This window comes from Sminthopsis crassicaudata, chromosome X, assembly GCF_048593235.1.
Source record: "Sminthopsis crassicaudata isolate SCR6 chromosome X, ASM4859323v1, whole genome shotgun sequence".
NCBI lineage: Eukaryota > Metazoa > Chordata > Mammalia > Dasyuromorphia > Dasyuridae > Sminthopsis > Sminthopsis crassicaudata.
In genome coordinates, this window is record NC_133623.1 from 27,113,462 (window position 1) to 27,357,254 (window position 243,793).

Below are 243,793 nucleotides of genomic sequence, written 5' to 3' on the forward strand. Positions count from 1 at the left end.
GTTGAAATCAGGCTGTGCAGGGCTCTAAATACCAAGCAGTGGAATTTGTATTTGATTTTAAAGCAAATAGGGAGCCATTGCAATTTATTGAACAAGGGAGAAAGATGCTCGGGACCTGTTGTTTTGCAATATCACTTTGTGCAGGATGGGTTGGAAAGGGGGGAAGACTTGAGGCAGGAAGACTAATGAAGCTATTTTAGTAATTTGGTGAGGGATGATAAGGAGCTGAATGTGGAGACTATGCCATTAGGGAGAAATCAGCGGCTACGAGGGCAGTCGTCATGTTGGAATTGACGAGACTTAGTGAGTGACATGATATATGGGGTGACGAAAAGTTGAGGATGACTCGGAGGGGACAGACTTGGATGCTTAAAAGGACAGGAGTACCCGAGTTTAGTTTTGGATGTGTTGAATTTAAGATGTTTATAAGGCACCCCGTTGTAAATCACAATTACCACTTGGTGATATCGGAGGAAAGAAACAGGAGATGTAGATGTGGTAATCATCAATATAGATGTGAGCATTCAATCCATAGGATCTGATAAGGTCACCAAGGGATGCAGAGTAAAAACAGAAAAGGACCTAGGACAGAGATTTAGGATATGACCACATTTGAAGACAGGAATAGCAAAGGAGACTGAGCAGGTAAGAGGAGAAGCAAGAGGCAGCAGTAGCATGAGAAAAACCAGATAGGACAAAGTATCCGGGAGGAGAGGGAAGGCGAGAGTGTCTAACAAGATAGGTGGAGAAGGATGAGGACTGGGAAAAGGCTAGGATTTGGCGATTAAAACTTCGTCGGGAACTTTGGAAAGAATGGTTTCATTTGAGTGATGAGGTTGAAAGGAATGATTGAGAAGACAAGAAACAGAAGCAATGAGTTTAGACAGTTTTTCTTAGGAAGTTAGGTGTGAGAGGGAGAGATAGAGGAGGGTAGCTCGAGGGGACGATAAAATCAAATGAGGATTTTTAAGGGTGGAGGGAGATCTGGGAATATCTATAGGCAGTAGGGAATGAGCTAGCAGAGAGGGCGAGTTCGAAGGTGGTGGTGATGAGGGATAGCTAATAGGAGCAATCTTCTGCAGAGAATGGGATCAAGGGGACAAGTAGAAGGATCGGCCTTGGCGAGAAGGGCCACCTTTTCATCTTAGACCGAAATTAAGGACTAAATTGAAGATTATGTCAAAGAGTTTTGAGAAACAGAGATGAAAAGAGGGTCATTGAGAGTGGTCACTACTTTCTCAAAATAAAAATGATGAAGCAAGGCCTTCTGCTGAGGAGGTTTGGGGAAGGGTGATCCAGGAAGCCCGAGAAGAGAAGGTTTAGCACAACCTCCTTGGGGATTGTGACGAATAAAAGAAGTGCTCGGCTGCAATGAGAGGCCACTTGAAATTAGATAAAATCCATCTGTAGTAAAACCAATCCCCAAGGTTGAGTGACTTCCTCCAGTGTCATCGAGCAGTACGTGAGCAGGAGCAGAGGGTCGGCGAGCCATAAGCAGCAACAGACAAGGGGGGCAAGGAATTAAAAAGCTGAGGATGCTATGACACTGCATTGGTCATCGGTCATGCCTACTATAAAGTGAAACTAGAGCAAGAGTGGTGGCCTGGGAGTCTGCTGAGTGATAAGGAAAGGACTGGAAGTCATAGTGAGGATGAAGAAGTTTAGGAGGAACGGGGATGCATAGGGCCAGAGAAAATGATAGGACGTGCCAGTTGGATATAGAGATTTCAGAGTTTTTAATTGGGGAAATGGAGCATTTGTATGTGATGATGATGATACGGGAACTTCCTTGTGTGTGACTGAGTAGAATGATGGACTAAGTCATGGCAGTTGAGGAAACTGAGGAGCCCAGCCTCTAAGGAGCAGAACTGGAATTCAGACTTAGGTCTTCTATCTCCAGAGCTCCACTTGCACCACAGTGGTTTGCTTAACATCACAGTGACCCAGTAAAGCCTCCCTACTAATTATTGGCATTAGAATTGGTTGTAGTAAGGGAACTCCCTTGTCGAGATGAACACCTTTTCCCTAAGACTTTCTTTGGGTAAGTTCCTACAAGTTGGAATTGGAGTCCAAGGACCTGGAGTCTAGTCTCAACTATTCCCAGATCCAGCTTGGTGGCCTTAGTTGAATCAAACTTGTCTTCCCCATAGACTTCCTCCATTTCTAAAGCAAAGGGAGAATCCTTGTAAATAGGATGCCCTTCAAAAAGAACGGTGTTCTTATTGAATTAGATTTGTCATCAGAGGACCTGGGTTCAGATCTCAGCTCTGTTATTTAACCAATCATGGCCCCTCTGTGGGCCTATTTCCTCGTCTAGAAAATGCTTTTGTCACACACCCCGTGGAACTAGGTGGGACTCCTCCAAATTCTGTGGCTGAGTGCATAAAATCAAATGCTTAGATTACAGAGGAAGCTCATTCTATTGAAATGCAGTTACCAGAATATTAAAAAAAATAATAAACAAAAAAAAAAACAACTTCAGCACCCCCCAGATGAAGACCTCCTGGGCTAGATGATCTCTAAAGTTCCTTTCAACTCTGACATTCTATGAATCAGTGAGTCTTAGAACTAGGGAACCAGGATTTGAATGTCGTCTCTAACACTAGCTTTGTGACCCTGGGCAAGTCACATTGTCTCTCAGAGCCTCAGTTTCCTCATCTGTAAAATGTGGACAAATAATCCTTACACTACCCTCCTGACTGAATAGTCAGGAAAAGAACATGCTTTTTGCCAATCTGGGTGATATTATTCTCAAAGTTGGCATTTTATTACAAGAGGCTGTGAAAACATTAGAATCATGAATTCAAAGCTGGAGGGAAAATCCCTTTCATTTTTACAAATGAAGAGACTGAGGCTCAGTGACCTGCTTAAGGCCACACAGGTAACATGGCAGAAGCAGGACTGGCCCACAGAGTTTTTGACTCTGTGCCCAGACCTCTCACTGCTTGACTCTCCTGCCTCTTCAAAAGTGTGAGACTTGGGAGATTTGTCAAATCCCCATGTACTAGAATTCAAGCCCCCTCTACCCCCCCGACCCAGCGGCTTAGAAAAAGTGGTTTTCAGAAAACAAGGTGGAAAGCTCACTCTGCACGCCGAGTGAACCTCAGGAGCATCTGGTGGTCAGAGGGGGTAAAGACTGAAAATACAAATCCTTTCAACAACAATTTATGGTTGTTGAATTCTGGGTTATCAAAGAGAAAAACTTTCCTTCAAGGAGTCACACACACACAAAGATATGGACGCACGAGCTCAGTGCACTTCAAATGCAATTTGATTCATAGAAAATCATAGTCACAAAAGGTCAGAGCTGGAAGGACCTCTACTGCCAGAGGTAGAATATCTGACATTAGCATTGGAAGGGCTCCTCTGTGGCCCTCCACCAAGCCGGATGACCATTTGCTGGGGGTGTCTGGGGGGATTCCTGTTCAGGATAAGGTCCTTTCAATCTTTGGGATTCTGGGATTCTCCATGATCTGCAAAGAGAACCCCACACCAGGAGGCGGGCTGCACGGGACTTGCTCAAAGTCACACAGCCGCTCAGGTGCAGAGCTGGACCTTCACCCGATTTCTGACTTCTGACCCATCGTTCTTTCTGCAACACACCACTCATACGTGACTTGGTGCCACCTGAGTGATCTTGGACATGTCAGGTCCCCTTCTAGGGGCCTCCGTCCTCTCTCCCCCCATAAAATAAGGGGAACACACTAGGTGAGCCAAGCCTTAGAGCTCTAAAATGCTGTGATCCTGTTGTAGGCGCAAAGCAAGGTTCACCGGGATCCTGAAATGTGCTTCTACTGGGGACTGTCTGTCGGCTCTCTTTTTCTCCTGCTCACCCTGATGTGCTGGGCCTGACTTGGGGTCTCCCTCCTCCCCTTCCTCATCTTCCTCCTCTTCCCCTTCTTCCTCAACTTTCTCTTCCTCCTCCTCTTCCCTCTCATCCTTCCTCCCTCCTCCTCCCTCCTCTTCCACCTCTTCCTCTTCCTCCTCCTCCTCCCTCTCTTACCTCACCCTTGGCAACATTCCCTCCTGCTGTTGCCCAGGAACCTCCCTGGCACGTGCCCAGGACCCCTCGGCCGCTGCCCCTCGGGGCTGAGGGGCCGGATCTCTGCCTCTGCTGCCCCCACAGGCAGGTCGGGGTTTTTCCTTTCTTTTCTTTTCTTATCTTCTTTCAACTAGATTAACCAGAAGTAAGTTTCAGGCTCTCTGGGGCTGAGGAAGCAGCACGGAACCGGCCACGACCTCAGGTTTCTGCCGCTCGGCCTGGCCCAGGTATTTTTCCTTCCTAATCGTTGGAGCTCACCTTTCTCTAGCACTTAAAGTTTACAAAGCATTTTCTCCCAGATGGCCCGGGAGGGGCAGCAGTGCAGTGGGTAGGGCGCTCGCCTGGGAGGCAGGAGGACCGGGCTGCAAATTCCCCCTGGACCCTCCTACCTGGGACATCTGAAGCCCTTCATCAAATTGCTCTCAGCCCCAGCCTTCTCCTGCAAAAGCAGGCTCCTAGCTTGTTTCCCTAAAGTGGTGATCAAATGTGTGGCACTGTCCTCCCATTATTGTTAGAATAGTCAAATGAGATGTCTGTAGAGCACTTTACAAGTTCACATTGATGATATTCACGTGAACTCTAACGTGACTGTTGTGACACTATTACGATATTGCAGTTATCATCATTCCCACTTTCTAGAGAGGAAAACCGAGGCTCGGATAGGGGAAGGGACTTGGCCAGGGTCACACACCTGGCATCAAGACCTAGGATATGAAGCCAGGTCTCTAGACTTCAACCTGGTGCTCTGCCTGCGCCACCATCAATGAATCAATTGTGACCGTTTTACACGTTAGGAAATTGAGACGTACAAAACTGATGTGACTCGTCTAAAACTGATGTGACTCGTCTGGACAAGTCAGCTAAGAAATGGTAAAGCTAGGACTTGGCCCCCAGTGCTTCTGGCTTCAGGGCTCTCTCCGTCGTATCCCTCTGCCTTTCGGCCCACCGGTGACCTCAAACCGTCAGAACAGCAGGGCTGCCAGGCCCCGGGTCAGCCTCAGAGAAGGGTAGGGGATGGGCGGCCCATCTACCCCTCATCTTCCTGATGAGTAACCGCTTTCCCCATCTAAACTCTCCTACTGACTATCACACTTAGTATAGTCTAGTGTATCCTGGAGCTGTCCTCTGTTTGTAGCTGATTCACTTACTCAGCTGACCTCCAGCTGTGCACACAGTAGGTGCTTAGTGTTTGTTGATTGAATGTATAACTCATACCTAGATCTGAGATAATGTTATTTTAATGCCATTCCTGCTTGATTTACCATGATTAGCAAAGCAATTTAGAGCACCCGCTTCCAAAAGTGTTAATCACTTTCCACTCAAAATAGATAAAGACTGTCACTGTTTTCCAAAATGCTCATAGCTCAGGAGAAATCCAAAGCATGCCCTAAGCTGCTGGGATGTTGTTCGCAGGCTACTTCTGAGCTTCCTCCCGTTCTTATCAGACCTCGCACAGGGCTCCCTATGTGAAGCAGCATGGCATATCGGATTGAATCTTGCCCCACGTGTGTATTGGCCATGTGACCCAGGGGGCTCTAGGCACCTGAGGCAGCATGCCTACCTAGTTGCCCTGGCTGGCCTATTGTCACAGTCCCCAGCACAGCACTCAGCTTTCAGGGTTCAGAGTAGAAGGAGGGCAGCAGCCTCAGTCCTGACCCCTTCCAAGTTCCCAGGACACAAGAGCATTCTTCCAGACACTCGTCCGCTGCCAGCTTCCATGTTCGTCACCGCCATTCCCTCCTCACACTTGCGCAGACTCACAGTTTGCACAGACATGATGAGGTGACTGCTTCATCTCTCTCTACCTAGCTCTTATGGCAAATCATTCCCTTCCTCCCTACAATTCGTAGTTCTCTTTTAACATGCCCTGTTACTAATTCCCAAGGGCTAATTCTTAACCGGGCCTTTTCCCCCTGCAGATGACTTCATGGCATTATGAGACCCACACTGACACTTAGGCATCCCAGAGAAAATATACCGTGGCCAGCCATGAGCCCTTGAGGCACAGCTGCCGATCCCTTCAAAGTCCACCACTGTATGACCATGGGCAGGTCCCCACCTCTCTCTGAGTCTCAGTTTCCTTCTTTGTAAAAGGAGGGGGCAAGATTAGGAGAGCTCCAAGATCTCTTCAAACTTAGGCTCCTGAGAGTTAATTCATATTACTCTTAAGTTAGGCAGAACAGAAATAAACAGGTTCAGGGGCTAATGAGGATGGGGCTAAATTACTTGATTTGGGAGAATAAATGAGTAATTTCTGCAAACCCCTACTTGTGTATCTGGGTGGGGGGAACTTAAATGAATAAGCTACAGGCTCTATGCTTTAGGAATTTCTACTCTAGCAGGGGAGATGATACCCCAGACTGAGGGAAAGTGCTTCCACTTGGGGAGATAATATTTGACTTGAGCTTTGAAGAGTGGGTAGGATTTTTGCTAGGCGGATATGAACTAGAGGGAGGCATTTCTGAAAGTGGGTATGGCATGAGAAAAGGCCTAGAGATGAGGAATCACGAGGTGTGTTTAGGGAACAGCAGATTGGTTGAAAAAGAACAATGGAGGTAAGGCTGGAATGTTGAGAGACCACCGAGTTAGAGGCTTTCCCTGTCTAGTTCCAAAAGGCAGAGTTATAACTAAAGAATGGCAGCTATTAAGGAGGCAGATTTCAGCTCAGTGGGAAGAACTTTGTAAATACCTGAATTATAAAGACAGTGTCCTTCCTTGTGAGGTAGTAAGCTCCTATCCGTGGAGGTCTGAAGGCAGAGGGAAAGCTGAATGGCCAGCTGGCAGAGATGCCGTAGAGAGGAGGATACGGGGCTATATGCCCAGCTTTTAAGGTCTCTTAGAACTCCCAGGACTGAAAATTCTGCAAATAAGAGAGATGGCGGGAAGCGGGTGACTAAATTGTGCCCCCCAAAGTGAGAAATAGAAAGGCTGCAAAGAGCCCCAGCAAAATTTATCCAAAAAGATGCAAACAAGCCTTGGTAAACTAAAAAAGCCAGCTTCTGTATTGATTGTGGCCATATAAAAGCTGCCACTTTATGAAGTTGTAGAGATCAGAATGGGGGCCCAGATCACTAGTTCCTATTGTGTTGAAGTATATACGGTCTTTTGTAAATAGCTTGGTCTTATTAATTGACTTGGGGTATAATCCCGTAGTCTGTTCATATATCTTTTAGCTCTAGAGCCCGGCCTTCTATTTCCCAAAGAGTATGGACTTAGAACAGCCTGCCCCATAGGAGGGAAACTATCTCACCTCCTACTAATGGCAGAAGATGGACCTGGGGCCAGCAGCTGACAAGAGGGAAAATATGGAGTAGGCAGCCTGATCTTTTGCCTTCACTGAACAAGTCTCTTGTGCCTACATGGGACTCATTATCTAACATTTTATTAATGTGGGACAGGAAATCCATTTTGCAAGTGTATTCTATCAGTTATGACCTGACGATGACATTACTGGTTTGGGCATTAACTATGTGATGATTAATTGTGCTCAAGAAATCAGTGATGTTAGCTTGGAGGTACGCAGCTCGGCACTCTTTGTCGATGGAATTCAGGAGGTATGGATTAACCCAGTGGCTTTCTATAGGTTGGATATTTTCGTATAGGGTTTTAACATTAATTTAGCTCAATTCAACAAACATTTCTGAATAATTTCAAATAAAAAACAAACACGCTGGTGTCTCTCCTGGGCTTGGGGATACTAAGGGAGACTAAAAAATGTCCCTGTCCTCAAGATAGTATGATGAAGAGTAGGGGAAAGATGGACGACATGTACACACAGGATACAAATGAGAATACTGATGAAAGGAAGAGATCCAGATAGAATTCTCTTAGGTATCAGAAAAAGCTTCCTGGAGGATTCCAGCAGGCAGAGAGAGATGAGGAAAGTCCGTTCCTGGAATGGGGGCAGCCTGTTTCAGTAAGTACAAAGAAGCAGGCCAGGGCAAGAGGAGTTCAGGGAACAGCTGGTAGATAAAAATGACTGGGAGAGAGTATGAAGAAGAGCAATGTGAAAATAAGACTGGAGAGGTAGGTTGGAGGCCCACAGTAGAGATTCTGATCTACTCCAGCTGGTCTTTGTGCTGTGTATGAAACATGAAAATAATCTGAGGTGTCACTCTGAAGTGTCAGACTGAGAAGTTTATCTCCTCATAATGTAGTCCTTGGAAGGTAGGTAGGAATGGATACACTTGTCCCCATTTCACAGATGGAGAAACTGAGAGGTCCTGTCTCCTGATTTGATGTGAGGGAGAACTCAACCATACCTGTTTTCTCTGGGCCCTGGTGGACTATGAGGAGCAGGCAGTCTTGCTCTCTTGTGGTGTTATAGCTCTGGTTTCATAACCTGCCTATGAGGAGATGATGGACTTCTCCAGGCCCCAGGAGGAGGCAGCCTGAAATCAGCCATGAAAGAGCCCACATTAGAACTCCCAAGCTCTCGGCTATAGCTCACTCTGCCACCATGTGGTATAGTCTGAGGAGCCCTGGATTTAGAATCAGAAAAACCTGACTTCGAGCCCCAACTTCCTGGCCATGTGTGACACTGGGAAAGTCATCTCACCTCATTTTTTCTCATCTAGAAAATAGAGATAATATTTTCAGTGTCTCTGTCCAGGGAAAGTTAGCCGGAGGAACCTATGTAGTCACTAGCGTTCTAGGCACTGTGAGAATTACACAGCTGCAAAAAGCACAGCAGCCTGCCTCTCCCAAGGTGGTTGTGAGGACCGAATGAGATGATAATTGTCAAGCACTTAGCCTAGCGTTTGTCACATGGTAAGCGCTATAGAAATGTTAGCCACTATCACTACCACTACTACTACTACTGATAGGGGCGGTGGTATTGTTACAGTGTCTATAGGCTCTGTGTGTGGGGATGGGTACAGAGACAAAAGGGAAGATGGACTGTGCTCTGAGTTTACCATTGACTTCGAGGGAGGAACAGCATATATAAAAATGATTACTTTTCTCCTTCATTTCTCTTTAACATTTGTTCACTGGCCCTCTGATAACAATCATAGCTAATATTAGATGGTACTTTGCTAAATGCTTTACGTATATTTTCATTGTTCCTCACAACTCAAAGCTAGGCAGGTGCTCTTATCCCCATTTTACAGATGGGGAAACTGTGCATGATTCCAATTCTGTGATCTTCCTTCTATACTAAGCTGCTGCAAATACTTTCTAAGAGCCCTGACAAAAGGTATCAAAAAAAAAAACCAAAACCTTTTAGAAGGGTGCATTTGAGCTAAGGATTCCAAGAGGTAAAGATGAGAAGGCAGCACGTGCTAGACAGGGGGAAACAAACCTGTGCCAAGTCATGGAGGTGAGATAGGAGGTATACGGAGAAAACAGTCCAGTTTGGCCGGAATGAAGGGAAGCAATGTTAAAGCGGTCTGAGAAAATGAGCTGAAGTAAAATGAGTGCTCTAAATACCAACTTGGGAGTTCAGCTTTATTTTCGAGGCAGTGAGAACCACTGACACTTTGTGATCAGGGGAGTGGAATCTGTATGATATTCTGGAAAAGGGGAGAGTGGATCCAGGAGATCCATAGGGAAGAGATTGCAGTAGTCCAGGTGAATGGTGATAAAAGCCTTAGCTGGGGAGGGGTGATCATGTGACCATAAATTACTTAAGTTCAGTATACTGTCTGATAAATGCATAGGAGTATAAGGCACTATGGCCATTGAAAAGAGTGAGTTCCTTGACACTGGAAGTGTGCTACCAGAAGTTGGATTCCTATTTCTCAGGGTCATAGGATTATAAACTGAGAAATTCATGACTAGACTCACGGATGACCTTCAATGTCTTCAAGTGTTGGAGATGGGGAAACTGAGGCCCAGAGAACTTAAGTGATATGCACAAGGTCACACAGGATGTAAGTGGAGAATGCTTCCATTTCAAACAATATTTGGACTAAATGCCTCAGATGACCCTTCCAGCTCTGAAATTCTGTGATTTGGGGAGTCTCTATTCAGAAACCAGCTTCTGAGCTGGGGAGAAGGCCGAGCATATTTCCAACAAGGTGAATATATTTCAGAGATAAATGCCTTTTGCAGCCAAGATAAGATACATGACTCAGAAAGGGCATTGTTTCATTCTTTCTCTTGTTAAAATGATGATTCGCGGTGGCTCAGAGGCTTCACATTTTACTTACATAGTCTTCTTCTGTGGCATATTTCAGAGAACATCTATGTAGTCTCCATCAGTGGAGGTGAAGTTGACCTTGCCGGTGCTGCCCTCTGGCTAACTTCCCACGATTGGCCATTCCAAACTGCCGGACTGGCTCAGACTTCACCATTCCATACTTTCACCAGTAGGGAACCCTTTGTTTTCTGGAGTGGGACCTTCTTCCCTGTTTGCCTTTTCCTTGCTGTAGAAGAGGGCAAGAAGGAATCCAAGCCTCTAGATTGCCTTCTCCAGAGATCACTAGGCCTCTCCTGCCTGCAGAATGATTGATTACATACATGGAAGATAGAAGTTTTCTTCCTTTATAATTCCTGAGAGTGTAGATTGCCACCTTGAATAGGTTTAAGGAGAAACTTAGTCTGTATAAACTGCTTTTTCAAATCATCAGTCAAATGTTTTGTTCAGCCTTTAGTATGTACAAAACACTGGGAATGGGGGCATGATCCAGGTTGCTGCCATCAGGGAGCTTCCTTTTGATAAGCATTCTATCTGTACTGTTCCCCAGCTCCTCTGTTGAGGGGGATGAGACCAAAGCTAGATTCTTGGTGCTCTTATATGCTATATTATGAAGTCATACTGGATTTTAATGATTACTTTTCTCCTTCATTTCTCCTTAACATTTGTTCTCTGGCCCTCTGATACATTTAGATTCTGCGCCTCCCCCCCAAATTGATTCTACTCTTTTCTGGTTTTGTTTTTGTTTTTGTTTTTTGTCCAATAGCACTTCCCTTGTTCTCTGTACTCTATGAGAGATTGCCCACGGTTCAGAGCCCATCATTCCTCAGTCCTAAACCCCAAGCCAGAAATCCCAATTCCATTAGGATCATATAAATTTAACTTATTATTATTATTATTATTCATAATCTTGCCATGCCTTAGTTTCTCCCTTGAAGTAGCATTGACTTTCAATCATAGAACAGAATCCCAGATTTCTACCGGTGATCTGAAGTCCTCATTTCAATGTGTATTTTCATGTCCTTCATTTACCCACTGACCAGAGGCCTCAAAGAATAATGGAAAGAATGCTGAATTTTGAGTCGGAAATTCCAGGTACAAATTCAGACTCTACTGCTAAACATCTGTGTGACTCATTTTTCTGCACCTCAGTTTTTGAATCTGTTGGGATCAGGCCAGAGGATCTTTGTGAATATCTTCTGTCTTTAAATCCTTTTATCTAAAACCTCTCTAGGTTAGAAAAGGAGGAGGCAAAGTAGGAACAAAGAGTAGATGATACATAGGCTTTAAAGATCACCTGATCTGCTCTCTACCTGCTGTAGAGGAGGAAAGAGGCCCTGACAGGTTAGAGAACCATCCTAGAGTTGACAGAGTAAATTAGAAATTCCTAACCATGACCGGAGAAGTGTTTTGCTCTCCCTGAAGGGCTTCTTCACCCCATAGTCCTGCAGAAATCACTTTGATTTTCCCTCAAACTTTCTATAGTACTTGATTTGAACTTCTCAGGTGATGGTAGGGTTATATATATTTGTGCCTTGTCCCGCACTAGTCTTGGTGGGCAGAAGACATGTGTTATCTAAGGATGCTACCACAGCATATACTACGTGAGTGTGCCCAGATCGTTGCTGCTTGGAGGGGAAGCTTAGGGAGAGAAGCTGGCTGGCTGGCTGGGCAGAGCAGGATAGGCTCCTTAGGCCTGCCTCCTACTCGGTTTTCAGGAGAAGTGGGCTCTGGTAAAGAAAAGGCTTAGCAAAGAAGGCAAGTTATGACTCTGGCAGGTCTCTTTATCCTTCTCTGTCCTTCCCCAAAGCCCTGCAACATGGCACAGTGGAAAGAGTATAGGATTGGATCCAGAGGTCCCAGGTTCAAATCATTAGGGGGGGGGAGTCACAAAGTATCTATCCTTGGGATTACCCCTTAATCTCTCTCAAACTCAATTCTGCATCTACAGAAAGATGTCTGGGGAGTAAATTAATCTATAAAATGGGGATAATAGTTAGATCATCTACTTTTACAAAATTGTTGGATTGTTCAGAAGAAAATGCTTTGTAAGCTTTGAAACGAAATCAATGGGAATCATTATTACTGCCACCTTCTCGCCTTGCTTAGTCATTCATTTCCTGTTTTTCCCTATGTCTTATGGTCCCTCTCACGCTGCAGGCCAGCTCTGAGTCATCTTGTCATCTGCCTTACTCCCTCCCACATCCTTCCACCAGCCTCCATGGCCCATTCTGGTTAGTGTAATGGTCAGAGGCATCAGGTAGCAGAGTCCAGCTCCTTCCACAGGTGCAGCTGCCTGTGGCCCCAGAAGTACAAGTGAGCTCTTGTTGCTTTGAGATCTCACTAAGACTGGGACTATTTGGCAAGTCCAAAGGCCAATGTGACCATCTCTGTGTGGATCTGCAAGGACACACAGAATTCCCAACAGAGAAGCTAAGAAGCCAGGGACTTTCTGCCCTCCACTTTCATTTTTAGCATTCGGCTTCTGCAAGTGTCCATGCATCTCCTCAGATTGCTGTAGGCTTTTCTTCTCTGTCCCTTATCCCCATCCTGCTCCTCCTCCTCCTCCTCCTGACGTCACTATTGCTTTCTTTGATAAATTAGCATATAATCCTTATATCAGAGATTGTTTCATGACACAAAGGCCCTAGATATGTGGCAGGGTCCTTTTCTACTCTATTGGCTTATAGGCCTGCCTCCACCCCCTGAAAAACTGGAATAATCCGGGTATGAGGTCTCCAGTATTCAGAGGACCTATTTGTAAACACACAGTTCACTGTATTACTAAAGAAAGTTTTACTGAGAAGAGAAAACAGAAGAGACTTAGCACCCAAAATGCCTGTCACTCCTCAGAAACTCTATTCCAAATGTTATGGTTCCTTTACCAAAGACTCCACCAACAGTGCTGTCTCATCTCCCTGCTCTTTGTTGGTTTAAGGGAGTCTCTCTCTCTCTCTCTCTCCCTCTCTCTCTCTCTCTCTCTCTCTCTCTCTCTCTCTCTCTCTCTCTCTCTCTCTCTCTCTCTCTCCCTCTCTCCCTCGCTCCTGTCCTCTCCCTCCCCCTCTTCTTTTCTCTCCCCTTGTCTTTTCTGCCCCTTTCAGCTCTGTCACATTGCCAGCTCTATCCATTACCATAGAGACCTGCAACATACTTCATTTCCATCAGTTACCAAAGAGGAAGAGGAAAAGGGGAAAATATTCCAGCCTTCCATCACATTGATAAAAGTAAAATTCCTAAAAAGTCCTATAACCCAATGTTTCGTGCCTTGGGGAAGGACACCCCTATCTGACAGTCACTGCTTGGGAAACTGGGAAAGCAGCTTAGCAGAAATGCATCTCACACTAAAAATCAGAATAATCTAAATATAAAAAGTCATGTCACAAATGTAAAACAAGATTACTGGTGAAAAGAAGCAGGGGCTTTTTCCAACTATGGCAAGGAGGAGAATTCTTTATTCTATAAGGGATAGTAGTGATCATAACAGAGGAAAGGGGCAATTTCAACTGCAGAAAGTTAAAAAGCTTTTGCAGGTATAAAATAATTGCAGGCAGCATAAAAAGGGAAATTGTCAGTTGAGGAAAAAAATCTCTATAGCAAATATTGCTGGCAAAAGTCTGATATGCAAGATACTGAGATAAATTTGGCCAAAGGTCTCATTCTCCGGTAGGTAGTCAAAGGATAGGAAGTTTTCAAAAGAATTGTAAATTATAAACTACCACATTAAAGATTACTCAAAATCACATCTAAAATAAAGGCAAATTAAAACAATGCTGAGGTTTTATCTCACACCTAGCAGATTTGCAAAGATAAGACTGATACAATGAGGGCTGGAAAGACAGGTACAGTAAAGCATCACTGGTGGAGCTATGAATCGGCCCACAGATTTTGGAAAATCGTATGCAAGTTAACAAGTCCTGTCTGGTCCAGCGTATCCCATTCTTTTCATGCTTATCCCTGTCTGCCTTGATTTTTATAGTATCTCCACACAAGTCTTCTCATCTTCACTTTCTCCCATTTCCAATCTGCCCTTCATGCTGCTGCCAGAAGCAGCTTTCTTAAACATAGGGCCAAAAACCTTCAGGGGTTCCCAATTTTCTCTCAAGTAAGGTGTACCTTCCTTAACTTGGTACATACTCACCATAAGCTGGCACCACCCTGGCTTTCTAGTCTTCTTTGATATTGTTCCTTTCCCCATACTCTACTCTTTAGTAAAAATCTAGACTATTCTCTGCCCATCCCAACACCAACATTCTCTGAACTCTCACAGCTCTTGCCTTTTGCTCATACTATTCTGTCTGGCTGGGACACCCTTTCTCCCTCTCCTCACTCCCTAAATTCCTACCCATCCTCTCCAACCTAACTCAGATGCTATGCTTTCCAGGAAATCTCCTTTGATTGCTCCCCCCCACCCCAATCCCATCATTCTACCTGACATAGGACCTTGCTTTGCACCTCTCTGCTGCATTTATCATGCATCGTATATTCTAGTTATCTGTGTTTGTATGTTACACCCTTACCCCTACACTGTTAGGTCCCTGGGGGCAGGGATCATGTCTTAGCTAAAATTTTTATCCCCTTATAATATAACAGTCCTCTAAACATAGTGGGTACTTTACAGATATTTGCTGAAGTCGTTAAATTTAATTGAGCCTCTGACCATCTGAATTAGATATGGATTGAATAAGCACATGAAAGGACATTCCATTTCATCCCCACAGTCCTTTGAATTGATTAATTTTTCCTCAGGAAAGTCCTGGAGCCAATGCAGTTAAAAGGCCATCCCGGATCCCGTTTTTCCCCTTCCTTCCTACCAGAAGGAACCTGGGAAACCGGGAAGTTTCTGTTTGCCCAGTTACGGTCAAGACTTGAGCATCAGAAACCATGGCTAAGAAACTTCCTCTCTCTAGAGAGCCAACAGAGCTCGGAGTTGACCTTGATTAGGGCATAGTGAGTCCCCAGGATTGAACTTGCAGAATTGAAGGACTGTTCAATATTGTGAAGAAGCCAGTCACCTGGAAGTCAGAAGGCCTAGCTAGACCTTTTGGTCTAGGCTCTGCCATTAACTCAGGGTGTGACCTTGGATGAGTCCCTTCTCCTCTCTGAAGCTCCATTGCAGAGAGAGAATAGCAGCTTCTCTACCTCCTTACAAGGGCTTTGAGGGAGGTAGAGAGCGCATTCTGTCAAGTGTATCGTTTCAGAGAAGCCTGAGTCCTAGCCCAAGCTTGGGCAGGTTGCATCAGGCCCCGGAATGTGGGAGGGAAGGGCATGGAGTCGCCAGCCTGATTCGATGTACCCACTATGGGACAGGAATCTGAAAGCACAATGATCAGGAGGCCCAATCTGGAGGACAGTTGAATTCCAGGTTTTCTATAGAACCTTTTGTTTGCTTTGCAGCTTTGTGAGCTTCTTGCAGCCAATTTGAATGACTCTAATTACTTGTTTGGAAACATGCAGGTTGGACAGAAGCAGCAGGGTATGGATTGAAACAATAAAAGGTTAAATTGATGGATGACCAACAAGATAAGGAATCTGCCTCAGAGGACGGAGGAACCAGGCTGATTAATGGGATGAAAGAAAATGGTAAGGGAACCTTATGAACCACCCCTCTCTATCACTCCTCAGACAAATTTTTTTCACTTTCACCTTTGAATTCTCATGGGGGTTTTTTTTTTTTGGCATCATGCAATGCTGCAGAGCTGAGAGAGGGGATAGGCCAATACTGCTAATTGGACTAGGAGGCCAAGATGTCACTGACTAGAGGCAGTGGGATTTGGTGGAAGGATTGTGAGAAGTGGATTTCTTAACTGGAACTGGATTTGAATCCTAATTTTGAGGTTTCCTAGTCGTGTGCCCACGGGCAAATAATTTCTTTCTGAGCTAAAGTTTCTACAGCTAAAAAATGTAGATAATAATTCTTGTATTAATGTACTTGGTTAGCTTTAAAAAGCCATGTAAATGTGAATAGTTGTTAGGCTGATGGTATCACCTCTGCCCTGTAACTTCTTTTTCTCCAGATTCATGGAGCTTCTACATCCATGTGGGTAGGACAGAGTGTGGATTAAAATTTTACCAAGCAGAGAGAAACATGGGTAATTAATGTACATTTAACTTGCAGATAATCCCATGACTTGTACTCTATTCTTAGGCAACTTTCAAATAAAGGTTATGATTCCTCTAAAAGGTAGTTTGGGGTCCAAAGTGAAGATAGTACCTTCTCACATGCTTTCATTGATCCAAATCATTCTCCTACTTACTATCTGTGTACTCTTAGACAAATTACTTGCCTAAATGAACTAGAGATGCTCTGAGATCCATTCTAACTTTAAAAAACCCCAACAAGTCACCTCTGTGGTTGTCTGAGTTCTTCTCTGCTGCTTCTCAACCTATTTTTGCATCCCCTGTTTCTTGGAGAAGCAGAAGAGATGTGACCAACTGCCGAGCCTCCTCATTAAGTTTCCTATCGACATAATTTGCCCAGTCTATTGGTAGGGTTCAGCTCAATTTTCTTTTATTCACTGTCCTGTAGTTAGCAGTCGCATCTCAGAAGATAAAGAGAAAGGTGTGCCATAACAGGAAGAAACACACATTTGGATCAGTCCCATCAATTCTAGCCAATTCTGGCATGTGATCCATGCAGACAGTCTGATTCAGTAATTGGAGGGGAGATGTAGGAGGAGCATTTGTAATGTAGCAGAAGATCTCCTGATGGTCCTGCCCTTTGCTAATTTACTCTAGTCAAGCGGAATTGATAGCCACCTTGTCAGTGGGGATAATTTTTTTCTTTGAGAATTTGGTTCAGTTGTTGGGAAACACGTTTCAGCCAGCAAAGCAAGTTTGCTGCTTTGAAAAACAAACCAATGTGTTGACCATGTCTGATAACACAGACCTTGTTACACACCTGTAATCCGCCACCTCACTGCTAAGCAGAGGGAGGTTTGTTTCATCAGCACTCCAGAGTCAAAATTAATTATGGCCTTGATATGTTTTGATATTTTCTCATGGAGTTTTCCTTTTATGTTCTTGAGACAATATTGGGATGTTATGTATATCTTTCTCTTAGTTCTTATTTTACTCTGCATCAATTCATACAAGTCTTCTGAGATTCCTCTGAAACATTTCCTTCTGTCTTGACTCCCTGGGGTCTAGGGAGGAGACTAGTTTTGTTTTCTGTTTTGCAGAAAAGGGGTCCAAATAGGTTTGGCGATTTGCCCAAGGTCACACAAGTCAAGTCTCCTGTTTCCCAATTCACTAGTCTACTTGCTCTATCTGTTGAATTTTCTAGGTAGGATTATAATTCAAAGATTCATAGAAACCATCTAGTCTTAATTATCATATACACTTTCTTTTTAAAAAATATTTCAATAGTTTTTATTTACCAGATATATGCATGGGTAATTTTACAATATTGACAATTGCCAAACCTTTTGTTCTAATTTTTCCCCTCCTTCCCCCCCCACTCCAAGATGGCAGGTTGACCAATACATGTTAAATATGTTAGAGCTATATACACTTTCTTGAAATGGAAATTTATTATTTCATATTTTGAATCCTCTCTTATGTTCTGCTGTACACATGGCCATGTTTTTCCCCCTTTTTTCTTTTTTGTTCTTTTTCTATTTAAGTTTTAAATAAAGAAATAAATAGATTTAAAAGTAGGAAGTATCTAGTCCCACTTCCTGTTTTACAGATGAGGGATCTAAGGCCTATTAGAGGTAAAGATCAGTCAGTAAGTAGGAAAGTCATGCCCTCGCTCCGTTCACCTTTTATTACCTGGGATAGCCTCTTAGCTCCTCTCCATTTTATTCAGATATTCTCTAACCTTCAGAGACTGTTACAAGTCCTACTCCAATTTACTTCAACAAAACATGTATATGCAAAGCTAGATTCTGGATGTTGAAAATTCAAAGATAGACATGAAATAGACCTTGCTCACAAGAAACTTATAGTCTAACTGGGAGGGCAAGTTCCCAAATAACTCTGATACAAGGGTGAATCTGAGAAGTGCAAAGGAAAGTACAGGCAAAGTGCTATTTGAGAGATCTAGGTGTAGGGGGTAGGGAAGGCTCTATGAAGAAGCTGAGTTCTAAATTAGTCCTTGAAGGGCGAAGGACTTCAGGAGTCAGAAATCATCCAGGAGAGACTAGGTGAGCAAAGGCAGAGGACCAGGAGAGGACATGGGGAGAATAGAGGCTAGCAAGTAGCTCGGTTTGGCTAAAATATAGAATACATCGAGCAGAGCTGCCCATGAGAAGTCTAGACATGTAAATTAGAGCCAAATTATGGAAATCATTGAACACTAAAAGTCGGGGAGTTAGAGCCACTAAATGTTTTTGAGAAGTGCCTTGTGGATGTAGAAGAAGCAGTGTCTTGCCCGGGGTTAATAGCTAGGTAGCAGGGCAAATCCACGAGCCTGGTCTTCTGCTTCAAAATCTCTTCATTTGCCACCATGTCACAGCTATCATTTTTTGGTACTTTTCTTTTACTCGTAATTGCCACGTATTCTAAACTAAGCACCAATGCATGTTTATTCATAGGGCTAGGGACAGAGATTGGACTGGTGATTTCACTGGTATGGTAGACACTTAATGTCTATGGGACTTGTCAAATTGAACTGAATTACTGCCTTCACTCACCTATTTAACGCTTGACAATCTAGAACAAATTTGGTGGCATGTAGTGCCATGAGGTGGTGTCACTTTAATTCTATTCAACTGTTCGTGAAACATTTATTTGATGCTTACTATGTGCAAGACCCTGAGCTGTTTGCTGGGAAGAAAGGAAGGAATTAAGGAGGAATACATGTACATAGATCACAAGGATATAAGGAAGAGCGTGAAGAGGGTAGAAATCTAAGGAATAGATGACATTCAAATCGGTTGACCAGAGAGGGGTAGAGGTGGACAGGAGAGACTCCCTGGGCAAGGAGTGGGCCATCTAGTTCAGTGGTGTTTAGATTCAAATAGAAATCCCTATACTGTAATATTGACTTAGTTTTAAAACTGTAATGTTATTTGTATTTTATTGTATTTTGATTGATTGATTTGGGGATGTATTTATCGGTGATATTCCCATCTCCCTTGGGCCATGGTTGACACCTCTGATGTAATCCAAACCCTTTATTTTTATGTATGAGGGACCGGAGACCCAGATATGACTTCCCCAGCATCTCACAATTAATGATAGAGGCAAGATTTGAACTTAGGTCTCTTGACTCCAAATCTCTCACCCTTTTCATGCTGGAAGTAGTATCTGAATTGGGTCTTGAAGGAAGGGGGAGGGATTTCAGCACATGTTAATGGGGGTAGCAGAGTCTGTTCCAGCCATGGGTGATGGTATGAGTAAAGGAACAGAAAAGGTGAATGAGAATAGAGCTGAATGAGAATAGAGAACATAGGATAGTTCAATTTGCCTAGAATATAGAATAAGTGAAGGGGAATTATATACATTCGGCCTGACTGGAAAGATTAATTGGAGACAGATTGTGGAGGGCCTTGAGTGCCAAGATTAAGAGTTCTGTTTTATTAAGTAGGTAATAGGCCTTGAGTGCCACGATTAGGATTTATATTTTATTAAATAGATAACAGAGAGTCACTTTAGGATTTTGAGCTAGGAAATGGCATGGTCTAGCCTATACATTAAGAAGCTTCTTTTGGCAACTATGTAGAAGATGGAGTAGAGAAGGGAGAGATGGGAGTCAGGGAGACCAGGGAGATAAGAGGCCATTATAATATCCTGGGTAAAGATAGCAAAGAACTGAACTAGGACAGTTATAGTAGAAATAGAAAGAAGAGGACAGAGGTTAGAGATATTACAAAGAGAAAATTCAATATGACTTTGCCACCATGGAGGGGAGGGAGAATGAATATCAAAGATGGCTTTGTGCTCAGGCGCCTAGGAAATTGTGAGGATGGTGGTGTAAAATTCAACCGAAGTAGATAGAGAAATTTGGAGATGGGAGGGAGCACGATCAAGTGCAAAAGATGGCACTTTCCATTACTAGCTATGTTAAAAATTGAGGTGTTGGTGTGACACGCAGGTAGTGCTGTCCAGCAAGCATTTGGAAATGCACTTGCCTCATACCTTAGAAATGAGGTGATGGGTTAGAGGCTCGTGTTTCAAAAGAACAAAGAAGCCCTTCTGATTCTTCCTAGCCTGAGACTCTGGCCTTGGGATTTGTGTTCAGGCAGATATCTAGCTGCCCCAGAAGAAAATGAAGCTGAGCTTCAGTAAGGGCTGTATTCACCAATTAAGGGCTTTTCAAAGCTAATTTGAATGGCGGCTCTTTAGGACTCTGGTATTTATTCGAAGCAATAAAAAAGCTGAGGATGGCTGGGTTTTTGCAGGTCAAGGAACAGAAAAGTAGATGATAACCGACTAGAGGGAGCAGAAAATCAGCTGAAATCCTTACCTGTTCTTCTGTTTCCATTCTCTTCCCCAGCCCACCCCCACGGCTCCAATGACCAGGATCTGATGGTGAAACTGGCAGCAACAACATTGCAGACCCTGAGCCTGACACCCAAAGAGACTCTGGTGTCTACCCGGGGCCTTCTGCCTCTGACTTCAAAGAAACCCTGCCTACCAAGTCCCCCATCTCCCCTGAGGCTGACCGATGCACCTGAACATTCTTCTAATGACTCTTCTGTGCATGCCATTGCCCTCACATCTGGTATAACCAAGGGTCTGAACACATGGTCACTGCCAGGGGACTGTGAGAAAGCTCCACTCACCATCATGGAACCTGGAGGCATGTCAGCCTTTACTGGCGACTGTCTCATGCAGCCGAGTCGGACTTGCCTGGGCTGCTTCATTGAGTCTAAGGATGGGATTGATGCAGAACCAGGTATCAGCTTGAAACCAGGTGATATCAATAGGGATTATGATACCTGTTCCGTCTCTGATATAGGGATTCATTGTATGAACACAGCAGAAACCATGAGATTTGGAGATGAGCTGCTTTCTGACCAGCTCCTAGGCTTCCCCCTGCATAAATCCAGGGCGGGAGACAAAAGAGACACAGAGAAGTCTGACAGTGACTCGGAGGACCCCACTCAGAAAAATTATTATGAGGGATTGCTATTGGATAAATGCAACGGCGAGGAAACTCTGCTTTCAAATACTAACCAGGAATGGGGCTACTTTGAATCTTTCATCAGTGAGAGCAAGATCGAGCTCCTTGACCTCTGCTCAAAAAATGAGCTGTCAGTCAACCTGTTTTCAGAGGAGGACGTAGACAACTATATGTTTGACGATGATGACTCGACTCTGGGCAGTGACGTCTGCTCCCTGAAGATCCGATACGAATCCTTCCAAGACAACGTGCGAGACAAGACCAATGTCCTGCAGGACGATGCCCAGTTCAACTTCTTCCCCAGTGTTTTCACCAGCTGCTCCAAGAAGGAGACAAAGAGTGGAGGCCTGAAGCAGAGTGGAGACTCCTCCCAGTTCAAAGTCCCCACAGAGAGCATCATCTGGGGGGAAGAGGATGAGGAGGAAGAAGACAAGAAAATAAGAGACCAGGAAGCTGAAGTCCAGGAGAACAAGGGAGTAGAAGAAGAAGAAAAGGAGTTTGGAGAGTTGTCTGCCTTAAGCAAACCATGCAAGGGGACTGATGTGGTCAAGTATGTTAATTCCAAGCGCAACCCCTTCCTTGATTCTGCCAACTCCGCAGAGGATTCTGGGGAGTTCAGCGACGATAGCTCCTGCACTGAGTCTTCGTACGATGCCTTGAAGGAGATTAAGGACTGTAGCCGCTATCTTACCCGTGATCCTCATTCTGGCTCCTCTTCTGCTTCCACCACCATCCAGCAGAACTATGGACTGAGGGCTAAAAGGAAAGTCCGGTACAGTGAAGACTACCTATATGATGTTGATTCCATAGAAAGTGAGAGGATGTGTGAGAAGAAGGAGTGGCAGCCAGATGGGCAGAAGGAGGAGGATGATGATGAGTGGTGCCCCAAGAAGAGACGGAAAGTGCCTCGCAAGGAACCTCCGGTCATTATCAAATATATTATCATCAATCGATTCAAGGGGGAGAAGCACATGCTGGTGAAGCTGAGTAAGGTGGACGCCAGTGAGATGACAGTAACGTTGAATGAGGACCTGCTGCACAAGTATGCCAGGCTGGCCCCACTGAAAGGCTTCTGGCAAGAGAAGCAGCAGAATCGCCTTGATTCCCTTAGATCCACCCTTTACCACAAGCAAAACTTCCACCTGAATGGCCTCGAGGCCCCATTCCCACCTCCTCCTCGGAAAAGAAAGTGCAAACTGGCCAACCGGCACAGGATCCAGAGAATCCAAGCCATTGAACAATCGACAAACAAACAGGGCTCCTTCTCCTGTGATCAGAAGCAAGCTACTGGCAGTAAAGAAGATGCAGGCTCAAAAGGTGCATCTCACACGGGGGCTAGAGCTACCTCCAGCTGTGCCAGTGAAGTGCATTTAAATGACACGGCTGGTCCTGACTCAGCGAAGAGCCGATCACAAGACCGAGAGTTCCGGAAAGGGCCAGAGAGGAAAGTGCTCCACCGAATCAAATTTAAAAGTGAAGCCAGGTTAAAATGCAAGAAGAACAAAGCTGGGCAGGAAAGCAGTAAGGCAGCCCCTCATCCAGCCCCGGACAGCCAAGAAGCAGGCTCCAGTCTCAAGAACGAGAATATTCGTAGAGCCCCGGACAGCTCCCATCGATCTGATTGTCGGGAAGATAACACTACTAAAAATTCTCTCTTCTTACCAGCCACCTGCTCGCCTGACACGCCTCTGCCATCTGCTAATATTGCCACCAATGTACCCGTTATCCCTGGAGGGTATCTGCAGACACTGTTAGATGCATCGGATTTATCAAATGCTACCGCGATCTCCTACTTCACCCACCATCCCCCGGGCCAGCATTCTGCTGTCCTTCCTCAGCCAGAAAAAGCATTCACATCTCTCCAAACTGGCCAGAGCTGTGTGCTCTCCCCACCTTCAGAGTCTGAGCTGCAGCACTCACCCCATCCCCTCAAAATGGATGCAAGTTCCTTTGGAAGTGTGTGGCCCAACAAGGCTATGACTGGCCCTCAGGATTTTATGGCTGATGCCCCAGGAGAGGCAACTGGGGCCCTCTCAGGCAAGTTTGGTGGCTCTGAAATGATTCCGACAGGGGATAACCTCTCAGCTGCTATCTATGGCCCAATGGGGGGCAGCAAGCACCCATACCCCACTAAATATATGCAGGACAACCAGCTACCACCCGATGATGTCTATCAGCAGTGCCATTTCAATAATGCAGAGGGCTGCTTTCCTTTCCATCGGGGCACGCTCAACACAGACAATGGCCGGCTCATTAGCTTTGATTCTGTGGGCTCGCTGTCAGTCAGCTCTAGCAATTACAGTTCCTTGAGCTTGAAGTCTTGTGAAAAGGAGGGTGACGAGGATATCAATGATGACTTCTTAGCTCATTGCAGTCCCAAGCTGGTGATCCAGCAGAGCATTGATGAGATCACCCCCTTAAAGGAGTCCACTGACCTCCTAGACATCTCTAACTTCACACCGGACAAATTCCGCCACTCATCTCTCTCAGAGATGTCTCCACCAGACACCCCTAGTCTTTCGCCACAAATCACAGGCTCAGAGAACGGCAAGGCACTAGGGGTACTTAAGGTGTTCCCAGAGGGCACCCCGGGCCCTTTGAGCAGTGGAGAGAAGGTCAAGTGGGACTGTGGCAGCCTTCCACACCAAGATGAGACAGGTGATGGATTTAATTTATGTAACCATCAGTTTCAGTTCCATATGTTCAATGATGAGGACTCTGTCGGCCTACTCCAAAAAAACCCTTGCCTGTCAACATTTAATGAGCCATCTGGTCAAATTAGCACCAGTAGCAAAGTGTCAAAATCGAAAAAGAAAAGTTCACCCAGCAAGAGTGGGGTTACAAACCAAAGCTCTTCCCCAAAAGGCACCAGGAAAAAGACTTCTAAAGCCAACAATAAAGGAATTGAGAAGTCACCCAGCAAAGCCTCCCGCCAGATGCCCAAGACGACAAGAAAAGGAAAATATGCAGCGGCTGTGGCTAATGGTGAGAAAACTCAAATGGGTCTCATCCGAGGAAGCGGTCAGCTCAACAGTGCTGCCACGGGAAAGTTCTTGGCAGGATGTGTACACCATGGTAGCCCCACAACCCCTGTGAAGATGACAGGCCACAAGGACTTCTCTGGGGAGTGGCCAATGGGGAAGGACAGTGGTATGGGCTGGACTGATGTAGGCATGGGCAATGCCAACAGCCTCCTGGATGATGACCAGAGAGAATTTGAAGAACCTTCTAACATTTTGTCCAACATTGCTTCTGGCATGGCTGACGTGCAGAGATTCATGATGGCCTCCATGGAGCCCGTTTGGAGCCCAGTGGGCCATCATGGGGTTCCAAACATATACCGCTCTCCTGAGTCCAACAGCCTAAAATTAAAAACCCTAAAAATCTTGGCTGGTACCCCACAAGAGTCCAAGAAAAAGGCCAATAGTGGCTCTCCAGGAGCCAGTAAGAATCACAGGTCACCCAAGAGTTCTAGCAGAAGCAGCGGGAAAGCAGTCGTAGGTGATCCTGGCCGGGCAAACACAACAGGGTACAACTCAGACATTCACTCTCCCTTCTTGGATAAAAACTATAGTAACTTGAGCACTTTAGGAAATAACGGACCAACACACAAAAAGTTATACCGTCACAAATCCAGCTCAAAAACCCTGAGGGATGAGAATTGTAAGGGAAAACGTCAGGAGCGGGAAGCAGCCCTCAAGGACTCAGCTGGGACATCTACTTTTGAAAAACTGAGGTAATACTGTACCAAAATGGCTCAGATATACCCTTATCTTTCCTACTACCTGCTAAGCCTGCAGTCCTACATTTTTTCCTTCCTCAAAAAACAAGTTTGCATGAAAGAGACCATCCCCTTTCCCCCTCCCACCTTTTGCAAAATTAAAAAGGAAATGAAAGGGGAAAAGGGCACCAGAAGTACTCACACTTGCAAGCTACCTAGAAAGAATGAAAACAAAACAAAAAAAAAAAACCCAAAAACAAAAAAAAACCCACAAAAACAAAAAAAAAAAGATTCTTTTTTTTCTTGACTCAGCTGGTGTTAAACACCAACAAGGCTCTTTTTTCCCCCCCTCCAGCTTTCGCTTCAGTTTTTATTCTTTATTTCTTGAGGGGGAAAACCCCCCAGTTATCAGATGTGCTCTTCTTAATGATTTAGAAAAGGTAAAGACTTCTGGGGGAAACCACCTTTTGTAAAAAAAAAAAAAAAAAAAAAAAAAAAAATTGAACTTTATGAACACACACAAAAGCCAAAATGGCTTCAATGGAAAGGATCTTTAGTTGGATGTTTGAGAGCTCAAACCTCACAGAGCTGCATGTGGCCAAGTTGAGTGCTTTGTGGCCCCCTCTGCTGTTTATATCTTTGCCTGCATCCTTCAGCATCTACCACAGCCGAGTTAACATTAATAGATGATCCTATAGTGGGACATCAATGAAAGCCAACAAGGAAGGATGGCAGAAAAAGTTTGATTTTTTTCTGCAGGGAATTCAGACTATGGTCTTCCTAAAGCAGAAACAGAATTTTGAGAATTTCCCTGTGTTGGAAAACAAGACTTATTCTTCTCTAATAAGACATTTGATGTTTGTTTTCTGTTTCTTTCAAAATCTGCCTTGTGGTATTTTGACATGTAAGTGCTGAAATTGAGTTTGACCTTGTGGGAATACTTCTTTAAGTGCAATCCCTAACCTGGGATTCTCTATGAAAAACTTTTAATGAGTCAGACAGTTGTACAGTAGTTGATGCACAATGGCTCCAAAGGGAAAAACGACAACGGCAACAACAACAAAACCACAAAATTATCGTGCCAAACTGATGAACAAGTGACTGAACTGGAAACGTTGTTCCTTCTTTCTCAGCATTGGGTTATGAGTATTGGGGTAATTTAGCCCCTTTGACTTAACAAGAAACATTCCAGTGGTCTGCTATTAACCAACCCTACTTCCTTGGGTAACGGCTCTAGCTCTAGGGTAAAACTGGGTTGTTCATTTACACCAATTTACCAAAACTTATGGACAAGGTTAACAATGTGCCAAATTGACTGACCTCATTTCACAGATGCACCCCCACAGTTTACAGCTCAAAAGTATTCTCTCTTACACACACACACACACACACACACACACACATACACACACACACACACACACACACACACACACACACACACAACTGTTAAACAAACATAAAAGTCCTGTGTAAAAACAGGACCAGACCGGCAAGGTGATGAGATCTTTTTGTTCACACTCTCCTTGCCGAAAGATTGAGTTCTATTAGAAGAATATAGAAAACATGCCAGGTAAGTCTACTATAGAAAGTTGAGTGTATACATTTAAAGAACATTTTTCAAGGAAATGAAACAGCTGCTTTGAAAGTTTCTGTTTTCTAAAAGCAAACTCTGTAGCTGAAGATTATTTAAAGTGCAAAGTTATTGCTGATCCTTTGTATCTCCGTTTTATATCTTTTCTAAGAACCTGGGAAAAATTCTAAATATCGGCATCAAATCTGTGCTGATGATGAATTAAGTGTGTTGATTGTTGCTTACAATATTTCATCCTGCTTTGTGTCTTTTCTGGCTTCTATGTTCTTGGAGTGTTTAATTTCATAATGCTGATGTCATGTAACCTGTGTTTGGATTTTATTAAGAATTTTAGTTTGATCATTTATTTCTCTTGGAGTTTATGTCAAAGAACACAGAGCAGTCTTGGGTGGGGGGGAATGAGCCAATTAGGGTCGAACAACCTTAATTGGGGGACAAGCATCAAGTGCTACCCACTCAACCCAGTCCCAAAAGAAACAAAGTCTCTTTGCTTAGTGCCACAGTTCACACATCTACTACTATCAATCCCTTTTGCCCCTCAACTGATGCATGTCCCTAGTTTAAAATCGATCACCTCTTTTACTTGCAGTGGAGAGCCTCCATGTCTGATGCACTCTGATCCAAAATGAGATCATGGGGGTAAAAGTACTATGAAAACTACTGAGCACTATAATGGGATTGTTATTATTCTTATCATCATAATTATTTGTCCTACTGACCTAGGAGTAAGAGGGCGCTGGGGTAATGAGAAAGAGGTAAAGTGGGTAGGAGAAAAAGCTTAGGAGGCAGAAAGGGACAGCTACATTGGAAAGGGAGAACGTGATAGATTAGAAAAGGACAATGCATATTTTGAAAGGGAGGATGTGAGCAAGGGTACCTATAGACAGGGACTAGTTAGTGATTGCCTTCCTAACATGTTTACTCGGAGCTTTGGAAAAAGTGCTAAAGAAGATATGGAAGGAGAATCATTCAGAAGCATTGAAGGTCAGAATCGGAAGGGATCTTAGAGATCACTGAATCCAACGCCCTCATTTTACAGATGAGGAAATTGAGGCCCAGAGAGACATGACCTGAGGTTATGCCATAAGTAACTGGCAGGGCCAAGACCCACCCCCAAGCGTCTTGACTCCTGATCTGGGTTCATGATTCATTTCACCAGTCTGCTATGTTGACAGCTCTACAGCCAGGAAACACACAGGTAGCAAAATGAGTAAAACCAGCTATACCCTCAACGTGAAACCTGACTTTCCCTGGACAAGTGGGCTGGGAGTGATTTGAAAGGCCAGTGACCGAATTTAGGCTTTGACAGTCAACAAACATTGACTCTGCTGTGTAACTTGGGAACAATGGAATCTTGACACCAAGTAAAGCAGGACCCTTGCTCCACAACCGCTGTCCAAAAGGGAAAAGGACCCAAACTGGAATACGCTTATTCTGGCACTCTGTTGGGTAGTGTGTGCTGTCTGCGCTGAATGCATGGGAGCTGGTTCCTAGAGCTGACCAATTCAAGTTGGTTTAGCAAACTTTTCTTAATTACCTGCTGTGTTTCGAACATTGCATCTCCCCCGAGAAGAGCACGAAGTCTCACTACGATAACGTCTCTTCCATCATGGAACTCATAATCTGGAGGGGGGAATAAGACAATCCAGATAACTATAATGCACAATACTATGGACCTTAGAATAACCAAGGGGCTGGATGAGCTTTGAGAGAAGAATCATGACCTATGGAGGTTAACAAGGGGTCTTCTTGGAAAATAATGCATTCGAACTGAGCTTCAAAGGATAGGGAGGAAGTAATCAGGTGAAGAGAGGTAGGGAGGCCATCCCAAGCAAAGAAGCATGACCAGAATCTCAGAAGTCAAAGAGTTCCAGATGGGATGAGAACCTGGGAAGAGTGTGGTGGGGGGAGTAGAGGGTTTGCCATGATTCTGAGTCTGATCCAAAGAGACAGTGTTGGAAATTGTTCCATAAGTAGAAAACATTAGATAAAAAGGAAAGGAGCTGGTTTGGGGGGATTCTCAGAGAGTCACTGTCAGGTCTACCTTAAAGTGGGGAAGATGAAGTTAGGGGTTGGGGGTAGCAAGAAATCAATAAACGATGAGAACATTTCTCTGTTTCAACTTGCTGTTAAGCCACTCCTTTGGAAAGGGATATTTTGATGGTATCTCCTGGGAACCAATGAAAGATCTGGTTTAGGGAATAACACCTTTCTCTCCCCAAACCACTGACATTTTCAGGCACCTTTTTTGGCCTGCAAACCATTGGGTTTCCAAAGGTATTACTATAACTCAGAGTTCTAGGGAAAGACACTGTATTGAACATAAAATGAAGACCTGCACATGGGAGAAAACTGCAGTAGGATTTGGAACATGGGATTGTAGAGCTGGAAGGGACCTTAGAGATAATGTAATAATACAACCCCTTTATTACACAGCTAGCTAGGTGGCATAGTGGATAGAGTGCTGGACTTGAAGTCAGGGAAGACTTGAGTTCAAATCCTGCTCAAGACACTTCCTAGCTGTGTGACTTTGGGCAGGTCACTTACCTTCTTTCCACCTCAATTAACTTATCTGTAAAAAGGGGGAAATAATAACACCTACCTCACAGGGTTGTTGTGAGGATCAAATAATACACACACACATGAAAAGTGCTGAGCTAAATGTCATGAGCAAGCTGTCACCATTGTTGTTACAGAGAGGGTAGCTACAACCCAGAGAAGTCACACAGCTAGGAAGTGTCCGTCAGGACTGGAACTGAAAGCTAGTACTCTTTCCATGAGACGCAGCCTAATGTAATATGAGAAGCACTGGATTTGGAGTCAGAGGACCTGGATTAGAATCCTCGCCCTGCTAATTATCAGTTGCATCACCTTGACCAAATTTTTTTTCCCTCTCGGCTGCAGTTTCCTCATTTCTAAAATGGGAGAGGGTTAGACTAGCTGATCCAGCTCCAAATCTATGATCCTATGATCTCAGAGCTCTGAGCTCTCAATCTTATTCTTCTACGTGTATAGCATGGCACATGCAGCATCGAGCCACCAATAATCTAGACTAGTTTTAGGAAGATCCCAGCTTAGCCCATCTAGGTCCTTGAAGACAGACACACCTTGAAATTTGTGCAGAGAAGTTGCCCGTAGCATAAACTGCAGATGAACCCAAGGGAGGAGAATGTTTGCGCTGACTTCAGTATTACTCCAGCAGAGAGACAGAAATAAAGATGTCACTTGTATTACTTAGATCATAGGGTCATTTATTTCAAGCTGGAAATAGCTTTTGAGATCATCCAGTGACGGACAGGGTGGAGATCTGAACCTAAGTCCTCTGACTTCAGAATCAGCACTCTGTCCAGCCTACCATGAGGAGAATGGAATACCACCTAGCTCTAGCAGAAACATTTGTGCTCTTTTCATTCTTGAAAAATTCTCCAATTGGAGGGCTGGGATTGGTTTCAGTTTGGTTGGTTCATTGAGACAGGGAAGGCTATATTCCACTGCAAGTATTAATTTTCTTTCTTTTCTTTCTTTCTTTTTTTTTTTTAAAGAAAAGATGTTTGAACTGTGTTTTGTTTCTTTTGTTTTTCTTGATGAAGCCCATCACTAAGAATGGCTTACCCCTAGAGGCACCCACATTTTTGAAATGTCATTAATGGGGACCTCAAGCAAGCAGACCAAGTCTTTTAGAAGAGTTTCTCAAATAGGGATCTGAAAGAAAGGCAAGAGAAAGAACTTGCATTGGCTTCAGCTGACTTCAGTCTGGGAGGCACCTCATCCCTAGCTGGGATGGTGTCAGTTAGGGGATGATGCTCAGTCTGCCTAGTACCAAAGCACAAACCCTTTACAGCACTTTCCTGGCTCAGCTGGACAGCTCCTGATATCACTCAAAGGGAACTGGCTGGCTTAAGCCTGGGTTGACATTGGGACCACATGCTCAATCCTTGAGATGCGTGGAGTCCACAGAGCGAGACTGGGGAGGTAAGAGGAAGCAAAAAAGCCCACGGGAGGACAAAAAATAGTACCAAGTTTGTAGTATCAGCAAGGCTTTCAAAATTGGTATCTCAGGTAAACAAGTGACATTAATGGCAGTAGAGAAACAGCCATGGAAGGAAATCTTCTCTAGAAGGTGAGGATGGCTACTGGGGCCCAAGGTGATGAGGTGGGAACTGCTAGACATTTTTTAAAGGCTTTGAAAGATGCTCTGTTTAAAAGAGAAGAGAAATGTTTCTAGTTTGAATGACCCTCTCCCTGGATAGCTAGAAAAATGTCAAGTTCTAAAGCACAATGGGAAGGCCAAAAAAGAAAGATCACCCCAGAGAGGCCTGGGAAACTACTTTGGACTTTGTCACCTAGTGGGAAGGAAAGAAAAAGGGAAGGAAGCAGGGTGGAGGTAGAAGGACAGAGATGCTCTCTTTGAATTGCCTAAGGCACACTGGTTGTGCAGTTGTGAATGTACCATTCCTGCAGTTCACTTCCTTCCATAGAACTTAATGCACCTCTGGAGTAAGTTGTTAATGTTTTATGGTGCTAAAGGAAAGGAAATGATGATTTTCAGCCCTGCTCTGACCCCCTAAGCATTCAAGGAAATTAAAAAAAAAAAACACACAGAAAAAAAACCTTTAATGGCCCTTTTTATGAATGTAACATAAACATTTCTGTTTGACATATGACACTGCAATTTTACCATGAGTGAAAATTATTTGCCTTTTTCTTTTAGAATAAGCTTTATAAATATTCTGTAGAGTCAATTGAAGTATAATTCTTAAGGATCATTCTAAGACGCCTACAAAATCTTGTATATTTTTAAGTGTGCCAATTTGTAAAATATTTTGTAAGTGTATATTTTTCTTAGGAAAGTGCTGTGAAGTGTCTGTATGTGCGAGGCTTCCTTTTTCCGCACCCCCAGGTGTGAATAAAAGGACAAATACTTAAAAGTTCCTGGTTTTAAAAACCAAACTATAAAGAAAAACAATGAAACTTTTGTTGGGAATTTTGTAATAAGAGACATGTTGTGAACGAGTGTAGTGACCTTGTGTAAAGAAAACTGGAACAGTGGTGAACTTGCTGTTTTATAGAACCTCCTTGTAAATTATTCTTGTAATATTTTTGGTTCTCTTGTTCTTGTTGCGAAGGTTTTAAATATTTGTGATTGTATGGTGAAAATGTCATATTGTTAACTTGCTGAGTTTTGTTATATTGTTTATGGAATAAATAAAAACAGTTTAAATCTTGTTTTAAGATCATATATGAAGAGATCAAACCATTTTAAATTCATTATATTCCATCTCCTGAATGTAAAGAACTTCATTGTTCAGAGTACTATGTAGGGAAGAAGGGATGATTTTGCCACATTCTGGTGGATTTAGGCTGGTAGATGAACAAGTGGAATTCTTGTATGATGGTTCCCATTGGTTCCAGTTCCTTCATCTGCACAGCTCTAGTCCTCAAAAGCACCTAAGCTGTTGCTTCTTGTGAGTAAGGAATGTTTTGTTCATTGTATTTGTATCCCCAGTGCCTGGCACGCAGTAGGTGCTTAATAAATATTTGTTGATTGGTTGTTGATTTCCTTATGATGCTGATTTACAAAAGGTTTAAAACTGCAATCACACTTCTAATTTATTTGGTATTTTAAGATTACAGAAGAGACCATGAATTGCACAAATTTCCCTGGTTCCCTTCTCCCTTTCACCTCACAGCCACCCCCAATCCCTGCTGTCATCATACCTCCACCATGTTACCTAAAAGACCAACACACCTCACTGCTCTGTCCTTCAGTTTTTTCAACCATATAATATGGATAATATTATTTGTGCTGCTTAACTCCCATGGGTTTTGAGAGGAAAACACTTAGTATAAAATGAAGAGCTATCAAGCAGCCAGCTAATTAGACTATTTCATCTTCCCCAGCTGACTCCATTGTCACAATGTTAAAACTCCTGTTGTTTTTCTAGTCCAGGCTAGTCTCATCAGACAGACACAAATGGTTGAGTTTTGCCTTCACATGCCTTACCTCAACCACTCCACAATCACCCATCTTCATTTGGAACAGGATAGGAGCGACTCCTATGGATCTTCTCTCTGAGAACTCTGAAAATGTGCCAGCCGTGCATGAAACAGGGTCTGTTAGCAAGAGAGATGGAGAAGAGCAGGATACTTTCTGAGAATAAAACCCTAAAGCATGATAATCTCTAGATTAAAAAATAATTTTCTTATAAACTTAAACTCAAAAATTACTAACCATATGGAATTGAACTTCAGGTAAAAACAGAAAATCTAAATTATGGACATTTCAAAAATAATAGAAACTTTAACAAAATAATAATTAAGTCTGTCTCCCCCTTTGCATCTCTCTTCAAGCTGCATATTAGTTTTTATTGCCTTGGTTTTTAGAAATGTATGTCAAAACTCAGTTGAAAAAATTCAGTTGGAAAGCCCTCAGAGTTCACTTAATCCAATCTATACCTGAACAGAGTAAATTCTAACCAAGAATAAAAAGTTGGATCTCTCTTGCAAATGTCAACTCTTCAAATCTTTGAAGACAGCACCAGCATCCTACCAGTTACGCAGGTTCGCAACCATAGAGTCAATCTCAGTTCTTTATTTCCCCCTCCTTTACATATCCACTTGCTAAAATGAATCAATTCTACCATCATAATGTCTCTCAAACCATCTCCTCTTAACTCGTTCCTGGATGACTGAAATGGCCTTCTAATTTGCTTGGCTTAAGCTTTCCCCCCTCTCTAAGCCTTCCTCACCAATTGCCAAAGTGGTCATTTGTGATCCTTATTCCTTATATGATCAAGTCCAAGTTTCCTTGTTGACCTAAGTCCCAGAAAACCTTGCTTCAACAAACCTTTCCAGGTTTATACTTTACTCCTCTTCTTGTACTCTATGGTTTGATCAATTTGGCTTTCTTGCTATCCCCCCATACAAAACATTCCATTGTAGATATTCATTTCTTCACATAGGTTATATCTCGGGATGGAATGTTCTCCATCTTCTAGAATCCCTAGCTTCCTTTAAAGCTTATCTCACACCATCCCTACATGATGATTTTCCATGTCTCCTAAAGCTGCTATTGCCTCTGTCTAAAAGTTAGCTTTTACTAACTTTAATACATATGATAAATGAATTTACAAGGCATATAAATGCATATATATAAACATGTATATTATATATAATACTTATGTGTGTGTACATGTTCACCCCCTCCAATAGAAGGTCCTTGAAGGCAGAATCTTTTGTTTTTCTCCATGGACAGGAAGCTCGGCAATTTCACCAGTAATCAGGAGATCATTAAATACATTTATCTCTATTATATCTTTCATGAAATCTTAGATGATTTTGATGTGTGCATGGGAGCCACTTTGTTGAAGGAGAGTTTTTGAGATGGAGTTATAGTATAAAATGTTTCATTATAGTCAACAAAAAATAAGCCAGCAGGTCATTGTGCTCCTTGCATCTTTTAGTCACTTAAAATAAATGACTGTAAATTTGTGGCCTGAGCAAGAGCAATGCAGCTAGAATTAAAAACTCGAGTAGGAAAGCATCTTTACCTCAAACATACCTGACAAAACCAAAATTCCAAGGTAAACTAAGAAATCAGACAATGAACCATTCCTCAAAAGAGAATATTCTCTCCCACCCACCTCCTTTTTTTTTGAGCGTGGGTCTCCCTATCTTGCCCAGACTGGAAGTGATTCCACAGCTGATCAAGCAAGGGAGCTTTGCTATGCTCTGTTTTTGTGGCCTGACCAGTTCTGTCCCTCTTGAGGCAGTCTGGTGGCCTTGTGGCAGTGAAGGGCCACTTCTTGCAGCTCACCATACTAATGCCAGACTTGGTGCAGACATTAGATTGGCTTTAGTCATACCTCAGCTCAAAACTTCCAAACGATTCATGCGCTTTCCTCAGATGCCCCACAGCTGGGTCTACAAGCATGTACCCCAATGCCTGATGCCTATGAGTTATTTGGACAGTACAGGTTTGAAAGGAAGGTGTCCAGATTTGCAGCCCCAAGGAGTAACTTGCCTTCCAAGAAAGTCAAAACCAGGGAACACTATAAATTCTGGAGAGACTGAAGGTGAGATCTAAGGATTTAGCAGAATGAAAGAGGACTGCCCAATTGGCAAATAAGTTCAGTGTGTTGTCATTTATGGACTTCTGTGAATTCTTTACATTTTCCACCTTTTCCACAGGGTGAAATGAAGATTTTTCTCTAATAGGTAAGCATTTGGTACCTTGAATACAGAAATTGGGAGATCTTAACTCATATTTGAAGAAACAGACACAAGAATATTTGGAGATTACTAAAGTAGATTATGGTGTAGATAGAATAACCCCCTAAAAAATAACTTTTCTGGTTTATCTTAAGATCAGACCCTGAGATATAAGTTATATATGCAATGCTACCCAATCTCACACTCCTTTTACACTTGGGTATAAGTGATACCCAACTATGAGGTATAATTTGCCTCCTTACTTTGGGACAAACATGGAAAACTGATATGAAATGATGCAGAGACAAATAAATACAACAAAGAAGACAAATTCACAATGGCCACAATAATGTAAAGGAAAACAATACCAAAAGATAAAAATTTAGATTAAATGCAATGGCCAATCTTATTTCCAGTAGAACTTTTAAAAATATAATCTTTGGGAAAATCATTAATAATCATATTAAGAACAAAAAAATCATATTTGTATCAGGAGATACTTTAAAAGTCTTTGAAAACTGATTTATGCTTTTAAAAAATCCCTAAAAAGCTTAGAAAGACCATTTTTAACATGATTAAAAAGTACATATTTAAATCCTAAAGCTGGCATTACTTGCAAGGGAGAAGCAATAGAAACTTTTCCAACAGATAAGAGGAAGGAAGCAAAGATCTCTCTTTTTTTCTACTATTATTTAACAGAATTAGAAATGCTGATAACAATAGACAAGAAAAAAAGCAATTAAGTAGCTAGGTGGCACTGTGGATAGAGCACAGGACTTGAAGCTATCCCAACATTCTCCTCTAACTTTTAAATGTGTCAAATCAAATTCTAAGAGGCATAACGAATCAAAAAAAGTCACAGTGAGTGATTTTTTTTTCAGCCTGGGAGAACATAGGAAGACAGAAAGAGGTCGTTTGTAGACACTGAGGTAGGACTGGCTGGATCCCTGGTGCAGTGGAGAAAAGATATTATCTATGGGCCTTTGAGGTGATGTGGCCAAGAAATAATAAAACAAAATCAAAAGAGTAAAAAAATAGAAGAGAATGTAAAATCTTTCATTATAAAAACAACTCATCTAGAAAATAGATCAAGGAAAAGCAATATAAGATTGACTGGCCTACCTGAGAATTATGATTTTTAAAAAAGAGTCTAGACACTATATTGCAAAAAATTAAGGAAAATTGTCCTGAAGTTTTAGAACTAGAGAGTAAACTAGAAATTGAAAAATACAATAATCACCACCTGAAAAGCTCCCAAGGTGAAAACTCAAGGGAACATTATGGCTAAGTTTCAAAGCTCCGGAGAAAATACTATAACCCTCTAGAAAAAAAAAAAAAACATAAATATTGTAGAGCTACAGTCAGGATAACACAAGATTTAGCAGCTTCTACATTAAAAGACTGTAGGATGGAGGAAAATACATAAGTAATAATTATAACTTTGAATGTGGATGGAATGAACTCACCCATAAAACTGAAATGAATAGCAGAATGGATTAAAAACCAGAATGCAATAATATATTATTTACAAGAAACACATTTAATAAGAGAAAAATGTAGAATAAAAATAAAGGGCTGGAGTAGAATGTATTATTCTTCAGTTGATACAAAAAAGCAGGGGGTAACAATCACAATCTCAGAAAGTTAAAGCTAAAACGCACTAATTAAAAGAGAAAACTACAGGGAAACTACATTATGTTAAAGCTACTATGCATAACAAAATAATATATACATCAAATGCTACAGCATTCAAATTTTAAAAGAAAAATGAATTACAAGTGAAAATAGATAGCAAAACTGTAATGATGGGATATTTGAACCTTCCCCTTTCAGAAATAGAAAAATATAACCAAAAAGAAATAAGAAAGAAGTCAAGGAGATGAATAGAATCTCAGATAAGTTAGATATTATTAGCTATGTAGAGGGAACTGCACGGAAATTGAAATGGTACCTTTACAAAAATTGGCACTATATTAGTACACAAAAACTTTAAAGTTAAATGCAGAAAAGCAGAAATATTAAATTCATCCTTTTCATATCAAAACATAGAAAAAGAACAAATTCTAAATCCACAATTAAACAGCAATTTGGAAATTCTAAAAAATAAAAGATTAATGGGACAGAATATCAGAAAAACAATGAATTAATTTTTTAAAACTAGGAGTTAGTTTTATGGGGGGAAAATAATAAAATTGATCAACCATTAGTTAACATGATTTAAAAAAGAAGAAAACCAAATCACTAATATTAAAAATATATACCACTAATGAAGATGAAATCAAAGCAATTATCAGGAGTTATGTTTTTCAATTATATGCCGATAAATTTAACAATTTAAGAGAAATGGAAGATTATTTACAAAACTAAAAAAAAAACTGGATAGATCAAAAGAAGAAGAAATAGAATATTTAAATAAACCTATTAAAGGAAAAGAAATTGAACAAGATGCAAATGAATTTCCTAAGAAAAAAAAGCATCAAGATCAAATGGATATACAAGTGAATTCTACAGTACATTTAAAGGTTAACTAAATCCTATGAAAAATAAGTTATATGGAATAATAAGCAAAGAAAGAGTTCCACCAAACTCCTTTTATAAAACATATGTGATAATACCTAAAACAGGAATAGCAAAAAAAGAAAGAAAATTATAGACCAATTTCACTAATGAATATGGAGAAAGTAGAAAAAAAAATCCACCCATCACCACCTCAGCAAGATCCTTTGTGGAAAATACACAAGAATATTATTACCAAATTTCAAAACCCCTAGATCAAAGAGAAAAGTTTGCAAGAGACAAAAAAACATTCAAATATGCTTGAGCTACAATTACAATTACAATTAGAATTGTACATCAGCCACAATAAAAGACTGCAGGTCCTGGAATCATATCTACTGACAATCAAAAGAACTAGGTCTGTAGCCAACAATATCATATCCAGCAAAACTATAATATTGAATGAGAAAAAATGGACATTCAATGAACTTTCAGATTTTCAGGACTTTCTATCAACCAAATTTGAACTTAATAGAAAACTTAACATGTAAGAGCCAATATCAAAGATCAATTTCAAGAAACCCAACATAGCCAAATTGTTTGTTTGTTTTTACATGGGAAATATATTCCATATGTTTAAGAGTGACTTTTTCTTAATAGGGTAGTTCAAAAGAAAGATCTGGGAAGAGTGAAGGTAAAAATAGTAAATGTATTATATAAATGAGATGCAGAGGAAGAATAGACACAGAGCCATTAGAGGAGGAGGAGGAGGGCTGGTAATTCTGAAAACTTACTCACATCAGGAATGGGTTAAATAGATAACATTACATATGTACCATGAAGGAACCTCAATAATCTAAAAAGTAATAAGGGAGGAGGGATGGGCAGATGGGGAAGCAAAGGGTGAGTGAAGAAGACAAGGGAGGGTTCCTTAGGTGGAAGGAGATTAAGTAATAGCAAGGCAAGTTAAGGAGCAGAATTACAGAAAAAAGCAAATTAAAATAACTTTGAGGTACCTCTTCACAACAATCAAAAATGACACATACTGGAGAGGATGTGGAAAAAATAAGTACAATAAGAAATTGTTGATAGAGTAGTAAACCAGTCTAATGATGTCATTATATTGAAGACAATGTGGTGCAATGATAAAAGCACTGGGTTTTGGAACTACAAGACTTGAATTCTTATTCTATTTAATTTGGCTCTGCCACTTACAGGCTATATCACTTTGAGCAATTCACTTTTTTTTTCATTTTTCATATTCAGTTTATTAGAACTATGGTTTATCATTGCATTGATCATAGTTCTTAAGTCTTTAAAAGTTGCTTTCTTCTCTTAAAATGGGTTTCAAAAAAATCTTATTTAGGTGTTTGTTTTTTCCATTACAAATATTTACAAATTACTCCCACTTCATGATAAGTCTCATGTAATAAAGTAAAATGATTAAATAAATTAATGATACAAGGATCTTATCTGAAAGTGCATTTGGTATTTTGTATCCATAAAATTTCCCTCCCCATCTCTCTTCTTAAAAATTAACAGAAATCTATTTTTTCTTCATCTCATCCCACTCCATTAGGAAAAAACTAATTTATTGTAATAAATATGCAGTTGAGCAAAATAAATTTCCTCAATGACTATATACAAATATATGTATATATAATACATATATATGTGTATGTCTAAACCATGACTGCAATAAACTTAAGATAAAACACACCACTTACTGTCAGAAATTGAACTAAAAATTCAAAAAGCTATGTCTAAAATTTATTTTTCTGACCTATGTGTGTGTGTTTTAAATATTATTTGTAAATAAAAATAAATTTGGGATAAAAGCCAACTTATGTAGATAATTTTTAAAAAACAATAAGCCAATTTCCTCAGGTAATTTGCAAATGTGTGTGTTTGGATGGATGTGTTACAAGCTTTCAAAGATATTTTATATAGTGTTGTTATTATAATATTAATTTTTCTCCCAGTTCTACTCATTTCATTCTTCATCAATTTATTAAAAGTCCTCAAAATTATTCATTATTATAATATTGATGTTATAATACAAATTTTTCTTCTGGTTGTGGTCATTTCACTCTGCATCAGATTCAGATAAGTCTTTCCATCTTTTTGAAATCATTGATTTCTTCATTTCTTACAATGCAATAATATTCAGTCACATTGATATACTACAACTTATTCAGCCGTTCTTTAATGGAAGGGAATTCCCCTACTTTTCAGGATTTTTGTGCCACAAAAAGCTTCTATAAGTATTTTTATATACTTTTCCTCTTTCCAAATTGTTTTTCAGAATGTTATTTGGACCCCCTGCCAGGTTTGCCAACAGTGTATCAATGTGTAGTATTTCCTCCAAATTATTTCCTTCCAAAATGTATAATTTTCCTTTTTTGTCATCTTTACCATTCTGATGAGTTAGGTAGAATATCAGAATTGCTTTAATTTATATTTCTCTCGTTAGTACTCATTTAGAGCATTTTGGTTTTTTTTGTTTTGTTTTGTTTTGTTTTGTTTTTCCCAATATGGCTATGTTTAGCCTGGATTTTTTTCTCTTGAGAACTGTATTCTGTTCATGTCCTTGAACCTTATCAACTGGGAAATGTGTCTTATTCTTATAAAATTGAATCATTTTCTTATATATCTTGAAAATGAGGCTTTTATCAGAGAAAATTCCTTCAAACTTTTTCTAATGAATTGTTTCTCTTTAATCTTAGCTTTGTTAGATTTGTTTGTACAAAAAATATTTAAATTGTATGTAATGAAAAGTATCCTTTATATCTTCTCTGTTCCTTTATATTCCTTTTCTGATCCGGAGTTTTTCTATCTGTAGATGTCCTTAGGCATTTTTTCATGTTTCTTTAATTTGTTTATTATGTGACCTTTTATATCTAAGTCAAATACCCACTTGAAGCTTATTTTTGTACAAAATGTGGGGTTTTGGTTTCAATCTGTTTTCTTTCATACTGCTGTCCATTTTCCCAATAGTTTTTTTTTTTTTTTTATCAAATAGTGAGTCCTTATCATAGTAATGGGAGTCTTCAGCTTTATCTAACAATACAATACTAGGTGGTTTTGCTTTTGTATGTTGTGTAACTAAATAAACTGTTTTCCTGAGAAGTCTTTTCTACTAATATCAAAACTTTTTAAATAATTACTGTTTTGTAGTATAGTTTGAGATCAGGCACTACTTGTCCCCCTTTGTTTATATTTCTTTTCATTATTTCTCTTGAGAATCTTAACCTTTTTTTCTTCCATATGAATTTTGTTATTATTTTTCTAGTCTTATAAAGTAACACTTTGATAGGTTTGATTGCTATGGCATTAAATAAGTAAATCAATAGTATTTTTTTTTCTTTTTTTAGTTTTATTTTAAACAAGTACAAAATAAGAAAAAAACATATATGTAAATACATAGACCTACATAGACATGACAGACAGACACATATATACATATACACATTGTTATCTGGGGGAAAGGGAAGAGGGTAGGTAGAATGAGTGAGTGCAAACCAGCTTTCCTCTGCTCATAGATCCTATTGCACTAAAAATTATGATAAATATAGCACTTTATTTTGAAAAAAAACATGAAATTTTATTGCAGAAGTGGGCATCAGATCAACTGTAACTTGTTATTGTAAAGCAGTGCAGTACTCTACATTCTTGCTGTTTCTTGCAAGCAAAATCACCCATAAGCAAATGTGAAATTTGCATTGTCTTAAATTGTTACTTGATATATCAGTCCTGTTGGAACAAAATTTGTGTTTTCAAAACAAGAATTGACTGTAATTAGCTTTTAATTTTTCTCTTGAAAAATTTCAAAATTCCTTTCCAGGTTTAGTTTTTTCATCAAGAGTACTTGAAAATCCTCTAATTCATTCAAGGTCCAGGTTTTTTTCTTTATAGGATTATATTAAATCTTATTGGGTTATTTTTGGTGGAATTCCTCTGTTTTTTGTCTTTTGGGACTTCTTACTCTATCTTCTGTGCTACTTTCTAACTGCTAGAAGGGAGGAGAAGAGAATAAGCATTTATATAGCATCAACTATGTGCCAGACATTGTACTGAGCTTTATAAATATGATGCCATTTGATCCTCACAACCCTGCAAGGTAGATGATGTTATTATGACCATTTTACAGTTGAGAAAACTGAGGCAGACAGGTGTTGGTTTTTTTTAAAGAAAGACCTGCCCAAGGTCACATCTAAGTGTCTAAGGCTGCATTTGAACTTAGTTCTTCCTAACTTCAGGTCCAAGGGATCTGAGCTCCACTACATTCTCACCTGCTATCATCTTCCCAAGAAGATGTAGTGATGTAGGCATCAGGCAATTTACCTTGTAAGGTCAAGCTCAAATACTTTATGCTTTGGCTGGTTATATAGGTATCTGAAAGGCCAGGATTGTAACTATACAGATAAAAAAAGACAATGGCTTTGTTTCCTGAATTCTGCTATGCCTTTTTTCCTGCTTCCTCAACTATATAGACTAGCAGAAGGGGTTTGGAGTTAAAAATACTGGGGAACTGACGTCTCAGAATTGTTTGGTGAGTGGCTTCCACATGGATGATGACCAGATGTAATTTAGCCTTCAGTGATTACAATTGTGAGATTTATATACAATCTAGTCATAAGCTAGAGTGAAGTCACATAAGGAGACCTAAGCCCAATGGCCAGGAAGTTCCAGCTAAAGAAAAGATGAAGTCTAAAGACATTAGGAGACTGAGAAAATCCTGCACTCTATTCTCATGAGCTTGTCAACTTGTTTTCCCTGGCAGAGAATCTCCTGCTAGAGATTGAAAGGCTTTCTAATCAAGACTTTAGAAAGAAATAGGCTACTCCAAAGAACTAAAAAAGAATATGGCAAAGTCCACTTTTGTCTTAAGAAAGAGATAACATTATAGGCAAGGACTTCAAGCAAAGCCAGAAGCACAAGGCAGAGAGAAATTCCACAGACATGTGCTCAGAAAGGCTATGTCTGTTCCACTGCAGTTCTACCCAGTGGAGGCTACACACCCAGAGAAGTGAATGACAGTACTCTATATTAATGTCCTGCAGAGCAGCATCTGGCGGCAAATAACTGGGAGAGGGCTCAGCAAAAGCAGTACAGTGATATTACCAGACTCAATTAGCAGCCCTGCAGTGAAGGCCTGAATTACCCCTGCATATATGTTTTCTACATGCATGTCCCTCCACCCTCCAGTAAAAGTAAAGTATATTCCTTCTGCATACACTTCTCCTTACATGCTTCCTCCCCATACATGGTCCAACCATGTGCTCTTTTCCAGGTGGATACACTGCCCTGTGTTCTTTATATGTGTCTGTGCCCTGGCCAAATGTGTTACTTACTTATGTATGTGGCTCTCTACACATGTTCCTTGGCTGTATATGTTTCATGCACTGTGGTTCTCTCCACATGTGTCCTCTACATGTGACTTTAGTAGATATAGATCCAAAGAGTATCTTAAACCTGGGTCATACTCCTCAGGGGGACTCACTTTGTGAGTTGGGGGCTTGCACTCAGGTATTACAACTTAAACTTCGGAGCTTCAGTTTCCTGTAATATGGGGACAATACTACTTGCGCCAATAGCTGCTCTGAGATTCAAATACCTAAGATTCAAAAACCTAAGAATCTTCAGCTCAGTCACAACAAAGACATGTCCCGATTCCTTCAATTTGCTTTTCATGGACATAGGCAAATTTCCCTGAAACAAAGATCGGTGTTTCTTGGTAACTCAACTGGCAAAATTAAACAACATTCTCTTCGTATAGGTCACAGAAATGTTCAAAACAGCCTTCCTCTCATGCCCACCGACTCTTTATCTCACTTTCTTTTCTCTGACAGGCAGGCTAAGACAGGGTAAACCTGTGTAATCTAACCACTAAAAAAAAAAAAAAAAAAAAAAAAAAAAGACAAAAGGGGCCTATAACTCTTCGGTGAGTTCCTGATTAATGGATAATGAATGAATTTACTAGGCCTTTGCCCTTAAGGTAAAACAAGTCCTGAGTCATAACAGGTAAATTTCTGGAACTACAATTTGTCATTTCATTTCTGAAATCTCTAGCCTGAAGAAAGAGAAAACTTCTAGGCCTAGAGAGAAATGATAGCTATCTTTATGTATTTCAAAGACTTCCATGTAGAAGACAGATTAGACAAGATTTACTTGACTCTGAAGGACAGAAATAGTAGCAAAGGAGAGAAGTTACAAAGAGGCAGATTATTGTTTTTTACAAGGAAATACTTCCTGTTAGAGCTATCTAAAGGTATAATAGTTCTGCCTTGGTAGATAGTGAGTGTCCCATCACTAAAGGTCTTCAGATAAAGACTGGACAACCACTTCTTTTGAAGGAAGTTCCTATTCAGTTGTAAGTTGGACCACGTGCTTCTAAAATCCCTTCTGATTCTGAAATTCAAGGATCCTGGGATTTTACCTAAGAGTTTTCAGTCCTTTACACATACAATACAGGATACCTTTTCCAAACAAATAGGATCACCCTTCCCAATGTTGTATACAGTTGTCATGAATAGATGAAAAGTCATTTTCTTCCATGTGACTTTACTTGTACAAAAATAGACAGGTAAACTGCTAATGCTTGCTTGAAATCTGAAATTACATAGTACTCTGAATACTTTCCAAGACCTTTAGAAGGCAAAAGAACAGGAAGCTGTAGACAACTTCTTCAGAACAGAAAGGGAAAGTAATGCTTATAGCTAGGAAAACTACTATACTAACTAGAACCATTGGTGAATAAATAACTAGATCAAAGCTTCTTAAACTGTGGGTCGTGACCCAGAATTGAATGTGAGGGTCCCAAAATTATGAGTTATTTAAAAAAACTGTCCTAAATGAAATTTTTCCTTTTTTTTTCTTTTTTTAAATTATATGTTTTTGTTTGTTTGTTTGTTTGTTTGTTTTTTTCCTGCTGAGGCAATTGGCATTATAAGTGACTTGCCCAGGGTCACACAGCTAGGAAGTATTTAGTGTCTGAGGTCAAATTTGAACTCAGGTCCTCCTGATTTCAAGGCTGGTGCTTTCTCCACCACACCACCTCGATGTTCCTATAAAAATATTTTTAAAGTTTTAACATCTATTGTTCAAATTTTTGAGTTCTAAATTCTCTTCCTCCAATCCCTTCCCATCTTGAGAAGGCTAACAATTTGATATAGATTATATGTGTGCAGTCCATGCAAAACATATTTCCATACTATCCATGTTGCAAAAGAAAACACAGAGCAAAACAAACAATCCCCTTCTCCCCCAAACTGAAGGAAGTTTAAAAAGTATGATTTAATCTTCATTCAGTCTCCATTAGCTCTCTTTCTGGAGGCAGATAACACTTTTTAACATGAGTTCTTTAGAAACTGTCTTAGATCATTGCATTGCTAAGAATAGCAAAGTCATTCATAGTTATCCATATAGTATTGCTGTTGCTGTGCACACTGTTCTCCTGGTTTTGCTTATTTCACTTTGTATCAGTTTATGTAAGTCTTTCCCAGTTTTTCTGAAATCATCCTGCTCACCATTTGTTATATTCCAGTTGTATTCCATCACCTGCATATATCACAGCTTGTTTAGCCATTCCCCAATTGATAGACATCCCCTCAATTTCCTGTTCTTTGAAATTACTAAGAGCTGCTATAAATATTTTTGTACATAGAGGTCCTTTCTTTTTTTTTTCTAAAAAAACTCTTTGGGATATAGATCTAGTAGTGGTATTTCTAGATCAAAAGGTATGTGTGACTTTATAGCTCTGGGGGTTTCCAAATTTAGCTATGATGTTCCTCTAGGTCTAGAATTTCTTTGTAGGACCTCTTTCAGGTGCTGATAAATGGATTTTTTTTCTATTTCTACTTTCTCCTCTTGTTCTAACACTTTGGGGCAATTTTCTTTAATTCTTGTATTATTTTATCAAGATTCTTTTTGGTTTTTTGGTCATCGCTTTCAGGTAGTCTGATTATTCTTGTTTTTTCTTCTTGATATGTTTTCTAGATCTGTTGTTTTACTTAATGCAATGTCTCACATTCTCTTCTATTTTTTCATTCTTTATATGTTATAACTTTTCTGGCTTCCCCTTGCCCAATTCCTGTTTTCAAGGAGTCATTTTCTTCCTTAAGATTCTGGATCCCCTTTTCTAATTGGTTGACTTTACATAATCTTCTTATTTTTCTTGGATTGTTCTTAATTTTTTTAGTTTTTCCTCAATCTCTCCCATTTAATTTTTAAAGTCTTTTTAAACTTCTTCCATGAATTCTTTTGGGGCAGGTGACCATTTGACATTACTCTTTGGAGGGAAGGGAAGGGAGAAAAAATTGGAACACAATGTTTTGCAAAGGTGAATGCTGGAAATTATCTTTGCATATATTTTGAACATAAAAAACTATTGTTAAAAAACAATTCAGTATCCTCCTCTGAAGGTGAACTCCGGTCTTCTCTATTCCCATACCAACTTTCTATGGTTGAATTCTTTTTCCTTTGCTGCTCATTTTGTACCCTATTATTGTGTAATCACCTGTATTCATGGGGTTTGGGGTATGATGCCTTTGACCTCAGGTCCTCCTTTAGTTCTTCCCCTAGTCTACAACCCCAAACCAAGAACTCTGCTCTCCTATAAGTACCCAAAGCCAGCAACATTCCCAGCTCAAGGCTTCTACACTCACTGGGTGTGTGCAGATTCCTACTTACCCACTTCTTGTTTACACAACTGGGCCTGAGGTTCCTTATCAGCAGAGCTTCCCTAATCTTCTAGGAATCAGACTCCACACTGACAGAGAGGTGAAAGAGGTCTGGGTTGCTTCCTAACCAAGTTAGCCCCAGGGTTCACCAGCTTGCTGTTTCAGCACAACTAGCCTGGAGGTGTTTATACTTCACACTTCTTTCTTTCAATCTTCTCTGATCTCTCCAATTCACATTTTTTGGATGTAGATATTTCCAAAGAGATATGCTCTAAGGATAGGTGTGGTCACTGCTCCTGGCCTGTGTCTGGTTTGTGAGTAATCAAAAGCACAATTTCACCCTAGAACTATGAACAGGATTCCCGCTCCCCTGTGACTATATGCTCTAGTGTGCTACTCCTTGCTCTGAGACTGTGACTTAGAACTGCATATGGGCAACAAAACAAAGTCCTGCATCTATTGCTAGCAAAGGGTCTCCTGTAATCTCCTTCTGTCTCTGTCTCTCTGTTTCAGTCTCCGTCTCTCTCTGTCTCTCAGTAGGGATGCAAGCACAGCACCTGAGGTGTCCCTCACATGTCAGTCCTCAGAAAGCTACCCGCTCATAACTTACAAGCCCCCCACTGATATTTATTTTTACTAAGTCAACAAAAAAAAGACGTGGCTCAAAGCAAGACATTTAATCAAACAGCATTATAAAATTAAGTGAACACAAAAGAATCCCCACATACACAAGAGAACACCAGGTTAATATACCCACCAGTATAAGAAGGGGGAATGTCCATGTGTAGAAAACACTTGTGACCAGGAAATAGGAAGGATGAGACAAACACATACGAAAAATGTATGGAGGTGATCCATGTGACTTGAGTACATACAAGGAGCTCACATACAGAAGTCCATGTGTGGCCAGGGCATTTTATATCACTGATGCTGTAGAACTATTGACATTCTCCAGTGACCTTGTGCTCTACTCTCCACCTCTTGCTGGGTATCCTGTCTCCATTCTCTGTGGAAGTGTCATCTCTGCCAGGCTTCTCCACTAGTCATGTGGACTGAGCTGCCATTGCCATATTTAAGGAGCTGCTCTCTGTTAACATCTGCTGATCTTCACTATTTATATGCTTGAGTTCAGCTGCTAGTTACTGCTCTGTTAATAACACAGCCCCAGGGCATAGCATGGAAACTTGGACATTCACACTCCACCAAGCAGCAGGCAGAAGCCCTCTGGTTAAGATTAATTTTCATCTTTTGACTGACTCTATTGCTTGAAGTTCTTAGCCCATGCCAACTATTTGACTTGGGGTTAAAATTTCCTTTTAACATCTGTCAAATTCTGCCTATCAAATCGCCAGTCTATATCTCCTCAAAAATGTCAGGGATTCCAACAAAACCACACACACAAAAAATGGCAAAAACATAGGATACCAAATACAATTTAACCTTTTTCAGAGGATCAAAGTCATTGTTATTGTATTCAACTATTGAAATAAGCTATAATGCAATAATGGTCTCAAGCCCTACAAGGTATATTCGGGTTCCTTACACAAGAATAACAATAATCCAACCCCTTACTTCAAAGAATTTATATGCTACTAGACAGGAAATTGGGGGTTTGTGTTGGAGGGGAATGCTAAACAACCTGTACACAGATAAGCATAGTTTAAGGAAGAGTACCTAAACCCATGCTCTGAGACCCCTAAACAAACTCCCAGGTTCCCTAACCAGTCAGTATACTAAGCTCAGCTACATTTTCCCCTCAGGGCTCTAGGAGTAGCCTTCTGAGGTTATGGGGAATGAATGAATTGTATAACAATGCACGGGGTCCTTATTATTTAATTGTTTGAACTATGAAGGAGAGTTGATAATGTACACAAATGACTATGTCTTCTACTTAAAATTTTAAAAAAATGACTTAAGTCTTCTACTTAAAAGTGGAGGTTGCTTAGTCAGTATCATCTCTACTATCACATTATCAACCTCTACTTCCCTACGTTGAATATGAGTATGTACCCTCTAAATGCAAGTCCTCTGTCCCCATAAAATAGGATATGCACAGAACTACCTGTCCATCATGTGTGCTAATTCAATGCTTAGCTATATGGGCGATGCTAAAGCCCCTACCTCCTTTCAATAGCCACGGATGACTCAGCACTAAAGGACTGGGGACTTTGGAGCTGATGGAGCAAAGTCTTTGCTGGCCCCTAGGTAAGAAAAACTCTTATTTGTTCTTGTCTTCCCAGCTGCAGGTCATGGCGGGTCTACTGGAATCTCTCTCTGAAAAGACTGGGGGAAAAGGCAGAGAAATGACTATTGATACCACATGGTAGCTAGAACAGAAACACAGCTACATGACCTGAGCCTGGGCCTTAGATGGGGTCGGGTGATATAATGAGCCAAAGAATGTGAAAGAGTAAGACATGAGTGAAAAATGACTACTGAAGCACCTAGCACAGTCCATAGTAGATAAGAAATGATTATTGATTGGGCTCACTGGTCATTGTCTTACTCTTCACGACTACATTTGGAGTATTCTTAGTAGAGATACTGGAGTGGTTTGCCATTGTCTTCTCTAGCTCATTGTGCAGATAAGAAACTGAGGTAAATAGGGTTAAGTGACTTGCTCAGGGTCACAAATTTGAACACAGGACGAGTCTTCCTGACTCCCGGCCCAGGCTTCTATTCACTGTGCCACCTAGCTGTTCTTATTGTAGCTTTTATTGCACGAATTGAAAAACTGTCCTGTGCACTCTAAGCCAAAACAACTGAAATCTATGTTTGGACATATAAATCAGCATTGACTTCAATACTCAGAATTGCTTCATTAGGCAGGTTATTTTTATAGTCACAAAAAGAACAGAATGTAAAGGAATGAATGATCCTTAATGATCCATCACTGTTGCTGTAATATCTGAAGCACATACAGAGCAGTAAATGCCACTAATGTAATTAACCAGACAACAGAAATTTCACTTCTGCTGTCTATGTGTTCTAGAATATTTGTTACAGTACACTTTGTTTCTAGAATGCATTTTAGTGGAGAATGACAACTTATTTGTTCATTCATAAAACAAACATTTGAGACTATGTGTATATATTGGATCACTTGCTATCTAGGGGAGGGGGTGGGGGAAAGGGAGGAAAATTGGAACACAAGGTTTTTCAAGAGTTAATGTTGAAAAATTACCTTGCATATCATTTGAAAATTACAAACCCTTCAAAAATATTTGAAAAAGACTGTGTAATGTGCAGTACATACATATAAATTCGCAGCATTTAGAGTCTGAAGAGACCTTAAATCATCTACTCTCCAGTTTCTTAAACTGTGGGTGGCAACCCCATATGGTGTCTTGGAACTGAATGCAGAGGTCACAAAATTATGATTTATTATCGGAAATTTCTTGGGTGGAAAGGAGTCATGAGTGGAAAAAGTTTAAGAAACAGTGCTCATGTTAAGTAGCTTGGAGAAAATTCCTTTATGGATCAAGAGCTCAAGCTATGGGAATTTAGGAGTATAGGAATCCAAGCCAGGGGTTACAGCTAGCCTACTCTCCATGCCTTGCAGAGTCCCAGTTCAGTGGCTTTGGCTATGACTTGGGGGGAGGGGGGCCTGATATTATGTAGGGACTCAACTAAATGATGAGCCTAATCCACCAAGATGCTATAAGGGAAATCATGCCTCCAAAGGTATAATATCTAAGACATTTCTCCAAAAGACAATAGTTGTTCTTCCTATATCTGTGAAGTAAATAGCTCTTCTTTTACACAGAGCTGTCTTTTACAACAGTCTTTTACATCTTAAAAAATGTGAATGATTTAAATGGAAATGGGGTACTAGTTGCTGGGTTCCTAAATTGGGGGAAACACAGCTGGCAGGGGCTAAACCAATGGTAGAGAAGAGAGATACTCTAACCCCTTCAGGAGACCCTGGAACTTTAACAGGCCTGGCCGTGAGGAGTGACTCCAGAGTCAACCATGTTACACTTATTCCTAAAATGAAAACTTCTTTTAGGTATTGAGGGTGGTGTTTAAGCTAAATAAACTAAGCAGATGCTTAGTGGGTGTTGATTTATAAAGAAACTACAGCACAGCCTCTTGGAGAAAATGGGGCCGTGAATCCTTAAAACACTGAGTTCATCTAAGGAAAAGAGAAAGCATTTAAGGGAATAGAAGCTTTTAAACATTTTTTCCTACTGAGGATACTGACCTCCCCACCAGAGGTAAAAATGAATCGGGGATGGAATACAAGTAAAAAGCAAATTAATTTGATTTTTTTTATTAGATTAATATAAAACATTCAACCCACATACTTTTAAAATTAATGACTGCGGACATAAACCTTAATTCAATCAATCGGTCCTTTATAAACATGCTGAGAAATGTCAAAGTTTTTTCCTTGGGCTAGTTAAGAGAGAAAGAAGAGAGGGATAGACAAAGTAAGTCAAAGAGAAAAAGAGAAAGGGAGACATAGAATGTAAGGAAATGAAAATGAAAAAGTTTTACTAAATTTTCTTTGTTCCCATTTTGTTGTTCACTTGGGCATCCTAATATGTTAGCAGCTGTAATCTCTACAGGGCTACTAGGTGGCCCAGTGAATAGAGCACTGGACATGCAATCGGGAATCTTGTTCAAATCTAGCCTCAGACAGACACTTGTTAGCTGGATCTGAGCATGTCACTTCACCCTGCTTGCCTCAGTTCCTCATTTGTAAAATGAGCTGGAGATGGAAATACCAAGCCACTCCAGTATCTTTGCCCAGAAAACCCCAAATGGAGTCATGAAGAGTTGGACATGACTGAAATGACTCAACAAATCATCTCTACCCTTGGACATAATGACTTAGTTTATATGGTTCACATATCTGGAACTGCTATTCTTCTTAAAATCTTCATGTGTAAAATGGAAAGAGCAGAGGATTTGGAAACAGAAGACTATTTATCTATCTTTGTCACTTTGTCACTTTGTCATGCCTATATATCTAACTCTTCGCTAAGCATCTTTTCCTGGATATCCTATTCTAGGTACTGGTACTAGTACCTCAAATTTAGTATGTACAAATGAATGGATCACCTTTTCCTCTAAATCCACCCTTTTGGATGTGGGAAAACTGGACACTAGTGCATTCTTGGTGCAGTTAGTTGTGAACTGATCCAACAATTCTGGGAAACAATTTGGAATTATGCCTAAAAGGTTATAAGACTGTGCCTACCCTCAGTAATATCACTATGACTAGTGCTAAATCCCAATGAGATTTTAAAAAGGGGAAAACACCTCTATGTACAAAATATTTATAATCTTTCTGTGGTGGCAAAGAACTGGGATTAGAAGGGATGCCCATCAACTGGGAAACGGTTGGACAAACTGTGGTATATGATTGTGATGGAATATTATTGTGCTATAAGAAGTGATGAGCCAGATGTTTTTAGAAAAACCTGGATTCACATAAACTGATACAAAGTGAAGTGAGCAGAACTAGGAAAACATTATATATAATAACATCATACAGTGATCAACTGTGAATGTCTTGGCTATTCTCAGAAAAGCAAAGATCCAAGACAATTTCAAGGGACTTATGAAGAAAATGCCATCCACTTCTAGGGAAAGAACTGATGGAGTCTGAATGCAGATTGAAGCATACATTTTTTTTACTCTGTGTGTGTGTGTGTGTGTGTGTGTGTGTGTGTGTGTGTGTGTGTGTGTAATTTTGTGATCTGTTTTTTCTTTCACAACATGGCTAATATGAGAATATGTTTTGAATAACTGCACATATAAAATCATATCAAATTGCTTGTCTTGTCAATGAAAGGAGAGGGAAAAAAGGAAAAGAATTTGGAACTAAAAATTTTAAAAGGTAAATATTAAAAATTGTCTTTATGTATAATTGGAAAAAATAAAATATTTTAAGACAACAAACAATTAAAAAATAAATTCAGCCCTTCCCCAAACTCTTTTGTTTATCTTGATGGCACCTTTATTTTATTATGTAATTTCAAAACCTAAGCATCATATTTGACCCTTCCCTCTCCTACATTCCCTGCTATCCTCATGCATGCAAACATTTGCTACGTCCTCTCAATTATACTTCTATTACATTCCTCACATTTTCCCTCTGTCTACTCACATAGCTCCAGCCCTTTCAGGCCCTCATTGTTTCTTGCTTGGATTATTGTAATTTCCTCTTTACTGTCCTCAGTCTGTTCCACTTCCAAAACATCCTTTATACAACTGTCAAAATAACCTTCCTAATGTTCACATGGTAAACCATATTATTCCTATCTTCAAAAAGCAAGCAGTAACTTTGCCTCTAACATTAAAAAAATTTCAATCTGGCATTATCAGCCCATGGAAGAAATTACCTGGAGTGGAGTGCAAAGTTTTCTTGATCATCTGGATCTTGAGTCCTTTGTACCATTCGTCCCAGCACCAAGGCCATATGCATGATTCCCTTCTGTCATGAGAGATGTTCTGCACAAAAAATTGATGTACTCTCATGCGGTTCTTTGGAGTTCTGATTCCTTGAGCTGACTTATTTGCAGGGAATTTTTTGCCTTTAGGGGACAGAGATGCCATTTATTCCTGCTCCCTCTGCCTATCTCCTGGCCTGGCCCACCTGCAGGAATAGGAAAGAAACAGTACTTTGTAAATAGTATTTTGTCAACTTTGCAAACTGGTACCCTCACCTGAGTTGCCTAAACAACCTCAGAAGATAACTACCACGAGGCTGGATCTTGAATGATTTGTTATGGATATTACAAATTCTCTTGATCTCTTTCAGCAATGATTAACCCAATTCCAGTCCAATCATACTCTCCTTATTTGTGTGATCCTGAACCCCTAATTGTTATTATATAAGCTCCATCCTTCATTGATTGTTCCCTTATTCCCACCTCTCTCAATCTACACCTCCCATGAAGTGGATATCTTCAACATAAAGAAGATCCAATTCACTTCCAGTTGATCAATGATGGACAGAAACAACTACACCCAGAGAAGGAACACTGGGAAGTGAATGTAAATTGTTAGCACTACTGTCTTTCTACCCAGGTTACTTACACCTTCGGAATCTAATACTTAATGTGCAACAAGAAAATGGTATTTACACACATATATTGTATCTAAGTTATATTGTAACACATGTAAAATGTATGGGATTGCCTGTCATCTAGGGGAGGGAGTAGAGGGAAGGAGGGGAAAATTTGGGAAAATGAATACAAGGGATGATGTTGTAAAAAAATTACTCATGCATATGTACTGTCAAAAAATTATAATTATAAAATTAATTTTAAAAATTAAATTAAATTAAATTTTTAAAAAATCTACACCTCCTTCTGCATATAAGATGCTAAAGCTACCCCCCACCTTGTGCTCTTTGGAATATGTGCTCTGGAGGTATCAACCTTGCTTTCATTTTATACCTTTTGCTTTTCTACTCCTTTTATCTTCTAGCTTTGATTGAGACCTGGCTCTTCTTAATAACATAGCCTCCCTGGCTACCTTTTCTGATACTGGCTGCATTTTTAATAATTTTCTTGACTCTCTGGTTGACATAGGGAGTTAGAATCCTCTTTGCTCTCTATTGCCACTTCCAGACTCTCCTTCCTCCCTCTACCACTTAGTAATTTTTCTTCCTTTGAGGTTTACCCAATACATAGCATAGCCACCTAATCCAAAGTCTGGTTCTCTTTTTTTCCTTAATGATGTCAGTTTCTGTCTTTCCCTTCTGTGTGATTCCCAACCTCATACCAGAGGACTTTAACAAACTTACCTCTCATTTCCTCAACTTGCACATTTTCTTTTTCTTATTAAAGATTTTTATTTTCAAAATATATGCATGAATAATTTTTCAACAATAACCCTTGCAACCTTGGGCTCCAAATTTTCCCTCTTCCCCCCACCCCCTCCTCTAGATGGCAAGTAATCTAATATATATTAAACATCTGCTATTCTTGTGTACATATTCCTACAATTATCGTTGCACATTTTCTATAGCCTGCTCCTCCACTCCACCACACCTCTGTACCAAGATGGACATACTTACTTTTGCCATCACCAACATGGGCTCCACATCCATATTAATGGACTTTAAAATTCCCTCATCTAATCACAAATCTGTAATTCCAATTCTCTCTGCCTTGAAATCTTAAACTCTTTTCTTTTTTTATTGAAGCTTTTTTGTTTTCAAAACAAAGGGGCAGCTAGTTGGTGTAGTGTATAGAGCACCAGCCCTGAAGTCAGGAAGACCTTCGTTCAGATCTGACCTCACTTAACCCTTCCTGGCTGTGTGACCCTGGGAAAGTCACTTAACCTCAATTGCCTCAGCAAAAAACAAAACCAAACAAAACATATGCAAGGATAATTTTTCACCATTGCCCATTGCAAAGCCTTGAGTTCCAATTTCCCCCCTTCCCTTCACCCCATCTCCTAGATGACAAGTAATCCAATATATGTTAAACATGGTAAAAATATGTGTAAATACAATATAGGCATATTTATACGATTATCTTGTTACACAAGAAGAATCAGATGAAAAATGGAAAAAAAAGAGAAAGAAAATAAAATTCAAGCAAACACAGCAGAGTGAAAATGCTGTGTTGTGATCCACACTCAGTTCCCACAGTCCTCTCTCTAGATGCAGATGCCTCTGTTCATCACAATATCACTGGAACAGGCCTGAATTGTCTCATTTTTGAGGAGAGCCACGTCCATCATTATTGATCATCATATAGTTTTTTTTAAATTTTTATAGTTTTTATTTACTAGATATATGCATGGGCAATTTTACAACATTGACAATTGCCAAACCTTTTGTTCTAATTTTTCCCCTCCTTCCCCCTGCCCAGATGGCAGGTTGACCAATACATGTTAAATATGTTAGAGTATAAATTAAATACAACATATATATATATACATATATATATATGTATATATATATGTATATATATATATATATATATATATATATATATATATATATATATATATATATCCAAACAGTTGTTTTGTCGTACAAAAAGAATCAGACTTTGAAATAGTGTATAAGTAGCCTGTGAAGGAAATCCAAAATGCCGGTGGACAAAAATAGAGGGACTGGGAATTCTATTTCATAGGCATTTCTTACAGTTCCGTCATATAGTATTATTGAAGTGTATAATGATCTCCTGGGCCTGCTCATTTCACTCAGCATCAGTTCCTGTAAGTCTCTTCAGACCTTTCTGAAATCATCCTGCTGGTCGTTTCTTATACAACAATAATATTCCATAACATTCATATACCATAATTTATTCAGCCATTCTCTAATTGATGCGCATCCACTCAGTTTCCAGTTTCTGGCCACTACAAAGAGGGCTGCCACAGACATTCTTGCACATACAGGTCCCTTCTTTAAGATCTCTTTGGGATATAAGCCCAGTAGTAACACTGCTGGGTCAAAGGGTATGCACAACCAAGCTCTTTTCTTTGTCCTTAGTATGACCACTAATCCCCTGACTCCTTAGTTCTTTTTCAGATCATCACCCTATATTGGCTACACTCTCCTCTCTTCCTCTGGTGAAGCAGTTCTACTCTACACTTCCCTCTTCTCTCTCTGTCTCTCTCTCTGTCTCTCTGTCTCTCTCTCTCTCTCTGTCTCTGTCTCTCTCTGTCTCTCTCTCTGTCTCTGTCTCTGTCTCTCTCTCTTTCTCTCTCTCTCTCTCTTTCTCTCTCCCTCCCCCTTCCCTCTCCTTTCCCCCTCCTCCCTCCTCTTTCCCCCTCCCCACCTTTTTTTTTGCTGGTCCCTTAACTTGCCCAAGGTCACACAGTAGGAAGTGTTAAGTGTCTGAGACCAGATTTGAACTCAGGCCCTCCTCACTTCAGGTCTGGTGCTCTATCCACTGCACCACCTAGATGCCCCCCACTTTCTTTTTCTCTTGAGAACTTGATCTCTTTATCCTATTATTGATTTCGGCCTTCTAATCCTCAGTCCTGGATCATTCCCAGTATCCATCCCCTTCATTTCTACTTACCTGCTGCTGCTAAACTAAACTGGAAAAAATCATGAAACTGTGCTACCTGAATCTACTACAAATGTATGTTGTGTAAGTAATCCGTAACCAAGGGCCTTTACTGTAACCAATCCTTTTACACTTCCTTAGTTGAATCATTAATGTCACTTACCACAATGGCTTTTCTAAACCTTTTTATATCTGCAAACTTCCCATAACTTCCATAGTATGGCTGCTTCCCCACTGCCTAAAAACATTCACAAATCTCCCTCATCCTCAAAAAAAACAAAACAAAACAAAACAAAACAAAACAAAAAAATCCATTTGATCCATCTAGCCAAGCTAGCTATTGTGCCATATTTCTCCTCCATTTTGGGGCTAAATTTAAGAGGACTGTGTATAATGATCTATTTCCTTTCTTCTCACCTTCTTTAACTCTCTCCAGTCTGGCTTCTTATCTCATTCAATTTAAATTGTTTTCTCCACAATTACTTAGTGACCTCTTAATTGTCTAACATAATGGATTTTTTCCCCTCCCTGCACTCCTCATCCTCCTCCACCCTCCTGAAGATCTGGACAGTTATCTACTCTTATCTCTAGGTTTGTATGACACTACTTTCTCCTACCTCTCTGACTGCTCCTTCTCCACCTTTGCTGGATCTTCATCTAGGTAGGCCTCCTAATCCAGGATATCCCACAGGGCTGTGTTCTGAACCATCTTCCCCTCTATATTCACTATATTCTTTCACTTGGGGATTGAAGCAGCTTTCATTGATTCAATTATCATCTCTATACAGATGATTCTCCAATTACTTGTCTAGCCCTCATCTCTACTGACTTCATCTTACATCCCCAACTGCCTATTTGACATCTTGAGATGGATGTAAACATCTTGATTAAATTCAACATGTCCAAAACTGAACTCATTCTCATGACTGTTGAGAATACCTCCATCCTCCCCATCAGCCAGACTCTAAGTACAGATGGCATTCTCAACTTCTTACTATCTTTTACCCTGCCTCCATCCAATCTGTTGCCAAGGCCTGTCAATTTTTTCTTTCATAATGTTTTTCACACATGCCCCCCTTTTCTCTTCTAATACTGCCACCACTGTGTTGTAGACCCCTTATCACCTCATGGCAGAATTTATTAGAATAACCTGCTGGTTGGTCCTTCTTCCGCTAGTCTCTCCCTACCCCAAATCTATCCTCTACTTAGCTACCAATGTGATCTTCCTAAAATGCAAGTCTGATCATGTTAGCCCCTCCAATGGCTCACTATGATCTTTAGGATCAAATATAAAATCCTGTTTGTTATCCAATGTCCTTTATAACATGGCTCCTACAACCTTTCCAAATATTTCCATACCTTATGCCAGTGGTGGCCGCAAAAACGTACTCAGCGGGCTGCATCTGGCCCGCGAGCCGTAGTTTGAGAACCCCTGCCTTATGCCTTCTCATGCATTTGTCAGTCTAAATAACATAAGCCTCCTTGGAATTGCTCAAATAAGATACTCCATCTCCTGTCTTCAAGCATTTTCACTGATTGTCCCTTATACCTGGAATTCTGTCCCTCTTCCTCTCTTCCTCCTCTCTTCAAGAACTCTTCAAGTTCTAGCTAAAATCTTATCTTCTACAGGAGGCTTTTCCCAATTCATCCTTAATTTTAGTGCCTTCCCTCAGTTGATTATTTCCAATGTATCTTGTGTATAACTTGTTTGTACTTAGCAATATGTCTAGCTTATAATAAATAAGTGCTTAATAAATATCTATTGACTGACTAGTTGACAAGAAGGCAAGATCTCCAAATTCTTGAACTTGGGGTGACCTATGAGGCAACCTTTGAGTCTAGTATTATTTGGAATTCTCCTAATTAGAAAGCTGATATAACATGTATGCCCTTACCCCATTCTCTAAAATCAGGCTTCTTGTGACTTTCCCTCAGGGTTTGTGGGGAATCTCTTTTCTCTGCTATCACCTTAAGTTCCCATTAGGTGTATGTACCCCAGTAAGGGGTCTGGTTATTAGTATCCCAGTTTCATTTAACATCAGTTTGATTTTACCAAGGGTAATTTAAAAATAAGCATATAAATACTTCTACATCCCCTCCAACACCTTAGGACATATTATTCTTTATATCACCCCAATATCTGAGGAAGGATTAAGTTCTAGTTTAGTTTTTTCATAACATTGCTCCCACCAAGTTTCCATCTAAAGTGACATTGCTGCTGGTCTCTGTGCTCTTTGAGGCCTTGATGCTGGGCTGGCTCTAACACCCAGCATGGGTTCCTGGACTCTTGAATTCTCAGACTCCTGGCCTGTGAAACTTGCCTTTTCTTTCCCCTTCTCTTTTTTGAAGTATATGAAAGGTAATATACTCTCTTTTTATTTAAGAGATTTTTGCTTTTAAGACAATAATATTGAAAAGGTTCAAAAGTATCCCTTTATATTCACAACTTCCCAGAGATTTCCAAGTAAGTGATGCCAAGCACAACTCCAGGATCCAAGGGACCCAGGAAATCCTGAGGTAGCATGTGGAGGAATAGAGTTGTTGGATAAATGGTAAGTTCCATGTTCCCATGACATAGGGGAGGCCAGTGACAAAACAGGGATGCGGAAAACTCCTCCAAAAGTCATGAGGCAATGAGAGACAGCCAGAGTTGACTTAAGCCTTCTGAAGACACTAACAGATGTGACTGCACAGCTTAGTTAGTCAACTAGCATTTATTAAGTGTCTACTATGTGTCAGGCACTGTGCTAAGGGCTGGGGATACAAAGAAAAGGCAAAACATGCTCTTAAGATCTGTTCTTAAGGGACTTACAGTCTAATGGGGGAGAGACAACATGTACACAATTCTATACAATGAAGACATATGCAAAATTGGAGAGAATCAATAGGTTGTAAGCAACCAATGGAAACAAGTTCCTCCCAACCATGTGGTAGACCAAATAAAACCCGTCACAAACTATTCACACATGCTCTAGTCATCAACATTGTCACTAATGTCCTCCACAGAGAGATGCCATCTTAGCAAGCTGATAGAATTGCCCCATGCACCAGACCCCTCATTATGCTGGTATTCAGAATGCCTTTTCCCAGAAACTCTCTTCTCAGGCAATGTGGACAAGCATGTCTGTCTGTGTCATGTGCCTCATCCACAAGGCAGCTATTAATAACGGAGCCCTTGAGGTGTGAAATCTTTTGGCTACTTACTGCTTGGTCAGGATATCCCCCAAAGAAATGCCAGAATGGAAGAGGGAACAATGGGAAAGTGGTCTAGCTGTTCCATCTAATAGGCCAGGACAAAGAGCAGCATCTTCCACAAGGGTACATCCTTTTAAGAGTCTGAGCCAACCAATTCATCTTGCAGGCAGTTTCTATCACTGAGACTTAATAAGAAAATGCCTTCAGTCCTCTCAAAAACATTCATTATTATAGGGAGAAGCTCTCAGTTTCCAAATATGTCCTATAAGCCCATAATGTTGAATTCTTTAAGGAAAATCCCTTGAATCCCAATGTAGGCACATGGCGCTGCACACACATATACATATACACACAAGAATTTTCAATAAAATATTTCTTTTTATGAAGGACTACACAAGACAGGTGTGAAGCCAGTTAGAATTTTAAGTAGAGTTACTTAATTCAGTATTAAAGGGCATTGAATGTATGGTGGTAAGTGAGGTTTCTATAGCGCTTTTAAGTTTCCAAAGGACATTATATATGTGATCTCATTTGATCTAATTCTGTTTTACTGACTTTTTGGCCAAAACAGAATACTGGATTGATATTCCTGGCACAAACATTGTCATCAACAATCGTATGGATTAGAAAATTGAAACTGAAAGAATTTATGTGAATTGTTCAGGGTCATACAACTAATAAATATGAGAGCAGGATTTGAACTTAGAATTTCCTGGCAACAGCTCCAGCACAGTCTATATTATAATATACCCCCTGAGGAAGCAATATGGTAGAGGGGAAAGTGTATTGATTCTGGAATCACATAAACGGGTTCTAATTATGTCAGTGATATGGGGTAAATCAATTAATCTCTATGGGCTTCTGCAAATAATAAAATTTCCTTTGAGATCCCTTCAAGCTCTAAGTATTGCCTTCATGAAATAAATGTTTTCTAATTAAAACATTTTAGTGCTGTCAATATAAACTTTTCTTTTAAAATGATTTTACTTGGCCAGACATTTCTTTTGGGTTAGGAAGCCAGTTGCCTCATCCTATAAACTCTAATGTAGTTTTTTTCTGAATATTAATAACTGCAGGCTTGGTCAGCTCAGTTTTATAGATTTTCTGCTGCAGTGGAATCATAGTTTGTGATATTTCTGACACAGTAATTTTGTTTTATTTTATTTTATTTTTTTGCTGAGGTAATTGGAGTTAAGTGACTTGTTCAGGGTGACACAGCTAGGAAGTGTTAAGTGTCTGAGATCAAATTTGAACTCAGGCCTGACACAGTCATTATCAACTTCGTGCTCAGTCGTATTATTGACAACCATAACATTGGCTGATGTGGCAGATTCCCCCATGTAAAGCTATATGTTAGGTAATGGGGCTGCTGAGGGCCAGATTTTAGTCAATTTATTGCCTGCTGAGGCTGAAGAACATTCCATGTTAAGGCGTGATCCTTCTTATTCTAACTTATAACACCAAATCACAAAGATACCTGAAAGTTAGGTTCAAAATAGATTTTAGTGTATTTTTTGTGTTCACCTTGGCAAGCCACTTTTGGAATCTATTTTCTGAGCTATAAAAAGAGCTTCATAATTCTTTTACTCAACATAATTGTTCTGAGGAAAAAACTTTTAAATTTTAAAGCACTATGTCTATGTAAATTATTTTTAAAACTTCAAGGATCTATTGGTGTGATACTAACACACACTACCATCCATTGGAAATTTAGTATAAATGAAGTGGGAGGGAAACTGTTCCCTTTACTGAAGCTGTGTTCCCTTTAAGATTATCACTCAGAATCTGTATTTCCTTATGATCTGTGATCCCTTTTGGAGTCTCAGCCCCTCCTGGGGAAGGCATATCCCCCCAGATAAGTTATCTTTCCAGAGTGCCAGAGCCTTTGATTCAATTAGAAATCCTATTTAAAAAGCACCCCAGTGAAGTATTGTTAATTCCAATAGGAGATCTGGGCTGGATACCGATAAGCATCTAAACCTGGGAACCTGAGTCCTGAAGTCTCAAGACTCCTTTTAAAGGGAAGTTTCTGGACTCCCTCCTGGCAGGAGGCCTAAAGTAAATTGCTCAGCTGCTAGGACCCTTGGCCTGATGAGAAGGAATTCTCTTCTCAGTGCCAGATTCCATTTTGCTAATAGGACTTTGCCACTCCAGAAATCAGTTTCACTTTAAACCTGCAGGCCAACCACAGAGGGATTTTAACAATTCTCTTATTGCCACTAACCTCATCACCACCGGTAATTGAGGGGATACAAACCTCATCATATATATATATATATATATATATATATATATATATGTATATGTATATATATTTCATGACAAAAGAATCAATTACCCCATGGCTCACTTGGACTAGGCCTGTCCTAAGATAGGCCACACAAGAGCCCTTCATTAGTCTCTCATTGAACATCTTCCTGTTTATTTTCATGTGCCACAGACTTAATTTGTGAGAAGTCCAGTTATTTCCATGCTGTAATGAGGGAATGATAAGGTTTTGAGGGAAGGATATTGGTGAAAATGAGATTTTTTTGGATTTTATTTTAAAACATTATATTGCCAGTTAGCCTTATGCTTTTTTTTAAATTTATTTTTCCAAGGTGATTGGGGTTAAGTGACTTACCCAGGGTCACACAGCCAGAAGTGTAGTGTCTGAGGTGGGATTTGAACTTAGGTCCTCCTGACTTCAAGGCCAGTGTTCCATCTGGTGCACCACTTAGCTGCCTCAAGCCTCATGCTTTTAATATTGATTTTGAATGTTATCAGAGTGGGCTGAAGAATTTATTTATTTATTTAGAAAAATTTTCCCAATTAGGGCTCGAGAAGAGAATGCATATCATGGTTCACTAATATCTTAACTGTTAAAATGAGTTGAGTGATTGGTTATGGCAAATGGGAGCCCTGGCCAGGACGGGGGGCCATTATCACGGTGGGGGGCGGGAGGCTGAGACATGGCTACTGACAGGGAGCAACGGGGTGACGCAAACCACCAGCCCTGGTTTGAGAGTTATTTGGCCCTGGGGTGACAGAGGCTTGCCGTTGAGGCCTCGAATTCGTGGGCCGGCCCTTTTGCGCTGTGGGGGAGGGAGGACCACTCAGGACGCGTTCTTTTCTATCTAGCCTTTTCCCGTGGTATGAGGTAGATAATTGCAGCTCCGCGGGCTCGAAGGTTCGGTCCCGATTCAAGATGGCGCGGGAGGCTGTCACATGATGGGCGTGAAGCCTCCGTCATCTCGCGCGCCTTCCTCGGCACGCAAATCTCGCGAGACTCAGGCGGATTGGTCCAACGGCCATGGGGTGGGGCCGTACGTAAGCAGGGCGTTGTGCCGTCACTTTGTGTTTGGTGGGAGTCGTTTCCGGCGGTTCCCTGGTAACAATGGAGAAGGAAATGGCCGCCTGAAGACGTGCAGGGCAGCGGCCAGCCTCTTCCACTGAGTCTCCCCAACCGGGCTCAGACGAGGGTGGCAGGAGGCGGGAACAGTCGCCGCAAGCCCTGCGGAGAGTCGCGACCCATCAGCGACCCCTAGTAAGTGGCGGTGGGCTGGCGGGAGCCCGGGGACACCCCGGGCGGGAGTCGGGGAACCCGCGGAGGAGCCGCCCCGACCGTCTTTGCCTCCCTCCGCCTTCTCCTCTTCTGTCTCCTATCCAAATAGCCCCGCGATCTGGTCGGTGGGCCCAGTGCCTGGCCGCGGATCTGCGTGGGGATGGGATCGGAGAACTGAGAAGAGAGGAGGGGAGGGCAGGGGGCGGGCTTCTCGGCCAAGTCCTTCGGCCGATGCCATTTTAGGTTGGCGATGGCGGTTGAAGACCAGGGACCTTGGCCTTGGCCGCGATTTGCCTGACTCCCCAGCCCTTCGGGCCGTCCCTTTTCCCCCAGTTCCTAATTCCCAAGCTTAGTAGCCTCGGGATGAAGTACCCGCCTCTCATCGTTGGGATTAGGGGACTTTTCTCGGGGTGGGGGTTCCCCCAATTAGGGGGGCGGGCTCCATCCCTTTGGGATTGGGGAAGTGGGAATCGAAACTAAATCGTGAGGTAGCTAAAAACCTTGAAATGTCTACAGCTTTAATTTTGTGCCATTCTATAGGGCCCGTTCGTTTTGCGCCGAGCTCCTCCCCGCTTCAACCCTCTGCTCCCCTCCCCCTTCCACCTCCTCCCCCTCCCCGCCCCCCCCCCGCCCCCCGCCCCGGAGGATTCCTTCCCTGGGGCAGATAGAGTCTGCCGTTTTACCCTCACTTCAAACCGGAAGGAGTAGGGCTTTCGAATGGGAGGTAAGAGTTAGATTAAGTCATATTTAGCTTTTCATTTAGATTAAAAAATAAGTAGTTAGCCTTTAAATACCGAGGCTTTCCGCAGGCCTTGTTGCTAGCCAGCTGCGTTCACCATCGCGTCACAATCTCCGTTCGTTGGTGGGCCTGCCGGTTGGTTACCAGACTCTCTCCCGTTTTCCCTTCTGCTGATTAATTTCAAGATGGAGGAGACAGCAGCCACATTTCTACTCTAGATCATTTCTCCGTAATTACTCCACAGGTTAGCCCTTGCACCCTAGGCCTGGCAACCCCTTTTTTTGTCAGAGGCACCTGTTAACTGTATGGTATTGTACCGGGTACTAGTTCTGTGTTAGTGACCAAAAATTTATGCTTGTACAATCTGAGCTAATGAAATGCGTTTGAGTTAGGAGATAATTTACATGAAGAATTTTGAAAAAATAAACGATCTGTTCAAACTGCTAGTAACTGGCTTAGCCCTTTGAAGGGCCACAGTGATCAAGGACAAGGTATCTGCTCAGAACCAGCCAAGGGAACGAACACTCCCTGTTCGGGCTGACTCATGAGCAGTTTCAGACTTGAAGATAGGAAAGCGCAGTTTTAACAGAATTTCAGCCATATTGAGCACGAGGAAGATAAGCGTTGTAAAATTGTAACAGTATATACTCTCAAGGTCTGGGAGGGGAAATTTAGCACGGGCATTTGAGCTTTTAAAAAAAGATTACCGTTTGGGAGATGTCTGTCGGCCTTGGCTCCATATATGCTCTTTGACGACTTAATCCTATTCTCACCAGGGGGCAATGCCTTTGGATTTTCCTCTAATGTTTTGGGGTAAATCTTTTTCTGATGCGTAGCCCCCTGTCAGATTCTGGAAACATTGGTAAGATTGGGCATTTTTATTCAGTATTATAGTACCTTCTCAAGCTCTCTAATGATCTTTTTGAATACTAATTAGTGGGCTTTTGTTCTTAACTACTTTACTGTTAAGCTGATTTGTGGTTCAGATGTTTGGATTCTATATATGTCAGAGAATTTCATACCCTATAGAAAGAATTAAGAATGATGCATTTTTTCCTCTGATTCAAAGAAAGTAGTCTCATAATTATTGCATTTAAATAATGGTATTTTAAGATATAGATAATTAGTGGTTTTGGTATAGAAGTACCTAATTTAGCATTAAGTATTTTTGGTATAGAATAAGGTTTTAAACCTTTTCTTTTAAAAAATTGTAATATATCTTTAGACATTCAACTCAAGATCTTCCTGGGCGTCTGAGAGAGAGAGAGAGTGTGTGTGTGTGTGTGTGTGTGTGTGTGTGTGTGTGTGTGTGTGTGTATGTATGTGTGAGTGTGTGTGTGTGTATGTGTGAATGTGTGTCTGTGTGAGTGTGTGTATATGTGTGTATGTGTGAGTGTGTGTATGTGTGTGTACACACAAATATACACACAAACACATATGTACATATACACATATAGCCACATATGTGTATACATACAAACATATATATACGTGTGTATACATTTATACCATATATGTATATATACATTTATGCACACATGTACATACACAAACATACACATATATATATTATATACACACAAAACATACACACATATATTTATATACATATATGTATATACACAAACATACACACATATACATGTATACACATAATTATTCACATATATACACAAACATATATTCATATATGTACACAAACATATACACACATATTTATATTCACAAACATACACATATGTATATACATACACACATATATGTATGTACACATACATACATATATATATATATATAGACACACATACATATATATACACAAACATGTGTGTCTATATATATATATATTTTTTTTTTTTAAATCTTAGAATTTGGGTCCCTTATATCAAAATGTTTTAATCATTCAAAACAAGAGAAAATTTCTTCCACTAAGGAAAATAAAATACACATAATGACTTGCAGATTGTTGGGTGTTAATGATAAAAGGAGTACAAAATTATTCATTTGTCACCTAATTCAAAGAGTCATGTCCAAATACAGAGATTGGGACTGAACCGGTGATTTCATTGGCATGGGGAGCTCCTAGGAGAGGATACTCCCTCTGCCAATGCAGGGTAGTACTTTCAAGGATTTATAGTCTTAGTTGCCTTAGAAAGTTTGAAAACAAATTTTTCTAATTACAGAGTAATATACATAATTTGTTAATACTGATAAATAACATCTAAATGGAAGTTCTTTGGGGAGCAAAGCAGACAAATGCTATTGTAATATTGACTTTTTTTATTACATTGTTTGGCAGAATTTGATTCTCAGAGTTCCTTATGAAAATGGAAGTTTCATCTCACCTTGGTTACATCTTTATGGATTAAGTAAGCATGTATTTTAAAATTTAGAGATAATTGGATTTGGTGAATAGACTGCTGAACTCCAAACCAGAAAGACCTGCGACTAAATCCTACTTCTGATTTATTAGCTGTGTGATTCTAGACAAGTCACTTAACTGTTTGCCTTAACTCCCTAGGATTTCTATATTAAGTTATAAACAGTTTAATCCTGAATCTGTTTGGGAGTTCCCACATGAAAAATCACAGAGCTTTATAATGTAGTCACAGTAAAATTCTACAGGTTGTTTGATTTTGGACTTCTTTAAATCAAAATTGTTTCTAATTGCCATTCTTCAGTTTAGTAGTTCACATATCTCAGATTGCTGATTTACAGTAACATAATATAGTAGCCTATTCACCTGAAATGTGATAAAAAAAACATACTACAGTCACAGATTGCTGTAATTGAAAGAGAGTCTAATGATCATTTTAGTCCAGCTTCCTACACATATGATATCATTGAGAGGTGATCACGCAGCTTCTGTTTCAACACTTTTTAGAAAAGTAAGGTGGGAGATGTCACAAAGGGAAGTAGGGCTTAGTAATTACAAGTTTCTAGTGTTTGGAAAACTCCTGTCTCTGGATTTTCTTGCATTTAACTTGATCATTTAAAAATTTTCAATATGTAGCAAGACTTAGTTCATTGCAAGATTCTAGTGTTTGGAAAAGTTGTGTCTCTGGACTTTTTTGCATTTAACCTGAGCATTTTAAAACTTTCAATATGTAGTGAGGCTTGTACCTTGCAAGTTTCCAGTGTTTGCAAAGGTTCTGTCCCTGGATTTTCTTGCATTTAATCTGAGCATTTTAAAAATTTCAATATGTAGTAAGGCTTAGTACTTTGCAAGTGTCTAGTTTTTGCAAAAGTCTTGTCTCTGGATTTTCTTGCTTTAATCTGAACATTTAAAAATTTCAGTATGTAGTAAGACTTAATACATTGCACGTTTCTAGTGTTTGGAAAAATTCTTTCTCTGGATTTTCTTGCATTTAACCTGAGCATTTTAAAACTTTCAATATGTAGTAAGGCTTGTACCTTGCAAGTTTCTAGTGTTTGCAAAACTTATGTCCCTGGACTTTTTTGCATTTAACCTGAGCATTTTAAAAATTTCAGTATGTAGTAAGACTTAGTACATTGAAAGTTTCTAGTATTAGAAAAGTTCTGTCCCTGTATTTTCTTGCTTTAACCTGAGAATTTTTAAAATTTCAACATGTAGCAAGACTTAGTTCATTGCAAATTTCTAGTGTTTGGAAAAATTCTTTCTCTGGATTTTTTTTGCATTTAACCTGAGCATTAAAAAATTTCAATAGGTAGTAAGGCTTAGTTTATTGCAAGTTTCTAGTGTTAGCAAAAGTCCTGTCCCTGGATTTTCTTGCTTTAGCCTGAGCATTTTAAAAATTTCAGTATGTAGTAAGACTTAATTCATTGCAAGTTTCTAGTGTTTGGAAAAATTCTTTCTCTGGATTTTTTTGCATTTAACCTGAGCATTTAAAAAATTTCAATAGGTAGTAAGGCTTAGTTTATTGCAAGTTTCTAGTGTTTGCAAAAGTCCTATCCCTGGATTTTCTTGCTGTAGCCTGAGCATTTTAAAATTTTCAGTATGTAGTAAGACTTAGTACATTGCAAGTTTCTAGTGTTTGGCAAAATTCTAGGGATTTTCTTGCATTTAACCTGAGCATTTAAAAAATTTCAATAGGTAATAAGGCTTAGTTCATTGCAAGTTTCTAGTGTTTAGAAAAGTTCTGTCCCTGGATTTTCTTGCTTTAACCTGAGCCTTTTTAAAATTTCAATATGTAGCAAGATAGTTCATTGCACGTTTCTAGTATTTGGAAAAATTGTTTCTCTGGATTTTCTTGCATTTAATCTGAGCATTTTTTAAACTTCAGTATGTAGTAAGACTTAGTACATTGCAAGTTTCTAGTGTTTGGCAAAATTCTAGGGATTTTCTTGCATTTAACCTGAGCATTTAAAAAATTTCAATAGGTAGTAAGGCTTAGTTCATTGCAAGTTTCTAGTGTTTAGAAAAGTTCTGTCCCTGGATTTTCTTGCTTTAACCTGAGCCTGTTTAAAATTTCAATATGTAGCAAGACAGTTCATTGCACGTTTCTAGTATTTGGAAAAATTGTTTCTCTGGATTTTCTTGCATTTAATCTGAGCATTTTTTAAACTTCAGTATGTAGTAAGACTTAGTACATTGCAAGTTTCTAGTGTTTGGCAAAATTCTAGGGATTTTCTTGCATTTAACCTGAGCATTTAAAAAATTTCAATAGGTAGTAAGGCTTAGTTCATTGCAAGTTTCTAGTGTTTAGAAAAGTTCTGTCCCTGGATTTTCTTGCTTTAACCTGAGCCTTTTTAAAATTTCAATATGTAGCAAGACAGTTCATTGCACGTTTCTAGTATTTGGAAAAATTGTTTCTCTGGATTTTCTTGAATTTAATCTGAGCATTTTTAAAACTCAGTATGTAGTAAGGCTTAGTTCATTGCAAGTTTCTCGTGTTTGGAAAAATTTTAAAAATTTCAATATGTAGCAAGACTTAGTACTTTGCAAGTTTCTAGTGTTTGGAAAAGTCCTGTCTCTGGATTTTCTTGCATTTAACCTGAGCATTTTAAAACTTTCAATATATAGTAAGGCTTGTACCTTGCAAGTTTCTAGTGTTTGCAAAACTTACGTCCCTGGACTTTTTTGCATTTAACCTGAGCATTTTTTAAAGTTCAGTATGTAGTAAGGCTTAGTTCAATGCAAGTTTCTAGTGTTTGGAAAAATTCTGACTCTGGATTTTCTTGCATTTAACCTAAGTATTTTAAAAATTTCAATATGTAGTAAGGCTTAGTACTTTGCAAGTTTCTAGTGTTTGCAAAAGTCCTGTCCTTGGACTTTTTTGCATTTAAACTGAACATTTAAAAAATTTCAATATATAGTAAGGCTTAGTTCATTGCAAGTTTCTAGTGTTTGGAAAAATTCTGTCCCTGGACTTTTTTGCATTTAACCTGAGCATTTTAAAAATTTCAATAGGTGGTAAGGCTTAGTTCATTGCAGGTTTCTAGTGTTTGGAAAAATTATTTCTCTGGATTTTTTTGCATTTAACCTGAGCACTTTTAAAATTTCAATATGTAGCAAGACTTAGTAGTAAGTTTCTAGGGAATGGAAAAGTTCTGTCTCTGGATTTTCTTGCTTTAATCTGAGCATTTAAAAAATTTCAATATGTGGTAAGGCTTTAGTTCATTGCAAGTTCCTAGTGTTTGCAAAAGTCCTGTCCCTGGATTTTCTTGCTTTAACCTGAGCATTTTTTAAAGTTCAATACGTAGTAAGGCTTAATACTTTGCAAGTTTCTAGTGTTTGGAAAAATTATTTCTCTTGATTTTTTTGCATTTCACCTGAGCATTTAAAAAATTTCAGTATGTACTAAGACTTAGTTCATTGCAAGTTTCTAGTGTTTAGAAAAATTCTTTCTCTGGATTTTCTTGCATTTAACCTGAGCATTTAAAAAATTTCAATATGTGGTAAGGCTTAGGTCATTGCAAGTTTCTAGTGTTTGCAAAAGTCCTGTCCCTGGATTTTCTTGCTTTAACGTGAGCATTTTTTAAACTTGATTGCAAGTTTCTAGTGTTTGGAAAAATTCTGACTCTGGATTTCTTGCATTTAACCTAAGTATTTAAAAATTTTCAATATATAGTAAGGCTTAGTTCATTGCAAGTATCTAGTGTTTGGAAAAATTATTTCTCTGGATTTTCTTGCATTAAATTGAGCATTTAAAAAATTTCAATACGTAGTAAGGCTTAGTTCATTGAAAGTTTCTAGTGTTTGGAAAAATTCTTGCTCTGGATTTTCTTGCATTTAACCTGAGCATTTAAAAATTTTCAATAGGTTGTAAGGATTAGTACTATGCAAGTTTCTAGTGTTTACAAAAGTCCTGTCCCTGGATTTTCTTGCTTTAACCTGAGTATTTAAAAAATTTCAGTATGTAGTAAGACTTAGTTCATTGCAAGTTTCTAGTGTTTGGAAAAATTCTTTCTCTGGATCTTCTTGCATTTAACTTGAGCATTTAAAAAATTTCATTATATAGTAAGGCTTAGTACTTTGCAAGTTTCTAGTGTTTGGAAAAATTCTGTCCCTGGATTTTCTTGTATTTAACCTGAGCATTTAAAAATTGTCAATAGGTATTAAGGATTAGTACTTTACTAGTTTCTAGTGTTTGGAAAAATTCTGTCCCTGGACTTTTTTGCATTTAAATTGAACATTTAAAAAATTTCAATAGATGGTAAGGCTTAGTTCATTGCAAGTTTCTAGTGTTTGGAAAAATTATTTCTCTGGATTTTCTTGCATTAAATTGAGCATTTAAAAAATTTCAATAGATAGTAAGGCTTGGTACATTTCAAGTTTCTGGTGTTTAGAAAAATTCTGCCCTTGGATTTTCTTGCTTTTAACCTGAGCAGTTAAAACATTTCAATATGTAGTAAGGCTTAGTACTTTGCAAGTTTCTAGTGTTTGGAAAAATTCTTTCTCTGAATTTTCTTGCATTTAATGTGAGCATTTTAAAAATTCCAATATGTAGTAAGGCTTAGTACTTTGCAAGTTTCTAGTGTTTAGAAAAGTTCTGTCTCTGGACTCTTTTGCATTTAAACTGAGCATTTAAAAAATTTCAATGGGTAGTAAGGCTTGGTACATTGCAAGTTTCTAGTCTTTGGAAAAAATGTCCCCCTGGATTTTCTTGCTTTTAACCTGAACTTTTAAAAAATTTCAATATATAGAATGAACTGTGGAATTAATAATAATTGTTGTGATTTCTTACTTTCTTTTTTTTTTTTCTCACTGTCATCTCAGCCCTTTGGGGCTTTAGTCCCCATGAAAAACTGAGGTGGTTGGCTTAGATCACCCCAGGGGTCCTTCTCTGGAACTTAACTCAGCATATGATTCTATAATCTCCTTTTGTATTAGGTAAAAATGGTAGAGTTGGAGGTTGTATATTCAACAGTTTTGCTTCTCTTAGAATGATTATATGAATAGAATCGGTCAAATTTGTTCCCGACTTATTTATTTTTTGTTATCAATTCTTTAATCTATGAACTTTCTCTTACAGGAGCTGCATGATGAACCATTTTGGCATTTTGCCTGCAGAAAAAAATTTCAACTTCAAAGTTATTGTGATTAAAATTATAAGTGATCCTTTTAGCTTTGCCTATTAGTCTGTTCCCAATGTAAAGCCTACTTAAAGCATATCAGAATACCATTTGCTTAGTGGAAGCATGCAGTTGATATTAGTTTTTACTTTCTTGGTATTCAGTTGTTATCTTAGTCTGACAAAAATATCAAAATTAGCCCTGATGTAATAATGTTTTAAAAGCTCATTTTCTATTGAAACTTTAAAAAACAATTCTTTACCAGAGAAGATTGATGTGATTCACATAACTACTTGTATTTTTTTTTTTTTTTTTTTTTTTTTTGGCTGAGGCAATTGGGGTTAAGTGACTTGCCCAGGGTCACCCAGCTAGGAAGTGTTAAGTGTCTGAGGCTAGATTTGAACTCAGGTCCTCCTGATTTCACAGCTAGAATTCTATGCACTGGGCCACCTACCTGCCCCAACTACTTGTAATTTTGGGGGTACTTTATAGTTTACAAAACTTTCTCTTTGGTAATTCATTGGCGAAGTCCAATAAGTATATGTATCCTCACTTTATAGATGAGAAAACTGAGGTTTGGAGAATTTGATTTGCTAGTAAGTGATAGAGGCAAGATTCAAATATCGATTTTCCAGTGCTCGGATCAGTATTCTTTTTGTATATTAGGGGGTTCATTTCTTCCATTTCATATAGCTGTCAGAATTTCTCTGGACATTTTCTGGTTTTTATGCCTGTTATCTATGCATCTTCCATTATTAATGAGAATATACATATTCTCATTACATATAGAGCAGAAAACACAGGCCGGTTTGTCTGGATCATAGTTTGTGATGCGGAGAAATGTGTAATTAGCTTCGAAGCTGGAGCCAGATTTGGAGAGACTTTTAACACCAAGCTGGCTACTTTTATTTATTTTTTCCTCAAGAGCCATTGGAGCTTCTTATGGGGGGGGGTGGCCGTGGTTAGGTTTGTATTTTTGAACAGTTTAGTGGTGTGTGCAGAGAGTGCACTCGGTGCAGAGGGCTGAGACTGTTGCAGTTGTCCAGGGGAGAGATGGCGTGTAGGTAGCAGTGCCCAGGCTTTCATTCGATGTGGTGAGTGAAGAATTGAGGATGACTCCTTAGGTTATGAACTTGGATGACTGGAACGGTGGTGATATTTTCAACAGAAATAAGGAATTTAAAAAAGAGGAGTGTGTTGGGCAAGAAATAAGAATTGTTTGGGTGCATTGCGTTTGAGATGCCAATGGGATATCTTATCCTATTAAAGAAGTCTCATTCTGAGAAAGACGGGTAGGGCAGCCACGTGGCGCAGTGGGAGAGCACCAGCCCTGAAGTCAGGAGGACCTGAGTTCAAATCTGGCCTCAGACACTTAACATTTCCTAGCTGTGTGACCCTGGGCAAGTCCCTTAAACCCCAATTGCCTCAGGGGGAAAAGAAAGAAAGAAAATATTCCAGAGAAAGGTCGGGTGCCTATATAAACTGGGGGAATCTAAGATGCTAAGTGAAGTCATGAGAATTAATGAAGTAATAGGGTGGGTGTAAGGGAAAGAAAAAAATCCAGGCAAAGCAGAGCAGAGCACCCCTGTATGGGGGTGGGGGGGACGGGACAGAAGGGATGACCTGACCAGGAGAGTAATCATGAAACTCCAGGGGGGGCGGTGCTCAGCAATCGCTGAGCAGAAGTGAGAAAAAACGTGGTGAGAACCTTTTAGGGTGAGTGATGGCTTGGCGAGGCAGGTGGCCAGGGGTTGAAAAGTGAATTAAGAAAAGAAGGAAATAAAGGTAATAAATGAAGAAAGCTGCTTCTAGGAACTTGTGAAAAGGAAAAATAGAGGATGTGAGCTACCTTCAGGGGTTGATAGGATCAAATGAAGAGTTGTTTTTTTTTTTTTTTTTTTTTTTTTTTTTTAAGAATGGAGGTGTAGGCAGCAGGGGGTATAGAGGCAGCAAGGAGAAATAGCTAATTATAAAGAGGGTAGGGAGTCTGATTGGGGGGCAGATTTGCAGAGGAGATGGGAGTGTATGGGGTAAAGAACAAAAATGGAGTTGATTTGGGTGAGAACGGCCCTGTCTTTGTCATACTGGAGCTAAAAAGAGACTGGGGAATGATGGCAGAGGGATTTGAGAAGTGGATTGAAGGGGAGAAGGGGCTAATAGCCTCTTAATTTCTCAGTAAAGTGTGAAGTGAGGCCCTCCTCTGAAGTGGGGGGGGAATAGGAAGCTTGAAAGAAGAAAAGGTTTGGAACACAGCTGTGGGGAGTGCAATAAAGAGAATGGGGCGGGGAGCAATGGGGAATAAAAGGATTGTCTCATGGCGCTGAGGGTACAGTTGAGATTAGATAGCATAGATGGTTGTGACTTTTTCATTTCTTGTTCTGTGTGGGAGAAGGAGTAGAGAAGGTGGATGAGGAGCAGAGAAGGTGGATGTGTGGTGGGGGGTCAGCCATGGTAACCCAGGCATTACTGGCAATAGAATAAGGGAGAATTAAGGTCAAGAGTTAAGGACAATGTATAATTAAACTAGTCATAGTGCAAATGTATATTGTTTTAAAACCTTTTATTTTACTTTCTGATTTACATTATTTCCTTGGCACTTCCCTGTCCTCTCTCTGCTTCCCTAACCTCCCCTCTCCCTACTGAGAAAGCAAGAAAAACAAAACTCTCTGAGGAGGTAGGTAAAATGTTTTATCTTAAGTCCTCTGGAATGTTTGACCATTGTGTTAATTTTTTCTTAATTATATGTAAAGATGATTTTTAACATTCATTTTACACACTTTTAATAGTATTTTATTTTTTCCAAATACATGCAAAGATAGTTTTCCACATTCACCTTTGTGATTTAATATTTAATTGTATATAAGTTATACATGTGCAGTCATGCAAAAGAAATTTCCAAAAGAGTCATGCTGTGAAAGAAGACTCAGTTGGTCATTGTGTTGATCAACTGGTGAATCTTTCAGATTTGTTTGGTTTTAGACTATTTTATGATATAATTCTTCTCTTTTTTGAATTTCCATTTCTTTATTGGAATGTTGTTATGAATGTTTTTGTGCGTATGAGTTCTTTTTCTCTTTCTTTAATCTCTTTTGGTTAAAGCAAGACAAATTTCCACATTGGCCATGGCCCCCTCCTTCCCTCTTGAAGTCCTCTGGGATTTTTGGTCATTGTGTTTTTAAAATAATATATATTTTTTCTTAATTACATGCAAAGATGATTTTTAACACTCATTTTTACACATTTTTAATGTTATTCTATGTTTTCCAAGGACATGCAAAGATAGTGTTCCACATTGACCTTTGCAAAGCTTTTATTTCAATTTCTTCTCCTTTCCTCATCCCCCTCCCCTAAGATAGCAAGCAATTCAATGTAGCTTAAACAAAACTTTTTTTAATTTTGAGTTCCATATTTTTCCTTCCCTTCCTTTTAATTTAATGCAGGTTGTGATTTAATATTTAATTGTATATAAGTTATACATGTGCTGTCATGCAAAAGAAATTTCCAAAAGAGTCATGCTGTGAAAGAAGACTCAGTTGGTCATTGTGTTGATCAACTGATGAATCTTTCAGATTTGTTTGGTTTTAGACTATTTTATGATATAATTCTTCTCTTTTTTGAATTTCCATTTCTTTATTGGAATGTTGTTATGAATGTTTTTGTGCGTATGAGTTCTTTTTCTCTTTCTTTAATCTCTTTTGGTTAAAGCAAGACAAATTTCCACATTGGCCATGGCCCCCTCCTTCCCTCTTGAAGTCCTCTGGGGTTTTTGGTCATTGTGTTTTTAAAATAATATATATTTTTTCTTAATTACATGCAAAGATGATTTTTAACACTCATTTTTACACATTTTTAATGTTATTCTATGTTTTCCAAGGACATGCAAAGATAGTGTTCCACATTGACCTTTGCAAAGCTTTTATTTCAATTTCTTCTCCTTTCCTCATCCCCCTCCCCTAAGATAGCAAGCAATTCAATGTAGCTTAAACAAAACTTTTTTTAATTTTGAGTTCCATATTTTTCCTTCCCTTCCTTTTAATTTAATGCAGGTTGTGATTTAATATTTAATTGTATATAAGTTATACATGTGCTGTCATGCAAAAGAAATTTCCAAAAGAGTCATGCTGTGAAAGAAGACTCAGTTGGTCATTGTGTTGATCAACTGATGAATCTTTCAGATTTGTTTGGTTTTAGACTATTTTATGATATAATTCTTCTCTTTTTTGAATTTCCATTTCTTTATTGGAATGTTGTTATGAATGTTTTTGTGCGTATGAGTTCTTTTTCTCTTTCTTTAATCTCTTTTGGTTAAAGCAAGACAAATTTCCACATTGGCCATGGCCCCCTCCTTCCCTCTTGAAGTCCTCTGGGGTTTTTGGTCATTGTGTTTTTAAAATAATATATATTTTTTCTTAATTACATGCAAAGATGATTTTTAACACTCATTTTTACACATTTTTAATGTTATTCTATGTTTTCCAAGGACATGCAAAGATAGTGTTCCACATTGACCTTTGCAAAGCTTTTATTTCAATTTCTTCTCCTTTCCTCCTCCCCCTCCCCAAGATAGCAAGCAATTCAATGTAGCTTAAACAAAACTTTTTTTAATTTTGAGTTCCATATTTTTCCTTCCCTTCCTTTTAATTTAATGCAGGTTGTGATTTAATATTTAATTGTATATAAGTTATACACGTGCAGTCATGCAAAAGAAATTTCCAAAAGAGTCATGCTGTGAAAGAAGACTCAGTTGGTCATTGTGTTGATCAACTGATGAATCTTTCAGATTTGTTTGGTTTTAGACTATTTTATGATATAATTCTTCTCTTTTTTGAATTTCCATTTCTTTATTGGAATGTTGTTATGAATGTTTTTGTGCGTATGAGTTCTTTTTCTCTTTCTTTAATCTCTTTTGGTTAAAGCAAGACAAATTTCCACATTGGCCATGGCCCCCTCCTTCCCTCTTGAAGTCCTCTGGGGTTTTTGGTCATTGTGTTTTTAAAATAATATATATTTTTTCTTAATTACATGCAAAGATGATTTTTAACACTCATTTTTACACATTTTTAATGTTATTCTATGTTTTCCAAGGACATGCAAAGATAGTGTTCCACATTGACCTTTGCAAAGCTTTTATTTCAATTTCTTCTCCTTTCCTCCTCCCCCTCCCCAAGATAGCAAGCAATTCAATGTAGCTTAAACAAAACTTTTTTTAATTTTGAGTTCCATATTTTTCCTTCCCTTCCTTTTAATTTAATGCAGGTTGTGATTTAATATTTAATTGTATATAAGTTATACACGTGCAGTCATGCAAAAGAAATTTCCAAAAGAGTCATGCTGTGAAAGAAGACTCAGTTGGTCATTGTGTTGATCAACTGATGAATCTTTCAGATTTGTTTGGTTTTAGACTATTTTATGATATAATTCTTCTCTTTTTTGAATTTCCATTTCTTTATTGGAATGTTGTTATGAATGTTTTTGTGCGTATGAGTTCTTTTTCTCTTTCTTTAATCTCTTTTGGTTAAAGCAAGACAAATTTCCACATTGGCCATGGCCCCCTCCTTCCCTCTTGAAGTCCTCTGGGGTTTTTGGTCATTGTGTTTTTAAAATAATATATATTTTTTCTTAATTACATGCAAAGATGATTTTTAACACTCATTTTTACACATTTTTAATGTTATTCTATGTTTTCCAAGGACATGCAAAGATAGTGTTCCACATTGACCTTTGCAAAGCTTTTATTTCAATTTCTTCTCCTTTCCTCCTCCCCCTCCCCAAGATAGCAAGCAATTCAATGTAGCTTAAACAAAACTTTTTTTAATTTTGAGTTCCATATTTTTCCTTCCCTTCCTTTTAATTTAATGCAGGTTGTGATTTAATATTTAATTGTATATAAGTTATACACGTGCAGTCATGCAAAAGAAATTTCCAAAAGAGTCATGCTGTGAAAGAAGACTCAGTTGGTCATTGTGTTGATCAACTGGTGAATCTTTCAGATTTGTTTGGTTTTAGACTATTTTATGATATAATTCTTCTCTTTTTTGAATTTCCATTTCTTTATTGGAATGTTGTTATGAATGTTTTTGTGCGTATGAGTTCTTTTTCTCTTTCTTTAATCTCTTTTGGTTAAAGCAAGACAAATTTCCACATTGGCCATGGCCCCCTCCTTCCCTCTTGAAGTCCTCTGGGGTTTTTGGTCATTGTGTTTTTAAAATAATATATATTTTTTCTTAATTACATGCAAAGATGATTTTTAACACTCATTTTTACACATTTTTAATGTTATTCTATGTTTTCCAAGGACATGCAAAGATAGTGTTCCACATTGACCTTTGCAAAGCTTTTATTTCAATTTCTTCTCCTTTCCTCCTCCCCCTCCCCAAGATAGCAAGCAATTCAATGTAGCTTAAACAAAACTTTTTTTAATTTTGAGTTCCATATTTTTCCTTCCCTTCCTTTTAATTTAATGCAGGTTGTGATTTAATATTTAATTGTATATAAGTTATACACGTGCAGTCATGCAAAAGAAATTTCCAAAAGAGTCATGCTGTGAAAGAAGACTCAGTTGGTCATTGTGTTGATCAACTGGTGAATCTTTCAGATTTGTTTGGTTTTAGACTATTTTATGATATAATTCTTCTCTTTTTTGAATTTCCATTTCTTTATTGGAATGTTGTTATGAATGTTTTTGTGCGTATGAGTTCTTTTTCTCTTTCTTTAATCTCTTTTGGTTAAAGCAAGACAAATTTCCACATTGGCCATGGCCCCCTCCTTCCCTCTTGAAGTCCTCTGGGATTTTTGGTCATTGTGTTTTTAAAATAATATATATTTTTTCTTAATTACATGCAAAGATGATTTTTAACACTCATTTTTACACATTTTTAATGTTATTCTATGTTTTCCAAGGACATGCAAAGATAGTGTTCCACATTGACCTTTGCAAAGCTTTTATTTCAATTTCTTCTCCTTTCCTCCTCCCCCTCCCCTAAGATAGCAAGCAATTCAATGTAGTTTAAACAAAACTTTTTTTTTTTAAATTTTGCGTTCCATATTTTTCCCTCCCCTTCCTTTTAATTTAATGCAGGTTGTGATTTAATATTTAATTGTATATAAGTTATACATGTGCTATCATGCAAAAGAAATTTCCAAAAGAGTCATGCTGTGAAAGAAGACTCAGTTGGTCATTGTGTTGATCTTTCAGATTTGTTTGTTTTTAGAATATTGCTGTTATTTTATGAGTTGTTCCCCGAGTTCTCTTAACCCTGTATCAATTCATACAAGTCTTCCCATGTTTCCTTCGTAGTTCTTAGTATTCTGTCACGTACACATACACTTGTTCAGGTACTCCCTGATTGATAGGCACCTCCTCAGTTTGCAATTTTTTTAAAAATTTCCAATTCTTTATTGGAATGTTGCTGTCAATGTTTTTGTACATAGAGTTTTTTCCCTCTTTCTTTAATCTCTTTTGGTTATAGACCTCATAGTGGTATCACTGCTTCAAAGGATATTAACAGTTTGGTAGCTTTTGAGGAATGGTTCCAAATTACTTTTCAGGATGGTTGGACCAATTCACAAGCTTCCTCCACAGTTCATGAGTGTACCTGTTTTCCCATTAGCCCCTCTAGTTTGTAATTTTCCTTTTTTATTGATTTAGCTAATCTGATGGGCATGAGGGGGAACTTCAGAGCTGTTTTCATTTGCATTTTTCTAGTAATGAATTCTAGAGCATTTTCTATATGACTATTGAAGTTTGGATTTCTTCTTTTGAAAGCTGTCTATTCATATTCATTTGAGGATTTATCAATTGGGAAATGGCTTAATCTAATTTGAATCAATTTAAATGGATTCCTTACATATCTTAGAAAGAGAATTGATCAGAGAATTCATGTTATTGTTATAATGCCAAGATTGAAAAAGGAAGACACTTAGGCTAGAGTAGAGTTGATCAGTGGTCTGGCAGAGCAGGATGGGGTGGAATGACTAGAGGTCCCAGTGAAAATGAGCAATAGGTTTAGGAATAATGAAGTTGTGATCACAGCAAGGAATTTGAGTTCTTAGCTATAGAAGTGGAACTCTTTGAGTGATGGTGAGATTAAGGATATGTCTCTTGAATGACTAGGGTGGAGTAAGGGTTTCGTTTGTGGGAGCTGAGGCGTTTAGTGGCATATCAACATGTATATTGAAGTCCCCAACTATAAGAGAAGAAATTGGGGTGAACTTCTGCACATTCCTTCTTTACTTGTCAGGCATCTGTAGTTCCTTCAACCACTTGTAATAATGGCCTGGGGTTTTTTCTTGTTTCCTTATTGCCCTGAGTTAGTCTCCTTGATGTAGTACACCTTGTCAATGTCTTTTTTCAAATGTCTTTTCCCAGAAAGGAACAAAATATTCTAGCTGTGCCCTGAATAAGGCAGAGTACATCAGGACCATTATGTCTACAGTACAGGACACTATGTTTCTGTTAATGCATTTTAGGAGCACATTGTCCTTTTGGCTGCCTTATCATACCATTGACCCTATTGAACTTGTTGTCCACTAAAACGCCATCTTTTTTTTTTTTTTTTTGCTCGTTTCAGTAGTATTTTATTTTTCTAAATATATGTTAAGATAGTTTTCAGCATTCATTTTGGTAAAACTTTGTGTTCCAAATTTTTCTCCCTTACCTTCCTCTCCCCAAAAAAGCAAACAATCTGATAGAGGTTAAATATGTATTTTTTTGGAACATATTTCCATATTTGTCATGTAAAACTCCATCTTTTTCACACAGACTCTGTCTAGGTACATCTCTTCTGTGTTTGTATTGTTGGTTTTTAAAAATCCAAATGTTGGACTTTGCAGTTATTCTTCTTTAACTTCAACTTACTAGATTTGGTCCTTAACCCTAGCAGGTACTAATTTTGTCATTCAGTGCTTTAATTCTCTCTCCCAGCTTGGTGGCAAATGAAAATTTGAGGATGCCATCTAGCCCTCTATCTCCAAGTATTGGCAAGACTATTAACAGAGTAACACCCAAGACAGACCCCCCCCTTTTTTATTCTTGTGCTTTTGCTCAATTAAAAGAAAGACGTCTCTTCATTGATCTTCCAAACTTTGGTGGTAGCATAAGTGTTTTCCTTCATTGAAGGTCAGTTGATTCAAAGAATGTGTTAGAGAAGAACATGAGCTAGGTAAAATAGATTTGAAGAGAGTGGAAATTTAATTAGGGATAAATATTAAGCCCTGTGTTTGGAGTTTAAAAAATTACAGCATTACAAGTACAGGAAAGGAAAGGTATGGGTGTTCAGGGTGAAGAAAGGACCATGTCTTTGACATCATTTGAAAGAACTCAGGTTATGAAGATGAAGCTTATATTGGAGAAAGAGTATTTTCTTGAAGTAATTGCTTGAGGCCTAGGGAGCAGAATTAGAAACAATAAGTAGAAGTTTCAAAGAGGCAGATTTCAATTAAATGTGAAGAAAGACTTGCTAACCATGAGAACTCTCTCAAAATGGAGTGAATGTAGGAGATAGTTCATCACCAGTGGTCTTCAAGGGGAAACTGCATATCCATTTAAGAGGAATGTTGTAGATAGCATAGATCCTTGTTCAGTTACAGTTTGGACATCTCCGATTATTTTCCAACTTGGGAATTCTGTGAAATTGTCTAAAGTTGGAAGTGGGCAACAAGCTCAGTGGAAATGATTCGGACAAGGTAGGGTAAAGAATTGGGAGAGAGCAAGTTAGTGTTTCTATAGCCTGGAAATAGCATTTTGTTTTTACCATATCCGAAAAGATTCATCACAGTAACAGTGCTTTTATGATGATGATTTTCTATAGGATAATCTTACAAAGGAAAGGCTTTCCTTGGCTTCTGTTTGGGTTACAGTAGGTCTCGCTCAAAGTGCTTAATTATTCGATGTTTAAATTTCAAGCAGGGGAAAGGAGAAGCTGAGCTTTTCCATTTTATTTTTCTGCCATCATGTACCAGTCATTTTGTTCCTTCCCTAATCCTCCTTCAAATATTCCACAAACACATAAGCTTAAAAGAACTAAGGGGTCATTTATCTAGGAAATCTGCATTCCCCTATGATTATAAGCTTATTCATTATAGAGATGCAGGGTATCAACTGTGTTTGTTTTCTCCAGTTCTTGCATATTATTAATATTTGCTGCATTGAATCATGTTATTCGGTTCCCTCATTTTATTTTATTGCATTTTTTAAAATTCAATTTAATTTTATTTTCAGTTCCAAATTCTTCCCCTCTCTCCACCCCTCCTCTATCATTGAGAAAGCAAGATATATGATGCCCATTGCACATGTGAAATCATGCAAAACATTTCCAGTTAGCCATGATGGGGATATGTGTGTGGGGGGTAATAATAGGTGAGGGAAGGAAACAAGGAAAAAAAGAAAGAGAGAGAAAAAAAAAAGATATGCTTCAATATACACTTTGAGTCAATTAGTTCTCTTATCTAGAGTGGTTAACATTTTATTTACCATGTGTCCTTTGAAGTTATAGTGATCCACCTTAGAATTTCTGTCTTTCACAATTATTTTTACAATATTGTTATTGTATAAATTGTTTTTCTGAAACCATTCTCTTTGTTATTTCTTACAGCATAATAGTATTCGATCCCAGAAATTTGCAAAGTCCCCCCCCCAGTTTCCTTTTTTTCTTCTAATTTTGGCTGCATTGTTTCTATGTAAAATTTTTATGATGTTATGTAATCAAAACTATCCAATTTATCTCCTGTGAATCTCTTATCTTATTTGGTCATGAACTCTCTCCCAATCCATAGATCCGACAGGTAACTTCTTCCATGTTCCACTAATTTGTTTTATGATATCTCCCTGTATGTCTAAATTGTATATTCATCTTGAGCTGCTCTAGGTATATACAGTATGAGATGTTGGTCTGTCTTCTGACTGCTTTTCCAGGTTTCCTGACATTTTTTTTTTTTTAATCAAATAGTGAGTTTGGATTTTGGGGTTTATCAAACACTAAGTTTCTGTGCTCATTTACTTATGTAAATTGTGTTTCCATTTTATAAAAGGGGAAAACTGAGGCTCACAGAGGGGGGAAATCATGTGAGCAGTAAATGGCAGAGCTTAATCTCAAACCTAGGTCTTCTGGCTTTAAAATCAAGAACTTTTTTCCTTTTATTCCATACCACCCGTCATTGCAATAAAAGAGGGATGTATTGTAGAGTTTGTGCTTGTGGGATTTCACTTATATTAAATCTAGTGTTTTCTTAATTTAAAAAATATTTCCTTAATTGTAGATAAGGTTAAACAAAATCAGGAACAAATTACTTATCTTTACAAACTTTTGGTTAAATTTAGGGTTTTTGCGATTACTGGAAAGGAAAGAACACATGAAAGTGATCCAGTGAGTGATGAAACAAGGTATTGTATTTAATTTTTATAGTATGTAGATTAGTGTGCATAGTTGCTGCTAGATTAGATAAGTGATTAGATCTACAAATATTAGAATTTATTTGATAGTATATGGAGTTTATAAACTAGCTAAGAAAATTGAGATTCTATTTTTATCTAATAACTTTTAACTATAGGACTCTACTAAGTTGGCACACTTTATAAAACTTCAGTTTTAAGGCATATTTTGTAGAAACTTATGATTAGAAGTGATAACTAAACATTTGCTAGGTTGAGTTGAGGTTGGTTGGGTGAATTGCTGATAAACAGTAACACATAAAATCCCATTATAACAAGCTCCATGGAACACTTTCCTTTTTTTTTTTTTTTTTTTTTTTTTTTTTTTTTTTTTTTTGCAATTTTGACTTTGCATTTTATTTATAAGCATTTATTTTTCCCTCTTAGTATCCTTCCTCTCCCACCTACATTGGAGAATAACAAAAAAGAAAAACTAAACAACACATATGTACAGTTTAACAAATCTCCATGTTGACTATGTCTAAAAATGTAGGTTTCATTCCTCATTTTAGGTTCATCACTTTCCTGGCAAGTGGTAAAAATACTTCTGTATGTTTCATCTTCAGTCCTCCAGGATGGTTTATCATTAGTTCTAAAGTTGTTCAAAATAGTTTTTCTCTTTAGATTGTTTTTATCATTATTTAAGTTAGTCTCCTAGTTCTGCTCATGTCACTTTGCATCAGTTCATATAGGTCTTCCTAGTATCCCTTGAAACTGTCCATTTCATTATTTCTTACAGTAATATTCTATATTCATATGGAATCCATATATTCATATATATAATTTGTTTAGCCATTCTCCAATGGGTGATACTCTAGTTTCTAGTCTTACTTCTGTGAAAAGAGCTGTTATAAATATGTTTGTCCATATAGATCCTTTCCTTTTGATTTGATCTATTTGGTTCTAGACCTAGTAGTGGTATATAGCTGGGTCAAAAGGCATGAACAGTCTAGTAATTTTTTTGGTAATAGTTCCAAATCACTTTTCTGGAATGGGTGGGCTAATTCACAATTCCACAAACACTTTATTAGTGTTCCTATTTCCCCATAGTTCCTGCAGCATTTGTCATTTTCTTCTTTTATCAGAATTTTGTTTTAAAAAGAACATTGGGAACGGTGTGAATGGAAAGAACAAAACAATGGAAACTGAATCTTGGGAAATTGTAATGACCAAGTTTGGCTCCAAAGAAGAGATGAGAAAGCACCTCTCATTCCTCCTTTGGGGCAGAATCTTGCATATATTGTCAAGTAATTTTGATGTGTCTACCTATAGTTCCTAGAACCTGTTCTTGCTTCCTCATCTGGCTGGAACTGGCCTGAAAGGGGATAGTGAAAAATTGGGAACACATTTAAGGAAAAGAAAGAAGATATCTAAGTAAAATCCATTTCACTTTGAAGGAGACATGAAATTTTTCCTCTTTCTCATCCCCAGACTCTTATTAGTCTGAAGAACCATTGGTATAGATAGTTCCCTCCCTACCCTCCCCCCCAAAAGCTAGAGATACATAGAATTGTGAAGTCTAGTCAGAATGATCTAGTGTAATGGTAGCAAACTGAAATAGAAAGGGATCCTTGAGGTGGTTCATTGACTTAGAAGACTATAAATTTACATTATCTCTGTTGTATTTTTATTTATTTTGTTAAATATTTTCCAAGTACATTTTAGTCTGGCTTTGGAAGGACCAGGAGTTTGACACCTCAGGTATAGTGGATAGACTGCCAGATTTAACTTTGTGATCCTGGATGTCTTGAATTTCTGAATCTCCTCTCATCTGGTAGGTTATGAACTAAAAGGGAATATTAGAAATCCTCTTGTCCAACTTACTTGTATTGCTGATGAGGAAACTGACCTCCCCCCCAAAAAAAAATTTAACTGACTTGCCCACGAGAAAGATAAAAGCCAGTGGGATTGTGCTTCAAATCCATTTCTTATTTCTGCATGAAAGTCCTCACATCACCTCCTTGAATGTTTGAGTTAGAGAAGGACTTGAGGAACTGAAAGACAGTTATTGCTGACTAATCATTGGGGGGGGGGGATCAAAAACAGAGCTAGAAAGAGTCCTGCTCTCCCTAGTTGCCTGATTACCAAAGCATTCTGGGACTTTGGCAGGGACCTGACCATGTTTTTGTTAATTATCATTAACATTTCCCTGCTACCAAGGTTTTCATGGCACATCAATTTTAAGAAATATCTCCAGTCAGTCCAATTCCAAGAATCTGCACTATCCCTTGGCTATTAAAATAGGATTTCACCTTTGTGAGACAGCTACCCCGAATAGAATATTGGACTGGGACTCAGGAAGCCCCAGACTCAGACTTCTTGCTGTGTGACTCTAGTCACATCTCCTAACCTCTCTGGACCTCAGGCAACTCTGTTGCTAGGTCAAGATTGTCTGAGGTGAAAGAAAAGAGGAAAGAAAGGGAATAAGCATTTTATTGCTCATGTGCCAAGGGCCAGGCACTATGGTAAGAGCTTTTAAAGTACCTCATTTGATACAACAACCTGTGTCAGGTAAATAAGGGTACCTGAAGCTTTGGGTTGCCCTCAGACACCCAGTGTTAAGAGATTAGTATTGGGTGGGGGTGCATGGCTGCATACACATACCTAGAAATTAAAGATTCATTTACCTAAGATTAGGATTATGAAAGTTTCATAAATAAGACTGCCTTTCACTAGTTGAGGCTTAGAAAAGACAGTGGCGGTTTATATATATGCTAGCAGTATTTTAATGCCTTCTTTTCTCATCTTCTTTGACTGTTCTGACATTTGAAGAACTGCTACTTTTTGTATTGGTGATGGAACTGCTATTTTGGAGAAAGAAGACATGCTTCTGGCTTGTTTTTTTTTAACCTGTCTTTTCTGGGAGGGAAAAATGTTCCCTTCCCTACCTGGCTTTAGAAAGAAAGGATAATGAGGGTGGTGAGTAGGTAGAGGGAAGAGTTTGAAAGAGAATAAGTAACTGATTTTATCAGATGCTCTGTGGTCTCTTTGATGTCAGTAACATTCAGTTCTTTGTAAGGATGATGGTTCTGGAAACAGGAAAAAGTCCACACAAGCAGTATAAGATTAGATCATCTTTCTCCTTTCAGCAGTAGAACTGGAATATTTATTGGGTTATTATGCTAATGATAATTTGTGGTTTTGTTAGAATTAAGATCACATTTTTTTCTCCTTAGATCTTTCTTTTTTTTTTTTTTTTTTCCTTTTTTTGGAGGGGGGGCAGTTGGGCTTTGGGTTAGTGTCAAATGAATTTCTGTGTGACTTGGAATATTTGTGGAAGTGTCCTGCCATCCACATACCAGCTTCTACCTGTGAGTTGGCAACATTTTATCATGGTGGGGGTTTTATGTCTTTATTAGTTCATTTCAACTTGAACTTTTTTCAATTTAACTTTCTTGGCGGTCAGAGAGCAGTAAACCAGGAATTAGTGCCAAACTTAGCTATCCTGCTCGTTAGGATGCTGAAGAAACATCCCTGAGTGTTATCGGCATTTCCCTTTGCCTCTGTCAGTGTTCGAGGTGGAGGAGTGCATTTAGTAATGCCGACCTGTTACTCTCTTGTTGTATGGGCTGTGGAGGCTTCAGTGAAGGTCTTAGGAGCGTCATTAGCATGCCTGCCCTCTGCTTCTCTTGGGAAGGAGTGCTGACTTTTGGAGTTGGTAAAAGGTACTACATAATAAAAGGTAAAGACAGTAGAGCATGAGTCAACCCATTTTAGAGAGCAGGAAAATGGAGATAAAGGCATAAGATGAAAGTAATGACAATAAGAGGGGGCGTTTGGTATCAAGGCTGACATTTTACTTCATCTTCTTTTGGAAGCTTCATTTTCTTGACAAATACTCTAGTGTTTTTTGGTGTGTCTCTTAGTCAGGTAATCAGTACATCTGAAGGGAACCTTACAGATGACATCTAGTCTGTGTCATACAAATAAGGAAATTGAGGCCTGGGGAGATTTGGTGAATTGTTCAACCCCCACAGCTACTTCAGATTGAGCCTTTTGACTCACAATCTAGTTTGATTTTTTTTTTTTAAACAAAAATCTTTTCTACTGAAAAAAAATAACACAAAGTTAGAGAAATACTTAGTTCTCTTTTGGAGGAAACAGATGAGCATCTTGCATAATATGTAGTCTTATGGAATGGCTTGAGAGAGAGCTTCACTGACTCTTCCAGGGGGTCCATCCTGTCATCAGTGTTGTATGTCAGATGCAGGACTTTCACCTAGAGGTTCCTGGCTCCCCCAGCCACTGCCATGCTGCCCAAGTAGGAATGCTAATTAAGGCCAAACCGTTCAAGTGTTACCATTTGGGTACTGAACAAGCCATCCTAATTGTCAGATAAGAATTTTTGCTTTGGAAATAATTAACATTTGGGTGGTTTAGAAGCTGGGAGTTAAAAGATGTTTCATGAAGCTACCATAAATACATAACAAGTCCCTTAACCTCTGATTGCCTGACAAGATGGGGAGATGGCAAACCACGCCCAGTATCTTGCCAAGAAAAGCCCAAATGGGCTCACGAAGGGTTGGATGGGACTGAAACAGCTGAACAAAAGCAAAACACACGATCGGGAGTTGTGTTGAAAGGTTGCATTGGATCTCATATGCAACAGGATTTTTACTTTTTGTGCCTTTTTATTATTCTAAACATTCTGTATAAGTGTAACATGTTCTCTTAAAAGGTATTCTTCATTTCTGGTCTAGCTGTGTTTTTCTGTGTTCTATGGATAAAGTTTATATGCTAAAATATTGAAGTCATCTAGAATCTCATCATTTAGATGGTCTTTCCAATGCTACAGATTGCAACTCCTCTATGTTTCCCCATCCTCGCTTGTCTGTCTGGGCCTTCCCAGAAGTTTCTCCCGTAGGTTCTTGCCATTCAGAAGATAAGAGAGTGGAGCACCCAAGCTATCCACATAGTTGTCTCAGTTCTCATTAACTCCTTTCTAAGCTGCTTCTGCAAGGAGAATATTGCTTGTCAATCTGTATCTGATGAGTTAACTTTCATGTTTTTTCTTGTGAATTTTTTAATGGCAACTCTGACCTTTTCTGTTTTGCACAAATTCCAGATTTCGAACTTGGAGAAAAGAGAAGCAAAGTGCACAGCGTGTTGTGGCAGCTGAGTGATGCTTAGGTTACCTTGACCTCTTATTTTCAAAGGTAATTTCTTCCAGATTTCATAAATATGCTGTGCTCTAAATGTTTGCTGAATTCATTTGTCCACGTTTTCCAATTCTACTTACTAAAATTGTTATTTTTATATTTTTGTTCTGTTTTACAGCAGTTTTGGCATGTTTCCTGAGTTTCGGAACTTCGAGCATATTGATAGTACTTTAAGGTTTGCACAGTAATTTACAAATATTACCTCATTTTACTACTACAACAACTCTAGGAGGTAGGTGCTGGGATTAGGACCCTACACCGAAGCAGGCACAGGTTAAGTGACTCTGCCAGGGCTAGTCAGTTTAGCAAATGTCCCAGGCAGGATTTGAACTCAGGTCCTCCTGCCTTCAAATCCTGTACTTTGTTTTCTATATCTAGCTGCCTCCATCCTGATCTCACTCCCTTCACTTCAGTCTTAACCCTGTGAGCTGACTGTTCAGTCATACACCATCTTCTAACCTTAAATCCATTGCCCCTCTAGCCTATCACAAGTCATGCTTTGGAAAACCCCAATCCTAGATTAACCCCACCATCTGCTTTATCATTTCCTACTCATGTGCTCTTGAATGGCACTAGACAAATTCCTATGATCATGCCACTTAGGCCCATTACAAATGAATGCCCTTCAAACTGGGCTTCTACTGTTGTTATTCTGTCTCTCGGGGATTATCAGAAATCTAAGTGATTCAAGGCAATTCTAATAGACTTGTGATGGAAAGTGCCATCTGCATGCAGAGAGAGACCTATGGAGACTGAATGTGGACCAAAGCATAGTATTTTCACCTTTTTATTGTTGTTTGTTTGCTTGTTTTGTTTTCCTTCGTGTTTTTTCCCCCTTTTGATCTGAGTTTTCTTGTTCAGCATGGTAAACATGGACATGTGTTAAATTGCACATATTTAACCTATATTGGATTGCTTTGTAGCTTGGGGGGGGTTGGAGGAGGGTGGAGAAGGAATCCGGGAGAGAGGAAGAAAAATTTGAAATGCAAAGTTTTGCAAAGGTGAATGTTGAAAGCTATCTCTGCACATATTTGGAAAAATAAAATACAATTAAGGAAAAAAAAAGAATCTGAATATCCCTTTGTGTTATGGATGATGTGTAATTCTTCTTATGTCTTATAACTTGTTTATACCCTCCATTTCTCTGAGTGAACCTCATTTTTAATTATTTTGAGGCTTGATTCACAGCTAAACACACCACCAGTAGAATATTAGTGTTAAAAAGATAAAACCTTGTTTCGCAAAAAACGTTGGGGATCATTAAGAGAGTTTTGCAGGTCCTCAAAGGCAATAATCCAGCGGGTTTTCATCCTAATTGATTTTTGGACCCAACTCTTCATTGTCCCATTTCTGTGCCTGTTGAAGTTATTGATGAACAGACTGGTGGATAAGCTCTGTATGTCTCATAGTAAGGAAAATGCATACTTTTTTTTTCACACTTTATTTTTAACATTTGTGTTTCATAAATTTTGAGTTCTAAATTCTCTGTCTCTCCCATCCCCTTCCTACTCATTGAGATAACTGATTGATATCAGTTATACAAGCAAAATCATGAAAACATTTCTAGATTAGTCATGTAAAAAAAATAAAAAGAAGTACAGTGAAAACAAGAGTTCATCAGTTTTCTCTTTGAGGTGAATAGCAGTTTTCATAATGAGTCCTTTGGAATTTTCTTGGATTATTGTCTTGATCAGGATAGCTGTCATTCACAGTTGATCACCATCACCATAACATTCTTACTGTGTACATACAATGTTCTGGTTCTGCTCACTTCACTTTGCATCAGTTCATATTAAGTTTTATCAGGTTTTTTTGGAACCCATCTGGCTTATCATTTCTTGTAGCACGATAGTATTCCATTATAATCGTATGCCACAATTTATTCAGCCATTCCTTATCAATGGGTTTCTCCTCAATTTCCAGTTCTTTGCCACCACAAAAAGAGCTGTTAGAAATATTTTTGTACATAGGAGTCCTTTTTCCTTTTCTTTGATCTCTTCAGGATATAGATGTAGTAGTGGTATATAAGCTGCATTCTTGATCCTTTTACTTTTCATTAAGAGGAGAGGAGCTGTTTAGATCCCCCTCTTTTGAAAGACTATGAGCTCTTTGAGGAGGCTCTGCAACCTTCTTGTGTCTGAAGCAATCAGTAATTTACTGCATTGGCCCTAAAGAGGGAGGATGTGGAGGAGCTCACTTTCTGGACAGACTGCTTCTTCAGCTTGGATTCTGGTGGAATTCTGTGACAGTGGTGAACAGCTTTAGGGATGAGACATTTCCTTGTTTTATGCTTTGCGTGATATATGTGCCTCATTAAACAGAGTTGTCGCTGCCATTATCATTTTCCAGGAATCTTGCTTGGTTTTGATGTATGCATAGGAGACACCTTTTGTTAATCGTCAAACAGGCCCAGTGGGATCTTGTATTATGTATCTTCCTTAGTTGTGTGATGATTTAACATTTCTCCTGTGGAATATTGCTTAAGAAAGCCTGCCTAATCCTTTCAAATGCTGTCATCAAGGATGCCTTCGATGCATATATAGATTTTTACCAGAAACATTTATAGATAGGAAAGTAGGCTTGTAGATAGGTGATTGTTGATGCTCTCTTAATTATTCTTTAAAAAGAAAAAAGTCCTGGATCTTTTTCATGCCTTTAGTATTTTTCCTTCCTTCAGCTTCCTTGTCAATCCATAATCACCTCATCTTTGTGTTGTCTCCAGGTGTTATTCTTGTTTTCTTTAGTGCTACTTTCCACCTCTGAAACCATTTAAAAGAAAATTAAGAGGCCCAGTGACTTGGTTTCCCTGTTCTTAATAGTGATGAAAAGATGTTTTTGTGATCATCTTTGGAAGTTCTTTTCCATTTTTCTTCTATTTGTTATCCTTCCATTTTCATCCTTAAAAATACTCTTGGGATGATTTTAATTGGAGTCAGATCTTTTGCTTTGCTTTTTAAAAACTGTCCTAACCTCCAGTGCCTTATTTTTTTATTTTAAGCCATGCCTCTTATCTTCTGCTATTCTTCTCTTTAAGATAATACAAACCTGTTTATATTCGAAATTGGTGTAGTCTTTGGCTGCCATATCTCTCTCTACCCTTGGAAAAGTAGGGTATATATTTGCTGACTGGGATGTTTTTAGGCTCTTTTGGTTTCCTTTTTATGGCAGTTGATTTATAACGGTTATACTTCTACATGAAGTTATTGGAATCAGTGTCTAAATCATTCTATTCATATCTTATATTTTATTATCAATCATTTGCTAGTATCTTTTTCTCATTTGTATTCTTCTATCCTTGTATTAATTTTGATCTTTGCCATAACAAATCCAGGCCGCTTCCCACATCAATAGCAAGTCATATCCTGTCCACTTGTTGTCACTGTGGTTATTTGGCTTTTTATGTATTCAGCACCTTCAGATTCTTTTAATTTTTTATTCTTCTGAACTTGACATCAACAACTGCCATAAATATTTCCAGATACAACATTTGGAGCTTCAGGAACTTAAAACTGGTCCCAGTTTTTGAGTCAGCTGAAAGTCAAGTAATTCCAAAAAAAGACTTCTTGCTTAGTTTGGCTTTTTTTTTTTCCCTTTTATGTAAAGAGAAGTTTTTATCTCTAGTAGTGCTGATTGCTATATGATCTTGGTACTTACAAACGGCTTCCATGTTCACATGCATATGAATCTTTTTTCTTTTTCCAATTTGTTTTGTCAAAAAGAACTCAAAAAACTTCTCTCAGCATCTTTGGTAAATGAAAGGAAATTTTACAAAGAACTGTTAATTCCATGCCTGTCGGAGATTTGAAATACTATCCCGTCCTCTCCTTTCCCTCCTCCCCAACATTGTTGGTTGCTTGTAGATTGCAGGCTGATTTTAATGTTCTAATCCCAATATAATGAAGAGGGAAGGTGGAGGGGGAGCATAAACCAAACAAAATTGATTTTTGTATCATTCACAGTCTTTAGATTCTATAAAATGTACACTTTTATTAGCATGGAAAATGCTGGCATAGAAACCTGGCAAAATATTCTTTTATGTTCTTACAGTTATTGAATTTTCCTGGTGAGCTTCTGTATTTTCTGAATACTTACTCAGAAGTTTAATACTTGTACTATTCAAGGGTTAGCTGTTAGATAGCTGACTTTGTTAGTGAACTTATTTTCTTACCATCAAGTCTTGAGGCAGATTTCTAAGTCATATAGAATATATTTACCTATCTGATAAATTCTGTCAGTATTCATGGTAGAAGGGCAGGCTGATCTGAATGTTGTTTTCAAGATGAGCAACCTCTTTTCTTCCTTCCTTCTCTTAGATAAATTGCATTCATCTGCCACAATGGAAAACTCAGATTCCAACGATAAAGGAAATGTTGACCAGTCTGAATCACAACGCAGACGTCAGCTGGATCGATTGGATCGGGAAGAAGCATTCTACCACTTTGTAAATAATCTGAGTGAAGAAGATTATAGGCTTATGAGAGATAACAATTTGCTAGGTACTCCAGGTATGTTATATATAATTTTGAGGATTTACATGTATAAATTATTTTCCTGAAAATGTTTAATTTGATTTTTCAACCTGATAGTTTTTTTAACCATTATATCGCTGTATTGGAATATTTATAAGAATTTGCTCCTGCTGTTCATAGAATCAGAAGTTTAAATCTGGAAGAGACTTTAAAGTCATCTTGCCTGATCCTCTTATTTTACAGATGTGGAAGTCATGGTCCTGAGAGTTTAAATGACTTGCCTAAGATCACTTGGGTTTATATGAATTGACTAACCATTGCTTTGTATTGTCTGATCTTATGCACAGCTGTGTTACCACCATTTGTCATTACTGACTTCCAACGAATGTTGCTTAATTATGATTTTACTCTCATCCTCTTTTCTGGAGAGTAGTAATAATGTGGGCATTGCATTTGGACACTGCAGATCCCCGAGTGCTTTGGTTCACACAAAGCATTGCTTCTTGAGATGGCCTTAAATTTGTAGAATCCCTCTTACTGAGTACTAACTGAATACAGTTACAGATGTGCACAGATTAATAATGCTGTTTCTAATATGCATAGCCCACTTCTGTGAATATGGTTAGGCTAAGATAAGTATAGGTCTTACTTTGAGTTTTAGCCTTAGCTATATAGCAGCAAGTGATAGATTAAGCAAATAGCTTATGAGCAAAGTCTAGACTAGGAGTTGATATCTTAAGACACATACCGAAGGTGACCCAATGAAATGAGTTTGTGGAATAAAAAGTAAGGTGGGAATGAGGAGGGGTGGAGGTATGTGAGTTTCAAGGCAAAATTGCAAAAAGTCTTTGGCCCCTTCTGTCTTTGCTGATGTGCCCAGACCCTTCCCTCCAGTTGCCTCTCTGCTGTTGTGCTTATTAGCTGATTTCACGTTCTGCCAAAATGACTTTCTTCCTTGGAGTATTTGCATTTTAATTATGGACTCTCAAGGCCTTCTAGACCAAAAGAATGAAGTAGTGTGTTTCCTTTATTCTCGGTCCTTTCCTTCTCTTCCCTCTCCCTCCCCCCAAGTGATTTTTTTTTTTTTTTTAAGGTTACGTACCAAACTCAGTCTCATCCCTTTTTAGGATTAGCATTCGTTTCTTCTCTTTTCTCTATAATTGAGCACTATTTTCAAACTGTTTTCAGGTGAAATTACTGAAGAAGAATTACTGAGAAGACTTCGACAAATCAAAGAAGGTCCCCCACAACAAAACAATGATGAGAATAGAGGTATATAATATTTGGGGGAGATTAAGAAAAGGGGGGGCTACTTAAGTATTGACTAGGGGCCATAAATTATACATAAATGGGGGTAAATGCATATGGATTCTCAGATGAGTGAAATATTTGCTGTGATGTTTTTAGTGGACTGGTCAGTGTAATTTCCCCAAGTACACTGAATTTTCCCATTGCTTGCTAGTTCCTTTCCAAAGAACAGTTACTTCCTCTCAAACACATAAAAATATTCTGGCCTTTGCTTCTCAGCTTTTATGGTGTTTCCCTGCAAGTGGGAGGTAGGGAAGCTGAAGCCATGATCCATTTTTTGTTTCTGAGCTCATCCACTTGTGTACTGTGCTCAAGTTAGGTGCTAATACTATGCATGTAAATCACTATTATTCCATCAATGTGAAATCTCCTGTGAATCTTTTAAGTACTCATTTTGTTATTTTGGAATCTTAGGAAAGTTAAGGAGCAGCATTTTCTTTTTGATAGTTCTAATTTTTGTAGTTCCTATTTTTCTTTTTTTTTTTTTTTCTTTTTCTTTTTTTCCTTATAGAATCAACAGATGATGTCTCTAACAGCGATTCCATCATCGACTGGCTTAATTCAGTCCGACAGACCGGAAATACAACAAGAAGTGGACAAAGAGGAAATCAGTCTTGGAGAGCAGTGAGCAGGACTAATCCAAATAGCGGTGATTTCAGATTCAGCTTGGAAATAAACGTGAACCGTAACGGGGCCCAGAATTCAGAGAACGAAAATGAGCCGTCCGCAGAACCTTCAAATAGAGAAGACATAGAAAATAATGGCCCGAGCAGCATGGAGACTTCAAGAGCCGAGTCACCACCATTCATCAGACAGCACGGATCGGAGAGGAATGCTCTTGAAGAATTAACTGAAGAAATAACTCTTCCCAGAGGCCAGAGAAGAGCAAGAAGCAGGAGCCCAGAGCAACGGAGGATCCGAGCGAGGACCGATAGAAGTAGGTCACCTTTGATTTCAGTAACTGAACTTCCCCGAAGAGGTCATCACAATGTCACATCTCAGACTTTTGACCATGCTATGACAAGTGACTCTGAGGGGAGTTCTAGAACCAGGCAGCATGTAACATTAAGACAACACATGATGGGAGCAGAACTGTCGAATGAAAATGCCATTTCGTTTTCAGCTTCTGAGATGAGAAACATCCCTCAGGCATCAGGTTCTTCAGATACCAGTGGCAGTAACGAATCTCTGGCTCCTGGACAAAGACCGCCAACTATAGTCCTTGATCTTCAAGTGAGAAGAGTTCGTCCAGGAGAATATAGACAGAGAGATAGCATAGCTAGCAGAACTCGCTCAAGATCTCAGTCGACAAACAACACGGTCACTTATGAAAGTGAACGTGGAGGGTTTAGGCGTACTTTTTCACGGTCAGAGAGAGCTGGAGTAAGAACTTATGTCAGCACTATCAGAATTCCCATTCGTAGAATCCTTAACACGGGATTAAGTGAGACCACTTCAGTCGCAATTCAGACAATGTTAAGACAGATTATGACTGGTTTTGGTGAATTAAGCTATTTCATGTACAGTGATAGTGATACAGACCCTAGTGGCCCATCTTTAAGCCCAAGTATCGAAGACTCAGATCTTCAGAATGCAGGATTGGGTAGCAGTAGCAGCAGCGGAGGTGGTGCCAGTGCTAGCACTAGTGCTGGTGGAGGTCCCAGTAGCAGTAGCAGCAGCTCCAGTATGGAAAGTTTAGAAACTAACTCTGAGTTATATGATGGTAGCAACGAAGGAACCTCAACAGGTATTAGACGGGAAGGTAGAAATAGAGACAGGAATTCGGTCACGTTTGAAGAAAGTGGTTCTTTGCCCTTTCTTAGCCTAGCTCAGTTTTTCCTCTTGAATGAAGAAGATGACGACCAACCAAGAGGACTCACCAAAGAACAGATCGACAACCTAGCAATGAGAAATTTTGGTGAGAGCGATGCATTCAAAACCTGTAGCGTCTGTATCACTGAATACACTGAAGGCAACAAGCTTAGAAAACTGCCTTGTTCTCACGAATACCATGTTCACTGCATCGACCGCTGGTTATCGGAAAATTCCACCTGTCCCATTTGTCGGAGAGCGGTCTTAACAACCTCTGGAAACAGAGAAAATGTGGCCAATTGAGATCTGGACTTTGAGTTAGCTGTTTGGCTGTTTAGAGCTATGGGCCAAAACCGAATATCAATGTCACTTGTTTTATGGCCACTTTCTGGGTGGTATTAAGTGTAATATCCTGGAGTGCATCTTTGCTTCCAATAAAATGTTCACCCCTTTTCCCAACTCCTAGTTGAAATAAAAGCCAGCTACTTTAAACAGCAACATTTTAGGGCCCGGAAATCTGACTTCGAATATCGATAAGTCTCAATTTTGTTCAACATAATTTTATCATAGTTTTGGTTTCTCTTAATTATTTTAAAAGAGATGTCTTAGAGATGGGTCCTTTCGGTTTTCATTTTGATCTTGAAAGCTCCAGCCCCATCCCATCCAGGAGAGAGCCATGTGAAATGGAAGCCCAGGTTGGAATGAGATTTCATGTAAATTTGTTTTTTTACATTCAAGCTCTACCATCTCCAGCCATTAGTTTAAATTCACCTAAATCGATCGTATAATTTGTTATAATTACAGATTAGATGGGCATGTCAGTGTAAATAACACTAAAGGTAGGGTCTTCTAATTGTATAGCTGTCTCCTAAGCCAATCACTGGCATACACTGTAGAGTGAACTATGATAGTATAATTGGGATATTTATCTTGTTGTGGAAATAATAAAAATGCCTATGCTTGCTTAAATAAAAATCACGGGGGGGGGTGGGGTTAAAAATGTAAGGCTTTTTTTGTAGAGGCTCAATACTCTTTCCAGTTCAGTGTTGTATTCAATGAAAATTTAAAAAGCACTCTGTTTAGATGTAAAAACGATGACATTTCAAATGATGGCCAGTATCTGTAGAAACACACAATGATACAAAGCTGTATTTGTTACATATATGATTGTCAAGAACAACTTCTCTAGAATTACTCTTTATGTGAACAGCTGTAGTAACTTGAAATGAGCAGGGCAAAGTTCAGAACTTGGTCCTATGATTGTATTCAAGACCAATAAAGAGCATTTTTGCAGTGATGTTTGAAGCTTCAGGAATGCCATCAGTAAGGAAGGAAGTGGTTGGGTAGCTTTGGGTAGGAGGAAGGTAAGAGGAGAGAAAGCTCTGAAGAGCTTAACTTGCACTTGGTCAGGTGTAGTCATTCCAATGTGCCAGTTTTACACAAAGAGGTCAACACAGGCTTGATGCCATTTATTCTGTTTGAGTAGATGATGGGGCTGTGTTGAATTTTCAGCAACTTTGATTGCGTTTTTTGGTTTTGTTTTGTGTTGTTTTTTAAACAGACAAACAAACAAACAAAAAACCACCACCAAACCACACAGGACAGAACTGAAATATTCACTCTTTTCTCAATGTTACAGGCTAATCTGCCTCAGAAGTGATAGTGGCGGTGCAAAACTTAAAAATCATTTTAGCAGAAGTCTAGTTGCTACAGAAACGTGCTCTGAGTGGAAGAGCCTCGAGGTTTTGTCACTTCAGAGTTTTGCTATTTAAAATTTACAACATGCTCAGTCTATCTTAGTTATTGTCCCATTCTATATATATATATATATATATATATATATATATATATATATATATACACCATCTTATGTTTCTTCCTTTAAAGTCCATTTAAAAAGTTAAGCACCGCTCCCCCTCCTCCATTTTGTTGAAGTGTTAATAATACTGGGCTTTATTTGATATTCAGAACTCAAATGTGCTATTCTTTCCTGTAGTTGAAGATTTCACTACTGAGATTCCCCTTCCTCCACCCATTAGTGGTCTACCACTAGCACACAAGCACACTGTGGCTTGTTTTCTTGGTAGTGGGGAAGGATGTGTGATGATGCCCAACGACTTATATGGTGCCACTTGTGACCAAGACATGCGCCTGAGATCTCTGCCTCGGGGGAGCTCATGGAATGGGATTTTTTTTTTGTTTGTTTGTTTTTTTGTTTGTTTGTTTTTACAAAGAGCAACTTTAACGGCTCAAATTGGGATCGAGCTCCGTGTCCTTGGCCTAGTTCTAACCATATGGGCTGAGGGGGCCAGGCACATTCAAATGTCCTTCAAAGTAAACCATCGAGTCTGCTTTGGACATTATCTAGGTACCTTAACCAGCATTAGCCTGGCAGTTTACTAAGAATTTGTGCTGCTATTGCAATGAAGGTCCAAAAGATCCAAAGTCTCATTTTTAAAAAAATGAGCAGAGGTCATTTTTGTGCTGTATCCATGACCAATTTTGTCTTCTGTTTAAAAGTGAAATTGGATTTCATAGTTCCAGAATTCCATTCCATTCTGGAGCACAGCCTTGCTGCCTTTTCTGAGGCTGCGCAAGCCACTCTTTGCAAGTCCACAGGACTGGTTTTCTGATTGGCTAAAAATGATCTTCCCTCAGAGCATTCCATTGCTCAGGGAAGAAGTAAGACACGGCCAAAGTTGGCCGGCTTTGAACCAAACCAAATGCAGCACGTTTTAGGCATAGAAGCAGTTCTCGTTGAGGACAGAGCACCTCTAGCCGTCTATCTTTACCTTCTGTGATGTATTCTTTTAGCAAGTATTAAAGAAGCGGCTCATATAGAAAGTTAACACTAATGAACGTGGGTGTGGGAGCTGTTCTCCATAGGCACTGGAAACAGTTTGAATTTTTATTTTGCGGTAGAATGCACATGACGCTTCTAACATAGAAGCACCTTTTTTTCAGAAGCACTCATTACTCTTCTATTGGATTGTGAATGGGGTTTGTGACTTAATTATAAATACTTTATTTTTTAACTTTACAAATTTGTAACTTATGTATCTTACTGGGAATATGGAGATTGACTTAAACCCCAAACAGTAGCTGGGGTTAGATCAGATGTACAGTGGAGAGCAAAAATTTATATATATATTTTCCCAACTTGCCTATTATTTTGAAGGGCCTGTTCTTTTTTTTTTTTTTTTTTTTTCATTGTACATCTCTAGTGTTAGTTCATTGCATAACAGCTCTCTCTCTTTAAAGTCTGTGTGCAATGTAGCAACAAGATAGAGGCAGCATTATATAGTGGATAGAGAGCTGGCTTTGGGGCCAGAAGCCCTGGGTTCTAATCCTTTTTGACACACAATGTGACCCTGGGCAGATTCACTTAACTGATCTCTCAGTGCTTAAAGCAACTCTCTATGACTGTTACTGCAGAGGAAGAGGGGGAATTCCATGCTGGAAGTTCCCTACACCAGTGGAATGGGGTCTTGGCTAACCAACGACCACAACAAAACACCCCTAGAAATATGATTTTAACTGTTAAGTTGGGAAGGGGGAATAATGAAAACCAGAAAGAATTTTCTGGAGTGTTTTTATTTTAAAATTACAAATGTTTTGAAGGATTTTTGTTCGGAGACTTAAGAAGTTGCTAAACTCAACTGAGATTTGTTAGTGTTAGGTTCTACAAGTGCAAGCTTTCTCAGTAACACTTAATATTGAAGCACTTTGAATAACTGCTCAGAAAATTACACCTCCCTCACTCTTAAATAAGGTTCTGGAAGGTTTGCTTGGTGGGGGGGGTTGGGGGAGAGACAGATCATTCCTGTCACACTAGCAACAAGATATTTAGGCTTTAGAATTTCATTTGACTCAGTAATCTTTTAAGCTCTTTTCTCAGATGTTGACCTTCATCTGAATTTTTAGAAACTGGTCGGGTATTGGCCTTAATTCGAGTAATTTTTCTTTTATTGTCCCTTCCTTTCCCCACCTCCCTCTGTCCCCTCTAAAATAAATAAAATCCTTCAGGTGCTTAGTGTCAAGATTTCTGAAATTTTATTTACTGATTTGAATTTGATTTCTCCTTACCAAATGGGGATGGCTTGAAGAAGGCTATCTTTAGACTTAGTCATAATCCAAATACCTGTCTCATAGGGAGGGTAAAGAACATCACAAAGCTGTTCTCTATGGTCAGTCATTTATTTGAACTGGCTTGCAGTGACACCTTGTGGCCAAAGTTTTGTCAACACTTCCAACAAGGGAGGATTTTCAAGTCTCAAAAATAAGATAGATTTTCTGCCTTAAAAAAAACAAAAAAGAACCAAAAAAAAAAAAAAAAAAAAAAAGCTGTTAAAGGGTTTTTTCCTTAAATGATTCCCTATCAAAAATTTACTAATTTTTCAGTTCAAAAAGCCAAAATATGCCTGGCATGGATGGACCTAACCGATGACTATATCATCTCCTCGAACATATAAGGCACCTATTTTTAAGGTATAATGTATTTCAGTATTTTTTTTTTTAGGTAAATAATAACAATGCTGTTATCTACCTGGCTACAGGGTAGATGAAACACATACTTGTAATTGGGGTGGGGGGTGATCTTTGGGACAATAAGGCAGCAAGTCGTGGCGATTGCAAAGATTCGAGACTCTTTTTGACTCTTTGAATCCTAAACGGATGGCGATATGCTGCCTGCCCTTTCTTTAACTTTCCAATTTTAGAGTCAAGGGCCTTTGGTTTCACCAAAATTGCTAAATAATTCTCCTTAGCGAGTTTGTACCATTTGATTTCAGGGAGAGCATCCACCAGTTTCTGGAGTTTGGGGTCGGCCATCTGGCGCACTCCGTGCCATCTCATCAAGGCAACTTGGAAAGCATTCTGTTCCTTTAATCTTTTTGATTACAATCTCTTGTCGTTTCTATAGGCACCAAATCAAGTGTCTCGAATCTGTTCCCGAATGCGGTTGCAGTGAGGATTTGTTTTTTGTTCTGAAAACAGCTTTCAGAAAGCACACCCGTAGGTTGCATTATAGCCACCTGGGTTGAGAGAGAAATGTGTGTATGTGAGTATGTATGTATGTGTATATATATATATACACACACATCTATACACAAACACATGTATACATACACGCATATATACCTATATATATATATAAATATATACATATATATTTGATTGAGATGCAGAGGTGGTTAACAATCCTATTACGCCACACTGTGCCTTGGTATTTTCAAGGCTCGTCTACCAGTCCTTGTCTTGTAAACTTACTGCAGTACCTTGCAAGGTTCCCCAGCCTTCATTCTAAATAGTTAGCGCTCCTTTACTAAAGATCCTTATACTGCTGTGCTTTGGTGTGGGCACCTGCAGAGCCCTGAGACTTTCTCTCCTCTTAGCTCCTGTGTTCTGGTGCTGCTTTAGGGAGTAGGGTCATACTCTCGAGTATCTAGTCCAGTAGGTGTGCAATTGGCTTCTGTATCTGCCTGTTTTATCTTCTTCGGGGACGTGCTGCTATGGGTAGATGTTTACTTGGGTCTATGTGACAAACCTGGGAACTTTCTGAAGCCCATGAGAACCTGGGGAGGGGGGGGGAAACGGGGAAGATCAACTAACCTGGCTTTGTGTCTGTGTCCACGAAGCCTAGAAAATGTCTGTCATGTGAAAACTAACCAGTGCTTGTCATCCCGCGGCTTCCCGACCTGCAGGAGAGGCTCTCCCTTCTTTCATTCCAGAAACAGAATGGAGCTCAGAATGAATCTATTTGGCTGCCTTGCTTTCCCTGATTTCTTGTTGTTTTTTTTTTTTTTTTCCTTCGGTTTGATCTGAACTCAAAACTCTCCTCCAGCAGATCTTTTGGTTGGGAAGTCCTGTGTTTAAATGAGATTGTATTGCATTTCCTTTTTTTTTTGTACAATGTTTTAAATCTGTTAAAAATGAACTTGTTTATTTCAAAGCAAAACCCTGAAGGGCCATATTAAAACAGTTTATTCTTGATAGTTATCTCTTGGGAGGAGTTTATTTCCTATGTAAATGTCATACTGCAAATTTAAATTATAGTCTATCAATAAAATGCATGAAGTGATCATTTGTGCTTGACCATCACTCCTTGGGCTTTTAAAACTTTTTCTTTTCAAGGGAAACGTTCCATTTCACTTCAACAAATACTTGTTGAATGAATGAAAGAAAACATTTGATTGGATGTGATAGCCATTTTATTTCCTACTTCCCGGTCCGATTGCTTGGACTTTAAACAAGTTGAATTGCAGTGTGATGTGGGCTTGAATTTTCTCGCTTCTCATCCGGGGCTCAGTGGGACAGAAGGGTGGGCCTGTACTGGTTTGTGTGCCCACGGAACTTTAGCTCTCTTTGTGTATCGTATAAAATAGTTTAACTCAACAGTCCAATTTTTTTTTCTGACTCATCAGGGGGCTTGAAACATCTGTCTAGATGTCACAGAACCTCTAGAGTCTTAGCTCTTGCTGATGTTGTCTTCTCAGTAATGAGCTGAGTGAGGCCTGTGCCCTTTGCCTTAGGATGCAGGTCTTGAATCCTCCACTTTGCTATATACACACACCCACCCCTGCTCTCTCAAATGTGCCCACTGTACCTCCTGTGGTCCTGTAGCACTTTTTGGTGGTTTTCTAGTATTCCGGGAGCATCACAGGTGAGGGGGAGGGTGCTGGATGGAGTTTTAGGGGACATCTATTCCAGGCGGTTCTAACTTGGATTCTGTGAACTTATCTTTAACATTTTGATGATTTTTAAAAAATTTTTTTAATAAAAATGGTTTCCCAGTTTGAAAGGGCAAGTCATTAGAGTGCTAGGCCTGGAATTTGGAAGAACTGAGTTAGATACCAGCTAAGTGATCCTGGGCAAGTCACTGAACCTGTTTGCCTCAGTTTCTTCAGTTTTTAAAACTTCGTTAGGGTTGTTGTGAGGATCAAATGAGCTAATGCTTATAAAAAACTCATCACACTGCCTGTTAACATAGTAGGCACTATATCAGTGGTCCTCAAACTTTTTAAATAGGGGGCCAGTTCACTGTCCCACAGACTGTTGGAGGGCTGGACTGTAGTAAAAACAAAAACTCACACCCTGCACCCCTCAGCCCATTTGCCATAACCCGGTGGGCCGCAGTTTGAGAACCCCTGCGCTATATAAATGCTTATTCCTTTCCCCTTGTAAACCTATGTATTCTATTTTATGCATTTAAAAAATATTCTGGGAAAGAGTTCATGACAAAAAAGATTACAAATCCCTGAACTAATTTTACAGAGTAGGAAACTTGAGACCACAAGAGTGTCTATCCAAAGTCACACAGCTAGTAAGTGGGCAAAACCAGTATTCAAGCTCGGGCCCTCTGACTTGAAATCATTACATCAATAGCAGCCTTTTCATTTTGATGGCCAGGGGTGGATTTGGGTGTGACTGGAAAGACTTTTTTCACATCGCCTACTCAAGAGGGAGGGGTGTGTGTGTGTGTGTGTGTGTGTGTGTGTGTGTGTGTGTGTGTGTGTGTTTTCAGCTAAAATTGTGTGTGTGTGTGTGTTTTCAGCTAAAATTGGTCCACCCAGCCACCTATAAAAATGGGGTAAATGGGGATAGGAACTGGGGCTCAACACTTATTTTTCCCAACAAGGAGGATTTGTTTGTTTCAAAAGAGTCAATTGAGTGGTTTAAGGTGAACTATTACATAGTTGAAGCAAGTCTCAATGGTCCAATAACTAGATACTGACTTTCTGAGTAGATGAGGACTGAGTTGGGATCATTGAACTCTTTTCCCCTTGGATCCTTCAGCCCAGGCAGGTTTTTAAGCCTAGATTGCCAAATGGCAAGTCCTCATCCTTCAAGCATACACATACACACACCCATATACTTGACTTATAGGCGATGATTCCTGAGACAAATGCCATTTGAACAAAGAAATCGGTGATGGCGAAGCTGAAGCATTACTCAAATGGTAAGAGATGAAGAATAGTTCCTAGTTGCATGGTGTCCTCCTGTGGACAGTACAACCCAATACTTCCTAGAACCATGAAAATGACAGCAGTGGTAGATCACACTCTTAAAGGGTTTTTGCTTACAAGAACTCAAGCAAGAACTGAGTATTTGTCTCTGTTTTATAACTGAGGGAACTTAGGTTATTTGCTTTTCCCAAAGCCACACATCTAGTAAGAGACACTCAAGTTTTTTGTTCTTTCTGCCACATTCTGGGTCTCTATAAACACAGAGGGATGAAACTCAGATGGGTTTTTGGAAGCATGTCTCTTCTAGGATTCTGAGTGAATGCTAGAATTCAACTAGTTCAGTTTAACGGTTTGTTTGTTTGTTTTTTCCACAATTCATCAAGTATTGCACACAATTCCTATAAAATGAGTATGTTCTAGTCTGGGCTCACTCTTTAAGAAATGGCCAGTTACCTCTGTCCTCAGAGGGGATGAAGTAAGTGTCTCCTCTCAAGCTAGTGGCTTAAGTCCTTAACAGTTGTATCTCCTCCACCGTTGCCCATCCATGTCTGGTGCACACTGACTGCATTTTTGATATTCCACACCTCAACTCCTTCAGTTGCTTGTCCCTTCTTATTGAAGGGTTTGAGAGCGAAGCAGTACTCTGTTCAAAAAGCCTACCTTTCTAGATGGTCCAGGACTTCCAGACGTTCCCAAGTAACTCATTCTCTCAGCATCTCAGCTTGGTTTGGGCCAGATTCCCCCTGGCCACCACTTTGCTTTTCAGCTTCCTTTTGATCGTTGTCTTCCCCCGTTACACTATGGTCCTTGAGGAAAGGGACTGTCTCTCATGTCTGTCTCCAGCACTGCATAGTACCTGGCACATAATAAGTGCTTAATATTTCTTGAACTTAGGTATCTCTTGAGCAAGGCTCCACACTAGGTGCTCAGGATACAAACAAGGTAATAACAGTAACAGCTCATATTTATATAGCACCTTAAGATTTACAAAGTGCATCACATATATCTTCTTGTTTGAGCCTCCACCCTGGGAGATAGTTCATTCTCTTATCTCCATTTTACAGATGGGGAAACAGAAGCCAGTATCACACAGTATCATACAGCTAGTAGAAGTCTGAAATGCAACTTGAACATTCTGAACACAATTCCCATACAATCCCTTTTTATTGCTAGTACTGGGGTACTAGATGAGCCCCCTGCTGGTAGATCAACCATCGTCTGAAGCTTTTGCTACTGCTTTACTTCTGGGGCTGTGTAAATACACACACACACACACACACACACATACACACACATACACATACACGTGCATGTACACCCCCCCTAAAGTGTACAAATAAGAAAAGGCAGCCTGATGACTTTTTGAGCTCTGAATTTTAAATCACAAGATCCTGGGTTCGAATTCTCCCATGTGAGGAAAGTAGTCCTATGACTTCAGTTTTGTTCTTAACCAAAAACCCTGATTTATCATTCCTTTTTCACAATTGGCTCCAAAGGCCTTCTGACTGTTTGCAAAAATGAAATCCGCCTTCAAAAGATAAACATTTGTCACCACAAAAGGGCATCTAAGTGGGCTATGAACTTTGAAGGCAATACCCAAAGAAGAGTTTCAAACAGTTTCTTCTATTCCAAAAATATTTAGCCTATCAATGTGATTAGTTTTAAAAGATGACCCTTGGATATATAAAAGAGTTTTTTTTTTCTTTTTAAAAACCTGTCCCTTTTTACTTTATGATCACATGATGTCTCAGTGAATACTGGGAAAATATTTAAGCATGCTCTGAATAGGATCCTTAGTTGAAATGTATATAAAATTTCGGATATACAGCTTGAATTGTGGATTGATAGGGGAGATAGGAGTGGCGGCAATTAAGACACAATTAGTTATTGCTCTCTTTTCCTGAGAGAGCAAATGAAGGGACTATTTGGATCCAAATAGCTTTAAGTGAAAAAAAAATCTTCAGTTTTATTTACAGTTTCCCTATTTTTCCCCCAAAGCAAATAGCACAAAAAGAGTTTCAGGGACAACTACAAAATTAGTTGTCCCTCTAAAATGAGTACAAATAGTTTGTGCCTCAATATGAAACAATAATGATTATTTAGTTCTTTTTAAAAAATTATTTTAAACTTAAATAGAAAATATGAAAAGAAAAAATTCCTATGTGCACAGTAGAACAGATGATTCAAAATATAAAGCAATAAATTTCTATTTCAAGAAAGCCTGTATAATAATATGTAGTATTTAATAAATACTACATATTGTGCTCAGAACTGTCTTTTCTTTGCTTCCTTGTAAACTTTTCTTTTATTCTCTGCTGTGCACTTTTTTACTTTATTCCCCCCCCCCCCAGAAGGTTACAATGAAGTGTGGAGATATATATATATATATATATATATATATATATATATATATATATACATACAATTACATGTATATACAGATATACATTCATATGCATCTATATAAAACTGTCTGCTTCTCTGAAGATGAATAATATCTTCCTTTATAAGTCTCACAAGAATAATTTTTTAATTCCACCAATTCATCATTTCCTATACCATAGCAATATTCCAACCTTATACTTTCTAGTTAGTCTAAAACACCATTGAGTAATATGGCTAACACAGTATAGTATATTTTTCTCTTTTGATTAAATCAGAATATATTTTAACTTTAACTTTGAGATCATTATTCCTACCCGTGATTTTTTTTTTACATAATAAGTTCTTTTGAGCTTTATTTTTGTGGCATCTCTCTTATTTCCTATCCCTCCAGACTTCTCTGCTTTACTCCTACATGCTACTTTGCCCTCCTATTATTTAACTTCCCCCCTTCCAAGGACCCCTCCCTTGTCTTCTCCCCATCCTTTCCCCTTGCCCTCTTGTTTCTATCTGAATTTAGAAGTCTTTTGAATATATATGTTGTTCTCTCTTTATCCCATTCCCGTTAATCTACACACCTTTCTATTCCCCACTCTTATCCTATTTCCCTCAGCTTCTTATTTCTTTGTAAGTTTAGAAGACGTATTCTCTTCTAAATATATATTTTGTTTTCTCTTTACCCCTGATCTGATGTAGGCAGGGTTCTCTACAAATCCCTCCCTTATCCTCTCCATCTCCTTATTTCTTTACTCTCTTATTTCTTTCTGAATTTAGAAGACTTTTATTCCTATATATATATATACACACACACACACACACACACACACACACACACACACATATATAGATAGATAGATAGATAGATAGATAGATAGATAGATAGATAGATATATATATATATATGGATATGTATTGTTCTTTAATCCATTCCCCATGTCAGTAGGGTTCCAGAATTACCAGTCCTCCTCCCCCACTTAATTCCTCTGTCAGTTCTTCCTCTTGTACCTCATTTGTACAGGATAATTACTCTTTTTTGCCTTTTCTGCATGGTTTTACTCATTTTTTTCACATACTCAGCTCTACTTCAGTCTTTCTTTTGAATTACCTGATTATTAATGATAATTTTGGACAGTTTGCATTTCCATGTATAAAAAATAAACTATCTTTATTGAATCCATTGTAATTAGTCTTTGATGTTTACCTGATATTTGTCTTGGATCTTGCATGTCAAATTTTTTATTAAGTTCAGTTCTTTTTGCAACAAAATCCTGAAAGTCTGGCAGTTAAGTGAATGTCCTTTTTTTCTTCATTCAGGATTGTTTAATTTTGCTAGGTCATATCGTTTCAGTCATAACCCCGGATCTTTTGCTCTTCAATATATGGTGTTCTAAGACCTGTTAGATCTAATGTGATTTTAAATGTGGCTCCACTGTGTTGGAATTATTTTTTCTTGTTGCTTATAATATTTTCCCCTTGATCTGAGGATTTCAGAATTTAGCTATTATGTTCCTTTAAGATTTCCTCATGGGATTTTTTTCTTTACTTCTTGTATTATTGCAATTATTCTTGTTTTCTCTTCTTGATCTGTTCTCCAAATCAGAAGTTTTTCTTATGACATGTCTCACACTCTTTTTTTTTTCATTCTTTGTATTTTTTTGTTATTTCTTATTCTCATAACTTTGCTGGCTTTCTCTTGCCCAATTCTAGTTTTCAAGGAGTTAATTTCTTCCTTAAGATTCTAGATGTTCAGGTAGATTAACATTCTAGAGGGGAGCTAAACCTGTGAATGATCTAAAGAATAAAGTTTTGACAACAAAAATCATCCTAGTGAAAGAAGAAATATCTAATGAGACATCAATGTACAGGATAGTGACTCCCTATTTCAAAGGTGTGTACAGAAGATGGAAATTTCTTAGAATACACACAAGAGTAACAATATCAGGGGGAAATGCCAGAAATCCTGATAAAAAAAGAAAAAAAGGCACTTCACTGATAATTGATATTGAATATTAAATTTATAATAAATTCTTTTTTAAATGGGTCTGGAAAAAAAAGATTCTAGATCTTTTCCAGTTAGTTGATTTTCTTTTCAAAATCTTCTTGTTTTTCTTAGATTGTTCTTATTTTTAAAAAATATTTTCCCTCACATTTGATTCTTAAAGTCTTTTTTCAGTTCTTTGTATTATTGTTTTGGGAAGGTGACCATTTGGCATTACTCTTTGGGGAGGAGAGTTTTTTTTTTCTTCAGTATCCTTCTCTGAGTCTTCTCCATTTCCACAGTAACTTTCTATGGTTGTTTTTTTCCCCCCTATTTTGCCTTCTCATTAAAAAAAATTGTAGCAGATTGTTGGTGTGTTAGTCTTAGTATATAAGGGATGGCATGAATTGAGACACACAACTCTGTCCTCCTTGCCCTACTGCCTCTGCACTCACTGGGTTTGTGTTGATTCCTTCTCACCCAGGGTTGTGTCTTAGCGCAGTTAGGCCTGGAATTGCTTTTTAGCTTATTATTTGTCAAATTATCAATTTTCTCCAACTCAAGTGGGGGCTCCTGATTCCCCCCACACTGTCTGAGGGTGAAAATTCCTGTGGCTGGGGCCAAGGCTACTTCCCAACCCAACTAATTCCAGGGCTCTCTGCTTGCTGTTTCAGGGGACCTAGCCTGGAGGTGTTTGTGTCACGTGAGCCAAATCTCCATCCAGGCATCTTTCTTTGGATCCTCTGAGCATCTCAGGAGGACCACTCTTCCTCCCCAACTCTTGTTTATTTTTACTGTTCTGCATTTGCTCTGAGGCATTATTTTGTGTTGTTGGTGGGGGGAAATTGGACAGCTTAGAATTTTCTGGCCTACTCTACCGTCTTCTCAGAATCCTCTATTTAATTCTAAAACTTTATCTTTTTTGGCCTTGTTTCTTCCATGAATACAATAGCATGCCAGAATGACTTGGGCCACATTTGCTGGGCCAGGTGGTAGATTGAAAGGAAGGAACACAATGAAAAGACCAATCTGCATATGTTTCTGGGAGAAGAGACATTCACCTCTTTGGGATCTATGTCCACATTGGAGATCCATGTAGGGCAGATTTTTCCATAGGAATATTGAAGAGCTTTGTGTCCTTTTGAAGAGAGGCTGATTCATGGCAGGCTAATCCAGAACCATTTTCTGACCAGACTTAAGAGTGTGTGCTGCCATCTTTCTAGCCATCCCCAAATTTGTAACCCAGGCTTTGGAGATTTGACAAAAAATCATTTATGTGGGAGTTAACTGACATCATGTGGTTATGCTAGGTGTTAGCAAAGTTTGTTGACACGTGTACCATCTTTCAGCGGGCAGAAGAGGGAGATCTAATGACAAGCTTCAGGACTTAGTTTTCAGCTGGTATCAATGCCTGATTTTTATTTATTTATTTATCGGCTTCACAAGTTGTGTTTGGCTTCTCTAGGTGTTTATTTGACAAACATCGAGTGTTCACTGTATACTAGGTCCTGGATATACAAAGACAGAAAAATCATCCCTATCCTCGAGGACTTTACAATTAGTACCCAGCTTCTTCCTGCCCCAAAGTACTCCGAGCCGATGTTCTGACATCCGAAATAGCCACATGTGGATTTACCCAACACCAGGAAATCGCTTAGGAACACCTTGAATGATGCAATTTAGCTTCCATGGCACTCTCACCATTGAGATTCCTTTTTATATATGTACCATAGATACTAATATGTTTAAATCAGCTTTGGGGGTGGGGGTACAGCCAAGATGGCAGAAAGTAGACAGGTCTTTGGCAGATCTCTTCTTAGCTTTCCTCAGAACTAACACCAGATCAAGCCTGTGAATCCGTTTTGGAGCGACAGAACCCACAAATAATTGCAGTGCAACAAATTTCCGGCGGGAAATATTTTGTAAGAACTTCAGGAAAAGTCTGTCCAAATCAGGTTGGGGGGGGGTGTTGGAATCAGACAGTGCAATGAGACCCAAGGCAGAGATGCCACTGTGTGTAGGGGGAACCTAGTGGGAGGAGCTTGGCTACCCAATCTTGGTTCAGAAGACCAGCAGACTAGCTGTAGGACCTCCAATGGAACTACAGAAGGCAAACAGTGAACCCTCAAACCCTGGGGTAACAAATGGGACTTGGCCATGCCCACCCAGCATGGGAAGGAAGCCCCAGCCCCAGCCCCAGAACGGCTCGAAGCACTGTCACTTGTAGAGGAGGCTGGGAAAATCTTCCCTTTGTCCTAGGAACAGAACTCAACCTTTAGAAATGGACAAAGAAGCAAAAAGAGCTCTAACCATAGATAGCTTCTTATGGAGGCAGGGAACAAGGGACCTCAAACCCTGAGGACAGCAAAGGCAAGATGAAGTCCCAGAGGGTGATATGAATTGGTCTCCAACTCACAAGGTGCTCTTGGAAGAATTCAGAAAAGGATCTTAAAGGAGAGTTAGAAGGAAAATGGGGAAAGGAAACGAGAGCTTTGCGGAAGAGTTAGGAAAAGAGAATACAAAAATCATCTGAAGAAAAGCAGTTCTTAAAAAAACAAACAAACAAACAACAACAACAACAACAACAACAAAAAACAGCCTTTGACAGCAGGTAAAAATTTCAGAATGGGGAACAGAGAATGCCAGGTTTTTGTTTTCAGTTTTTCTTGGGAGAGGAAAGCACACAGATACAGATACTGTTCCCTGCTGTGATCACTTCTCACACTTCTCCCTGGTGTGATTTACCTGGGAGGAAGAAGGCCGCATTGGAGGGCACCTACTCAAACCTCAGCATTAAGGAAAGCAAATATTTCCCAACAGTAAACATCTCTGTTGACACAGCTCTAAGCAGGCAAACATAATCCTTCTATGTTTGTCAACACAGAGCAAAGTGGTAATGGCCCCATGGGAAAGTGCCCTCACCAAGGCTGAGGTTTTGGGGAAAAAAACCATGTTCTCATGGCTTGTTTTTGCTGTGCGAATACACCCATTTTTACACATGCCTTTCCCGATGGCCTTATAAGTGTGCAAAACAACTTCTTACTTGCACTTTGTGGATTGGAAAATTAAGCTCCTAAAATAGAAGTGAAATTACCACTCTTTTGGACGGCACTCCAAAGCTAGAGGCATCTATGTGATGAAGCCACGGCCCAGTCTGCAAAGCACAGCTAGTCGCTTGGACACTTGGTTCCCCTCACCTCCAACTCTATGGTTGCCGTAGGAGGAGTGGAACAGCAGATGTTTCTGTAGAGTGGTATTGGCACAGCTGGAACTGTGCTTTGGCTTGGTCATTGTGGGAACAGACGGAATCAGACATAGAACAGAACCATCGGGGGGTGGTCCAATTTTGGGGGGCAATCTTTCAAATGGGACCACCAATGTGGAATCATCCTGGCATGGGAGTGGAGTGGGAATAATAACTAGGCTAACTTGGAGTAAGAGGGCATAGGGCTTAGGACATCAACCACATGCCAATTATTGGGAAGGGAATGCAGAAGGGTAATTAAGATTGATGTGCATTTCATTAAAAATCATATGGGATGCACTGTTTGGTATGTGTAACATAGGTTCCTGGGGCACTATATATGCCATCTCTAAAGTCAGGAGGATTCAACTTTGTGACTTCCAATCCGGCCTCAGACACTTCCTAGCAGTGTGACTCTGGACACCTCACTTTACCCTGTTTGCCTCAATTTCCTCATCTGTCAAATGAGCAGGAGAAAGAAATGGCCAACCACTTCAGTATCTCTCTGCCAAGAAAACCCCAGGTGGGGTCACAGAGAATCAGGAACAACTGAAAAGTGCTTAAACAATAACAACTACCATAGGTTGCTGGTCCTTGACTTGAGCTGGCAAGAATAATACTCGTGTTGTTGATAAAATCCAAGGCTTGCCATGTTCACAAAATGGCAGTTTGATCAGGAAGCAGCTGATTTATTGATTTATTAAGATTCATTGATCATGTGAGGGATGAGTTGCTTATTCTAAGCAATAGGGAATGGATCTTTTTTTGTGACTAAGTTTTAGTGTTAATAGTAATTAATGTTTATTTCTGAAGGATTGTGGTTTACGGGTTGGAGACAGTCCCCAACAAGATTGTTCTCCCTAATAATAGTAATAGCTAACATTTCTATAACCCTTTAAACTTTGCAAGATGTTCTTCAAATATTATCTCATTTTGTTCTCACAACAACCCTGAGAGGTAGTTGCTATTAGTATCCCCATTTTATAGATGAGGCAGACAGAGGCTAAATGACATGCCTAGGGTCACACAGTCAGTAAGTGTCTGGGGAAACATTTAAACTCAGGTTTTCCTGACTCCAAATCCGGGGTTCTAGCTGCTAGGATTTGGGCTTAGCCCATTGGAAAAAAAAATCTGAGGCGTTAGAAAGTTCTAGAACGTTAGATTTGGAAAAAACCGTAGAGATCCGATCTCATTTTACAGATGGGGAAAAAGAGAAATCTGGGACTTGCAAAAGATCACGCAGACCTTGGAGTCAGCTCGGTCCAGTGATCTCATATCCAAATCCAGCTCCAAATCGCTGCTTCCTGAATCCCTAGAGCCCTTTTGTTGCAGGGACCGTTAGGATCCAGATATATGCTTGGGCCTCCGCTGCTTGGATGGGAAATGTGGCCCCCAAAGCTCCTTGGGGGTCCACCTTGGGAACTCTTAATCAAGAAGTTCCTAAATACCCAGCTATCACAGCATCCCTATACATGTTCTCAATTGACTTCTCCTATAGCCCATGATGCAGCTGCCTTTCCCCTCACTTTCCACTAGAGGGAACTATTGTCTCAAGAATAGAAGAAAGGGCCCAGGAAAACAACAACAACAACAACAACAACAACAAAACAACAACAACAACAACAACAAAAAACATCTATTCTGTAGCATTTCAGGGGCTTATTCTAATTGATTCTGAGACCCCCTGGCTCCTGGTGTTGGGCTCTTTCCATCGCTAATTCTAGGATTTGCTCACCAGGGGATATGACAACTTCTCAGCTTTCCTTGTGTACCCTACAGTGAAGAGAATGATGGGACATGTGGGCTCAAGTTAGAACTGAAATGATTTTCCAGCCATGACGTTTTATTCACATCTTTTCTGGGCTTGTTTTTCCCGTAAAGAGATTTGATTAAATAAAATCTATCATCTCTCAACTCTAGATATTATTAATTTTTGGAGGACATTAACTGCATAGTCACAGCTCCGTTTTACATAGGGTTTATGGTTTAGTAAGCACTTTGCATACATTCTCATTTTTATCTTCCCCACAATCTAGGATGAATGGCTCTTCTTCCCATTTTATAGATGATGAAACTGAATCTTGAAGGGGCACTTGTCCAAGGTCACAATTAAGTACCTAAACTGGTACTTGACCTTGTAAATTCAAGACTCAGTTCCTAAATTCCCAGAATCACAGGAATAAACCTTAGGTATCAGGGGTTCTTAACCTGATATCCATGGTAAATGTAGATAAATTTCAGGGGGGCTGTGAACTTGAATGGTAAAAAAAATTTCGTAATATATATATTTTTAATTTCATCTTCACCATTTCAATACGATCGGTTTTCTTTGTGACCCTATGAATTTGATGCCTTTAAAGACATTATTATGAGAAGGGGCCCATAGATTTCATGAGATTGCCCTGGAATTCTGATATAAGGTTAAGAATTTATGAACTAGTCTAATCCCTTCATTTAACATTTTACTGACTTCTTGGTTTTAAAAATAACTTTAATATCCCTTCTCTTTATCTTCTTCTCTCTCTCCAATAAGCTATCCCTTTGTAGCCAAGAACAAATTTAAATAAGAAAGAAGCAAATTTAACTAACATATCAACTGAGTTTGACATTATAAATGTTCTGAATCCATAGGGGAGAGGAGGCAGCTCTGCAAAAGGAAGGAAGTTTCTTTTCTCATCTCTTCTCTAGGGCCAAGCTTGATTGTAATCATACTGAATCTGAGGCTCTCTGTAACTGGAAGTTTTTAAGAAAAGTCTAGATGAACACCGGTTGGCTATGTTCAAGTGAAACTTCTTATTCTGTCAGTTCTGTACTGTGCTCCCGTGATCACAAATCCTCTGAGGCTCCAGCTTGGCAGCCCCGGAGCTGTACTTTGCAGTTCCGGGTCTTCTGGCTGGCTGTCAGGTGGGAGAAATGGGCAAGGCCCACTTTGGCCCCTGACTGCTGTCTTCTTCTATCATAACAACCACTAGAGGAAGGCAGTTCCTCCTTGATGGACGTGGCCTTGGCTTGGAGAACCACCATCACCAAGCCAGCATGCTCATTCAGTTTGGTTAGGGTGTTCTGACATCAAGCCTATGTCTTCCCTTTTGCAACTTGGAAACACCTTATTCTTTGATAAAGCAAGAAAAGTTTATGAAGGCCTCTCCTAGCATGTTCCCGGATGAGAATGCAGTACTCCAAATATTCTGGGATCAGGGCTAAGGCAAAGATATCAACAGCCCTCTCTTGGCCACCATCTCCTTTGACCCAGCATAAGAGAGAACTGGCTCTCTGCGGCCATATCACATTACTGACTCCCATGGAGATTCCAATCCACTAAAACTCCCAAATTGCTGTCATTCCCCCCCCCCCATCTTATCTTTGTTGCATTAGCTTTGGAGTCCCAGATAACTTTGCCTCTGATAAAGATGACTTTTGTTTGCTCTGCCCACTCTCTTTTTTGTCTTTTTCTCCCTCTCTTCTCTTCCTCTTCCTCCTCTTTCTCCTCTTCTTTATCTTTTCTTCTTCTTCTTCTCCTCCTCCTCCTCCTCCTCCTCCTCCTCCTCCTCCTCCTTCTTCTTCTTCTTCTTCTTCTTCTTCTTCTTCTTCTTCTTCTTCTTCTTCTTCTTCTTCTTCTCCTTCTTCTTCTTCTTCTTCTTCTTCTTCTCCTTCTTCTTCTTCTTCTCCTTCTTCTTCTTCTCCTTCTTCTTCTTTTTCTCCTTCTCCTTCTCCTTCTCCTTCTCCTTCTCCTTCTCCTTCTCCTTCTCCTTCTCCTTCTCCTTCTCCTCCTTCTCCTTCTCCTTCTCCTTCTCCTTCTCCTTCTCCTTCTCCTTCTTCTTCTTCTTCTTCTTCTTCTTCTTCTTCTTCTTCTTCTTCTTCTTCTTCTTCTTCTTCTTCTTCTTCTTCTTCTTCTTCTTCTTCTTCTTCTTCTTCTTCTTCTTCTTCTTCTTCTCCTTCTCCTTCTTCTTCTTTTTCTTCTTTTTCTCCTCCTTCTTTTTCTTTTTCTTCTCCTCTTTTTCTTCTTCTTTTTCTTTTCCTTCATCTTTTTCTTTTTCTTCTCCTTCTTCTTTTCCCTCTTCTTCTTTTTCTCCTCCTCCTCCTCCTCCTTTTTCTCCTCTCCCCCTTTCTCTCACCCCCTCCTCTCTTCTTTGTCTCTATCTCTTCTCTGTCTTTGGTCACATGCCTAGTAAGTAGCAGAGCTAAAATTTGAACCCAGGCCTTTGTGGTTCAAATATAGTTTACTTTCCATTCTATCATACCGCCTCTTCTTGTTGTGTTCCCTGGAGCCATATTCAGAGATTCTGAAGGAACTCTGGGTCTCATGGTTAATAAATAGACTGTTGTATGGAGCAGAGAGTTGGAAGAGGCCGATCAGTGACCTGAGGGGTCCCCTGACCCCAGATGTACTTCCAAGCAGCACTTTTTAGCATAGGAAACAACCCTGTTGCTCAGGGGTTGAGAAATCAGTGCCCTTGACTCTGAGAGTCTTTTGGAAAGCCATGAGTGTCACTGGGGATGCCAGTAGCCATGTGACTTCCCTTGGATGACCAGGGGAACCCACCAGGTTTGTGGAGAATGAGTCCCCGAGGCAGACCTAGGTACTCTGAAACCGGACAGAACCTGACCATGATGACAACTGAAAAGTCCCAGAGGGCCTCATGTGACAGAGGACCCAAAACAAGGCTGGAAACCAGGAAGCATCAAATCAATGAACATGGGATTTATTACTATGGCAACAGTTTTGGTTCATCCTGTGGCTACTCTTCTGTAACTGCAACAGGATCTGGTCGGAGAGATAATTAGATATACCAGGTACAAATAAAATAATCCCCCAATGACACTGGTAATTGGCAAAGGAGCCTGTTAAGGCAGCCTTTGAAACCTTTGAATGTCTGTGCAGAGACTGCCCACAACCTGATCTCTTCAAAGGAGAGCCGTTTTAGTCAGTGGTAAAGATGATGACTGGAAGGGGAAGGAGAAAAAGTGGGGGGCACAGACCTGGAGATAAGTGTTGCTGGGAAGCTAGTGAACCCCCCTTTCCTTCCCCCTCACTTTCCACCTTGCTGTACCCCACAATTTGGTGACCTTTTGGCTGTAGCAGCTAGTGAGTGGTTCATCCTCTCTGAGCTGAGAATTGAATTCCCTGAAGGCTCTGGAGTTGAAACTGAGAGGTGAGCATCAAAGTGGCTCCTGGGCCAGAGGCAACTAGTAAATGACCTCCAAAGCTGACAAAACCCAAAGGGACAGTCACTCTGAAGAGTTCCACTGCTCAGAAGTCTCCCTAATTGGCCTTCTAAGGGCTCAGGGCTGTGGAGCTCAAGGGTCAGAGCTCCAGGAGCCTCATTACCTTGTAGAGAGGACATCTGTCTCTGAGCAGCGCGATGATAGGGAAAGAACGAGCAAATGGAATTTGGAGGACCTGGGTAGCAAGCTGTATGACCATGGGTGCATTTAGTTTCTTTCTCTTGAAAATAAGGATATTTTATCAGTGGTGTCAAACTCAGAAACGGGGGCCACACAGGGAAGCCCGCAGGCCCCATCCAGTATTGACTTTATCATCAAAAGTAATCTGTGTTTTACTTGTATTTGGATTTCTTTTATTGACTATTTCCCAATGCCATTTTAATCTGATTCAGCCCCACCGGGGAGGGAGTGTTGTGGGCCCCGTGGCTAGCAGGCCCCGCACTGGCCGCCTCTGAGCTCCATAACCTGGAGTTCCTTCTAGTTGACTAAAGGCTATTGAAGGCCCAAGCGGGCCAGAGAAGGGTAATTAAGGTGAGTTTCACCAAACCTGGGAGCTTTGTCAGCATGCTGTGGAAGTGCTTTGGGATTTCACCAGTTACAGCTGTTTATGGAACCAGTGAACTAGAAAGGACTCTGCATGCAACTTGGAAGTGTTCAGCTCTTCCGTGAGGGCCAGCCACAGCAATCACCCGCTATGGGGAATGGGGAGAGAAGCCCATCCTCCCACCTGCCCACCTCCAGCCTCCACTTCTACCAGCAACACCCAAGGCCCAGTGTCTCTTAAAACTCCAGCAGAGGAGAGAATGGTAGATTGACAGCAGTCCCTACTGCCTCAGCCTTCCGCCGGTCCGGCACTGTTTGACATTTCTGGAATGCCAAGTGAGAATGTGGGCCTCAGGGGCCCAGGATGAAGCTGGCTGCTCACCTCCCATGGGCTGAGCTGTAACTACACAATTGATTATTGGTATTTTTTAAATTAAAGTTTTTTATTTACAAAACATATGCATGGGGGGCAGCTAGGTGGCGCAGTGGATAGAGCACCAGCCTTGAATTCAGGAGGACCAGAGTTCAAATATGATCTCAGACATTTAACACTTTCTAGCTGTGTGACCCTGGGCAAGTCACTTAACCCCAATTGCCTCAGCAGAAAAACAAAACAAAACATATGAGTAATTTTTCAACACTGACCTTTGTAGAACCTTGTGTTTCAAATTTTCCCCTCCTTCCCCTATCCCCTCCCCTAGATGGCAGATAATCCAATATATATTAAATATATTAAAATACCTATTAGATCCAATATATGTATACATATTTATAGTTATCTTGCTGCACAAGAAAAATCAGATCAAGAAGGAAGAAAAAGGAAAACTGAGAAAGAAAACAAAATGCAAGCAAACAACAACAGAGAGAGTAAAAATGCTATGTTGTAGCCCACACTCAGTTCCCACTGTCCTCTCTCTCTGGGTACTACACATTGACTATTGACTGCCATTGATGTTGGTTGTCAGAGTCAGAAGCAACCCCTCCCTGATCTAGTGCCAGGAGCCCTTGGTCTGTCGAGTTCCCTGGCTCCCCTGTGTGGTCTGATGAAGCCAATTGAGTCCTTCTCGGAATTATATATTTAAATTCATAAAATATGAAGGTTTACCAAAAAAAACTATGAAAAGAAAGTTATTTCAATATTTTAAAAAGTTTGCAAACCCGAGGTTAAGAACCCCTGTCCAATCTCCTCATTTTTCAGAGGGGGAAACTGAGTCTCAAGGGTGGTGGTAATTTTCCCGAAAGTTGTGTCCCCTGGATTCCAGCCCAGCTGACTGCTTTTCCTGCTATGTAATATCTCCTTTTTGAGATTAGCAAGGTGAGTGCTCCAGCATTCCTGGCACCGACTGCTCCCGAGAGCAGAGGTAGCAACAGCTTCGAGTGGAGGTGCCCTCTGCTGCACACACTCAAGTCCGTTCAGGAAGCCTTTGGACTGATGCTCGGTGCATCGTGCAAGGTGATGGCTGTTCTTGGGCTGCATTTTGTCCTTAGGGGACGTAGCCCAGAGAGGAGAGAAGGATCACATCCCAGTTGGCCCAGTCCTGTGCTCTCCTAACATCAAGAATCACAGAATCTCAGTGCCGGGAGGGTCCTTGCAGGAGGTGAGCTAATCTAATCTAGACCTGAACAAAAATCCCCGATGAGTGGGCTCAGCTCACTACCCAGCAACCACCACCCTTGTCTTATACTTGTGAAAAGAATTTTTGTCAAGTGATTTGTCTCTTCCTGTTCAACTTTGCATTCTACTATTTTCACTTTTTTGTTTTTTCTCTCTTGTGGTTTTTCCTTTTTGTTGCAATTCTCTCATAGGATGATTAATGTGGAAATATGTTTCATGTGACTGTACATGTGTAAATTACATCACATTGCTTGCCGTCTTGGGGAGGGGGAGAGAAAAGTTTGGAACTCTAAATCTTACAAACAGGAATGTTGAAAACTCTCTTCATAGGTAATTGGAAAAAATAGTATTTAGTAAAAACTGCCCAAGCTTCAGGTTATTAGATGCGGTCCCCATTTTCCAACTCCAAATCCGGCATCCTTTCCCCATCTCCAGTGTATGGGTCCAGTGGCTGTCTCCAGCAGAATGACCCCCTCAGGCCTAAAGTTTGCTGTGTTCACCAACAGAAGCCCATTTGTGGTCCCCTTTCCCGGACCTCTCATTTCTTTTCTTTTTTTAAAATTAATTTTATAATAATAACATTTTTTGACAGTACATATGCAAGGGTAATTTTTTACAACATTATCCCTTGTATTCACTTCTTTTCCGAATTTTCCCCTCCCTCCCTCCACCCCCACCCCTAGATGGCAGGCAATCCCATACATGTTACATGTGTTACAGTATATCCTGGATACAATATATGAGTGTAAAACTGAATTTCTTGTTGCACGGTAAGAATTGGATTCCGAAGGTAAAAGTAACCTGGGTAGAAAGACAACAGTGCAAATCCAGACCTCTCATTTCTAAGGAATATCCTGGACTTAGCTGCCTTTCTCCAGGGTGGGGAGCATGTGGCCTTCGGGCTGTAAAGGACTCTGAAATTATTTGCAAAGGCAACTGTGGGAGATGATGAGCTCAAGCTGAGCACAGCCACCTTGAGTTTCATAAGCGGATCATTTTGTGTGGCCCAAGAATGACGTCACCAATATCCAGACGGCCCTTGGCAGAAGGAAGGTTCCCCAGTGCTGCTCTGGGGCTATTTCTTGTCCCCCAGAGACTGGCCTAGTGCACTGGTAGCCATTCAGAGGGAAGGCTCCTCAAAGGCAACCCAGCCTTCATTTTTCCAAATTCCTTCTTTTCTTTTCATCTTGAAGGAAGAATATCAGTCTTTCCTCTTGAATTCGGCAGCTCTTCCTTCTCTCTTGCTCTCCACTGAGGCAGATCAGGACTTCAGTTATTACCACCCAGTCCCAAGCCTAAACCTGACCCAGAGGCCCACTAATTTCTGTGGTTTGTCAAGACAGCTCCCTCCCCTCTGGCTTCATGTGGGAGGCCTCAGAGCCTGGAAGGAAAGCTTGGCAGGCACATCCTAAGCCTATTGGGGCCACTCTTGCCTTGATACTTTCCCCAGGAGTGGGAGATCTTGCTTGACTCCTGCTAAAGTAGGCTAAGTGACAGCACCTGGACAGGAAACATGGGAGGGCTAATATGGGAGCAAAGCAGAGGAGCTGGCTTCAGAATATGTCCAAACTGGTGGGGGGGAGGAGAAATAGGTGGTAGAGAAGGACACAACTCCCTTGGCTTTGGGGCCCCCTTGGTGCCATTATGGGGTGATGCCATTGGAGGAGGGTTCGGAGAATGGGGCCATCTTTTGGCAAATGCTGCTGGGCTCTGTCTGGTTGCTGCCGTGTGCCTTACCTCGCTTTCCCTATCAGTGGCTGATTTGAAGAGCTCCCCACCCTTACACGTCTTGATCTGCCTGAATGCTCTGGTAGGGTGACATTGCCTTGATAGTGACAACAACCTTGTTGACTCAACACCCTGCCCCACATGCCCTGGAGGCCAGCTCCGCTCCCTTGGCAGGAGCCGCTTTCCCTATGTGTTCAGTGGGTTCTCCCCCAGCTGTTTGGGATGCCAAAATTCAGGATGGTATGGGGGGGGGGGAAAGGGCACCCTGTATTTGGATCCAGAGGGTCTGAGTTCAAATTATAGCTCTGCCACAGTGACAACTACTGAGAGCCTCAATTCCTCCTGTATAAAGTGAGAGGGTGAGATGGGATGGCCTCCAAAGTCTCTCTTGGCTCTGTGAGACTGTGATCCAGTTGAGGAACAGTATCATTGGTAGCATGCCAGTGGAGGCAGCTGGCTCAAGGTCTTCTTTGGGGGCTCGTGTGAGAGCAGCATTAATGGAGAACACTTAGCACCAGCCACCGTGGCTTGTGGAGAGGGAGCAGATCCCCCTAAGGAGAGAGCTGCTTCGATTTTACTTGGTACTGAAAGGAATTGGTGTCAGCACATCCCTGGGGCAAATAGGGGGAGAAACAGTGCCTGCTGGACCCTCCAGACAAGTCTCTGGGCTCCCTCTTTCTCTAAATCCCAGTTGTACCTCCTCTCCTTCAACTTGGAGAGGAACAAAAGAATGGGGAAGGAGGGAGGAGGGAGGAAAGCATGTTCCATTCTGCTGCTGGATTGGAGCCGGGCTCCCTGTCCTGGTGGGAGGGGGCTAGAGTGGGAGGACCTGGCCCAAGTGCCAACCCAAGTCACTGGCCTCCGCCTTTCCCAACTCTTTGCAAGGCTGCTTGGCTTGCTTCCCACCAGGTTCGGTAGGGCCCATCGGGTGGGGGAAAGGCTGCCTGTTTGGAGATATCCCAGTGTTCCTTGCTGCTTAGAGCTGGGAACTCTACTCATAGAGGCCAGCTCCCCCTCTCCCGTCTCCCCCCAACCCTGCAACTAGCCCCTGCCCACGTTTGGAAGTGACTTGCCCAATGTCACATATAGAACTAGAAATGACCCCTGAGGCTAGCTAGTCTAACTCCCCCATTTTCCAGATTAAAAAACTGAGGTCTGGGGAGGTGAATAGCTTGCTCAGGATATGTGGAGGTAGCAAATCAAGCTGAGATTAAAACTCAAGCCCCTGTTTCCAAATTCAAGGCTATTTCCATTGTATGATTTTTTCCCCTCCTGCTTCCTATTTAATCTTGAAAATGACGTGCAAGACGGTAGTCTTGGGTACTGGTCTACTCTGTAAGGGGAAAAAAGGCATGACATCTTAATTAGAAGGAGGCATCAATAGGAAAATAGGTCACGTAACCCCCCCCCTCCCAGCTTGCCCCAAAGCTGATCATCAGGCTTCTGAAGGCACCTTGGGCCCTCCCACCTCCAAGTTTCTGTTTTTCCATATTCCTGAAGGAAGTGTCTGTGATTGTGTGTAGGAGGGTGTCTGTGCCCCCCCCCCCCACATGGGAGCCACAGGCCCGGAGTATGGTCTGGCTTGACTCTCTCCATGCCGGCTTGGAGGGGAGGGTGGCTAAGTGATGGGATTCATGCAAACTGATTTCTCAAACTCTTTGCAAGACTGGCTGGCCCATTTCCCAATGGTGGAGGGCTGGGCCAGTCTCAGGCGGGCCGGGCTGTTTTGTGGGTTGTCCCGGCTTTCCTTGCCAGCTAGACCTTGGGTTCTTCGTCACCGGCTCAGGGGCCAGCGTGAGTGGACGGGACTCAACTCCAGCTTCACACTTTTGAACATTCTCCTCTGCTGTTGAAGGAAAAGGTGCTCCTGGCACACATGGTGGCCACAGTTAGCCTGCATGCCTTCCTCTCCTCTTCCCCATCTGTGGCCCCACCCATGCCTCCCTCTCCCATGGAGCACTCACAGCAAAGGGGCTGTCCCCCTCGTCCCTCCTGCCCCTCCTCATCCATGGCTAAGACCCGGAGGTCCGCTCTGCTGTTGCCCTTTCAGAGTGTTCACAGTGAGGGTCTGTGGTCTTTTTAGAGCAGAGCATCCAGAGCTAGGGGCTGTCCCCCTCTCCTCCATTCTGATCACCCATGGCTGAAACCCGGAGGCCCCCAACCCAAGCATTTAAAGCCAGGCTACATTGACTTCCGGAGCATTCAGGGCCAAGGTTTACCTATTCTCCTAGTGCCCCAATGTGTACAGCACATTCATGGCTAAGGTTTATTGCTAGTGGGGAGCCATGCCTACATGGGATGGCAGCACACTTTCACAAGTCTCTTATCCTGCTATTGGCCATAAAAGGACAGTAAGGCAAGTGATGGTATTCCTTTTGGGGAGATGAGGAAACTGAGGCCTAGAGAATCTAGTCTCCCAGGTAGGCTTAGGAGAGCCATCCCATTTGTGTCGCCAGCTCAACCTAGACAGGCATAGGATTATGCTGTCTGTCATCCAAAGTCCAGCCCAGCCCGGCACACCCGCCCCCCCTCCCCGGCCCCAGCTTTGGCTAGCCTCCCTGGATGAGGGCAGGCTGCAAGTTTACTCTAAGGTTGAGGGCACATCCCCTTTTCTCCCTCTTGCCCAGGACCAAACTAGGTCTCAAGACCCTGTTTTGATCAAGGGGGAAGTGATCACGAAGCATGTTTCAGTGGCACACACTGGAGGGGAATGGGCAGGGGAAAGGGGTAAAGGTCAAGATGAGGGAGGTGTCTATGGAGTGAATGGTGCTGACTGGTGGTTTTTGAAATTACTGGAGTGGCAGCAACAGAAGGATGGGCAGGGAGCCCTCCTGGCCCAGCTCCCAGGCCCCTAAAATGTCAGCTGGAAAGGAGCTCGGAGGTCAGCTTGACCAGCACATCCCCTTTTGTCTTTGGCCCAGTTTATGCAGCTAGGGAGTGACACCAATGCACCTCTATGCTCTGCCTCCTAGACCGGCACCCTCTCTGCCCTGTGGATTTCCCATTTCCACTCCCAGACAAAGGAGGTCTGCCTGGACAGAGCACCCTTTGTGCCTGGTCTTGGTGGGGTGGGGAGGGTCACGCCTCCCCCCAACCAGCCAAATTGCTGTCATCGGCCCTTCTTGCTTTCTCCCTTAGGGCTGGAGCCGGAGCCTGTACTCCCATGTACTCCCAAGAGCAGGGCAGCATTGTGGCCTTGAGCTTGACTTAATGTTTTCTTTAAGATATGGGGTAGGAAAAAAAGCTCTGGAGTCAGAGGGCCTGAGGGTAAATTATGGTTCCCATGTTTTCTAGCTATGTGTCCTTTGACAAGTCCAGCTGTAGACATTTCCCAGATGCATGACCCCAGGGAAGTTGCTTTACCTCTTTTTGCCTCAGTTTCCCTCATCTGTAAAATGAAGGATTTGGGCTCAGTGGCCTCCAGGGTTATTATCTTGTGATTCTTAGTCACTCCCTTTCTGTGTAATCTTCTCTAAAATGAGCTGGGATGGGGAGAGGGGGTAGTTGGCCCATTCCAGCTCAGAAGCCTCCAACCCCAGTAAGGGGAGGAGACGCCGCCTAGCAGCTGCCATCTGACAGGCTTTGTCGTGGTCATCCTACCAGCTGCTGACCAGCGGGGTGGGATGGGTGGGGTGGCTGTGACCTTGGCCTGGATAAAGAGCTGAAACCCTACCCTACTGAAATCTCTTTGGGGCCCTCGCCCCCATACCCACTCCTCCCAGGCACTTGTGGCTAAGATGTTGTCCATGTCCTTCTACTCCCCCCCCTCCCCACAGTGGACAGGCCATCCCTCCTATAGTTGCCATCATTCAGGCCCGACCTTGTTGGCAGTGATCTCCAGGGCCCCAGGGTTATACCACAGGGGAAGGTTGTGCTGATCTGCACTCGACGCCTTGGTCACTTGAGGCAGCTTCCTGGCCCATCGAAGTCATCCATCCCACATCCCACAAAGTTCAGAGTACCAGGAGAAGGATTGTCACTTTTTAATACAATACTTGAGAGATGTAGAATATAATCTCAGAATCTTCTGAAGGGTGGCTCTTGGCTGAGGAAGAAGGCCAATTTGTGAACAGCTAGCTTTTGCAAACATGACAAAGGAAAGCTCAGCAAATTGTAACAGCAAATTGAAGAAAAAGGAGGAAAATATGCGTGGCTACACAACTCTAGGCAGTCCAGATGAGATATCCTAAAGAGCAGACCTTGCCTCAACGCTGCCGAGAGCTCCCTCCCACTCGGCCCGCTTCTGTGGAGAAGACAGGCTAGCTCAGAGGTGGAGATGACCCAGAATGGAGGGCCCGGGAGGAATGCTGATGTGAAGGCTGCACTGTGGCCCTTCCTGGAGTGGAGGCAGGGATGGCACTCTAGGGGAACCAAGCCCGAGTGGCCCTCTCAGTGGGGCCAGCCCAACAGCCTCAGGTCGGGTGAGAGGCAGAGAGGGGACTCTGGGGCCGCTGGAATCTTTCTGCCAGGCTTTGCTGGTGAGCAGCCAGCTGCTGGAGGAGGAGGAGGCTAAAAGGAGAAGCAGATAGGGAGGACTCTTGAGGCTTCGGAAGAAGGCAACGTACTTTGGGAAACGGTAGACCACCTGGGACTCGGACAGACTCGGAAGCCAGCAGAATGGGGAGGCCCAGGGGTCATTTCAGGGACCGACATAAGCACAAGACCAAGAGCAGGCAAGCTGAAAAGTGATCTTGGGCCTGTTCTGGCCAAGACGTGCACACAATAGCCCTGTCCGGAAGAATCCGGGCTCGGGCTTGGACCTCCCTCTGGCCTCAGTTCTGACTGTTCAGTGGTCCCTCTGATCTCCTGGCCTGCATCAGGCCTGAGTCTGGGTCTGTTCCCCCTTCCCCCCCCCAGGGACAGCCACCAGGCAGAAGAGATCTTGTAAGACACCAAGCCTCCAGCCAAAGGCATCGTTGAAGCCCACCTTGAGGGCTGGCCCCTTTCTTACAGCTCTCAATGGAGCCAGCAACTGAGGCTACCATGTGAAGGAGGTAGGTCTGTTGCCTTCTCAGAGATGAAAGAGAAGAGAGAAAATGCTCATAAAAATTATGGGATTCACTAGCTTTGAAATCTAATGATTTGGGGTGATCAAACACAGACTGGGGCCTGGGGGTTTTCAGGGGGCTGAGGTGGGGGTGGAGGCGAGTGCTTGGATTGGGGGAAGGCCAGGGAGCAGCCTGTGACCTCGGGTGGTAGCTAGGAGCCGGGTGTCGGGGCTGACTAATGAGCCCCAACAGGCAGAGCTGAGGCGTGGGGTGGGGTGGGGGCAGAATTAGTCTGGCACCAGGGTCAGACAAGAAACCACATTTCCCTGCAGGGAGACTGAATTGGAGCAACCTCCCAAGGCTTTGCTTTTTTCTCAGCACGGACAAGTAGCGAAGAGACGAGGCTGTCCGTCTCCCACCTTCCAGAAAGCGGCATCTCCTTTGTGCCGCTTGGGGGAGGGGATGGGGGGAAGAGCACAGCGATGGCTATCTCTCCCTCCCATCCGGTGCTCCTTCGTTCAGTGCTTTGAGGCACTGATAGCCATCTTGGCAACTTTCATTCGAGGGGAGTACACATAAAACCTTAGAGCCTGGCCATCTTGCAGATGGAGAAACTGAGACCAGAGGATTTGCCCAAAGTCAGACCACCGGTAAGTGGCAGATTCAAGTCCAGGTCTCCTGATTCCCTGTCCCGTACGGTCATATACAAGGTATGTTGGTGAATCGTCGCAAAGCCGGCCTCCCCCATGTCACGCCTCCCCAAGTGCCTCAAGTTCCACCCTTGACAAATCACTCCCTAAACATCACCCTCCTCCTGCATCCTCCCAATACCCAATCCTCGACAGCTTTCAATGAGGGTGGGGAAGGTAGAAGAGAAAATAAATGCTTGTTAGTTGAAAAAAATATTTTAAAAAGTCATTAAAAAAAAAAAAACCTTGTAAGTGAACTGAAGGTGGCCCCCATCTCTAGCTCAATGGAGGGCTTTATTTACAGACCCTGTTTTTTGCGGGCTTTCCTTCGGGGGCACCAAGCCTCAAGGCTCAGGGTGGCACCGGGAATTTGGGACCACTCTCATAACTGACCAGTTCCAAGAGCAGGCAGGAGAAGAAAAGGCCCTCCTCACCAGCGCGTGGCCCCTGCATCCACCACCTGGCCAAAGGAAAGATGGGATGCTAGCCACCCTGGGACGTTCCATTTTTGAAAGGAACGACTTTTTCCACTTGAGCCAAGAAGAAAGAATCCAATCCAAAGCAGCCCAACCCAGCCCCCTGCACGGCTCCATTTCCAATTTCCGCTCTGGCAGAGAATAAGGATTTGGGGATTTCAAACAAGACTGTGGTCTCCTTGGTCCCAAAGCCAAACTTCCTGCTGTTCACAGGGTCAAACCTGTTGCACCCTGGGAGCCAGTGTACATACCGAGGCAAAGTTTGCACATTTGTTTATTTGTTCCAAACTCTTCCAGGATTTCAATGTCCACGGCCCAAGCAGAGGGCAGCAAGGCTGGCTTTGACTTTCTGCTGAGGAGACTCTGAAGGGCCATCTTAGGAGTCCCTCTAAACCTTTTGCTGCCCCTGAGGCCTCTACCCCCATTTTGCTGCTCTCATGTCCCAGCCTTCGTGCAAGATCCTGGCCACTCACTAGACTCCAAATTAGGATTGTGTTCCCGTGGCCAACTCCCCCATGACTTAGGTCATGCACACACGTATGAGAGGCAGAGGCATGTTCCATCACATGGCCTTGGCTGATACAGGTGAAGGGGGTTCAGCCTTTCTGTCGTTCATCTAGACAGGAAGGGAGAACTTAGCTGACCACATGCAACAGGGGAAACTGAGCGAGGGCTCCCGTTTCCCCATCATTGGGCAGAGCTTCCACTGGGCCAGCAGAAAGGTCAAGGGGACCAGCCCTCTTTGTGGCGGAGGGGTCAGGGTGAGACTGTTGTCAGTGAGGAATCTGAGATTAGCAACAGCCATCACTAGAAAGGCCCTAGGTATTACAGGTACCAGGAAGTCTGCCTTCTTCCCAGGCGGAAAGGGAATGCTTGTGACAGGAAAGAAGTCTCCAAGCACTCCAAACAAAATTTCCACGTTGTCTCATTCCTCCTGTGCCCACCCTTCTAGTTCAGCAAGGCTTAACAGGTCTTAGGCCTTGGAATGTCTCTGTTGCTACAGATTATGGGATTTGGGAACCAGAAAGGGCCTTAGAGATCATCTGGTTCAACCCTCTCCTTTTAAAGGTGGAGAAACTGAGGCCTGGAGCAGAGAAGGGACTCAGTAAAGGTCATGCAGTGACAAGGCTGGGATTCACAGGCAGCTTTTTGGACTCCAAATCCAGTGTTCTTTCCATGATACTGCACTGCCGGAAAAGGGGCGGGAAAGGGGTGCCTAGCCAAAGGGGCCGAGGGCTCTGGACCAGGAAGAAGCAAGGCGCCAACCCTTGTCCTGGCCAAGGCTTTCCCGGCTGCCAGTTTGTAAAGTAAAACTTCACGGTTTGGAAAACAAGCTCAGTGTGGGATTGTCTCTTTCCCATGTTTGGTTGAGTGGTTTTGTTGCAGACAAGCCAGGGTCCAGAAGGAAATCTGGAGGGGGCTCCGAGGCCCTTCTCTGCCCTTGGGGCCCTAGAGGGCAGAAGGGGCAAAGGCCCCAGGGGCCCTCATTCACTGCCACGCTAATGATGCCCCAGAACAGCGGCTGGCTGGCATGGGGACCCAGGGATGTGCACATTAAGACACAAAGCCAGAGGCCAGAGGCCCAAGTGGAGAGAGGCTGGGAAGGGGCCCTAGTGTGGCTGTTCCAAGCCTAATGAGCGAATCTTCAAGTGGCCCTGATGGTTTCCTTTGTTCTCAGACCAGGGGCATTTCGGGTGGTATTCAGCAGGACTGCTGCCCAGGGCCCAGGCAGGGGCAAGAAGCTGGCATCTGCTTCATAGAGAGAGGCCTGGGCCAGGGCTGTCTATTCCTGGCAGCTTTTGTGCCTGCATTAGCTAGGGTCAGGCTCCCGCCTGGGCGCCCCTTGCTTCTGGGGACATGCCAGCTCCCTCATTTTACCTCCTAAACAGAGCAGCCCAGAGGGCCCCAGTGTGGCAGTGGGGTCAGGATGGAGGCAATGGATTTTCCCCCGAACAAATGAAGGGGGATGATGAAAGGATGGTTCTTTGTTGTCTAATGAAACCTCCCATCCTCCTCCTCTGGGCTGCTCCAGACATTCCCTCCACATGGCTGGGTCCTGGGCCTTTCTCCATAACACTGACCAGTCGTTAAACAGTCTGAGATAGGTTTGCGGACGGGCCTGACAAACGCTTTAGAGTTCATCTGATTCGATGTCCCCATTTTACAAGAGGGAACCGAACCTCGGGAGGGGAAGGAGTCAGACCAAAGTTAGACTGGCTGACAAATGAGTGGGGCTTTGGATTTTATATTCCTAATGGAGTCAGTACAGGACTCGGCTGTGAGAGCAAAGTTACATACAAGGGCTCCTTGTGGTAACAGGGAGGGTGGCACGGGGACCGAGGGGCAATGTTTCTGAGGTCGGCTTACACTAGAGGAGGTCAGCTGTCTTCTGGGTGATGGTCTGAATCAGTTATGGACCTCCCTCTGCTACATGGTGATGGAATGGGACCAGCGTGGGGATGAAGTGAGTGATAATCGCAACACTGGCCAGAGGTTTTGGAATGAGGCTAACAGAGGCCCAGGCCCACCTCCGCCTCGTGCGGGCCAACGTTCAAAGGCTTGGAACAGCCAGGCCCCCCTCACTTGCTGAGCATCCTGGGGGTGGTAGATGGTGGACCTCCCCATAGGCCCAAGGATTGTTGAACTTGAGATGAGAGATGACAAGGTGCTCCCGGAGGATGGCCCTCCCCAAACTCAGATCCCGGGGTCCGGAGGATCCATGAAGATCAATGGACAAAGAATAAAAATAACACCTGTGCCCACCCTGCCCCATCCTCACCCTGGGAAAATGGGGTTTGTGGAATTCAAAGAGTGAGAACTTGATGAAATCTCAGAGATACAAGAAAGTCCAATCTCGCCTCGTCTGGATATGGGGGAAACAAGAAGAATCAGCCTTTACTGCGACTGATCTTGGTCCACACAGAGCCATGTATGGCGCTGAGTGGATTTGGTGCTGGTGGGATGGGATGGGATCGGACAGGATGGGATGGGATGGGGGTGGACCACCCCGTACCTGGAAGGGCACGGCCTAGCACCTATAGCACAGTTCCTGGCACTTAACAGATGCTTGTTAGTTGGATGGATCACTCCCCTGTCCCAGCACCCTGTAAGAAGAAGACACAGAGGAAGAAGGGATGGGGGGGGGGAGCAAAGTAACAGGAAAAAGAAGTAACTGTCTCCAAGGGAAAGGGGAGACACAGTCAGCCAACCATGAAAGCCCTCCAAGTGGTGTGGACAGAACCACTAGTAAGGAGCTGCCAATAGCTGGGTGAGAGGTATCACTCAGAGTCACGGGCTACTCGAGTGATTGATGGCATCTGAATTTGCTCCCTCCCCATTACTCCCAAAGAGAGATGGACAGTGTAGGTGACTAACCTGTCAGCACTTGGGGGCCTGGGTCTGCCCCAAAGGCTCCTGGGACCAGAGGGACCACTACCAAAAACTGGTTTCCACTGGTGACCTCCAAGCTGGGGCCAGGAGATTATAACCTCCCCAACCTCACTGGGAGATCACAAAATCTCTGGGGTGAGTTCAAAAGGCAAGAGAAAAGCTACCAGAGATGCTGCCCATCTCCTGGTGCTGGAAAGGTACAAGGCATTAAGTGGGGAGAACTTGGCTAATGAATACAGAGCACCCAAAAGGGGTGCAGAAAATGCCCATGGCTGGGCTGAGGGAGAGGTGCCGGAGGTCAGAGGGCGAATGCCAGGGGGAGGTGGCAATGAGGGCAGGGCATTAGATGTGAGCCTCTGTGGCGGGGGCCCCGGGCAGCAGATCTCCATTCATGATGGTGTCTGAGGCTAGCATCTTGTCCTTGCTGGAGTCCATCTCCTGCTTCTTGGGCATCTTCCGATGGAACAGTGGGACAAAGAACAGGATTATGCCTCCGATTATGGGGGGCACGCCAGCAAAGTAGAAGGCCACGTGGTAGTTCTCGAAACAGTTGTGGAGGTACCCTGCAAAAGCCAACAGAGATAGGACTGTCTGCCTTCTGGGTGCCCACAGGAACCATATCTCTTGTTCAGATTCTACAGGAACCAGGGCCTTGGCAGGAAGTGAGACTTGGGGACCTACAGGATTTAGAGCAGGGGTTCTCAAACTACGGCCCGCGGGCCAGATGCGCCCCTGAGGACATTTCTGCGGCCCACTGGGTTATGGCAAATGGGCTGAGGGGCGGAGACAGTTTTTGTTTTTACTCTAATCCGGCCCTCCAACAGTCTGAGGGACAGGGAACTGGCCCCTATTTAAAAAGTTTGACGACCACTGGCTTAGAGGATACAGACTATTGGAGCTAGGTGGGACCTAGGAATGGGGGATGTCAGACTGGGAGGGATCCTGGAACAGGCAATGTCTGAGCTGAACAACTTGAGGACACGGGGCACCCGTAATTAGAGCTAGAATAAATCTTCCAAAGGGGCAGTGGCAGTCCCTTTTAATTTCTGTCCTATCCGGCCTGAAAGCCCATTGATTCTTGATGAGGCCTATGGCGTGGGACTGCTGGTACTTGTCTCCAGGTAACAGGATGTTCACAGATGGCAGGGGTGAAGGCCAGATACTAACAGTGGCTCATTAGCTGGGAAGTGATCACACGTGCATCTCTGTCATGGCTCCTGAAGGCTACTTCCCTCAAGTAAATGAGTAGCCTGTGGCCGCTTTGAGGCCAGCTGTGGGCAATCTGGTCACTAATCGTAGCCTCTGTTCATTGCCCGCCCACCTCCCACCCAGCTTCCAAGATATAAGAGCTGCTCTTCTCTTCCTTGTTCTTGGAGCTAAGCTGCAGTTCAAGTCCGACATCGGGTACTTCTAGCTGTGGGGTACCAGACGAATCAGCTGTTGCCTGCCTCAACTTTCCTCAATTGTAAAATGGGGATAAAACCAGCATCCCATTCCAGGGTTGTTGTGAGCATCAGATGAGATACTCTTTGGAAAGTGCTTAGCACGGTGCCTGGCACGTAGCAGGCACTCAAGTGCTCGTTTTCCCCCTTCCTTGGGAGAGGGGCAATGGCCTAGGGGGATCAGATTAGATAGGATGGTCAAAGCAGGGCCTGTTTGTGGTGAAGAAGAAACTCCATTATGGTTTCCTGCCACCTCTCGGGGCCTAGACTCTTTCCTGATACCCTTCAAGAAAGTATCTGATAGTCCTGACTTAAAGTGCAAGCTCTCAGGCAGGAACGGTGGAGGGAGTGAAGTGAGCTGGCAAACCTTTGGGCTTTCCAAGTCTAGAGCACAGCCTACTATCCCACCCCACCATGCTTTGTGATAGTATCCTTCTGACTTTTTCAATCTCTGCTCTCTGTTCTAAGTTCTCTTCTGGCTAAGACTTGGTAGTTGGAACATCTGTGTTTTAGTCTTGACCGGGACCTTTTTTTTGGGAAAGGACCCCAAGATCTTCCATAAAATAGTGGCCCGAATGAGTGCATCCCTGCCGCTTCTGCTGGCTTGGATTCTAAAGGGCCTCTCAGTCTGGACGCTCCATGTCCTAAGATCTCTGGGAGGGGCTCTGCTTCTGTGAATTAGTGGAGTGAGAGGGTAGCCCAAGACCACCCCTAAGGTCATTTCAGACTCTGCCAGGGGGATTTTAGGAAGGTGTCCAGTTTCTTGCTTCTGCCAGGGTGTTTCTGCTGCAGGATCTCCTGGGCTAATTTATGTCACCAGAAATGCCCCCTTTGGAGCCCAGGGATGGGCCTGGGGGAAATTCTGGGGTACAACTCCACCTATCTTCTTAATCCCACTCAAGAGATCACCTGTGTTAGCTCTGGTTCACAGCCTGCCACTAATGAGGCAGATTCACCAGCCTCATCCAGAGCCTGGGAGGTTGCCCCAAGTCTCCGTAATCCAGAAGCTGTGGCTGCCCTTCATCTCCCTAGATTATCTGTGTACTTGACTGCAAATTCATAATGCAATCAGTGGGTACAAGACCTGGGAATGTACTGGTCCAGAGGGCAGTTACTTACATCCCATCCTCCCTCAGGTATATCCCTGAGGATCCTGTGATTTCATCCACATGGGCGTACTCCCTACCCAGGGATGTACTAATCCATATGGAAATGGAGACACACCTAGTTTAGGTGAATAGAACCTTGTGCCAGGGTGTCAACATTTAGAGGGACCACTGCTGGTGCTTTCAATCATTTGGCAACATAAAAGAAGCTTAGCTCAGCACCCAGTTAGAATAGTTAAAATAGAAAGCTGCTAGAGGCCAGTTTCCTACTGCTTTCCCCATGTTAAATTGCTTGTTCTGATCCACCTCACCCCCCTTGGCTCTGTCCCCCACAATGCTCTCAGTGGCCTTAGCAGCACTCGGCTCTTCCCGCTCCACAATCTCCTCTTCTATCTCCCTACTCCGAATGGAGGCTGTGGCTTATGTTGCTCGCCCAAGTGCAAAAATTGTTGGGTATGGCTCTGCTGGACCGGTGGTTCCCGGCTGGGCAGTCATTCAGACCTGGCAGGAGCTGGCATCAGAGGCAGGCTTGAGAGGAGGTTGCTATTCAAGTATCTCTAGTCCAACATGGCTCCATCTGCCTCTCTGTCTAGTATTGGATGGTTAGCAAATACAACCAAGTTCCTTCTGTCTTTCTCCACCCTTCTCCCCATCCCTTTCTGCTAGTTAGTCATTTAGGTGCAATAACCAGATTTCCTCTCTACCTCTGTCTTTCTCCCCTATGTATTAGAGGCTTCTTCTGGGGCTTGCTGCTATACAGTCAGTCCTTGGAGAACCAGGGAGCTCATCTCTGTGGGGCTCCCTGGCTTCCTTTGCCAGTGCAGGTCCCAAGGTAGCCCTACCTGAGGAGATGATCGAAAGAATTGGGACGAGCCCCAAACGCACGGTCCCTAACGGGCTGTTTTCTCCCTCCGATCCGAGCCTGTCGGTACTTCATCAGACTAAGTCTCCATGCATCACCCACAAGCTGGAGCTAGGCTGGAAGCCTCCTTAACTGGGGAGTGGTGGATAGTCCTTGGGCTCTCCTGGCACAGCCTTGGAGATCCCAAGGTCACCCTTGAGCTAGGATGAGGCCTTTTAGTTTTAGTTTTTGTTTTTTTCCAAAGGGATCGGGTCATATAGCTAGTAAGTGTGCAAGCACGAGGCTGAATTTAAATTCAGATCCTCCTCACTGTGGGGTCGATGCTCTATTCACTGTACCACCGAACTACCCCTTAGGATGAGGTATTGGAAAAGGGCTTTATTCGAACAAGCTTTGGGTGTGTCCAGGGTCAAAACCTGTGTCCTGCAATCTGGCTTAGAATTCTAACACAACTTAACTGAAGGTGACGGGATCGCTAAGGGTTTCCCCAGCATGGCTGTCTAAGAGCACATAGCACAGGAAGAAATGGTAATAGATGTTCTCTTGGGCCAGGAAGCTTCCCCCACAAGCACCCTCTGTGGGTGGGCAGCCTCACCTGCTATGGGGGGCCCAGCGGTCATGGGCAGCGCCATCATGCCCAGGAGGTACCCAATGGCCTGAGATGCTTGCATGGGCCCAACTAGTTCAAAGGCAACGGGCGCCATGATGGTGGTGAAGAAGCCATCACACAGGCCAAGGAAGAGGCAGACGACCACGAGGCCACCAAATCCCTTACACAGAGGGATCATCATGCACATTAGGCCCAGGAGCATGAAGGCGATGACCTGGAGAAAGAAGGAAGGAATCGGGTCAGGCAGTGTAGAAAACTAAGTGGCAGATTTAGTCCCTGCCAAATGAGCAGAAACCACCAAGACCTTCGTGGCTTTGATATTGTCCTAGCCCTAAAATCCCCAGGCCCAGACTTTCCACTGAATTCTAAGGTCCCTCCCTAGAATGGGAATGTGAGATCCTTTGAAAGATAAAGGAAGAGGAAAGAAACATTTATGAAGCACCTAGTATATACGAGGTAGTGGGCTAATTACTTTGAAAACATTATCTCATTTGAGCATTAGGGTTACTCTGGAAAAAATGTGTATTTCCTGTGGGCTGAAGGATGGGGGGGGTGTTTTTTGAGGCGAATTAGCACAGCTGGGCTCTAGTGTGCATTACGTCAGGATGTGCTCTTTCCAGGATATATGGGCTGGCTTTCTTGGCTTCTAGAGCAGGATAGCTCGAGTACCAGAAGCCCCCCAAAGCTCTGGCCATCTTTGTGCCTTTGCTGCTTTTGTAGGAAACAAACCCAGGAGATTTGGCATGAGCAAAGTATGGTCCAGCAGGCATTTTTGGTTAAGGCACAACCTAGCCAGAGCTTGCCACCTCAGGGCCTATCTTGGGGAAGTCGGGAGGGACTTTCTCCTGGCTTTGATGGAGGCTGGGAGCCTACTGGGGAAGCCTGTGACCAGAAAGACCTGCTGGGAGTTCTGGGTCACTCCCAGGAGGCCAGGACCACGATAGGAAATGGGAAAACTGGTTAGTGTACCATTGTTCTGGGTCCGAACAGAATGTCCCCGCAGCAAAAGCTAAGATGGGGTGTCTGTGGCTCCATAACAATTTGTGTGGAAAACACACGGAGGGTATTAGAGGCCTGACTAACACAATTTGAGTGAAGAGATGCAGTTGCCAAAAAAAAAATGAAGGTTTTTGTATACTAAGTATAACAGAGAGAGATGGAAACAGAGAGGAGGGTGGGGAGAGACAGAGACACAGAAAGACACGCACCCAGAGACAGAAACAGAGATACACAGCCAGAAAGAGACAGAGACGCAGAGACAGGGTTGGCCGATGCTCGGGTCACATCTGCTGGACCGTCATCCATTCCGGGCATCTTGTTTCTGGGCAAGCTAGAAGATGTGTGTGTGGAGGAAGACACCCTGGCCAGGGAAAGAAATGGCCGCCGTGCCATTGGGCGTTATGGTAGATGAAGTGGGTGTCTCAAGGAAGCCATTCTTCTTGGGTCTGGAGGGCAGAGATGGAAGCTCTGAGATCTAGTTCTGAGGTCCAATAGTGTAGGGGAGAGCGGACACCTTAGAGTCAGTAAGGGCTGCATTCAAATCCCACTTCCAACATGCCCTAGCTGTTCGGTCCCGAGTGACTCGTTTCCCCTCCCTATGCCTCAGTTCTCTCATGTGTAAAATGAGAGAGGGGATTCAATGGTTTCTAAGTTGGCTTCTAGATCTAGGTCAATGATCCTGTGAGAAGAAGATTGGAACTTAATACAGATGAACAGCCTGGGACTGGAATGAAGGAATGAGCTCTCTGTTCCTTTCAATTTCACATCCCTTCACTTTAAGCATTTTACTAAACCTACCCGTGCCAGGCAGCACATCAGACCGGAAACGGAGACAAACCAGGAAACAGCCTTTGTCCCCAAGGATCTGCCCTTCTCCCCTCTGCTTTTTAGGGGAACACATTTAGAGGCAGAGTAGTGCAATGACTAGAGCCCAGAACCTGGAGTAAGGAGGACCAGAATTCAAATCCAACCTCAGTCGCTACCTGTGGGATCCAAAGCGAGTTACCTGCCCTCTGTCTCTGTCAGTTTGCCCATCTGTAAAATGGGCACAATGATACCATCTACCTCACAGAGTTGTTGGGAGGATAAATGAGGTTTGCAAAGCACTTTGCCAACCTTAAGGTGCTGAGTGCTCCTGTCATCCTCATCCTTAGCAGCAGCAGCAAAGATTGAGATAGCTGCTCTAGTTAGGTGCATAAACTCTGAGATTCCTTCTGCCAGAGAGGCTTGGGATTGCAACTGCCCGCCCCCTTTTTAATAAGGGTGCACAGTGTGCACGGGTGCGGCTGTCTCCCCTCCCCCCCCAGCCTAGGCCTGCCACACACTGGCTTCTTAAGGGAGAATAAAAGCCATTTCCAAGCCATATTTTGGGCTCAGCTTGGATAGCAGAGACTGAGGGCCAAGTCCCAAGTCATCGGTGCAGGGCCAGCTGAGAGGGTTCTTTTTTCTTTGAAAAAAGGCAATAGGGTTAAGTGACTTGTTCAGGGTCACCAGGTCAGTCAGCGAGGTCCCATTTGAACTCAGTCCTCCTGACTCTGGCTGGGCGCTCTCCCCACTGCGCCACCCAGCTGCCCCGGAACGCTTTTGCTACAGCTGGAGGAGTGGGTGGCTTTCCCGCAGCAGCCCTGTTCCGGGCCGAGGCCCTCAGGGCTAGGCACTCAGCCAGCATTTAGGCCGGGCAGGTGCTGAGCACCCCGGAAGAGCCCTGCCCTGGCCCGGGGGCCCCCCTCTTCTCCAGGCCTCCGACTCCACGGGCTTTCTGGGGCCCCGGGCGCCCCCTCCCAGCCCGGGTTCAGGCGGAAGACCAGGTGAGAAAAGAACAGGCCTGCCTATCAGCCAAGCCCATTAGGTCAATTAAGAGTTAATATCATTATATAACACAAAAGGCCTCATTAACTGACTTTAAAGAGTGTAATTACTGGCCCATTGTGTTTGGCTGCCTCTTAACATCCTCCCCGAGGCCTTGCCAAGGTTCCGAGATGAAACATCCCTCTTGGAACGGAGAGAAACTCGCTTCCAGCCGACCCCGAGGATCCTCCCCGGGCTGGGGATCCCCATGGCCCCGCCCCCACCCCCAAGGCTGAGGAGCCGACACTCCCCCTCCCCCGCCCCACACGCCTCCCTCCTGGGGGCCTCCCTGGGAAGAAAGGGGGCCAGGAGCGGGCGTGAGCCGGCTGATCTCCCGGGAGGCCCCGCTGCACCAGGACACTGTAGTCTATCACCCGCCGGCTGCGCCATCCTGACCAAGTCACTTTCCTGCCTTGGGCCCCGTAAGGAAAATGAGAAAACGTAGACCTTGCCCCCCGGAGATCGCTGGGAGACAAAAGCTCGGCAAACCTGGAAGTGTCCAAGGAATTTGGGGTTGGTTTTTTTTAAGGGAGGGGGCAGGGCCGTAACTAGGACTTCCACACTTAAAAAGGAACTTCCAGTGTGAAGAGTCCCTCCACCGAAGCAGTTTTGCAACTATTTTGATCTGAGATCCAAGGCTTCTTAATCGGGGGTCTGGGAAACACTGAAAAACTTCAACTTAAAAAAAACCTCATTATTTTACTCCACTTGGATCCTTTTATCACCTCATATGTTTTAGTTTACGCACTTAAAAACGCAGTTCCGAGAAGGAGACTGCCAGAGGGGTCTGCGACTCAGAAAGGGGGAAGGACGCCCTCGAAGGCCCCTCGAGGTTGTATGCCCTCCGTGCTCTAAGAGCTCCCGAGATCCCAGGCGCCGGAGCGGGGTCCCGGCTCCAAGGAGGCCCTCGGCACTCCGCCTCTCCAGCATGATTAAGAACAGCATCCTATCCTAGCAATCATGTTCATATTGGAACCGGTACTCGCCATCCAGTGGGGACAGCTTTAACATCCTGGAAAAATGAGTTCTTCACTAAGCTATTGGGCAAGTGCCTTTCTTCTTTGTAATTGGATTTCCTTTCTAGCACAATGGCAGTGGGAGTTATAGTAGAATAAGGACGAGGATCAGAGCGATCATTCTCTTGCCATCCTGGGGGGGTGTGTGAGAATCCGAGGGGCCTCCGTGGGATTCTGTTACAATCTGCGGGAGATGTGGCCTCCCAGGGAGCTCTCCTGTTATGAGGGCCTATTTCTCCACTTACAAAGGATTTGATATGGGTTTGCTTGGTTGTTTCTCAGACTGGCCCATGAGGGATTTTGGAGCTCGGTTTTAGAGAAAAGAAAAGTAAAGTGTGGAGATGCACTGAGTCGGCCAGCATCTCCTAGAGAAATCGGCAGCAGACTACCTTTCAAACTGAGCTCTTTGCCTCAGAATCCGGGGCTCTTCCTAGTCCAGCGGGTTAAGGGGGTGGTGTCGGACAGCCCTTGGGAGTCCTGGGGAAAAGAAGGCCCCTGGGGAGCCAGTGCTGGGCTACGAGGAAGGGGCTGCTACCTCCCCACTCTGCTGGCAAGCTGAAAAGGGCCTCTCCCGCCAGCCAGGCCCAGGCCATCCAGCCGCGATGTTCCTTTCAGGTTTCCCCAGGGAGACTAGGGAACGTCTATGTTTTTCCCGAGACCCCTCAACAACCTTGATTTGGGATCTGAGCAAATGGTTTCCAGGGACATCAGTACTGGACTGCCGACCAAGTCCGTGGGAGGGAGGATGGGAGGCCTGGGCCTGCGAGCCAAACCCTAGTTGTGGAAAGAACACCGAGAACCAGGGCCTGCAGCAAATGGGAAAACCTAGGTGGGCAATGGGAAAGAATGACCGGGCATTGGTGGAACCACTGCGCCCCGCCCAGGGCAAATAAAGGTCCTGTCAGCACTGCCCCGTATGCCATGTTTCAGGGCTCCTCTCTGCCCGTCCATGTTCTAGACCCTCCCCACTCCTCACCCCTACCCCCCAGCTAGCCCTGCCATTCCTTGTTCAGTCTGAGCTTCCCAATACTAAAACCTTTGCCGGTTCTTAAATTTTCTATTCAAATGTCCCTCTTACCGCTGACCTTGCATGTTCTAAGGACCCCTGCTCAGGCCCAACATTTTCAGTTCTAATAATAATTTTGTTTGACACTTGTCTAACATTTTAAGAATTTCAGAGTTGTCCGTGCATTTGGTTACCTGAAGCTCCAGCAAATCCTGTTAGGAAGTATGACAGGGATTGACTCCCATTTTACAAAGGAGGAAACTGAGGCTCTTTGAGAGAATATGACTTGCCCACACTCACATGGGTAGAAAGTGTCGATGTTGGGATCTTAACTTGGGTCCTCCTGCCACCAACCAAGATTCCATGATTACTGGGGAGTCAAGGCAACTCTGATCCTTGTGCCTTCAGTCCCCCAAATGGGAAGGCTGACAATAGTAATTATTAACAAAAACTTTCTTTGGAAGAGCTCACGGAGGCTCATTTCATTTTTACACACTCCCAGGGAGGTAGGAAGATAGGAATCTGTTGCCTCCCCTGAATAGCTAGACACCCGAGATTTTGAAAAGCCCAAAGTTTGATTGGGAATCAGCAGCAGAGCCCAGAACCTCTGGCGGTTTGATTGGTGGGGAAGCTCTAACTGTTTAGCCACACTGCCTTGCCTTGGAGTGTGTGGGAATCTCTTGACAGAGATACAGAGACAGAGAGAGAGAGAGAGAGAGAGAGAGACAGTGTGTGTGTGTGTGTGTGTGTGTGTGTGTGTGTGTGTGTGTGTGTGTGTGTGTGTTGGGGGGTTATCCTCAGATTGGTCAATTGGTCTCTCCTCCCTTCCTCACCCTTGTTCCTCCCAGCCTGCCCCAATTCCTCCTTGCTGGACAAGATCAACTGGGCACCTGTAGGTAGATCTTCTTCAGGCCAGGAATGGAGTCACTGATCCGGCCAGACACCAAGCGTCCGATGCCCGAGGTAGCCCCGATACACACCAAGAGGACCCAGGTGTCCTTGATCTTCTTCTCCCCGGTAAACTGCTTCTCCACGTACTTCATCTGAAATGCACAGCCCAGCCCCGGCCCCGAGGAAGCCACGGTGAACTGATTGGCACGTGTCCCACCTAGCTTTCCAGGGAGAGCATCCTCATCTCTGGCCACCTTACGGCCTGGCGCCAAGTTCCCCGGGCTCGTGGATTCTTTAGTGGAAATGGCCTTATCACGGGACAGCTTCAAAAGTGGGAGCCCATTCTGTGAAGCCCTGCCTTGGCCCCACTCTGCCACCCCGGCTCTCGCCTCTGCTTTTTTTGGACATGCTTGGGGAAGTTGGCCCTCGGCTCCATTTTAAGGCATGCACAGAAAAAGGGAACCCTAAGTGGTGCTGAAGGTGGGGATACTCTGGTTATTCCTTCCGATCTTTCCCCTCCTCCCTATTCTTCTTCCCCTGGCATCCTCCAACCTCAGCCCTGACTCCTTTGTCTCTGTGAATCTCAGAACTGGCAGCCACTTCAGATGCCAGCTGAGTCAACTTATCCCCGAGCAGGGTTGCCCTTGGATGCATCTGGCCTCCTCCTGAAAACGGCTAGTGAGGGAAAGGACCTCGCAACTTCCAAAGACAGTTCCTTGCCCTGTGAGCCAGCTGATATATCATACCCAGTGCCTCGGCTCCACCCTCTCTGGCCCTGTCTCTCCCTTCTCCTCAACGGCCTAGGAAATCCCAAGAGACAGGGATTTGTTCTTCGCTCAAACTCTACTCGTTTCCCTCCTAGCCCTGGCTCCTTTCCACCGGTCCAACCCAGGACAGCACCCTGGCTCTGTCAGCCTGAGGGGAGGCTGGTGGAGGTTTAGGGAGATGGCTCACCAAGTGCACGTAGGGGATGAAATAGCCCAGAGCTGCCGTGGCGATGCCAAATGCCCAGATGCGGTAGGTTCTGTGATAGAACACCCTCATGTTGCAGTAGTTGGTCAAGTGGCCCAGGCACTGCTGCCGGAGGCTCCGGCCCAGCTTGCCCCGGGGATTGTGTGTTGTAGGCAGGAGGGGCCGGTAGGTCAGTGACAGGAGCATGAGGACTAGCATGAAGATGCTGAGCACCTGGAGGGTATGTGCCAGCTGCATCTTGTCCCCCAGGATCTTCATCAGGAAAGGGAAGGACATGGAGAAGAGGCTGCTGGCAGCAGCTACCACCCCATTGGCCAGCCCCAGGCGCCGCTGGAAGTAGTGTCCCAGAATGACCAGAGAAGGCTGGAAGGCAAAGGAACTCCCACAGCCAAACAGGATGCCATAGGTGAAGAAGCGGGCTTCCAGGGAGCTGGAGAGGAAAAAGAAGGGCGGTCCTAAGCATCTTGGGCTTCTCCAGCTCTGTGGCCATGCCATGGCTTCCTTCACTCCTCCTCTTTTACCCACTGTCCCTTCTTTCCTCCCTTTCCCCCTCTTTCCCTACCCAGAATCCAAGGGGACACTGGCTGCTCCCCACTCCCTTCCCACCCTCACTCTGAACACAGAGAGGACAAGGATGGCCAGATGGTGGTTGGGGAAAGCCTTCCTTTTCAGGGCTGGAGACTTTGTTGGGAATCTCGGCCCTGCTACTACCTAGCTATGTGACTTGGAGTAGACAAATGTCATAAGTTTTCTGGGTTTCTCAGTTTTGCTCTCCTTAAAAATAAGATCCCAGGTTGAACAGGCAAAGTCGGAGTTCTCACAAACTGGGAGAAGTATGACCCTGGGGAAAGGCAATTGGAAAGACAGTCATTACCAGGCCATTGAGTTTTGTCCCATTTTACAGATGAAAAAACTGAGGCTCCAAGAGGTCAATGAGTTGCCCCAAAAGTCCTACAGCTAATGTTTTAGGTGGTATTTGAAACTGAGTTTTTCTTACTCCCAGTCCAGTGTTCTAGCCATTACAGGGTGCTGTCTCTCCTAGAGCTGGAGCCATTGGTGAGCATTGGGCCAGCTTGGGGCCTCCTGTGTTCAGGGGATCTGGCCAGCAGAAGCCATTCTATTTCCCGTGACTTGGGGGCAGTTTAAACCAACAGAACTCAAAGCCCTCTTTGATTCACCACAGCCCACCTTGGATGCCGGCTTGGCCATCATCCCTTTGCTTCTAGATAGGCTCAGCCTGGTCAGATGACAATCTGTCAGGATTTTTTAGGCCTTTGAGGGAAGACTGAGCAACCTTTCTCATCTGTCTACTGTTGGAAATTTAGCCTTCACCCCCACACTATGAAGTGGAAGGGGCCTTAGGGCCACTGCCCAAAAGAAGGAAGAGGTACTAGTTGGGAGGGTTTCCATAGCAACCATCACCGTGGCACTCCATCTCCAAGCATTGCCGGGACCAGACCATTGATGCGGGCAAAGTGTGAGAAGGAGATAAAGCCAAATGCCACCGGGCCCTGTGTATACTGCCAGAGTGTGCACACTAGCCAGGAACCCTTACAATGGCCATTGGCCAAGTTGCTAAGATAAAAGGCCAGAACTCTGGAGCTCAGTTTGCTCTGTGAGTACACTGAGGAAAAGTGAGGTGGAACTCCGAGCACTGATCATGGTGGCAGAGGGTATTCAGACCATACCCACCAGCATCCCCAGTCCTGACGGATAAGACACTTTTTCGGTCACTGTTTGGCAGTCTTAGAGATTGGCTAACGTGGATGGGAAGAGCCCCCAAATTGATCCGGAGCTGCTCCTGACTCAGAACTGTTCACAGCCTCCATCACTGCTCACCCCACTTCCTTGCCATCTGAAATGACTCAAAATTCTGAGCGATACAAGAGGAAGGACAGATTTGGGCCTCCTGCTAGCAACCGAAGCTACTTTTCCATGGGAAGTAAAACCAAATAACCTGGTCGTTGGTGTGATGGGAAAAACGTGAGTTTTGGACTCAGAGGACTTGGGTTCAGATCTCACTCTACTACTTATTGCCCATAAAGTGAAGGCATCATATTTCATGGCCTCTGAGGACCCGAGCAGCTCTGACACCCCATGATTTCTGGCTCTGATGTGATGCATATGTTCACAAGAAATCCAAGTCATGAGGGCTTAGGGGCAAGATAGCTCCAACTGCAAGTTCTTGTATGGGGCAGTCCCTGCTACTGTACCCCACCCCCACTAGTGAACCCATGTGGACTGGAAGGGAAATGGGATCCTTATGTGCCTAGTTTGTTTACACTTTGCTCGGTCTTACAAAATAGCTCAGTGGCGAGTGGCGGAGGGGCCCCTCCTCCATCCTGTCGATGCCCCGGGCATGGCATTCCACTGGGGCACATGAGGCCGGATGTTGCAAGGGTCCTGAGAGATGCGGGCAGCCGCCCCGTCCCCGGGGCAGGCTCCACGGGGGGTTTCCCCTTCTTCCCGTCCCAATCTGATGGGACAGCGCCAAACCTTTTTTTGCTGGCCGAGTCTGAGCTTTGCTAGCAGGTCGGGTGGGAGCTCGGGTGGGTGGCCGGAAATGTTAGACTCATAAAGAAAGTTGGCTCACCCTCAGAGAGCCCAGGACCATAAAATAAATGTTTTTTTTTTTTTTTTTTTTTTAAAGCAATGACTTCTTGAGGCTACAAGTCCCGGTGCCAGATACCCTTCTGGAAACAGATTGGTTGGGATGGGGAGATGAAAGACAGTATGGTACAGTGGCAAGAACACTGGATTTGATGTCTAGGGAGCTGAATTCAGATCTTGCCTCACGCTTCCTATCTGTGTGACCTTGGACAAGTTTTCCCTCTGCTCAAAGTGGGCCTCAGTTTTTGCCTCTGAAAACACAGGGGTTTGGATTACACAATCACCTGGGTCTCTTCAGGCTGTGATCCCTCTTCTGAAGGCCCTTGGATATTTAGCTCTGCTCACCTTTCTCTTGCATTGCCACCCCCAGCTCCTCCATCTTCAGGCAGGTTGGGTCTCACATCGGCCCAGATTGATAAGGAATCCCCCTGATGACCCCACTTTTCCCAACCTGAGGAAAGACTTGCTGATTGACTTATCTCCCACTTACACCCACTGGAGAAGGAGGAGGCACCTCTATCTACCGGGGGGGGGGGGGGGGGGGGCAGATCCAGGCTGCTTGGGGGTGACTTGGGGTGGGGGCGGGTCACTGTTTCTACAACAGATGGACAGACCGGGATAGTGATAGGCTGCCACAACAGGAGGAGATTCGATTTCATCCTTTTGTTTGGTCCCAGGGGCCAAACTAAGAGCAATGGGTTTAGGTGGCAAAGGGTGGTTCTGAGAGAAAACTTCCTGCTGTTTAATGAGAGCTGTTCAGGAGTGGAAAGGCCTCCCCCCTTGCCTGATTTGTGGTATTCAGGCTTCCTGTTCAGCCTGGATTCAGTGCTTCTGTAGGAGTAGGACAGATGGGTTCTGTGGCCTGATCCCAGCTGGGAATACTGCTAAATATTCCCATCTCTTCCTCTCTCTTACTGAAAACTGGCTCTGGCTGGCTCTGGTTCTACCTGGACCCTCATCATCCGGGCCTGGAGGTGCCAATCTGAAATAACCTGAAGGAGAGCCCCAGACATAAAAGCACCTTGAGGTGAGTTCACCTCTTCTGAGGGCCTATCTGTCCTCAAGAACAGGCTCAGAGGTAGAGAAACAGAGTTCCAGTGGTAGCTCTGCTCCCTTCTGCCTGTGTGATTGTGGGCCGCTCCATTTCCTCTAGGAATGGTCTCCCAGCCCTCTAGCTCACAGGAGCAAGATGATGACACAGAATGGGGTCCTAGAGGAAGCAGTGTGGCCCAGTGGAGAATTCTGGCTCTGGAGTTTAAATTCTAGCCTTGCTCTGGCTGGGCCGGACAAGTTACCTTACCCAGCAGGACTTAGGTTTCCCAAGTGTAAAAATAAGGGATCTGGACTAGAATTGGGAGGCTTTCATCTAGAAATGTCAATAACTGTATTTCAGTGCAATCGCCTTCCTTTGTAACCTAATGTAGTTTCTTTTTATGCGTTTAAAAACCATCTCTACTAAGGAAGGCCAGAGGGCCAAGGGTCTATTTCATAAAGGAGGTTAAAACCCCCAGGATTAGAAAAAGGCCTCTAAGATTCTTTCTGGCCCATGATCCCATGAGTCTACCTTCTATCCCCTGAATCCCACCAACTGACTCCACGGGCACTCCCGGGAATACCCACGAGGGCAGAAAAGGGGAAGTGCCACCTTGGACTGGGCATGAGAATGGCTGGCAGCCTTTCCTCCCATATTGGCAGTTTCCTTTATCAGAAAAGGAGGGTGACTTTGTTCTTAGACCCTCAGTGTGGCCTTGGAGTGTCAGTGTGGTGTTGGATGATACAAAGAAGTTAGATTTAACTCACTCTGTAAAAATGGGAATTAAAGCATTTGCTAGCCACCACACATGACTGAGCAGTTTTGAATATGCCTTAAAGCAACAGAGATCATTTGAGAGCTATATAAAGGTCAGGGTTCACGAGGGAACCCAAGTTCAGGGAAGATGGGCACTTCCGTTTCAGCCCAAGTCAGTGACTCCATGTAGTGGCCAGGGAGGGCAAAGGGGAGGGGAAGGGAGGGGACACGGACTGGGCTTGGGCAACCATGGTCTTACTTGGTGAAGGAACTGCTGAGGAGGCCAATGAAGGCGACAGCTGCCCCGGCCGTCGCTGGGATTCTGCAGCCCATCCGGTCGGTGAAGATGCTCACGACGGGGGAACACAAGAAGATCATTCCCATAGCCAGGGCTCCAACCCATGCTGTACAGAGACACCAAGGATAGTGAGACCCTCTAGATTAGCTGAATGCCTCTTCTCAGCTCCAATTCTGAAAGTGTCTCCCATATCATCACCTGGGGTCATCCCCCTCCCACCCCAGCCTCCCTGAGAGAGGCCTACTCACGGCCACATAGTGACCTAGTGACCAGGGCATGGTCCTGGTCCTCTAGCTACCAGTGCCTGAGAACCCAAACCATCAGGATACTCCATCCAAGACCTTTCCCGGCAGTTCTTCAGGGGAAGGAGAAGCAGAGCATTGGGAAGGCACTATGGGACAACGAACTTGGACGGGGAGACTGAGAGTGTGGACTCTTGTTCCAATGCTTGATCACTTTCAAGATTGTGGGAAAGTCAAGACATCATGGAATTTGGAACTGGAGGGAACCTGAGAAATTGTCCGTGTTCAGTTTCCTCATTCTACTGGTGAGGAAACTGAGGCCAGAAAAGATTAAGTAACGATAAAAAGGAGGTTGGCCAGATGATCCCCAAGGCTAGGAATCCTCTTCTCCTCAGACTGTTACCACCTCTCTGTTCTCTCTTCTCCAGGCTACATAATCTTAGCTCCTTTAACTTTTCCTCCTCGGTTAATTGCCAGCCCTATAATTATCTTCCCACTTTCTTCTGAATGTGTTCCAAGTTTGCAACAGCAGCAGCAGCAACAACAAGAAACACTACTCTGTTGCCGGTAGTAGGATCGATCTCCTTTGAGTTGTGAGGGGTTGGATGAAACGATGAAATACAGGGATTACTTCCTGGTCCCTCAAAACTCTGCTCCTCCTTGCGGCCTCCCCAGAATCATGCTCAGGCTAGATTACCCAATGGTTAGTGCGTGCTGTTAGGGTAAATGAGGCCTGGCTCAAGCTAGAGGCCCGTGAGGGCCAGTTTCTTTGACTCTGCTTCCTTGCTACTTCCCCCACCCCACCCCTGGACACTTAGCCCAAGCCTGGCTATCTTGCCAATGAGTATGGTAGGCCCCTGGAGAGACCAGATGAGGGAAAGAATGGCCAGACTGTTTGGTTTAATGGAGAGTTCACCGTATTTGTGTTTCATGTTTGATATTTTCTAAACATGTGGTCTTAGGCACATCACACTTCCTCTCTGAAGGTCTCAATTTCTTTGTCTATTTTCAATTTCCTTGTCAAACCTCTGCAAGAGGGTTGAACTCAATAATCTCTACTATGGACATTTCCAGTCTGTATCTATAATTTGATGATTACCAGAGTAACTCCATCCATGGTATTGAGAAAAATAGTCCCCTGAGAGGTGTTTTTTCATTGTTTCCCATAATTCACTCCAAATTCAGAGGAAAGGAGATTTGCAAATAAGCAGCCCTATAGGATGACTACTGTGTAGCACCCTCAATCACAGAGATTGCTTTGCACCTGCTTTTTCTATGCTGTCATGGTTTATCTGTGTATGTTGTTCCTCATTAATCAAAGGTAAGGTCCCTGAGGAAAAGAGCTGGGTTTTCTTTGTCTTTGTATTCTCGCATCTAACACAGATACTGGCACATAGAAGGTGCTTATGCTTGCTGGAAGGCACCAATAACTTGGCACAAAGGACAGTGAGACCAGGGAACACGAAACTCTCAAATCCTAACAGATGACAGCTGGAAGGAGCCTTGTTTTTCAGCTTCAACCTTTCTGACTCCCAAGTCCAGCTTTGAGGACATTTCCTCTCAGGAATATGAAGGTGGGGGTCCACGTGATAGGTATGCGGGAGTCTGAGAGAAAGATCCCTTTTAGCTAGACAGGGAGAGTCGGAAAGGGCGACATCTGAATTTGGTTTTGGAGGAAGAACTTCAACGGGTGTAGACAGGTGTTAGGGTGAGTCCCACTGGGGACCTGTGCGAGTAGCGACACCGGGGACGGGAGATGGAGAAGAGTCTAATGCGGCTGGATCTTTTACTTGGTGAGGAGGAGTTAGGGAGAGTAGAACCAGATTGTGAGGGTTCTTGAATAGCAACAATAAGAAATGATACTTTAATAAATTGTGGGGAGCCTTTGAAGGAGCCAGATTTCCAAAGCTTTCCTTGATAATTAGCTCTGAAATGACACAGCTCTGGATTTGTTTCTGGGTAGAAAAGCATTTTAAAAAGTCCTCTTGCCTGTTGGAGTGAAAAGGTCATTGGACTTAGAGTCAAATCCCAACTCTTCTGCTTAATTACTGTGTTCCAGAGCAAATAAATGGCTTCCCTTCTCCTCAGTTCCTCTATTTCCTCCACTGTTAAATGAAAGGAGCAGTCGAGATTCTGATCTTCCTTCCTGTCTAAAATCTCATGATCCTTGCTTACTTCCAGCTCCCAGCGCCCCCCCCTCCTCAATCAACCAATTCCTGAGGGAGGGCCTCATTCTTTGAGAATGAATGTTCTGCCCTGTGGAGCTCTCCCCCTTCCTCTCCCCTTTCCCTTCCCCCTCAGGTCTTGAGGATGAGCTATAAATATATTCACACATGCGCACTCTCCAACTCTTTCATCCAAGTACTTCAGAGGAGACTGTGCTCGAAGCCTGGGTGCACAAGCTCCTCTGAGGATTGTCAGGGAAGAAGGGGGAACCCCGCAGGGGGGGAGCTGACCCAATGTCTGCATTCCATAGGCACCCCTTTCCCTCCTTCCTTGGCTCTGATTAAGGCTCTGGGGAGCAGTAAACATGTCCCACCAGCCCTGCCTACTTCCTTACCCATGGGGCTCCTTGACACACACACAGACACACACAGACACACAGACACACAGATACACACACACCCCTTCTTCCTCAGGCTCCCAGGCCGAGGCCACTGCCTTTGAAGTTTCTGGGGAGACATTCTGAAAAGAACCCAGGGATCCGGGAGGGGAGAGATAAGAGAGACTCCCTCCTCCGTCTCCCCCGCTAGGCTGCCGCCAAACGACTCTCCAAATTAATTACGGGCCTTCAGGATTCGGTGTATTCAAAAGCATTCTTGTCATAAGTGGGGGCCCGACGCTCAGGCTCACGGGAGGGAGGAGTGGAGCAAAGCCAAGGATAAAGGAGACAGACCCAGAGGGGGGAGGGAGGAAAGGAGATTGAAGGAAGGAAAGAGACAGGGAAGAAAATAAAGATGGAAAGGGGGGAAGGGAGTGAAATAAGGGAGAAGGACCAAGATGGGGGAAGGCAGGAAGGAGGGAGGGGGAGAGGGCAGAGGGAGACGGGGCCAGGCTGGGGGGCAGCGAGCGCTGTCCGAAGGCCGGCCTTAGTAGCAAGGTGCACACAGTCCAGAAAGAACAGCTAATAGGATTAAGTGGTCAGGCACCAAGTGCAGCCATCTGAAACAGCTGTAGCCAGCACCCGGGAGGGGGCCGCCCCCACGCCGCCTCCGGAAAGTCGATACTGTGTCTCTTGCAGTGTCAGCTCCCCCCTGCCAAACCCCCACCCCCAGCAGCCTGGCAGGCCCTCGGGAGAGATTACCTCTACCTCGGGGTAGAGGTGGCATGGAATAAGGGCACCTGGGACCTCCGCTGCACACCCTTCCCAGTCCCAGGTGCTGCCCGGGGGAGCTGAGGAAGCCGGGAGTGGCGTTTCCAGGTGGCTGGAAAACAGTAGTGGAGGACCTCGAAAGCGCTGGCGGGAACATCCTGGGGGGGGGGGGGGCTGTGGCATCTATAGGCCCACATGGAGAGGCTGGGAGCCATGACTTGAGGTTTTAGTTTGTGCTTGACTCACCATTGGGATCCTGAACCGGGGAGAAGCTGAGGGATGGGGTGTGGTGAAGAGAGCTCGAGTTGGGTATCAATCATTATAGGACCTGGATTTGAATCCTACCCATGCCACTTTCCAGAGAAATCGCTTTCTCTTTCCAGTTTCCACCTCTGAAGTGTTAGAGCAGGTGCTTTTTCAGAGGCTTTAGGGCCCTTAGAGACCAACCCCCTTCTTTTTCAAAGCAGGAGAGTAAAGGCTGGAGGCTAAGTGATTTGGGACCAAGTCACAGTCTAAGGAGCTGACAAGGATCCTAGATCAGTGAAATCCTCCAGTGGACACAAACGCCCTAGGTCACAGGAGAATCCTGCCTTGTGGGAGTACCCGGCAACAGCCGGAGAAGGCAGAGTATAGAGTATTGGTTCCAGAAGTGGTGGAGGGCTTTGGAGGTCTGTAGGAGACAGCACAAGGATTCGCATCTGTCTGTTCCTCCCTCAGCACTCCCTAAATTCACGCTGCCATTAGCTTCTGTGCTCCAGGCTCAAACATGGGCTGCCAGAAGGGATCCCCCCCAGAACCAAGCATGCTTTCATACAAAAATCCTGGACTTCAGTCTCCTCTCTTGGTTCATAAGCCAAGCTGTTGAGTCATCCCAAAGTGGAATTGGGCAGATGCGAACTCCTCACACCAGCAATGGTGAACCTATAGGCTCTACCATGTCAACTTTGGTTCTCCCCCAAAGATGACCACTTTGATTATGTAATGGCCCTACTCAACCTTCCATGGCTCCCTATTGGTAGGTTCAAGTCCAAAATCCCTAGCCTGGCATTGAGGACTCCACCCCTCTTCCCCTCCAATCTGGGTCTACTACCTTGTCTTCCACCACTCCTGCCTCATTGGGGTCAGTCGTGCCCCTAGCATGTCCTGGATTGGATGGCCTCTGAGTCCTTTTCATTTCCTTTCATCCTTCTGCTCATCCACATCCCAACCATCCTTCACAGCTGAGTGGAAATCAAGCCCCCTCTGGCAAACGTGGCGATGGTGTGTTCTCTGCCAGGTTATCAAGCATCTTAACTGCTAAATCCCACGGCCTTTCTGCAATCTTGTTCTTTTTGATTTCTTTCAGGCTTTTGACACAGTTTACCACCATCTCTTCCTATCGAGATACTTTCTCTTCAATTGACTTTCATCTTGGTTTGACTCCTATTCACTCCCTCTGTCTCCTTTGCTGAATCCTTTTCTTCCTCCTTACTAAAAGGCTCGATCCTCAGCCCCCCTCTCCTCCCTCTCCACTCTCTTTTTGGCAATCTCATCAGTTTCCATGAGTCCAATGACTAACTCTAGACAGATGACTTTGAGATCTCTATCTCTATATATCCAGACCCAGTGTCTTTCCCGAGCTGCAACCACACATCACTTGGACCTTCTGGAGGCATCTCAAATCCAATACGTTCCAAAGGAAAGTCATAATCTTTCCTGCCAAATTTCATTCCCTTTCCAAATGTGCCCATTACTGCTGATGACACCCACCATTCTTCCAGTCACTCAGCTTTAAAACCTTAGGATTATTCTTGATTTTGGATGAATGATTCTTCCACCCCTACTTGGGATATATTCCATCCACCTTAACTCCCTTCAGAGTAAGTTCCTTGAGGGCAGGGCTTAAAGAGAATAATTCCATTTCCCACCCCCACCCCCACCCCCACCCCCATGCTGCTAAGTAACATCTTCATCCTATCCCTTGATTCTCTAGCACTGTTGTCCCCGGATGAGAAGAGGACAATTTGACTGGAAGGATGAAGAGTTAAATGGGCCTGGAAAGATACTTGGCAGCCAGATTGTGGAGCGTCTTAAATGCCAGCCTAAGGAGCTTGCATTGTATCCTAGAGACAATGGGGAGCCACTGACGGGTTCAGACTGGGGGGTGATGTTGTTACACTTATATTCTTTTGTAATATTTGGGCAGCTGTGTGAAGAATGAATTGGAGAGGAGAGAGACTAGAGTTCAATAGATTAGTTAGGAGGCTATTCCCATAGATCAAGGAAAAAGTAACAAGGCTCTGGATGAGGGTGAAGGTAGTGAGGGCGGAGAGGACTTGGAGATATCTCATGTAAGCAGGTTGACAAATTAATTCCAGCGAATTAAGCATTGCCTTCCTCAGCCTCTTCTCTAAAAATGGCAAAGCCAACCCCTTAGTCGGAAAGTTTCTCAGGCTCATTGCTTCCTGGCAGAAAGGAGAGATGCAGCTAAGTCGGGACCGGAGGGGAGAGAGAGGGGAGGGGAGGGAATGGGAGACAAGGGTCACCAAGAAGGGACACAGGGGCTCTCCGACAAACCTTACCCCTCGCACAAGTGGGTAGCTGTCAGAAATGGGAGATCTTGGCATTCGCTCTTTGTCCTTCTCTGGGAAGAATGAGCCTGGGCAATTGAGACTCGGTTTCTTCGTCTGCAAAATGGATTAAGAATCCTTGTCCCAACTACTCCTAAGGGTGGTAGTGAATAATGCTTTTGGCCGCCCTTAAACAGCCTCAGAATAGTGCCCATTGTGCTAATTATGTCCCAGTTCCTGGGGGCTAGGCAATGTCAATGCTCTCAGAAAAAAAAATTTAATTACCTTTGGATTCCAAGGCTTTAAGGACCGCCAATCTCTCACACCCCCCCCTGGCCCCTGGTGCATACCTTTGCCTTACTCTCCTGGTTACATAATAGAAAATGATCCTGAAAAGGTTCTTTTCTAGGAAAGGAGACAAAGAAAACCTAATCGTTTGGAGTGAAGGGCTCCAAATTTCCCTTGGTATTTTCATTATTTTTGAGATTCTCAGAAACCCAGAGTTAAGACTTTCTCCACCTCGGGGATTAGCCCCAGTGTCTGTATCCTAGTCAAGGTTTTTGGCCCCCCTTCTGACTGGGCCCCCTCTACCTGGCCCCTCCTGCTTGGATCCCTTGGCTGGTCCCTCCTGAGAGGGAAAGAGGGCCCAAAAGATGTGCATGGATTTGAATGGGGAGGAGGGAACTTTCTTCCCTAGCCTGCTCTAGAAACTGTGGGGTCAGTCCCCCTTTGGAGTCCTGGTTTACAGTTCTGGCAAGCCCTTTTGCTCTGAGTTGGAGTGTTTTATTCTCTGACTTTAGGAGGTGTCTATAGAGAGAGGCCTGGGAACATGGGAAAAGTCTGGGGAGGCAGAGACCTTGAAGGCCAACTTTGACCCCCACTCAGTTTCTCAGAATGAGTCTGTGAGGGCCGTTTTCCCAGTAGTCTGTCCTCTCGTGGCCCCTTCTTGAAATTAGAACTGCCACCCTCCAAATCAGTTTAGTGTCAAACCACGCCAATGAATCTCTTGGGAATAAGAAAATGATTGGGGATGGTTAGAGAGGTCTTTATGATAATATGGCAGCTCTTTCACATCTGAGGTTGAGCTCCTGAAAAATTGTATCCCTCTTTCTATTTGTATTCCTGGTGCTTAATAAGTGCTTTGCATATAGTAGGCACTTAAAAATACTTTATCCATCTATCCATCCATTCGTCCATCCCTAATATCTGTTGAGCCCCATAACAGTCTAGTGAGGGATGAGCGCACAAACTGATTGCTCTGTTTTACAGATATGGAAACTGAGGCTACGGAACTAGTCATTGGTAAGCTCAAGTCTTTGGTTCCAAATCCAATTTTCTTTCTAGTATATAACACAGGATACTGGATTAGCAGTCACAGAATATTAGAGATGAAAAGGGTTTCAGAAGGCATCCAGTTCAACCCAGGCCTGAATGAAATTCTCTTCCAAGGCATCCCAACCAATTGATTAACCAGGCACTGCCTGAATACTTTTAATAACTGTGAACTCGCTACCTTACCCCCCTCCTCATCCATTTCACTTTTGGAATGTGGTGATTGTTACTGGGTTCTTCCTTGCATCTAATTTAGATCTGGTCTTGGTTCTGCCCTCTAGTGCCAAGCTAAACAAGCTTCGCCCTTCTTCCAGGAAATATTTCTTCAGACCCGGCTCTAAGCTATCTCAATGCCAGTCACCCACCATGTCACCTCTCTGAATCCTGCACTGGTATGGCTGCGGTTGGGTCAGTTAAACTCCACTTGTGGGGGGAGGGAGTGGGAGAGTTTCCTTAAGAAATCTCTCGATTTCTGGGACTATACCAAGGCCAGCTGGGAAATGGCAGCAACAGATGGGCTCTGGTAACGCAGAGTGGGTGGGAGCGGGGGCGATTTCTCAGAGCGTCAGCCTGCCATCAGCGATGGCGCAGTCTGCCAGGCTGGGAGGTGGAAACAGCAACGCTAACAGACCCACCCCCTCAGCTCTCTCCTGCCTCCCCCCCTTCACCATGCATAGCAGCTGTGTATGTGATGAGTGGGCCCCACCTTCCCCCATGGGAGGAGATGGACAGGCCTAGTCTGCCCTTCCCAGACTCCCACATCCAGCAGCAGCAGCTCAATAGCATCAAAGGATGCTGTGCTTTGGAGCTGGGAGAGACCTTAGGGATCACTTATACCAACTCCATTTTACTTAAAAAGGACAGAGGTCCTGAGGGAGCTAATGCTGGGCTCAGGCATATCCTCAAGCATCCGGTGTTCCTCCAGCTGCCTCCCTCTCAAAGTCACGGTAGCCATCACCCTTCCTCCGGGCCTCCCTTCTCTGCCATCCCACTGTAGTACCATTTCCATGGTACTTATCATGGAATTCTTGGTGATACTGAAAGGCAGCACGGTCTCATAGAAAGAACATTAGGTTTAGAGTCAGTCACCACCTCTGTGACTTGGGGCAAGTATCTTCCCATTTACGAGCCTCAGTGGTCCCATCTGTAAAATGGATGAGGATGGTCAAGCACACTGATTTTCAAACATTTTTGGCCCAGGCCTAGCAGGGTGTACATAGGCCTGAGCACGCACTTACAAGTAGAAGCTCCATAGAATTGGTGGAATGCCCTAGGAAAGGAAGCTGAATGGACTTAGCTGGCTTTCGTATCTATGGGGACAAATACTTCAAACAGGCATTGGGCCAGGCCCTGAGCTGACCAGGAGAGAGTAAGTTGGATTGCCTTTTTGGTGCCCGCTTCTTGACACAGAACTTACGTTTCTAACCCCAGTGTTCTCCCAGTCATACTAGGAAGTTGTGACTCTGGGCATGAAAGAGCAACAGTGCTGCTGGATTGCCTTGTGGTAGCTGTAAGGAGGCTGGGCCCATCACCAGTGATGAATTTGGGGCAAGAAGACGTCAAATACTTAAGGACGAGTGTATTTGGACAACCAGGTGGATCGGTCACATGTCAAGAATGATTGGCCATGGATGGCTAGCTGGAGCAGTGTCCTTGGAAGAGATGAATGTGTTGGCAAGGGGGCAAGGAGGGAGATCGAGGGTGGATTTCCTGGGCCATGGGCAAGAATCACACAGGATGAAAAGGGAATGGGGTGTAATCTGTACTGGTGAAGGCATCTCTGAACCCCAGAGCAAGAAGGCATTTCACAGGCCATCTAGCCCAACCAATATCTTCCCAAAGGCCCCTTTTACCATTCCCTAAAGAGCTGGCACCTAGCCTGTTCTTGAAGACCTCTAGTAATGGCCAAACCTACTGTCTCCCAAGGCAGTCTCTTTCACTTTGGGCCACCTCGTCAGGAGGTTTTTGGGGCTAGCATACAATTGACCTCTTGGCAATCACCCTGCAAGTGACTTCTCTCAACACCCTTCAGGTGCTCAGTTGCTGGCAGAGCTGGGGTTTGAAAAAAAGGCTTTTTGGGGGGTTTGGATTGCTTCTCGGAGTCCCCAAGGATTCTCCACATAGAAGTCTTTGAATTTTGTCGGCTCCTCGTCCCTGAGCTCACAAGATGGTCTGCATTTGGAGCAAGGCCTTTTTCAAAGAATTCCCAGCACTCCCATTTATCATCTCATTTGATCCTCCCAGAAGCCCTTCATTTAATAGGCCCAGAAGCCCCATTTTCAGCCTCCCACGCTCTGTCAGAATACAGGCCTGTTTCAAATGGTTACCCAACTTCTTTCTTTCATTTCCACAATACTTTTCAAAACCCTGAATCCCAAGGAATAATGGAGCCTCTGGCTGCAAACACTCTACTCCCCTACTTTCTTCTTCCTTGGCTTGCTAATAAAAATAAAACCAATTCCTGTTTCTAGGCCTCTTGAAGGTTTACAAAAACAACAACAACAACAACAACAACAACAACAACAACAACAACAACAACAACACCACACACACACACACACACACACACACACACATAAACTTTCCTTACCAGAGCCATGGGAAATAGTTGGTACAAGCTTTCTTATCCTCATCTTTCAGAAGAGGAAGATGAAGTTTAGATCAGAACAATAGCTTGCCCTGGATCCTGCAAGCAGCAAAGTATTTGAACCCAGATCCGGCCTACCAATCCAGGGCTTCTTTTTGCTTCAGTTCACCCCTGCCCCTTTCCTTACTTGCCAGTCCCTGGAATGTTAGGATTCTTCTGGAAAGTTGTTCCCCAAATTCCTTTTTGTTCATTTGCTGGTCTAATTTTTACTTGTTTTCTCCAGGACCCAGCCTTGCCATTTACTGGCTGTGTGGTAAGTCACTGGAGGACTTCATGGAGGAGATGAGAGGTTGGAATAAATAGTGTCTAAAGTCTCTTAAAACTCTACCATCCTAGCATTCTAGGTCCAAAAATGAGCTCTCAGCCCGTTGTCCCACTGTGCTGAACCTCAGCTTTCTTAGCTGTAGAGTAGGAATAATATCACCCAAAGTACCTATTTGACAAATAATTTCATGGAAAGGATTTGGTAGACCTTAGAGTGCTAAGTCAATATCAGCTATCATTTTTCCTTTTCTTTCTTAAATTTTGACTGTGGGCCTAGCCTACTGACTGTTTGGGGGGTTACCACAGGAATATTATAACCAGTTGTGTTAAGTTTCCATTCTGGGAGTTCAGAAGAGGTTGAAAGGCCCTATGCCTTCTGCAGGCCACCATTCTCCAAAACACCCTCACTTCATATCCCGTTGGGCCCTCACATACTTTGGGGCTGAGCTCACTGGGGCAGGGCCTGGGGCAGCCCAATGACCTAGAGACACCCTGGCATGGGTAGGAAAGAAAGGATTGCAAGGACGTTGGTTCTCAGCTTTCCCTGGAACAAGTCCTCTCTGCCAATGAGCATGGATTTCACCACCTGCCTCAGGCTCACTGGAGAGCCACAGAGACAGAGCTGGGCCTATACAAAGGGAAAAGCCTAGATGCCTTCCCCCAAATTTAACCATGTTCAAGGCTGACAAAAATGCCTCAGTCAACTTGGAAGAGGTTCTTTGATCACTAGCCTTTGTTAAAGGGCTTCAATTATGCCCCCTCCTAGAAAATCATAGGATATAGAGCTGAAAAGACCCTCGGATGAAAAAAAAACCCAGGAAGACCCTTCCCTTGGCTCCAAATTGGGCTGAACACCCTGCAGCGCCTGGCACGTTAGTAGGGGCTTAATGAGAGTTTGTTGACTGACTGACCGAAGGGGCTGGGGCCAGTTTCCTTTCCCCTGTTTTAGGAGGGAAGGCAGAGTTTCCAGGCCTGTTATCACAGACCTATTCCTGGACACGCCTAACAAAGGGCCTCTAGTAGGAGAGAGAGGTTCAGGGAATTGTTCAATGCCTCAGGCCTTCTTTCAGGCTCCAAAGGCACCAGCCAGTCTCTGACAGAGAGCAGCTGCAATTCAGATACTTCCCAGGGTACTTGGATCCCACACGTTGTAGCCACATGGGAGCCCATCGACTCGGCTCCCGGCCGAATCCCTCATCGATTAATTAGGTAATTACAGTCAGAGTGGCCAAAACTTGACAAATCTGGCCCACGGGGGTGGGGGCGGGATGTAGTTTTTGTCTTTGGAAGGCAGTGGGGTATAGTGGGGAGCTCTTGGATCTTAGACTTTAGCCAGTCCACGCATCTCATGGTACAGAGCAAGAAAATGTGGCTGTGGCTGGAGGTCCGGAGACTCAAGTTGCGCCCCTCAACACATGCGTGACCTGAGGCAAATCACTTCCCCCCACAGATCTTCAATCTCTTCATCTGTTAATAAGGTGGGGCAATCATTTTTGCACTGCCCAACTCACTGGGGTGTTGAAGGAAAGGACTTTTATAAACTACAACGCCCTATGGAAATATCAGCTACAATAGCCATGACGAGGGCGATGGCTTGGGTTCATATAGCGCCTTAAAAAAATCCTTTTTATCACGAACTTAAATATCAACAAACATGAACATTTCCCTATACAACAAAGAGCAGAAGAGGATTGTATTCACTTGGCATCCTTCTTCAAAGAAGCCCAAGTATTTTCATGTCTATTATCTCACATTCTCTCAACAGAAGTGGCCATCCCCATGTTACAGATGAGGAAATTGAGGCCCAGAGAGGTGACATCCAAGATCACACAACAAAGTTAATGGCAGAGCCAGGAGTGAGACTCAGGCTTCCTGGTTCCCATTACAAAGTTTTATGAGCTAGATCATACAGCTTCCTGTTTCCGGAAGTCTGTCTTACAAATGGAGGGTGGCTCAAAGCCTTGCTGCAGGCTACATATACAGAATAAAGGTGGGAACTTGGGACAAAGGGTTGAGGTAGACGGAGATAAGGCATTGCCTAGGAAGGACTCCATCTGTGATTTTTTTTAATTCACAAATTTTTTTTTCAGATAACAAGTATTTATTTTCTCTCCCTTCCACCTCCTTCCCCTCCATTGAGGGGAAGAAAAAAAGCTACCTGGAATTTTGTTCTTTCCTCCATTTGCTTGGAAAACAAAAGGATCTCAGAGAGTTGAAAACATTAAACTGCCTCAGACTCAGATAATTCTCATGGGGTTTCTTTGGCAGAGATCTCCCCAAAATGGGTTTGGGGGCCCAAGATTCCAATCAGGGTGTTAAAATTGGAGTTAGTAGGAATTTCTAATCTTTAATCAGATAGATGTCTGGCATGATGGATTCCAATTCGGTTCCATACCCCTCAGATTCAAAGACAAATTAAATCCCTTCAGGCTCTACTTAGCTGACTGGCTAGCTGTGTTCAGAGTTTCAAAAGAGCTTGGTCTTTGGAAGAGAAAACTCTCCTTCTAGAGGAAAAAAAGACAACCACAGCGTGCATTCTGGGAATTGGCAGGTCTCCCTCTCTCTGTAAGGAGAAAGCAGCTGAGCTTTTCCTCCTGTTAGATACTACGTACATACAGGACCTGCTTCCGTAAAAGAAGTAGAAATCGGGCTTTTTGGTTCTATGCTACAAGAGAGATGGTACAATCAATATAGTTCTTATGGGAAGGAAGTAATATCTTGGCTGAGTACTCTAGCCGAAGCCAGAAACCAGAAGGTGGAAACAAAGAGAGCCCCACAAATGCCAGGGCACAGAGTGATGTCAAGCGTTCATCACCAGACCAACAGAACATTTTCTGGCAGAGAGTACATGCCACTAGAAGCTGGTCAGTCACTAAGCATCATTTAAGCATCTGCTGTGAACAAAACACTGTGGTTATGGCTGAGGATCCAAAGGAAGATGGAAACAGTTCCTGCCCTCAAGGTGCTCAATTTCTAATTGGGGCAAGAACATAAAAGTAATTCAGTCCATACAAGATAAATAGAGGGTTAGATGGACAGCAAGCTCAGAAGGGAAGGCGCTTGTAGCTACAAGGTCAGGGTCAGGGAGGCCAGGGAAAGGTATCCTGCAGAAGGTAGAATTTGAGCAGAGTCTTAAAGAAAGCTAGGGGAACTAAGAGGTGGAGGTGAGGAGAAAGAGCATTTCAGGGATGAGACACAGCTTGTGCAAAGGCATGGAGGTGGGAGATATAGGGCCCTCGGCAAGGAAGAGTTAAGTACACTGGATTGCAGAATGCATGGAGGGGAGCAAAGTATAAGAAGACTGGAAAGCTTGGAAAAGGTCATCTATGAAGGGTTTTACCAAACAGGGAACTTTATTTTAGATCCTAGAGGTATTCATTGGGGAGCCACAGTTTCTTGAATAGTGGGTGTGATGTTCAGATGTAAGCAGTGGGGAAAATCACTTTGGCAGCTAAGCAGAAGATGGACTGTAGTAGAGGGAGACTTGAGGTAGGAAGACCAAACAGCAGCTACTGTGGTACACTGGGCTCGAGTAGATGAGGGCCTCTAGTAGGGTAGTAACTAGATGAGTGAGAAGAAGGGGGGTTTATGCACATATATGTATACATTTACACATATACATACAATGCACATCTGTATACATGTGTATAGATGGGTTATTAGTTTTAAAAGCTGAATGGTAGGACTTGGAAATAGTTTGGAAATGTGGGCTGAATGTAACTGAATGACACCTTCAAGCTTGTGTGACTGGGAGGATGCGTAGCCTCAAAAGTTAAAGAGAAATTAGGAACGTGGGAGGGTTGAAGGGAAAGATGTGTTCTGTTCGGGACGTGTTGAGTTTGAGATGCCCATGGACTGTCTGGTTCAAGGTGTCTTAAAAGGCACTCAGTGATGTGTGACTAGAGCTTGGGAAAGAGGCTGGGCCTGAATTGTGTAGTTTGAGGAATCCTGTGCATAGAAATGGTCACTGAACCTATGGTGGCTGATGAGATCAACTGAAGGAAGCAAAAGAGAAGGTGGCCCAGGATAGAGGCTTGACTGGCGAACTGTTAAATATTTACCTACTTTAAATAAAAATCTACCCCTGGGTGGTTGAGGTTGACCATCTTTCTAGCCTAAGGGATCCTAAGACATCCCATCAAGGTCAAGACAGGAGTTCATTGTGGGGTAGGGTCAGGATGATAAAGGATGGTCTGTTCTTGAGTTCCCTCTGAATCCAGCTGGGCTGGGCCCTCACCTTGTGTCTGACGGGGAGCAACTGGCCCATGCCAGGGTCATGTCTGACCCTGTCTCCATCACCCAATAGAAGAGCCCTGCAGCTGGTTAGTCGTTGTCCCCAGGAGGGCAGGCAAGGACAGATCAGAACCTGACGGAGGCAGTCATATGATGCGAACTTTCTCCCCCACCTCCTCCCGACAGGTCAGGGTTGCTGACTGGTCATTAGTGTCCTGAATGTTAATGATTACAGAGAGGAGGGGATTCACCACAGCCTGTGGCATCAGGTCCTCCACAGCAAACTCCAGCCCTCCAGGAGACAAGGCAGGATTGGGCTTGAGCTCAGCATACCCACTCTAGATAAGTTTCCATAGGGCACAGGAGCCTGTGGAGGGGGAAGAGATAGAAACAAGAGCATACGTAGCTAAGCCCATCTATATCCAGTCCCCCGAGAGGGTGGGTTGTGGTAGTATCCAGAACAAAAAGAATATCTTTCTCCAATACATCCTCCATACTCCTACCTTTGCAATCTTCCTCATTACACTTTCAGAAACTTTTCATAGCTCTACATTACCTACTTAATTAACCTAGAAACCAGGGCAGGGAGGTGGTAAAGTGAATAGAGTGCTGGATCTAGAGTCAAGAAAGCCTGAAATCAAATCTGGCCTCCAGTTACTTACTAGCTATGGGACCTTTGGTGAGTCACTTAACTCTGTTGACCTCCAGTTTTCTCATCTGCCAAATAAGCTGGAGAAGGAAATGATGAACCCCTCTGGTCATTTCCACTGAAACTGGTTTCTGATGCTGAACCACTGGCCTCGAGCACTTCTCTTGCTCTTGAATCAAGGCGAGGATACCTCACACATGTCACCTAGTAGACACTTAATGAGTTAAATTGAATCATATTGAAGAGGGTCCAGAAGACAGTACATTAGCCCCTCATAGTCAGAGGCTCGGAAGCTCCTCGGGAGCGGGGGCTGCCAATCTCTGAATACGAATATGATGTACTTGGTAATTCCCCACACCCCAGTCCTCTGTTAATAATAATAACTAACCTTTCCGTGACATTAAGGAAAAGGCATTACCATCTGCTTTTCCTCTGTATCCTGCGGTCTAAAGGACTTTGGCATTTGCCTCATAGCTGAAAGAGCTGCCCACTGTATGTACGTTCCCAACAGCAGGGGTGTTCTTCCTTTTCTATCTGTATCCCCAGTGAGCCCTTGGTATAATGCCTTCTTTGCCCACAATATTGTACTTAATAAATGCTTTTTCATTCACTCATTTCCCCCTGAGGCCTACAAAGTGTTTTCCTCACCAGAGCCCTGAGGTGGGGAGTGAAGATCGCCTCATTTTACAGAAGAAGAAACTGAGGGGAAAAGGTGTGACGTCACAAAGCTGTTAGATGGTGGAGCCTGGATGAGGACTCAGGTCATCCTTCCATTGTATCTAGCTCCCTGGGCCCATCCAAGCTGAAGCATTTCCTAAATAAGGTAGCTGGAAGGAAAAAACATCTTGCTGGCAGTCCCCATCAAAGCAATGATGATTCTGGGCTCTTCCAATTGCACTGCCCTGCCTTTCCTCTCTGCTCTGTTCCTCTGGGATTCTGGGCTTCCAATAGGGTAAGCTCTGAGGACACCCTCTAAGGGCCGGCTTTATTTCAGAGCGATTATTCTGTCGGGGATCTGCAGATGAGGTAAACAGCTGGGCTCCCCTGTGTAGCTGTGGTAAAGAAATTCCTAGACATTCTAGACTCTCAGGCCCAGGCTTGTCTTGCTTGGGTAGTCTTGCCAATGGGTTCAGGGCCCCAAAGAAATAGGGAGGTAACATTAAAAAAATCCCAGAAATCCTTGTTTTCTTGCTGGGAGCCCTGAGGTGCAAAGGCTAGAACATGAAATGTTAGAGGTGGAAGGTCCCTGAAAATGTAGAGGCAGCAGATTCTTGCCTTGTCTGGTCTAGGAGGACAGAACCAGGAGCAGTATGGGATGTGGGGAAGATACCGAGATAAGACTCTGGCTCCTGTGGGTCATAGAGAACAGAGATAGTGAAGAAAAGAGGGTCCAGTAATTTTAAGATGAACGCGATAGCACCGCAGGATGGGCGAGAGGAGGAAGGCCCTGAAATCGGGGCAGGGATGCTGGTGGGAAGTGATGAGGATGGTGGTGGCTGTGAGATGGTTTCCAGAACAGTCACTAAGCCTGAATGGGCAGGGCCTGGATGCTACATGTTGGGGATGAGAGAGGGAGGAGAGTTTTGGGCTTGGAAGCAGAGCCTCAAACCCTGGGCCCAGTAATTTCTATCTCCCTCAGACTTGTTTGGACAACATCACCTCGTCCACCTTGGCACACCTAAGCAGAGGCTGAGGGCCCAAACGATAAGTAGCCACTGAAAGCTCATTTGAGGCTGTAGAATATCCTTAAACTGGCCAGCTCAAGAGGTAGGCAGTAGCCACCGCCAATGGGCCAATGATGCCATCTGCCTCTCTCCCCCTCCAAGGGCTGCAGATCGAATCAGAGTCGAGAATCTAGTTTCTCAAACTGGCCCTTATACTAGGGCTGCAGAAGTGAGCGTGTTCTAGATCCCATCTGGAACAATGGAGTAGGCCTAGGAAGCGTGGGCCTTTCCCAGTGATCTTTGTCAGTGTTCCTCAAGGTTCTGCACATCCTTGGGGAGAGTTTCGTGAACTGGGCTGTGCTGTAAAGTGCTGGAGTTCTTGGGCATAGAGAATATCAGAGGAGTAAAAGGAATGACTATGAAGTCCACTTCTTTGATGTTTTCTTGAGCCCTTTTCTATTCTGGCTGAGGGGCCGGGGCAAAGGCCACCTTGGGTTCTAGACTGCCTCTGATGAGGCTTGAAAGGCCAGAGGAGCAGGTACTTGGAGAGAGACTTGCTCTCTCCCTCTCGGTGTGTGGCATTCCCTAGAAGGGGGCAGGGAGTGAGGCCTCCAAAGTTCTGGGGAGGGAGAGCAGAGAGAAGCAAAGCAGACGCTGTCTGTTGAGACATGTGCTTTTTGGAGGGGGTGTCCTTGGCCTTGCCAAGGCAGACTCCTTCGGAAAGAAACGCTTGACATAAAAGATTAATTAACAGGTTGGGCCTTGGTGTCTAGCAGGAGGGAACTGAGCTGGATTCAAGTGAAACTTTCAGAATGGAGAACCAGGCTACAGCAGGGGAGGGGCAAAGATGTGGCATTGTGGGAAGTGGGTACCATGTCCCATGATTCCCCTTCCCTTTCTCCTGTGGCTGGGAGGCTATATTTACCCATAAGGGAGCAGGAGAGATGTTTGTTTGTTTGTTTGTTTGTTTGCTTGGTTTGGTTTTTCCAAAGGGAACATGGGCACTGATTTCCTGAGTATTCAAATCTCCTGGCCCTGGACCAAAGCCCTTTCCATAAAGAACAGGAGGGCACGATTGAGAGTGGTAGAGGCAGAGATAGGCACAGCTGATGGGAACATCAGGTTCTTACCACCCTAGGGACCCTTCCTAACTCCACACGGCATGCTCATCAGCCTCTCCGTGCTGTTGCTATCGATACATCAGTTCTGACTAGATTGCATTGTCCCCTAGTCTGTCCGGTCGCTATCATACCCCCTCATCTTGTCCCCATGCCATCTGCCTTGCTGAGCCAGGATCTCCAAGTGAAGATGAGCAGGAAGCCAAGGAGAAGGTCTACGGGGAGGTGAGGTTGAGCCGTTTTTGCTCTCTGGGGGTAGTTTCAACCTAAGCAGTCCTTAACGTTCCTCATGTCCTCAAGGCTAAAAGCATGGTCTATTTCACATTTAATTCAAAAACCTGGCAACTAGTAAGCAGTAGCAGAAAGAGCACTGGAGTCAGAAGGTCTGGGTTCAGATCTCGCCTCTGTTGGAAGTGGTGCTGTCAGGACCAAAGATATCACAGGGTGATATCTTGACTTGCTCTTGAGCTGGATTCAAGTGAGGCAGAATTACCCGACACCATCAGCCTCACTCTCTGTCTTCCAGTGTCACTGAAGTCCAGCAGCAGGACAAAACTCAGGGCAATTGTGGTGATGGCTCGGGATGCGATGGACCACCCAGGGTCTTTGATGTTTGACTAAGTCTCCCCAGTACCTGCTTCAGTCGCTTTCATGGTTCTTAGAACTAATTGTTCTCATCCATCTGTTCTGTCATGGGGGAAGTCATCACATGTTTGGGGAAGACATCCCCCTAACTCACCAAATGTTTTGAGGCCCATTGGTTCTCCTCAGCCTGGTTTGGCCCATCTGCTGAGATTGCTTTACTGGGGTGTGGCTTCTGCCCATGCTACCAGGTCAAAGTTGGGGGACAGGGAGACAACCAAAGTATCTACTCATCATGACCTCTGTTATTTGTTCGCTGTTTGATATTGAGCATTTTCTCCTCTCTAAAAAAAAAAAGGGATTTGGGCTATATGGTCTTTAAGGTCCCTTATAAGGTGAAAGCCCATGATCCTGGAAGAACCTAGGAATTTCAAGATTAATTCCAAACTCTCATCTCTTTTTAATAAAAAAAAGGCAATCAAGGCCCAGAAAATGGAAATTATTAGTTTAAGGTCACCCATCCAGCAGGAATACAACCTCTCCCAAAAAGCTTGAAAAATTCCCAGCTAGCTTGACTAACCTATGCCCTACTGGCCTGAGAAACAGCTGGAGTCAGATGCAGAACAACTGGCAAATGAAGTACTTCCTGACTTACTGTAGTTTTCCTTTTGAGATCTTGATTTGCTTTCTAACCCAAGGAATAGAGGATGCTTATTTCTGGCTTTGCCTCCTACACACATAAAAACAAAAGGTGTGGCCCAGAGAAAGCAATATTATTGGCCAGTGACCAGTTAGTCCCCGAGGCCACTTGATTTTTTTTTAAATTTTTATTTTATTTTATTTTTCCGAGGCCACTTTAAATTGGATTACAAATACAGGCCACAGGAAGGAAATGCTTCTCCTGGGCAGAGAAACAGAATGCCATGAGGTACAGGCCTTGCTGGATCCCTGGCTGGCCCCAATTCCAGCCAAGCTGAGAAACAGCCATGAGGCCCATGCTGTGGGTCAGATGCTGGGCCGGGCCCTGCCAAGCTAACCCCACAAAGCACCCACGCTCTGGGCCCTGTCCTCGAGAGGCTTCTGTTCTATTGGAGGAAATCAAACATGGAAACACATAAATGTGGGCATGATGATTGGAGGAGGGCAAAGAATGCTCATCAGAAGGTCCTGGAAAGGCCTTGCTTCAGACATGGCTCAAGATACGAGGCTTCAAGGAAGCTAAGAAGAATTGCAGCTGACTTGGCAGAGCCTTCCCAAAACATGAGGATGGCTTGGGCAAAGATATGGAGGAAGGAGATTGAACACTAGGGAGAAAAATTAGGGAAATAGCAAGAGTGTGAAGGGAAATAACATGGCATAAACCTGGAACAGTATGGTGGCTACAGGCTGAGAAGCTCTTTTCATGTCAAATGTGGAAATTTGTCTCTTATGGAAGCCTAGGGGGCAGGAGAATGACATGGTCGGCTTTGTGCTTTAGGCTACATTTGGGGAGAAGATGGGTTTTCAGGGAAGAGAGACTGAATGTAGAGTGCAATTAGCAGGTGGAGGATGGCGGTGGGTATGAGCAGGAGATTGGCTTAGATCTAAGAAGGGCTGACACAGAATTGATGAGACATGACAAGTGATTGGCAGTGGGAGAGAAGCGAGAGAGAAAGGGAAGAAAGTTACGTTGCAAATCTGCTGATTGGAAAAATGGCGGTCCCCGCCACAGAAATCAAAATGTGGAGGAGGCTTGGGGAGACACCTCTTGAGTTCACTTTGGATCTGTTTGAGAGATGCTCATGGGACATTCAGATAGAAGTGTCCAGTAGGAAGAGAAGGAGGCTGGCTGGATAGATTTCAGAGTCATCTTCTTAAAGGTGATAACTGAACCTGAGGAAATCATCAAGAGAGATGATCTAGAGAGAGAAGAGAGAAGACATCCTGGGTCCTCTTTCTTCCCTATCTGGGAAAGGATGCCAAATTTGAACTCAAGATTCAGACCCGTCTCCCTGAGGGCTCTTTCATTCCTTAAGGCTGCCGTGCTCTGGGTCTGCCTGGGGAAAGAAGGAAAGGCCTGATGCTTCTGTCTCTGCAGCCATTCCCTTTGCCTGGCTTTTCAGTCACTCGGATTCTCCTAGCTGAATATTCATGGCAAAGTGGAAAGATCTCTGCATTGAGAGTTGGAAGACTGCTCTCTGAATCCCAGCTCTGCCATTTGCTAGCTATGTGACTCTAGACAAATGATTTCCTATCTCTGGGCTTCAGCTTCCTCATCTCTAAAATGGGTAAATAGTTGTACTATCTGCCTCGTGGGATTGCTTTCTGCTTGTGAACTTTCTAGAACTCTTCAAATGGGAGATGTTATTGGTTTCTCACCTAGGCCTGAAGAGCTGGGCTAATTCTTCTGTGAGCTTGGGTTCCCTATTTGTGCAGTGTGTGTGTGTGTGTGTGTGTGTGTGTGTGTGTGTGTGTGTGTGTGTTGGGAGTGGGGTGGTGGTGAAAGTTTATACCAACTGATATTTAAGATCCTCTTCCTCTCCAATGTTGTAATCTCTCACTGAGTCTAATAACTTACTTCTTGATGATGCATAACTTAAGTGATTAGTCCTAAAGAAAAAGGAGGTCAGGGTGACCGATGGGGATGTAGAATTATTTAGAGGAAGGAGTGTGCCCCTTCCCATGTCAAATTTTCAGGATGAGCACTTACACCTTGGAAATGGACGAATCAGAGCTTGATTTATAGTTCTGCTCGCTTGTCTAGACTTAAGTGAGTGATGGAGATTATGTTCATGATGCGGTCTAAATTTAGAAGTATGTCATGGGTATGGTCCCCTTACTCTTCTCCTCCAGAGCCAGTTGTTAAACGTTTTACTAGCAGACCCTTGTTAGAGAACAGCAGGGGTAGATGAAATAGGAAACAGACAAAACCTACTTTTACAGGGAGACAGACAAGACCTCTTATAGCAGAGTGGAGAAAGCTGAAATGCTGGGGGGATTAGGGAGGGGAGGCTGGAGGGGATCTCAGAGGACATCTGGCCCCACATGTACCCAAAGAGCAATGACATGTAGCATTTAGAGCATGTGGCCTCTTTGGAGCATCCTCATGGAATAGTCATGCAGCCTGTGCTTGAATACCTCCAGTGAGGGGAAGCTCACTACTTCCAAGGCAGCCTCGTCCACCTTAAGATCTAAAATTAGGGAGAATTGGGGGGGATTTGATTCCCCTGAGCTGAAATTCACCTCTGCATTTTTTTTCTTCATTCCACCCAAGCAGAGGAAATCTAATCCTCTTGCACACGGAGGCTTTTCAGTTTCTTGAAGACAATTCTCACATCCCCCTCCGAATCTCGTCTTTTTCGGGCTAACCGTCCTTCTTTCCTACAAATAATTTTGGATTCCCTGACTGCCGAGTCTCTAGTTCCCCACGATACTGACTGATTTCCTCTGGAGACGCTCCAGCTTGTAAAATTCAGTGCCTGGAACTGAGCCCAGGAGCAGACTGGCCAGGACATGGGACCCAGAACTGTGGTCTTCTTCGTTCTCGGAGGTCAACGTGACTAGGCCAGGAGACGAAGAGGAGGCGGGCTTGGAGAACCTGGGGAACTGAGAACCAAGGCAGGGGTTGGGGTGGAGAAGGCAGAGGGGAGAAGACAGTGGGAGGCCTGGGCATGGCCAGGCAGACAGCTGTGCTAGTATGACGCTGAAATTACATTTCGAAGTCATTAAAATTCGTAATGGGGGAGGGGGAGGGGAGGGAGATGAGAGTCATATTTCCAAACAGTCATGAAACTGGAAGATCTAGAATATGTTTGTGGAGGGGGAAGAGTACAATTGTGAACCCCTTCCCGAGGCCCAGGGCAGAGGCCCGGAGGGCAGGGGGCATGGGCTGGCCAGAGAGCTATGGGGCAGCTATGTGGGTGGGGAGCCGGGCCTGTTAGCCATTACTGTCCATGCTGACAGCCTGCTGTCCACCCGATTTCCCTCCCCCTGTCTCCACAGCGGGGCACAGCCCTGAGACCAGCAATACATGTCGGAGTGGCCCATCCCAAAATGGGGGGGGGTAAAGAGCCAGCATTCTTTCCTTTTCCTCGAGGTGTCACAGAGCCTTAACCAGAGCTAGAGTCAGAACTCCAACTTCAAATCCTTCACCAGTAACTCCCTTTGTAACTTTGGCTCACTTATTTGAACCTCAGTTTCCCCATCTATAAAATGTGGCTATTTGCCCAGCTGACTTCCCAGAGGTATTTTTTTTTTTTTGGAAAAGCAAAGTACTACTCCATAAATGTAAGCATTACCCTTCATTCATATTCAGCAAATAGCTGAATTTACAACTGGCTCTGGATGTAGGGCCCTGGGTTAGATGCTGGGGAAAACCTAAAGGTGGGTTAAGCTATAATACATAATAGAAGTTGCTCACCAATGATAAAAGTCCCTTCCCTTCTTTAAATCTCAGTTTCCCTGGCTGTCAAATGAAGACCTAGGAATAAGTGACCTCAAAAAAGTCCTCCCTTTTGACTCTAAAGGCCAGGGGTTCTCAAACTACGGCCCGTGAGCCAGATGCAGTGGGCTGAGGACGTTTATGCAGCCCGGCGGGTTATGGCACATGGGCTGAGGGGCGCACACAGACTGTGACTTTTTGTTTGTCCTCTAGTCCGGCCCTCCAACAGTCTGAGGGACAGTGAACTGGCCCCCTATTTAAAAAGTTTGAGGACCACTGCTAAAGGCAATGATCCCAGGCCATGTTGACTGATAAATATTAGAAAAAAATGAGAACAAGAACACTATCAAATGATCTGAGCTCCGAGGAGGGAGGCATCACTTTCAGGTAGGGGAAGAAAGAGACTCCCTTGCCCAGGCCAGCTTGATGCAGCTCAGACTGACAATGAGCCCCTCTTTCACTGGCTGTATACAGCTGCCTCCTTTTGCCATAGAGCAGTCACTATTATCTCGTCGGGCTGCCATTGCTTTCTAGGGGGACAGACACTTCATTTAAGCTGTGGGAGATCTCATTCTTTCCCTGGCTTCCTTCTCAGATGCCTCATTATGGTACCCTAAGCTCCCTAAGGCTATGGCAATAGGGCTGCAACCAGAAGGGTTTGAAGTACAAGGCTGGGAAGGCCAGACCTAGCTGAGTAACAAGGGCTTTGCTTAAGGCACCACATTGGGGAGTGCCCGACATGCTTCCTCTCCTACCACCTTGTCCACTGGAGTATTGACTGGAGTACCTGGGCTACCACTAAGTAGGGGGAGTAGCCAGTGCCACTCCCCCTTGGGAAACTCACTCTTAGCTCTCCTTTGTCCCTCCAGTTGTCCTGCACCTCCCTTTCTAACGCTCTTTCTAACGCTTTCTAAGGCTCTCTGGAACCTTCCTCATTGATAACACTCCCCATTATCCCTGTTCTCTTCCCCTCACATTGCTTCTAATGTTCCCTAAAACCTAATTTTCTCCCAAAGACACCACGTCTCTTGGCGCCATATTGAAAGGCGGATGCTCCTTCCTTTAAACAGTCCCTGACTCCCTCATTAAAAAGGGCCAAGAAAAGTACTTGGGATCTCCTTGTTCCCTCTGTCACTCTCAGACGCCCCACTCTACCACTATGACACATCAATAATCACCTCTCTCCCCTTAATTTCTCTCCAGCCTGGCCAGTTCCTTGTTGATGCCCTCCATGGAGCTCTAGGTCCCTGTTCCCTCTTCCCCAAAACTTCAGTCCCTGGTTCACAACCTTCTGTACTTCAATTCTTAAGAATTCTCAACCTCTTAGACTATTTTGGCCTCCCACTTTCCTCAGTCTTCTTAACTTCCCTGACCTCTGTTTCCTGTCCATCACAAATCATGGGGGGACCATCACACCATCACTCTGAACCCAGCTCCTCTTGAGCCTACTGCCTCCAGTCTCGCAATCCCTTGTTGTAGCTCTGGGACCTAGTAGTTGCCAATCTACCTCCAAGGACCATTCTTTATCCAAGAGAAGCCATTTAGGAAACAATATCCAAAGGTACGGAGGGGGAGGCCTCCCCCAGATGAGGTCAAACATGTTCAGTATGGAGCACAAAGCTCAGGATAGGTATTTTTCCCCTCCATCAGTGACAAGTTCTTTCTTTCCTTCACCAGGATCAGAGTTATATTATGACACAAAGAAGCCAGAGGCTGGGCCTTCTTTTCCTAGCTCTTTAGTCTCATCCACCCCACAAGTGAAGTACAATTTCCTGACTGTCTGCCTAAGTCAGGGGCATGGAGAACTTTGAGGAACTTTCTGCCTCCTAGACCAGGCCTCCATACTAATAGAGAAGCAAGCTTTGGATCCAATAGTGCTTCCATGTGAAGGTTACTGTATAACCTGCTCCCCACTTCTTTCCCTACAATGCCTATTCAATGACCCTGAAAGTTTTCAAAGGCCCCATTCAAGCCATTTCTCGGGATCTGGCCTCCTGGGCCAGGCTCTCCAACACCCAGCTAGACCTGGCACCTGTCCCAATTCCCCAAGGAATGTTGGGACCTCCCTGGGCCTGAGATCCTGAAGCTGAGTGGGAGGTGGGGAGGACATTGAGAAGTTCATTACACAGCGAGTGCCCTTCTGCAGGTTGGGCACTGAAGGGGGCAGGCTCAGCTGCCAGAGCCCCAGAGGACAGATATCCCAGAGGCCCCACTGGCACCGGGCCCATAGAGCCTTGGGCCACACAGAGCAATGTCATTGCAAATCAACTTGAGGCAGGGAAAGAAGGACTCTCAGATCAGCTAGTGCTGCCTCTTCACTTTACAGAGGAGGAAACTCAGGGCCAGATAGAGGAAAGGATATGTCCAAGTGAGTTAAGGGGCAGCAGGGTGAAATAGTAGAGTCCTAGGAGATTTTCAGTAATGACCCTCCTGTCTCCTTTTCAATTTGGAAGCATTTGTCCAGGACCTACTGAATGCCAAGTCTTGTGCTGAGGGCACAGAGATGAAAAGTGAAATTATGTCTTCCCTCAGTATCGAGGAAGATATGAACTCTCAGAGCTTTTAAACTATAGTACTGACATTCCACTTAAGTGACATGTGCATGGTGGAGGTCAAACAGAAGGGACAAGGGGCATCTGAATTGAGTTTTGAGGGAAGGACAGGGAAGGGGAAGATTACAGTGGGTACAGGTAGACTGGGGTGTATGTGATCCGGGCCTATGCAAATCCAGGGAGTACGAGACGGAGGTAGGGTGACGGGAAAAGGGTCCATCAGCAACGTCAGCGACAGCATAGGCAAACAAGCCGGCAGTCTCCACACGTGACCAGCAATGGGTCCATGGCTTATAGATTGCTACTCCCTGGATCTTCCAAAGTCCTCACTCTGAGGGTCTGGGGGCTCTTTTCTTTCTGCCTGTGGAGACTGAGACTTGCAATCATCAAAGCAGCCTGACTGCCTTTAGAGATCCTAGGAGATCCTAGACCCAGGGGCCCCAAGATCGCCTGAGATACTATAGAGGGTCCTGAAGATCTAGCTCTCTGAACTTCAAAGGGGCTACCAGTGGGAGGTGAAGATCAACACAAGAAGCCATGTAACTGAGTGAAATCAAGCAGGGCTGACCACCCTACTCAAAAGTTCACTGGGGACAAAGCCTAGTCCACATACAAAGCCCCAATTCAGGAACTGAAACTGGAGAGATGAATAAATCAAAGAAAACACCAACCAGGACCAAAAGTCCTAGTAGACCTGGAGGTTCCCCAAAAGAAGGGACCATTAATTCTATAACAAGTGTAATTACATATCCAAAGGAAAAGTGCATTTTCTACAAGGATACCATGGATATAATTTGAGAAATTATACAAAAGAAAAAAGCTCTGGAAGAAAGAATTGGAGAAAGAGGAAATGGAAAAGCTTACCCAAGTAAACTTGGACACCTGAAAAATTAGGCCAGGGAAACAGAAATCAATGATTCCTTGAGACACCAAGAAATAATAGCTCAAAATCAAATGATAGGACAAAAAAACAAAGAAATTATGAGAGTTTGGATTAAAAAAACTAACTGACCTGGAATTTAAGAATCACTACATGTCCTGAAAACTGATTGAAAAACTCTGAACATTTAAGTCATAAATGAAAACTACTTAGATCTATTACAACAAAGTGAAGATAGAATCCATCGATCATCATCTGAAAGCAACTCTAAGAGGAAAAGTGCCTGTAATACCATAGCCCACATCCCCTGCCCCGTTCTTTCATCAGATAAAAAGCACTGTAAACATCTAGAAAAATCATGGATTTTTTTTGGTTCTCATCTCATCTCTGTCACAGTCTCACCCTGGAAAGTGATGTCAAACACCCTCAGGGCTAGTTGCTTTTTCTTAAAATGAGACAATGAGAAGCCTTGTGGTGCAGTGGGAAAGAGTCCTGGATTTAGGGTCAGAGGGCCTGGGTTCAAATCTTACTAACCTATCTAACTTTAGGTAAGTCCTTTCTTTCTGGAACTCAGTTTCTCTATCTGTAAAGCAAAGGGGATAGACTAAATAACCTAGGATCTCCTCCAGCTCAAAATCTGAGCTGGCAAAAGTCAATCCCAGGCCTCTCCACTGTGACACAAGCTAATCACCCAAACAGCAATTTTCCTTCCACTCCCATGATAGTAGCCTGGAAAGTCTACTGTTCTCTTTTGGGAGGCAGCTGAGCTAGAGTAAGGCTGGGGGCAGGGCTGATGTGTGTGGAGCATCCCTTGGTGGAACATCAGCCATTTTATTCCTGCTGGGAGCTGTTGGGACATATGGTGACCCAGGTCAGCCAGGGCAGGGAGGGGGCTATCTCCTGACTGACATCCGCCCCTTGGAGTGCTCCACTTTGGAATCAGTAATGTACTTCCTGTTTTGAAACACTCTCTAGGCCCCTGAATCTCAGGAGAGCACATCCTCATATTGTTTCTGTCAGGATGGGGACCCACAGGAAGCTTTACCTTTTATTAACAACCCGAACAGTCTGTTCTGAGGCAGCCTGCTGTCCGAGTGGGACATGGCCCAGAAGGCACACCCAAGACTCATCCTTTACGAAGCATCTGGACTCACACCATGACTCTAGTGGGTTGGGCCACCAAGAACACTTGAAACACACAGAACCAACTACAGGTTTCCTAGTGCAACTTGTCTCCCATTCTCAGGAGGGGCCAGTGTAAAACCAGAAAAGGAAAGAGACTTGTCCAAGGTCACACAGGTAGGAAAGGTCAGCTATAATACAGACACCGGTCCTTGCGCTCTTCCTTTCCAACCATTTGACAGCCACGGGCCCACCCAAGCCCCAAAAGGTGGAATGTGGATTAGAGTGAAAAGACCAATCAACAGGCTACTGCAGTAGTCCAGGGGAGAGGTGTTGAGGGCTCAAGCTAGGCAGCTGGTTGTATGAGTGGAGAGAAGAGGCACATCTAGGAGGTCTACATCACAAAGGTTAAAAATGACCAGCTTGGACAGCGAATCACATATGTGGAGCGAGTGAGGAGATGAGGATGACAATGAGAATGTAAGCCTGGGTGATTGGGAAGATGGAGGGGGAGGGTTGAGGAGAAGATAATGAGTTGAGCACTATCCTTTAGGAAAATCCCATGGGTAATCAAGTGGAAGAAGATGGACGGATCTGGAGACAGATTTGGAACAGCGAGCCTAATCAGCAGACTGTTGGAATAGTCTAGATGAGGGCTAATGAGGCCCTGAATGAAATGGTAGCTGTGTGAGTGGTGGGAAGGTAATCCTTAATTCCCCGTATGTCAAACGAGGTGGTTGGGTTCAATGGCAGAGATGTAGCCAGGCGGGACAGCTGGAGCTCTGAGCCCCGCTCTCCCCCATCCGTCACTTTGTACAGGGTTCCGGGATCCTTAATGACAGCTTTGCTCTTCGGTCCTTTCCAGAGCCTCTGAAATGGCAGCCCAGAGAGCATGAGGCAAAGGGGAAGTGGCTACTCTAGACTGAGAGGAGGGGGGGCACGGACTCTCTTGAGTACTTGAAAAGAGAAATGGATAAAGGCAGAGAGCCCTATGTCTGGGGCAGACGGCCAAGAGCTCAAACTCAATGACAACTTTTGTAAAAGGAAAATCCAGGAGAAGACGGGGCCCCACAGTCACGGGCCACCTGGGTGGCATCGATCACTCAGCAAGGACTTGCTGTGTGCCCGGCACTCTCTGCGCTGAGCTCGGGGACGCCCTCAAGTAGCTTCTGTTCTAACGGGGAGACTATGCAAATAATGACATGTGCAGAGTATATAAGGTATAAATAGAAAGCTTTCTGAGAAGGGGAGGGGGACTTCCAGGAGAAAATGGAATTTGAGTGAAGTCTTGAAGGAGGCCCAGGGGAAATTATGATGCAGAGAGATCAAGTGGGAAAACATTTGAGGATGGAGCACAGCCAGAGCAAAGATGAGTAGGGAGATCGAGTCAGGGGAGTGAGCCAGGCTGGGCAAGTCACTAGGGATACAGCTAGTTGGGGGGGGGGGTACAGAAGCTAACATGTTTCCTGGTCACTTCCTCTTTAATCACTTGCTGACTAGACGCTAAGTGAGCCCAGTTACTTGTTGGTGAATGTCTGAGTATTCTCAGTGGCCTTGAAATATGTGTGCCCGGGAGCCAAACCTTGTTCTCCCCGAGCCCCAGCCAGACAAAGTTTGGCTTGGCATCCAAGCTCCATCGCTCGCTACCTGTGTGGCCAGAGGCAGGTGCTTTTCCCTCGCTAGGCCTTGATGTGTCTGGAAAATAAAGAGGTGGGACCAAATGGTCTCTGAGGTCCCTTCAAGTCTGAAATCCCAGGATCACTCTTCTAAATCCTCAAGTGGGAAACGGGAGGTAAGGCAGAAGGACAGTCCCTAGGTTCCTCTCTGCCTCATTCCTTTGCACTTAAGTTCCTCAAGCTCCAGTGCCAGCTCCCCCGATCCAGCATCTGTCAAACTCTAACGGCACATGGACATGGATCACATATTAGTCTGTATTACCATCTTTTCATGGATATGTGATCTCCCCCATTTGAATGGAAACTCTTTGATTATAGGGATAGTTTTCGGTTTTTCTTTGTATCGCCACTGTCTGGCACATAGTAGGCATTTAATCCCTGCTAAAGATATTTTCTGTCTAGTTTGTATTTATCTCATACTCCTTTTTATTTACAGATCTTGTTTAGAATATAAATTCTCTGAGGACAGGGACCGTGTCTTGTCTTTTTTTTTTTTTTTTTTTATCCCGTCCCCTAGCACATAGTGTTTAAAAAAAAAATCCATCAAGACATTGAGTGCTCTTGGATAGGCCGAGGGAATATAATAAAGATGACAATACTCCCCAAACTAATCTATTTAGTGCTATACCAATCAGACTCCCAAGAAACTATTTCAATGACCTAGAAAAAATAACAACAAAATTCATATGGAAGAATAAAAGGTCGAGAATTGCAAGGGAACTAATGAAAAAAAAGTCAGAGGAAGGTGGTCTAAGTGTACCTGATCTAAAGCTATATTATATAGCAGCAGTCACCAAAACCATTTGGTATTGGCTAAGAAATAGACCGGTAGATCAGTGGAACAGATTAGATACAAAGGATAAAAAAGGGTACATCTATAGCAACCTAATCTTTGACAAACCCAAAGATTCCAACATTAGGGATAAAAATTCATTATTCGGCAAAAACTGTTGGGAAAACTGGAAATTAGTATGGCAGAAATTAGATATGGACCCACACTTAACACCATATACCAAGATAAGATCAAAATGGGTACATGATTTAGGCATAAAGAATGAGATCATAAATAGATTAGAGGAACAGAGAATAGTCTACCTCTCAGACCTGTGGAGGAGGAAGGAATTTATGACCAGAGGAGAACTAGAGATCATTATTGATCACAAAATAGAAGATTTTGATTACATCAAACTAAAAAGTTTCTGTACAAACAATACTAATGCAAACAAGATTAGAAGGGAAGTAACAAATTGGGAAAATATTTTTAAAAACAAAGGTTCTGTCAAAGGTCTCATTTCCAAAATATATAGAGAACTGACCCTAATTTATAAGAAACCGAACCATTCTCCAATTGATAAATGGTCAAAGGAAATGAACAGACAATTCTCAGATGATGAAATTGAAACTATTTCCACTCATATGAAAGAGTGTTCCAAATCACTACTGATCAGAGAAATGCAAATTAAGACAACTCTGAGATACCACTACACACCTGTCAGATTGGCTAAGATGACAGGAACAAATAATGATGAATGTTAGGGGATGTGGGAAAACTGGGACACTGATGCATTGTTGGTGGAGTTGCGAAAGAATCCAGCCATTCTGGAGAGCAATTTGGAACCATGCCCAAAAAGTTATCAAACTGTGCATACCCTTTGACCCAGCATTGCTGTTATTGGGATTATATCCCAAAGAAATACTAAAGAGCGGAAAGAGACCTATATGTGCCAAAATGTTTGTGGCAGCTCTTTTTGTTGTAGCTAGAAACTGGAGGATGAATGGATGTCCATCAATTGGAGAATGGTTGGGTAAATGATGGTATATGAAGGTTATGGAATATTATTGCTCTGTAAGAAATGACCAGCAGGAGGAATATAGAGAGGCCTGGAGAGACTTACATCAACTGATGCTGAGTGAAATGAACAGAACCAGAAGATCACTATACACTTCAACAACAGTACTGTATGAGGATGTATTCTGATGGAAGTGGATATCTTCAACATAAAGAAGATCCAACTCACTTCCAGTTGATCAATGATGGACAGAAACAACTACACCCAGAGAAGGAACACTGGGAAGTGAATGTAAACTGTTAGCGCTATTGTCTATCTACCCAGGTTACTTATACCTTCGGAATCTAATACTTAATGTGCAACAAGAAAATGGTATTTACACACATATATTGTATCTAGGTTATATTGTAACACATGTAAAATGTATGGGATTACCTGCCATAGGGGGGAGGGGATAATTTGGAAAAATGAATACAAGGGATAATTACTCATGCATATATACTGTCAAAAATTTTATAAATAAATAAAAAAATCCACCAACAAGCATTTCTTGAGTAATGTTTACATATTTCTTAGATCTCCACTTAACCAGAAGCTCCTTGAGGAGAAGGTCATAGGATGTAAAAGGGAGAAAGGATCTTGACCATCTACTTTTATACCTTAATTTTTCATATGAGGACACCGGAGTACAGAAAAGACAGGCGATTGTTCAAAGTCACACAGCTATTCAAGTATAGACAAGGAATTAAGATTCTAGGGCTCTTTCAAATGCTTTTTTATATACTGCATAGACTACTATATCTTATATTTCCTTGTACCCCATCCCATCCTTCCCTTCCTCCCCCTGCCATGGAACAATGCCTTGGAAATAGGTGTTCAAGAAATGCTTGTACATGAAGATGATTATGTCAATTTTAGTTTGGGGAGGCCCTGGCCACTAGGAGAGTCTAGGTGAAAGCAGAGAAATCTGGAGATGACACTGAGAGTCCTAGATCCTGGTCTTGACTCTATTTTTTATTAGCCATGTGATCCTGGGCAAGTCCCTTATATTTCTCTGAACCTTAGTTTCCTCATCTGTCAAATGGGGATAATAGTTTTTTACCTCACAGGGCTATTTTATAAACTTTAAAGCACTTGGGAAAACAGGAGTGGTCCTTGTCAACTAGTCCCCCAACAGACAGCCTGCCCTTACTCATGTAAACTATTTGACTGGCTCAGTTCTTCTTGGACGTCCCTTTCATTTTTATCATTGTCTTTCCTGTAAGGCTAATAATGCAGCCATGTTGAAATGGGGCTGCCATTTGGTCCAGTGCCAGGGTCCCAAGAGGGCATGGAACTTGCCTCTCCTATTGGGTCGATCAAATGATGACTTCTCTGTGGCAAGAAGTTGGAGGAGGGCTGTATTGTAGTCGGGCTGAGACGCTGGACCCCTCCACCTTAAGACTGGATGATAAGGAAATCGAAGAATGTTAGAGCTGGAAGACGTCTTTGAGAACGTCTAGACCAGAGGTTCTTAACCTCTCTTGGGTCCTGGACCCCTTTGGCAGCCTGGGGAAGCCCAAGAGACCTCTTCTCAGAATCACAGTTGCAAATGCATCAAATAAAACGTGGGTAGGATTCCAAAGGAAACCAATTCAAATGAAAAAGTTACCAAAATCTTAGAACAACACATTTACAGACCCATGATCCAACTTCTGCATTTTACAGTGGAGGAAATTGAGGCCCAGAAAGGGCTAGGCCATAGCAGACATCAGACTCCAGGTTCCCTCAGAGCACAGCCATCCAGGAACGAGGACCAATGGATGCCCCAAGATGCATGGCATAGGCATTGTTGCTCTTCACTCACATCTGACTCCTCATGACCCCATTTGGGGTTTTCTTGGCAGAGATACTTGCGTGGTCTACCATTTCCTTCTCTGGCTCGTTTCACAGATGAGGAAACTGAGGCAAGCAGGATGAAGTGACTTGTCCCAGGGTCACACAGCTGGGAAGTGTCTGAGACCGTTTTTTGAATTTGGGCTTGCCTGACTCCAGGACTAGGGCTTTATCTACTGAGCCATCTAGCTGTCCCCCAAAGGCAGCCCCAAGCAGAGGGCAAGATGAAGTGAGGGAGCTGGAGAGCTGTGTGTTTGGAATTGAAGAGAGAAGCTGTGATGACCTCAGATCATGTTTTTTCGCTTTCATCTCTTTGCAGCTCATAAAGGTGACACATCTGGGCTCCTTTGCTCCCAAGTCAGACCCCTCTGGGTGTGGTTGGTCTTCCCACCCCTAACTCTTTGGGAGAGCCAGCCAGAGCGCCCCCGAAGCAGACGAGGATGTCCGGTTATTCCTGGTCAAGAGGACCTAAATAGTTCTCATTCCCAAAGGGTTGGGAGGGACCTGGAGAGGGGAAGTTCCGATGTTTGTAGGCAGCTCGGTCTGTGCCTCCCCACCCCTGTCTCCCACCTCAGGTCCCCATTCCTGTCTAGAAGGGCCCTTAAGAGCTCATTAGAGGATCAAAGAATCAGGACAGGAAGGGCCCTTAGGTCATCTCTTTGCAACATTCTCATATGATAGACAAAGAAACTGAGGCCCAGAGAAGGCAAGCTACTTGCCTCTTGCTCCTAGCCCGGCGCTTTAGCCGCGATGACAAAGGTCCTGGCACCCAGAGAAGGGCTCAGGGGTGCAGCACCCAGTCCTAGCTAAACTCCAGCACTATTGAGACGGGTAACGTGCAGCCCTTCAAGGAAGCTAATATTCCCATCAGCCCCAACCTTTGCACGTGGGTCCATTTCCAAGTCTGTCCCAGAAGGCTTGGGAAGCCAGGGCCTCTGAAAGCCCTTTCACCAACCCCATCCCCACTGTGACAGCTATTTCCACCCCATGCTTCCCGCTGTAAGGCCAAATCTGATGCTCACAGTGGGCTGGATACTGGCTGAAGTCAGACACCCCACTGTTGCCATCTCCCTTGACTCAAAGATGGTGCAATAAACCTGGAACACACTGTACTGGAATCCATTCCCCACCCACCATCCCTCGCTAATATATCCACAGACTCACAGAACGTCAGAACGGGAAGGGGACAGAGGATGGAGTAGTCCAACACCGTGGAACGGCAAGCCGGAAGTGTTGGAAGGCGACCACAATGCTGGGTTTGAGATCAGAGGACCTGAGCTTAAAAACTTGCCCTGGTACTTACTCTCTAGCTATGTATCCTTGGGTAAATCATTTCCCTTCTCTGGGCCTCAGTTTCCTCCTCCATAAAATGGAGGGATTGCATTGACCTATCTCTAAGTTGCTGACATCTCTCATTTTCCAGATGAGGCCCAAAGAAGGGGAGGGAGGGGGCAGATGTTGGCCGAAGGGCCCCCAAATTGTGGTGGAGACAGTAGGGCCAGTCCCGGGATCCAGTTTTCCTTTCTCCCAGCCTGGAGCCCTTTCTGCTACTGGCCTCTCCCCCTCCCCACCTCCACCCCCATCCCAAGCTTCCCTTGTCTCTGGCTAGAGTCCCTAATCTCCATACCATTGGGAGGGAGGATTTCTGCCCAAAGCCTCCTGGGGAGGAGGCAGGAGAGATGGAGAATCCAGCCCCCAGGGTGGTCCGGGAAAGGAAGAGCCGAGGCTTTGAATCACTCAAGCTTTTCCATCCCTTTATTTTGATAAAGATCCCAAGACTTCAAAGCCCCCGGCAGGATGTTTGTGCTCTTCACTGGCAGCTGAGCCCAGGCAAGAGGCGAGAGGGAGTCGGGGATCAGAAAATTACCTCCTTGTAAAAGTAGGTCACCATGTGCGTTGCCTAGCGCTGCATGTGAAGGGCCCGCCAAGCCCATCCCGGCACCAGTGACCTCTTCCAGCCTGTCCTCCTAGAACAGAGGATGGAGTTGGAGACAGAGGATCTGGGTTTGAATCCTGAGTGCTAGGTGTGAGCTTGGGTAAGCAGTACAGGGTAAAGAGTCACAGGACCTCTGCATTCTACTACTGATTGCCTGTGTGACTTTGGGCAAGCTGTTCCACCTTGCTAGGACTCAGTTTCCCCAACTGTTAAATAAGGGAGAAGTCAAACTAGATAGCCTATGATGTCCCTTATAGCTCTAACTCTATGGGCCCAAGACTTATGGGGGCTGGATTCACTAGCTGTGACAAACTCTCACAATGGGCTTCCCTCCCTGGCAGTGAGGTGTGAAGAGATGCTCACACACTCGTGTAAACACTTCTCTTTTGGTGTCTGTGAGGACTAGGAGAAAAAGCTCATGGAGGAAGAGGCAGAGTGGCGTTGGATTGGGGAGACTTGCAAGTGTTCTTACAGGAGAGGGAAAACAGCTGCTCTCTTATCTTAGCAGAGGCCTGATTAGGAGAAGAAAACCTTACCATGGAGAAGAAATGGCCGAAGTTAAGACATAAGGCCAAGCATCTTTCCCTCTTCTACCTCCGAAGCATCCCTCACGCTTTAGGATATTTTTTTAAATTATTAATTTTATAATTATAACATTTTCTTTGACAGTACATATGCATGGGTCATTTTTTACAACATTATCCCTTGTACTCCCTTCTGTTCCGAGTTTTTCCCCTCCCTCCCTCCACCCTCTCCCCTAGATGACAGGCATTCCCATACATATTAAATATGTTATAGTATATCCTGGATACAATATATGTGTGTAAAACCGAATTTCCTGTTGTAAAGGAAGAATTGGATTCAGAAGGTAAAGATAACCTGGGAAGAAAAACAAAAAATGCTCACAATTTACACTCATTTCCCAGTGTTCCTTCCCTGGGTGTAGCTGATTCTATCCATCATTGATCAATTAGAACTGAATTAGATCTTCTCTTTCTTGAAGACATCCACTTCCATCAGAATACACAGGATATGTTTTTAAAGCTAAGATTTGGTCTCGTCACTCCTTGGTTTAAAGATCTTCAATAGCTCCCTACTATTGCCTAAGCAGAAAGTTCAAACTCTCCTACCAGGCATTCAAGGCCTCACATTATACAGTACCATTTTATCTTTCTAGCTTTATCTCATAATTACTCCTCTCTGTGCTATACTCCCAACACCCTGGCCAGGCTCCCAGTCACTCCTGACAATCCGGGCAGCCCCCAGTCCACTCTTGGCAGCCTGAACAGGCCCCCTGTCCACTCCTGCATCCTTGGCTCTATTCACAGCACTGCCTGTACTTAGAAAGCCCTCATATGTCCTCTTTAGCTGCTAAGTTCCAAGCCATCCTTCAAAGCCCAACTTGGATTTCACCTCCTCCAAAAAACTTTCTGGAAACCCCTCCTTGGTAATAACTTGACCTCTCCAGTCTCACCCAACCCTTTGCCTTATCCACCTCTGATGGGCTTACCATGTGCATTTCAGCTGTCTGCATGTGTGTCCTATTGGCTCCACAAGGGCAGGGAACCAGGTTTAGCTAAGCTTCCTGTGGGCAGCTAGGTGGCACAGTTAATAGAGTGCCAGGCCTGGAGGTGGAAAATTCTGAGATCACATATGGCCTCTGACACTGACCGGCTCTGTGATCCTGGCTGAGTCACATAACCTTCTTTGCCTCAGTTTCCTCACCTGTAAAAATGAGCTAGAGAAGGAATTGGCAATCTACTCCAGTATCTTTGCCAAGAAAACCCCGGTTGTATATGACTGAAAACGACTGAACAACAAGTTTTCTATGTGTGCCAGTGAACAGCACAACGCTCTGTATATGATAGGAACCTAATACAATTTTGGCATTGTATCTGTGTTGAAGAGCCATCATTGGACTCCTGCTTCTTAACTGCCCTCAGCACTGGTTCTGCCTTCCCTCTTGGCCACCCACTTGGCTTCGAGACCTTGGCCTTGCTCTGCTCCACAGCAAAACAACCTGGCCCTTGTGTTGATGTCCTCGCTCTTTCCATCCTGATATGTGTCCAGCTCTCTCCTGGTCTTGGTCCCCATATTTAACCAGACCTGTTCCAGTCTAGAGTCCTGACATCCCCCCTCCTGCCACTGGACCCCAGGAAAGCTGGCCAGTTTTCTGTCACCAGCGAAGCATCCTAACTCTGCCCTATAACTGGGATGCTTGAGGAGGGATAGGAATGGGAAGGGGTGAAAAGGAAGGGGAGAGGGAAAAGTGCTGAATTAGGAGTGCGACCTTCCTTCGATCCCAGCTCTGTTCCTTGGTCTTTGGGCGATTTGGCCAGTCCTTCTGTATCCCTGATGGTAAAATGGGCGATTGGGTTCGATAGAGTCTAAGTACCTGAAAATCCTATGATTGATCCTACAGCTGGGGCGAGACACGATCATGGAAGGTCTGAGACCTCAATGCTTAAAACAAAGGGAAAAGGCTCACGGGGGACACAGGCCGATCAACTGAAAAACCTACTGTCCTTGGGAAGATCCTCAAAGAACAGCTGCCCCAAGTGATACTCAGTTCACTCAAAAGATCCACCCACTTTGTCATCAGCATCTGGCCTCTTGGAAATGCCATAGGCTGTTGGTTTTCTTTTCTTTTCTTTTTTTAAAGCTTTTTTATTTTACAAAACATATGCATGGGTAATTTGGCTGTTGGTTTTTGAGCCAGAAGAGATCTGGAACATGGCCTAGTCCACTGGCCTCATTTTCTAGGTGAAGAAACTGAGGCCTGGGGGGTGGGGAGGGGAGGTGGAAGAGCCTGAGATCTGAAGCCCTTTCCTTTGTAATCATTGGGGAGCTCTTTTCACTACCTTGCTCTTGAAAACTTCCCTATAATCCATGCAGTGCTTTCCCTCTAGAACACCTGAGCTGTGACTATCCCCCTCCAGGACAGAGGGAAGGCTCTCACATGGCCACTGAATGGAGGTGTCCCAGGAAGAGGAAGGCCAGATGGGTGGAGATAACAGAATGGAGCCCTAGGGGCTGACTTCCTTCCTGCACTCTCCAAATAGAAGGAGTTCTACAATATTCTCCAGGCTTCTTGCTTTCTAAAGCTTTGATTTCATACAAAAAACCACACACGCACCAGTCGGGGAGACTGTACAAGCACATTCTTGGGCGCTGACTCATGGGTTGGGGTGGTGGAGGCAGCAGGGGGTGGTGGTGCAGGGGGAACGGTGTCGGGAATCTGAAAAGACCAGAAAACAAATGGAGACTGGCGGGAGGCTATTCTTTGGGAAGAGGGGAGGCCACGCCACCGGCTTCGTGCTTCCAAGGGAACACCTGGCCATAAACCAAGGGCCAAAAAGGAACCAGCCGGCGGCCTGAAAAGGGCATCGGGCTGCCCTCCATCCCACTCATGCCGCATGTGTTGGGGAGGCCTGAGGATGCAATCAGACCTAAAGAGTGGCGCACTCGCCTTTAGGAGACCAGGGTGGAATCCCCGCCATACTTCTTGCTCCCCACATTAACCTCAATCAAATGATTTCTCTCGTTTCCTCTCAGTAGTCACCTAAGCCCTGAAGTCTCTGCCATTGGAGAGAATTAGGGCGCTTCCACCATGATCTCCTCCAGAGCCTCCTTGTGGGGTGGAGGGCCCTCCCCGTTCAGTAAGGCCCTGCCAGTTTCTACCCAGTCAATGGCTTCCAGAACCACGGTGGTGACATTTGTCTGGGTCTCAGCCGAGCTAGGAAGACCTAGTTTATCACCAGTGAGTTGGTCCATCACCAGTAGGGTGACTACTTTGCAAGGAATTCCCTGGCTCACAGTAGCCAGACCATTTTAAACAAAGCAGAGTTCCTTAAAGTCAGAATATTAACTGTTCCAAGGGCCCTTCTGGAGCAAATGTTTTCCAGTCTGCATTCTAAGGGTTCAAGAGTGCTTTTGGACTCGGAGTTAGGAGAGACTTGGATGCAAAAACCGTCTCTGACACTTACTAGGCAGGTAACCATGAATACATCACTTCAATTCCCTGAGCCTCAATTTCCTCATCTGTAAAAGAAAGAATCAGAAGACCTAGCATATCTGTCTCTGCCATGGTTGTTGAGGTAAAGCTCTGATACAAACCCAAACCTACTATGTATATTTCGGTGTTGGCCATAAAGATCAGGACGACAGTGAAAAAGGTGTTCCGAGGCACGTGTGTGCTCACCCCTGGGCATCTCCTCGGGGGCCTTGAGGAGGAAGAAGGGATGAAGGAGGCCAAAACCAGAGACCAGAGAGGAGATGGGATGATGGCATCCAGAGGGGATAGAGTAGGGTTGGGGACAAGCTGGTGGGGAGGCCAGGGAGGGAACTGAAGTCAGAGGCAGCAGGACCCAGGGAGGAAAGCAGCAACCTCATGAATCACTGCCCACAATACTGAGAAGACCTTGTAAAATCCATTGCTGCCTCAGGTTGGAAGGGAAGTGTGTGTGTGTGTGTGTGTGTGTGTGTGTGTGTGTGTGTGTGTGTGTGTAAGGACAGGGGTGGCTAGGAGCCAGGGAGTGTGTGTGAGGGGAGCCTTCTCTGTCCTAAGAGTGGGGCTCGGCCTCCTGCCAGCTGGAGAGAGGCCGACAGGCACGGGAGGTAGAACTCTTTCCTAGCTTTCTTTCTGCAGGATAAGGGTGGCAATGAGCATTGGGAGAGCCGCAAATTAGCTTGGAAAGAGGCAAGATGGGAACTCTAGACCTGCCTCAAGGTCTACCACTCAGGAAACAACCATGGCTCCCTACTGCCTTTAGGATCAAATATGAACTCGACTATTTGGCTTTTAAAAGTTCTTTATCATCTGATTCCCAAACTACCTTTTCAACTGTTATGCACAAACTCCCTTCCTGTACTTACTGGTCCAGTCACGCCAGCTTCTCATTCTACTTCTTGTACCATTTCCCATCATCCACCTCTGCCTTTGTACTTCCTGGAATGAACACCTTCGTCACTTCCACCATTTAGAATTTCCTTAGTCTCCCAAACTCGGAAGGTGGGACACAAGCTATCCCGCTGCTGGTACCATCCTCTCAATTCCTTTACATGTGCCCTGGACAGATATATGTACAGAGTCTATGTCGTGTCTCACACCGTGAGACCCTAAAAGCAGCAGAGAAGGTGCCAGCCTGCCTCAGTAAAGGATTGGGAATATCCTTCAGCAGTTAAATCACAGGGCCAGTAATCAATTGCATATCCATCCATATGTGGATTTGTATCATGTCTTTCATGATAGAATGTAACCTCCTTGAGGTCAGAGAAAATTTCATTTGCGTATCTGTGTTGCCTAGGACAAAACTGGGTACCTGCTGAGTACTTTATATATGCCTACTGATTCATTGATTGGGCCTGGGGCTTCCAACGCAAGTTCTGCTTTTTTTCTTTATTGTTGTTGGTGGTGGTGGTGGTAGTTTTTTTTGGCAAGGCAACTGGGGTTAAGTGACTCATCCACAGTCACACAGCTAAGAACTATTAAATGTCTGAGGCCAAGTCCGAACTTGGGCCCTCCTGACTTCAGGGCCACTGTTCTATGCCCTGTATGTACCATCTAGCTGGCTCCAAATATATGTTTTCCTCTCCAGGGCTCAGCTCCCTCATCTGTAAGATGAGACCTTAGACTAGATGATCTTGGAAGTACCAATTTTAATCTTCCATGAACTGTCATTCCTAGCTCCATGCTCCCTCCTAGCCCTGACATTCCACATTCTAAGATCTTTCAGATCTGATACTCTCTGTTCTAAGGACCCTGCCAGCCCTGATATTGGGGGTTCAATGTTCTAAGGTCCTGATCCAGCTAGAACATGCTATGTATGTCCCAATGTTTCAACTCTAATGTTCTCCATACCATGTTTTAAGGTTCCTCCCAGCTCTGACACTGAACGCGATAGGGGTTCTAGGCTTCTGTTGAGGGGAAGGGGAGGGCAAAATGAGCTTGGCTTTTGGGCCTATTACATGTCCTGAGCTTGTCCTGCAGAGGGACGGAAGGAACGTTGCCCTTCTGAGTTGTCCAACAGACTGCCTGGGCTTTGGGAATTTGCATAGAACCCCAGGGTCAGGAGGCAAAGTGATGACATTTCTTTTCTGCTCTCTTTTCAGGGCCACTAGTGTGGAGTTTGATAAGCCGGTGAAAAGCTCCTTGGGCCAGCCTTTGCCTGGGACAAGGCTCCAGGAATGGGCTTCTGCCACTGCTGCCTCTTGTTCTAATTTGACTCCCCACCCCATAATCATGATGACCTGAACTTATCAAAGGTCAGGTGCCAAGGATCTCCAAGCATCTCGCCCACATTCCCTCATCCAAAACCGTTATCTTCCATCTCACAGATTCAGGTGATTGGCCCAAGACCCCACAGACGGATGGGATGAAGAGCCATTGTTAGAAGATGAACCCTCCAGACTCCCAGCGAGGACCAGGATTTCTGCCCTTTTTGTTGCCCTGGAAGGGCGGGGAGAAAGATGCCCCCCTGATCTTAGGGTATCCAGCCTAGTCTAGTTGAGGGAGAAGTATGAGACAAAAGTGATACAGAAGGAAAGTGAGTTGACCAACATCTCTGCTTCTCTTTGCTCCTCTGGGACCCAGCCTAGCATAGAGCTGAGTACACAGTATGGGAGCCATAAACACTTGTTGATTGATTGACTGATGAAAGATACCCCTCCTGTTTTCTATCTCCTTGGGGCTTTATGGTCTGTTCACCAGGATGACAGCTGGCTAATCTGAGAAACCCATCTGTGCTAATGGGTTAGTAGGTGCCGAGGGCCTAATACGAGTATATGTGGCTATGGCATTGCCTTAATTTCCAAAAAACTTACTTAAGGTGGAAGCTGATGCTGTTTGTTCCCATTTTCCAGATAAGATAATTGAGGTCTAGGGAAATCAAGAGATCATAAAACTAATAAGTGGTGGAGCCAGGATTAGCACTTGATTTCCAAGTCAATGGTCTTTCCAAACTAGCACACTGCATTGGGCACAGGGGTCCTAGGGAAAGATCATGCCTTAACCCAAAGGAGAGAGTTTCCCTTTCAGGCCTTGTGGCAGGGGGATGCAGGGATGTGGTCTGCCTCATGGGTCTTCACTCATCCAATCTACATACCCCACCCAACTCTACACTCCTGATTGGTGACCTGGGGGTGCAAAAACACCAGGAAGAAGGAAATGAGGAGTCAACCCCAGCAAAACAGCTGGGGGACACAGGCAGCTGCCTGGCCAACAGTCCCCCAAACCGTTGCCCCACCTCTGGTCTCCTCTCCTCCAATCCAAACTGTCATTTTGACCCGAGTCATAGCTCCACAGCACAACCTCTAATCATGGTAGTCTCCTACCTGCCCAACATTCCTTACCCACTGGGAAAACAATCCATACTCCTGAACTTGGCACCCAAGACCCTCTACTGTTGGCACCCTTTCCCTATGCTTTTCCAGTGTTAGCCAGAATCATGAAATGTTAGACATAGAAGGGAACCTTAGAAGTCATCTAGTTTTCAGAGAGGCCTGCAGAGACTTACATGAACTGATGCTGAGTGAGATGAGCAGGACCAGGAGATCACTATACACTTCAACAATGATACTGTATGATGATCAATTCTGATGGACATGGCCCTCTTCAACAATGAGATGAACCACATCAGCTCCAATAGAGCAGTAATGACTGAACCGGCTACACTCAGGGAAAGAACTCTGGGAGATGACTATGAACCACTACATAGAATTCCCAATCCCTCTATTTTTGTCCACCTGCAGTTTGGATTTCCTTCACAGGCTAATGGTACACTGTTTCAAAGTCCGATTCTTTTCGTACAGCATGTATACATATATTGTATTTAATTTATAGTTTAACATATTTAACATGTATGGGTCAACCTGCCATCTGGGGGAAGGGGTGGGGGAAGGAGGGGAAAAATTGGAACAAAAGGTTTGGCAATTGTCAATGTTGTAAAATTACCCATGCATATATCTGGTAAATAAAAACTATTAATTAAAAAAAAAAGAAGTCACTTAGTTTATCTCTCTCTCTTTGTAGGAAACTGAGGCCCAGGCCTAACTTCAGGTTACATGACATCCAGCTATTCTGATTCTTCAGTCTAATGTTCTTATTGCTAGAGCACACCACATACTATGAGGGCCAGCTCCCGGCCTGAAGTAATCCATCCCTTTTTCCCTGGAACCCCCATCCCACCTTGCTTGGGCCCGTCGACCCCCTCACTTTCTGTTTGGTACCATAATAAATTGTGCTGATCCCTCTCCTGACTGCCCGGGAGAGTGCCCAGCTTGATGTTTCACCCAGCCTTGCCATTTTTCTTCTTGTTGCCTTTGCCATTGTACCTGACCAGTGTTCCATCTCCTCAGGAAATTAACCTGCTAATAGAGTCTGGGCTCATGTCATAATAGATGTACAAGGGTTAATGCCACCCTCTCCCTTAACACATGGACCTTGGATTTATTCACTGAAAAGAGACACTGGGGGAAGGGATCGGACCTTTTAATGGACTTTGTCCTCCATCCATGGTAGGGCTAACCCTGGGCCATGAACTTTGGGACTTGTGACAGCGCTGTTATATATTCCTTGGGAGACTTTGGGGCCTGGGCCCAAGTGAACATGACCTTTTGGATGGGCTGTGGGACTCTGGGAGAGAGGAAATATGGAGAAAGTCACAGTCTTTCTTAAGCAACCATTATGGACCCGAACTTGTTACAGGTGACATGGGGGATCCACTCAAAGTCTAAAACAAGGGAAGCAGGTGGTATAGACTATGGGCCAAACACAGGAGTTAGAGTTCTAGGTCTGCTTTAACTGTGTGACCTTAAGTGAGCCACTTATCTTTTGTGCCTCAGTTTCCTCACCTATAAAATAATATGTTTAGATTAGATGGCCTCTAAGGTCCTTTCTCGGATTAACGTTTTCTAGAATTTGATACATTTGTTCCTGAGTGGTCAGCCCTGCGTTTCTGTTAGCTGAGACTGATCACATTATGTCAAGGGAAACATCAAGGAGGATGCACTGCGCAAGGGATCCTTCGGGTTGGCAGTTATGATGGAGTCAGTGAAATCAGTATGCGTAAGAATGGTAATAAGCAGGACGTTTAAATGGCAGCCAGGCTATTCAGCATCTCTTCTCCTTGGCTTAGGGAAAGAGTACAGGACTGTAAGTCTCTTGGGTTCTCATCCTGTACAGGCAGACCTCGCTTTATTACTCTTTGCAGATAGTATGGTTTTTGTTCTGTTTTCTTTTGTTTTTCCCAAATTGGAGACTTGTGGCGACGCTGCACAAGCAAGTTGATAGGCACCATTTTCCCAACAGCATGTGCTCACGTTGTATCTCTGTGTCACATTTTAGTAACTGTTACACTATTTCAAACTTTTCCATCATCATCACTATTATTATTTATCTGTTTTGGTGATTTGTGATCAGCAATCTTGGATGCTACTTGTTTTGGGGTGTCACAGATCGCACCCACATGAGATGCTGAGATGCTGAACCCAATCCACAAACATTGTGTGTCTTCTGACCACTCCCCTGACTGGCTGATCCCGTCCTTCGCCCCGTCTTTGGGCCTTCCCATCTCCTGAGATACAACGACATTGAAACTGGGCTGGTGAATAACCCTACACTGGCCTCTATTAAGCATTCAAGAGAAAGGAAGAGTCAATCGACTTGGCAAAGTTCATCGTTGTCTTATTTTAAGAAATCGCCACAGCCGCCCCGACCTTCAGCAGCCACCACCCAAGCAGTCGGCAGCCGTCAGTGTCGACTCGAGACCCTCCACCGGCAAAAAGGTTGCGACTCACTGACAGCTCAGATGATCACATTTTTTAGAGAGAAAGTATTTTTTAATTAAGGTATGTGCATTGTTTTTTTAAGACCTAATGCTGTCACAAACGTAATAGACTACAGTACAGTGTAAACATATCTTTCCATATGCACTGGGAAACCCAAACATTCGTGTGATTGGCTTTATTGTGGTGGTCTGCACCCAAAGTCACAATATCTCCAGGGATACTCTTTCTGTGTGACCCTGGCCAAGCTGTTTCCGTTCTCCAGACCTCAATTCCCTCCTCAATAACAGGACAGGGTTAGATTTGAGGATTTCCAAGATCTTTTCCAGTTCTGGTATTCTGTGTTCCCTGAGATTTCATGTTTTCTGTATCTAAACTTTGAGCATCTGTGCTCTGAGAGCCTCCCGCCCTGCTCCCAGCTCTGAAAATCTCTCTATGCTAAAGTCCCTCCTCACTCTGATAATCTCTCTATTCTACACCCTCGTTTCAGATCTGCCCTTCTCTGGGTCCCTCCCACTTGTAACATTATGTGTTCAAAGATCCCTAAATCCTATGATGTCCTGGATTCAGATCCTGGCTCTAATGACCACAAATCCTTTTGTCTTTCTGGGCCTCAGTTTCCTTCTCTGTAAAATAAGAAGGTTGGCCTCTACAGGCTCCTTAACTCATTCATCTGCCACAGTGGTTCCACGCAAAGCAGGCATTGAGGTTTTTTTAAGTTGCCATGCAAGTCATGTCTCTCCTATGAAACCCAGATGAGGGAGGAGTGGAGTTTTATCACTGTTCCACATAGAGGCAGCACTCCTCTGGCCTCTCCCCTACCTGGCGGCACCAGCCTTCCCTTTCGGGAGGCCTGCCCACTGGTAACATCGTGCTCTTGTGCCTCCCAGCACTCATGCTAATTGGAGCCAATGTTCATCCGCTCCCATGTTCAATATGGGGCATCTCTAAGCCATCGGAAGCATCTCACTTTGGCAATCTCAACCTGTAACCAGAGCTCCCCAGAGAGAAGGTTTTTCCAGTGCCCAAGGGAGCCATCCTGATCCTGAGAGCAGCTTGGCCAACCTGGGTCCTAGGGTGCCACAAACTGCCCAATATAGAGGCCAGAGACCCAGATTTGCATCTTGACCTGGACGCAGGCTCATGGTGTCATCCTGGGCAAGTTACCTCTTCTCTGAACCTCTCCCAGCAAATGGGGATAAGTCTCAGTGTACCGTCATGTAGGTCACCAATGTGAACCATTGCTATCGGCATCAGGATGCCCACATTGATTGCTTAGTGCTATCTAGAGAGGCAAAGTCATTGTGGTTATAACCTTGAGTCTGCTATGTTCTCAAGATATGACTATGAGCAAGTCATTTGCCCTTTGAGTTTCAGATGGGAATCTGTAAAATGGGAATTCTAAAATTCTCCCCACTTACTTCCTACAGTGTTGAGAGAACTCATGAATAACTCCATTTCTGCAGCCCTGAAAGATTTCACGGGTACTTTCTTCCCAACCCCAGGCACTCCCACCGTGAGTCTGGCATTGCCCCGTTAGGCCAACTCATCACCTCGATTGTTTCCTGCATTGGGGCGCTCAGAGTGGGTAAGGTAGAGAAAAGCCCACATTTGTCCTCCTGCTGGTTCTCCTCCTCACTCCACCCTCACCCGGAGCCAAACTCTTGGCCCACAAGAAGCAGACAGTCGTGCCAGCAGGGGCATGCTGGGGCCCATGGGCCTGTGATGAAATTTGGGCCTGTGACGCAGAGGATAGGTTGCGACGTGGGTGTGATGGAATGGCCCAGGGATTGTGTGCCCCCTGGCCCCAACCTGCCCTGCCATGACCCAGGTCTGAACTTTCCTCTGCATCATCAGACTGAACGGGCCCTGGGGTCCGGGGCACCAGGTGGAGAATGGAGACCCGGGTTTGAGTCTTGTTTGGGTTTGTGTGTTTAATGAGGTTGGGGAATACATGTCCTCATGAGAAAAGACACGTTTTGAAGAGACATAATAAATAAAGATGCTGCAACAGAGAGAATAAGGAACAGATTGTATCCCTATTCTGTACGGGGCCAAGCTTTAATCAGGGCTATTTTCTCCTTAATCAAGACTTTTCTGTTTCTGAGGGGAAAAGAGCAGCTTTGAGGGCTAGACAGAAGGTCTGGAACCTACCTATTACCAGTTTCTATATTGACCAACTCACGAGGTGATCACTTGCTTCTCTGTGAAACAACCAAATGGACAAGTTCTCTCTGATATTCCCTGTTCTAAGGTCCCTCTTTGACATTTCATGTTCTAGATTCTTTCTGTATGCTAAGGTCACTTCAGGCTCTGACACTTTACAAATCTATCATGCTAAATACATACGTCAAAACCACATGTACTTAACACAGGCAGTCCTTGAATCCTACACTGGTTTACATTGTAAGCAGACATGATGAAACTCGCATCCATAGAAAGAATATTATAATCAGAGGTTCCCAACGGAGGGGCGAAGGACCACACACGTGAAAGGTAATCTGCACTAAGTGAGATTCTCAGTGCACTACCTGGTCTCGTGACCATAGAAGCTTTCCAAAGTGGGGAGGCAAACCGGTGAAACGGTGAACAATCACACAGACTTTAATATGCTCCAGGATTCAACTAAATGCTACCAAGGTCCAAGCAAATTTTTTTTTTATTCTCATATGTCAGAAGGCAAAGGAATAACAACAGGGTGCTCACAGACTTCAGAAAGGCTTCTTGGGGAAAACTTAGGAGCAGCTAGTCACCAAATCAGAAAACATCAAAGCTGAAAGGGAGCTGAAATGTGATCTCAAACCCAGGAAGTAAATGACTTGTCCAAAGTCTCAGTGCTAAAGCCAAGATGGGAAGCCAGGGCTCCTGACTCCCAAAATGGCTCTCATCCTACCTTGCCGAATGGTGAATGGGAATTCTGGGGAAATGAAGAAAACTTTTCTGAGGGAAGTAAGTATTGAAAGAGTAAGGCTTCCTCGCTCATAAAAATGAAAGGGAGCCCAAGATCCTGCATCCTGAACATTTGAACCCAAGATGAAGAGGAGGAAAAGGGAGGGCTGGGTTCCTGTTCTGTCCCAAATCTCACTGTGGAATGGCTCAGGGACAGGGGACCAACCTTTCATAAAATAAGTTCAAGAGTCCGCAAGCCAAAAAAGCCTTCTTGGTCCTTTTAATGCCCTTGGGTCCTTCCCACACAGTTATTCACAGTTATTCCCTTCTCTTATTCCCTTCTTCATTGGCTGGTCCCACTGCTGGCCCACAATTGGAATACTAGTAGTCTTGGCCCAGGAAGAATTCCAGAACCTCTTAGTTTGAATGGTCCACATCTAGTCCTTCCCATGGTTAACAAAACCCTCCTCCATAACATCCCCAATAAGTGCTCAGCTAGCTTCTCTGCTTGAAGACTTCCAGTGACAGAGAACTCACTACCCTGATGCAGTCCATTTTACTTTGGACAGCTCTGATTGGTAGAAAGTTTTTGTTCCCTATCCCAAGCCTAAATCTGTCTCTAAATCTAAATCTGTTTCCCCTACTACTCTTGGTTCTTTCTGATGGATTCAGGCAGAGCGAGGTCTTGTAATATGACAGACGTGACAGATATTTGAAAACAACTCTCATGTCCCCCAAGTTTTGTTTTCCCCAGTTCCTTCAACTGATGTGGCCTACTCCCCCTGTGACCAAGTGTGCGAGTCACTTATCTGGGCTTGGTTTGCTCATCTGTAAAATGAGAGGTCTGGACTTCTGAGGTCCCTTTTAGCTATGAGCTCATTTCCGTGAGGGTTTTTCTGGGGGGGTTCTAAGCAGGAGGAAGAAGGAGAGGCTAAGTTTAGGTGGGAAGGGTATGGCCCAAGGGCAAACTCAGCTGCCAACTCCAGGAGTTCCCCTTCTCAGGATAAATCAAGGCCCTTTCAGTCTGCCTAACCACAGGCTGCTGGCTCAGGGCCTGTTCTAGCAGGTGACCTAGTTAGAGGGGTGTGTAGCTGAGGGAATCAGAGAGCTGATGAGCCCCACCGGGAGTTACAAAGCATGCCAAGAGGGATCCTGAAAAGCAGAGCAAAGAATGCCCTTGGGCGCCCACATCTCACAGGAAGGAGAAGTCACTTGCTCCTGGGCTCCACAGAAAAAAAGCCCAATGGCTGGAGCTGAATGGGGAATCTCTTCAGGTGGGACCCGGCCGGGGGAACAGAGGACAAGAGGCCCAGATGCACACCCTGAATCGTCCGAAGTGGAGCTCAGAACGGACGGAGAAGGCCGATGCCAGGAGGGAACTTGGAACAAGAAATGTCAGCCGTGATGGCAGTTTAGAGCAGGGAATGTCTGAGGTGAAGGGGACCTTGGAACATGGCATGTCAGGGGTAGGATGGGGAAGATGGGGGCTGGGAGGAATCTGAGATCATCTAATCCAACCTATTAATCTTCCCGAGGAAGAAACTGAGGCCCCAAGAGGAGAACGTGATTTGGCCAAACTTTTCCAGTAAGTAAAGGATGGAATCCGAGTTTGAACCTGGGTTTTCTGACTTCTAGCCAGGCCAAGAAATGGCAGGATGCTCTTGAGCTCTATACCCAGGCTATCTTGAAGCTGGAGCCTCACTAGTCATGGCTCTCAGAATAATCCTTTAAAAGCAATTGCAGGAGGTGAGAGGTGAAGATGAGGTGGGGGGAAGGCAGGGGGCCAGGCTTGGGCAGGGTGAGGCCCGGCCTGCAAGAGCAAGAAGCATGTCTGATGGGGTGGGCGTGCAAGAACAGCTCCCAGGGGCTGGCTTGGAGCTGGATAATTGACAGGGGGAGGCATTTTTCAGCAGCTGTCATTATGCTTCCATTCAGGGTTGGTGGGGCTGGCATGACGAGAACAGGGCCCCAAATCCCCAAGACAAACAAACCCAAGCCTGGCCCCGGTCCTGGCTTGGGGTTACCTGCAGCTGGTTAATCTGCCTTGCACAAGGCTGATCCCCCCCAGCTCCCAACTCAGGGAGAAAAGAGTGAAATCCCAGAACTGGTACCAGTTAGTTCACGGTACTTTCCGGTTTACAAATGTTCCCTTCCCTCCCTGAAGCTATGCTCTGTAGGCAGGGAGTGTAAGCATCCTGCCCAATTCATAGAGCAGTTCCCTGAGGCCCAGGAATTGTCTCAGGTGCCAACTGGGCTTCATGGAACCCAGATCTCCTGAATGAGTCTGCTTTTCTCTAGTTCTATCTTTGCTCCACTTCACTTACTGCATGAGTCTCCCTGCCCCACGGGCTCATGGACTGTTTGAGATGTGAGGAAATCTAGAATCAGCCACTTACTTTCTTATTTGACAGAGGAGGAAATTGAGGCCCGGAGAGGACAACTGATTTGCCAAGATAACCCAGAGGAGGAAGAGGCCAGAGCAGAAGCCAGATCTTCTGATTTTAAGGCCAACGTTCTTTCCCTTCCCCTATGCTGGGTTATAGGCTGACAAGCTGCTCTCTGCCCAGTCTCAGAGATGTAAATTGGGCAGGAGCCACTTCTGCTCCCATGTTTAGTCCCCAAGGAAAACTGAGGCACGGACACAAAGGTACGATTCATACCGGCGGAAGGGACCGGTAAAGGCAAGCCCAGATAGAGGGTGTATGTGTATGTGGGGGAGGCTGATTGGTTGCTGGTTTGGAGCACTAGAAGTTTCTGAAATGAAATGATATTGGTGGGTTGGAAATCTTTTTTTTTTTTTTTTTTTTTTTTTTTTGAGCAAATCCGGAAATCAACACAAGTGACTGACCGAGGAGTAGGAGTCACCATTACTAGTGTCCTTGGCAAAAAGCAGCAAGAATTTCCTTTTGTTAAGCCTCGTGCTGTCATACATTGATAGGTCCTGTCTGTGTGGCCAGGAGTAGGTAAGGGAGCAACTAGGGCTGGTCACTCACCAAGGAGAAGAATAAAGCTACCAATCTAGATACCGTCTTTGCTCACTCTTGTGTCATTCCCCCATAGCCAATCCAGCGTTTTGACCTTTGCAACATCTATTTTTTTGCACTCCCTCCTCTCCTGTGATTCAGCCACCTTCTGGTGCAGGCCCTCCAGCAAGAGCCTGACAAACTGGTCTTCTGAACTCCAGTAGCTCCGTACCCTTGTCTCTCTTCCCCTCAACTGTCAAAGTGATCTGAAAGCACAAGTTTAAATACATTGCTCTCCCTGCCCCGCCTCAACAAACTCCAGGCACTCCCTATTTCTCCCAGGATCCAATATAAAAATCTTCTCTGACTTTTCCATTCCTTCACCACCTGCCCCTTTTCCTTTCCAGGCTTTGTACATCTGGAGTACCGTGTACGTGCTCGAACCACATATCCCGAGATCCAGTGACAATGGTCTGCTTGCTTTTTCTTAAACCAGGCGCTCCTTCCAACTCTAGACATTTTTACCAGCTGACCCAAAGCCTGAGATGTTCCCTCCACTTACTGTTACCCTGTAGATCTCTGGGAAGGTGCTTCTCTGTGGGATGGCTGGGACCCGACCATCCCCTCCTTGCTCTCCCACCTTCCCAGATATAGCTTCTTCAGCCTTTTTCAACAGAAGATTTCTCTTGCTTGCCTCATGAGAACCGTTGCGAAAGACCAAAGTGTTGCCTTTAACTGAAAAAGAACCCCTAGTGACTTCTGTGCCTTTCAGAAAAGCTGCCCTCCCCTTCTCTCCTGAGCCAAGTGTTTCTGCTACTCACTAGCTACCTAATGAGCTCCTCCGGGAGTTGGTTTCCTTATCTGAAGGCAGTGTGGGAGCACTTGAAGAGAACTGAGGTTGGAGTCCAAGGCCTTAAGTTAGAATTCCAGCCACACTATGAACAAGCTGTGTTACCTTGGACACACTCCCAGGGCTTCCTTATCTTATGGTGCTTTGGAGGAAGGCCCCTTGTTGACGTTATGCTCACGTCCTCTGGGCTCTTCCAGCTCCCAAATTCCCATTCCCATAGAACACTAAGGTTTCCAAAGTTTACTCACAACAGTCCTAAGATGGGGGCTATGAAAATATCACCCTCATTTTGCAGATGAGGAAACTGAAGCTTTGAGAAGTTCTGTAACTTGCCTAAGGTTGCATGGCTATGAAGCATTGGAACCAAGATTTGAATCCAGGTCTTCCCATCCAAAGTTGGTCTTTCCCCATTCACGTCTTGGCATTCAGAAAGTGCCGAGAGTACGTGGTTTGGTCACTGCCAGATGGCATCCTGCCTTCTCCCGTCCATGGAGAAGATGGATGGGCCATCAAAACCAGAGCCAGGTGACATTACGAAACGAGCTCATAATTTATGCCTTCATACAGTACCCCTGCCTCGTCTTCCCAAGTCTCTCCGCACCTGGGGACCCCTCCCCAATTCTCATCACCTCCCTTCTCCACTGTGGCCAAAGGGAATCCCTGTGGACCAATCTCCGTGTGGTCACAAGAAGGGTGGGGGTAGAGGGGACAGGGATAATCATCTTTCCAGCAAAAGAGCACTGGCACGATTCAGGCCTCAGTCTGTAGACAATGATTCCCATTCGTTGGGCATTTTAAAGTCTACGTGGCACTTTGCTCAGTGGTTGGCCACAGTCTGTAGATAATAGTTCCATACATAGGGCATTTTAGAGTTTATGTGGCACTTTGCTCAGTGGTTCTGGATTCTATGTGTATTTCTATAATATCACAATCCCACCATATTGGTGAGACAAGGACTATAGTCACATTTTACTGAAACCGAGACCCAGAGATTCTACCATCTTGTTTTACTATTACTTGTTCAGGGTCACTGAGCTAGCAAGAGAACTGAAATTAGAGAATGAAGGTGAACCCATGGTCTACATAGGGCCTACTTGTTGTCATAGTAGGGAGAATAGGGCTTTGAGAGAGCTAGATTTAGAGAGGAATTCAGAGGATCCTTTGTGCCTAGGACTGTGCGATGCCACATTGACCTGAAAACCCTGAGAGGTATTGGGGGATGACTACATTGAATATTGGCTGATGGGGTCACCATTTCTAGCAGGGAATCTGAGGAAGTCAAATAGAAAGAAGGGGCTGTTGAAACACAGATTCCCCCACAGGCCAAAACATTGGATGAGGAGAGACAACATGAGAAATAGATGAGCTGTAGCCGGGCCATCTGTGTTATTTGGGCCTTGACCGCGGTACCCTTGTGTATTCCTTGTGTTTGTGTCGCCCGGAATCCCGGATACATGGATAGTTTCTTCCAGCTGTGACTTTCTCTGGTGGACCAGGAAAAGGTGGACTGGTGGAGGTGCCACATCGCCCAGGATGCGGTGGATGGGAAACAATGTTCCATCAGGAAAGGAAGAGGTGACAAATGATGTCTGGGCAGGGACGAGGTAGGGGGAGAGAGTTTCCTAAAGAAGCCCAGCCAGTTTGCAGGTATTGCCTCCAATCAGATGGACTGGGCAACTCCCTTCCCAGCCTTGGCCAGTATCTGCTCAAAGCAAGCTGGCCTAACCACATGGCTCCTTGGAGTCATAAGACCTAGAGCCCCCAGGCCCTACCCAGAAGTCAATAGATACCCCTGCCCATGGCCCAGACTTCCCTTCTTCTCCCCGTCCATGAGTCATAGCAGTCAGCCCTCAGGCTGTACCAGCTTCTGCTCTGTGCCAGGGGTCAGACTTATGTCTGACTGGTCGAGGAAGGACTGATTGAGGTGAGGTGGGGATGGTCTTTAAGGAGGGTCGTGGATAATCGAGAACAAATAGCCACACAGGCCTGATTTCTCCAGCCCTGCCGTTTCCACGGCCCCCGGTAGGCATGTAAGGCAGGGACAGCAGCTGCCCAGGGCCCCTCTTACTAGGTTTCCTCATTTGCCAATACCAAGGAGACGTTTCCTGTTTTTACATTGGGAAAGAGTTACACAGCCCAGGCCCAGAGCCCAGAGCTGGCTCTTGCCTGAGGTCCGGAAAGCAGCTCACCTAGGACCTGGAGCCAGGAGCACAGGGGAGCCCAGCTCCAACCCGAGAAGGGGGCAGTTCCTCTACCCCTATGCTGGAGGGAAGAGTTCAATGGGAGAGAGAACAGGGCTAGGGGCCAGGGCTCAGACTTAGCATCATATTGGCACCTCCTGGGCTCCCTCTCTGAACTGCTTGCCACATGCCCAGCCTTGAATGGGATAGAAGAGAATAAATATGACCATCAGGCCAAACCCCATGGACAAAACTGAGTCTCAGACATGGAAAGATAGTTTTCCAAAGCCACACGGCAAACCGGTGGCAAAGAATGGGAGGCAAAAAATGTTTGTGACAGCCCTTTTTGTAGTGGCAAAGAACTGGAAACCCAGTGGCTGCCTATCAGTTGCAGAATGGCGGAATAGGTTATGGTGTAAGAATGCTATGCAATATTATTGCTCTATAAGAAACGATCAGCGGGACAATCTCAGAAAGGCCTGGAGAGACTTACAGGAACTGAGGCCAAGTGAAGTGAGCAGAACCAGAAGATCATTGTATACTTCAACAACAATACTATGTGATGATCACTTCTGATGGACGTGGCCCTCTTCTACAAGATTCAGGCCAATTTTAATTAGACTTGGGATAGAGAGAGCCATCTGCAGCCAGAGAAGGAACTGTGGGACCGAATGTGGGTCACAATACAGCATTTTCATTTTTTGTTGTTTTATTGTTTGCGCTTTTTCTCCTCATTTTCTCCTTTTGGATCTGATTTTTTTTTTGTGCAGTATGATACATGTGGAGATACGTATAGAAGAGCTGCACATGTTTACTTTTCCAAAGTACTGGATTACTTGCTGTCTAGGGGAGGAAGGTTGGGGAAGGGAGGGAGAAAAATTTGGAACACAAGGTTTCACAGGGGTGAATGTTGAATATGGGAAATAAAAAGCTATTTTTTTAAAAAAGTGGTAGGCAGGAAGAACCCTGCTCAGGGATGCTGAGAAAAGAATTCCTGCTTTGGCCAGTGGATCCAAGTGGATGCCCTCTGGAGATATATCCAATTCTAGGCTGCTCTGAGAAGGCATTATTGACTGTGAAGAACTCCTAGTCTAATCCAGGAGACAAGATTCATTACAGGACCTGCCAGCTGACCCGTACATGGAACTATCTATGTCTTGCTTCCTCCTATTAGAAGCTGAGCACCTCCAAAGCTGGGACTGCTTTCCTATCTGTATTCCCAGCACTTAGCACAATGCTCTGTACATAGTGAGCGTTTGATAAGAGCCTTTTCATTCCTTCATTCCTCCATAAAAAACTTAAAAGCTGGAAGGGCCAAAAGAAGGGAGAGATTAGGGTTGGCTGGCACTGTTGCGGAAGGCCTTGTGGGGAGGAGGCCACTTGAACTGGGCCTTGAAAGATAGGGATGGATTTGCATAGATGAGAAGACGGAAACAGCATTTGATGATTCCTGAGAAGAGCAAGACAAAGGCTTGGAGGTTGGACTTACCCCCAGCATTAGCAGGGAAGATGAGGAAGGGCCTTGCATGACTGCAGCAAATGTGACAAGTTGAGAAGGAAGGGGGAAGATCCGGTCCAATAGGGGAGTGGGACCATATCATATAGGGCCTTGAAAATCATACAGAAATACTCAGACATGATCTGTTAGGCAATAGGAAGCCATTTTAGGTTCTTGAGTAGAGGAGTAGCCCATTAAGAAATAGTTGTCTGAAACTGTCAAGCTTAAAATTTCATCATCTGTAAAATGAGTGTTGACTGAGCTGATTTCTAATTTCCCTTCCAGCTCTAACATTTTATATTCCAATGGTTCTTCTAGCTCTGCTAAGTAAAGACATGCAAATGGCTGTCTTGTTTCTGGGTATTCTGCCTTAAAGCAAATCTCATGTCTTGCAAGATGAAGCCCCGAAGGCCGCATCTCCTTTGGACAGAGAGATAGATGGCAGAAATATAGAATGTGAGAAGGGGAAGGGCCCTTAGAACAGAATACATCCAAGTCCCAAATCTCTTTCTCCTGTCCAACTCCAGTCTGGCTTGGCCAACTGTTTGTTGGACAGCTCCACCTGAATGTCCTGCAGGGAAGGGAAAGGGAACAGGTGCCTACTATGTGCCAAGCACTGTGCCAAGTACTTTACAAATTTTATCTCATTTCAGTCCTGAGGCCCCTCAAACCCAACATGTCCAGGGTGAAAGTGTAAACCTGCCCCTCCTCCAAACTTCCCTACTTCCACCAGTTACCAGCCATCTCCCAGGCTTCCAGGTTCAAAATCGCGGACTTAGTCTTCCTTCTTCTCTTTTGTCTCCCCCCAACTCTTGTTCTCAGGTCCTGCCTATTCTCTTTGCACAAGTCTGAGCTATATTCTTTTCTCCCAGCACAGTCTCATCATTCCCCAGCAGAAGTATTAGAATGGTCTCCCTTCCTCCTAGCTAGAAATAGAAATGTGTAGTTACAGATTTACACACACACACACACACACACACACACACACACACACACACACACACACACATATATATGTATGTATATATATGTATATAACTGCCAAACTGATCCTCCTATAGATCTTTTTTCAGCAAGATTTTATTTCCCAATTACATGAAAAGATAGTTTTCAACCTTCACCTTTGTAAAATCTTGTGGTCCAAATTTTTTTCCCTCTCCCCTTCCCCTCTCCCCCAAACCGCAAGCAATCCAACATCAATTCAACGTGATGTGCAGATCTTTCTATCTTACTTCTCCAACTTTCAGTGGCTCCATGTCACCCACCTCTAGAATGAAACTCAAGGTCCTCTGCCTGGTGTTTAAAACCATCCATACTCAGGATCCAGTCTTTTCTCCCATAATCCCCCCCTCCTCCATTCTAGGAAAACTGTACTCCTGGCTCTTGGCTGAACTCAATACGCTATATCACCACTCTTTTTTTTTTTTTTAATGCTATTGTTGCTGAATTATTTCAATTGTATTCAACTGTTTGTAATCCTACTTGGGGTTTTCTTGGCAGAGATACTGGAGTGGTCTGCCATTTCCTTCTCCAGCTCATTTTACAGATGAGGAAACTGAGGCAAATAGACTTAAGTGATTTGCTCAGTCACATAACTAGCAAGTATCTGAGGCCAGCTGTGTCATTTCTTAGGCTATGTTTGGATCGTGTTTGATTTTGTTTGATTTTGGAGTGAAGAGAGAGCTGGCTTTGATCTTGGCCAAGTAACTTACTTTCTCCCAGCTCCAGTAGGCAATTCTAAGACTGGAAATTGGCAGAGGGTATTTCCCCATCCAGAAGTTGTGTATCCCAAGGAAATCGCAGGCCAAGCCCCAATCTCTACCTCCATTTGGGACTATAAATGAAAATCAAGGGGGCAGCAAAGATTCTGTTCCTATTACACTGTAGCAAGTAAACTGAGGTTGGGGAGGAGGAAGAAAAGAAGGAAGAAGAAGAGCAGCAACTGCAGCAAGAGGAGGAAAAGGAGGAAGAGAAAGGGGAGGAGAAGGAAAAGAAGTAAATGGAAGAAGAGGAGAAGGATGATGTCTAGTTCTGAAGATCCCTGTAGTAACCTTTAGACACCATGTAAGCCATTAGTTATGACTACAGGAAGAAGGGAGGGAAGAAGGCATTATGGGAGAGAAAGCTCCTCTCCACCTCCTTAGCAGAGATTCGAGGGGAGCCAGCACCCTACCCCCAACAACTAGAAGGAGATGTATGCAGGAACTGAAGGCAGAACAAAGAAGGGCAAATGCCAAGTGTGGCTCAGGCCTGGGGTAGGTGTAGAGGCTGCCCAGTGACCCAGCTCCTATTACCCCTTGGGGGGAAGAGGTCTGCAATTAGCATTTGTGCTTTGACTGTCCAACCCTGTCCCTTGCCCCTTTGTTTTCCAGAGCATGCCCATAGAGCTTAAAGGACTTGGCCAAGAGTAGCCAGCAAGTAAATGGCAGGATGGGGAGCTAGAAGCCACTGAACTAGAGGTCAGGAAGACTTGAATTCAAATCCAACCTCAAACACTAGCCATGTGAGTCTGGGCAAATCATGTCACCGTTATTTGTCTTAGTTTCCCCAATTGTAAAATGGGGCTCATAATAGCTACCTGCTTCCCAGGCTTCTTGTAAGGATCAAATGAGATAATATTTGTAAAGTGCTTAGCTTAGTGTACAGTGCCCAGCATGTAGTAGATGCTTAATAAATGCTTGTTTCCTTCCTTCCTTCCTTCCTTCCTTCCTTCCTTCCTTCCTTCCTTCCTTCCTTCCTTCCTTCCTTCCTTCCTTCCTTCCTTCCTTCCTTCCTTCCTTCCTTCTCTCTCCCTCCCTCCCTCCCTCCCTCCCTCCCTCCCTCCCTTCCTTCCTTCCTTCCTTCCTTCCTTCCTTCCTCCCTTCCTCCCTTCCTCCCTTCCTCACTTCCTTCTCCCTCCCTCCCTCCCTCCCTCCCTCCCTCCCTCCCTCCCTCCCTCCCTTCCTTCCTTCCTTCCTTCCTTCCTTCCTTCCTTCCTTCCTTCCTTCCTTCCTTCCTTCCTTCCTTCCTTCCACATTTTCTCTCTTCTCCCCCTGGGAACTAGCTGCTCTGGCCCTTCCTTCTTTTACCCTCGGCACCAGACTGCGGACACTTATAACTTGCCCTGTTAAGTCCTCCCTTAGCTTTTTTCCTGAAAATGAAGCTCTGTAACCAAGCCTCTGCCCCCCGCCCCAGGCCCTTTGGCAGAGCTTGAAAGATAATGATAATGATTCCTCTGGACATCTCCCAGGCGCTTTAAGATACTTTGTCCCCAATGACCTTGACCAGTAGTGGGTATGCTCAGTACTTGTGTCCATTTGACAGATGAAGAAACATGGGTTTGGAGACTTAAGTGACTTGTTTGTGGGGACCCAGCTAAAGTGGGGAAGGCCAGGATCCAAATTTAGGTGTCCCAACTCCAAAGACAGAAAAGTGTCTGGCTGCCCCACATTGCCCTTCCAAGGACAGTGAGAGCCCTCCCTAACCTGAGGCTCTCAGGGGGGTTGGGCCTGGACTCCCTGGCACCCACTTTCTGCCTTGGGCTGAGGCCCTCCATTAGCTCCAACGCTTGGCATCCTTCAGCTTACTCAGAGTGCAGCTTCCCCCTTCCCTCCTAACACCCATTGTTTACCTAAGACTTTAAGAAATAGCCGGATTAAGAGCTGGCAAGGGCTCAAGAGGCATTGTGGGCATTGTGACTGTTGCTATTCCCTTGGCATCCAGAGCCAAGTAGAGGAAGAGTATGTATGACTCTGTAGGCAAGTTTCAATTTCCTCCATTGCCAACTGAGTTGGACTAGATCTCTAAGCTCTCTCTCACCTTTGACACTTGCTGTTCTAAGAACCCTCCCACTTCTGCCATTCTCTATCCTAAGGGCCCTCATAATCTAACATACCCTGTTCTAAGGACCTTTCTAACTCTGCCATTGCCTCTTCAAAAATCCCTCTCAGCTTCTGACTGTGTTCTAAGAGCCATCATAGAACCCTCTGGAACATTCAAGGAAACGGAGGTACCTAAAGAAGATCTATCAAGGAGAGAGAAACGCAGATTCGAACTTAGAGCAACTGAGCACAAATTCCAAGGCTGAGCTGTGTGGAAACAAGTGGGACTGAGACTTTCTGGAAGCCAGCAAGCTCAAGAAAACAGCAGGCCATCCTCTTCGAAATAGCTTGGCCCTGACCTCTTAGCAAGGAGCCAGCCAATCTTGGGGATGGTGACTGACCCTTTGTCTCTAGCCAGACTGGCACTCACTCCATTTGGTTGTGCGTCAAGGAGCGGCCAGAATGATGTGCAAACTTTGCTCCACCCATGCATCGGCCTTCTAAGCTTACGGTCATCCCGGGCCCAGATGCCAAGAGCTTCTCCTTCCAGCAACCAAAGCCCAAGCTTCTTTCTGGCTGAAAGTTCAGGGAGAACCTGGCATGTCGGTGAATCAACAGGAAATAAAACACACAAAATGGGAGTGAGCTAGAAGGAGGCCTAGAACGTAGCATGTTAAAGCCAGAAGAGAACTTTGAGAATGTGAGCTCTGGAATGGTAGAGAACAAGATCAGAGAATGGCAGGATGGAGAGGGACTTTAGAACCTAGAATAGCAGAGCCGGGAAGGGACCTTCGATATCATCTCTTACAACCTTTCCCTCTGTATGGGTAAACAGAGGCCCAGAGAGGGGAAAGTACTTTCCAGAGCTTTGCCTCCAAGCCAGAGATTCCATGTTTTTCACGCCCAACTTTCATGAATCTGGCCTCCAATTTCTCCTAAATGCATTACACATGGGCCAGAGCCTATTTCCATGGCTGGATTAACTGGATTTTTTTTTTAATCATCTCTCAATGCCCCTGTTGCCTTGTAAACGGAGCTATAAATACTTTGGGCATGGTATAGCTGTGGCTTTATTCATGCTGTCTGTCAGCTCGCTCTTTGGGGCAGCTGAGCTGGGCTCCAGGCTTCCCAGACATGTGGATGCCACCAGCTGCAGCTCTGATTATGGCAACGCCAACCGTCCAACAGTTGGAGGGGGCGGGGGAAGGTGGGGAAGGGGCCCGGTGGGGGAGCCCAGGCCCCCATGGTCGGTGAGTTCCAAAAGCAGTGGGAAGGAGAGGGATCTGGGAGGCGGGAAACTTGGGTTCCAGCTCCAGCTCATCTGCTCACTCACTTGTGCCCTTTGGGACAAATGCCTCTGTGCTTCGGAGTTTCCTTAACTTTATAATGAGGAGTTTTAGCCAGATGATTTCCAAGTCTCTTTCAGCTCCAGAATCTTAAGGTCATTTAGCTTTCGTGGTCTCCTTAAAGAGCTGGTTAGGGGTGGCTAGGTGGCATAGTGGATAGAGCGCCAGCCCCGAGTTCAATTCCATGCTCAGACACTTACTACCTGTGTGACCCCGAGCAGGTCATTAGCCCCAACTGACTCACCAAAAAAAAAAAAAAAAGAGCCAATTAGAGTGGTATCTCTGGGTTTTGGCGTCTATGTGGGTACGTGGGGGAGAGAGGAAGAGTATATAACTGAATACGCTAGTCCCCGTACATGTGTTACATGCGCACATCTCTGAATGGAGTCACACGACTCTGTGAACACACGTTTGTGCACAAACATGCAGAAAGGGGAGCAATGACTAGGCTCCACGGGACCTCAGCGGCCACTGAGTCCAACCCCTTCATGTGATTGATAGATGAAGAAACTGATGCCGAGGCTCACAGGAAGTGACTTGGCCAAGATCACACGAGAGGAAGGATCCAAAGTCAGGGCTCTGACTCCTAAGCCTGTATGCGTCGCCCCTGTACCTTGTCTCTGCTTGTTAGCTAAAGGTTTTGGCAAAGGAGTCTTTGAGTCTCAGCTTCTTCAGCTATGAAATGGAGATAATGATCCTTCCGAGGATCCGATGAAATCTTAGATAGAAAGAGCTTTGTAAACCTTGAAGAGCTAGGGAAATGTCATCAGCAATGATAAGGGTAATGACAGTGATTGCCAGCAGGTTCCCATGGTGAGGCAGACAAATGGAAGGGAGGGGAAAGGGAGGCTCCCAGCCCTAGAAACCTTAAGGCGCTAGAGAACCAAGTAACTGCTCTTCCTCATCTTGGTGCAGAGCTGGGCGATCTCGGGAAAACTGTCTTACCTCTCGGAATCTGTGAGGAATTCCAACAATCGTAATAACCGCCATTTAGTTAGAACTTAAAAGTTGGTGGTGTTCTCACATACATTCCTCAGCAACTGTCAGCTATTATCTTGGGTGGATGTTGCAACTAAGTGACTTGGCCAAGGTCACTTGGCCGGGAAAGAGAAGAAGAGACGGGACTGACCTGAGCCACGGGCATTCATTAGGCACCTACTATGTACTTAATGTTAGTACACAAAATGGTTCCTGCCCTCCTTCTACTTGGGGAGACAACACATTTGCCAATGGGTAAACATGGCATATGGAGATAAAGGTTCCTTGGGATTTCATCAGGATAGTGAATGACAGATGAAGAAGCTCCCCGCGTCCTTCCAGGTTGGCGCCTTCTTGACAATTGATCATCTTAAGTAGTGGCCCAGAATGCTGAGAAGCTGTCATTTGTCCAGAGTTACCAGTCAGTGTGTGCCAGAGGCGATATTTGGCCCTACATCTTCCGGCTGGGAGGCCAGCTTTCAAGGGACAGGACACATACTAAATAAATACATGGTGATGAGAGCAAGACCCTAATGACTAAGGAGGAAACAACACTTGGGATGAGCCTTGAAGGGAGTAAGTCCAAGGGACAGAAGTGAGGAGTGTGCCAGGTCTGGAAGACAACCCCGAAACAGGCGGAAGACAATGGCATGGTGTGGGTAAACCGAGCGGGCTGATTCATGCGGCAGATTGAATGCACGAGTGGGAATAATGTATCGGCCTCAAAAGATAGACTGGAGTGAGGCTGTAAGAGCCTTGAAATGCCAAACAGAAGATTTTCAACTTGATCCTAGAACCACTGGAGAACCACTAGAGTTACTTGAGTAGGGGAGGACGTTATCAAGGCAAAACTTGAGGAAAATCCCTTTGGTAGGAAGATGGATGAATAGAAGTGTGAAAGTACCACAGATCCTAAGGTCAATAGGGAGGGCCCCAAGGTCAACAGGAAGCTCAAAGACCAATTAGAAGGTCTTGGCCACGTGAGAGGTAACTAATAGGGGTTCTGGACTATAGTGGCTGCCATGTGAGTAGAGCAAAGGGAACAAACATTGAGGAAGTAAGATTTTCAAGACTTAGAGCTTAATGGGGGTATGAGGTTGAGGGAGAGGGAACGGTGAAGGATGGCTGACTCCCAGGTTGCCAATATGGGTATCCACAGGAACTGAGATCTTCTTGAATTAAAATGCAGTCTTGCCCCAAACTGCTAAGCTACCTCCCGAATCAGTGGTGACAATACTCCTGTCCCCGGCCTCCTGCACCAGTTTTGAGAGAGATGCAGCCAGGAGAGCCCAAAGCAGAGGAGGAAGGTGGCGACAGCTTGTTGGTGGCGGCAGCAGCAGTGGCTGTGGGGCCTATAGGCATCCTTGGAGTTCCTCTCTCTTTCTGTGTTTCCCGGTCACCTAGTCAGACCGGTTCCGTGAGAGCCTGCCATGCCTGATGATGTCACCATGGAAAGAGAAGCTGACTGGGGTTAGGGGGAGGGGGCTTGTGATGCCCAAGATTCCCTAGAGATGCAGGTAATGGGGCAGCTCTGGCATCCTTGGGCTTCGGGATGTAGGGAGAACTCCCAAGTCCAAATGACGGCTCTGCTGCTATTTAACTCTGATTTCAGGCAAGTTGCTCAACCTCCCTGATCCTCAGTTTACCCAGTTGTACAATGAAAGGGTTGGCTTAGATGTGCTCTAAGGTCCCTCATTGTTCTGCACCACAACCCCCACCCAGATGGTCCCTGACCACTGATGCACAGACCTGAAGATACCTCTCTGCCAGCTTGTCTTTCCATGGGCAGAATCTACATCAGGGAGAAAACACCATGACTTGTGGAGAACAGAACTGCCCACGTGCTGAGCTACTTGGGGTAAGAGATTCCAAAAGACCCCAAATCATTGGGCGAATAGTCAACTGAGGAACCAGCTCATCTGCTAGCAATGCCCCCTCTGTCTCTGGCTTGTGGTCTCAACATACAATCAGAGGGTATCGGAGGAGGGCCATATATTCTAGAATGTGACAAGTAGGAGGAACTTTGTCACAGAGAACATCACAACCAGAAAGGATCCTTAAAACAGGCAACAGGGAATTCCAGAACTGGGAAGGACCTTAGAACGCAGAACCATAAACTCAGTGAGTTGGATGAGACTTTAGAACACAGAATTTCAGGACCAAGGAGTACCCTTGAGGACCATTTATCCAACCCCCCATTTTCAAGAAAGAAAAGGCTCAGCGAGCCCAGTGTGTAAGCCAAGTTGACGGAACCAGACCTTCTTGACTACCTCCACTCCAGGACACAGAACTTTTCATTGTTGTTCAATGAAACTGACTGATTTCCCCTCCCGGGGTGAGTTAGATGGAGATTTCCTCCTGTCCTTTCAGGTTCAGTTTTCACTTGGGAGTAAAGGTGTGGGGCCTGAGGGAGAGAGAGAAGCCCCTGGCTGGAGAGCTGCCTCAGCAGGCTAATCTGTTGGAGACTGAGACATGGTATTCATTGTAGCAGGTTGCAATGCTTAGGTCTAAAGTAGTCATTTTGGTTTCCCTGCAATGCAAGGGCACCCAAGGCTCACCCAGCCTGGAGTTGGGCTGTCCAAACCAGACACACACACACACACACACACACACACACACACACACACACACACACCTTTGCTGGTGCACACTGAGCCTAGTTCGAGGGTCACGGCTTTCCCCAGCCCTCTTGAGTGCAGAACCTTCTAGAATTCTTGATATGAGTCTCCCAGGGGAATCTGGAAAGGCTCCCCTAGGGTTGGACTCTAACTGGCAGTTTGCTCATCTGTAAAATGAAGATAATAATGCTTCCTATAGTATGGGCTGGGCTGGATTGCTGCCAAAGTCTTTCTCAGCTCTCAAATTCTATTTCTGTGAAAGCCACCAGGATCGAGAGATTCCTGTGTGCTCAGGGGAGCCTGGGAGCTCATGGAATATGTGTCTTACTATTCCACGGCAGAGCCCAGGGCTCGTCACAGAAGGCCTGAGCCCTCTCTGTCACTTGCTAGCTCTGGGACCTTGGCAAAGGGAGAACTGAGCTTCCCTTCCTTCCCTCACTAGTCAAGCGGGGCTAGGAACCCCCTCCCCCTGAGTGGCAAGATGAAAAAAATGGCTCCCAAACCTTAGAAGCAAAAGAGAAATCGAGGAGAATGATGGTTATCAGCCCCGGAGCTGGGCCCCATCTCGGCCTAGGGACAAGGGGAAAGCCCAAAGTCCTTCACCTTCCTCCCATGCCCCCAAAAGCCAGAGGGGCTCTTCTCTCCAAGTCCGGGACCCAGCACTCCAAGGAGAATATGCCTGCCTTCAGTTCCAGGCATTCTCCCAGCTGCTCACTTTGGGCCCCTGGGGGCTGTGAGCGCCTGCTTTCTTTCAGAGCACTCCCTTCAAGTTCTCCGGGCTCCATGCCAGCATGCCAACCTATTCGAATCAAATCATAGGAGCTAAAGCTGGAAAGGGTCACAGGGATCATCCCTTTCACCTCCTTCATTTTGACAGAGGAGAAAAATGAGACCCAGAGACGGCCATGGGCTTGTTCAAGGTCACGGACAGAGTTAGTAGTAGGCCTAGGCCCTGAGTCCTGACCCAGATCCCTGGAGCCCAGTTCCAAAGGTCTGGCCACACACCACACTCCATCTCCTGAAAAGGTATCTGGGCTGCTGACTTGATGGAACAGGTGCTGGGCAGCGTGCTATTTCATCCCCCCCTTGGCACAGTTCTAGTTTCCTGGCTAAGTGCCTATTAGTACCCCTAGGCCCCTTCCCCGAATGCCCCTCTGGCTCACTTCCTGAGCTTCTCCAGGCTCCTCCCCCGCCCTCCCTCGGTCAGGCAGAGCTGGCCCAATGGGGAAGCATGACTCACCGGGGCATGTGTCTAAGCTGACTGCTTCTGGAGAATGTCCAACAAGCACCTCTCCCAGAGGTGCTTCTCCGTTTAGCTGAAGCCTTTAAGGGGCAGTTCTTGTATCACCTCATCTGGATCTCTGGAGCAGTTCCTACCATAGGAGCCCCAGATTCTAGACGTGGCTCTCCTGCTAACGTGCTATGTGACCTCATCTGTAAACTGGATTGAGGCTGGGGGGGGGGGTGATGGCGGTGGGAAGTCAGATTCCAAGATATGTAAGGTTCTGGAGATCGGAATCCCATCATCTGCTAAAAAGTCATCCCTGACCACTTATCCCACCCTCATGATGCACATAAGCTGGGGAGTCAGAAGCCCCAGCTTTGAATGCAGGGCCCGCCCCTAAGTGGCCATGAGATTCTGAGGAATAGTGAGGGCTTGCCTCTCCCTGGATTTTCACAGTGACCCTACGAGGTAGGCAGGTTAAGTGTCTATCCCAATTTTGGTGAGGAGTTGTCCTGGGTCCCTTAGCTAGTAAGCAGTAGAGATGACATTCAAGTTCAGTTCTCTCTTCATCTCCAAGACCATGGAGCCACTTTCCATTACATCACCTAGACTCTTATCTAACTCGCCAGACCTCAGTTTCCTTTTCTGTAAAATGGGGAGGTTGGACTCAATGGTTTCAAAGTCCCTTCCATTTCAAAATTCTAGAAGCCTCTGAGTCTCCAGGAAGGTTGCTCTCCTTTACCGCCTCTTCATCCTTTGTGTGAGGAAAGACCCTGAATTTGGATACCAAAAGACCCATTTTCTGATCTTATGACTCCATCCTTCATGGTCAAGTTCAGGGTAACTTCCTTTAGGAAGTCCTCCATGACTAATCCATACTACAGTCATGGCTCTTTGGGGGCCAGGAAACAGAAGATCCAAGGCGGTTAGATATCAAAAGAGACAGAACGTCGGGAAGACCCGAGTTCAAAGCTAGCCTCAGACATTTCCTAGTGGGGTGACTCTGTGAAAGTCACTATCTCTATTTGCCTCAGTTTCCTCATCTATAAAATTAGGGGTAATAATAGCACCTTCTTCAAAAGGCCATCATGAAGCTCAAATGAGATAATAATTACAAAGCACAGTGACTGGCACATAGTAGGTGCCATCTGTTATTATGGTTACTATTCTCTTCTTTGCTATAGCATAAGCTTTCCTTCTCTGGGCTCTAGGGGCCTTGTCTAAAGGAAAGGTCGACCTTGCTAAGCTCTAGTAAGTGTCCTCCAATTTGGGAAATGCTCCATTCATTCTCTTGCAGACCACCCACAGTTTTTGTGACGGCATTTGGTCTTAATTGACTTAGCACTTGGTCAGACAGTGTTGTTTAGGGTACGTTAGTTCTCTAACTAGATAATGAGTTCTGGAGAGCAGGAAGCACAATTTCTCTGGCTTATTTTTCACTGGGTAGTAAAACACAAAGCTAAGTACCCAGTGGGGACTCAGAAAAGACTTCAATTGAATATAGATGTAGGAGATGTAGGTAAAGCACTCCAGCTTTTCCTGCCGGCCTCCTCCTCCTCCAAAATGCTGGGAACAAGAGACCGATGACAAAGTAGTTCTCATTTAGCTGGTGACCTCTTCCGCCAAGTATTGAGCAATCGGGACTGAGTTATTTGGGAATTGTCTCACTCACAGATTGGTAGGCTACCTCAGCTGGGAGGACCCTTAGAACTGGGGATGTTGGGGCTGGGAGACACCTTAGAGCAGAGACCATATCACAGGGAGAAGGAAATTACTTTGCATATATTCTATTTGATTTTTATCTCTATGTTGTTTCTCTGTAGTAAGCTCTTTGAGGGCAAAAGCAAACTCATATCTTTGTTTCTATTACCTCCCGTATCTAACACAGTCCTAAGGAAGTCCTACGAATCTAACATTCGTCCTTATTAAACATTCGTCAAATTAAACCGGATTGAACAAAGAATGATAGAACTGATTGGGTCCTTAGACAGCATTTAGTCTAACCTTGTCCTCCTCAATTCCATCCCCCCATTCCACATAGAAGGACCTTGAGTCCCAGGAGGTCTTGCCAGTGCCAGATGAATTTGATTGAATGTAACTTGAGGATCTGGAACTTAAATGATACAAAATTCTACTCCCTTGCATGATCATTTCCTAAAACACCTTAAGAGCACCAGTACCCTACAGCCCTTGGGGTTTATGAGGGCTCGTCTTTCAGTCTGTTTCTCCTCAGGTTTGAGTAAAAAGTGCCCTCCTCTTTCCTCCCCACCACCCCAGTATTGTAGGGGGTTGATGAGTTCCCTGATCAAGTTAACTGAAGCAAGGCTTTGTTTGGGACTTGGAATATACCTTCCTATGGGGTGTGGCCATGCACCCGTGGCCCCTACTTTGTCAGGGCTGGGGACATCTTAAGTCTGTGCTGCTGCTGCTGGTTGGAAGTACCCTTTTGGCAGAGATTACTCCTGCCCTTTCTGGGAAGATCCAAAGAGATCTGAACACATGGAAGCTAAGATACAGGGCAGAAGCAGGTGACTGAGAAATCTGTGGAGCTACTTTCCCTTCCCTTTCCCTTCTTCCCCCCAGTGGATCACGGTGGCTCTGGGGCAGAGATCTCTTACCCATGAGGCTGGAGAGATTCAGGGAGTTCTTGGACCAGGCTGTACAGACATAGTGACAGACGCTCTTGGTCACCAGAAGGAGAAAGAGACATGGAGAAGAAACCATGTTGAACCTCGGCCTTTTGGAGGTATCTTAAGAGTTTCTAAACCCCAAGCCTCCTTGAAAAGTGAAACTGCAGGAGCCATGACAGGAAGGACAAAAAAAACAAGAACTTTGCCTACTATTCTTCCTGTGAGATATTGGGAAAGTACAGTTTATGGAAAAGTGAGTTACCTCCCAAGCAATCCAAAGTATTTTCTTTCTGGGGCTTATAGTAGGGAAGGCTGGAGGCCTGCAAGGGTCTCTGAGGTGACTGGGATAGTCAGAATGCTGAGGGGGTCACCTCCCTAACAAACTCAGGTTTCTTTCATTTTCGGGGGACATAATCCCAAGCTGAGGGTGACACTTTAAGTCTGAAAGACCAGATAGGTCTGGGGGGGGGGGGAAGGTGCACTGCATTGGAAAAGGAGGATAATTGTTTATGAACGTTCTCTTTGTAGTATAAAATAAAAGCCGTCCTTTACTTGGTGAGCACTGTTACCTTGACTGCTTGAATGGGAACTGAGGACCCTTTTACTCATATGTGTGGAAACGGAAATCCAAGCTATATTGTGTGCCTTCCCAAAGAAACTAGGGAGGAGGGAAAACACAGACATGCTTTTTGCAAACCTCAAAGACTGAATCTGGTCCGTGTAAGCTTGGAGTGCTGGGTCCCAAGTTAAAAGTATGAGTAATTCCCCTTTCTAGACTGTGGATGTAAGCCAGGTCCTTCATTTAATGAAGAGCTCAAAGTGCACCTCTCTTCTCGGTGGCCCTCCCGAACAAATCCCACTTCCAACATCTCTCATTGTTCCTGTGATCTCAGTACAGCTGGAACTGGTTAGGTTGGTGTCAATGGGTTTCAATCATTGGGGCCTCCATGTTGGATTTTTTGTTTGTTTGTTTTTAAATAGGAGTCTGTCCCCTTCCCTCCCTCTAGACTGCAGAGTTCCTGAGGACGAGGCCCACATCCCTGCGGCCCGCCGACCTCCTGTCCCAGCTTCCACTTGGCACCAGAGCTTCTCCCTCTCCACCCACCCCCCTGTTGATGGGGATTAAGATGATAGGTTTGAAGTCTTGCCCTAGCAGGGGAAGAGTTCCAACCACTAGTCCTTTGTTCTTTGCAAAGAAAGGGAGGACTCTTTTTTTGTTGTTGTTGTTTGCCCATAGCCTAGCTCCAACTGTGTGGTGGGACCTCCCCAGACATCCCCTGAGAAACACTTGATGAAAGTGGTCTTGAACCCCTCCTCCTCCTCCTTCTCTCCTTCCTCCTCCTCCCCCTCCTTTGTTTTCTGGGAACCAAAATCCCTAGGTCCCAGATTCTGGCTCCCCAACATTCAGGGACCCTAGAGCCTCAGCTTTAGGCCCTATATTCCTCAGGCCCTATATCCTGTTTAGAGCACAAGGAAACCCCCAGAGCTCCAAAGGAGACTACAAAGGGCTTGATGCCCCCCCTGTTCTTGAAGAGCAACAGCCCCTGGGCCTTTAGACTCTAAATATCCCTTTCCTCCTTCCCTAGTACCTGCTGTTGAGCTGAAAGTTCAGTGAGAGACCCCTGGGGAGAAACGGACACCCCAGGCCCCCCCTCAAATCCTCTCCCGCCCTCTCCCCCTCTACCTTTGGCAATTTGTAGCAAAAGAACTCAGTTGTTGATTGGAGGTTTGCTGGTTCCCTGCCAAGCACTGTAAATATTTCGCCATGCCTTGTTTCCGTGACTGTATACAGTACAGACGTCTTTTTTTTTTTTTTTTTTTTTTTAAAGCTTGCCATGTGACCCTAGACGAGTCACTTTCCTGTTCTGGGCCTGCGACTGTGAAGAGAAGCCATTGGCCTCAATGCTCTTTCGAACCCTTTCCAGGTCTAACTACTCTCCCAGTCCCTTCCAGTTCTGACAGTATGGGATTCTGGATTACCCCAACCAGCCACGTTAGTTCCTCTTGCTGGGTTTCCTGGGAGCCGAGGTACAAAGCAAAGGTAGCTAGTCCTCTCCTGCCTCAGGGCCCCAGCTCTTTTTCCCAAAGAATCCAGCGGAGGAAGTGGTGGGACAGTAAGCAAGGGCAGGACAAGAACAGACTGGCACAGCGGCGAGGGGATAAAATAAGCCAGGGGATGCCTGCGTGACAGCAGGAGGGAGCTGGAATAGCTCCTCTGAAGAACTTCCTCAAAGAGGAGAGGCTTGGTTCATGTGGTCATAGTTTTAAAGCTTCTCATTTAACAGAAGAGGAAAGAGGCCAAAAGAGGGGAGGGACTTGTTCAATAGGAAAGATGGGATTTGAATGCAAGTCCTCCGATCAGGTCTATGCATAAGATATGATCGTGGCTCTGCTCCCAAGGCTGAATTGGAGTGGAAAGGCCGGAATAGTACAGATCATCAGCAAAATAAGGCCGGGGGTGGGAAATGGTCCAGTGCCCACAATTCTGTCCTTTTTTTCCACCTAAATGACTGGGCGGTGGTGAGGATGGGCAAGAACTTTCCTCTTCAGTCCTTGAAACCCAACTCTACTTGAAGGTCCCACTCCCAGCCCCTTTGGGGACGACCTTGTGGCCATGCCATCCAAAGACCAGTCGCCTACATTTCTGAGGTCAGCCACGGTTTACAAAACTCTTTACATTCCTTTATTATCTCACTTGGGCCTCTGAGGGATGGAGGGAAGGCTCCCTTAGCCTCCTTTAATAAATAGGGAAAAGAAGGGAGGCAGGAAATGGCAGAGCTGGGCCTTCCCCGGCCACAGTCTTAGAAGAGGTGACTTCATTGCCCCTTTCCTTCTCTTCCTCCCACTGAGGGTCTGGATCAGCAGAAAGGACCCCAGTCTCTCTGGTAGAAAGAGCTCTATCTGCAGTCTGGAGTGAAGACCTTTACTCTACTTCCTAAGCCAGGAAAGTCCCTCTCCCCACACCTTGGACAGATAGTTCAAATTCCCAGCGGCATGAAAGGGCACAGTTCCGGAGAGAGGAGGAGGCCAGGAGACAAATACAGCAGTGGACACCTGGGGAATCTTAGCTCTCAGACTCATCAGTTGTGTGACCTATGCCGATGTCTTTACCTCTGTTTCCTTATCTATGAAATAAGGCCGAATATATTTGAATTACCACAGGACTGATGTGAAATAAAGCGGGCAGTCAACAAGAGATTAAGTCATTACTATGTGCCAGGGATTGCCCTAAGTGCCGGCAATACAGAGAGGCCACGGTCCCTATTCTTGAGGAAGTCAAACCCCAAGGCACCAGGTAAAGGGAAACTGAGGCCGCTGTTCTTCTAACTGAGTGAATTCTCATCTCCTCTCCATCTGGCCGTGAGATGCTCCACTGGGGAAATGGGGTTTGGAAATTGGCTACTTCCCCCCAAATGGAAGCCATCAATAGGCCCTCTCAGCAGTGGCCATAAAGGAGCCCTTGACATGTCTCCTCTGGGCTTTGAGTCAGGAGATCAGGGATCGAGGCCTGGCCGTGGCACTAACTTGTTAGATGTTGAGTAAGTCAATTCACTTCCTTGGGCCTCAGTTTCCTTCCTTGTAAAAAGAAAAGGGGGGTGGTGTGTATGATAATTTTTTTATTCCCTAGCTGATGATGTTACAGGATCATAGCTTTTAAGCTGGAAGGGGCCCAAAAACTTCATTGAGCCCAACCCCTTGCTTTTTACAGATGAGGGAACTGAGGCCCAGGGATAGGATGTGAATTGCCTGAAAGATTGTCAGGAGGAGGAGTAGAACTTGGGTCCCATCACCAAGCTCAGAACTCTCTACTATCCCTCCTCCCCATATCCCATGAATTGGAGTCAAAAGGCTCCATACCTTGGTTCAGGTGCTGCTGTTGCCCCACATCTGGTACTTAGGGTACACACATATATATGCAAACACACACACACACACACACACACACACACACACACACACATACATGCCTTGCCCTGGCAATTAGCTTTCAGTGTTCATTTTGACTTGTGTAGGTAAGGCCCAGGGGCTCTGCCAGGCTAGTAGGCCTTGTTCACAGTTAACACTCTGCACATGTTCTGGTTCAGCATCCAGGATTCCAGCTGTGTCACCACAGGCCAAGCATTTCTTCCTTCATATTTCTCATTGATAAAATGCCATGGTTGGCTTAGCTGGACCCTGTCTATGCTGTGCTTACTTCCCATCTTTGGGAGCTCCTGTTCAAATATGATGACCCATTCCTGCCATGTTTGAAGGGTCACAAAGTACTTTCCGTGCAGCAATCATGATAGGAGGGAGGGTGAGAATCACTGCACCCATTATACAGAGGAAGAAACTGAGTGCCCAAGCTAGGGGCCTAGTAAATGCCAAGCGTTTGGTCTTCTGCTTTGTGTTGTGTACCTCCACCCGGGGGTAGCACTGGCTATCAGAAAGCCCATACTCTTGAAGAAGTCAGCTAGCCTCTTGGAAGAGCTCAGGAAACCTTTTTTGTTGCCAAACTGATGGACTCAGTGTGCAGATGGAAGTATATTTTCATTCTCATTGGCTTATTTGTTTGTTTCCTCACCCCCACCCCCACCCAGAGCGGCGGCTAACGTGGAAATTTGTTTTGTACGACTTCACGTTTGTAAAGAGTTTTGGATTTCTTGCCTTTGTGATGGGTGGGGGAAGGGAAGAATCTGGAACTAAAAATAGAATTAAATTGAATTAAAAATAGATTGTGTCAAAAAATAAAGCTACAATGAATCTTTAAAAAAGAAAAAAAAAGCACATTTTCTGTGTGGAGCTGAAGTTTCTGACAAAGCTGGGATTTGCTCTGGCGACTGAGCTGAACCTCGCAGGCCTCGGAACCCAATGCCTTTTTCTGCAGAAGAGGAAGCGCTACTAGTAAGTAGTGCCACAGGAATTCCAAGCCAGGTTTCTAGGGACTCCCAGCCGGGGGCTCTCCCAACAATCCCATAACTGTTGGCGGTGGGGAAGGGGGCCCAGGAGTCTGGTTTAGTACTGCTTTCTGGGCATCGTACTGGTGGGCTGCTTGCAACAAGTTCACTCGGTGGCTCAAGGGACCTTCCCTCTACTCAATAACCTGGCTCTCTAACACCTCCAGGACCACGCCATCCCCCCAGCTCCTCACTTTTGCAGTCTTTACACCTTACAATGAAATCCAAGGACACCGGCTTCCTCCTTACTACTCTCCATGTCTCCAATCTGGGAAAATTCACCGGCTAGCTTTCCCCCCCACCCCTCCTGGCCTGGTGAGCTCTCTCTCCTCACCTCAGCCTTCTGGCTTCCTTCAAGTCCCAGCTAAAGTTCCACCTGCTATGGGAAGCCTTGAAGGGATCCTCATTAATCCTAGGGCCTCAGGTCTATTTAGCATTTCCAATTTATACTGTGTATAATTTGTTTATACATAGTTGCACGTTGTATCGCCTTCCTCTTCCCCAACTGTGAGGCTCCTTAAGAGTGGAGACTATATTCTGTCTGTCTTAGCACAGTGCTGGTGCTTAATTGGGTGCTTAATAGATGTTTGCTGCCTAATGGTCATCTAGTTCTGGCTTAACCTTGAGTCCCTCTAGTCCCTGGGGACCATGCTTCCTGCCCAGCTACTCTCTGGGACCACTGGGGCAATGTGACACCTTTTTTATGAGCAAGGTGTAGAGGAGATGGGGGGAGGAACAGGGAGCTGGACAAGTGGATGTGACCTCTGTTCTGTGGCATTTGTCCTGATAGTGTCCATAGTCCCATCTGTTACACAGGGCACGGGGAGCAAGCCCCAGTAATTGCAATGACTCCAAATCACAGAAAATGTAGATGTAGGGGCACCTATATTCTTAGACCTTTGGGGGGGGAATCTGTTTGTATATGGGATAATATGTGACGGTGTATAGAGGTCCATAAAGAGAATGGAGGCCATGTCTGAGAAGGGGCACAAATATTAAAAGGGCCTCTCTAATGGAGGTTCTCTCTTGACAGAATCCCAAACTCCAGCTGGAAACTGGGGGCAAGTAGAAAAGGGGTCCCAACGTTTGAGTCATCAAATCCAACCTCTTCATTTCACAGAGAGGAACACCGAGGCCTAGAAGAGGGGGACTTGCCCAAGATCACACAGCTAGTGAGTTCATGGCAGAGCCAGGATCGAAAGCTAGATTCTCCTTGTGATTCCAAATTCAGAGCTATTCTTAGCCTACTGAAGGTGGAACAAGTGTGATAAACGGGACCTGAGAAGGAACCCAGTTGTGGAAGAGAATGTCCTTCTTCCAAGGCCCTACCCTGCCCCTGGGAACCTGGAGAGGTTCCCCAAGAATAGGGCCTTCTACCCAGAGCTCAGCCCAGGCCATTAGCACCCACAGTGCCACCTTCAGAGCAGGAAAAAAACATCTTCCCCCTCAAACCCCAAGTTCTCTGCAGGCATCTTGGGAGGCCAGGGGCTGGAGAGAGTCCCAAGCCTTGCCATACCACTGTCCTCCCAGATATAACTCCCCATCTCTAATAGGGGAGCCCTGGGAGACATCCCGATATAGGGGAGAGAACGGTGAAACCATTTACGTCATGAATTTCACCAGTCTTCTCCATGATGTGAATTTATATATGTATGTATTTCCCCTTCAAGAGGGTGACATAAGATTGACTAAGTCCCCTCATGGATCTAATATGCCTCATACTCAATCCTTTTGTGTTAGCCTCTGAAGATGTAAAATACCCCATCTGGGAAGGACCTTAGGATGCACAAGATGTCCGAAACGGGAGGGATGGATGTCACAGGCTGAAGAACACTTACAAGCGAAAATGTCCGAAGTGGGAAGACTGTTCAGGTGGAGGAGGTAAATGTGGAAAGGGGCCTTAGAACTGAAAATGTCAGGGCTTGGGAAGGGCCTTAAACATTATGAGATCCAATCCACTCTGGAAAGAGCACAGGACTTAAGAGTAAAGAACTCTAGTTTTGGATCTTGATTCTGACACTTGCTAGCATGAGCACCCTCGTGTGTGTGTGTGTGTGTGTGTGTGTGTGTGTGTGTTTTAACAAAGCCCACTCTTGTATTGCGCTTACTCAGTAAACCCTCATCCCTTTTCAGGCTGAAAACCCATCTGTTTGTTTAGGACAAGTCAAGAGAGGAAGTGATTCTGGGAAGGACACTGCAAGAGAAAGAAGAGCTTTTCTCCTAGGAAACTGGTATGGACACAGAAGAGCAGAGGGTCTTATTCTTGTACACCACATACAATAAAAAGCACTGCTAAATGCCTCGGGGGAGCAGGAAGGGCCATGGGATGTTCTTTTCAGAGTTGGAAAGGTCCACGGGAGTCATCCAGCCAACCTCCTCATTTTACAGAGGAGGAAACCGAGGCTCAGAACAAGTCATTGGTCCCAGACCATGCCGAAAGTCAATGATGGGGCCGGGGCTAGAATGCAGATCTCCTGGCTACCCGCTCAAGGCTCTTTCCCATGCCAGAAAGCCAGAAGCTTATGAGTGTCAGAAAAATGTCAGCTCGGAAAGCCTGCAGAGTTCCTGAAAGATATGCCACATTAAAGCATTGGCCTTTGAGGCACAAGAGCCGAGTTCAGATCCCTACTCCCTGCTTACCAGTTGTGTAAGTGGGCAAGTCACCTTCCTTCTGTGGGCCTCAGTTTCTTCCTCTGTAGAACGGGGATGGCTAGCAATCTTAGAGCACTATCATGATGATCAATGAGCAAGTGGAGGCAAAGAAAAGACCAAGAATCACTCGAGCATTTGTATGTCTAACTGGACTTTTTAGGAAGCAGCTCCCAGACTGGGAAAGAGCCATGTAGACACACCCCGCCGGGCAGCCCATCTGCAAAGCCTCTGCCACACCGCTCCTTGCGGAAAGGACCCACCCTCACACAAAGGCCGAGGTGGCGGTGGCAGCGGCACTGGCTCCCCACACAAAGGACAACAATAGCCAGTGTCTCCAAGGTCCTTCCTCTGCTCTCCTGCCGCCCCCACCCCCAGCCCTCGGGCATCCTGACACGACATCATTCGCCTACGTGGGTGAGTCACAACTCCCGCCAGGTGAGTGGGAAAGAACCAACGTCACAGAACATACACTGAGACGCACACTGGCAGAGCACAGACAGGCAGAGCGGGGAGGGACCTGAGAAATCAGAATTCGCAGCCTGTGGCCTCCCCGGACAGGCCTCTCCAGGGTCTCCAGCCTCTCAGGAGGGATGGATGGCCTTGGGGAGGGGAAAGTCCGGGGCTTGGAACCCACTCTGGTCAATAGGCCAGTCTCCTCGGAGCCAGGAAAACCTGAGACCAGATCCTACCTTAGTCACTTAGTATACGTGGGACTTGGATTTAACTTTTCTCAACCTCAGTTTCTTCATCTGTAAAAAGGAATTAACAACAACACATACATCCTGGGAGTGTTATGAGGATCGAATGCAAGTCAAAAACAGGCTCCCTGGAGTCCTTGTTAGCCTCCCCTGGGATCCTCTACCTGATCCTCCTTTCTCTGAGTGGCAAACAGCCTAGACCTCCCACTAGGTTGGCATTTTTTAATGGTCCTATAAAAGCTGCTTCTTCTTATGCCCGGTCAGGGGTCTACGGTTGCCTAATTCTAATAGCTGCCTCATTCTGCCTTTCTCTCCGGCTCCAACTAATTGAGGCTGCTCATAACACACGTCGGCACTGTCATTAACTTCTTGATCCTGGCCTTCCGGGGCTGCCTCGCGCAGCCCACCAGGAGCCCACACTGGGCCTCCCCATAGGCCCCCGTCCAAGTAATGCCGTGGGGTTCTAGCGGCCGCCAACCCCGTCGCACAGACTCCATTTAGTGTACCAGATATCAAGGTGTCGGGATACCAGAAAGGCCACCCCATGTGATGTGAAAGGCTAGCTTCTGCCTCTGCTTCCTGCTAGCTGGCCACGTCCCCTTCATTCTCTGGGCCTCCCTCATTTTCCTCTTTTGTAACAGGAGTGGAGAATCTGATCACTAAGGGCCATTCCGAGGCAGTAAGGCACAGTGGTTAGACAGCTGGCCTTGGACACACACACAGACACACACACACACACACACACACACACACACACTAGCTTCAAGACCCTTAGTAAATCCCTTAATTTCTCAGTGTCTCAGGCAAGTCTCTAAGGGCCTAGAGGTTTTAGATGTTAGAGATGGTGTCAATCTGTACTCCTAGAAAGACTTTCTTCCCACGGGAGTCCCATCCTCATTCCTAAGGTTCCTTCCAGATCTGGATTTTCTGAGCATGGTCAGATCGGCTTAGCTTGGACTAAAGATCACCCAAATTTAAAGACAGAAGGGACAACAGTCCCATTCCCTCACTTTCTAGAGGAGGAAACTGAGGCACAGAAGGGAAGTGACTTTCCTAAGATCACACAGGCAGCAAGGCCTCAAACCTCTAGGAACAGTGTGGTATTGTCATTCCTATTTTTCTGCAAGCCTAGAGCTGGGCTGTTTGCCATGGGGACAGAAGCACCTAAGCACCCTCCATCTCCATCCCATTGAGACTGGCTGGGGAGGGTGAGAAGAATGTTCTTTCTCCCAGGGGCCACTTGGGGAGGGGGAGCCCAGCAACAGCAGATGCAGTGATTTCTATGGGTTTCATGTTGCCATTGCCATTGGGGGGGCAGCCTTCTTTCTTCTTTGGGTGGGACCAGTCTTCCTGTCCTCATGCCCCCTCCTCAGTGGTGTGTCTCACACACACACACACACACACACACACACACACACACACACACACGGGATCCCCAAGGACACACTGGTCTCCTAACAACTGGACTGCCTGTTCTGTTCTCTTGGGTTGGGTTCCATGAATCTCCTCCAGAATGGGCTGAGGGCCAGGCCCCAGCCTGCTCCCACCCCCCTCCCCGCTCAGCAGAGAGGGCACACCCAGGGGCCGCAGAGGCAGCCCGTTTCACTTCCAGGGAGTGGAAGACTGGGGAGACTTCAGGTGGACAAATGAACACAGGCCTAGGGCCCTGAAGGAGTGAAATCACAGGGCCATAATAATTCTAGAAGCTCCGAATAACACTGAATAAAGCTCTTCCCTCCCAAGTATGTGACATAGGCAGGACAAGTTCTATTACCAACCTCAAGTCCCAGGATGCCATACGATGTTCGGAATAACTGAAATAAAGGGCCTTGCCCAGGCTTCCAAAGTTGGCAGATGCCAGAATGGGAATCCGAAGCCGGTTTTTCCCCGACTCTGAATCCAACCCTTAAATCGGGGGAAATTAGAATCATAACATTTTCAATCTGCAAGGAGTCTGAGACATGAAGAAAAATGGGCAGGGGCCACCCCTCCCCCATGCCTCCAGGAAGGGGGGGGGGAACTTTATTTAGATCTAGTCTCCCGCTAAGAGTCCAAACACAGAGCCGGTGGTGTGATCATTGCTGGGTCCCCACAAAGATGGTAATGAAAAATCTCCACTGCCACTGGTAGCCCACAGAGCTGGAAATTCGGTGGCTGGAGGAAAATGAGTAAGAGGGGATAAGGAAAATGAGGAGGAGGAGGGGAGCAGGCTGCAAACATTGTTTGACTCAGCTGGAATCAGGACACTGGGCTGGAGGGTTGTTTTTTTTTTTAAATTCAGTTTTATTTTCCTATCAATTTGGAAATCTCTCCCTCCTCCCTTCCCCCTCCCATTGAGAAGGGGAGAAATCGGAAAGCCATCATCATGAAGGAATCCTGGGTAGTAGGTTTGGGACTCAGGCAAGTCACATGGTCCCAGGGGTTTGGTTCTCTAGCCTTTTAAGAGGCCGGAATAGAGCAGTGGGCTCTAAGCTGTGTTGTGCCATGGGTAGCGTGTCTCTATACTCCTGCCCTTAATTGTGGCTTGCCAGCTCACAAGTGAATGTGGGGGTGGCACAATGATGATTTATTATCAGTCAGTATTTGCCCTTTTCATATATCTCTCTGCTAAGGGTCACATAAACATCTCTCTGGCTAAAAGGAGTCGTGAGTGGAAAAAGTTGGAGAAGCCCTGCCCTGATGTAAGGTGGGTATTCCTTTGCAGAATTGCTTTTCAAATATGGAAGAAAAAGCCATTTCAGAGTAGAGTGCAAATTAAAGGTGACATTGTTTTCCCATCTGAAGTGGTTGTGTTTGGGGGTCTGGGGAGAGGGGCTGGAGTCTTAGCTGTTCAGGAAGGGCTGAGGGGGGAAATTCTGTCCCTTCCCAAGAGCCAGTTCTTATGGAGGAATTTGCATTTCAAGCTATTCAGTGCGGGCCTAGGGCTGAGTCCTGGTGCAGCCCCCTCTGACCTTCAGGGCAGCCTCTCCCTTCCCCCCACCCTCAATCCCTGCTATCTTCCCCCTGGGCACAGCCCCAGAGGGACAGCGAGGAAGGGGCTTTCTGCTGCCCATCTGCTGCCAGCAGCTGTGCTGAGCTTCATCCCCCCACACCAAGCTACCAAGAATCCTGTCCAGGACAGCTCTCTGATCGCCAGCTATGGATAGCTCACTCTTCTCCAGCACCTTAAAAGTCTTCTTCCCTCCTATCTACTCTGAAAAGTCATGCGTGTTCCCATTCGACAGATGAGGAAACTGAGCTCAGTGAGGAAAACCAAAATTCATTTATTTAGCCAACCCCCCCCCAAAAAATATATATATATATAAAAGCTCTTTGCTGCTGTTGTTGGAGGGGGCGTGGTGATGTGGTGATGGCGGGGGAGGAGGGGAAGGAAACAAAGCTTAGCTAAAGGAGCTGTCCTCAGAGACTGGAAACCATCTACAAAAGATCGCAGGTCCACCAGCGCAGCCAGCTAGGGTCCCTCGGATAGGCAAAGCCGGGTGTCTGGGCACTACAGCTGCTTTCCACTGTCTCCACAGGCCTTGAGCTAAGGAGACCCCGGAGCTTTCAGCCGGAAGAACCTTGGAAGTGGTTCGTTGTTCTGGCTCCCTCCCGCTTGGAACACCCCTAGAGCCTACCAGTTAGCACACGGGGCCTGGAGCAGGCCCCAGAGGCAGCCGGGGTTTGGGGGAGGGACACTGAAATAGGTCACGTAGGAAGGGGCAACTGCTCTGACTCCCATCCCCACCCCCTGCCTAAGGGTAATGACCTGAGCGAAGTTGGGGCGCAAGGCCCCAGTGACGGCCTCTCGCAGGGCACAGAGGGACCCTCGCCGTCCACTTAGTCCTTTGGGAGCCCTTTGCCCGTTGGGAGAAAGGTCACCTCCAGGCCTCCTGGGTGCATCTCTTCCCCCCCCCCTCCCATCCTCAAGGCTTCCCCGGGGGCGAGAGGGAGGGCGGCCTGGGGCTCCCGGCCCAACCCAGCTAAGTGAAGGCCAAGGTCAGCTGTGGTATCCCGGCGGGGCACCCTAGGTAGGTGCCCTGGGCCGGAGGATACTTCCCCAAGCCTCCGTTCCCTCCCCGGGCGGACTTCTGTCGGCCGCGCTCGTAGGAGGCTTAGGCCCCTTCGCTTTCCTTGCCCCCTCGGAGCCCGCTGTGGTTTAACAAGCAAAGGGGCGAGCGGCGCCCTTGGTGGCTGTGGCTCTGAGCGCGTGCCCGAGCCAGTCTCTCCAACGCGGTGACTTAGGAAGGAGACGGAGACCCCTGCCCCGCAGCCGCAGCTACGCGGAGGATCGAGTCCCACCGGCGGCCCTGTGGCGGACCCCGGCGCCCCAGCCCCCAGTGCGGGTGGGGGGGGCAGGCAAGCCGCGGGCCCAGCCCCGGGAGCTGGGGGAGAGGGGGGCGGGCACCCCGAGGGCAGGGGGCGAGCTGGCCAGGCGAGCTGTAACGGGAACAAAACCCAGGCGCGCGCCGCATCCACACGCAATACCCACACGCGTATATGCACACATGCACACCCGTCCACACGCACGCCTGCCATGTGCCCCTCCGCGCGCCGATCCGCCAGGATTTCTAAAGCGTTTCTCGGGCGACTGGCCCGCGCCGAGCCACGCCGTGCCCCAGAAGCGGGCTCCGCTCCTTGGAGAGCTCCGGGACGCGGGCGGCGCTCGCCTCCCGCTCCTCGTCTCCACTCCTGAGGAGAATTAGGTGGAGATCCTGCCCCCCCCCCGCCCCCCCCACGGCACACACGCACGCACCGAGCGTTTGAAACAAACCCCGGGAGCGGAGGATGGAAATGTCTGCGAGCAGAAAAGTTCGGGGCTGCCGGTGGCGGCCGCTGCGAGCTCCGCCCGCCCGGGGACCTCGCCCGCCGGCCCGAACGGCCCGAGTCGCAGGGACCCGGGCCACGGGGGTCCCCGATGGCGGCGGCGGCCGCGGCGGGCGGGGCGCGCAGGTGGGTCGGGAGTCTGCCCTGGGGGGAGGGCCCGGGCGCACTCCCCGGCCCCCCGCGGCCCCGAGAGGCCGGCCAGGTGAGCGCCGCGGCGGCGGCGGCGGCGGCGGAGCGGGGCTGCGGGGCGTGGGGAGCGGGGGACACTCACCTGCCTTAAACTCCTGCTGGCTCTTCTCCTCTCCCTCCTCCTTCAGCAGCATTGTGTAGATGATCCCAAAGGAGTTCTGGATGCCGAAGATGGAGCCGTTGCACCAGGTGGCGGCGAACACCACGAGCCAGCCGTAGCCCCCCTCGGGGGGCTGGAAGCCCGGGCCGGGGCCGGAGCCGGGGCCGCGGGTGCTCACCGTGAGCTCGGGCTCGGGGCTGCTCGGCGGCTCCTTCTCCTCCGCCTCCGCCTCGGTCTCCCAGGGCCCCTTCTCTTCTCCGGACTCGGGGCTCCGCAAGGCCATCGCGATCGCGGGTGCGAGCGCGGGGTGCCGGGGGCTGCACGGCGCGGCACCGCTGGGCTGGGCTGGGCTGGGCTGGGCTCGGCTCGGCTCTCGGCGCTGCGCGGCTCGGCGCGGCGCGGCTGTTGTTGTTGTTCAGGCTGTTATTGCTCCTGCCGCCTCCTCCCGGCCCAGCGCCCTAGCTGCCCAAACCGTCCCGCGACAGACGGTCCCTCATACTCTCACCACCACCACCACCACCTCCTCCTCCTTCTCCTCCTCCTCCTCCTCCTCCTCCTCCTTGCTCTCCTCCTCCTCCTCCTCCTCCTCCTCCTCCTCCTCCTCCTCCTCCTCCTCCTCCTCCTCCTCCTCCTCCTCCTCCTCCTCCTCCTCCTCCTCTCCTTCCTCCCTCCTCCCTCCTCCTCTCCCTCTCCCCCTGTCATCCCTTTCTCCTCCTCCTCCTCCTCCTCCCTCCTCTTCCTCCTCCTCCTCTTCCTCCCCCCTCCTCTTTCTCTCCCCTTGTCATCCCTTTCTCCTCCTCCCTCCCCCCTCCCACAGTCTGCAGTCGCTACAGGCTTCTCACAGCTTCTCCTCCTCCTCCTCTTCCTCCCCCCCCCCATACCTCGGGCCCGCCCCCTCCCCTCTATAGCCAAACTTAGCCGCCCTTAGTCTCCAGAGGCTGACGAGAGCGGGAGGCGAGGTCAGAGAGGAAAGGGAGAGATCAGACTGACCCCTCGTCCCCAGTCCTCCGGCCGGGTTAAGGGCCCGGATCCCCTGCGGGCACAGAGGGGTGGTGCTGCCGCTAGGGACTGTGCTCCCCTTGGCTCGGACTTATGACCGGGCCCCTTCCCCTCCGACCCCCAAGCGCCAGCCCAGAGCAAGGGGCGCTCTTTGCCCACCTCGGATGGAAAAGGGATAGTTGGGCGTCGGACCCCCACCCCCCTGCCTTCGAGGGGTACCCCCTACCCCCTTGTTCCCAGGGCTGCCCCGCCCTGGCCTGGCTCCCCGGGAGATCGGCCCCAAGGGGGTTCCCCGCGCCCGAGAATAGCGCCGGGGTGGGTGTGGGGCAGCCCCTCCTGGCCCCAAAAGCGAAGCCCCCACCCTTCTTGCCCCCCAGAACGCCCGGGGCCTGCAAATCCGGGGGCCGGGGCGGAGGGCGGCCCCGCAGCGCCGGGCCCCGCCCCTTCGGGGAAGTCAATCAGGGCTTTGTTTGCGCCGAGCCCCGAGCCGGAGCCCGGAGCCGCCGGGGGCCGAGCTGGACGGGGGCCGGGGCCAGGGGCCGGGCAAACGACGCCCGGCGGCCGTGGCAGAGATGGGCACGACGCTGGGGGGCAGGGCCGCCGGAGGAAAGGGCTCGGCGCGGGCCCCTCCCCCTCTGCTCCGGGGCCGGACCGGACCGGAGCGGGCCAGGCGGGGCCGGACTGAGCCGGGGCCGGCAGTCGGAGGAAGCGCAGGACGGGCCCACGGCAGCCCCGGCCCGGGGTCTCGGGCTGGCCTGGCCTGGGGCCGCGGGCGGGGGATGGACTAGATCGCGTATGCGGTGCCATGCCGGCGTGTGCCCTCCGGTCCCTTCCCGGGGCACAGCCGCGCCTCTCCCCGGGGCCCGAGCCTGGATGCTGCAGTCCGTTCCCCTTTCCCTCACCCCAGGGCGGGAGTTCCGCCCCATTGTCTCCCTTCCTCCTCCCCGTACCCCGTCGCCCTCCCCACGGTCCTAAAGAATGGGACGCCAGCCCCTGCCCAAAGTTGGCAGGGGTCCAGAGAAAACTCCCCTCGCCAACTCTGGGCTCCTTATCGGAAGGCTAAAGGGCCGGGAAGAGCGGTTGGGCATGGATTCCAGGGGCCGGGATCAGTCCCTCCTCGGGGGATTTCACGATCCCGAAGTGCACCTCAAGCCTGGGCAAAACGCAGCCTGACCTGCCCATCCTACCGCCGGGAAAGTCGGGAAGAGAAATTCTGCCTTTGTACTCTCGCATCTCCCTGGGGGCCACGGCGGGACCCGGTCTCGGCAGGCGCTGAGACGGCCAGGGTCTTGGCCGTGGCCTTCCCTCATCCCAGGGGACTCATCCTGTGACCTCTCACCCCTAGGGACAGTTAGCTAACGGGACACCTGCATCAGTGCTAAGGTGTTTAAGAAGGCTGTTTCAGTAAAAGCTGGCTTCCTGATCAGGGGACGTTTTGGGGGCAGGGGCCCAATATCACAGCTCCCCATTGTCCCAAGTCTTCTGCTTGTCCCCTTGGAGAGACCGCTTGAAAGTATTCCCCCTCTGCTCAAGAGCTGGGCTTAGAGCAGGGGAGATGGAGGCCGGTGAAGATAGCCAGACGCCCCTAACACTGTTCTCCCCACCACTCAGCTCTAGAATGGAAAACTAGGTTCTAAACCAAACAAGTTAAACAAATGACTCCGAAACGGTTCATTTACCTCCATCGAGAAGAATGGGACAGAGGGCAGAGAGGCTAGAAGGAATTCAGGAAAACCTGTTTCCAATCCTGCCTCAGAATCTGTGTGGCCACAGGGAAACCACTGAACCTCGGTGGACTTGTCTCGAAAGTGGGGATAGCTGTAACACCTACCTACCTTATCAGCTGGTTGTAAGGGCCAAATGACATGATATCCCTAGACTGCTATATAATAGAAGCTATCTTTCAAGAGAATCCTCTAGGTAGAGGTAATCCAGAATCACCCTCCAGCCTCCACTCAGGTACCCATGGAAACTCTCCCTGTTCATCAAGAAAGTTTCCAACTCCCCTGGAGGGAGTAACTCCTTAACTCCTCATTCTCACCATAAATCTCCAAATCTGTTGCCAAAATCTTGTTATTTCTACCTTGGAGTCATCTGTTCCTCCTCACTCACAGAGCCCCCACCCTAGTGCAGGCTGCCCATCACCCCTCTCTTGGACTAAGGCATTATCCTTCTCATTGGTCTTCCTGCCTTGTCTCTCCAATCCATGCTCTACTAGGCTGCAAAGATGATCCCTAAAGCACAGGTCTGATCATGTCCTGTACCCACCCCCACCCCCCCAAAAAAGAAAAGAATTTTATTTCCAGGATCAAGTTCACTATTTGGCATTTAAAATGCTTTAAAGCAAATTTAATGCTTTAGAACAGAGCCCCTTTCTACCTTTCCAGTCTTTTTACACCTTACTTCCCACCGCTCACTCTACAGTCTAGTTACAATGGTTGTTATTTCAACGTGATATTTCATCTCCCCACTGTTTTGGGTAGTTTGATCCCCCCTCGGCTTCACGGAAGGTTCTCCCTCTTCACTTGTTTGTTTCTCTGGCTTCCTTCCAGAGTCAATTCAAATCTCACCTTCTGCAGATGGCTTTTCCTAGTTTCTTAGTGCTTTCCCCTTGCAGATTGCCTTCCATTTACTCTATATTATGTACACACCTAGTTATTGATGGGTCATTTCTCTCATGAGAATGTGAAGTCCTCAAGAGCTGGGACTTTTGGATTATTTTTGGTTTTGCCTTTCTTTGTGTCTCCGGCACTTACCACAGTTCCTGGTGCATAATAGGTGCTTAATAAATGCTTATTGATTGATGACATGCTTTTAAAAATTCTTTTCTAGAGGAAAGCTAGAATGTCATAGGGATGTCTAAAATCCCAAAGCCTAAATGGAATTGCCTAGGAAAAAGAGATTGGGCACTTAGGGAATGGAAAAAAGAGAGACCGCAGGTAGCGAGGATGTTTTCTTATTGTCCATGTTAGGGAAACGATACTGAGGTTACTGGTCTCCCCATTTCCAAATCTCCTCTCCAATCCAGGCTCCGTATGCTGAATCAATTTTCCTAGCAGATGCTTCTGATCATGCCACTTCTTCACTCACACACCTTCAAAGACATCCAACTGCTTACCAAGTAAAAGAACTCCTGACTGGCATTCAAGGCCTTCTGTAAACTGGCTCCAACCTACCTGTCTAGCCTTATCACAGATACTCTTTTGGCACTACTCCAACCCAATTGGCCTACTCTCCAGCCCCAGTTCTTCTCCTGATCTCTTCCACCTCCATAATTTCACTCCCGCCACTCCCACCCTGGGATTCTTGGCAGAATTTGTTCATTTGAACTGAGGTTTGGGCCAGGAATCGCAGACCCTTCTTAATCTGACTCCCACCAATCTTTCCAGCCTTTTCCCACATCAACATAGTCTGCATATTTCATCCAGACTGGCCCACTAGCCATTTGCCCTTTCCCTCTGCCTTTGTGCAGGTGGTCGGGTAGGGCTGAAAGGCACTACCTCCTTATTTCTACTTCTTGGAATCCCTGGCTCACTTCAAGGCGTGGCTGCCTGGTACTCGGGGACTTTTCCCGATTCCCTACTTTGTTACTTTGTTTGTTACACTTTGGTACTAATGTACTTTCCCCACGGAAGCTACTTTACATCATTTTGTATACTTGTCTTTGTTTACTTCTCTGTGTATGTTTTATTTCCCCAGCTCCTTCAGGAGTTTGATTTTTGTCTCTATCCCCCTCACTTATAGGGGCCATTATAGGCCCATTATAGGTATTTAGTAAATCTTTTGAGGGTGGAATTGAGTCATTTTGAAATGACTTGAAATGGCCACACCTTCAGGTGCCTCAGGAGGAGAGGCGATGGACAGAGATGCTGAACGCAGGGTGGCTCTCATCTTGGTCTGTGCCAGGAGGCTATTCATGATAATAAGTGCATTACAGACAAATCAATTGACCGAGGCACAAGGAGCCCACTTCCTGAGAGCCGGGGCAGTCCAGTTCAATAGGCATTCTATTCTTAGAGTAGGGGGAGTGAGGGGAAAAGATGACCAAAGCGATTCTGCCTAGCCATCTCAGCTGGCAAGAGCATTGTGGGGGGAAAAAGCAGATAGGAAGCACACCACGGTAACCCCTTTAACACTATAGTGACTGGAGCAGCAGAACAACTGTATTTGCCCTAGAGCCACAAGGAGGATTGGGGGGGGCAGCTTAGGAGAAAGCGGTTTGATTTATGGGTGCCTATTGGATGAATGAGGAAGTAGATTGGTTTGCAGGTCATGTTCCTTGAAGAAGTAGCATGGGTTATAGATCATCTTGATAGGAAAAAGAATCTATCAATTGCTTCATCTGTTACTGTTGATAGCTGGCTGTGTGTGATCTCCCATTTCTTCCCTGTCTTTCTCCATCCTTTCTTGTCATAATAACTTTATAGACTGGCTCAGCTTCCTCTGGAATGAATGGCATCGTGGCCAACAGCGTATGCGTATTTGTATAAGTTACTAGCATTCTCTGTGGTTCAGATTACATATGGTGATGTATCCCCTTCTCTCATTTTCCACCGGAGACAATCAATACTTGGTAGTGCCATCGTCATTTTTAGCTCTTAAAACTGTGCCTTTGATGGTAAGATCCTCTCAGAGGCTCCAGACAAAATGGAGATTCCAAACAGAAAGCATGATGGGATAGAGTGAATCAAGCTTCCTCTGGTACTGGGCACTGTGCTGCTAAGAAACACGGTCCCTGGCCCCAAGGATTTCACATTCTAACAGAAGGAAACTACATGGAAAAATCTGTGTCTTGTGATTGTTTAGTTGTTCAATTGGGTCTTCATGACCATAGTGCACCAGGCCCTTTTACCCTCTCTTCTCCACTATCTCTGTCCAAGTTCATGTTTAGTGCTTCTATGAAAGATACGTGCAAGATATATACAGTGTGAGTGGGAGGTAATTTCCGAGGGAAGACACTAGTGGACATTTCGTCATTCACCCCGCTGGAGTCGTTTTGGATTTCTTTGGCTTTTTCTCCACGGTCCCCCACCCAATGCTAGATACCTTCCCTCCCTCCCATTCCCCTTTTCAGTTTTCTTTTGTGTGTCATTCCTCATACGACCGTAAGCTTCTCGAGAACAGAGACTATCTTTCTTTTTCATATTTGTGTCTTGCTTTTTCATATTCCTGTGCCTGACACATAGCAGGCATTTGATTAATGTTTGTTGACTGTTGATTACCAGTGGCCAGGGTGGGGAAGGGAGGAAAGGGCTCTTGTAGAAGGCGGGATTTGAGTTGAGCCTTGAAGGAAGTTTATGAAGTGGGGAAGTCGAGGGAAAGCACTCCCAGGTACGGGAGACAGTCAGTGCAAAGGAACAAAGTAAACAGAGTACCTTGTTGGAGGAACAGCCAGGAGACCAGTATCTCTGGAGCAGAGAGTATGAGGAGGAAAGCAAGGCATAAGAAGCCCAGAAAGGTAGGAGGGGTCAGGTTAGAGAGGATTTTGGAGGCCAAACAGAGGACTTTTTCTTTGATCCTGAAATTGGAAGCCTTCAGGAGTTACTTGATTGAGTGGGGGACATGCTATTGTCAGATCTCCACATTAAGGAAGGCTTATTTGACACCTGAGTCCGGAGGCTGGGCTGCCAAGCAGCAGGCTGTTTTGATTGGCCAGTTAGGAAGTGATGAGGACCTACACCAGGGTCTGGTGCTGGACAGAGACTAGTCCCACACTTTCATTTTATGAATTCCAGAGAAACATGACTTCTCCCCTAACTTGCCTATGACTTTTGGTTGGCTGGGTAAGGAGTTGTGGGAGTTTATCTGTGGGAGAGTGGAGAACAGAGGCAATTGGGAAGTGTGGGGGAAGAAATGGATTCGCATCTAGAAGATGCCACTTGAAAGTATGTGTTGGTGAGAGGAAGGAGGCAGAAATTCTCTCCATCATATATTTGACAAAATTACACATGAAGAATGGGAAGAAGAGTGCATTTATAAGGTCAGCTTAACCTCCTTAACTTTAACCTATTATTTTATTATACCTTTTTATATACAAAATATATGCATGAGTAATTTTTCTTTTTTTAATTATAACTTTTTATTGACAAAACATATGCCTGGGTAATTTTTTTTACAACATTAGCCCTTGCATTCCCTTCTGTTCCAACTTTTCCCTTTCCTCCCTGCACCCCCTCCTCTAGATGGCAGGCAGTCTTATACATGTTAAATATTTTATAGTGAAGTAGAAAAGCACCCCAAATGGGACCGTGACAAACATAATCTTGAATCTTTGTAGTTAGAAGTTTATTACTAGTTCTTCACTCCCTACTGCAGATGGTATTCTGACACCCCCAGATGTGCTGTCCTGAGAGACCCGAGTCCTTGAAACCTGATAAGCTTAAAGAAATACCCTTTGCTGCTGCCTGAGAATGACCCCCTTAGAGTGATAACTTTTTTTGTCTCCTGTTTAGAATAGAAATTCCTTGATTATGACAAATGTATCAAGAAACATTTTGATGTCTCTCTTCTTTCTATAAATATGTGGCCCTGAGACCACTCATTTGCTGACCCCCCTGTTCTGTTGGGGTGCAGTCGCTAGCTAGCAATAAACCCTCTTAAATTTTCATTATTTTGGCTGCCCTGTCTTTCTCTCGCCTGGGTACTTCAATAGTATATCCCAAATACAATATATGCATGCAAACAGTTCTCTTGTTGCACAAGAAGAATTGGATTCAGACGGTAAAAATAACCTGGAAAGAAAAACAAAAGTGCAAACAGTTTGCACTCATTTCCCAGCGTTCCTTCTCTGGGTGTAGCTGATTCTGTCCATCACTGATCAATTGGAATTGGATTAGCTCTTCTCTATGCTGAAGATATCCACTTCCATCAGAATACATCCTCATACAGTATCATTGTTGAAGTGTATAATGATCCCCTGGTTCTGCTCATTTCACTCAGCATCAGTTCCTATAAGTCTCTCCAAGCCTCTCTGTATTCTTCCAGTTGGTCATTTCTTACAGAACAATAATATTCCATAATCTTCATATACCATAATTTACCCAACCATTCTCCAATTGATGGGCATCCATTCATTTTCCAGTTTCTGGCCACTACGAAAAGGCCTGCCACAAACATTTTGGCACGTACAGGTCCCTTTCCCTTCTTTAAGATCTCTTTAGGGTATAATTGAATGGGGATTGCTTTGTGGTATCTTTTCTGATTTTACCTTGAGCTATTATTTCACTCCTTAGAAGTTTGTCAAGAAAGTCGAGGATTTTATGGGCATGTATATTATAAATCAAAGGATCTTGGCTCTGTGGGCTGCAGATCAGGGGAAAAAATAGCTTCTGGCTCCCGAGTTAGAATTTGCCAGCCAAGGTCTGGTCTATCACACCTGAGCTCTTAAAGTGGAGACAATGGAGGCAAATCAGCCTGCTCTTGTGGGTAGCTTAGCCCTGTCCAAGGTGCTTTGAGGGGCAGATAAATATATCCAGTATATGCTCTTCCTAAGGGTTGGGGGGAATATGGAGGAAGGAATACATAAGACATAGACTTAAGAAATGCATATAAAGCAGCAGTCCTCTGTCACTGACTCCAAGGGAGTGGACCACTGCTCTGGTCTCTCTCAGGGCCTTGAAACTTGGGGGCCTTGACTATATATCTACTGCAACATGTTGAGGTCCTGAGTCAACTGAGAAAACTACAAAACCTTAGCTTGATTGGGTTCCCTTGGAGGTAGGGGCCAGGTAGGTGGAAGAAAGCTGCCTCGTTCCAAGGTTTATTGTCTATCGTTTCTGTCCAGTTCCCAGGTCAAGGCTACTTCTGTCATGTAGGGTCTTACTGGTTACTCCTTTTCCATCACTAGATCAGGGAACATGGGGCTCTACCCCTAACTTCTCTCAGAACTTGGTTTTGATGGCTTCCTTGGCCTTGATTCCACAGGTACCCAAGAACAAGAACACTTCAGCCCTCTAGACCAGATCACCGAGGCACCAGATGTTTCACTGCCATGATTTTATTTAGGACCAGGGTTGCAGACTTGAGCAAGAATCAAGTACGTAGTCCATGAGCGGTACTAAAAGCGGGAACAAAAGAACTAAAAGCAAATTGAATCAGGCTCCCAGGGACCCAAATAGCAGGTAGTCACTGACCCAGACGTTTGAGCTGACCTCCTGATAGGCTCAACCCTTCATCTCTGGTATTTGAGAGGGAGCATGCTGAAGCCCTTTGCCATTACAGAACCTTGGAGGCTGAAAGCCCAAGTCAAGTAATACTGTCCTCATCCTGTGACCAGTAAACTCCCATATCCTTCTCACTCAATTCCTGTGATCTGGATTCACCTGGGAACCAATTTCCTTCCCTTTCAATCCCTCATTCTCACTCTCCTCTTCCCTGCCTCTCTGGGATCCCTATGTCTATGTATTCTATTAAGTTCTAAGAAATTCATTGTATCACTAACAAGCTTCTCTTTATTTTAGATCCTTTCTGCTCAAACGTCCAGGTTCTTGTACTTATGAATACTACATTTCCTTTGGAACGCATGCTGTAGTCTCATGCCTTTATGATCAATCTTCCTTTCCCTTGCCCTTGCTTGATGATCTAAGTATACATGCCAGTGTCCCCTCCCATAGCTTGCCTGACTTCCAGTTCTTCAATATCTATAACCTGAGCATTCGTTCCATAAAAGTATTTCGATATATATCTGTATAAATTTCCCCATCAGAATGATTTGGCTACATACTCAAAGTTTTGATATGTTGCTTCCCTCTGCCATTTTCTTTGATGACATTTTCTATTGTTTCTATGATTTGTTTGTTGACCTACAGATTCTTTGGGATTAGGTTATTTAGTCTCTAATTAATTTTAATCCTCTCTTCAAAGATCCTTTATTGAATACAACTGTTGTGGTGTTGTATTTGTTATTTCTGCTTTTTTACATTTGTGGAGTTTGTTCATACGTATACTCTTTTCTGTGCCCATTCAGTTATCGTAGATGTCATATCTCACTTTTCTAAAATTCTATTCAAATTTCTATGCTCCATGGAAGACCCCTATCAGGGTGGTGAGTGGTTTCTATAGTCCCCAAAGTGCCTTCTGTCATGGAAATGTGGGGGGGTTTCCATTTTATGTATTTGTGATCTTGCTGGGTTCACTGGCAGGACTTCTTTTCCAGTGTCTTACTTCTGATTGTGATTTTATGTAGTCCTAGGGTAGACGAAGGAAGGCGCTAATCAAAGTTTCTCTTAGGATTGTTCACTTGGAGAAGGGAAAAAAGCCAATGGTACCTCACCATCCACACTAGAAAAGAGGAAAAGTAGAAAATTCATACACACAACTTGGCGATCCAAAGAGACCTATTAAAATGTAGGGAAGGAGGAAATTGATCAGGGCATTCCTTCCCAATTGATGTCCTCGCCAGCTTATTTGATGGGATAACAGAAGGGTCAAGTGATGAGATATTAATGCATTCAATGAAGTAAAAAGATGTTGCTATGATTTCTTATGCCTTTACAAAATCAAAGATTTCCCTAATGGAATTAGAAGGTGGCTTGCCGTGGATTACATCAACATTGGCCATGCTCGCCCTGGTGGGCTTTAAAACGATGATTTCCCAGTTCTAGAGACAGTTGAGGCAGGAGAACTTTGTAAAGCGTGAGCTTGGCAAGAAAGAGGAGAGTCGGCTATGGAGGAAGAACCCAGCTCTAAAGAGAGGATTGCTCCTTGTCTTTTCCCTTCCGCCTCTGCCAGAGGGCAGATGGAGAGGGGATTTCTCTGCTTTGCTACCCCCGTGGGGCTCCCCCTCCCACCCATCGGGCATGAGTAAGTCTCACCATAGAAGACAAAGAAAGCAACAAAGAGAGTTGGGAGGGAGTAAGTAGAGGTACTTCTAGGAAGCGGGACTCTTAGCAGCAGAGAAGAGACTCAGCCATCAATGAAGAAGAGCTAGCCCTATCAGTCAGATGGCACCAGAGGCAGGAGTTGCTTCGTGCATGCGTGTATTCTATGTGCCACGTGGCCAATATATTCCAAGCATGTGCCCTCCCTCCAGTGAGGATCAAAGGCCTTATGGGGGGTGATTATGGATTTTGTCCTTGAAGATTGGGCACAGGAATGCTAATTTAGATTCTACAGGAGCAGGGAAGTGAACTTGCAGCACACACAAAGGTCCTAATAATAAAAGAATAAAATACAGCAATGTATAAATGCATGTGTGCAGATGCTGTCCTCTGGCCTTGGGGTCCACTCAAGTCCAAGTTGCTGACTGATCAAGAAAGTCAGTCAAAGAGCAGGAAAGTCATTAAAATGAACTGGGGCCAAAGGAGAGGGCACTGGAGGCTGGTGGAGCCAGATTGGCTATTTTCTTCAGCAAATATTTACCTAGTTCCCTCTGGGGCTAATTTGACCCCATTTTCTCCATTGCTCATTTTGGGGAAGGTTTTTTTAAATGAGTTTTTCCTTGACAAAATACTGTATAATGAAGATGTTTCTTTCAGGAAGAGAATAAAAAATATCCCACAAGGAATATTTGTAAAAGAATTAGGGGTATTCACTTCAGATTCAAAAATAAGTTTAAGAGGGGACCTGAGTACTATCTTTTTTATTATTATTATAGCTTTTTATTTACAAGATATAAGCATGGGTAATTTTTCAGCATTGACAATTGCCAAAACTTTTCCCCTCCTTCCCTTACCCCTTCCCCCAGATGGCAGGTTGACCAATACATGTTAAATATGTTAAAGTATAAGTTAAATGTATGTATGTCTCTTAGGATTGTTCACTTGGAGAAGGGAAAAAAACCAATGGTACCTCACCATCCATATTAGAAAAGAGGAAAAGTAGAAAATGTATGTAACATGCAGTTATTTTGCTGCACAAGAAGATTCGGACTTGAAACAGGGCACAATTAGCCTGTGAAGGAAATCAAAAATGCGGGCGGACAAAAACAGAGGGATTGGGAATTCTATGTAGTGGTTCATAGTCATCTCCCAGAGTTCTTTCTCTGGGTGTAGCTGGTTCAGTACATTATTGCTCTATTGGAACTGATTTGGTTCATCTCCTTGTTGGAGAGGGCCACGTCCATCAGAACTGATCATCATATAGTACTGTTGTTGAAGTCTATAATGATCTCCTGGTCCTGCTTATTTCACTCAGCATCAGTTCCTGTCAGTCTCTGCAGGCCTCTCTGAAGTCATCCTGCTGGTCGTTTCTTACAGAACAATAATATTCCATAATATTTATATTCCACAATTTATTCAGCCATTCTCCCATTGATGGGCATCCATTCATTTTCCAGTTTCTAGCCACTACAAAGAGGGCTAACACATACATTCTTGCACATACAGGTCCCTTTCCCTTCTTTAGTATTTCTTTGGGATACAAACCCAGTAGCAACACTGCTGGGTCAAAGGGTATGCACAGTTTGATAACTTTTTGAGCATACTTCCAAATTGCTCTCCAGAATGGCTGAATGTATTCACAATTCCACCAACAATGTATCAGTATCCCAGTTTTCTCACATCCCCTCCAACATTTCACATTATCTTTCCCCCGAGTACTATCTTTAATTACTTTAAAGCTTGTCAAATAGAACGATTAGAATGGGTCTAATTGGCTCCTGGGGGCACCATAAGAAATACTGAATGTAAGTTGTAGAGGAGGTTTTGACTTGCTACAAAGAAAAAATGTAGAACTGTCTAAAAATGGAATGTTTTGCTTTGTGAGGGCTAGGATTAGCAAAGGGGTGGTAGGGGGCTCCCATCACTGGATACCATCAGAGCAAAGGACAGATGGATGACCCCTGTTTAGGGATGTTGTTGATTTTGAGTTAGAAGAGACCTTGAAGTCATCTAGAACAACCACTTCAATAACAGTAAGGAAAATAACACCTCAAATAATTAAATACCTCCCTCCAGGACACACATCTAGCAAATAACAGAAATGCCATTGGACCAGTGATCAAAAACCGCTTATTGGGACCTTTTGATGTGTCTGTCAGGTGCCGTGCTGAACACTGGAGATACACAAAACTATCCCTTTCCTCTGGGAGCTCACATTGTAATGAGGAGGATAATATACGAACAACTCTGACCCTATGAGATCTAAAGGCAGCCCCAGAGGAAGGTACCAACAGTTTGGGGAAGGGAGAGGGGGAGCTGCTCAAGGCCTTCTGCAGAATAGGGGATTTGAACTGAGTTTTGAAGTTATCTGGAGAGAGTAAGATGTAAGGAGTGGGGGACAGCCAGCATAAAGGCAGGGAGAGTATTTTGTGTGAGGAACTGCAAATAAGAAGTCAGTGGCTGGATTGTAGAGTATGGAAGGGGCCATAGAGTGTAAGAAGACTAGAAATGTCAGAAGGGCTCAGATTAGAAAAGGATTTGAATGCCAAACAGGATTTTGTATTTGATCCAGGAGGCAATAGGGAGTTCCTAGAATTTTTTGATGGGGGAAGGGGGTGATATGGCCAGCCCTGCATATTAGGAAAATCTCTTTAGCAGCTCAGTGAAGAATGAATTAGAATGGGCCTAACTTCAGCTATAAGGCCATTGCAATAGTCCTGGCGAGAGAGGTGATAAGGGCCTGAACTCGGATGGAGCTCATGTTATTGGAGAGAAGGAGAGGTCAACCATCAAAGTTCCAAAGATGAGATTGAGAGGCCTTGGTGACAGATTTGATATGTAGGGCAAGAGAGACGGCGAGGAGTTGAAGGTGATATCCAGGTTGTAAGCTTGGGCAATTGGAAGCATCCTTGGTATCCCTGGCTGGTAGCGCTTTGGGGGGAAAGGTCATGAGTTCTGTTTTTTGATATGTTGAGATAACTCCAAAGTCTGGGAGATTCTGTAACCACACTTTTTGGCAAATGATGAGTTAGGACAAGTCAGTTAATGTGCACTCAGATCCGACATCACCCCAATCTAAGACTCCAAAGCCATCAAGCCCTGGACTGTAAGATAACGACAGTTCTTCAAAACCCAACCACCTCTGCACCCTTCAGTCAGGATTGAGGGTCAGAGTTGACTCAGTCTTTGGACCTGGACATAGGCCACACACATGTTTGTCAGCAAGTATGGGGTGGAGAGGTAGGAGATGACTTTGACGGAAAGGTGGGGATCCTCGTCTCTGATGGAGTCAGAATGGGTGAGCACTCACTTGGTGTGACTGCCACAGTGTTCCCAAATGTTTACCTCCAGGCTCCCCAGAGAAAGCCGGTTAGGTAATCACTGGTTGAGTCACTTTTTTTTTTTTCTGGATAAAGTGTTGCCATCTCTTCCAGTGGAGGCCAGAATCTCACATGTAAGAAGAGATGGGAGATGAATTTCTTGATGGCTATCATTTTAGCTCATATCTTGGAGTAGGAATAGGAGGCTAGAACCCAGCTTCAGGATGCTTCCCCTCTACAGAGGGCAAGTTTGGTGTACTTGACTCATCTCAATTAGAGGATACTGGGAAAAAGCAGCCTCTGATATCCTTTGAAATTTCAGCACTTTTGTTCCATCTCTGCCAGAAGCAGTCAGGTCAGGATGATGACTGGTCCTACCAGGATCCAGAACATTTAGATGATTAGAACTGGAAAGCGCCTTACAGTATAGAGGATAGACTGTTAGGTCTCTGACTCGAGTGGCCAGAGTTCTGTACTTGGAATTCTAGGCCCAGAATTTGCAGACTCTGTCACTTACTTCTCATGTGATCTCAGGCAAGCTTTTTAATCCACCTGAGCCTCAGTTTCTTCTTCTGTAAAATGAAGAGCTGGGGCAAGATGAGTAAGGTTCTTTCCAACTTTAGATGCCATGATCTATGCCTTAGGACATGGGACATCACAGCTTAGAACACAGAAAGTCAGAGGTGGAAGGGATCTTAGAATAGGAATGTCAGACACTGAAAGAAGTTAAACTAAGAGACTATCAGAGCTAAAAGGAGCTTGAGAGTCGGAATACCAATGCCAGGGAAGACATTAGAACAAGGAACATCGGAGCTGGGAGCCGGTTTAGGGCAGGGAATGTTAGAATTTGGAGGCACCTGAGAACAGAGAATATGACTTGGAGGGAACATTAGACATGATCTAGTTTGACTCCTTCATTTTGTGGACGGGAAAGCAGCCCAAGGAGTATGTGGCAGAACCATGATGAGGCCCCAGCTCACCTGCTTGGCCAGACCCGAGCTTCTCCCACCATTCCCTTCACATTCTCTCTCTTGTGAAAGGGCATAAGGAAGGCCCAGACTCAGCTGGTGTGAAGCGGGAAGCCCTTCCAGGCGGCTCTGCTGTGGTGCTGTTCCCCTTCTGGATGTGAATTACGGACTCCCCAAGTGGGGCCTCTCTAGTCAGCAGAAGGGCCTCCCTTCTCCACCCCCACTCTGTTCCCTGCCTGGGGGAACAGGAGTAGAAACTTGGGAGATTATCAGGGGCCCCCAGCTCAGGCTGCCTCACCAAAGAATGCACTCAGACCCCTGTGGTGGGGGGGGGAGAGAGCGGGCCTGCTAAGCAAGGCTCTCCAGCCCCGCTCCTGGCCCATGGCCACAGCCAGACTACTGGGTGTAATCAACACCTGCCACTCGGTTCCTCTCCGAGAGGGGGAAAGGGCAGTATTTGGAGCAAGGCGGCTTAGTGCTCAGCGCTGGCAGGGGCCCCATGGGGATTGGAGGCCAGGGTCACTGGAGAGAGATCATACGATCTTGGATTTGGGAGCTCCAAGGGACCCTAGAGATTGTCCATCTTATGGAAAGGAAAGGGGTCAGCCTCCTCCCAGGTGACCAAAGGCACGGACTGAGGAAGGGCCTTGGTATCAACACAAATCCATTCCCTCCACATGCCAATTGAAATGTTTGGTTGTGTCCTGGACCTCTTTGGCAGTCTGAGGAAGCCTAGCACACCGGCTTCTTATAAGGAAACCAATTATATAGACACCTAGTCCCCGGATTTTTTTTTTTTTTTTACAAGTCCCCAGCTCTTCCCCCCTGGAATCTCTCTGCAGATTCCTTAGGAGTCCGTAGACCCGGCTTAAGAACTCTTGTTGTCACTGTTGCCTGTTTGGTTTTTTTCTCAGGAGGCCATACTCTCTTATCCTAAAGGTATGATGACAAGAGCACCTGAAATCCTTTTTCTTTGGGACCCCCCCACAACCACCCTAGGAGGTGAGATGTATAGGTATTATTTGGAAACTGGGAAGACAAAGGGACGGGACGGGACTCGCCTAAGTCGGCATAGCTAGTGAGTGGTATAGTCAAGCTTGAATCCGGACCTCCTGATTTCCATTTCTGGGAATTCTGATCTGGTTTCCCTGAAGATGTTAGCTGTTAAGTTTTTGTTTTTGTTTTTGTTTTTTTTCTCTAGAGGATCAGCAGATTCATTTAGGAGACTCGGAGAGATTGGGGGGCTTCAAATTTGGACTCGGAAGACCTGTTTCAAGATTCTGAATGACCTTCAAGCCCCACAATAACCCTGCTCTGATCCCCATTTTACAGGTGATGAGCCTGAAAGCCAGAGAGGCCCACACAGCCAGGAAGTACCAAAGGCAGAGATTGAATTCACGTCCTCCCCGCCTCCAGGTCTGCCTCGCTTTCTCCAGCAGTGGTTGACCAGTAGTCGATACAGTTCCTCTTCCGCAGTAGGAGCCTGATGAATGGGGAAGGGGGTTGAATTCCCATAAATTCGGCCGCCTCTTTCAATCGTGCCAGCCTGAGGTTTTTCTCGCTCATAAAATCAGGGCACTGGACTAGGTCATCTCCGAGGTCTCTCCGAGCTCTGACATCCAATGAAATCCTTGGAGATTTAGAGCAATAAGTGAATGTCTAAGAAGAATAAATGTGGGCCTTGGGCTAAGTGGCCAGCCCTCGGTGTTCTTTCAGTCGCAGCCACCTCTAGGTGGCCTCCAGTCTACAGGCTCGGTGGGAGGGTCTCGGGGCTTAAAAGGGATTTCAGAGACCATCTTATCTATTTCACAGAGACTGAGACCCAGAGACTTGCTCAGTGTCTCAAAGGTAACACGAGTCAAGCAGGCCCTTTGACTGGGTTTTCCGCTCTTCCCACTATGGCTGCTAGGGAGTGGTGGGATCTACCAGGTCAGGATTCGCCATTCTCCTTTGGCTTGCCCGGGCCTGCTGTACCCTGGGCTCTAGGACAAGATTCTAGAAGGGCTCAGGGCCCCAGGGTGGAGGGGGTGGGGTGGGGAAAGCAGCTGCCCAACTAAGCTTGCAAGGTCCTATAACCCAGTGGGAAGAGCGGCCTTGTCCAGGGTGCTGATGCCCCCTGGTGGCTTGAGGTGTGTGGTTTGCAGCCAACCTGAGTTTCCACACCACTACTGTCCCTGGCTCCTGCTCCCAGGCTCCAGGCCAGCTCCTTAGCCCCTGGAGCCCTCTGCTTCTCGGAAAGGCTCAGCAGCAGTTGGGCACCCTCCCTGCCTCCCTCCCCAACCCTTTTCAGAACCGCCGAGCTCCCCAGATGTGTGGTCAGGGAGATTTCGACAGGCCACAGAGCTCTCCCACAGCCAAATGGAGGAGCAGGCTCAGCAGAGGAGAGGCTGCCATCCAGGGGCCGAAACTCTTGGGGATCTGCCAGCCTATCTCCCCTTCTCTATGTGGAATCAGATATCACCTTTCAAAGGGATGAACAACCGCTCCCGGGATACAATCCAAGTTGGTTCCAGATGGCCCTTAGATATCATTTGATCCAATCACAATACAGAGGAGTACCTGAAATCTGGATGGGGGAAGGACATGGCCAAGGTCACACAGTTGATAAGGAGCGGCCAACTCCAACCCGAGGCTTCTGGCTCCTAAACCGATTCTGGTTCTACCAAGATGATGTCATCTTACTTTGATATATTACAGCTCTTATTTCATTGCCAGAAATCCCACGATGATGAAAATATTCCTGCAACCAAAGAAGCTTCCGAAATCTCCACCGGTGCCATCGTTGCAACCACACCTTGGCATATGCCCTTCTCCTGTTCTAGAGTGCCCGCCTTATTGCCTCTCCAAATTCTATTCACCCTTTGAGAGCCAGCTCAAGGTGCACCCTCTGTGACCACTCTGGCCCATTGCAAGTCGCACTTCAGCCATAGAACAAGAAAGA

The 243,793-nt window shown here is 44.5% G+C and overlaps 3 protein-coding genes across 13 annotated transcripts in view; 2 read left to right on the forward strand and 1 right to left on the reverse strand.

The window, feature by feature from the left end:
• Window positions 1-32,120, forward strand: part of NEXMIF (neurite extension and migration factor) — a 179,754-nt gene extending 147,634 nt beyond the window's left edge. For 3 of the 6 annotated variants that reach the window (XM_074278260.1, XM_074278261.1, XM_074278262.1), the window contains 2 exons: window positions 15,636-15,761; window positions 20,620-32,120. In XM_074278260.1, coding sequence (XP_074134361.1) covers window positions 15,686-15,761; window positions 20,620-24,989 — 4,446 coding nt within the window. In that variant the 5' untranslated portion in view covers window positions 15,636-15,685 and the 3' untranslated portion in view covers window positions 24,990-32,120. Of the gene's footprint in view, window positions 4,270-15,635; window positions 15,762-20,619 lie in introns of all 6 variants that reach the window. The other 3 variants (XM_074278264.1, XM_074278265.1, XM_074278263.1) reach the window with 2 other exon arrangements.
• A 30,370-nt stretch (window positions 32,121-62,490) lies between these two features.
• Window positions 62,491-95,587, forward strand: RLIM (ring finger protein, LIM domain interacting). Of its 6 annotated transcripts, none has more exons than XM_074277916.1 (7): window positions 62,492-62,659; window positions 82,231-82,293; window positions 87,407-87,497; window positions 87,619-87,675; window positions 91,814-92,005; window positions 93,158-93,241; window positions 93,789-95,587. In XM_074277916.1, the coding sequence occupies exons 5-7, from the start codon at window positions 91,837-91,839 to the stop codon at window positions 95,390-95,392; spliced, it is 1,857 nt and encodes a 618-aa protein (XP_074134017.1). In that variant the 5' UTR covers window positions 62,492-62,659; window positions 82,231-82,293; window positions 87,407-87,497; window positions 87,619-87,675; window positions 91,814-91,836; the 3' UTR covers window positions 95,393-95,587. The 6 variants fall into 6 exon arrangements, with proteins under 6 accessions (XP_074134018.1, XP_074134017.1, XP_074134021.1 ...); XM_074277919.1 differs by having other exon boundaries at window positions 62,503-62,659; window positions 87,622-87,675; XM_074277917.1 differs by lacking the exon at window positions 82,231-82,293 and having other exon boundaries at window positions 62,491-62,659; window positions 87,619-87,732.
• A 28,151-nt stretch (window positions 95,588-123,738) lies between these two features.
• SLC16A2 (solute carrier family 16 member 2) lies at window positions 123,739-226,257 on the reverse strand. Its single transcript, XM_074278354.1, has 6 exons — window positions 225,730-226,257; window positions 144,723-144,867; window positions 140,047-140,494; window positions 139,092-139,244; window positions 133,318-133,546; window positions 123,739-129,875 (listed from the first exon to the last, which is right to left on the reverse strand). Exons 1-6 carry the CDS (start codon window positions 226,028-226,030, stop codon window positions 129,655-129,657), a joined length of 1,497 nt encoding a protein of 498 aa, XP_074134455.1. The 5' UTR covers window positions 226,031-226,257; the 3' UTR covers window positions 123,739-129,654.
• Between the last annotated feature and the right edge of the window lie 17,536 nt (window positions 226,258-243,793).

What these genes read in the sequence shown, in the direction of transcription:
- SLC16A2 (XM_074278354.1), bottom strand. Translation starts at nt 226,030, where the DNA reads ATGGCCTTGCGGAGCCCCGAGTCCGGAGAAGAGAAGGGGCCCTGGGAG. An exon ending in TGAAGAAGATCTACCTACAG is followed by an intron (nt 133,547 to 139,091) that starts GTGCCCAGTTGA and finishes TTCTTTCTCCAG; the next exon opens with GTCATCGCCTTCATGCTCCT. An exon ending in CGCTGGGCCCCCCATAGCAG is followed by an intron (nt 129,876 to 133,317) that starts GTGAGGCTGCCC and finishes TGGCTTTTGCAG; the next exon opens with GGTACCTCCACAACTGTTTC.
- RLIM (XM_074277917.1), top strand. Translation starts at nt 91,837, where the DNA reads ATGGAAAACTCAGATTCCAACGATAAAGGAAATGTTGACCAGTCTGAA. An exon ending in CAATTTGCTAGGTACTCCAG is followed by an intron (nt 92,006 to 93,157) that starts GTATGTTATATA and finishes AACTGTTTTCAG; the next exon opens with GTGAAATTACTGAAGAAGAA. An exon ending in AAACAATGATGAGAATAGAG is followed by an intron (nt 93,242 to 93,788) that starts GTATATAATATT and finishes TTTTCCTTATAG; the next exon opens with AATCAACAGATGATGTCTCT.